Source organism: Musa acuminata, chromosome BXJ2-3 (genome assembly GCF_036884655.1).
Source record: "Musa acuminata AAA Group cultivar baxijiao chromosome BXJ2-3, Cavendish_Baxijiao_AAA, whole genome shotgun sequence".
NCBI classification, from domain to species: Eukaryota; Viridiplantae; Streptophyta; class Magnoliopsida; order Zingiberales; family Musaceae; genus Musa; species Musa acuminata.
The window spans coordinates 34022501-34263499 of NC_088340.1; the positions used below are offsets into that span (position 1 = coordinate 34022501).

The 240999-nt window shown below is 40.8% G+C and overlaps 30 protein-coding genes, 2 long non-coding RNA genes and 2 other non-coding genes across 54 annotated transcripts; 21 read left to right on the forward strand and 13 right to left on the reverse strand.

Annotated features, from left to right (window-relative positions):
• The first annotated feature begins 16106 nt into the window (after nucleotides 1-16106).
• Nucleotides 16107-25792, forward strand: LOC135607823 (protein IQ-DOMAIN 2-like). 2 transcript variants are annotated; one of them, XM_065099942.1, is made up of 6 exons: nucleotides 16107-16273; nucleotides 16571-16716; nucleotides 16810-17127; nucleotides 23634-23855; nucleotides 24567-24686; nucleotides 24888-25792. In XM_065099942.1, the coding sequence occupies exons 2-6, from the start codon at nucleotides 16642-16644 to the stop codon at nucleotides 25587-25589; spliced, it is 1437 nt and encodes a 478-aa protein (XP_064956014.1). In that variant the 5' UTR covers nucleotides 16107-16273; nucleotides 16571-16641; the 3' UTR covers nucleotides 25590-25792. The 2 variants fall into 2 exon arrangements, with proteins under 2 accessions (XP_064956014.1, XP_064956015.1); XM_065099943.1 differs by having other exon boundaries at nucleotides 16575-16716.
• Nucleotides 25793-28167: 2375 nt separating this feature from the next.
• LOC135584127 (elongation factor 1-alpha-like) lies at nucleotides 28168-32204 on the forward strand. Of its 2 annotated transcripts, none has more exons than XM_065099944.1 (3): nucleotides 28168-28262; nucleotides 30387-30878; nucleotides 31153-32204. In XM_065099944.1, the coding sequence occupies exons 2-3, from the start codon at nucleotides 30417-30419 to the stop codon at nucleotides 32032-32034; spliced, it is 1344 nt and encodes a 447-aa protein (XP_064956016.1). In that variant the 5' UTR covers nucleotides 28168-28262; nucleotides 30387-30416; the 3' UTR covers nucleotides 32035-32204. The 2 variants fall into 2 exon arrangements, with proteins under 2 accessions (XP_064956016.1, XP_064956017.1); XM_065099945.1 differs by having other exon boundaries at nucleotides 28180-28262; nucleotides 30390-30878.
• A 7476-nt stretch (nucleotides 32205-39680) lies between these two features.
• Nucleotides 39681-42860, forward strand: LOC135607825 (small ribosomal subunit protein eS26y-like). Its single transcript, XM_065099946.1, has 5 exons — nucleotides 39681-39812; nucleotides 39893-39985; nucleotides 40231-40315; nucleotides 40430-40560; nucleotides 42573-42860. Exons 1-5 carry the CDS (start codon nucleotides 39810-39812, stop codon nucleotides 42639-42641), a joined length of 381 nt encoding a protein of 126 aa, XP_064956018.1. The 5' UTR covers nucleotides 39681-39809; the 3' UTR covers nucleotides 42642-42860.
• Nucleotides 42861-43583: 723 nt separating this feature from the next.
• LOC135607826 (uncharacterized) lies at nucleotides 43584-69806 on the forward strand. Of its 2 annotated transcripts, none has more exons than XM_065099948.1 (14): nucleotides 43584-44071; nucleotides 45646-45686; nucleotides 47174-47282; nucleotides 51613-51680; nucleotides 51769-51846; nucleotides 52966-53030; nucleotides 54105-54171; nucleotides 54301-54483; nucleotides 67346-67402; nucleotides 67557-67652; nucleotides 68339-69177; nucleotides 69253-69339; nucleotides 69416-69459; nucleotides 69534-69806. In XM_065099948.1, exons 1-11 carry the CDS (start codon nucleotides 43675-43677, stop codon nucleotides 68498-68500), a joined length of 1323 nt encoding a protein of 440 aa, XP_064956020.1. In that variant the 5' UTR covers nucleotides 43584-43674; the 3' UTR covers nucleotides 68501-69177; nucleotides 69253-69339; nucleotides 69416-69459; nucleotides 69534-69806. The 2 variants fall into 2 exon arrangements, with proteins under 2 accessions (XP_064956020.1, XP_064956021.1); XM_065099949.1 differs by having other exon boundaries at nucleotides 69544-69806.
• A 2915-nt stretch (nucleotides 69807-72721) lies between these two features.
• On the forward strand, nucleotides 72722-74606 carry LOC103978601 (large ribosomal subunit protein uL13w). Its single transcript, XM_009394446.3, has 4 exons — nucleotides 72722-73053; nucleotides 73247-73363; nucleotides 73451-73538; nucleotides 74311-74606. The coding sequence occupies exons 1-4, from the start codon at nucleotides 72782-72784 to the stop codon at nucleotides 74452-74454; spliced, it is 621 nt and encodes a 206-aa protein (XP_009392721.2). The 5' UTR covers nucleotides 72722-72781; the 3' UTR covers nucleotides 74455-74606.
• Nucleotides 74607-75457: 851 nt separating this feature from the next.
• LOC135607827 (uncharacterized) lies at nucleotides 75458-77933 on the forward strand. Its single transcript, XM_065099950.1, has 2 exons — nucleotides 75458-75613; nucleotides 77114-77933. Exons 1-2 carry the CDS (start codon nucleotides 75569-75571, stop codon nucleotides 77744-77746), a joined length of 678 nt encoding a protein of 225 aa, XP_064956022.1. The 5' UTR covers nucleotides 75458-75568; the 3' UTR covers nucleotides 77747-77933.
• Nucleotides 77934-78139: 206 nt separating this feature from the next.
• Nucleotides 78140-78211, forward strand: TRNAH-GUG (transfer RNA histidin (anticodon GUG)). The gene has a single exon. It is a non-coding gene; the product is annotated as a tRNA-His (tRNA).
• Nucleotides 78212-78742: 531 nt separating this feature from the next.
• LOC135607828 (LIMR family protein Os06g0128200-like) lies at nucleotides 78743-87784 on the reverse strand. Its single transcript, XM_065099951.1, has 14 exons — nucleotides 87169-87784; nucleotides 86979-87064; nucleotides 85725-85840; nucleotides 85283-85393; nucleotides 84567-84665; nucleotides 84336-84458; nucleotides 82418-82480; nucleotides 82269-82333; nucleotides 80626-80735; nucleotides 80426-80540; nucleotides 80267-80332; nucleotides 79465-79575; nucleotides 79284-79350; nucleotides 78743-79207 (listed from the first exon to the last, which is right to left on the reverse strand). Exons 1-14 carry the CDS (start codon nucleotides 87516-87518, stop codon nucleotides 79160-79162), a joined length of 1530 nt encoding a protein of 509 aa, XP_064956023.1. The 5' UTR covers nucleotides 87519-87784; the 3' UTR covers nucleotides 78743-79159.
• Nucleotides 87785-88007: 223 nt separating this feature from the next.
• On the forward strand, nucleotides 88008-91457 carry LOC135607829 (NADH dehydrogenase [ubiquinone] 1 alpha subcomplex subunit 8-B-like). Of its 2 annotated transcripts, none has more exons than XM_065099952.1 (3): nucleotides 88008-88152; nucleotides 88227-88437; nucleotides 91117-91457. In XM_065099952.1, exons 2-3 carry the CDS (start codon nucleotides 88250-88252, stop codon nucleotides 91250-91252), a joined length of 324 nt encoding a protein of 107 aa, XP_064956024.1. In that variant the 5' UTR covers nucleotides 88008-88152; nucleotides 88227-88249; the 3' UTR covers nucleotides 91253-91457. The 2 variants fall into 2 exon arrangements, with proteins under 2 accessions (XP_064956024.1, XP_064956025.1); XM_065099953.1 differs by having other exon boundaries at nucleotides 88009-88152; nucleotides 88236-88437.
• A 1126-nt stretch (nucleotides 91458-92583) lies between these two features.
• LOC103978605 (peptide-N4-(N-acetyl-beta-glucosaminyl)asparagine amidase A) lies at nucleotides 92584-94350 on the forward strand. Its single transcript, XM_009394452.3, has one exon. It carries the CDS (start codon nucleotides 92584-92586, stop codon nucleotides 94348-94350), a length of 1767 nt encoding a protein of 588 aa, XP_009392727.2.
• A 258-nt stretch (nucleotides 94351-94608) lies between these two features.
• LOC135607831 (uncharacterized) lies at nucleotides 94609-97595 on the forward strand. The gene is made up of 2 exons (XM_065099958.1): nucleotides 94609-95581; nucleotides 96861-97595. Exons 1-2 carry the CDS (start codon nucleotides 94841-94843, stop codon nucleotides 97056-97058), a joined length of 939 nt encoding a protein of 312 aa, XP_064956030.1. The 5' UTR covers nucleotides 94609-94840; the 3' UTR covers nucleotides 97059-97595.
• A 16-nt stretch (nucleotides 97596-97611) lies between these two features.
• LOC135607830 (solute carrier family 40 member 1-like) lies at nucleotides 97612-103131 on the reverse strand. Of its 3 annotated transcripts, none has more exons than XM_065099956.1 (9): nucleotides 102736-103131; nucleotides 102295-102445; nucleotides 101999-102195; nucleotides 100549-101031; nucleotides 99621-99792; nucleotides 99053-99190; nucleotides 98734-98844; nucleotides 98502-98633; nucleotides 97612-97695 (listed from the first exon to the last, which is right to left on the reverse strand). In XM_065099956.1, exons 1-8 carry the CDS (start codon nucleotides 102849-102851, stop codon nucleotides 98505-98507), a joined length of 1497 nt encoding a protein of 498 aa, XP_064956028.1. In that variant the 5' UTR covers nucleotides 102852-103131; the 3' UTR covers nucleotides 97612-97695; nucleotides 98502-98504. The 3 variants fall into 3 exon arrangements, with proteins under 3 accessions (XP_064956028.1, XP_064956029.1, XP_064956027.1); XM_065099957.1 differs by lacking the exon at nucleotides 97612-97695 and adding an exon at nucleotides 97992-98367; XM_065099955.1 differs by lacking the exon at nucleotides 97612-97695 and adding an exon at nucleotides 97992-98409 and having other exon boundaries at nucleotides 102736-103130.
• Nucleotides 103132-106354: 3223 nt separating this feature from the next.
• LOC135606525 (wound-induced protein 1-like) lies at nucleotides 106355-107053 on the forward strand. Its single transcript, XM_065097556.1, has one exon. The coding sequence runs from the start codon at nucleotides 106473-106475 to the stop codon at nucleotides 106905-106907; it is 435 nt and encodes a 144-aa protein (XP_064953628.1). The 5' UTR covers nucleotides 106355-106472; the 3' UTR covers nucleotides 106908-107053.
• A 4049-nt stretch (nucleotides 107054-111102) lies between these two features.
• Nucleotides 111103-111579, reverse strand: LOC103978626 (uncharacterized). Its single transcript, XM_009394474.3, has one exon. The coding sequence runs from the start codon at nucleotides 111577-111579 to the stop codon at nucleotides 111103-111105; it is 477 nt and encodes a 158-aa protein (XP_009392749.2).
• A 2540-nt stretch (nucleotides 111580-114119) lies between these two features.
• On the reverse strand, nucleotides 114120-116182 carry LOC108952370 (uncharacterized). Its single transcript, XR_010484841.1, has 4 exons — nucleotides 115984-116182; nucleotides 115593-115667; nucleotides 115329-115450; nucleotides 114120-114391 (listed from the first exon to the last, which is right to left on the reverse strand). It is a non-coding gene; the product is annotated as an uncharacterized LOC108952370 (long non-coding RNA).
• A 2897-nt stretch (nucleotides 116183-119079) lies between these two features.
• On the reverse strand, nucleotides 119080-122364 carry LOC135607832 (superoxide dismutase [Mn], mitochondrial-like). The gene is made up of 6 exons (XM_065099959.1): nucleotides 121964-122364; nucleotides 121414-121460; nucleotides 121192-121317; nucleotides 121024-121080; nucleotides 120535-120612; nucleotides 119080-119355 (listed from the first exon to the last, which is right to left on the reverse strand). The coding sequence occupies exons 1-6, from the start codon at nucleotides 122292-122294 to the stop codon at nucleotides 119263-119265; spliced, it is 732 nt and encodes a 243-aa protein (XP_064956031.1). The 5' UTR covers nucleotides 122295-122364; the 3' UTR covers nucleotides 119080-119262.
• A 377-nt stretch (nucleotides 122365-122741) lies between these two features.
• On the forward strand, nucleotides 122742-127677 carry LOC135607833 (uncharacterized). 3 transcript variants are annotated; one of them, XM_065099960.1, is made up of 3 exons: nucleotides 122742-122950; nucleotides 125204-125554; nucleotides 125634-127677. In XM_065099960.1, exons 2-3 carry the CDS (start codon nucleotides 125238-125240, stop codon nucleotides 127450-127452), a joined length of 2136 nt encoding a protein of 711 aa, XP_064956032.1. In that variant the 5' UTR covers nucleotides 122742-122950; nucleotides 125204-125237; the 3' UTR covers nucleotides 127453-127677. The 3 variants fall into 3 exon arrangements, with proteins under 3 accessions (XP_064956032.1, XP_064956033.1, XP_064956034.1); XM_065099961.1 differs by having other exon boundaries at nucleotides 122742-122915; XM_065099962.1 differs by lacking the exon at nucleotides 122742-122950 and having other exon boundaries at nucleotides 125235-125374; nucleotides 125487-125554.
• A 6311-nt stretch (nucleotides 127678-133988) lies between these two features.
• LOC103978612 (NAC domain-containing protein 58) lies at nucleotides 133989-135702 on the forward strand. The gene is made up of 3 exons (XM_009394461.3): nucleotides 133989-134221; nucleotides 134317-134618; nucleotides 134770-135702. Exons 1-3 carry the CDS (start codon nucleotides 134062-134064, stop codon nucleotides 135274-135276), a joined length of 969 nt encoding a protein of 322 aa, XP_009392736.2. The 5' UTR covers nucleotides 133989-134061; the 3' UTR covers nucleotides 135277-135702.
• A 4217-nt stretch (nucleotides 135703-139919) lies between these two features.
• LOC135607835 (NAC domain-containing protein 87-like) lies at nucleotides 139920-141318 on the forward strand. The gene is made up of 3 exons (XM_065099964.1): nucleotides 139920-140220; nucleotides 140282-140550; nucleotides 140652-141318. The coding sequence occupies exons 1-3, from the start codon at nucleotides 140046-140048 to the stop codon at nucleotides 141087-141089; spliced, it is 882 nt and encodes a 293-aa protein (XP_064956036.1). The 5' UTR covers nucleotides 139920-140045; the 3' UTR covers nucleotides 141090-141318.
• Nucleotides 141319-143978: 2660 nt separating this feature from the next.
• On the reverse strand, nucleotides 143979-149297 carry LOC135607836 (transcription factor Pur-alpha 1-like). Of its 3 annotated transcripts, none has more exons than XM_065099966.1 (6): nucleotides 148794-149295; nucleotides 148654-148701; nucleotides 145265-145408; nucleotides 144924-145166; nucleotides 144713-144861; nucleotides 143979-143997 (listed from the first exon to the last, which is right to left on the reverse strand). In XM_065099966.1, the coding sequence occupies exons 1-6, from the start codon at nucleotides 149049-149051 to the stop codon at nucleotides 143994-143996; spliced, it is 846 nt and encodes a 281-aa protein (XP_064956038.1). In that variant the 5' UTR covers nucleotides 149052-149295; the 3' UTR covers nucleotides 143979-143993. The 3 variants fall into 3 exon arrangements, with proteins under 3 accessions (XP_064956038.1, XP_064956037.1, XP_064956040.1); XM_065099965.1 differs by having other exon boundaries at nucleotides 143986-144059; nucleotides 148794-149296; XM_065099968.1 differs by lacking the exons at nucleotides 143979-143997; nucleotides 148654-148701 and adding an exon at nucleotides 144011-144059 and having other exon boundaries at nucleotides 148794-149297.
• Nucleotides 149298-149777: 480 nt separating this feature from the next.
• Nucleotides 149778-154108, forward strand: LOC135607837 (ADP-ribosylation factor 1-like). The gene is made up of 7 exons (XM_065099969.1): nucleotides 149778-149938; nucleotides 150298-150455; nucleotides 151207-151277; nucleotides 151616-151735; nucleotides 153091-153209; nucleotides 153550-153631; nucleotides 153821-154108. The coding sequence occupies exons 1-7, from the start codon at nucleotides 149784-149786 to the stop codon at nucleotides 153824-153826; spliced, it is 711 nt and encodes a 236-aa protein (XP_064956041.1). The 5' UTR covers nucleotides 149778-149783; the 3' UTR covers nucleotides 153827-154108.
• Nucleotides 154109-155068: 960 nt separating this feature from the next.
• Nucleotides 155069-159905, forward strand: LOC135607838 (uncharacterized RNA-binding protein C1827.05c-like). Of its 5 annotated transcripts, XM_065099972.1 has the most exons (8): nucleotides 155248-155387; nucleotides 155962-156067; nucleotides 156159-156279; nucleotides 156356-156411; nucleotides 156905-156952; nucleotides 157045-157142; nucleotides 158274-158608; nucleotides 159562-159905. In XM_065099972.1, exons 2-7 carry the CDS (start codon nucleotides 155966-155968, stop codon nucleotides 158353-158355), a joined length of 507 nt encoding a protein of 168 aa, XP_064956044.1. In that variant the 5' UTR covers nucleotides 155248-155387; nucleotides 155962-155965; the 3' UTR covers nucleotides 158356-158608; nucleotides 159562-159905. The 5 variants fall into 5 exon arrangements, with proteins under 5 accessions (XP_064956043.1, XP_064956045.1, XP_064956046.1 ...); XM_065099971.1 differs by lacking the exon at nucleotides 155962-156067 and having other exon boundaries at nucleotides 155069-155387; nucleotides 156909-156952; nucleotides 157045-157154; XM_065099973.1 differs by lacking the exon at nucleotides 155962-156067 and having other exon boundaries at nucleotides 155107-155387; nucleotides 156909-156952.
• Nucleotides 159906-161064: 1159 nt separating this feature from the next.
• Nucleotides 161065-165820, forward strand: LOC135607839 (RGS1-HXK1-interacting protein 1-like). The gene is made up of 8 exons (XM_065099975.1): nucleotides 161065-161266; nucleotides 161918-161984; nucleotides 162073-162150; nucleotides 162654-162706; nucleotides 164515-164651; nucleotides 164779-164843; nucleotides 165291-165349; nucleotides 165427-165820. Exons 1-8 carry the CDS (start codon nucleotides 161177-161179, stop codon nucleotides 165514-165516), a joined length of 639 nt encoding a protein of 212 aa, XP_064956047.1. The 5' UTR covers nucleotides 161065-161176; the 3' UTR covers nucleotides 165517-165820.
• Nucleotides 165821-167323: 1503 nt separating this feature from the next.
• LOC135607840 (pre-mRNA-splicing factor SPF27 homolog) lies at nucleotides 167324-175255 on the forward strand. Of its 3 annotated transcripts, none has more exons than XM_065099978.1 (7): nucleotides 167325-167644; nucleotides 169075-169250; nucleotides 173554-173637; nucleotides 174417-174486; nucleotides 174602-174735; nucleotides 174805-174867; nucleotides 174989-175255. In XM_065099978.1, exons 1-6 carry the CDS (start codon nucleotides 167408-167410, stop codon nucleotides 174836-174838), a joined length of 735 nt encoding a protein of 244 aa, XP_064956050.1. In that variant the 5' UTR covers nucleotides 167325-167407; the 3' UTR covers nucleotides 174839-174867; nucleotides 174989-175255. The 3 variants fall into 3 exon arrangements, with proteins under 3 accessions (XP_064956048.1, XP_064956050.1, XP_064956049.1); XM_065099977.1 differs by having other exon boundaries at nucleotides 167327-167644; nucleotides 174805-174852; XM_065099976.1 differs by lacking the exon at nucleotides 174805-174867 and having other exon boundaries at nucleotides 167324-167644.
• A 701-nt stretch (nucleotides 175256-175956) lies between these two features.
• On the reverse strand, nucleotides 175957-180026 carry LOC135607843 (ADP-ribosylation factor 2-B-like). Of its 2 annotated transcripts, none has more exons than XM_065099981.1 (7): nucleotides 179894-180026; nucleotides 179501-179660; nucleotides 178664-178734; nucleotides 178398-178517; nucleotides 176801-176919; nucleotides 176326-176407; nucleotides 175957-176123 (listed from the first exon to the last, which is right to left on the reverse strand). In XM_065099981.1, the coding sequence occupies exons 2-7, from the start codon at nucleotides 179646-179648 to the stop codon at nucleotides 176121-176123; spliced, it is 543 nt and encodes a 180-aa protein (XP_064956053.1). In that variant the 5' UTR covers nucleotides 179649-179660; nucleotides 179894-180026; the 3' UTR covers nucleotides 175957-176120. The 2 variants fall into 2 exon arrangements, with proteins under 2 accessions (XP_064956053.1, XP_064956054.1); XM_065099982.1 differs by lacking the exon at nucleotides 179894-180026 and adding an exon at nucleotides 179754-179874.
• Nucleotides 180027-180483: 457 nt separating this feature from the next.
• TRNAA-UGC (transfer RNA alanine (anticodon UGC)) lies at nucleotides 180484-180556 on the forward strand. The gene has a single exon. It is a non-coding gene; the product is annotated as a tRNA-Ala (tRNA).
• A 2216-nt stretch (nucleotides 180557-182772) lies between these two features.
• LOC135607842 (F-box protein At4g18380-like) lies at nucleotides 182773-184898 on the reverse strand. Its single transcript, XM_065099979.1, has 2 exons — nucleotides 184503-184898; nucleotides 182773-184202 (listed from the first exon to the last, which is right to left on the reverse strand). The coding sequence occupies exon 2, from the start codon at nucleotides 184071-184073 to the stop codon at nucleotides 182982-182984; it is 1092 nt and encodes a 363-aa protein (XP_064956051.1). The 5' UTR covers nucleotides 184074-184202; nucleotides 184503-184898; the 3' UTR covers nucleotides 182773-182981.
• Nucleotides 184899-186555: 1657 nt separating this feature from the next.
• LOC103979467 (uncharacterized) lies at nucleotides 186556-206592 on the forward strand. 2 transcript variants are annotated; one of them, XR_010485269.1, is made up of 6 exons: nucleotides 186556-186898; nucleotides 187029-188166; nucleotides 188286-188378; nucleotides 204942-205016; nucleotides 205128-205203; nucleotides 206212-206592. It is a non-coding gene; the product is annotated as an uncharacterized LOC103979467 (long non-coding RNA). The 2 variants fall into 2 exon arrangements; XR_010485270.1 differs by lacking the exon at nucleotides 206212-206592 and having other exon boundaries at nucleotides 205084-206202.
• Nucleotides 206593-207298: 706 nt separating this feature from the next.
• LOC135607845 (F-box protein At2g32560-like) lies at nucleotides 207299-210886 on the forward strand. The gene is made up of 6 exons (XM_065099984.1): nucleotides 207299-207506; nucleotides 207593-208480; nucleotides 208803-208882; nucleotides 209082-209260; nucleotides 209467-209541; nucleotides 210435-210886. The coding sequence occupies exons 2-6, from the start codon at nucleotides 207803-207805 to the stop codon at nucleotides 210620-210622; spliced, it is 1200 nt and encodes a 399-aa protein (XP_064956056.1). The 5' UTR covers nucleotides 207299-207506; nucleotides 207593-207802; the 3' UTR covers nucleotides 210623-210886.
• Nucleotides 210887-211720: 834 nt separating this feature from the next.
• On the reverse strand, nucleotides 211721-218925 carry LOC135607844 (calcium/calmodulin-dependent serine/threonine-protein kinase 1-like). Its single transcript, XM_065099983.1, has 11 exons — nucleotides 216996-218925; nucleotides 215912-216042; nucleotides 215516-215557; nucleotides 215289-215397; nucleotides 215058-215136; nucleotides 214658-214954; nucleotides 214464-214576; nucleotides 212784-212891; nucleotides 212650-212712; nucleotides 212387-212554; nucleotides 211721-212190 (listed from the first exon to the last, which is right to left on the reverse strand). Exons 1-11 carry the CDS (start codon nucleotides 217479-217481, stop codon nucleotides 212053-212055), a joined length of 1734 nt encoding a protein of 577 aa, XP_064956055.1. The 5' UTR covers nucleotides 217482-218925; the 3' UTR covers nucleotides 211721-212052.
• A 2475-nt stretch (nucleotides 218926-221400) lies between these two features.
• LOC103979464 (uncharacterized) lies at nucleotides 221401-225786 on the reverse strand. Of its 2 annotated transcripts, none has more exons than XM_009395623.3 (6): nucleotides 225611-225786; nucleotides 224428-224478; nucleotides 224266-224338; nucleotides 223498-223538; nucleotides 221688-221747; nucleotides 221401-221601 (listed from the first exon to the last, which is right to left on the reverse strand). In XM_009395623.3, the coding sequence occupies exons 1-6, from the start codon at nucleotides 225674-225676 to the stop codon at nucleotides 221542-221544; spliced, it is 351 nt and encodes a 116-aa protein (XP_009393898.1). In that variant the 5' UTR covers nucleotides 225677-225786; the 3' UTR covers nucleotides 221401-221541. The 2 variants fall into 2 exon arrangements, with proteins under 2 accessions (XP_009393898.1, XP_009393899.1); XM_009395624.3 differs by having other exon boundaries at nucleotides 224266-224335; nucleotides 225611-225768.
• An 894-nt stretch (nucleotides 225787-226680) lies between these two features.
• Nucleotides 226681-228112, reverse strand: LOC135607846 (early nodulin-like protein 18). The gene is made up of 3 exons (XM_065099985.1): nucleotides 227979-228112; nucleotides 227662-227893; nucleotides 226681-227351 (listed from the first exon to the last, which is right to left on the reverse strand). The coding sequence occupies exons 2-3, from the start codon at nucleotides 227891-227893 to the stop codon at nucleotides 226885-226887; spliced, it is 699 nt and encodes a 232-aa protein (XP_064956057.1). The 5' UTR covers nucleotides 227979-228112; the 3' UTR covers nucleotides 226681-226884.
• Nucleotides 228113-230649: 2537 nt separating this feature from the next.
• On the reverse strand, nucleotides 230650-233642 carry LOC135607847 (tubulin beta chain). Of its 2 annotated transcripts, none has more exons than XM_065099987.1 (4): nucleotides 233490-233642; nucleotides 232686-233086; nucleotides 232316-232585; nucleotides 230650-231538 (listed from the first exon to the last, which is right to left on the reverse strand). In XM_065099987.1, exons 2-4 carry the CDS (start codon nucleotides 233077-233079, stop codon nucleotides 230862-230864), a joined length of 1341 nt encoding a protein of 446 aa, XP_064956059.1. In that variant the 5' UTR covers nucleotides 233080-233086; nucleotides 233490-233642; the 3' UTR covers nucleotides 230650-230861. The 2 variants fall into 2 exon arrangements, with proteins under 2 accessions (XP_064956059.1, XP_064956060.1); XM_065099988.1 differs by lacking the exon at nucleotides 233490-233642 and adding an exon at nucleotides 233365-233470.
• A 1717-nt stretch (nucleotides 233643-235359) lies between these two features.
• On the reverse strand, nucleotides 235360-240330 carry LOC135607848 (cysteine proteinase inhibitor 12-like). Its single transcript, XM_065099989.1, has 4 exons — nucleotides 240107-240330; nucleotides 239431-239650; nucleotides 235814-235959; nucleotides 235360-235688 (listed from the first exon to the last, which is right to left on the reverse strand). Exons 1-4 carry the CDS (start codon nucleotides 240302-240304, stop codon nucleotides 235536-235538), a joined length of 717 nt encoding a protein of 238 aa, XP_064956061.1. The 5' UTR covers nucleotides 240305-240330; the 3' UTR covers nucleotides 235360-235535.
• Between the last annotated feature and the right edge of the window lie 669 nt (nucleotides 240331-240999).

The window sequence follows — 240999 nt, forward strand, 5'->3', positions numbered from 1 at the left end:
GGTTGGTCGAGGCGGGTCTTAGCCCAATGCCTCGAGGTATGCCCTAAGGGGTAGCTTTAGGGTTTCTGTTAGGGATTAACTAGTCAGCTGACCAATGTTGGTGCTTTTGCGCAGAGATGGTGGTTCTCCGAGACCTTCGTGGGGGGAAGACCTCGACGGCCCCGTCTACTCGTTCGTCGGCCGAGGCGAGGGTTGGCTCGAGAGAGGCCCCAGTGGATGTTGAGGCCGGTCGCCCTCGAAAGAAGGCGAAGACCTCCTCGGCAAAAGCCTCTGGGGAGTCAGCGGCTCAGCCAGCGGGGGCTGTCGTTACACCAGCCGGACGCGCCAGGAAAAGCCTCGGGCGGGGTGAAGCCGGCACGAGTAGGGAGGCGGCGGGGAAGGCCCCTCGAGAGCCCTCCATCTGCGAGCTTTGTCGCCTTCAAGCCCAGGGGGAGGACGAGCCCTACCAGGCGCGAGCGATGGGTGATCTTCCTCCGAGCGAGCCCTCCGACCCGCTGACGGCCCGCTGGGAAGGCCTTTCCCGAGGCAACCGGGTGTGGGCCGACGGGGATTCCGCGACCGGGTTTATCCGCGGAGGGCTCCATCCCGACATAGCTCGGGATCTGTATACTCTGCCCTCGGAGGTTCTTCTTGTCAGGTCTGCTAAGTCGCTGTTGTGGGTAAGTGTCATTCCGCTGGTTCGGTTGCATGTGTTCGGATAACTCTTATTTTAACTCATTTGTTTGTAGGGCACTCACTATGCCGCGGCGCTAATGGACCGCGTTCGTGACGCGGGGCGGGTCATCGACATCTTGAGTGACTGCAATGCTGACCTCCTGAAGCAGGTGGAGGAGGTCCGCGTCGGGCAGCTCCTGAGGTGGTCGCGGCAACCGAGCAGCGCGCCTCGGATTTGGACGCAGAGGCGACGCGCCTCCGATCCGAGCTCAAGGCGTCCGAGGAGCGGAATAAGGAGCTTCAGATGCATATGAAGGCGTCAGTGGCCGAGGCTCGTTCAGCAAGGGGGGAGTCGGTCGAGTTGATCCGTCGGCTGGAAGAGTCGCGTGCTGAAGCGCGGGGGGCTGCCGAGGCCCTAGTCATCGAGATCCGCCAGAGGCCGGAGAAGGACAAGAAACTGATCAAGGACTACAAAGATTCATCGGGCTTTCAGCTTGGCCTTGTTCGTACTGGGCGAGTTTCATACGAATACAGGTACCGGATTGCCCTCACCCGCTTCAAGGCGCGCCACCCCGGCCTCGAGGTCGCAGAGGATCCTTTCGACTCCTTCCCCGAGGACATGAGTGTCGACATGCTGGATGATGTCTCATTTGATGACAGCCCCGACGCTCCAGAGGCATAAATGTAGACTTGTCTGTATATATTTTTTCCTTTCCCTTTTTTTTGTTGTTCGGGTGTGTAATGTAATGCGCTTCCTGAAAATAATATGGCTGTTTTTATCCTCATCGTACTCGTTTGTCTTGTGATTTGCCTTTTACTAATGCGTTGTGTTATACTAGCTTTTGTTAACATAACTCCCGCTTTTGTTGCATCCCAGCTCATCGTATTACGGGAAAAACTTTTTGAGGTTTTACGAGTTCCAAGTCCTTGGCAAAGCGTGGCCCTGCATCATCGTGAGTCGGCACGTACCGACCCTAACAATTTCGATCACCCTAACAATTTCGATCACCCGATAAGGGCCTTCCCAATTGGGAGCTAACTTCCCACGTGCTCGGGTCGGGTCGCTAACCTTGGCCCTGCGTAAGACCAGGTCATCCAGCTTAATTGGCCAAGGCCACACCTTATGGTTATAGATTCTAGTGATGGCCCTTTTATAGGAGAGGTCTTTCGGGTGCGCATTAGTGCGTCGCTCCTCAAGCAGATCGAGATCAGCTCGTAGTCCCTGGGCCGATACTCATTCGTCATAGCTTGCCGTCCTCGTGGTAGGGAAAACCATCTCGGGAGGCAAGATAGCCTCGGTCCCAAATGAGAGGTTGTAAGGGGATTCTCCGGTCGCGGCCTTGGGGGTGGTCCGCAAGGACCACAAGATACTGGGGAGCTCGTCCACCCAAGCTGATTGGACCGCTGACACTCTCCTCTTGAGTCCATTTAGAATAGATCGGTTAGTGACTTCGGCTAACTCGTTCGTCTGGGGATGGGCCACAGAGCTGAACCTTAGCTGAATCCCATAGTTCGCACAGAACTCCTGGAACCGAGCACTGGTGAACTGGGATCCGTTGTCCGTGATGATGGCTTCAGGCAAGCCAAATCGAGTCACGATGTTTTTCCAAATGAATTTCTCCACTTGCCGCTCCGTGATCGTTGCTAGTGGCTCGGCTTCGGTCCATTTGGTGAAGTAATCCACGCCCATGACAATGTATCGTCGTTGCCCCGACGCCGGTGGAAAAGGGTCGAAGAGGTCCAATCCCCATTGCGCGAATGACCACGCGCAGTCGATGGGGGACAAGGGGACCGTTAGCTGCCTGGGCGTTCGGGCGTGCCTCTGGCAGGGCACGCACCGCCGCACGTAGATTCTGGCATCTCGGGACATGGTGGGCCAGTAGTATCCTTGACGAAGGATTTTGTAGGCCAAGGTCCGAGCAGCAATATGCTCCCCGCAGATCCCCTCGTGGACCTCGGCGAGGACTGCCTTCGCTTCATCAGGCTCGAGGTGCGCTGCGGCAGGGGCTGTGAGAAGGATCGCTTGTAGAGCCATCCGTTCACCTCGGAATACCATGCTTGCGTTCGGCGAATGCGGTGCGCTGCGGCTTCGTCGTTGGGAAGAATCCTGTTGCGTTTGAAGAGCAACATCTCCTGTACCCACGTGGCACGCGCTTCGGCCGGAGTTATAGCCGAAACTGAGATGGTGCGGAATGGGAGATCTTTAACCTCAAAGTGGTTTCCGTGGTCTGGTCCTGAAGCCATCTTCGCCAACTCGTCGGCTCGTTCATTTTAGCTCCTCGGCATCTTGGATAACGTGAAGTGGGAGAAGTTGGAAGCTAGGCTTTTTACCTCTGCCAAGTACCTTGCCATGGTCGGTTCCCTAGCTTCGTACCCACCGCTAAGTTGCTCGACAACGAGCTATGAGTCAGTGAAGACGTGGATGGCGTCCACCTGCATTTCAAGGGCCAGCTTGAGTCCTGCCATGAGCGCCTCGTATTCGGCTTCATTGTTGGTTGCCCGGAACCCGAAGTGGAAAGAGCGTTCGAACGAGCGTCCGTCAGGGGCCGAGAGTACCAACCCCGCGCCGGCACTGCTGGAGGTAGCCGAGCCGTCCACGTGTAGGTCCCACGCCCCCTCTAACTGCTCAGGGCTTCCATTCCCGTCTTCAACCAGTTTCGCAATGAAGTCGGCCACGAACTGGGCTTTGATAGCAGTCCTCGAAACGTAACGTATTGTCACGGACAAACTTCTAAACAAGGTGTTCGATGTAATGCTTATACATGTTCGTGTCGTTTGGCATGTTCATGCCTTGTACAGCCGGTAGAGGGGCAGCCGAATGCTTAATAGTCCCATGTTAGTTGGGTTGGTGGCCTCTTTAGGCTTGTAAATAAAGTTTGTGTCATGTGGACACATGCAAGAGATTTTCGGTCTGTAATGGACCATTTTACCCTTTTTTGTGCCACTGTTCAGAGCTTGTAAAGTCTGTTTGTAATTTGCAATGTCTATGAAGTGTTTTTCGGAGATGTTTGCTTGTGGAACCCGATTGAGGCGTTCTCTCTTTTGGTGGTCCTAAGGGACAATGGGAGGCTTCGGGGAGGCTGACCCTTGCGGACGGACACGCAAGGGTGCCGCACGACTTAGGCAAATCCAGCTAAGTTCGTGATAGATGGTATCAGAGCGGGACAAGCACTCATAGAAACACTTAGCATGCAAACGTGAGGGACCTAGCGGGGCTGCGTTGAGGGCAGTCAGCATACGCGCGACCGTTTGGGGGGAAACGAGCATGGAGATGTAGGGAAAAGAGTCGCTCCGAGGAGCGAGCATCTGAGATTGGCATTCAGAGGAATGGCCAACCCTTCGCGCAAGAGGCACCACGAGAACAGACAAGCTTGGAAGAATGTGGAGCGCACAAAAGTTGGGATGGCTGAGTTTGAGCTACGGCTCAACGTTGACAACTATACTTGATGGTGCTCTAGGCAAGCGAGGCGCTTGGCAAGAATGAGACCATGCAAGGTGGAATGAGTTGTTCAGTGATCGAAAGAGTTGTGCAAAGCTCACAGAGGTGAGGGGAATTGCTAAGTCAAAGAATTCGGTACTCATGCATGGGCTTGTATGCGAACGATGGAGTGTTCGCGGCCATCCCAAGGCGGCCGAGACTCGGCGCCATGGAGCATTGAATCTTTCTCTTCGGCATGTGAAGGATACGTCCGTAGGAGGCTGAAGTGTGCAACGAGTTCAGCATGTTGCTAGGCCTTGAGTGGTGCAGCGGGGGCTGTATTGATGTGGAGTCGCAATCTAGCAAGTGCGTTTACAGGAGGCAGAACAATGCATAGTTTGTTCAGCAGATCGGAGTAGTCCAAGGGGATGGTGGTCTCCGAAACGAAGAGAGATATTGCTCCAATGGGACAGTTATCCAGGATGGGTAAGTCCCGGCTCTCCAAAGGGAGAATCATGTGAGATGGACCTCACAAGTTGAGGAGGAGTACCTCAACAAACAACAACTCCATGAAGCTCGATGGACTGAGCAAGCGACGAGGAGTCGTCGCATGATCTCACTCGAGAGAATGCATTGGTGGATGCATTGCGAGATCAAGTGGGGGAGCAACACAAATGAAGGCACACTTGGAGTCGATGTGGAGATCGGACTCAAGGGAGGGCTGACTCGTGGAATGGTGGGCGCGAGGGCCACCATCGACTCAATGCGAAAACGAGGAGCGGAGCAACTTGGGTGTAACTTGGCGAAGTACCCAAGTCGCATGAAGGGAGCCAGCAGAGAAGTTGGAACATGGAGCAGAGGCATAGTGCTTTCCTTAGATAGAGGTCAAGGACATGAACTCTTGCAGAGGCAAAAGTAGGATCATGTTGTTCCATGGGTCCTTCATTCTGACGGAGCAGACTCATCTTGCATGGTGCCAAAGATGAAGGGAGCTTCTGGGCATATGCACCTTATCTCGCAGAAGCATTTGAGGGAGGAACTAAGGCGACTCAATTTGCGGAGGCGAAGTTGAGTTCAGAAGGCCTTAGCACGGGGCAAGAGGATGCAGAGGCAGGTACTCTTGAAGAATATGCCACAGTGTTGTCATTCAAGTTGTCATAAAGGAAGCGGTGCGCAGCGGAGATTGTGCTAGTAGGGGCAGAGGCCTAGGATCCAGGCAATGGTGCACAAATTACAGCGAAGTCGGTGGACTTCGGGAGCTACTAGGCGATGGACTGTCCTAGAGCGGTGCTTCATCTAGGTGTGACCCAAGAGTGGGTGGATGAAGGTCGATTGCCAAAGGAGCGAACAAAATCGAAGGTGGAAGAGACCCTGCGATGTATTGGTAGAGGCCACACATGGAGGGTTCACAATTCGAGTTTATTCCACAAGGATCAGAATGCAATGGAGATGTCACCAGGAGGTGACATGGTGCAGCGGATCATGGTGGAACAGTTCGTGGCAATGCGATACACACGATCTAGTCCCGTGAGGGATGAGATCATATGGAGGTATGATCGAGAGTTACTGGGAGCTCCGCTTTGGTGAACAACACGACGGCAAGAAGGGCTATGGATTCAAGGAGTGAAGGCCATGGTACCGCAGAGGCGGGTCTTCCGGGCGTGCATCGAATTTTGCATCGGATGAAAACCTTGGTTATCAGCATATGGGGGTTGGGTTCCACCAAGGGAAAAGTTCGAATGCAAGTACCAGTGAGTTCAATAGGAGGGACTTGATCATGCAGAGGTATGATTGAAGCAGCTGGAGAGTTGGACTGCTTTAGAGCTCATATTCGCTTAAGGGAGCCCGACAAGTCAGAGGACAAGGTCGAGTAAGCGAACGTTGCTACCAAGGAAGCTAGGGAGAGCAGAATCGGTGCAAACCTTATAATGTGATGGCAGAGGCCATGCATGGGAGTTGCAATCTGTCTTTCCATCGACCAGAGGGAGCTGCTTGGAGAACACAGAGGTGTTGAAGCAGGGGGTCGAAAGGGGCGAGAAAGCGACGACAAGTCCAGAGGGACTTAGCTACCCAAAATCAAGCATAAGTCAGAATGGAGGTGGACTCAGAGGAGTGCCACGGAGACATATCTACTGATTGTGAAGAAAAGGGATGCAGATGCGAGGAGACGGATAGTATGACCATGGGCATGGCAGCGCCATGGTACCGCAAAGGCGGGACTTCTGTGAAAGTCATTGATCCCTTGCTCTCACGGAGGGAGAGCGCATGGTCATGAAAGGGGCCGAGGAGGTGGAGTATGCAGAGGCAATCTCCAAGTACCGAGACAAGGCTGAAGGGCAGAGGCCAAGAAACTTTGTAAGATCGGTGTCAACAAGTTTCTCATCAAGATAGCCGTAAGTGAAGGACTTTGGGTCATGCAAAAGTGCACGACCAAGGAACGAAGCAAGCAGTACGCGGTGCTATACCGTTGCTACTTAGTGGAGTAGGCATCAGGGTTGATGGAGAAGACGGTACAATCCCAGAGTCGACCTCATCTATCAGAGAATTACTCCAAGTTGGGGTGAAAACTTCCCGCATTCCAGAAGTTCGATGGCATTGAGAAGGTGAATCACAGTAACTAACTCAACGCAAGGAGTGCAAACACTTCAAGTGCTTCAGAAGTGTGAGCAAGGAGCATGCGAAGGCCAGTAACCAGCTCGATGCATGAAGTACAACCTCGAGGAGGCGGGCGAAGTCAAGTAACCTTTGCCTTCTCAATTCTTAAGAGGATGGGCGAAACCGAGTACCCCAATTCTCTTATCTATCCAGCAGAGGAGCTATGCACAAATTCAAAGACTCTTCGAAGATAATGGAAGACAATAACTATCAAATCCTCACCAACGGTGATCAGTGCTACTGAGAGTAGATTGTCCGCTTCATTTCCTAACGAAATACCAATCGAAAGCGAAAGTGATGCGAACCTACTTGGATGTGACAACTAACTGAAAGAAGAGTCAATGAGTAGATTTTGTGGAGAAAGGACCCAAAACTTCAGAAGTTTACGAGGCGATGCTCATTAAAGCTCCAACAAGCATCCACTCAGTTCAAGCAGCATGTGGAAATTTTGAGAGACTAGCGCAGTAAGGATAGTCTTTTCCTTCATTTGGTGGATCCGCAAGAATCAACGAGGATCAACACAACTCAGCCAACCCCACACCAGAGTCAGAGTCATTGGCGAGTTGAAGCAGCATGGCAGATCAAAGGTTCGACTACTTAAAAACAGCAGCAGAGAGCAGTTGGGAGCCAGGAGGCGCATTGCAGCTGGAGCAGAAGATTGAAGACTCAGCAAAGGCGAAGAGTTGCAGTGTTCATAAAGGCTTCGACGAGGACGTCGAAGGAATAAGTGGGGGAGAATGTCAAGGACAAACTTCTAAACAAGGTGTTTGATGTAATGCTTATACATGTCCGTGTCGTTTGGCATGTTCATGCCTTGTACAACAGGTAGAGGGGCGGCCGAAGGCTTAATAGTCCCATGTTAGTTGGGTTGGTGGCCTCTTTAGGCTTGTAAATAAAAGTTATGTCATGTGGACACGTGCGAGAGATTTTTGGTCTGTAATGGACCATTTTACCCTTTGTTGTGCCACTATTCAGAGCTTGTAAAGTCTGTTTGTAATTTGCAATGTCTATGAAGTGTTTTTCGAAGATGTTTGTTTGTGGATCTCGATTGAGGCATTCTCTCTAACCCATTCTCTCTTTTGATGGTCCTAAGGGACAATGGGAGGCTTCGGGGAGGCTGACCCTTGCGGACGGACACGCAAGGGTGCCGCATGACTTAGGCAAATCCAGCTAAGTCTGTGACAGTATGTCGAATTCTCTGAGCTCTACCGACCACTTGACGAGTCGTCCTGCGACATCAAACTTAGACAAAACCTACCGGAGCGGCTGGTCAGTGATTACCTCAATCGAGTGAGCCTGGAAGTAAGGGCGTAGTTTCCGAGATGCCAGCTTTTCGAGTGGCGGATACCACTCCTCGGGTCTGTTCAGGACGTGGCTGATGTAGTAGACCGGTAGTTGTTCCCCGGAAGCCTCTTTGGTTAGGACGGAGTTGACCGCGTGCTGGGAGGCGGCCAAGTAAACGCTGAGCTTTTCCTCGAGAGTAACCGAAGCAAGGCGGGGGAGGTTGGCCAGGTGCCGCTTGACTTGTCCAAAAGCCTCTTCACACTACGCCATCCACCGAAAGTCCTTAGGGTTCTTTAACGCCTGGAAGAAGGGGAGGCAACGATCACCAAACCAAGATAGAAACCGGGATAAGGCAACAAGCCGTCCGTTTAGTCGCTGCAAGTCCTTGACTGTTCGAGGGGCCTGCATGCTGATGACCGCCTGAACCTTTTCCGGATTCACGCCGATTCCTCTTTCATGCACGATGAATCCGAGGAACCTTCCCGAACTGACACCGAAAACGTACTTTGCCGGGTTTAACCATAAGCCATACCTCTGGAGCGTGGAGAATGTCTCGGCCAAGTCGGTCAGGTGGTCTGCCACAATGAGACTTTTCACGATCATGTCGTCGACATAGACTTCGACATTCCGCCCGATTTGAGCGGCGAACATCTTGTTCACGGCCCTTTGGTAGGTGGCGCCTACGTTTTTTAGCCCAAACGACATGACTTTGTAGAAATACACCCCCAGATCGGTGATGAAAGCCGTGTGTTCTTGGTCCTCGGGCGTCATTCTGATCTGGTTGTAGCCGGAGAAGGCATCCATGAACGACAAGCGAGCATGCCCGGCAGTTGCGTCGACCAGCTGATCGATTCTTGGGAGGGGATAGCAGTCTTTCGGGCATGCCTGATTAAGACTCGTATAGTCAACGCACATCCTCCAGTTCCAATTAGATTTCTTTACCAGCACTACATTAGACAGCCATCACGGGTACTTGACTTCCTCGATGAAGCCAGCCGCTAAGAGTCGCTCCACCTCTTCGCGGACGACGAGTTGCCTATCGGGGGCTTGGCGTCGTGGTTTCTATTTTACTGGCCGGGCATCAGGTGATACATTCAGGTGATGCTGGGCGGTCTCTGGGTCAACGCTGGTCATGTTGGATGGCGACCAGGTGAAGACATCGATGTTCTCCTGTAAGAAACCGACGAGCTGCTCTCGTTCTTGCCCGGGGAGTTTCGACCTGACCTGGACCGTCCGATCCGGGCGATCCTCTATCAACGGCACGTCGCATGTGGGCGCCATCAGCTCCGGGTGTGGTGTCGGCCGCTTCTCTTCTCTCGGGTCTTCTAGAGGTTGGTCAGTCCTCGCCCTTTTGTGCAGCGAGACCGCTGTCAAGTAGCATCGTCTTGACTCTCGGGGGCTTCCCCAAACTTCCCCTATCCCGGCGAGGGTAGGAAACTTCACCGTTTGATGATAGGTGGAGACTACAGCTCTGACTTTGTTGAGGGTGGGGCGGCCGAGGATGGCATTGTAAGCAGTAGGAAGATCTACCACCAAGAAGGTGGACATCACCGTCTTTGTTCTGGGCGGCGCTCCCAAGGTGAGGGGCAAGGTAACAGTCCCCAATGGTGAGACCAAATCGCCGGTGAACCCCGTGAGCACCGAGCAGATGGGCTTCAGGGATTCTTTGGTTAACCCCAACTTCTGGAAGGCATCCAGATAGAGCACGTCGGCTGAGCTCCCAGTGTCGATCATGATTCTCCTCACCTGGGATTTAGCGATTCGAGCCATTATCACAAGCGCGTCGTCGTGCTCCGGTGGCTTGACATCCTCGGGAGGGAATGCGACCTTGGGGTCGGGACCACGTTGGGGAGCGTCAATCTTGGCGGAACGGGTGTATGCCTTTCTCCCGGACATACTGGTTCCCCCAGCCGCCGGTCCTCCGGTGATGACATCGATGTGGCGCTCCATGGGGCCCTCCGAGAGAGGCGAGGGCTCCTCGTTACGTCGGACGTACCGACTGAGGTGACCCCCGCGGACAAGCTCCTCGATCTGCCGTTTCAGTTCGCGACAGTCTTCGGTGTCGTGCCCATTTTGCCTGTGAAAGCGGCAATGCTTGGACTGGTCGGCGAGCTCTCGCGGGTTTTTCATCGGAATGGGAGCCCTGAGCAACCCTCTCTCCTTTATCTAGAGAAATATCTTCGTTCGAGATGCGCCTAAGGGGGGCAGAGGAGGCCTCGGAGCGGGCAGGTCAGATTGGTCCAGCCTGTGCCTAGTCGCGGCAGGCTGCTGCCCGCGAGCCGGCTCCGGTCTAACCCTCGTGCGCTTTTCCTGCTTTTCGAACATCCAAGCATCAGCCGTGACGAACTAGTTTGCCCGCTGAAGCATCTCAAGTACCGCGGAGGGGGGTCTCTCAACGAGAGACCAGAAGAATCGAGAAGGTCGCAGTCCCGCCATAAACGCCTACATCAACAGAGAGGGGTGAGCGTCGGATAATCCCCAGATCTGCATGGAAAAATGGTTCACAAAGTGGGAGAGGGACTCGTCCTCCCTCTGGTATAGTCCGAGAAGCAAGGCAACAGACGGTTTCGGTCGTGCGCTGGATAAGAAGTTAAGCTCGAAGTCTCTAGCGAGCTGGTCGAATGAGGCGACCGTCCCGGTCCTCGGGCCGCTATACCATGTGCGGGCTGGTCCCCTTAGTATTGTGGGAACGCCCTGCACATCAGAGCGTTTGAAGTTCCATATAGTGCCATTTGGGTGCGGAAGGCGGCTACATGGTCCGCTGGGTCTATGGAGCCGTCGTATGTGTCCAGAGAGGGGAGACGAAAGTTCTGTGGGACTGTCTGATCCCGTATTTCGGGGACGAATGGGGATCCCTGATGTACGTCCTCTCCGAGCTCTCCTCGTGACCTGCGGACCTCCTTCTGTACCTCGTCAAGTCGTTGACTGACGAGGAGCAACTAGGCTCGCAGGGAGTCCATCGAGGCCGAAGGAAAGACCTCGGGTTGGGCGTGGCCTCTCCGGTCCGCCATAACTCGATCACTAAGTGGGGACGACGAGACCCGAGGCAAAGTGGAAAGCTCCAGGGGCTGCGCCTGAGCCTGAGCAGGCGCGGCTCCTGCTGTCGCACCGGTTTGGCGGCCGACGAGTGTAGCATTCTGGAGACGAGTGGAATGATGGATTGTACCATACCAGTTAGAACTTGGACCTGATGGGTGAGGTCGAGAAAGGCCTCGGACAAGACGGGCGATGGTTCGGCAGAGGGGGCGTCGGGCGGCAACAAACCCTGGTCGTTGAAGATCCGCCAATAGCGCTTTGAAGTTGTGGCGGGGTGTTTGCTACGGAGACCCGTCCGCGGGGAATGTTCCCCTGGAGCCCCGACCGGATGCGCCCCCTCGACTACGGGTTCAGCCGAGTCAGCCTGGCGATCCCTCGACATCGGCCCTCCTTCTAGCGCCATAATGTTGGTGTAAACAACTTTTTAGCCGTGGCCTTGGGGCCGATGCGGCTTGGTTTGGGTCCGGATGACGAGTCGTTGTTTCCTTCAGGAAGGGGCTCCTTGCCAATGTGCCCAGAGAGAGGCGCCTCGCCTTCGTCCCTGCACGTAGGTCGGGTTGGGATGCTCGACCCGACCCCTCTGATGATTAAGTTAGTCGATGATCGTGGGAGTTGTTTGTTTTTCTCTCCTCCTTTCCATTTAGAATGCAAGGGTATTTATAGGGGAGTTCGGTGCTACCTAATGTGCCTGCTCGCAAGGGGTAGGATCGTACCTTCTGATGACGTCTGACATCGCTATTGGCGTGGCGTGCGGTGTCGAGCTTGAGCGGTCGTTAATGGGCCTAGGTTAGCGTTACGACCCATGTCAGTCACGCGCTGTCAGCCCAGTAGGGACGCGGGACATCAGCGGGTGTCACGCAAGTCTTATCGTAATTATCACCCTCATCAACTATACCAAACAAACTCATGATATAGAAGATAGTGTTTTCAATACCTAAGGGCATATACAGTGACATAAAATTCTTTATCATAAGTAGAGTATCTCCTTTTAGCTTCATTTAGCTTTTCGTTGAAGACGGTCATTGGATGTCCCTCCTGACTCAAAGTTTCATCGATACTAATCCTCAACGCATCACATGCTATTTAAACAATTTAGAGAAATATGATAATCTAAGTACTGAGGCTTTGGTCATTCGAGTCTTGATGTCCCGAAAGATCTTGCTAGTAGGTTTGGTATATGTAAACTCACATTCCCTAATATAATCTGTGATGGGAGTTATGACAGTACTGAAATTACATATGAACCTATAATAAAAAATGTCACTAAGCCATGGATTTCAATGAGGGTGGTAGATTCAGTCGACTGACTTTCATATTTTTGGGTTAGCTCTAAATCTTTCAACAAATACTATGGATATAAGAAAGATGACATTTGTTGGTAAGGAATGAATATTTTTTGAGATTTAAATAGAGCTTTTCCTTTTGAAAGACTTTCAAAGTTAATTTAAGGTTTTGTAGGTGTTCCTCTTGAGTTTTACTAAAAAAATAAGAATATCATTAAAGTTAAGAATAAAAAACTCCCCAAGTTAAAGTAAAAAAACTTGGGTTATGGCTCTAATAAGTATGGAAGGGGCATTGGTGAGACTAAATGATATAATTAGCCACTCGTAGAGGCCATTTTATAGTCTTGAAGGTAATTTTTCACTTATCGCTAGGTCAGATTCTAATTCGGTAGTAACAGATCAATCATGGTAAACCACTTAGAATCAGTCAAAAGGTCTAACATATCATCTAACCAAGAGATGCAAAATCGGCATTTGATAGTGATTTTCTTGATGGCTCCATAGCTACCATCCATTTTCAGGGGCGAGAAGGGCATGTACTACACAAAGAATTAAGGCTTTCTTATATGAACCACTTATGAAGCAACTCATCAACTTATCTCTTGAGCTATGCATGCTTAGTGAGATTCAATCGATAGCAAGACAAATTGGATAAGGAGGCTTCAGGAACTCAGCAAGAAAAGAGCTAAACCTCAAAATGTGTAAAGACTTAGATATAGGTATATGTGTTGAAACTATCCCCTCTAGCTCTAGTCTTCATAGTGCTAGTCATAGGTGTCATATAAGTCAATCACGTGAGTGATGACACATGTGACATAATACGCATTCTTTTTTTATTATATTTTGATATTTTATCACTTTATATTGCTTGTTGCACACACACACACACACACACACACACACACATATATATATATATATATATAGTGATATCTATGGATCTATGCAATAAGAATCAGATCATGATGAGATCACGATAATATGACCAATTCACCTTTAAACATAGACCCTAAATAATCCTAGTCATAGGTTACTCGAGAGGGACATCGAGATAACCGGATAGACTGGTGTACTATATACCCATCCATATGATGAAGGCAACTAGTCTCATAGCTGCTTATGTGAGGACATTATGGCTACAGTGTAGGTGCTCATCGGAGAATGAGTTCACTAATTGATTCGCTCACGGAATGCTGGATGGTTAATAATACCTCATTATCAGACAACGATTTCATTGTCCTAATGGTGTACCTGATCCTTAGACTTGAGGCACCAAGGATATCTTGTATGAGTACTTCATTCTTTAATACCAGACTTATATGTTTGAAAGTTCCAAATCTAGCACAATCGATCATCGAGAGTGACAATCAACCTTACGAGGATTATTAAGTATCGATAGAGGATCATCCGCTCTTGTTATCATGAGAGGAATATCTCATGTGTTCTTGCTCAGACAAATCTTTGGCTAGGGTCATTTGGATTGAGAGAGAAAGAGTTCTCGGGGAGAATCCGATTAGAGCGAGACTCAAGTAGAAACTGTATAGGTCTGACACTGAAAGAGTTCAGCTGTTCTCTGCATCCAAGTCAGCAGAATTATTTCATGAACTCTGGTTAATGAAACTTTACTCACATTTAATGCATTTTAAAGATCCTTTCCAGTTTCCATCTTGTTTTTGGAAGCAATCCGGTAAATATGGAATCCAGTCCTTTTCATACAAGTTCAGAAAACTACATGTCACCAATCATCTTAAGACATTCTTTAATTGATCTATCTTAGTTGTTGGAATGGCATTTGCAATCCAAGTCTAGTATTTGGAACAATCAGTAAGATTCATGATATGTCTTTATCTGTAAAAATTGACCAGTTTACTTGGAATCTTTTGTCACATCTCTCCAAATGAATCACTTGTATTCTTTTGATCATGCTGTGATCAGGTACCAAACAAGTTTGCCCAGAACAAGGCCCTGGAAAAAAGATTCCAAAAGTGTTCCTGTTTTGCTCAGGACAAGAACAGGAAGATTGGGATGAGCTTCTTTCTCTTGTCAATCCTTCTTCATCTGATTCTGTTTACACCCACATATGCAATAATTGTGGCATCTTGAACTGGATGTTAAGTGTGCTACAGGTTCAAACCATAATTGGCAGCCATGTTTGCACAACAGATTGACATTTGAATAGATCTTGAACTGATCTTTTGAGATTGATTTTGGCCATAAATTGCTCATATCAAGAATTATTTCTTTAGGTGAAAGGAAAGGATCATATCTCTGCTTCTTCGGAAACCAAAAGCTTTTTCTTTGTTCTTTGGGTCTTGGGTGAATGGATTCAGTCATTTGCCACCACAAAATGGTGATAGTTGAAGAGTTGTAATGCATTCAATCTTCTCTTCCAAGCAAAACATGAAATTAAAATAAAAGCAAAGCATGATCAGATAAGTTGTTTATACCAAATTGCCATTTTTGAAGCATAATAAACATCGGATCGGCGCATCTACTCATTTATTATTGTGTGCTTAGTTGCTAGTTAATTCACCTTTGACACACACACACACACACACACATTTCTTTCACTCTTCAAATGGAAGATCAACCTCTTTGCATATCTGAGCTCCATCCAACATCATATATTATCACTTCACCTAACTCCTATATTCCCCTTACTTAATTTTGTCTAAATTATCCTTTTCCTTAGCAGTGTAATTAATTTCTTTGAATTTTTTTTTACTTCAGATATAAATCTCTTCTCTCATATTGCAGATGACCCAAGTGATGTTATTCCATTATCAAGTGCAGCAGAATGTAACTCATTTATTCTTTCTCCTACAGCACTGATGCAAGACAACCATTAGAGCTCAATAACTTATGCAGATAACAGAGGATTTGCCATGAAATGCAGCTCATAAGAATAGAGGATCACCAAGGGGAATCTGGTGCCAATTATAAGGCTTTCTGCTTATGATCATTCTCAACAAAGCCTTGGGATTTACATGAGTTTTCTCAATCTGGAAACCATATCTGCAACCTCTCGGCTTCTAAAAGATCATTCTTTTTCATGTGAGGTTTGACAAGGAGGAAGCATTGCTTCAAAGTTGTGCAATGCCAGTGCTTACACCTTGAATTAGAGGATGCAAGTTTGGCAGATGCAGAGCCTCACCAGAAAGCAGAGAGGATCTCACATGTTCTGGTGACAAAAGAAGTCACAAAGGTTTGTCCTTTATCTACTGATCACCATTGGTTTAACCTCCATTGTTGTTCACCGGTCTCACCTTCTTCTCCTGCTTCCAACCGCCCGAGGCAATTAATAAGCTCGCGAGTTCGGTGCTATGTCTCTCTCTGCTTTGCTGCCACCAATCATCGCTGGTGATGGTAGATACCTGCACCGCGAAGCACGGTATCTCCCTGTCCAGCTCGCTAGATCCCGCAGTGAGCCATCCATGTCCTGCCACGTCTCCCGTGTCGGCGCTTTAACACCGGTTTTGGGCGGTTATCTGATCCAATTATATCCTAAGCCGACAGCTCGCTTATGTTCTTTCCTGCCCCCACTTGTTTTACCCTGTTTTGGACCAGCCGTAAAAGACGAGGCAAGCGTCGATCCACGTCGGTTACGAGTGGGACCCACCAGCCGAAGGCACCGATCTGCCAATCATAAGACAGGTAGATGTAAAAAAAAAACAAGTTGGTAAATCGTCCTTCTTACCGCCGTGTTATCTGGCGAGAGGGGTCCACAACCCCCAAACAGTGGTCGTCGGCGGAGTGCATCCCCCTACTCTTCCTTTACCCACCAGATCTGGTTTCCTACCTGAGATCGATCTGCTCTCTCTCTCTCCCTCGCTCGGAGTGGAGGAGAAGGAAGCCCTTCTGCTCTCCCGGTTCCTTGGTTTTGCTGCTTACTGTTTAAGACGGGAGAGGGACTGAGTGATTTCGTCAAAGAGGATACCACAAGGTAACGAGCTCTTCCGAATCCTCACCCATCGATCTCCTCCTGTATCAGTGTCTCTCTCTTCTAGATTAGTTTGTCTTTTCCCCCAATTCGATTCAATTTGTACGTCTACTCTTTCTCCCTTTCTCCTCGGAGGTTAAATTTTTGATAAAAGCCCTTTTTTTCCTGAGGAAATCTTGAAATGTGCTTCTTGTTTGTGGCAAAGATCAATTTTTTTAAAAAAATATCGCATCATTGGTTACATTTTTATGGGAATATGAGTTTTGGCAATTCCATTGATCCTTGTGCGTGTGGTTGAAGAAAGAGTTATAGTGTTCTCTTCAAAGAAAGATCCGGCTTTTAGAAGAAGAGCAAGAAAGAAAAGCGAGGACATGGGGAAGAAGGCGAAGTGGTTTGGTGCCGTGAAGAAGGTCTTCAGCCCCGAGTCCAAGGAGAAGAAAGAAGAGGTCTGGATTTTGCTCCCCTCCTGTGTTTATCTGATCTGTGTTACCAAGCTGCCACTGTTGAAAAAAGGCTTCCTTTCTCTTCCTTTTTCCTAGAGATTGAAGAAGAAGCTGGAAGATGGGACATCCAAACATCCGGATCCCTGTCCTGCCGACTCCTTAGAATGCACTGCTCGTGAGGCAGTTCCTCCTCCGCCTCTGCCTCATCCGGATGAGGACAAAGTAGTGGAGATTGAGACCGAGCAGAGCAAGCATGCCTGTTCTGTAGCCACTCCTGCTGCCGTGGAACCTGTTGTCACCTCTGCTGAGGCCGCAAGGGAGGTCATTAGCCTCACAACTCGCACAAAGTTCCCCGGTAAATCGAGAGAAGAGATTGCTGCAATCAAGATCCAGACTGCTTTCCGAGGCCATCTGGTATTTAGACTCAGTGCTTTATTTAGTACAATACATAGGATTTCATTTTATAAGCATCTTGAACTCAAGAATAATGTCCTTTTAAGATATTATATAAGCTATTTTTGTTGAGATTAATAAATAGTATTTGTTCAGTAGGCTGATAGAATTGTGTTCTAGAGTACAAACATGCCATTTGTGATATCAACAAGACAGGTTGCTTTTTACAAGTGTCTGAGAAGTTTATTTTTTCCAGCAAATTTGTCTAGTCGAAGGATTTTAGTCACATTATTTGCTTTTTTAATGGGGAGCTACTAAACTTACGTAGCTTTTGCAAAGTCTTTATTATAATCAAATCTAGCACTCAACAACAGTTTCAATTGTGCTTTCTAGAAAACTAGTACTATTTTGTCAATATGTTGATGTTTGTCTTGGTTTTAGCTTATTATTGACTATCAACTTTATGTAATCAAAATGTTCACTCCAAAATTAGTTTTGGAGATTTCCTATAAGTGCTTGTACCTTATTATGCCTTCGGTTAATGTAATTATCTAATTCTCACTGATGAAGGATGCGATAGATGTGATGAAGAAAATGCGATGAAGAAGATGGATCAATTTCATTAAAGTGAGCAGCCATTTATACAGGTAGAGGGAGAGATTTCCTCTATCATGATTAGTCTGTTAAGAAAGATTTTCTTAGTCAGTTGAGGAAATCTTCTCTTCTATGATGCCCCCGCAAAGATTGAGCTTCTGTCAAGAATGCCAATTTTTTATAGATGTAATGAAAATGTTTTGTGGGGGAGAGGTTTTGTGAGAGAGTCTGCTAGCTGATCAGCTGTATATACATGAGAAACACGCAGTTGATGTCTGACAACTTGATCTCGGATGAAGTGGAAGTCGATGACAATGTGTTTCATGCGTGAGTGGAACATTGGGTTGACGCATAGGTAGGTGGCTCCGATATTATCATAATATATTGTAGAAATGGTGGTAGAATTGATATTAAGTTCCTGTAGCAAATTAGTGACCCAGTTAAGTTCTACGGTAATGGTGGCGATGGCTTGGTATTCAACTTATGTTATAGACCTTGTGATTGTCTTCTACTTCTTAGAACCCCAACTGATTGGATTTGCTTCAAGGAAGACAATATACTATGACGTAGGTGTTCTATCATCAATGTTCCTTGCCTAATCTTGCATCGACAAAGGCATGAAGATGAAGTGATGAGTGTTTACGAAGAAGAAGTTCATGATTGAGAGTCCCTTTGAGATATCGCGAAACTCGTTTTATTATAGACCAATGTATAGTGGATGTCCGATGCATAAATTGTGATAATTTGTTAACGACAAATGAGATGTCTGGACGTGTAAGAGATAAGTACTGTAAGGAGCCAAGTACTTGTCGGTATTGTATAGGATCTGTAGTAGGGCTTCCATCATATAATTTAAGTGATTCAATAGTAGAGAGTGGAGTGGCAACCTTGTTGGTGTTTTGTATGTTCATCTTTAATAGTAGATCTTGAATGTACTTCCTTTGATATAGAAAGAATCCTAAAGACGTGTATAATGCTTCTACTCCCAGAAAGTAGCTTAAAGTTCCTAGATCCTTGATGGAGAATCGATCTGTCAACTACTTGAGGATTATTGCCTGTAACGATAATGTCATCCATATTCACTAGTAGATATATTGTACTTCTACTTTGTTGTTGTAGAAACAATGAAGTGTCAGATTTAGAGTTGATAAAGCTAGTAAATACCAAAAACAAGCCAAGTTCGATGTACCAAGCTCTTGGAACTTGACGAAGTCCATAAATAACTTTTTGGAGTTTACAAACATGTCTTGGATATTGAGGATGGATGAAGCCAAGAGGTTGCTGTATAAAAACATCTTCAGTTAGAGTCTTTTGTAAGAAAGCATTGTTAACATCCAGTTATCGTATATGCCAGTCTTTTGTGATGACCAAACTCAGGATAAGTCAAATTATCATCGGTTTAACAACGGGACTGAATGTTTCTATAAAGTTAACACCATGTCGTTGATGAAACCCTTTGGCCACTAGATGTACTTTATATTTGGCAACAGATCCATCTGGGTTCCTCTTAATTCGAAAGATTCACTTATACTCGATGATATTTTATGGGCGATGAAATGGTACAAGGGTCCATGTGGAATATTATGGAGTAGGATATTATATTCTTCACACATGACTTTGCGCCAGTGTGGAGATTTTTGAGCTTAAGTGAAGGTGGTGAGTTCAATGAGCTCAGTTGGAGAGTTTGTGATGACATGAAGGTCAAGGACTTGACGTGGTTTGAAAATACCACTTTTGGAGCATGTTGTCATGGGATGTTCAAGCGCGATGGATTGTTAGGTTGTGTTGTAGGTATAAGTATTGGTGGAGAGTCATTAACACTTACTTAATTAGGCTGGGGCACGTTGGTGTCATTGGGCCGAGGAGAAGACAAAGACATTAGTTGTGGTTTCGAGGGTATTACTTCATCAGCCATTGCAAGGTGAATTTGTGAAGAAGCGGAGAAGTAGTAGAGGGAGTAAAGAGCTGCGGAACTGGAGTAATAAGAGAGTGTATATCTTGATGGTAAGTATTAGATGGCATAGTGAGAGGTTTGTTTGGGGGGGTCTGAGGCATGGTTTGCAGTACTGAACTGTACCGCCCGGTACGGGCGGTACGTACCGGTCCGAGTGCACTGTAGCAGTGCTACAGTACTCTGCACAACTGGGTGTACCGCTCGGTACATCTGGGTGTACCACTTGGTATACCGTACCGTGCCGGTACTGAGCCCAGGTCGAAACATCGGTATGGTACGGTATTGCGAACCTTGGTCTGAGGTGTACTCCAGTGATGTATGATTGTTGGAGTGGCTTACATGGCTGAAAACCCATGCTTTTGGAAGGGAAAAGTAGACTCGACAAAAATGACGTGATATAAAAACTTTTTGAGTTTGAGGATCATAGCATCGAAAAACATTATGTTCAAGAGAGTACCCTTTAAAAATGCACAGCTTGGATCTTGGTGTTATCTTCTGTGAAGCATAGGTGCATAGCCACAAATAACATAAATAGCCAAATACTTTGAATTTTTGAAAGTTTAGGATTTTGTGAAATAGTTTTTCAAATGGTGATTGATGTTATAGGACTGGACTGAGTATGCGATTAATAAGGTAGACTGTAGTTTGAAAGACTGCTGACAAAAAAATTGGTAGCATAAAGGCTTGGTGGAGAAGGATGGGACCAGTTTCAACTATATGTCGATGTTTACATTCGGGCTTGATATTCATCTCCATCATCAGAGTAAACTATTTTAATTGTAGATTGAAAGAAGTTCTCGACCAACTTTCTAAAATGGGGAAAGATTATATAAAGACTTCATATTTGTGTTTGAGATGATATAACCATGTATACTTGAAAAATAATCTACGAAAATGACAAAATTGAAAATTGTCAAAAGAAGTGGTTGGGGCATGTCCCTAGACATCGGTGTAAATAATTTCAAATTGTTTAGAGCAGGATATGGAAACATTCTAAAAGATATATATGACTTTTATTGTTAAGACAAGCATCATAATAAGTTATAATGTTACTGGTTTTGAAAGTTGGAAGAGAATAACGAGACAGTAGTTGTTGAATAGAGGATAAAGGATGACCAAGACGACGATGCCACACATCAATGAGAGCATCAACTAAGGAGAGAGTGATTGGCTAGGTGATTTGTGAAGCTGACGACCACACATAAATCTTGTCTTTATTCTGGTCCCAGACCAAAGATGCCCCGTGCTTAAATCCTTTACAAGAAAGGAGTCAGAAAAGAATTCAATTGAAGTGTTGTTTTGTTTACAAAATTGAGAAATAGAAATAAGGTTCTTTTTAATGTGAGATATACACAGAACATCATCGAGTGTAAAAGTAGTGGTGTGTGAATTAAGTGTTATGGAACCAGTATGAGTAATGAGGATTCCGGTATCGTCACCAATGATGATGTCTTCATTGCCTCCATAGTTGTTATGGATGGACAAGTTCTGTAGATCAAATGTGATGTTATGAGAAGCATCGGAGTCCACAATCCAATTGTTTGGACGTCGGAGTAGTCATAATATTTTCTTGAGGCTAATTGAGTGTAGAAGTAAGTATGGGTTGAGACCGACAGACTTTGGTTGAGTGTCCGACTTTATCACACAGCTGACAGACAACTCTTTGTTGGTTTGTATGGTTGGGACGCTAGGGCTACTGGTTATTGAAGTTGCCACCTTGATTGTTGTTGAAGTTGTCTCCATAATTAAAAGGTTGCTGGCGTAATAGATGTGGATATGTTTGTGTATTACCTATATATCCAGAAGGCATCTTAGTTAGTCGTTTGTTGACGTTCTGTAATGGTTGGTTCTATCATCCTTTCGCCACGTTTCAAATATGTATCATAATCAATCAACCTGTCATTATAGTTCTTTGAATGACATCGATAAGTCTTGTGCCCGAATCTTTGTTGCCAATTCCTTGTATTCGTCTCCGAGGCCATTGAAAGTATGGATAATGACTTTTTTATCACTGAGGGAATGATCTATTAAGGCCAAGCAATAGTACTTTCCTCTTGTGTTGTTTTCATCAGGAAGACTAAGCATACAAGTACGAGAGCGATTGGCTAAGGTGGTTTGTAACTTAGACCTTGCTTTTGTTGCAGTGCTGTATGAATATATTAGTAGTGCGATGGATCCAACGACCGAGGCTTGAATTGCTTGGAGGATAAGATGATCTTGACGTAACCATAGTTTGTGAGCAGGATTTGGTACTGGACTGGGTTCTCCTGATATTTGCATCTGTTTTGGTGAACAGTTGAGAGAGTCGTTGACGTAGCCTAGTAGGTCATATCCAAATAGGAGATTGGAGAATTGTGCTCGCCAAGATGCATAGTTGGCTGCCCTTGGATAATTTGAAGGGAATCAAAGTTACAACATTGATGGAGATAAGTCTTCTATGTTGATAAGAATTATTGTTCCCTGTGGGAACAATAATTGGAGCGTCAGATGTAGATGATGAAGATATTATGAGAATGTGCATTGATTTGACGGAGCAAGCTAGCAAGCGGAAGTTTGATCAAGAAGGTTCCTTGTCTGGAGAGACGTCGGTGAGGAAGAAGATACCGAGGAGGAAGTCGCCCGTGAGGATGCTATTGTTGCTGGTGGGAGGAGAGGTTCTGCTGTTGTTGCGACAACAGTGAGAAGGTGTTGTCGCAGTGGGAAGACCTCGTTTTCTTGGACGCTTGGGATTCAAGGATACTTCCAGTGAGCAGATCAAAGGAGACGGAGGGGTGATCGATGGGGAAGAAAGCAAGCGATGGGGAATACTGCCCGACATAAGAAAAGCAAGGGAAAGTTGCAACTGTCAATCTCTGGAGCAGAACGATGAACGAGGTAGGCCTCGATCGCCTCCTGGGGTGCCACCACCATCAATCTTTGGAGCAGCGATTGATGGCAGAGTTCAGAGATCAGTGGTAGAGGGCTACGACTGCTCTCTCGTCGCTAGTGAGGTAGATCAGAAGAGGAAGAAGTCCGTTGCTATGTCTTTCGCACGGGAAGCTTCGACGGTGTAGCTAGTAGCCGCTGCCGAGGTCTATCCTTCGAGCTGAAGGGTCTCACAAGAAGCTCCACCTCCCTACCGGTTCCTAGGGAACGATCGCAAGAGGAGGGTGGCAGCCATTTGGTGCATATCAGGGGATGACGGCTGCAATCGGTGCAGATCGCAGTGTCTGGTCGAGTTTGGTGGCCAGAGCAGTCGGCTCTGATGAGTTGGAGGGAGGAGAATCAGCGAAGGATCATCCTCCGCTGTTGGAGATGAGCGATAGCAGCCAGAAATGGGCAACAACAGTGGCTTGTTGTTGCCGAGGAGATCAGAGTAATAATTGTCGCTAGACAGCGAGGAAGGAAGAGGAAATCTCTCTTAAAGCAACAGATGCTCTGATACCATGATGAAGGATACGATAAATGCGATGAAGAAAATGGATTAATTTAAAGTGAGCAGCCATTTATACAGGTAGAGAGAGATTTCCTTTATCATAATTAGTCTGTTAAGAAAGATTTTTTCAGTCAGTTGAGGAAATCTTATCTTCTGTCACTCACTATAGTATCCAGATTCCTCTACCTGCCACCCTCTACACATCATAAAATCTTGTCTATACAGCATGGAATTCTTTACGTAGTTCTGCTGAGATTGATAACATTGTTTAATATCTTACTATTTTAGCATCTTAATGGCCATTTTTCTGAGATTAGATTATCTGGACAAGTTCATCAATAGTATAAAAATTGTTGATAGATAAGCTATCTTGGGACCATACACTTATTTCGGAAAATTACTGGGCATGTATGTGTGTATAGGCAAAAACAACATCCATGTATCTAACCCCCATGTGATTTGTTCTATGTGCAACCTCATGTTGGTTTATCATCATTGTTAAATTTCATCCTTGAATCTTTAACTCGATTAAAGTGCTTATACATGTCCTATTGTTTTCAATAGGCAAGGAGAGCTCTACGAGCCTTGAGAGGATTGGTTAGGTTGAAGTCACTAATTGATGGTAATTCTGTTAAGCGCCAAGCCACTTCCACTTTACGATGCATGCAAACACTGTCAAGGGTTCAATCACAAATCCGTGCAAGGAGAATCAGGATGCTAGAAGACAACCAGGCACTTCAGAAGCAAATGCTGCTTAAACATGAAAGGGAGCTTGAAAGTTTGAAGGTAAACTTTTGCATAGTTTGTGTTTTATCATGAAGTTATCTAATGATACAAAAAACGTGGTTAGATGCAAAAAGATTGCTAATTTTTTTAAAGGTTTGTCTAATTGCTCTTAGTTTCTTTTTTATTCAATTATGTGGGTGTAGTCAACTAAACAAAGGAGATACTTTAAACAAGAATTATATACTGGTTAAAATCATAATTCATCTTTACCTGCATGTCCTTCTTCATGATGGATGGCATTGATATGCTTTTCTATGCAATTTTTTCTTGTAAAATGCTCTTAAAATTTTGAGCCCTAGGTATAATTAAATAAGAGAAATGTTGTGTACCATGACTTTGTATCAAACTTAAGGAATGAGTCATGGACTGTTGCACATCCAGAAACACACCTCCCAATCGTGTCCACTCTCACCCCCTTAGATGCAACCCATGCCAGCATGTTTCATCTTAAATCATGAAAACACAGCCTAAATTGAAGCAATCCTTATTAAATAAAGAAGATGTGGTTAAATGATGATTAATATCAGGAATTGGTAAAGATGGCTCATAAAATTTGGATATTTTTATGTCTCTGGAACATTTTTCTCCTTGCTACGGAAATTGCTTTCGTCACCATTCAATAAGTGGGATATGTTTTCTGCACCTAATATTATTAGATGAGAAAAGCATTTTGAACATCCACAGCCTGCTAATTTTTTCTTTGGACAACAGATGGGAGAAGAATGGGATGATAGCTTGCAAACAAAGGAGCAAATAGAAGCAGGTTTGTTGAGCAAGCAAGAGGCTGCAATACGAAGAGAAAGAGCACTGGCTTACGCATTTTCTCATCAGGTAATTCAGCTCGTTAGAAACCAGTGACATTATGCCACATATGAACATCAAGAATTACTAATTAAATCTCATAGTTGTTTTAGTGCCATATATATTTCATCAGTAATGCAAATTTTCACTTTAAATTTGCTGCCGCTTAGCTTTTTTGACTATGGTATCAATTGTGAAGTACTTAGTCTCTCAAAAGTTTCTCTGCAACAGTGGAAAAGCTCCTCAAAGTCAGTAAATCCGATGTTTATGGATCCCAACAACCTACAATGGGGTTGGAGCTGGCTGGAGCGATGGATGGCAGCGAGGCCATGGGAAACCAGGAGCACAACAGATAGAGAACTCAACAATGACCGAGCCTCTGTAAAAAGCACCATGCAGAGTGATGGAGGTGGGGAGATCTTAAAAGCCTATGCTAACCGGGGTAGCAATCCAGAGAAGCCCTCTCCTGCGGTCCAGAAACTAAGCCGCCCTGCCAGCCGCCAATCTCCATCAACACCACCCAACAAGGCCCCTTGGTCGATGGGGAAGATCAAATCAGCAAGCCCCAAATGCAGTTGGGTGCCATTGGAAGACGACTCAAGGAGCATTGTCAGCGTGCAATCGGAGCGATCTAGGAGGCACAGCTTGGCAACAGCATCAGTGAGAGATGACGAGAGCCTAGCTGGTTCAGCATCTGTTCCGAGCTACATGGCACCCACGGAATCAGCAAGAGCCAAGTCCCGCTTCCAGAGCCTTTCAAACGATAACAACATCGACTCTCCAGATAAAACTTCTGTGAGTTCTGTGAAGAAGAGGTTGTCTTTCCCCACAGGAGATAAATTTAGTCCAGCATCTCCAGCTCCTATGAGGCGGAACTCAGGTCCCCCCAAGGTGGACATGGCATCTGTGAAGGATGTAGCGGTCCAATCCTGAGCACAACAGAATCACCAGAGAAATCCTGCAGCTCATCAAAACTTTGTTGAAGATAGCTATAATATTGGTGGAGGGCCTATTGTTATGTCAATCTATCTACGATTATCATTTATTTTAAGTGAATGTAGTTGGTGACAACTTAATTTACATGGATTGGTTTATTTACATGAATTCTTATTTCAGTGAACCAGAATTATGCTGAAGCTTTGCTACATGATTTCAAAAAATTGATACTATTGTCTTCCTGGTGTTTGGAAAGTAAATGTTTTCAGTTACCTGTCAACAAGTGAAGAAAAAGGGAACTTTTGTCTATTCCACCTATGGATTAGGAAGTTTATCAAAGTTGAGGATTCATATACAAACCAATAACTGATTGAAATATGTTTTACTAGTCAAAGACCCTGAAAAAGGGCTCAGTCCAATTGGATCTGAATCAATTTATTGGAATTCATGAAAACCTCTAATCATCACTCTTCCATAAAAAAGAAAGAAAAATATGGTAGGGGATTGTTTTTGTAAATTACAATGAAACAAAAAGTTCAGAATAAGAAGGAACTGTTCAGTGAGCTCCTACAGTTGATACAGACTACTGCATCTCTTCCATATTTCTTACTTAGGTGTGTCTTCCACACTACTGCAGCTCTTCCATATTACTAAAGCTTATCTAAAGTGGAATCAATTTATTCTCTTCTTTCCCCATATCACACCATCAGAAACAGTAAATCAGAATCAATGTAGGGGATTGTTTTTGTAAATTACAATGAAACAAAAAGTTCAGAATAAGAAGGAACTGTTCAGTGAGCTCCTACAGTTGATACAGACTACTCCATCTCTTCCATATTTCTTACTTAGGTGTGTCTTCCACACTACTGCAGCTCTTCCATATTACTAAAGCTTATCTAAAGTGGAATCAATTTATTCTGTTCTTTCCCCTTATCACACCATCAGAAACAGTAAATGAGATCCTGCTGCAGGAAGTTGCAGAACTTCATGAGATATTTTGGGATAAGGTGGAATCATATTATTCCCATTTTTTCCAATTTCATATCTTTGTAAAGTACTTTCAGATAATTCTTGATAGAAAAGTTTGATGTATATTCCAACCAAATATGACCTGATAATGGCATCCAAAAGTTTGATGAGTTTGGCTGTAAGTGAAGGCAGGAGCTTCACCAAGTCAACTCCCAAGAATTCCAAGAGTTGGAGGTCCAACTCTCTTTATTTGATTTGAAGCTAATAACCAAGATAAACTCAAATGTTAATACATCTAATAAAATGATATAATTACTACCTAGTAACATTTAGTACTAAATTGCCACAGAATATTTTTATTTGAAAACATATTACTGACTATTAATTTGATTATTAAACTATTACAAAATACATTATACCTTTATTATGTTTTCTAGAAAATACTAGTTAAACACATTTCCCTCAAATATTGCTAGTTATAATATTAATCAAATGTATTTTGCATCAGTATCTCTAAAATTTGAAGTTTCTTTGGTAAATGTCACTCCAGTTTGTTTTGGTACTAATGAAATTAGGGCAAACTGGACACTGTACATTTTTGGAAAAATTAGTAATATAATTATTTCAATTAATATTATAAAATACTCATGTTTTTCAAATGATACTTTTTTTTTTCAAAAAATATCCTTAACTGAAAAATAACTAAAATACTCCTTTTCTTACCAAATTTGTTTGGTAGTTTTAAACTATTACAATATTTTTATTTGGTTTGTTTATAATATTTTTTTATTAATGTTTATAGTATTTTTATTGAGAGACTAAAAACACTATAAATGCTATTAAAATATATTTTAAGTGACAACATATTATGTCTCTTTGGTTGCTCGTAAACTATTAAGATATTATTTTTTTAGACCTATAATTGATTTAATTGAAGTTAGAAGTTCATTTAAATAATTTATAATATTTTCGAGTAGGTTTTATAATATTTTTATTATGGTGACTTGAAAACTATAACAAGTTAATTTTTAATTTTTATTTGGATGATATAGTTTGTCAACTATTATAAATATATATTTAAATCATAGTATGATATATCAAATAATTTATAAAGTATTTTAATTTTATTTAGCTCATTTATATTATTTTTAATTATATTTTATAATATTTTTATTACAGCGGCTAAAATACTATAATAGACGAAAATTTTTTGAGGAGCAATTTGAGTATTTTTTAATTAGAAATATTATTTGGAGGAAAACAAAAAAATATCGAACGAGGATTACCTAAAATATGGATATATTTTAGGAAATTGTGCATGTCATCATTTATAAAATATTTAGTTTTGGAATAATATTTATGTAATTACATTGTTAGAAAGGGGTGTTATTGTAATATCAAATATTGCTAGTGCTACACGTACGACGTCCAAGTGGAAAATCTAACTGGCAGCCGACAACGTCTAAAGCACAGACATCTAAGCACACCGTTGGATCGAATCGGACGGAGATTACAAGACACCCTTGTGACCGTTAGATCTAGGATCGTACGGTCGAGCAGAAAACCCTAGGTCACATCTTACCCTCGTGGATCTCTATATAAGCAGCTCGAAGGTCTCTCCGTCTCCACGACTCGGCGCTGCCTCTCTCGTTCGCCTCTCCCTCTCGTGCGATCCTCTCTCGGTTGCAGACTTTGTCGGAGGTGATGCTTAATCCCTAGATATTAGATTGTTGCTTCGTTCTCCTTCTGTGTTTATTTCGATAAGTTGAAGCGCGTATGCAGCCCTATAATTTAGATCATTGTTTGATTTTGTCGAAGCAAGTTCAATATGGTTGTCTTTGATCAAAGAGACCCTCGATTGCGTATCATTGTTTGGAGTTGTGCGGTGCAGTTGATTTGTGGTCTTGTTCGTTCTCGTTTCCTTTCTCATAGAGCTGAATCAAGCGTATCGATTTGGTTTACGTTGATCTTATGGTTTTCAATCGGTTTAGGTCGAGTAATTTAGATTGGAGATCTTGACATTGTGTACACTATTTTCTGGATGAGGTCTTAGATATTCTTGATGAGTGGATTATGGACTCCTAAGTTTATTTCTTGCTTAGTTACTGTTTTCCTGGTGTGGAATTTTGATGAAACTGAAATTATACTTGTATTTTTTGAGTTCTATGATATCAGAAGGTAAGTCGTGCTCTAAAAATTTGGGGGTATGCAAGCATCTATTGTCTAATGGAAAGGATAAAGGTTATATAGACCTTTGGTATAGGTTCAAATCCTATTGGATGCTATTTTGCTGCAATCCCCAAATTTGGTTCTCATGCTGGTATGATCGATAACAATGGAGATTTGCCCGATGAACTTCCCTAAGTGAGTTACTTTAAAGGGCTTATGGTCTTGATGGGCATCTCCCGTTGTTCCCTCTTTCTGGCATGAGCTTTTATTGAATGTTTATGATTGGCTAATTATTGCAGTTATTAAATTTTGTATCAGTAATTTATGTAAATTCATGGCAGATCTACTTGCTATTAGTGATGGGCTATATGTTTTTTTCCTGCGGTTGTGTATGTTAATGATTATTCTAAGTTGTAGATATACTAGTTTCAATTCCATGTGAATGAGGATGATTGTTATTTTCATTATATGCTTGCATTAGGTTTTTCTCATGTTTTTTTAAAGACTGAAGATTTGTTGTTTGCTGCACTGATTTCTTAGAATAACACCATTTTTTTGGTACTGAAGTTCAGCAAAATGTTGATTTCTTTTTGTCTTCGAATTTAGTTATCATGTCAACTTTTCAGTGACAAACAATGTCTAAGGCTATTCATATGCCTAAACCAAGATGTGTCTCTTTAAATGATTGATTTCTTCTTGTTGTATAGTCTTATCAAGTTGAACTTGATTTTCTAGGATTAAGTTGTTTTTCTCATGTTTTAACAAAGACTGAAGATTTCTTGTTTGCTGCACTGATTTCTTAGAATAACACCATTTATTTAGCACTGAAGGTCAGCAAAATGTTGATTTCTTTTTGTCTTCGAATTTAGTTATCATGTCAACTTTTCAGTGACAAACAATGTCTAAGGCTATTCATATGCCTGAACCAAGATGTGTCTCTTTAAATGATTGATTTCTTCTTGTTGTATAGTCATATCAAGTTAAACTTGTTTTTCTAGGATTAAGTTGCAGTTCTTTGATCCTCCGTGTAATTGCTTTACATGTCTGAGGGATGTTCAAGTATAGTCATATTAACTTTATAATCCCTATTTTAGATGTTGAAATTTAGAAATGTTATGTTTAGTTTGTAGATATATTACTAAATTTATATATCTATATTCTGGCTATGCATATCATTTCTTTAGGGAATCCAAGTTGGTAGAGACATATTTTGCCTATGCCTATTTGTTTTGCTTATTTAGTTGTATAGCTTTCACTTGAGTGATGGCCTAAAAAATGGTTGCATATACTTGATTGTATGGTGATGGTTAGGTTGTCACTGTCCATGGATTCATTTAGTTAACTTCAATATCTGTATTTTATGGCTACCCAGAGGTTTGAAGTTACTGACATGTTGTGCTTAATGCATGCTCAACAATTCATCTCGTTGACCAATCATGTATCTAGTTGACAAGATTGGTTTCATAGCTTTTTCATCTTATCATTTTAACAATCCGAGACAATCTGGAATATTCTGTCAATGTAATGTATTCTCTTCTTGTTTTTATATTATTAGTAGTTAATTCATATTTCTCATGCATCTCATCTTTGTTGTCACGGTCTGTCATTTTTAAATTACTATTGCCAGTCTGATGTTATCTCTGCTTTCTTTATTAGTAGTCGTGTTTGTTTTGAGTCCTAATCACCATGGGGAAAGAGAAGGTTCACATCAGCATTGTGGTCATTGGCCATGTTGACTCCGGCAAGTCGACCACCACCGGCCATCTCATCTACAAGCTGGGTGGTATTGACAAGCGTGTGATCGAGAGGTTTGAAAAGGAGGCTGCAGAAATGAACAAGAGGTCATTCAAGTATGCCTGGGTTCTGGACAAGCTTAAGGCCGAGCGTGAGAGAGGGATTACCATTGATATTGCTCTTTGGAAGTTTGAGACCACCAAGTACTACTGCACTGTGATTGACGCTCCCGGACATCGTGATTTTATCAAGAACATGATCACTGGAACCTCCCAGGCTGACTGTGCTGTTCTCATCATTGATTCGACCACTGGTGGTTTCGAAGCTGGTATCTCTAAGGATGGCCAGACTCGTGAGCATGCTCTGCTTGCTTTTACTCTTGGAGTCAAACAGATGATTTGCTGCTGCAACAAGGTAAACATTTCAAACCCCCTCCTGTAAGGTTTTCTTAGTCTTTTCATGAACTCTCATTGTTTAAGATGGTGAAACTCTTATATTGTTTTGTTTTTGTCAACTCTCTTATCATTAAAACTGATATTTCTCCCTAGTACAAGCATTTTTGCTGTGCTACTTTCTTAGTCTAGAATCTAAGAGAGAGATGAAGTTGTCATCATCCATGTTGGTGTTGCCTGATCTTTGTAAGAATTTCTCCTTTTCCTCAGTTATTGCCATTTTTGTGACATTGCAGATGGACGCAACCACCCCCAAGTATTCCAAGGCCAGGTATGATGAAATCGTGAAGGAGGTTTCTTCTTACCTCAAGAAGGTCGGATATAACCCTGAGAAGATACCTTTCGTTCCTATCTCTGGATTCGAGGGTGACAACATGATTGAGAGGTCGACGAACCTGGACTGGTACAAGGGCCCAACTCTTCTTGAAGCCCTCGACCTGATCCAGGAGCCCAAGAGGCCCTCAGACAAGCCCCTTCGTCTTCCTCTTCAGGATGTCTACAAAATTGGAGGCATTGGTACTGTTCCAGTCGGCCGTGTCGAGACTGGTGTCCTCAAGCCTGGTATGGTTGTCACATTTGGTCCCACAGGTCTGACCACTGAAGTCAAGTCGGTTGAGATGCACCACGAAGCCCTTCAGGAAGCCTTGCCTGGCGACAATGTTGGCTTTAACGTGAAGAACGTTGCTGTTAAGGATTTGAAGAGAGGTTTCGTTGCATCTAACTCAAAGGAAGATCCTGCTAAGGAAGCTGCCAGCTTCACGTCCCAGGTCATCATCATGAACCACCCTGGTCAGATTGGAAATGGTTACGCCCCTGTTCTCGACTGCCACACTTCCCACATTGCTGTCAAGTTTTCCGAGATCCTCACCAAGATCGATAGGCGATCCGGAAAGGAGCTCGAGAAGGAGCCTAAGTTCCTCAAGAATGGTGATGCTGGCTTCGTGAAGATGATTCCTACTAAGCCCATGGTCGTGGAAACATTCGCCCAGTATCCTCCTCTTGGGCGGTTTGCCGTGAGGGACATGCGCCAGACTGTGGCTGTCGGAGTCATCAAGAGTGTCGAGAAAAAGGATCCCACCGGTGCTAAGATCACCAAGGCTGCAGTCAAGAAGAAGTGAGCAAGTTAAGGATCAACTGCAACTTAGTAGTGTTTGTTTCTTTGTTACTGTTCTTTGTCTTCCCGACAGTTTGATCGGCACCTGCAACTTAGCTGCCTGGGAGATTTTAGTTCTTCTCCTTGGTTATGAACCTTTCGCAGAGTTAAATTATTTGCTTTTAGACTTGTTTATTCTCAGTGCATGACGAGTTTGACTTTACATTGACCTTCGGGTTAGAATTGCTGTTATAATTATTTTTACATATGCAATTATTAATAAGATCCAATCAATGTGTCTCATTAGGTTTTGTTTGGACATGCTGAAGATGGCAATCTTTAACCGTAGCCTGACTGAACCAGCCCTGAAACGTTTCCGGGGCTTCGTTGTGTGTCCCACTTCGCTCTAATTATATATATCTCTTTAATTATATATATTTTTAATTAATTTTATTTAGTATCTTTATTTTTGTATTTTTAAAAATATATTAGAAATTTTATATTTATAAAAAGAGAATATTTAATTTCGTTTCTCTTCCTATGCTCTGACAAAAATATTACACGTTACGTATATGATATTAAAATAGAATTAAAAATTAAGAGAAAAAGAGATTTTATTGGAAACGAAGAAGAAAGACTGTGTTATTTAACTTAAAAAATAGTATTATGAAATTACGACCTTTCCAGTCCTGTTATAATTTTTTTTTTACATGACAGCACGTGCGTGCGGTATTTCTTGACCTGCCTTAACATTGCAGCCAGGACTGGGCTCACATAGCACCTCGAATCGTCGCACAGGTGCTTGATGTATGTCCTGGATGAAACAAACCCGATATAAGTCTATTGCATTAGGTCCGGTGCTCATTTCATCGAAGTGTCACGGACTTAGCTGGTTTTGTCCAAGTCGTACGGTATTCTTATGTGTCCGTCCACAAAGATCAGTCTCCCCGAAGCCTCTCATGTCCCTTAGGATCTATAAAAGAGAGAACGAATTAGAGAAAACGTCTCATTCGGGATCCACAAACAAACATCTCCGAAAATACTTCATAGACTATGCAAATTACAAACAGACTTTACAAGCTCTGAACAGTTGCACAACAAAGGGTAAAATGATCCATTACAAACCGAGAATCTCTCACACGTGTCCACATGACACAACCTTTATTTACAAACCTAAAGCGGCCACCAACCTAACTAAAATGAGACTATTAAGTCTTCAGTCGTCCCTCTACATGTTGTACAAAGCATGAACATACCAAAAGACACGGACATACATAAGTATTACATCAAACATCCTGTTTAGAAATTTGTCTGTGACATTCTCCCCCACTTATTCCTTCGACGTCCTTGTCGAAGCCTTTGTCGACACTGCAACTCCTCGCCTTTGCTGAGTTTTCAATCTTCTACTCCAGCTGCAATGCGCCTCTTGACTCCCAACTGCTCTCCGCTACTGTTTTTGAGTAGTCAAACCTTTAATCTGCCATGCTGCTTCAACTCGCCAATGACTCTAACTCTAGTGTGGGATTGACTGAGTTGCGTTGATCATTGTTGGTTCCTGCGGATCCTCCAGATGAAGGAAAAGACCATCCTTATAGTGCTAGTCTCTCAAGTGCCTCATGCTGCTTGAATTGAGTGGATGCTTATTAGAGCTTTAACGAGCATCGTCTCGTAAACTTATTAAGTTTTGGGTTATTCCTTCACAAAATTTGCTCATTGACTCTTCTTTCACTTAGTTGTCACATCCAAGTAGGTTCGTATCACTTCCGTTTTCGATTGGCATTTCGTTGAGAAATGAAGCGGACAATCTACTCTCAGTAGCACTGATCACCGTTGGTGAGGATTTGACAACTATTATCTTCCATTATCTTCGAAGGGTCTTTGAACTTGTGTAGAGCTCCTCTACTGGATAGATAAGAGAATTAGGGTATTCGGTTTCGCCCATTCTCTTAAGGGTTGAGAAGGCAAAGGTTACTTGACTTCGCCCACCTCCTCGAGGTTGTACTCCATGCATCGAGCTGGTTATTGGCCTTCGCCTGCTCTTTGCTCACACTTCTGAAGCACTTGAAGTGTTTGCACTCCTTGCGTTGAGTTAGCTACTGTGATTCACCTTCTCAATGCCATCGAACTTCTGGAATGCAATAAGTTTTCACCCCAACTTGGAGTAATTCTCTAATAGATTTGGTCGCCTCTGGGATTGTACCGTCTTCTCTATCAACCCTACCGCCTACTCTCTTGAGTAGCGAAGGTATAGCACCGCATACTGCCTGTTTCGTTCCTTGGTCATGCACTCTTGCATGACCCGAAGTCCTTCACTTTCGGCTATCTTGATAAGAAACTCGTTGACACCAGTCTTACGAAGTTCCTTGGCCTCAGCCCTTCAGCCTTATCACGGTACTTGGAGTTTGCCTCTGCATGCTCCACCTTCTCGGCCCCTTTCACGACCAAGCACTCTCCCTCCATGAGAGCAAGGGATCAATGACTTTCACGGAAGTCCCGCCTCTGTGGTACCATGGCGTTGCCATGCCCATGGCCCTACTATCTGTCGCCTTGCATTTGCATCCCTTTTCTTCACAATCAGTGGATATGCCTCTGTGGCACTCCTCTGAGTCCACCTCCATTCTAACTGATGCTTCATTTTAGGTAGCTAAGTCCCTCTGGACTCGTCATTGCTTCCTCGCCCCTTTAGACCCCCTGCTTTAACACCTCTGTGTTCTCCAAGCAGCTCCCTTTGGTCGATAGAAAGACTGACTGCAACTCCCATGAATAGCCTCTGCCATCACGTTGTAGGGTTTGCATTGATTTTATTCTCCTTAGCTTCCTTAGTAGCAATGTTCGCTTACTCGACCTTATCCTCTGACATGCCGGGCTCCCTTAAGTGAATATGATCTCTAGAGCAGTCCAATACTCCAGTTGCTTCAATCATACCTCTGTATGATCAAGTCCCTCCCATGGGACTCACTAGTACTTGCATTCGAACTTTTCCCTTAGTGGAACCTAGCCCCCATATGCTGATGACCAAGGTTTTCATCCGATGCAAAATTCGATGCACGCATGGAAGACCCACCTCTGTGGTACCAAGGCCTTCGCTCCTTGAATCCATAGCCCTTCTTGCCGTCGTGTTGTTCACCGAAGTGGAGCTTCCAGTAGCTCCCGATCATACCTATGTATGATCTAGTTCCTCACGGGACTATATCGTGTGTGTCGCATTGCCACGAACTGTTCCTGCTAGTCATAGGTGCCCAGCAAGCCAATCACGTGAGTGATGGCACGTGTGACTTGATACAGAATCTTTTTGCTTATTATATTTTGGCGTATATCACTTTATAACTATTACATAAATGCATACATATATTGTGATGTCCTTGGATGGAAATCGGATCGTGATGAGATCACGATAATGAGATCGATTCACCTTTAAACACATATCCTAAATAATCCCGATCATAGGTTACTTAAGAGGGACATCGTGATAACCGGATAGACTAGTGTGCTGTATACCCATCCATATGATGGATGCAGCTGATCTCATAGCTGCTCGTGTAGGGACACTAGGGATACAGTACAGGTGCTCATTGGAGAATGAGTTCACTGATTGATCCGCTTACGGAATGCTGGATGGTTGATGATGCCTTATTGTCAGACAGCGATTCCGTAGTCCTAGTGGTGTATCTGGTCCTTAGACTTGAGACACCAAGGATGTCATGTATGAGTGCTCCACTCTTTGATACCAGACTTATAGGTTTGGCTGTCCCAGATCTAGTACAATTGATCATTGGGAGTGGTAGTCGACCTTACGAGGGCTATTGAGTGTCGATAGAGAATCATCCACTCTCGGCGTCATGAGAGGAATATCTCATGTTTTCTTGCTTAGACAAATCCCTGGCTAAGGTCATTCGGGTTGAGAGAGAAAGAGTTCTCCGGGAGAATCCGATTAGAGCGAGACTCGAGTAGAAACCGTATGGGTCTGACAACACCATGCTCGATATACGGTCTTTGGGATATTAGATGAATGAGAGATTATAGGTACACGGTAACTAAGGACTTACAGGTCCAATGGATTGGATTCCCCTGTATCGTCTGGGGACTACGACGTAGTGGCCTAGTACTTCCGTAGTCGATGAGTCAAGTGAATTATTACAGAGATAATAATTCACTGAGTTAGAAGGAGTTCTGACGGGTATGACTCACGGCCAGCTCGATATTGGACCTAGAGGGTCACACACATATGGTAGGTATTGCGATGAGTAGAGGTTCGTATATGAGATATCCGACGGAGCCCTTGTCTTATTGGATGCAGATCCAATACCCACTAGGGGAGGACCCATTAGGGTTTGATAGGGGACCTCTATAAATAGGAGGGATTCAGAGCCTCATAGGCTAGAGTCTTTGCTTGCCTTTCCTATTCTCCTCTTCCTCTCCACCTCATAGCAGGCCTGGAGTTTCTGAGGAGCGTCGTCGCAACCCTGCTGTGTGGATCACCGCTAGAGAGGAGGACGCTTGACCTCCTTTACCCTCTCTTAAGGATCTGCAAGGAAATAGGGATATACGATCTCTCTAGGTAACACAATCTACTCTATATGCAGTTTCATGTTTCGCGGATTTTTGTGCACCAATCTTCGCACGACGACGAACATCTTTTTGGGAATCGGGGATTTTGTTTTCTTGTTCTTCCGCTGCACATGTGATGTCGCCCCCAAGATTTCCCAACAGTTCCACCATGATCCGCTACACCATGTCGCCTCCTAGTGACATCTCTATTGCATTCTGATCCTTGTGGGATGAACTCCAATTGTGAACCCTCAATGTGTGGCCTCTGCCAATACATCGCAGGGTCTCTTCCACCTTCGATTTTGTTCGCTCCTTTGACAATCGACCTTCATCCACCCACTCTTGGGTCACACTTAGATGAAGCACCGCTCTAGGACAGTCCGTCACCTAGTGACACCCGAAGTCCACCGACTTCACTGTAATTAGTGTACAATTATCTAGATCCTAGGCCTTTGCCCCTACCAGCACAATCTCCACTGTGCACCGCTTCCTTCATGGCAACTTGAATGACAACACTATGACATATTCTTCAAGAGTACCCACCTTTGCGTCCTCTTGCCCCGTGCTAAGACCTTATGAACCCAACTTCACATCCGCAAATTGAGTCGCCTTAGTTCCTCCATCAAATGCTTTTCCGAGATAAGGTGCATGTGCCCAGAAGCTCCCTTCGTCTTTGGCACTATGCAAGATGAGTCCGCTCCGTCAAAATGAAGGGCCCATGGAACAACATGATCTTACTCTTACCTCTGCAATAGTTCATGTCCTTGACCTCTGTTTAAGGAAAGCACTGTGCCTCTGCTCCATGTTCCAACTTCTATGCTGGTTCCCTTCATGCGGCTTGAGTAATTCGCCAAGTTACAACCAAGTTGCTCCGCTCCTCGTTTTTGCATTGAGTCGATGGTGGCCCTCGCGCCCACCATTCCACGGGTCAGCCCTCTCTTGAGTCTGATCTCTATATCGACTCCAAGTATGCCTTCATTTGAGTTGCTTTGGGTCGCTCCCCCACTTGATCTCGCAATTCATTTACCAATGCATTCTCTCGATCGAGATCATGTGATGACTCCTCACCGCTTGCTCAGTCCATTGAGCTTTATGGAGTTGTTGTTTGTTGAGGTACTCCTCCTCAACTTGTGAGGTCCATCCCACATGATTCTCCCTCTGGAGTGCCGGGACTTATCCCTCCTGGATAATTGTCTTGTTGGTGCAATATCTCTCTTCGTTTCGGAGACCATCATCCCCTTGGACTACTCCGATCTGCTGAATAAACTGTGCCTTATTCTGCCTCCTGTAAACACACTTGCTAGATTGCGACTCCACATCAATACAGCCCCCGCTGCACCACTCAAGGCCTAGCAACATGCTGAACTCGCTGCACACTTCAGCTTCCTATGGATGTATCCTTCACATGCCAAAGAGAAAGTTTCAATGCTCCATCGCGCCGAGTTTCGGTCACCTTGGGATGGCCATGAACATTCCATCGTCCGCATACAAGCCTATGAATGAGTACCGAATTCTTTGAGTTAGCAATTCCTCTCGCCTCTGTGAGCTTTGCACAACTCTTTCGGTCGCTGAATAACTTATTGCACCTTGCATGGTCTCATCCTTTACCAAGCGCCTCGCTTGTCTTGAGCACCATCAAGTATAGTTATCAACGTTGAGTCGTAGCTCAAACTCAGCCATCCCAACCTTTGTGCGCTCCGCATTCTTCCAAGCTTGCATGTTCTTGTGGTGCATTTTGCGCGAAGGGTTGGCCATTCCTCTGAATGCCAATGTCAAATGCTCGCTCTTCCGAGCGACTCATTTTCCATACATCTCCATGCTCGTATTCCCCCAAACGGTCGCGCGTGTGCTGACTACCCTCAACGCAGCCCCGCTAGGTCCCCCACGTTTGCATGCTAAGTGTTTCTATGAGTGTTTGTCCCGCTCTGATACCATCTGTCACGGACTTAGCTGGTTTTGCCCAAGTCATGCGGCACCCTTGCGTGTCCGTCCGCAAAGGTCAGCCTCCCCAAAGCCTCCCATGTCCCTTAGGACCCATAAAAGAGAGAACGAGTTAAAGAAAACGTTTCATTCGGGATCCAAAAGCAAACATCTCTGAAAACACTTCATAGACAATGCAAATTACAAACAGACTTTACAAGCTCTGAACAGTTGCACAACAAAGGATAAAACGATCCATTATAGATCGAGAATCTCTCACACGTGTCCACATGACACAACCTTTATTTACAAGTCTAAAGCGGCCACCAACCTAACTAAAATGATACTATTAAGCCTTCGGTCGTCCCTCTACATGCTGTACAAAATATGAACATACCAAAAGATACGGACATACATAAGTATTACATCAAGCATCCTGTTTAGAAGTTTATCCATGACATAAGAGAGCTCTAATCTCGACAGCGACAAGAGGGCAGCGTCGGAAACCTCTTCCTCGATCTCCTCCCTTTGGATTCCCATCGATCGATCCATGCTGGGCGATCGGTTATCTCCTCTGTATCCATGCTATTCCTCTCCGGAGAGTCCTGAGCGGGCACATCCTGCTGCTACGCTCGCATCTGCGATTTCTATGTAGTTGATCGATCCATATGTGCTTGCTTGACTCTCGTTTGAGGCAATTTTGGCTGGTCGATCGGGACTGCAGCTTAGGTTTTCTTGCCGTTGTTCGACTTTCACTGCTGTATCAATCATTTTACTTGGGCGTCGTATCAAGCATTTTGTCTCTGGATTGGTGTTCCTGTAGATGCCATAAATTATTTGAAAATGTCAAGGTGCAAATATTTTTTTGGGAATTTGTGTTCCTGCGGATGATTTCGCTCCCGTTCACCATTGGTTTGCCAAAATAAATTAGAATCATACTGCACATTTTGGTGTTCTAATCGACTTCTTTGTTCAGCATATACGTTATCGTGATGTACTGATGTTTGATTAATGTATGCTAAATAAAGCTCTCGTTATATTAGTCTGGTTGTCAACCAGATTATGTTTAATTACGTCGGGTCAATTTGGGCTTCGTTTAAGATTTTGGACCGAACCCAGCAGAGTCCGGTTCAATCGAGCCTGTTCTTGTTGGGGCCGCAAACCCCACATAGCAGTTAGCATCAAGTATACGGCTCTCTTTCGTCCGATCTAAAATGGACGGCGGATGTGCCAAAGAAGCGGCTATATAAGTTCCTCCGTGCCGTGGCCCTCCCTTTCCATCCCGCCGGTTCCCAAACCCTAGGTGGTCGATCGCGCGGTTGAGCGGCGAAGATGGTGCGATCGAAACCATAGCCCTTTTCTTCAACGCCCTTTGTTTGGCAGATCTGATCTCGATCTGTTCATCTGTGTTGCAGACTTTCAAGCGTAGGAACGGTGGACGCAACAAGCATGGCCGCGGCCACGTTAACTTCATCCGATGCTCTAACTGCGGCAAGTGCTGCCCCAAGGTATTGCTCCTAGAGATCCTTCCTTTTCTCTTTCTCTTCTTGCCTTGAACGATTTGTTCTTGCCGGTCTTGGCTATTTCCTTGTGTGTTATATATTGGAGGGTTTAGATCACTTTCGGTTGCATTGTACAAAGATCAGATCTTGTCTTTTCTTTCCTTCTTTCTTGTAGACTCCTGTCTTGGTTTCTTGCTCGATCTATTTCTTTGTGTTCGTGCGACTCATCGCTGTTTTTTTTTATCTTGAAGGACAAGGCAATTAAGAGGTTTCTTGTGAGGAACATCGTGGAGCAGGCAGCCGTAAGGGATGTGCAGGAGGCCTGTGCTTATGATGGTAAGCTCCGCCCTTCTTGCTGATCCTTGTCTCTTTAGAGTTTGTGTTATCTTTTTCTTTGTTTGGCGCAAACATTAATGTTTTTTTTAACCAAAAGTTGACAATTGTTCTAAGGTTACACTCTTCCGAAGTTGTATATCAAGATGCAATACTGCGTCTCTTGTGCAATTCACTCGAAGGTTGTCAGGGTGAGGTCTCGTACTGACAGGCGGAACCGTGAGCCACCGCCGCGATTCAGGCGCCGGGTACTTCTCCGATGACGATATTCATTCTTATTCTTATGTTGTATTTCTGTAATAGTATTTTCTTTGTTATTATTCTTTTCCCTGTTTTATGTTTTTTTTGGTATATATGCCTGGGTGTTTCTTTGCTCGTCCAAAAATTAGGTATCACAGAAGTTCAATTTCAGTATAACCGGTGTTTTTTATCTTGAAATTTGGCTTGTTAAATTGTTCCTAAAATAAAATTCTTTTTAGGTTCATGATGCTGTTTATCAGGCGAGTTGGCTTTGATTGTTTCTGTATTCTTCTTGAGTAATTTAATTTTTAGCTATCTGTAAATGCTTATTAGCATTATTTGGTTAAATGCACGTACCATCTATGTGAAGAAAGTGATTGTTGGGACAATAGAACAGCCCTAAAGTAGTGAGAAGTCGGATTTCTGTTTACTATTAACAAGTTTTAGTAAATGTTACCAGTGAATTTTTCCATGGAGCATACAGTCGTCAGTTTCCTTGTCGTGTTAACTCAGTCATATTATAGTTGGACTTGCAATTCTTAAATTTAATATCAGTTATTTGTTGGTCACTTTATATTTTATGCTTGAACTTTTTTATTTCATGCAGCGAGATTATGTTTGAATTCATCAGATTAAAGAGGAATTAGTATCTCTATTTTCCGTGTAAATCTTAATGGTATTATCCTTGTTAGACCTAAACACATATGGAAGGAATGAAGTGATTTGAAATATCAATTTCCCAATTTTTTTGATACTTGTCATCCAATTTTGGTGGTAATAAGGGGATGGTGTTACAGACACTTTCATATTTTACATGCGAAATCAATTCATGTACTGTTTCCTTGAGTTCTTCCATCTCTTGCCAGTCTGTTCTGGGATGTCAAATTTTTATCAGGGATTCAATTCAACACAGAATTTCATGCCAGCTACTGGCTTAGGCTTATATTATGAATTCCGCTGAAAAAATGGAGGCATCCATTTTGTTTTATGAATTATGGCTGGAAGCAGCCATTTTGTTGTATGACTTAAGGCCTTTTTGATGCCATGTTCTGGTGCATTAACAGATCTAGAAGACGCAAGGCAGTTTCATTTTACTGATTTATAATATTGTAATATCTGGCATTTTTCCTATAAGCTTACAATCCTACTTATGTTTGTTTCAATGAATTCCGTAGTGAGTTTGCATGTGCTTAGGAATATGAGTGGATTGTTAACCGAGGCTTGTGTTTCTGTTTCCCTTCTGGTTTAAATCATTAGTTATTTGCTGAAAATGGAGCATAGAGAATGGGGATTTATTAATGTTGTTTACGTGGAATAGTGCAAGCCTATTTGGCATAATCATTTGCCATAGTAAATATGTGTGATCCAATTTTTTTGGTGTATCAAAATGTCATAATGGTGGGATAGCTTTTTTAGTCGGTGTCACTAAGTTGAGTTAATACATACTCATCCAAAAGAATAATCACTATTTTTGGAAGAAAGAAAATGGATTTAGAGATCCCCTGTGAAATTCTTGTAAGCAGGAATATTAACCCTAGTAGTAGCAAGTGTTGCTCATTCTTTATTACCTCTTAAACCTGTATATGGAATTCTTTCAATATTTATGTATCTACCATAGTTTCAATGAGGCTATAAAACAACATTTAACTTTATGCATCCGTCACAGCTTCAGATGGTGATTCTGATGAAAGTTACCAAGTGAATTATGACTTGGTACTATCTTGTAACAATGGTAAGAGTGGTTCATATACTGTGTTTTGTTTCATAGGATGCAGAGCTCACGGTTGGGTGTTGTTTTTGGCAAGATGTTGGATACGTGTATAATGTATAGGAATTATCGGAATATGAGTAGCAATGTATAGTGTATAACCTTAGGGTGTCTCTAGCGATGTGGCCTTTCGTTGTGTTTTCCTTTACTGATACTTTAGCTGTATCTGTCACCATTTGGATATTGTGGTAACCATGTTTCAGTCTTGCATAATTTTGTGGCAACTAAAATTCTTTTTCACTCCTGATGCAGGATGATCTGGCAAGGCCCGGGCAAGGACCTCGTCCGGCTGGTGTTGGAAACCCTCACCCCCGTCCATGAGTGCAATGGTTTTCTGATGAAAAAAATCATTATTAGAGCCTACCGAGGGTTTAGGTTGTGCGAACAGTTTCCATTTAAATGTTCACTAGACAAATGGTCTTTTCTGCTGCTGAATTAATGTTACTTTTTGATGGTTGATGAAATGCCTTGTGCTATGTGTTCCCTTTATAAACGTTTTCGTTGAAACGTTGAATTAGTATTATAATTTGGTTGGTACCCTGTCTTTTTCTTTTTGTTGTAGTTTATGATGGTATTGCGACAGAAATTAGTGCTTATTTGGGATTCTCAATGTTTTGTGTGCCGAGCGGCCCGGCCCCACATCGCAAGGAATAATCACACGTGGTAGATTATTGTGATAACTACTTACGTAAGACGTATTTTAGATTGCATACACGTGCTCTGTCAGAATACATTAGTCTAAATCTACCACGTGTGAGCATTTGAAAAGGAATCGATGCATATTCATGGAAATCCAGAACATTGCTTCGATGAAGCATGCAGTAGATTTGGTACTATGTAGTTTATTTGGGATAGGAAAGAAGAAACAAAATAATGAGAGTGAATGATATCCGACAATTAATTCATATGATATTTACGTGTTAATTCGCATAAGCGAACCTACTAAGTGCGATGTGTTGATCTAGTTGTGCATATAATCATTTGCTTCTATGTAGTTTCCCTGACCCTGTTAGCGATGTGGGAATCGCAAGTAGAGAAATATGATATAATTTGTGTATTTTGTTACTATTATTTTGATATTGTGATTACGGAAAACATAGAAGCTTGTCCATGCCGAAAGCCCGATGAACTAATTTTTTTTAAATTTATAAAATTGAAGATTTTGAATAATAAAATGCATTAAAATTGAATTAAGATACATATGTATATACATATATATCATTAAACAAATACAAACATAAAGAACACGGCAGTTTAGACGTCCCTGTGGTTTTATTAAACGCCAAGCCCTTCACTGTATCATCGTCCGTTCCCTTCTCTTTCTTCCCTCCTTCGATCGCCGATCGCCCTACCAATGGAGACTTCACCGGCGAACCGTCTTCCCGAAGCGGATTCTTTGCCCGACGGCTTCGTGGAGGTCTCCGCCGACCCCCCGTCACCGCCTTCCTCCGACTACAAGGACGCCTTGCTCGATCTCCATCCCTTCGGCGAGCAGCTCGTAGCTTCGCCGGCGGAAACCCTAACTACGGATTTTCTGGTCGATGGGACCGAGAAGCTCGATATCTCGGGCGACTTCTTGACGAGAGGGGACAATGTCGGCGACGGCCCTGATTCGGTTGCGCGGGATGGGATCTTGGAGTCGAAACTCGGCGATGATGTCTCGAAGGAGTTGAGTGCACCCCAGAATGAGGTCCTGATAGGTGCATGTTTGCAAGGAAGAGCCCAAGGGGACGGCCGGAATTGTGAAACGGGTGAAAGATCTTTGTTTTATCTCTTGTCATCTGGCTACTTTCTTTTTGGGTTTCTGTCGGTCTACCTTGCTCGCTTTTCTCCTTGTTACATTTCGTGCATATATGGGAGATAATGTATGCCATGGCGACACTAGAACATATTAGTTAAAGGGAACCTAGTTAAGTTACATGAGAAGTTTCTTAGTCTTTTCATTAGCTACAACCCACTGAGGTGTTTATAAGGCAAATCCACTGTTCTTCAGAGAAATCAAATTAGAAGATCAATCACTGAAAAGTGAATCCGCTATTGATGTCTGATATAACTAGGAGGACTTAGGACACAATTAATAGTAAATAAAAATAGGCCCATCAAAGTTCCATTTATTTCATATTCTCATTTTTCAGACAAGATGATGAACGAGGTATACAAGAATAATAAAAGAATTCTGATGAATAAACTGAAATGAGTGAGATATTTAAGGATTGATCGGTCAAAAGGAGAATATTCCCTTTGTTTTGTCTGTTCGACTTTGGTGTTCATTTGGCAGAACACCAAATTGGTTGTGAATGTTCGGTGATAGACTAGGTGGATTTCTTTGCATGTTCAGGTTGCATTAGGTGAATCCAGGATCCAGAAGCCAGAGGATATATCGATGTACTTTGTTTGATTTTATGGCCCTTTTTTTTAGAGCTTAGGGCATTGGGTGGATGGGCAGGCAGGAAAGATTATTACACTTACCTAGTACCTATTAATTTTAATCAGTGATTCAGCATTGGAGATGATCACAAATGAATGAAATCAATGGATGAAAATTCAACACTGTAAATTAAATGTACATAATTTGGCATCTTGACCACAACACAATGCACATTAAAATTATGTGTTGGTAAATTTTAGTGATACTGGGAAATTTTAGAAGTCACTGATACAGTGCACATTAGAAGCCATGTGATGGTAAATCTTAGTAATACCGGGAATTTTAGCATTCAATGCATGTTCAGTATAATGCAAAATAATAATGATGAGGATAACAATTATCTTGTATCTTAATGATGTAAAGATTGCTTGAGTAAGGCCTTAAATTGATGAGAGTTTTTCTTGCTGCAAACCAATTGTTGAACCAGGTACTGTTCGTCAGCTTCATCATCTAAGCCCTTTTCCAATGTCATAAGAGTCTGCCAAAGGCTTGTACTGAGAAATGAGAAGGTTTCAACTTTCAAAAAGGGGCTTGGTTACATATGTGGAGTGACTTCTATAATTTTGCTGGTGCATGTCTGTAATTCTATTGACAAAAATAATGTTACTAAGGAAGACCTTGTAGATATGGTGGACTAAGGAAGGTTTAGCTGAACCTGCTACCATTATAGCTTTTTGTGTAACAGTGTAAGTATGCTGTACATGATTGCTTTGGAATAAAAATTCAGCAGGCTCCATATCATGCTGCAACTATGATGTCTGCAAGTATGGCTCTATGAATTTCTTTACTATCTCTATTGCCTGGTCATGCATGCAGCAACACACTTGTTTCCTTTAATGTTCGGGATGCAAGTAATCCTAGCTATACAAAGAAACTGACTTCCTATGGATTTTGCAGAAACTAAAGGCCAGTTGGAATTACATGCCACCAATCTAAAGGTAAGATATATAGCAGCATATGCTGAATGTTCAAAATCATTTGTGTTTCTGTAAAGCTTCAAGGCATGAAGTCGATCATCATGTTAGTTACATGCACATTAGTTTTCCATGTCTTGAAATTGTTAATACTGATCTCACAGATAATGCATCTTTACTCAATCACATAGCACTTCTATTTATGTTTGCTTTCAAATGTGATTTTTTATTTCTCTATCATGTGCAAATTCTTTTGTTACCTTTCACTAGAATATTCTTTTGTACATGTCATTTATTGTGTCAAAATGAAGAAGTTTTAATTCTACCTTCTTATTGCATTGATCCTTTCAATTGTATATTGAAAGAGTAATAGATATTGCTTATAGGAAAATGAAGAACCAATATATTAATATGGTCTTTCTGTAAGTAGATCTAACTTTGCTTTGTTACAATCTTCCAAAAATTGTTTTGCAGCTGTATAAATTGTTTGTATGATGAAGCCTGGTAGCTTGTTAGTTCAAGGCCTTGAACCTCCACTACTAAGCTGTACCCTTTGATTATGTCTATTGTTCAATTAGCCACTTTTTATTAAAAATGGGGGAATAGGAGTTCAAATATTTATCTCTATGTTGTCAGGGCTTCCTTATCATAGTTTTGCGTTATGGCTCAATTTCTATGGAGTTGTAAACACATTATGATTCTAAGATCCTTGGCTGCTGTTTTCGCTTCTGAAACTCTTGTTGTTAATATGTAATAGGTTTTGATTCCTCTTTATTGGATGTAATGGTTTCTATCAATGCTAATGCCTGTAAAATTCACACACACACACATATATATATATATATACATATATATATATATATATATATATATATGTATATGTATATGTATATGTATGTATATATATATATATGTGTGTGTGTGTGTGTGTATTTTTTTCTGAAAGAATCACTTAATATATAGTTCATTTCTATATCTGTAATAATAGGTAGCCTTATATCCTTGTAGTTTGTCTAGGAGTTCAATTCTAGTTGTTCTTTGCAAGACTTGCGTTGAGCTATGTAGGTATGGTGATTAAACTTAGTTCTTCGGTTACTTTGTTTGTTACATCTACTTAAAGTTCTTTTATTCCAAAACAATAAATATGAAAACCAACTTCTTACTTAAAGAATCTTAGGAAAATGTGTGTCGTCATGCTTGCTAATTCATATCATGAAATATATACATTCAGTCTCCTAATTAGTTTTTACACTTTGGTAAATATTATTTTCGAATTTGACCAAAATTCCCAGATATCTGTAGTTTTCAAACAAGATTTGACAGAATTAAAAGAAAAATCAGCCACACTTAATGAGTTGCAACTTTGCATAATTTAGCTTGCAAAATCATATGCAAGATGATTCTTTCTGCTTTTGGTAATATTAGTAGATTTTTCTAAGCATTTTAAATACTTTTTGCATTGTATAAAATATAAATATCATCTTCTACTTGATGGTCTGATGGTCTTTCAGGAAAGCAGTGAAGCAAAACGAAAAGTTGGAAAGCGCAACACAAAGTCAGAGAAAGAACTGCTAGGATTTACTTTAAAATATCAAAAAGTTATAGCAGAGAGAGATGCAGGTTAGTATTAAAAATGCTACATTATATGCATTGTAATGGGCTGACTCATACAAAGTGCAGTGTGGCTGTCCACTAACCATCAACTTTAACTTATAATACACTTCGTTTTTGAGTTTTTTTTATCATTTAATTCACATAAAAAAATTTCTACTAACTATATGCTTGTAAAGACTGATTTGTATGGACCATCTATTTATTGATGGTATTATATTTCTTGTATAGCATTAAGTTATGGGAATGTGAAAAAAACGAGTAAGTTGCATACTTGCATTAAGATATTAGTATACTATCTTATGGATCATTGTTAGAATTGTTGAAGGGGAAAATTAAGGATGTGGAGTATTTCAAAAAATGCACTGATAGAAGCAATACAAATAATGGTGTTTCACAATATGGATAGGGCATTTAAAATTATGAAGTTATAATGGTTTCTAACTTTCTATTAGGGTTTTTAATATCGAATTGTATCGCCCGATATGAGTGGTATATACTGGTCCGTCAGTAGACCGATAAACGGATCACCTGCTATCGGGCGGTACCATTAATATAGTCTTGTATCGGACGATACAGGGTTGTATCGAGCGGTAACGATTGAAATTTCGATCGTTACCGCCTGATACTTAGATCCGGTCTTAAATTCGACCAGGTTACGATAATATTCACGATTCATGTTTAGGTAGAAGACCTTGGAGTCAGCGGCGGCGACGGGGATGAGGTGGGCATCGAGGAGGCGAAGGATGGTGCCATAGATGGAGTCGAGCTCAGACTCGATCCTAGCGCGGTAGCCGCGAATGGCGGCTACGTTGTCACAGACTTGGCTGAAGTTGCATAAGTCACGAACTTAGCTGAAGTTGCATAAGTCACGAACTTAGCTGAAGTTGCATAAGTCGTGAAGCACCATTGTGCTAACTCCTCGGACTTAGCTGCGATTGCCTAAGTCATGAGGCGCCCTTGTGACTTATGCGTCCTCAAAGGTTCAACCTAGTTGCAACCTCGTACAGGTCCCGAAGGATCTGTAAAACAGAAAGTTGATTATATTGAAAACGAGCAACGGACAAGTCCCGATGTTTCGTTAAAAGGGAAGCTTTACAAGCAATTCAGCAAGCACTTTGAGTGTAAGAGAGAAAAGAGAGGAAGGAGAAACCAAGGACTTTAGAAGGTAGAATGAATGGTTGCAAGTCCACAAATAACTGCTCACCGGGTGCCGAGTGCGAAGGCAAGTTTCCGTCAAGTTAACGTGCGAACTTGTGAAGATTATTCAACCCCCGACAATATACCGAAGCCCCATCCAGCCCTGTGCCACTCGGGGGGTTCCAGGGTGCTGAGATGGTTGACATTTCGTGTGCAGCTGCAGTGTGCAAAAAATAAGTCGTGACACGCGAAAACAGAGTCATTTTAGGGCAGTTCAGCCTGGCGCGGCTAGCGGTCGTACTGTAGCACTGCAAACTGTCGTTGCTTACATTTTCCAAGCAAAAACACACAAAACCAAGGTACAACATGCTGCCATGTCTCTCTGTACAAGCATGCAAAAGTGACGAACGGTTCGTTGAACGAAGTTGTTGCGGGTGCGCGACGACCGTTCGTGACGACGTGGTCATGGTTTCCGCGACCCTCCTTCTGCTCGATGGAGATGATCCGGCAAGATGCGCGGCAGGCGGCGATGACGTTCTTGTAGGCGACAGAGAGGAGGTTATGCTCCTCCACCGTGAGCTCCTCCCCCTCCCTTGCTACATCGACGACCTTCTCCATGTACTCCATCTCCTTGTAACGCTCTGCCTGCTCTACCAACTTCGCCATGTACCTACTTGTTCGGTGGGGTCCACCAATTGACCTCCTTTTTCAAAATGCTTTGCGTACACCGACAACAATGCTCGCTTAGTTACCCTCCGACAATTGGGAATGACCAAGGATCCACTCGCAGAGCCAACATCTAGTAAGAACAATCTGCATAGAGATCATAAGCGGACCGGTGGATGTCGCGGGTTTCTGGGATTGAAGTTTTTATTTTGATTAGTACGTAATGAAGTCTACGAAGGGTATTAAAAGAGCTCAGCAATTGGAGTAATTAACATGAAGCACACAGAAGAATACTCAAGATTAAAAAGGAATATTGACTTAAAGAATGCTGACCTTTTTGGTAAGAACTATTGTGTTTTTCTATTTTTCAAATATTTTCAGAAGATTTTATGCCTAATTTAGGTATACCGCTTGGTATGCCCCAACGTATCGCTTGGTACACCATACTGTATCGTATCGAGCAAAACTTGATACACTGGTATGGTATGAAATTTTAATTCTTGGTTTCTATAACTAAGTTTAGTTTTCATCTAGTGCTAGATGGTTACAAAGATAAAATTTATGAAATTGGTTTAACTTGTAAATGAAACTATATGGTAGTCTAGCATATCAATGGAGGAGAATTATGAGGTAATATGTTCCTTTTCCTTTTAAAATAGTGTCTCATAATGGAGATCAATCATACATTAGATGGTAACAGGAATTATATGTCTATTCTGGATAGATTGGTGAATGAGTTCATGTCTTCGGATTAATCAGATCTAAGGATGGAGATGCACATCTATGTTGCTGTGTCAACCTTTCTGATCTATGTGATATTTAGTTGTTTATTTGCTTGCTTGATTGTAGCTTCCTCTTGCAATTTTGTCCACTTCTGTCCTCCATGGCAGGTGCATGATTTATTGTAATGAAAGTTAAGGGAGCCGTTGATAAGCTTCAAATATGTTTGTAACTTACATTGGTAAACTCATTTTTTTTCCTTTTCTGCCAACTTCGTTTCCAAATTTGTAAAGGTTAATCATTGATCAGGGATGGCCATTATAACAGATATTCAGTTGGTCATTGAAATACTGTATGACCTCATTTTTCATGTGGCATATACTGAACAAACAAGTTAGTGACAAGTGACAACTGAGAGCACCTTTTGACTTCTCGGCTTGCTATAAGGTGTCTGGGATTTTCTCGTCAGGAAGATTTCAAACATTGTTTATTGTCATTACAATGCTAGATGTACAGTTAATTTCCTAGGCCATCTTGAATATTGAGTTGGTCATCTTACATTCCAGTTAAAAAGTTTTATCGTCTTAATATCCTTTGGTTTCAGTGGCTATATTCCATTCCACTTGCTCTATCCTAAAGCATCCTGAAATAGCTCAAAAATTCCTAAATAGTTCTTAGAACATTTAATCTCTGTAACTGCAGGATGATAAAAGTTTCTGATGCAGCCCGGAGAAAGTCAGATAATTGATGCCTTTTCTAGTGATTTACCTGTCAAAACATGTCACACTTATAACATTTAACTTCAGCCATCATTCAAGTGTGATATCAACATTTGACCTTTTTTCTTGAATGGCTTGTTTGGACATCTACTTTAATGGACTTGGAATTAGAGATACCTGCCAGGCTTATTTGACCATTTACAAAAATGGATTTCCAATGTTAGCTGCTTTGGGTCGTTGACCTGGGACATGTCAGGACCATGGTATGCAGTACCGAATGGTACCGCACAATATGGGCGGTACGTACCGGTCCGATAGCATACCGGTACGCGGACCGCCCGGTACCGCTATAGTGCTACAGTAATAAAGAAAATATATAAAATTGTTCGGTACACTAGGGTGTACCACTCTGTCACGGACAAACTTCTAAACAAGATGTTTGATGTAATGCTTATGTATGTCCGTGTCTTTTGGTATGTTCATACTTTGACTAGCATGTATAGGGACAGCCGAAGGCTTAATAGTCCCATTTTAGTTCGGTCAGTAATGGACCATTTTACCCTTTGTTGTGTAACTGTTCAGAGCTTGTAAAGTCTGTTTATAATTTGCTTTGTCTATGAAGTGTTTTCGGAAATGTTTGCTTGTGGATCCCGAATGAGGCATTTTCTCTAACCCGATCTCTCTTTTGTGGGTCCTAAGGGATATGGGAGGCTTCGGGGAGGCTGACCTTTGCGGACGGACACGCAAGGGTGCCGCACGACTTAGGCAAATCCAGCTAAGTCCGTGACAGCTCGGTATGCCCTGGTGTACCGCTCAGTACACCGGTACCGTACCGTACCGAGCCAACCTCAAAATACCGGTACGATACGGTATTGCATACCTTGGCCAGGACAACTGAAACTTGACTTTTGTTGCATTTATTTCCTGTACTGATCTTTCATCTGCTAACATCCTTTATTTCTGATGTCTAATTTTATTTATATTCTGTTCATCTTTTGTGTGAAATTCCTTATACTGATATCTTTTGTTTGAGCAAAGCCTTCTGTTTCTCCTAGTCACATATCTTATATTTTGAATTTGCTTGCCTCTTGAAGCTGTTGCTGTTCGTGAGCGGCTCGAGTCTCTTTGTAGGGAGCTGCAGCGTCAGAATAAAATGCTTATGGTACATTTTCCAGATTAAGAAGATGAAAGGATCTATTTTACTATTTCTACATGTTCAACCTCGCTTCAGCCTGATTTGACTTCTGTAGGATGAATGCCAAAGAGTATCTACAGAAGGACAGAATATGAGACTAGATTTGTCTACAAAGTTTAATGATGCAATAAAGGTAAGGACTAAGATAAAATATCTTAAAGCTTATATTCTTGTTCTTTCATTGTTATGCAGTTTGAAATGGCTTGTCTTGAAACATTTATTTTCTTTAGGAAGTCATTATCTTGTAGCTAAGTCATTGAAATGCACCCTCTATTGAACATCTGCCATGAACCAGCTAGTTTCTTCTGACTAGATGTTTATGCTGATGACCTATACCATACTTCCAAGACTAAGAAAGACAACTGTTGAATCATGAATGATTAAAATGAACAAAAGAATTCATTTCAAAATATAGTTGCATAGTATGTATATTATCTTCTGTTATGTCTAGACTCTATACATTCTTTGTACTTTATTTTAATTTATCTTTAGTGCCCCATAAAATGAACTAGTTAAAGATGCTACCATAGGCCCAGTGTTATGATGAACAAAGTATGAAATGGAAGGAACTGAATATGAATTATAAAGCAGCAAAAAGAATCTGTTGGAGAAGTAAACAAAGGAAAGAGCAATATCTGTTCCCAGAAACTGAGTGTTGGTTGATTCTTGGATTTATCTATACATTCTTTGTACTTTATTTTAATTTATCTTTAGTGCCCCATAAAATGAACTAGTTAAAGATGCTACCATAGGCCCAGTGTTATGATGAACAAAGTATGAAATGGAAGGAACTGAATATGAATTATAAAGCAGCAAAAAGAATCTGTTGGAGAAGTAAACAAAGCAAAGAGCAATATCTGTTCCCAGAAACTGAGTGTTGGTTGATTCTTGGATTAGCCTGACTGACCTTATACGAGATAAGTTTTTTCTCTTAATTTCAGTGACAATAATTTTTTTGGCATTTAACAACAAAACTTATGGTTAAAAAGTGGAGATATGATTCATGGATTGCATATAAGGAAATTGTGTCAAGGCTAGGACTAGTTATAAAAGCTCACATTGTGCAAGAAAAACTGAGGCCTGGCAAAGTATCTGCTCGCATTCAGGAGGTGCTCATTGCAAAACCAGAACCTATTTCTAGTATTGTTTTCTCTACTTGTTTTGTGTTTATGTTCTTTTAGTGGTCTAGTCCCTTTCTGTTTCTACTACAAGAAATTCATTAATAAATAGCTTTTGCCCTGTTGTGTTGTAGGACATAAGCAGTAAGCTTGAAGTGCAAAAAGATGAATGCCTTTCTCAGCTCAAGGAAAATGAGATGTAAGATTCTTGGAAATTTCTTTTCAGATCAGGATATCTTACATGATTAATCTGAAGTAGGTTTATTTTTCAGGAGAATTTTCTTTTCATTTTTATTTGGGCAAGAATTTGGTGTCCCGCACTTTCTTGATTAAAATGAGTAACATTTAATTTGCTATAAAACTGTACAAATTCATGCAAGACCAGCACTTAATTTGCATTAGCATAGGCTGGAAGAACTCTGAATGCTTGATGAATGTACTGGCAACCATGTACCCTCTCCCTTATCCTATGGCATACTAGATACTGTGGGTTCTCATCAGCACATGTTCCGACGTTTTCTTTTACCAACTCATTTTTTTTTGGGTAAAAAGAAATGATAATTGGTTTCTCTATTCAGGGTTCATAAATTAAAACATTTGAGCCCACATCTAGAAGTCTGGAACCAGACTTCTTAGAGATATTATGTTTTCTAAGCCATGCCTAACCTTCCTTTTCATTTCATTTGGCTTTCTGTCTCAACATAATAATGTGTGTGCATGCTCATGCACATATGTTGTCTGCTCCCAGCAGTAGGAATAACCTCCAAAATTGGGGTGACCGGTATTATATCTAGTGACAACTATTAGCCTAGTATAAGATGTCTGACTTTTAAGATATATTGTGCTTACCAATGCAGTAGTTTGGATGTCCACATGATTGCATCTGTTTTATTTTTCCTTGCTGTTATGCATAAAAAAGTATAGCTTTTAACTCTTAGTTCTCCAAATAAGCTAATATCTTTCTTGAATGAAATGTTTTGATGTTTTTGAAATCCAAAGGTTTCTCATCTATTTTTTTCGATAATCTGTTTATACTCCTGATCTTGATTGTTGGGAATCACCTAGTTTTCTTAACTTGTATGATGCAACTTAGATTCCAACTACCATTGTTTGTTACAACTGCTTAAAGTTTTTGGTTATTGACATAGTTATGTTATAATGATTTGTTCTTTTCAACTAGAACATAATGCTGTTATCTTTCCTTCTTGGCAAATGATTTTTTTATTATTATTTGGCTACTTTGCTTTACAGACCAATTACTTCCTTTTTTTAGGCTGAGAAATAAGTTAAAACTTCTTGCTGACCAGTACTCTCTCTCTGAGCAACATTTTGCACAAAAGGTAAGCTTTTCATGAACTTAGAATCTTCTGAAGTTACTATATTTTAATTTCGGTGTGTAGATAAACCATGACTTTGACTTTCAGACTCACTAGTCTTTTGCCTGGACTATATAAACTATGTTCATACAGTTACAGCAGAAGACGCTAGAACTTCAGCTTGCTGATTTGAAACTTAAGCAACAGGAAGAGAAGTCTGCTAAGGAAGAAACCCAGATGCAACTGTACGCCGAACAAGTTTCACAACTAATGGCCACGGAGAAGAGTTTGCGTCTACAGTTAGCAGCTGATGAAGAAAGATTTCAGCAATTCCAGGTATTTGAATATAAGTATCAAATTTTATTCAAATTATTCCAAAGTAACAATAACAAGTTAGGTATAAATTATTTGCTGGTTATCAATTTGAAGGTCTAATCTAATGTTGACTTTGGTACACAAAAGAAAAAATCATCAGCATATTAGTGCTTGGAGTTAGACTGATATAATGTCATATAGATTGTAATTAGTGTATCCCATAATTGCAAGAGGAATTTATGTCCACTTTTTGATGCAGGTTGATTTTGCTTTTCTGTTGTCATTTCTGAATAAATCATCAAATTGGTGGACCAATCATTAAACCATACTACTGTTATTAGGTCTCACTTTAATTTGATCAAATCTTAAATCCTAATCCTCTTTTTAGCATGGTGCACCTGTAATAGTGATTTAAAAAGTGCTAGGTGTTAAGGTCTCAAAATGCCTGAGCGAAACGAGGCACTCCAAAATATTAAAATATAAAAAAAATATTTTAATATATTTAAAATATAAAAATATATTTTAATATTTTAAAATATTCTTTACTGTTAACAATAGAGTGTGAGGAGGAGACTGAGGTAAGAAGCTGAGTCACGGTGAGGACTCAGACGTGGATAGGAGGTTGTTGTCTGAGAGCAGCAGCAGTGGTAGCAGAGAGAGGCAACGACAGTAGAGAGCAGCAACAGGCGGTAGCGGAAAGAGGCAGCGACAATAGTAGTAGAGAGCAGCGACAACGCTAGTGGGCAGTAGCGGAGAGCAACGACAGTGGCAGTGGAGAGCAGTGATAGCAGCAGAGAGAGGCAGCGACAACAGCAACGGAGAGCAGTGACAATGGTAGCGGGAGGTAGCAGAGAGAGGCAATGACAACAAGAGAGGAGAGCGGCAGCGACAACAGAGAGCAGTGACAGCAACAGCGGAGAGAGGCAGTAACGGCGGTAGCAGAGAAGAAATGTCGGCGACGGAATCACGAGTAGGGTTGGGTTTGGGGGAAGTCGCGAGGGGGATGTCACGGATTTAGCTAGTTTTGCCTAAGTCGTGCGACACCCTTACGTGTCCGTCCGTAAAGGTCAGCCACCCCGAAACCTCCCATGGTCCCTTAGGACCTACAAAAGAGAAAACGGGTTAGAGAAAGCGCCTCACTCGGGATCCACAAGCAAACATTTTAGAAAACACTTCATAACCAATGCAAATTACAAACAGACTTCACAAGCTCTGAACGATCGCATAACAAAGGATCCAAAATGGTCCACTACAAATCGTGATCTTCTACAAGTGTCCACATGACATAACATTTATTTACAAGCCTAAAATGATCACCAAACCCAACTAAATTGGGGTTGTTAAGACTTCGACCGTCTCTCTACATGCTGTGCAAAGCATGAACAAATTGAAGGACACAGACATACATTAGCATTACATTAAACACCATGTTTATAGTTTTGTCCGTGACATTCTCCCCCACTTATTCCTTCGATGTTCTCGTCGAAGCCTTTGCCGACACTGCAACTCCTCACCTTTGTTGAGTCTTCAATCTTATACTCCAGCTGCAATGCGTCTGTTGGCTCCCAACTGCTCTCCGCTGCTGTTATTGAGTACTCGAACTTTTGATCCGTCATGATGTTTCAACTCGCCAATGACTCTGACTCTAGTGTGCGGTTGGCTAAGTTGTGTTGATCCCTGTTGGCTCCTGCGGATCCTTCAAATGAATGAAAAGACCATCCTTACTATGCGCCAGTCTCTCAAATGCCTCATGCTGCTTGAACTGGGTGGATGCTTGTTGGAGTTTTAACGAGTATCGCCTCGCAAACTTTAAAGTTTTAGGGTCCTTCCTCTACAAAATTTGTCCATCGACTCTTCTTTCACTTAGTTGCCACTTCCAAGTAGGTTCGCATCACTTCCGCTTTCGATTGGCATTCTGTTGAGAAATAAAGCGGATAAGCTACTCTTAGTAGTACTGAACACCATTGGTGTGGATTTGACAACTATTGTCTTCTATTTGGTTTCTTTGAAGGGTCCTTAAATATGTGCAGAGCTCCTCTGCTGGATAGATAAGAGAATTGGGGTACTCGGTTTCGCCCATTCTCTTAAGAGTTGAGAAGACAAAGGTTACTTGACTTCGCCCACCTCCTCGAGTGTTGTACTTCGTGCATCGAGCTAGTTATTGGCCTTCGCCTGCTCTTTGCTCACACTTCTGAAACACTTGAAGTGTTTTCACTCCTTGCGTTGAGTTAGTTACTGTGATTCACCTTCTCAATGCCATCGAACTTCTAGAATGTAGGAAGTTTTCACCCCAACTTAGAGTAAGTCTTTAATAGTTTTAGTCGCCTCTGGGATTGTACCGTCTTCTCCATCAACCCTGCTGCCTACTCCACTGAGTAGCAAATGTACAGCACTGCGTACTGCTTGCTTCGTTCCTTGGTCGTGCACTCTTGCACGACCCGAAGCCCTTCACTTTTGGCTATCTTGATGAGAAGTTCATTAACACCGGTCCTACGAAGTTCCCTGGCCTCTGCCATTCAGCCTTGCCTCGGTACTTGAAGTTTGCCTTTGCATGCTCCACCTCCTCGGCCCCTTTCATGACCAAGTGTTCTCCCTCCATGAGAGTTAAGGATTGATGACTTCACGGAAGTCCCGCATGTGCGGTACCATGGCGCTGCCATGCCTATGACTATACTATCCGTCGCCTCACATCTGCATCCCTTTCTTCACGATCGGTAGATTTGCCTCTGTGGCACTCCTCTGAGTCCACCTCCATTCTAATCGATGCTTGTTTTTTTGGTAGCTAAGTCCCTCTGGACACGTTGTCGCTTCCTCGTCCCTTTCGACCCTCTACTTCAACACCTTTGTGTTCTCCAAGTAGTTCCCCTTGGTCAATGGAAAGATAGACTGCAACTCCCATGCATGGTCTCTACTATCATGTTGCGGGGTTCACATCGATTATGTTCTCTTTAGCTTCCGTGGTAGCAATGTTTGCTTATTCGGTCTTGTCCTCTGACTTGTCGGGCTCCCTTAAGCGAATATGAGCTCTGGAGCAGTCCAACTCTCTAGCCGCTCCGATCATACCTCTGCATGATCAAGTCCCTCTCATGGGACTCACTGGTACTTGCATTCAAACTTTTCCCTCGGCAGTACACAACTCACATATGCTGATAACCAAGGCTTTTATCTGATGCAAAATTCGATGCACGCACGGAAGACCTGCCTCTACGGTACCATGACCTTCACTCTTTGAATTCATAGCCCATTTTGTCGTCGTGTTGTTCATCGAAGTGGAGCTCCTAATAGCTCCCGATCATACCTCTGTATGATATAGTCTCTCACGGGACTAGATTCGTGTGTATCACATTGCCACGAACTGTTCCACCACGATCTGCTGCACCATGTCGCCTCCTGGTGACATCTCCATTGCATTCTGATCCTTATGGGATGAACTCGGATTGTGATCCCTCTATGTGTGGCCTCCGCCAACACCTTGCATGGCCTCTTTCACTTTCGATTGTGTTTGCTCATTTGGCAATCGACCTTCGTCCACCCGCTCTCGGGTCACATCTAGACAAAGCACCGCTCTAGGATAGTCCATCGCCTAGTAGCTCCCGAAGTCCACCGACTTCGCTGAAATTGGTGCACTATTGTCTAGATCCTAGGCCTCTACCCATACCGGCACAATCTCTGCTATGCACCGCTCCCTTCATGACAACTTAAATGGCAGTACTGTGGTATATTCTTTAAGAATACCCACATCCGCGTCCTCTTGCCCCGTGCCAAGGCCTTCTAAACCCAACTTCGCCTCCGTAAGTTGAGTTGCCTCAGTTCCTCCGTCAAATGCTTCTCTGAGGTAAGGTGCATGTGCCTCGAAGCTCCCTTCGTCTTTGGCACCATGCAGGATGAGCCCGCTCCATCAGAATGAAGGACCCATGAAACGACATGATCCCGCACTTGTTTCTGTAAGAGTTCATATCCTTGACCTCTGTCCAAGAAAAGCTCTGTGCCTTCGCTCTATATTCCATGTTCTATGTCGGCTCCCTTCATGTGGCTTGGGTACTTCGCCAAGTTACACCCAAGTTGTTCTGCTCATCGTTTTGTATTGAGTTGATGGCGGCCCTCGCGCCCACCATTCCACGGGTCAGCCCTTCATTGAGTCCGATCTCCATATCGACTCCAAGTGTGCCTTAATTTGTGTTGCCTTGGATCGCTCCCCTAATTGATCTCGCAATGTATCCCTCAATGCATTATCTCAAGCGAGATCATACGACGACTCCTCGTCGCTCGCTCAGTACGTTGAGCTCTGTGGAGTTGTTTTGAGGTACTCCTCCTCAACATGTGCGGTCCATTACACATGGTTCTCACTCTGAAGAGCCGAGACTTATCCCTCCTGGATATCTATCCCGTTGGAGCAACTTCTCTCTTCGCTTCCTTCGCTTTGAAAGTTTCGAAGACCACCATCCCCTTGGACTACTTCGCCTTGCTGAACAAACTGTGCATTGTTCTACCTCCCGCAAACGCACTTGCTAGATTGCGACTCCACGTCAATACTGCCCACTACTACACCCCTCAAGGCTTAGCAATATGCTGAACTCCCTACACACTCCAGCCTCCTACGAACGTATCCTTCTCATGCTGAAGAGAAAGTTTTAATGCTCCATGGCACCGAGTTTCGGTCGTCTTAGGATGGCCACGAACACTCAATCGTTCGTATACAAGCCTTTACATGAGTACCGAATTCTTCGAGTTAGCAATTCTCCTTATCTCTGTGAGCTTTGCACAACTCTTTCAGTTGCTGAAAAATCCATTCCACTTTATATGGTCTCATCCTTTATCAAGCGTCTCGCTTGCCTTGAGCACCATTAAGTATGGTTGCCAACGTTGAGCCGTAGCTTAAACTCAGCTATCCCAACCTTTGTGCGCTACGCATTCTTCTCAGCTTGCTTGTCCTCGTGGTGCCTCTTGCGCGAAGGGTTGATCATTCCTCTAAATGTCAATCTCCAAATGCCCTCTCCTCTTAGCGACTCCTTTACCCTACATCTCTATGCCTGTTTCCCCCAAACGGTCGTGCGTATTAGCTGCCCTCAACGCAGCCCCGTTAGGTCATCCCACGTTTGCATGCCAAGTGTTTCTATGAGTGCTTGTCCCGCTCTGATACCATCTGTCACGGACTTAGTTGATTTTGCCTAAGTCGTGTGGCACCCTTGTGTGTCCGTCCGCAAAGGTCAGCCTCCTCGAAACCTCTCATGGTCTCTTAGGACCTACAAAAGAGAAAACGGGTTAGAGAAAATGTCTCACTCGAGATCTACAAGCAAACATTTCAGAAAACATTTCATAACCAAGGTAAATTGCAAACAGACTAAACAAGCTCTGAACGGTCCCACAACAAAGGATCCAAAATGGTCCACTGTAGACCGAGATCTCCCACAAGTGTCCACATGACACAACCTTTATTTATAACCCTAAAATGACACAATCTTTATTTATAAGATCTACATGTTGTGCAAAGCATGAACAAACCGAAGGACACGAACATATTTGAGCATTACATTAAACACCCTGTTTACAGTTTTGTTCGTGATAGGGAGGCTGCGAACCAACTAATTCAAATGCTAACGAACAAGACCTAAAAAGTTGGTTCAGTTGCCTGGTTTAAATCGGGCGCTCGCCCGAAGCGCTTGACACTTGGGCTCGGGCGAGTGCCCAGGCGACGCCTCTTTGAAGCATGCCACCTGGACGTTAAACGAGATGCTCAAGCCTCGTCTCGCCTCGCCCGAGTGTCACGAACGGTCGTCGCGCACCCGCAACAACTTCGTTCAACGATCCGTTCGTCGCTCACACCTGCTTGTACAGCTGCTTGACAGCAGGTTTTCTTTTGGTTTTGGGTCATTTTGCTTGTAAATATGTAAGTTCGAACAAGCTGCAGCGCTGCAATGCGACCGCTCACCGAACCGAGCAAAACAGCCCCAAAACAGCCCAAATCAGCCCCGTTTTCGCGTGCCACGAGCTCGCGCGGCGAACTGTCTCGTCGAAGTAAAATGTCAGCCATTTCAGACCCCTGGAACCCCCCAGGTGGCACCGGGCTGGATGGGGCTTCGGTTATATACCGGGCGTTGAACACTCTTTCGCAAGTTCGCACGTGACCTTTACGGGAACTTGGTGTTGCGTCCGGGACCAGGTGAGCGGCTGTTTGTGGGCTTGCAGCTGTTCGTTCATCCTTGAAAGCCTTGCTTTTCCCCCCTCTCCCTCTTTTCTCTTGTGCACACAAGGTGTTCGACGAATTGCTTGTAAAGCTTCCCTTTTCGCGAGACTTCGGGACTTGTCCGTTGCTCGTTCTTTCGATCTAACTTTCTTTCTCTTTTACAGGTCCTTCGGGACCTGCGAGAGGTTACAAAGTGGCTGATCCTTGCGGAGCAAGATCGCAAGGGCGAAGCGCGACTTAGGCAACGCAAGCTAAGTTCGCGTCTTTGCCGCACGGGTGACCCGCGACTTTGGCAACGCATGCTAGCTTTGAGTCTTTGGCCGCAAGGGTGCCTCACGCCTTAGGCAATTTCAGCTAAGGTCGTGACATTGTGGTATCAGAGCGGGCAAGCTCTTCGATCGAACAGCGAACGAACTTCGCAACTTCGCCATGGCAAAGCATCGTGGCGAATCAAGCAAGACGGGGCAGGCCGGACCCTTGCCCCAAGCAGCCGCAGGTGGGCTGCATGTGCACACTCGCTCTCATGCTGTTGGAGCCGCTCATGAGGATCGCGGCAGCGAACAGGATGAGCGAGAAGTTGGCAACTCTCCGCGAGCGGAGGAAGCGCAATCTGGTGCGCTAACTGGGAAAAAGAGTCATAAGGAGAGACTCACGACGGCGGAAACCCGCCTGGATGTTCTGGAAGCGAGCATGGAGGAACTCTACCATGGCCAACAAAGACTTGTTGGGGTAGAGAGCTCGCAAGAGGAAGCGGAGTCCAGGATCGACAAGGTCGAGGCCCTAGTCGACCGACTGTCCGATGACACCAAGGACTCCGTGCAGCACTTACAAGATGTTGTGGCGGAACTCACGGCGAAGGTGGCTATGCTCACAAGAACGCTAAATGCGGGAGGAGGCAACACCCGCGTTGCACCGCCACAAAACTTGAGGGCACCTGAGCCCCATGGATACGGAGGGGCCAGAGATGCCAAGGAGCTCGAGAACTTTCTGTTCGACATGGAACAATACTTCCGAGCTACGAGACCCGATTCTGAAGATACCAAAGTTTCAATAGCAACAATGTATCTGAACGGAGATGCGAAACTTTGGTGGCGAACTCGTTGGGAGGAAATCCAACAAGGTCGGTGTCGAGTCGACACATGGGAAGACTTGAAGCGGGAGTTGAGAACTCAGTTCCTACCGGAGAACACAGAGTTCGTCGCAAGAAGGAAGTTGAGACAACTCCGCCAAAGTACCACCATCCGAGACTATGTAAAGCAGTTTTCTGCACTGATGCTGGACATACAGGACATGTCCGAGAAGGACAAGTTGTTCAGTTTCCTTGATGGTTTGAAACCATGGGCTCAGCAAGAGCTGAATAGAAGGAATGTTACCGACGTGGTCGGGGCAATTGCAGCTGCAGAAAGGCTCACCGACTTCGTTTCCTCTGAAGACCCAGCGAGAAGGAAACAATCTTCAAGCAATCGCCCTCAAAAACATTCTCGAGGGAAGGAGCTCGGGGGTGAACAAAAGAAGAAGAGCTCCCACAAAGGGCCGAACCCGAAAGGCAAGGCCTCAAAACCGGGAGGATGCTTCTTGTGCGGAGGACCACACATGGTAAGGGAGTGCCCACAAAAACAGGCACTCAATGCGTTGACGGCATCCATCCACCCTCCCCGTTCGGACAAGGGCAAAGCTGTGGCCCTTAGCTCAAGCAGTTCAGAATCCAGCAGCGACGATGAAGAGTCGCAAGGACCCCGAATGGGAGCAATGCGTCTATTGAACGCTATGCGGGGTCAAGTGGGGGAGAACATAAAGACGAAGGCACAAAGAGCAGGAAGCAGTGATCTGATGTATGTGGACATCAAGCTGAATGGCCAAACGACCCGTGCCATGGTGGACACGGGCGCTACCCACAACTTCATAGCCGATCGTGAAGCACAACGACTTGGGTTGACATTGGAGAAGAGCCCAAGCCGAATGAAAGCGGTGAACTCGGAGGCCAGGCGAATCTCCGGGTTGGCGAAGGGAGTTCCCATCAGAATCGGGACTTGGAGCGGAAACACCAACATGATGGCCGTGCCACTAGACGACTTCCAAGTGATTCTTGGAATGGAGTTTATGCACGCGGCGAAGTTGGTGCCGATGCCATTCTTGAACTCCCTATGTATGATGGGAGGAGATGACCCCTGCGTGGTTCCCGTCTCTCGGAGAGGAACCAAGGAGCCCCAACACATTTCGGCCTTACAATTGAAGAAAGGGGTGCGAAAGGGCGAACTGACATTCGTGGCTGCTATGAAGCTAGAGCCACTCAACGAAGAGGCCATTCAAGAACCTGCTGTAGTGGCGAACGTCTTGAAGGAGTTCAAAGACGTTATGCCACCCGAGTTGCCGAAGACTCTCCCACCACGCAGAGGCGTGGATCATAGTATCGAGCTGGAGCCAGGAGTGAAGCCTCCAGCGAGACCACCCTATCGCATGCCCCCGCCAGAGTTAGCAGAACTCAGAAAGCAGTTAGGTGAACTGCTAAGCGGTGGTCTCATCCGCAGCTCAAAAGCACCTTTCGGAGCTCCAGTTCTCTTCCAGAAGAAACAAGATGGGAGTCTCCGATTATGCGTCGACTACAGAGCCCTCAACAAAGTAACAGTGAAGAACAAGTATCCCATCCCGCTCATTGCGGACTTGTTCGATCAATTGGGTAAGGCGAAGTATTTCTCGAAACTCGACCTTCGGTCGGGATATTGGCAGGTGCGCATTGCTGAAGGCGACGAAGCAAAGACAACTTGCGTGACCAGATATGGAGCGTTTGAGTTCTTGGTGATGCCTTTCGGCTTAACCAACGCTCCGGCCACATTCTGTACTCTCATGAACCAGCTATTCAAGGAGTATTTGGATAAGTTTGTGGTCGTCTACTTGGACGATATCGTCGTTTATAGCCAAACGCTCGAGGAGCATGTCAAGCACCTTCGGACAATTTTCAAGGTTCTCAGGGAGAACACGTTGTTCGTAAAAAGGGAGAAATGCTACTTTGCTCAAACTGAGATCCTATTCTTGGGGCATCGAATCGGTGATGGCTCCATTCGGATGGACAAGTCGAAGGTGCAAGCAGTTGCGGAATGGCGAACTCCGAAGAAGGTGCCAGAGTTGAGATCCTTCCTTGGTTTCGTCAACTACTATCGACGCTTCATTGCCGGGTATTCGAAGCGGGCAACCCCACTGACGGAGTTGCTGAAGAAGGAGCAGCCTTGGAAGTGGTCGGACAAATGTGAGATAGCATTCCAAGACCTGAAAGCTGCTGTCCTAGAAGAACCAGTGCTCAAATTGCCAAACTATGGAGAGCCCTTTGAAGTCCACACAGATGCTTCGGACTTCGCTATTGGAGGAGTACTCATGCAGGAAGGTCATCCGGTGGCCTACGAGAGCCGCAAACTCAACGAGACCGAGAGGCGGTATCCAGTGCATGAGAAGGAGATGACAGCAGTGATTCACTGTCTACGAGTTTGGCGACACTACCTTCTCGGGTCGCGATTTGTGCTGAGGACAGACAACATCGCCCTGAGTTATTTCCAAACTCAGAAGAAGCTCTCCCCAAAGCAAGCACGGTGGCAGGACTTCCTGGCTGAATTTGATATGGCAATGGAATACAAGCCCGGGAAGGCGAATGTCGTGGCCGATGCGCTGAGTCGGAAAGTGGAATGCGTGAATGCTGCCCAACTGGAGGGCAGAGGCCAAGCAAGTCAGTTACACTCCAACTTCCTTTCCCGAATCAGAGATGGACTGTATAGTGATCCCCAGGCAGTTATCCTGATGCAGCTCATCAAAGAAGGCAAGGCACGACGATTTTGGGTCCAGGAGGGACTTGTTTACACAAAAGGGAATAGGGTTTATGTTCCCCGAGTGGACAATTTGAGGCGTGAACTCTTAAAAGAGTGTCACGATTCCCTTTGGGCTGGACACCCCGGCATTCACAGAACGTTGGCTCTCGTGGAGAGGGCCTTCTACTGGCCAAAGATGGGGATTGATGTGGAGGAGTATGTTCGAACATGCCTTACTTGCCAACAAGACAAGGTGGAGCAGCGGAAGCCGGTGGGACTTTTGGAACCGTTGCCCGTACCAGAAAGGCCTTGGGAGAGCATTTCCTTAGACTTCATATCAAGCTTGCCACCTGTAGGGGGACTTGGATCGATACTTGTGGTGGTCGATCGGTTTTCAAAGTATGCAACTTTCATTGCTGCTCCCCTACACTGTTCAGCTGAAGAGGCGGCCAGACTGATGATGAAGGGTGTAGTGAAGTATTGGGGAGTCCCACACAATATCGTTAGTGATCGAGACGCTCGGTTCCTGGGACGTTTCTGGACCGAGCTATTCAAATTGTTGGGGTCAAAGTTATACTTCTCTACAAGCCTCCACCCCCAGACGGATGGTCAGACTCAAAGAATAAATTCGCTCTTAGAGCAGTATCTCCGGCACTACGTGAGTGCCAATCAACGAGATTGGGTGAAGCTGTTGGACATCGCCCAATTCTCCTACAACTTGCAGCGGAGCTCTGCATCCAACAAGAGCCCCTTCGAAATTATCACAGGACAACAACCGTCGACTCCGCACACTATGGCAATTGGGTATACTGGGAGTAGTCCATCAGCCTACCATTTCGCAAAGGAGTGGCATCGAAATGCTGATATTGCGCGGGCTTACTTGGAGAAGGCGGCAAAACGGATGAAGAAGTGGGCAGACTTGGGAAGGCGACCACAGGAGTTCAAAGTTGGCGATTTGGTGTTGGTAAAGCTCCAACCAGCATCACTCCAATTCTTCAGGAAAAGAGTCCACAAAGGATTGGTGCGTAAGTATGAAGGGCCCTTCCCAATTATCAGCAGGGTAGGCAATGTTTCTTACAAGTTGCAGCTGCCGGCGTGGTTCAAAATTCACAACGTTCTTCACGCCAGCAACCTGAAGGCCTACCATTCAGATCCGCAAGATGCTTCTCGAAGTGTTCCAACTCGGCTACCTCCCATCACAGCCTCCTACGAGAAGCGAGTGGAAACCATTCTGGCGGATCGCAAGATAAAGCTACCCAACGGAGCGGAGCAAACAGAGTACTTGGTGAAGTGGCGAAAGCTTCCCCGAACTGAAGCCAGTTGGGAGCCTGAAGACGCCCTGCGACACGAAGAAGACGTCATCAACAACTACCAACAAGCGTCGACGAGGGCGTCGACAGTTTAAGTGGGGGAGAATGTCACGAACGGTCGTCGCGCACCCGCAACAACTTCGTTCAACGATCCGTTCGTCGCTCACACCTGCTTGTACAGCTGCTTGACAGCAGGTTTTCTTTTGGTTTTGGGTCATTTTGCTTGTAAATATGTAAGTTCGAACAAGCTGCAGCGCTGCAATGCGACCGCTCACCGAACCGAGCAAAACAGCCCCAAAACAGCCCCAAAACAGCCCAAATCAGCCCCGTTTTCGCGTGCCACGAGCTCGCGCGGCGAACTGTCTCGTCGAAGTAAAATGTCAGCCATTTCAGACCCCTGGAACCCCCCAGGTGGCACCGGGCTGGATGGGGCTTCGGTTATATACCGGGCGTTGAACACTCTTTCGCAAGTTCGCACGTGACCTTTACGGGAACTTGGTGTTGCGTCCGGGACCAGGTGAGCGGCTGTTTGTGGGCTTGCAGCTGTTCGTTCATCCTTGAAAGCCTTGCTTTTCCCCCCTCTCCCTCTTTTCTCTTGTGCACACAAGGTGTTCGACGAATTGCTTGTAAAGCTTCCCTTTTCGCGAGACTTCGGGACTTGTCCGTTGCTCGTTCTTTCGATCTAACTTTCTTTCTCTTTTACAGGTCCTTCGGGACCTGCGAGAGGTTACAAAGTGGCTGATCCTTGCGGAGCAAGATCGCAAGGGCGAAGCGCGACTTAGGCAACGCAAGCTAAGTTCGCGTCTTTGCCGCACGGGTGACCCGCGACTTTGGCAACGCACGCTAGCTTTGAGTCTTTGGCCGCAATGGTGCCTCACGCCTTAGGCAATTTCAGCTAAGGTCGTGACACGAGTGCTTAGGCGAGTGTACAATGTCACATCTAGTCACCATAGAGTGTCTATGTTTGTGCAAGAGAAGGGTGACATCAGAAGGTTTATCGCATAATAACCATTAACTGATTGGAGCTTTTTCCAGCATGTTTCATGAGTCATAATGGCTCATTCTACATCTATGTTCCAAGAAGAACCTAGCAGCTTTCTTGTCTTGGGGTTATAACATAGCAAACATCTTGAATATCCCTCTAAGAACATCTCTGTGTTCTCCTTGACACGTGAGTTTTCTAGTCCTACAAACTGCCACCTAATTTCTTAGGACCTAAAATTCTTTTTTGCTAATGTTTTTAATTATGAGTATAGGATTTAAGATGGTTGGTAATGTGGCAAAATATGTTCTCACCATGAGAGTTGGTGACTGAGTGAGTATCCATAAATGACATCTGGATGTTTGATGGGGCAAGGGATTAATGCGGCTCTTGCTCTTGTTAGCTGGCAGATCAAATGCTCTTTGAACTCCGCTTTATTTTTGCTAATTGCAACGTGATCTAAGCCCTTTACGTTTCAATTCTTGTATCTTGTCAATTTAAGATAATTTTGTCTAGATGATTATCAACAGTATTTTTCATTCTGATGATTAGATATTTTACCTTCAACTGATACAGAACAGAGTAACAAGTATTATTTGAAATTCTGCTTCAGGATGCTTTGTCAAAAAGTAATGAGGTCTTTGAAGCATTTAAGCAGGAGATGGAAAAGGTAACAATGACTTTTAGTGGGTATTGCATGTTGCTGTGGAGAAACCCCTGCATTTCGAATTTATGATTTACCAATATACTTACTCTTGTTCTCTTTTCAACTGAATTAAGTAAAACCTATTGAATATACTCTATGTGACTTGAATTTTGATCAGATGACAAAATTGATAAAGGAACTTAAGAAAGAAAATGAATTTTTAAAGAGCAAATGCGAGAAGTCAGATATTGCATTGGTGAAGCTCATTGAAGAGGTAAGCTGAGCTGGCAAATTATTATTAACTTTTGGTTTTAGTTGTGCTTGATGCATTTGGCCATGATTTATGGAACGATACTGTTTGGCATGCAAAAAATTGGTAAAAAATGGACCCATCTGTACTAAAAAATGGCTGATACCAATGCAACACAATTTTTGCACGTCTCAGCATGAGACTCCCTGTGTTAACTGAAACTAAAGTGTTTGGGCATCATCTTTTGTGACACAACCAACTCTTAACTTGAAGTTTGATCCGATGGTTATCAACTTGTCATGAGTTATCGCATGCCTGAATATTCATTTTCTTTCCATTATGATTTTGGACCACAAGAGAACTTCTTGCATATTTGATTAGGGTCAACATGACAATTGAGGGATTTTCAGCCATAAAAAACCTTTGTGAGAGACATTTTATGGCGGATTTATCTGGAGTTAGATTTCATCATGAAGATTACCCCCTGTTTTAAGGATACTAATTTCTTTGCAGTTTTAAGGATACTACTAATTTAGCTTTCGTGTGATCATGGTTCAAACCAGTCAAACAATATTTGGATCTTAATTATCTTTTTATCTGTTACAACCAATGGTAGTTTAATATTATGCCTCATCAGTGTTTATGATCGCATGCCAAAAGATATTTGAGATGCTGTTCTTATTGTTCTATTCTCCCTGCTGTTTTGGAAGCGCGAGTCAATGAAGAAACAGCTGGAAAAAGTGAAGAACCAGAAAGAAAAGCTTGAATCTCTATGCCGGTCGCTGCAGGCAGAGAGGAAGCACAACTTGGCTAAGACCATCTCAGATCCTGTTGCCGTGCAGCTGACTCCATCAAAGGAAGAAGACTCGTAACGAGTGATCACATTTTGGCTGTTACCACTTGCAAACACCAGTGCTTAAGATCACTGATGCAACAGTTTTTGCATAACATAAGAAGAGCAGAATATTCGTTTTCCGTTTCCTTGAATTATTACAGCTATTTCAGAATAAATCACACGCCATGCAGATTTGTTGCTTCTCTTCTCATCCTCATCCTCGGATGAAGCTAAAAGCCTGGAGGAGGTTGGGTCAGATATCTTCACGAACTCTTCATTGTTACGGTTCCTCTTTTCCTTCCTACTCTGTTATTGCCAGGAGATACATGTATTAATTGCATCTCTGTCAATATCTCTATCAGTTGTTTGTGGCACTGTCACCAAATACGTAGCTGTGTCCAGCCAAGACAAAACTGATGATACCAGCTAAAATGACACTCACATGGGCTTGTCTTGTCTGCAATTACTTCCACCCAAAAGTGTCCACCCCCTACCTACTATTGCTTCTTAACAGGTGTCGCCATTGCCACCCAGCTCTGTGCTGGCCAAACTGTGACAGGCCAATCCCTGGACTGCTCTACATAAGTGAGACAAGACTGCTGCTGCTCTCTGCCTACTTTTCTCGGCAGCAGGAGTCTCGTATGGGCCACAGGTACCGCATCGCCATCCTCGTCGCCTCATTAGCCGTCGTGCTCGTCGCTGTGCGTTGCAGAGGTTTGATCACATGAAACTTCCCACTCGCTTACCTTTGATCAATAGTTTGGGCCTGAGATATCTGCTTTGTTTCAGAGACTAGCACTACGGGGTTGTATGATGCCGACTACCGGGGACCGGAGACGCACTCTTCCTTGCCTCCTCCGGAGCTACCCCGGACAGGTACCGTGAGGCTTTCCTTACGACTCCCTATTACTAGGCAGCTACAATCTTAACATCGCCTCGAATCGTTCTTCAGATCCCAAAAACTCGCCGTCGAGGAGAAGAGACGGCGGTAGAACTGTAAGATTCATTTCCTGCTTTCGAATTATTATTTTTGCTTCTTCTTGATCATGACCGAGATGTTCTAATCACAGCGAATACCAGTTCATAGATAGGAAAACGGAGGATGTGTTACAATAAGACGGCTGGGTTGTGGCTATCGAACGTGATGATGATGTATCTGATGCCACTCGGATTTGATGATGTTGAAAGAATACATACTGAAGGATTCTAATGATCTGCCGAGAAACATTCGACATGCTTATAGCAATTCTGGTCTGAGAATCGATCAAGTTTAGTATAAACCATTTAGCCAATTCGTCAATAAACAAAATCTAAGAAATAAAGTGTTCATCATCAATATCTTCTATTTCTTCGTTGGCTACTGTGTATGTTTACTCTCCAGGTGCAGACACCCCTCGTTTGAGCCTTTCCCTCTTCGACTTCTTTTTTGAGATTGGCTTCTTCCTTCTTGGCGGAAGGGTCTTCTGTGCATACATATAGAGCGCACAGTTTCCGAGGAGGAAGAGCAGTATAAGTCCTCCCACAACAAGCAAGACCACCAACCCTGGGTTCAACCCTCTACTTGTTTCCTCCTTGATCACATCTCCCTGTTCATTTCAAATGTTAGCCATCTCATATTACAAAAGGGAAGGATACTAAAGAAGCAGGAAAAGATTTATACATCAGACAAAGTTATTGTTGAATCATGTCTGATTCATGGCACACATATCCAACACCACTTAAACACATTATCTAAACTGTGGGCACAAGATCAACTGATCATAGGACATGCTACACATGCAATGTCTGAAGCATTAGGAACATTTTAAATCATTCCCTTATCAATGTGGGTTTTCTAACAGCAAGAGTTTTATAGTCATTTTATTTGGATCTACCAAGCTAATGATTTAGCATTTTCTCCCTGAAAAACCAATATAACATAACATCAAGCTTTGAGTGGCAAACATAAACAGACACACACAGGATGGTTCCAGCAGAAAGCCTGCAGTAGTTTGCTAACAAGCAGACACTCTGTAAGATTTTCTAATGACTCAGATCTTTGTAATGTCGCCTTCTGGATTCCCTATCTAAAGAAGTCCATGTGGCACTCAGTGGAACCACATCAGCAGTTGAATTTCCAGTGGGATAGAATACGAGGAACTGAGATCCATAATCCAAAATGTGGCCTGGAACTTTTTCAATTAAACTTGCAGCCATGTTCAATAGAACAAAGCAAACAGTTTCATGTAAAATTGGGTTTTTCAAGCCCTATTACTTAATTTAAATTTAATTGTCACATACAGCTTCAACCAATTTATCCTTCCATAGGTAAGCCACCTAAAATAACTATTAATTTTTGAACATATATCCCAACTGCATTTAATTAAAAAAAAAAAGACAACAATCTACAGTGACTATATTTTCTTCACTGGATGAGGAAAAAGACTTATTAGTCAAACATGAAGACATACATAGGAAATGAACTTGTTGACTTTTCCAAGATATCTAATGTGACAAACTTCATGATCTCTGACTTTAAGCTAGTTATTTTGATAGAGTTATATGATCTAAAGTGTTATCTCAAGCATCATAAAATTTCACTAATGTTTGGCTACATACCCAACGTATACAAACCAGAAAATAAGTTCACATTTTAGGGTGTTTATTAGTGTTTCTTGATTTCTTATGGAATCATCCAGGTGAGAATGAAAGAACATAACTACTTGGTGCCACCCTTGGAACAAGAGCATAGAATAAGCATAGGTATAACAGACATCTTAATCCAAATCTATTTCCAATTACTTCAGTGCATGATAAAGCATAGGTATTGAATGTGCTAAAATGGAAACCACTGAATTGACTTACAAATTTCATCTGAGAAAACAATCTGAAAGAAAGTTATCCTCCCAACAAACAAAAAATGGCATGATGTAGTTGGTGTATACTAAACTCAAGAAACAGCAGATCCAATCATGAAAACAAATCATTTCTTGCAGCAATAGACGATAGAAGTCGAACTAGCTATCCAAAACACTAAAACTTTGAACAGCAGCAAGAAATGATATATAACACTCGATTGTTGAATACAACTACTTCTAAGCTTATCTCAAAACAAAGATCACTGGAAGAGCAATAGCATGATGCAGTTGGTGTATACTAAACTCAAGAAACAGCCGAAACAAATCATTTCTTGCAGCGAAAGACGATAGAAGTCGAACTAGCAATCCAAAAAAAACTAAAACTTTGAATCGCATCCATAATTGGACCAGCGCTACTATCATAATTTACCCTAATAAGATGATCCTATGAGAAAATCCTCATGAGATTGTCAGCAGATGCAATCCAGACAACAAACAAAAGAGAAGAGAACGAACTCTTACAGCTGCATCAGAGATTTGCTCAGCCATAGGGGCAGATCTTACCAACCGGCCCTCGGTTTCCGCTCTCTGGATGCATGAACTCGTAAGAATTCCGCAGCTCCAGCAATAAAACGAGCAGAAACAGACGAAAATGGTACCCTAATTCGATCGACAAAAAGGAGAAGCGAAAACGAGCCGCACTCACCGCGATCACCGAGTCGAGCCTCCGCGAGCAGAGATCAGTGGGAAGACGAGACAGAGAGAGTGCCACCAAAAAGAGGGGCTTTTACCGGCCCCATGCACCCGTGTTCAAATTCGTAGCCCAAGTTGCATTTGGGCTGCGCTGGACTGAGTCAGACCTAAGACTGGGCTTTGTCAAACATAAGTAAAAGTCAACATTTCAAATAATTTGATTTATTATTTATTTGCTTTGTTATTTATTTTGTTGACTAATCTCAACTTAAATTGATGAGGGAAAAAAGAAGAAAAATAATAAAATGATAACTTAATCAAATAAAATCATGAAGAAAAGCATAATTTAAATATAAGATAAAACCATATGAAACAGAGAGAATGAAGTCCTAACCAATTAATAATTCTAATTTCTCACATAGAAAATAGCATAAATTTACTCAAATTAATCTTTAATTTCTAATTGTCATTCATTAATTAGACATATTTCAAATAGTATCTCACTTTTTTATGATTATAAATCATAGATTATGTGCTCTTTTTGAATTAATGATTGAGAGGGAATAATTCCGTGAAATTAATAGCTTTTATGACTTCAATGGAACATAATGATTCGGAGGTCCACAATGTGCAAACCCGGCCCGGCCCGGACCGGCCCGACCCATGTTGCACATAGAAGAGAAGTGAGAAACCCTAGCCGCCAATCCATATAAGAGCCGAAGCGAGCGAGCGAGCGAGGTGGATTCGGTAGCCACCGAGAGGCGTCGAACAAGGCGGAGGTCGCTGCGATGGTGTCAGGGTCGGGTCTGTGCGCGAAGCGGGTGGTGGTGGACGCGCGCCACCACATGCTGGGGCGGCTGGCTTCCATCTTGGCTAAGGAGCTTCTCAACGGGCAGCGCGTGGTGGTCGTCCGCTGCGAGGAGATCTGCCTCTCCGGAGGTCTTGTCCGCCAGAAGATGAAGTACCTCCGATTCCTCCGCAAGCGCATGAACACCAAGCCGTCCCATGGCCCCATCCACTTCCGCGCCCCCGCCAAGATCCTCTGGCGCACCATCCGTGGGTAATCAGTCATCTTAGCGATCCAATCTTGCTTAGAATTTCTCGTTCGATGACTGTAATTGAGATCTAATGATAGTATTATGATGAAAATACAATCTTTTTTGAGTTAAAAATCGAATCATTCCAAAGTATTTTGTTTGATGAGTTTGGTGGTTAAGAAATCTATCTACATTCTTGTTTTTCTTTCTCTCAAGGATGATTCCTCACAAGACTAAGCGTGGGGCCGCGGCGCTGGCAAGGCTTAAGGCGTATGAGGGGGTGCCTCCACCATATGATAAGATGAAGAGGATGGTTATTCCTGATGCCCTCAAGTATGGAGTTCTTGTTCAAGTGATGTCATGCAGAAATGTTTTGTGTGTTACCTGATTATTTTGATGTGCTGGGGGATGTGTTTTCAGGGTGTTGAGGCTTCAGCCTGGGCATAGGTACTGCTTGCTAGGTCGTCTCTCATCAGAGGTTGGATGGAATTACTACGACACTGTTAAGGTCAGATTGAATTGGCTCTATGTTCTTTATTTAAATTTTAACGTTAAATATTGCATAGTGTTTGTTTGTTTCTCTGAATCATTTATAATATTTCTTTGGTAGTGAATGATTCACATAGTGAATTATTTCCTTTTCTAGAGCAATGTCGATGATTAGTAGAGTTGAACATTGTTGGTGCAGATATTGCTAACTGGTTGGCCAATATTGTTGGAGCCTTTATATTCTCCAGTAGATCTTAGACCCTGCTTTGGATGAACATTTTTCCATAATTTAAGGATTTCTTTGTTTGAAAGGGGAAAAAAAAAGAGTAGAACAATTTTTCTAGTTCTATGCTGTTGCTGATTGCAATTTTTTCTGTAGTTTGAGCTTCACATTTGTTCATTTGTTTTGGCTACCAAATATAAATTACATTCCCATGTCTTGTTCCCCACCCCTGTATACATATGCCTTTGCAGTTTGTGTCTTGTTTCAGGGTTTAATATTTGCTCCGTTTCTTGCTTCCTGTAGTATGCTTACAAGAGCTCAAATTCTTTCTATACATGTCATTGCATGTGAATGCTGATAAACCGTGTCACTTCAGAACTTGTCATTTGAAAACATAACATGCTTTTTGGGTGCTTTCAATTTGTCTAGCGTCTTATTGTTTAAATTGTTGCGTGGAATGACTTTCATGAGGCAGCATTGTGTCCTACGCCGGGCCATTATAATTTTTGTAATTATTGCCCCAAATTTAGAGCTTAACTGACCATACATGCAAAATACATCTGTCCAGGTGCTGGAGGAGAAGAGGAAAGAAAGAGCCAAGGTGGCTTATGAGAGGAGAAAGCAGCTTACAAAGCTGAAGTTGAAAGCAGAAAAGGCTGTTGAGGAGAAGCTTGGTCCGCAGCTTGACATCCTTGCGCCATTGAAATACTGAGTTGATTATATTGCTTTTATCAGAACATTAGTTGCCTTTTTGTCATGTTTGTTTGGTCATTGAGTTTACCATGTTTTCTTAGTGTTATTGTGAACATCATAAATCTTGGAATTGAGCTTATTTTGAAAGGAAATTGTAAGCGCTTGTATTGAGTGTTTTCTCCACAATATCTTTTGTGGCCTAATGCTTTGTGGTAACATTATAAAAAAAGAATCCAATTGTAGGATGTCATGGCTAATGTTTACCTCAGTAGCTGATTAGATGCTTAGTCATTTATGTGCAACTTATAATTCCATTTGTGGTAGCAAATCTGAATTGTTATTTACAGAAGATGAAGGAAATGTGACCTTTCTTGATAATTATGACATTGTCCTGGACCAATGGTGCTTCATCAGGTAACATAGGAAGCTTATATGATTAAATAGTTTTAGGATTGTGATGTTCTGCTGATTAATGGCATGGCTTTTCTTATCTGTGGTATTATGATATATTGTCATTCAATCTGATGGAACATTATTAGTTGCAAGGTTACGATTTAGGCTTATTAGAGTCATGAAAGATCATGAAGGAGTGGGTTATGCAAATCATAATCTAATGACCCACTGCCCATTTCTACTATTTCATTATTAGGTTTGTTGCTAATACGTAATTATACCTCTATAATTCACTGTACTTTTTCCCCTCTATCATTCAGTATTAGTTTACTGACTACAAGCCGTGACTCAAATTTGAAGTGGAAAGTATAAATATATAATGCTCCAAAAGGATGACAATGAGATTGAGAGGTGGAAGTTATATGCATGAATTAGTATGAAAATTTATTTATTTAAAAATATAAAAGGTGAATACGGAATTCGATTTTAGATATGTATATATATATATATATATATATATATATAATTTATTTATTTATTTATTTATTTATTTATGTACATATATATATGTATATATATATATAAAGAGGGTATTTACGTAATTCCAGCATTGCGTGTTATTATTGTTGCCCCGTGGCGGTGCCGTTTTATGGCCTCAGATAGCTGATCTCCTCGCGCGCCCTTATCTTCTCCGTCCTCCCAAGAAATCACCTCTTTCTCTCGCAGCAGATGACCGAGAGATGGCCGCCAGAGTAATCTCTCCGTGGAACCTCAGCGCGACTGCAGTAAGTCTTTCCATGTCTTTTTCATCTGCTCTTCCTTTGTGCTTACTCCTCGTTATATGCTACCCAATCATCACCTTCTACTGGTACTTCTGTGTTCAGATTGTTCAGGATTCTCTTATATGGTTGATTACTGACTGTGTTCAATATCTTCCCTTGATTTTCGCTTCTAAAAGGTTTGAGAAAATAAGTTTGGGGGTGAGGAATTCTGGGTACAGTCATCTTAGAAATGGCATATTAAGGGTTTGTAGCTGAATTGTAATAGAGTTTGAGGTGGATTCAGAGTGGAGGAGAAATAATTTCATTAGGTAATTATGTAGAGGGAGTTAATCATGAGGAAAAACCAAATCTTGGTTAGTCTTTCCTTTCGTCAGTGTCCTAATTAGACGATCTTTTGATCTATGTAGATCGCTGCTATCTTGTTTTAGGTCTTAAGAACAAAGTGAAATGGCTCGTTAATATCCATGTAGATGTTGAGGATTTTGTTTGAAGGGAAGAATGAAGAGTTTCGACTTATGTTCTTCTACTTAAGAGTCAAAGGAGACTTGCAGGGATTAGGAGTGAAGAGGGGTTTTGTATTACCTATCATAGGAATTGGATACAGAAAGAATTTTGGAGATAAAACACTTTGAAGAGTTTGGATATGAGAATTCAGCTTTACATAGTTGATTACGCTCCCAGGATGCTTATTTGGTGATGGAGATTTGTGTTACTTTATCTTTGATATATCAAAGATCGAATCAACAGTTGAACTGTTACACATTGAAGCGTTCGGATATGCGAATTTAGCTTTACATAACAGATTGTGCCCCCAGGATGCTTAATCGATGATGTACATCTGTGTTACTTTATCTTTAATTTAGTCAAAGATCAGTTCATCAGTTGAACTGTTAAAGAGTGGCTTGTGCTTGCAGAATGATGGTTATTTGATTGATGATGTTAATCATTCCCATCCTATTACCTATTCTGAAAGGAAACAAATATATATGATATGGTCTGGATTTGAAACAATAACATTTACATAAGTTTTGATTATTTTTCACCTTAATCTGCAATGAGATTTATTGACTTTAGTTGATTCAGATTTCTTCAGTAATGTTGTGCCAATGTGAATATATAATAATTATAGGGAAGCTTGGTGATTCGACACTACTGATTCCAGGATTTTCTTGATAGGTTTAGTTCAATTGAGTGTAGCAAGGATAAACTCTTATTTGATACCGATGCAATTGTGTTCATTTCCTTAATCATCGAACATTTATATAGTAGCCCTCTCTATCATCAGCATCAATTGTATTTCACTAGTAATTTGCTTGGGAATATCAAGAACTTGTGTCGAAAAATGTCATTGTTAACATCTACATCCTGCAAAATCTTTGTCATACTAAGGGTTAAGGGAAGCAACACCACCATTGCATTGATTCTTGGTTCCTTTCATTCTTCATCATACTGCTAGAAGCAAATTACACACTTGAGTCTCTAATTTTACTGTTATTATAACAGGCAAAGTTCAAGAATAATCCACAATCACAACAAGGAAGGCCTCATAATCACACTATAAAATTTGTCGAAACTCCCTTGGTGTCATCGTTTGGGCCAAAACCATGCACAAACAATACCAGATGGAGCAACGTTGTCTTGGCAACAGACAGCAATAAAGCTTCTGCTGAGCCAAGCACTACGGAGTCTATAAATGCTGAAGCTGCAGTAACCACTGATCGGCTTGCATCATCTGACGATCACCTCGATGCAAATGGTCGAGTGCCATCCTCCACGAACAAAGAGGACCCTGTGCCAAGGAGATCATCCTTGACAGTGAGAGAAAAGTTAAGGGCAGCTCGTGTTCTCAGCAAGTACATGGAATCGAAGCCTGCCAAAGCGGAATTCGGGAGCAGAGTGCTGGAGGCATCGAGAGAAATCGACCGAGGCAAGAAGCGGTCAGGCCTCCCAGAAGCTCCCACGAATTTGTTCGATGACAGCAAGCGAGGGCTACCTCCGCAGGGCTGGACCTTTGAATTCCCGTTTCAGGGTGATCTGTTCATCATCGCCTTCTCGTTTCTGTTCATCAGCACAGTCATGCTTACGACGACCTTCATCGTCTGGAAATCTGGAGCCATACATTTCAACGAGTACTAGAAGAGGCATAATATCTGAATTCCATTTCAGGAGTCGCATTGTGTTTTCTCTGCATCTCTGTTTAGCAGTTCAAGGGGGGGCAGTGCTGCTGCTTGTAAAATTTTAGATATGTAGTGCCATGTGCAACATTATACCAGCATTGCTCTGAAGCCCTCTACGAATTACTGCGAAGTAGTTTTCAGCTTCATGTTGACTCCCCAATACTGGATGTCTTCGCTGCAATAAGATTGGAGAAAACTCGTCCACATGTGCTTCTACTTGAGGGGATGAAATTGAAGCAGATGCAGGAGACCTTTTCAATCTTATCCAAGCATGGAATGTTTGGAACAGTGTTAAGACTTTTCAATCAGGATCAATTCTTATTATAAATAATTACAAAAGGGAAACAACATCGTGGCTGTAGTTTAGTGGTTAGAATTCTACGTTGTGGCCGTAGAGACCTGGGCTCGAATCCCAGCAGCCACACAACAATTATATTTTTTTTTTTATTTATTAAGTGTATATATATATATATATATATATATATATATATATATACACGCATATGTGAGTATTTTCGGTGTATGTTTTAAGTATACATATTTTGGTCGAGAGAGAGAGAGAGGTTGGCGTTAGGCTGACATATGTGAGGAAATGGATGTGGTCATATTTGAAGTGTGGGCACGGGAGAGGAGCTTGGGATGTTATGGTTACTTTTAGAGTAGAATTTAGCACATAGAGACTTTACCACTATTTATTTTTGATGAAATAACATGTAAATATATTAACCAATGATTAACTACTTTGATATTTATCCTTGTAAATTTAAGTTATGATGTGTATGTATATACATATGTCCCAACAAAATCTTTGAACTTAATATATCTACAATCTTAGAAAGGAAAATATCTACAAGCTTTGAGCACAATCAATTATTCTACAAAGAACAAATGCAAGTCTGGACGATTCATATCGGAATCAATCAACCAACAGAGGAACGTAGGAGTCCAAAGAATCTAAACAAGCGGAGAAATCTTTACATACAAATTCATCAAAAACGAACAACAATGTAGTTAAACGCTACCTCGCACTACAGTCCAACAGTGATCACACTCCACCACCCTAGCAAGATCCAAAAAATACATATTTCTCCAACAATTACGCAGGCATACATAAAAAAATACAGCGAAAGAAAAGTCAGATCGAACAAACGACAAGAATAAAGCACCAAGACAAACACATTACAATCGATCACAAGGAGCCTGGACTAGTCATTGAAATGCTCATTCGGTCCTCAGAAACCCAACCTTGCTATTCCGCATGAACTGTCATCAGCTGTCTCTTCAAGTAGTTGTATGGACGATTCCTGCACCTAGGATATTTTATATGGAGCAAAGAAGCTTAAGCCAGGAAATAGCACCCCGATGTTTCACGTCAATTAGAGAACTGGAATCTGCCGGTTGGTTTTCTTTTCCTCCATCCCTTTAAGTATTAAAGATGCAAACTTAGTTAAGAATGGATAATCCAATATTACGGTATAAGAAAGACAATGACTTACAAATGCAGCATAATAGAAGAGTGTGAGTACTGCAAAGCCGACAAAACCATACTGAAATACATTATACCTGCAAATTGGAAGTTTGAACCATATCCATTAGCAAAATAAAATTGGGTCATATAATGTTCTGGCTTGATATAATCAAGTCTAAGTTAAGCATATAGATGTAGCGGTTACCCACTTGTACAGGTACTTGATTCCACGAAGAGACTGCAATGTATGGCCAAATATCTCCTGTGCAGCAGTTGCTTGTGAATAGTAAGCAAAAGCGGAAGCGCAGAACTGAATCACACTGCACGGAGAATCAAAGAATATTAGAACCACCTGTTCCACGTAGAAATTCAAAACTGGCATGGTGTAGTTATCGACCTAAAGGCTCATGCTTTTGATATTAAATGAAACAAAGGAAAATTGTATAAGAAATATTAAAAAAACATATCAAAAGTAACAAACTATTTATGACATGTGTGGTTGCCATAATTATGAATTTACTTCCTGACTGTGGAGGAACACATTTAAACAAATACAGCGGAAATTGCTACCTTACAAGGATGTGCCCTACTGTAATGCAAGGATAGGAAAAAGAGCAAGGGTAAGTGAAAGCTGTTGGAAGATAGCCAATCATTGTTAAGGCATAACATTTCTCAAAAACTGTTAAGGTTTTCCAAAGTCCTATTCACTGTTCAAGCTACTCAAACATTACTTTCATTCAAACTATTGATTCTTATATATTCTAAAGAGCAATTAGAATACACAAATGGGGCAGCTGCAGATGCTATTTACAATTATTAATAGGGTCCTCTTCAATTTGGGTGGGACATCACATGGATAACACCAATTACAAATTGAATATTTAATGGTAGAAAACCAATGAAATGAGATTGGATAGGCAGAAAAGCTGTTGCTTATCATCAGCTTCAAAAGAAAAAAGAATAGAACTCAATCCATTATCATGGTTTTGTATGCATGCTTAGGTAACAGACCTGATGGAGCAAAGTAGAATCAATCCCACATTAAAGAGGAATGAGTTCATCAATGTTCCTCCCCACCTGAATCAAGTAAAATTAATGTCAACATCTACATGAGTGAAAAGAGGAATATGGAATTTCAATGAAGAAGTAAAGATTTGTGATGTATTATACTTCATTGGATGGATGGTGAAAAAAACTAATTTCAGACCAAGCATCATTTCACCAGCTATCACTGCAAGAAGAAGGTAAAAGCAGAAAATTGCAAATGCTGCTGTACCAAGCAAACCTGTAGCAGAAAACCCAATAAAAAGTTAGATATATAATTCCTTACTAAAAAGGGAATACAGTATCTGATTGGCAATGTAACATACCCCATACGCTATCCAACTTGATGAACACTTCATTTAAGAAAGGAGAAAGTGGAGGGTTAATTAGCAAGTATATCACAATGTGTGCAACCCAAGCCACCGAAACAATCAACCTGAAAAAAATTGAGAGGGTAGGTTGCAACTAATCATTCTATGATGAAATACATGGACACACATCATGATGAAATTAAATTACTTATTCAAAGATGTGATAAACTCATAGTGATGCAAGAAGATTTGTGAATGTAGAGGACAATAATATGAATGGAAGCTATTAGAACACTGGAATTTGCCTATTGGATTTATGCATAGATATAGGAGAACATGTGTAAATCTCAAGTAAAAGTTTCAAATTCATGGGATGATATTCCCGGTATGCTAATTGCAATGAATTGTTTGTACATATTTGATGCTAAATAAAATAGTTTACTTCCCAAGATGTCTGCAATGGAAAAAATGTTAACCAATAGAAAGACTATAACGACAGGTAGAAAAAATAACCTAAAAGTACACTAGGCTTAAACTGTTAAATACTTGAACTGAATTATTACAGTTCAGGAATCAATTTGACCAGACAAATTATGTACAAATCTAACTAGAAAAGGCTGAGTAATTAGAATCCAGTTATATACAAAGTCATTTTCTAACTTTAACTGACTAGAAAGTAGAAACCATGAATTGAAGAAGCATATGGCAATCAGCAAATGTTGGGGATGTTACCACATGTTTTGTACGAGTTTTAACAATGTCATCTTGGGAAGCATTAATGACACAATGTATCGGTGTCTTGCTAATGCCTCATCTTATAGTTAGCAGTTGGAGGATATGATGCAACAATAGTTGCCCAAAAACTAGCCATCTGTAGCACATTAGCTAAGTATCTAATGGGATTAGGATATTCTGGCGCATTAAGAGAACCATTTCTGTCCTTTCAGATATTTGATTCCTTTATGTTGCCATGTAGATCCTTCTGCAAGGCAGTCATTCTCCTATAGCCTATTTTTTCCTATTAGTGCCATAGACCCACTACTCAGGCCCCATCTTTATAGTTCATTTACATACAAGGCAATCCCAAAGATCCATCACATGTGCCCTTAGGATCAATATGGTGCATTAAGTGAACAACATATCATCTACTTTGTTGCAGACAGCCCTGAGAGAATCTTACACCCCATCCCTATTATTACAGGCTATGCATGTGAACACAGGTTATCAGATAGCATCTGCTTTCCACCAACTATTAACTTGGTTACATGCAAGTTATTAGCTTTTCTTAGACTTACAAAGATTAACTGTTACTATTGCCCATGTAAAACTGTTTTAAACCTTTTAATATTTGCTTAGCCAGGAAGATGCATTTCCACCTTCAAAACAATCTTGGTATATGAAAAGGTCGACACAACATTCAGCTATTCAACATGAGCTGAAATTGGACATGAATGCTAAAACAACTTAACAACAACCTTATTTTGCTGAACAAGTATCAATGCTTATGAGGATTATCAATTGGCAGTGAAAGCATAGAAACATCAAGAGAAGCAGGAATTATAACATAAATATTAGCAAGCAATCACTTTGCTATGACACATCGTAAAGTGATGTTAAATTTATTTTTTTCAAATCTTTTAAAAACCAACAGCACATACCCAACAACACCAAGTACAAATTTTGCTAAGTAGCCAAGAACTGTTAAAGCCCAGACAGTCTCTGCCTGCACAGAAATGAAGCAAAACATCAGGCAATATAACATAATATGATCAAGACGTATAAAACATGTTTTTTGAATTGTTCTAACCTGCTCTCCTTGAGGATACATTTCCTCCAGAGCTTTCATGTCATCTTCCAAGAGAAACAACTCCTAGTAGTACAATAGTTGGAGGAAAAAGAAATACTTTGAGGACAATAACAAAAGAGAAGTCATTTCTTATTTGTTGTAGAGATCATCAAATAAAGTAGTACCAAAATATCCAGAGAACAAAGACAATAGATACCTAGCTTCCATAGAAATAAAGTATTATGTGAAACAACAAAGTTTAAGGTACTAAACCTAATTCAAAACATTAAATTGAATCCTATGTTCCATCATTAATTCAATTGGGCAAAATCATTTTCCCCCATGGAATATAATTAAAAGAAAATGTGGTGAAGAATATGACCAAATAACACCATTCCACCATGAAATAAAGGCCTCATAGTCTAAAGCAATATTTCAGAAACCTAAATTTAGAATCTATTTAAGATGAAACCCAACACAAGAAGCCCTAGCAGCCATTTAAGCAAGATGCAGTCAAGCATAACAAAAAAGGCACCAAGAGATTAAAAAAAAACCAAATTTTCTTTCATTATATTAAACTGGATATGAGATGCTATTACACGTATTAAAACCTGAGGGCTATCATCTGTGCAACAATGTGCTAACCATTAAGATGTCTCAACATAAATGATTCCAAGTAGTTTTACACCATGCTCTGTGCTCCTAAATGAAGATGATAGACCAAGATGGGGGCAAAGCTGAAACAATATGGTTATGCCAAGAAGGTAGACCATGATGCTTGTTACATTTCTTAGGCAATTAATCGGAAGAATGAAAGAGCAGGAGAGGGAATATGGCTGTTCATGTCAAAGCATTAATGTAAAGTGAGAATGGCAAAAAAAAAACTCCAAAGCTTTTGAATAAACCTGTGAATTACAGGTACGAGAGCAAGTGATAGCCAGTACGAATGAATTTGTAATAAATTTGATCCGTGAGAAGGGTTATGAATTCCTTCTGAGAATAAAATTGATGCTGAATGGAGAGGAGAGAAAGGCAAAGAAAGAGATCAACATTATAGAAGAGAACAGCTTATCCAATGTGGCAACACACAGTAAAGAATTTAATAAATATTTTTAAACATAAAGGTATGTAAGATAATAATGTCTCCTTACAATCCAAATGAGAGATGATAAGGCGTCATCTAAAAGTTGAGAGCAACTGATGAGTCAGAAATTAGTAGGCCAAGAAAACTTTGATATTGTATAGCTGAAAACTAAGGACTCACAAGAAAGCTTGACTAAAATAATTGCCCTGTGGTATATGAGTTCAGAAAAGGATTTTATACTGCAAAAACGAACGCTACTCCCTACAATAAGATGAGGAATTTGGCACATAGGTCCTAGACTTAAGTCCATAATTGTACCCATTAGTATAACAAAAGATTTCAAATAGGCAACATTAAAATATGATAACTGTCAGCAAGTGAAAAATTCAAATAAGTTGAATTATTCTTTATTATATTTGAGAACATTTTTGCAAAAGGTGTGCCTAGTAGGATTGCTCTTTTGCTATATGGGTAACCCAGGTTAGAGTCACGAAAACAATTTTACATTGTAGGGGAAAGGTTGTGTACACTGATCCTCCTAGTCTCAAGATTGGGTTCATCAAATTTCTATGCTTGAGAAAAAAATTGTAAGCAAAAATATTCAAGGCCTATTCTTGGCCATCTGGCATGTCATAATATATGAAGACAACCAATTGATGAAGTTGACATAACCATTTTGAGAAGGTAAAGGATGATTAGCCCAAACCTGTAATTATACCCAATAAAATTTCCCAACTTAACAAGAGATTACAGCAAAGAGAAAATGTTTCGAAGAACTAGAGAAGTTTTACAAAATTAATAATTACGTGACTGCATCTGCAGGTAATGAAGCAGAAACCAACCGAGTAAATATACCTTTTCAGCTTCCTTCAGATTTTTGCGCCATTTTCTTCCCTTAGATCCACTTCTCTCCTCCTGATGGAGAGTTTCAATTGTTTTCTTCAGTTCTCTAGCTTTCTTTCCCAAATCAGTTGCCCCCTAAAATATCCAGCATACACACACAAAACATAGCTATTTATACGAACCCAATGAATGTTCAAAGAGTTGCATGTAATGGCTGACTTCTAGAGGGAAGATACTAGAAACCTTTATATACTGTGAGCGAGTAATGACAGCCTTGGGACGCCGTATGAATGAAAATATGAGGCCCAGTGGAAGACAAGCAATTCCAACTCCACCAAATATCTAGCACGGTAGACTAAGATAAGAAATTTGCTAATAATAGTGATGAGAGATATTAGACACAACTGCAGTATAGAAGTTCCTCTTCTAAATTTGACTATTTATGAGAAGACACTGCACTTTATGTTGGACAGACAAAGTGGAATCCACAGTAATCCCCTATAATTACATTGAAGATATTTGGGAGGAAATAGTTGTATCAGCTGATAATCTAATGACAAAATGCTATTAATCATAGAAAGTAGTTGATAATAACAAAGTCAGTGTTCTTGGCAACATCAAATGCCAAGACAATATAGAAAAAGATTTGTCCAATTAGAAAAGCCACACAGAGATATACTCCAGAATCTATAGGGAAAGATAAAGGATCTATTTTTGATATCCTTAACAAAAATATGTCATAAACCTATAATGTGTCACATGTGATGTATTTAAAAGAACTTGATGGTGATCTTGTTATCACAAAATTTATAGAACAGAAAGGTTAAAACACAATAAGTATTGATGAAAATTTACATGGGATACCATAATCACCGAGTAAAGCTTTACTTCAAAGAAACATAGTCTATGATAAAGGACCTAATAACTTTAGGGAAAAGAAGAAAAGAAAAGAAGCCTACTGTAAAAAGCACTGATCCAACAATGGTTGCAAGAGCAACCACGTATTCTGGGAAGCTGGTTCGCATTGTCCAAGTTTTTTCTGAAGTAGCAGGTGCTATATAGGCATCACACTGATGAAAAGAAGCCACAATGAGAGCATTAGAGAAAATAATAACAAATCCTTACTGCCAACCACTAAAAAATTCAAAATCTGTAGCCACTACTAGGAAGAAAGGCACAAATAAATATATGACTGGAAGCATGCAACACTATACATGTAAGTAGACAAACATATTATTCAGATGTATCTCTACACCAGTATGCTAGTTCATGTGTAGGTAGACATATAAGTAAAAGAACAGGCATTAAAAATGACTTTTTGAAAGAAACACTTTAACAATGAAGAAATACATATATGGGAAGCAACTTAAAGCAGTATTTTGTAAGAAAGTGGAACATCACCAGGCGACTTGAGCTTATACAAGGTTGAGATCTCGAGAATCCTGTCCAAGAACTTGGGAAACTTTCCGCTGACGAAGAGAGATGCCTAACAGTAAAGTCCACTTTACCTACTAGTCCTGGTACCATGAGAGAAAATATAGATCAGGAGAGCATTACATTAGTCACTGGAAAAGTACAGGCATATGAATGCAACGTGTGAAACTAAAACAGAAGTATTAGCATAGATAGTAAATGTTATGCCAATACACCTTTTTTAACTACCAGATACTTAACCATGCATTTTAGTATATAAATAGATGTTTGAAATTTTTTACCTATTTAATAAGTCGCACAGGTAGCTTTGAAGGTTTACTATGACTGACGCTTTCATAGAAGACTTAGATTCCCTTTTTCCTATATCTCCAGAACAATCACAATTACTATATATCCTTTTCCTATGAAAAGAAATAAGAATAGAGTAATCCTAGAAACATCACAGGATTGTTATCATGTAGCATATGCTGGTAGAGTATGAACCATGCTAGTCATTGAACCAAAGAAGACTTGTATGTAGGAGTCTGAGAAGTTAAGAATTTATCCACCTAGTTTCATCCTTCAAAGATGGTAGAAGACTTGACTGGAACAAAAGAAAATTTTGACTTTATAATGATGCCCTAAAAACTTATTTCACCAGCATTTTCTAATATCAGTTCCACTATAATAACATATATGACTAAAGAAAAAGGTGAGAGTCTAAACTAGTTCAAAACTGAACATTAAGGTGCATATCAATATGAGGTGAGACATTTGAGTGAATGTATAATTGACTGGATAAATTATGGTGTCAAAGTTGACCTCTCGATCTGAAGTTTAAGTTTCTTAAAGGGTATTCACCTCGTTATTAAGGGATATGTAATTACTCCTTGTTTTGTTTGATAACAGAAGAATTGATCTTCACTTCACCAATAGATAGCAATACAAATGAGAGCATTCGAGTTCAATGACCTGCTGAATCTTGTTTATTAGACTTTATACTCTCTGCACTTTAGAGTGCGTATTCCCTCCGTCAATGAACACATGACAAATTGACTGAACTAAAAGTCAACCCATCATATTCATACATGAAAGCCCCTAACTTCAATTACCTAATGAAACTTATAAGTGCAACTTAAATCAACCATATCTTTTTCACTTCTCAAAACCAACAGACAAAAGCACACTGCAACGAGGACAACTTCCATAAAGAAAAAGAAAGATCTGCAAACGGGATCTGACCATAGAGAATTCCAAGCAGAAGCCCACAGACGATGGCCGAGGTCACGACCCACAACAGCGCGCTCTTCAACCGCTTCCCGATGCCTCTGAAACCAGAACCACGCATCAATTGTCAAACCCTCGGCGTCACGACAAAATGTAATTCAAACATGCAGCATTGGCGAAAAGGAGGTGACGAAAATTCACTCACTTATCCTGGTCGCCCTCGTAGTAGAACATGGCGAAGGGGATGACGAAGAAGACGAGGATGGCATCGGCGATGTAGACGGCGAGCCAGAGCTGCTTCATTGGGAGGGTGAGGGAGCATGCACCGTTATAGATGGCGTGCCGGCAGGCCTGGCGGTTGGCGACGTCGGCGGGTAGCATGAGGATGGAGATCGCGGCGATCGAGATGCCAAGGACGACGACGAGCTTGGGGAAGTAGGCCTGGTTGTGGTCGTCCGGGTGCTGATAGTTGACGAGGAGGTAGACGCTCACCAGGAGCACCAGCGCAGATACCACCACCGCCACGATCAGCAGCGCCAGGTTGAAATCCCCCATCCTTCCTCCTCTCCCTCTTCCACCACCACACCGCAACGCCGACGCCGGATCTCGATTAGGTCGAGATCCGGATCGAGATCGAGGACGATCTGCTTCCAAGAATCAAACGGGAAACGGGGGAATGGGAATGGGGTGTTCGATCGATCTCCGAAGAAGATTGCCGACTTGGCGTTTGTCCAAATGACGGGGATGGGAATGTGGAAGAGAAGACCGAAGAGATGAACGGGGGAGAGAGGAAGTGGTTGGCCGAAGGCTAGGCTGGCAACACGCTCAGATTGGGTGTCGGGTACCAGGGGGAGGTATAAAACTGGTTTCCCCTCCCGTTTCACACAATAAGTTGGGCCTAAACATGGGCCTCAGATCGGCCCAATGTTAAGCCTCTTGTCTCTTCTCTGTGCATTGCATGTAGAAAGGTTGTGTATGCCAAATTCTGATTTTAATTATTATTATTATTATTATTATTATTATTATATACACACTCTCTCTCTCTTAATTGGGCTTAAAGAGAAGTCCAAAAGGCTCGTTAGGCCTGTCATCGAGTTCTTAGAGCCGAATTGCTTCATCTCCCCTCCGCCGCCGCCTTACCAAGGTCGAAGCAATTGGGGTTCAGGGGAAGCGAAAGCTGCGGAGGAAGGTACTATTCGGAGGTCAAACCCTGACTTTTAAGTTAAGAATCCCTGGTTTTGTCACCCTAGCTGGAATTTTGAGGGCGACAAGGCGAGATCGGTGACATGTCGAGCACCGTGGACGCAGCGGGGGAGCCGATCCCGACGTCGGCCGTCCTCATGGCGGCCGCCAAGCACATCTCCCAGCGCTGCCGGGCGGAGAACGTGGCCTTCATCAAGTGCAAGAAGAAGGACGCGAACCCGGAGAAGTGCCTCGATAAGGGCCGCCAGGTCACTAGTTGCGTGCTAAACCTGTAAGTATTCCATGCATTTAGTGTAGTTACCTCGCTCTCTGTTACGTTGATCTTCGAGTTTCTTTCTTCTTATTATTCCCTTTATGCGTACGTCCGTGTTGTTCTATAGATCTTCATTTTTGTATTTGGCTATATGTGGAAAAAATTGGATTTTTGATGTATGCAGAAGAAGAAATTAGGTTAAAACTGCTATCTTCATTCTATGCGATCTGATAATTGTCCGCTCTTTATACCATACCCTATTCCATGTTCTACAATATGCTCCATCTTTCGAGATAAAAACAAAGCCATGAGCCTGTCATGTCATCAAAATTGTTGAAAGTTATTACAACAATGATATAGCTAGAAACACAGACCACTATAGTGTAAATGACAGTGATACATGAACTATGAAATGCATCATTAAACTATACTTACTGAAGTCAAAATTGAAGAGAATAAAGAGTTATAGAGATCATTTGATCCCATTTCTGGATCAGAATTGGTCTGATCCCCTTGATTTCTTTGTCACCCCATCTGTCATCCCAGAATAGGGTGGGATCAGCAGAAAATTGGCCCAAACAACTTACCTGGCTAATGATGATTCGGCTTGGGATCCCTAAGTATTTTAAATGATGACATCAATGAATTTGCCTCTTGTTGTCTCCCCTTGCCCCACTCAAGTGCACCCCTTATCTTTTCTTGTGGCTAACCTGACGTTGGTCAGGTGTTGGATCTGCCATTTCCTTGCTTTAGCCAAAGATAGGCAATATCATCATCTAGTTAGGCTTGGATACTCTTAATTTAGTAGCACAGAGTTGGATTTCCATTAGTGTCTATAACAAAATGCAATTGTATAGGAGTGAATACCAGAGGTACATTTTAGGAGTTGGTGAGGATGCGAGATGATGACAATGGTTGCGATCCACTCTGATTTGAAATCAAGAAAAGGAGCGGTTTATGCATGAGGTTCCCATCAGCATTGAGTCTAGGGAACGTCAGTGTACAGAGTTACTTTGCGAGCAAAAAGTTTTCTTAATGCAAAACTTGAACATCCACATCGGAAAGGAGCAACCTTACCATGACACTAATGCTTGAACTTGAGATGAGGCTTCAATAGGAGAGTAGGAAGATTGCTAGATCATTTGTTGAGAATTAAAAGGCACATGGGTTTTCTGCCAACCTTTTCCAAATGTTCTACAACATCTATACACAAGTGATGGAAGATGGAGAAAATGGTGGGATGTGTTCTGAGCCAAGTTTTGGGCAAGAGGATTCACTCTTATGTCACCAATAAAAAACAAGGTTTTAATTCTTTTACAAGTGGGCTACACTATATAGATTATTTTTACCATCGGAAGCATTGCATCTTGATCAGTACAAAATATCCTCAATTTCCATATAATTGTGTTAATCATGTCTTATTTTAATCTAATATTCAGAATTTATTCTTTTTGTGCATATGGTGCCGTAGTAACCGGCTAAATCATTAAGCTACTTACAATCACTAATTCAGAGAACTATTAGTTCAACCCTTGTAAGTTTATGCTTTTATTATATAAGAAACTTTTGGAAGTTTCTGAAAGCAGATTATTCAGAGCACCAAAGTATTTAGGAGAAGTTTTTCCCTAGAAAAACATAATCCAATGTTCTTATAATAATTTAATTGCAGGTGACCTTGCTGATATCACTTCTTGATCTCATTGCTGTTTATTACCATCAGTGATCTCTACAACTATTTGCACCTAGATCAAGGGAAAATTTTGAGTAATCAATCTTAGACAGATGATGTCATTCTAATATTTAAATTTTGCATTTCAACTACTTTGAAATATGGTGAACATGTTGTGTATGTATATGGCCTATTTACGTGTACATGTTTTTTAGTATCATGTCATATGGTTGGGACAACATATCATGCAAGGGTGATGGTGGCTTTGTATAGAACTTGAAAGGACACTCATGCATATTTTTACTAAAGACCTTTATGAATACCTTTTTTTTACAGTTATGAGTCTCAGAATATTCTTCTACTTTATTATAGTTGCTGAAATGGTCAGAGCTTCACATGCTATATTATGTTCTGTGCATGGCAATATGTTCATCGTCTTTGTCATCAGAATATATATTGAAGTTCTTATCATCTTTGTCATCGGAATGTGCCAATTTGATAGATATTTGGACGGTTCAATTGTGTGAGATAATAGCTTGCTCAACTGTGTTAAAATATTGGACAGAAAACATAAGGGAGATAGTCATGTAAAAGGTGAAGAGAGCCATGAGGCCATCCAACTAGTGAGAGGACAAGGACTAGGAAAGAACTTTTTTCTTTTTCTTTTTTCACCTTTTGTCAACCAGGTAGTGGAAATCTGAAATTAGAGCTAAGAATAGAAAACTTGTTGTGTTAGCCTCCTGGGTTCTGAATGATTCACGGAGTTGGTAGCATGTTTCCATTTGTACCAGCTAATATATTTCTGTCACTATGAAAATTCATTCACAATTTGGTATTCTTGATTGGACAACTTCTGTTAGCCTATATAAATCATTGCACATCTGTTGGAAAAAGTTTAGCTTTCTTTTATTAAGCATTAAATCTCTTCATGAGTTCAATATTATCTTTTTAACTTTCAAATTGCTATTTTTCTCAAGAGAATAAGCTAGTGATGAAGCTTTCATTCAACTAAAGATCATTTCTTGTAGGCTGAAAGAACTCCACCAGAAGTGCCCTAAAGAGATGGATGCTTATGCAGGCTGCATGAATTACTACACCAATGAGTTCGATTTGTGTAGGAAAGAGCAGGAAGCATTCGAGAAGGCAAGCCTGTTGTCCAAGTAGTCCTGGGAGACTGCGTCCTATGATCTTCAAATAATTCAAGAGAAACCAATCTTTGGTTTCCTCCATTTTCTTTTGCCACAGGAGGAACTGTCTTTGGCATCATAATAATCCTTCACTGGGAATGATACCTTTTGGTTCTTTCGGTGCCATCCATGCTGGATTTTGTTTCTTCAATTACTTTCTATTTGAACGGTGTTGCTTGAGATATTGAGGTGTTAGCTGGAAAAACAAACTCTCGAGACTGTGTTTCCTTGATTGATTCATCATGTAGCTCTAAGCTTTTTTACTTGTTACTGTCTTGAGGGAAGATCCAAACTTGAAAAATGTTTCTGTTTTCTGATACTGAATCCTGGATTACGGCGACTTCACTAATCTTTTCAAAACGATGTGCAGAGCATACTGTAACAGAGAAGCAGACCAATGAGGATTTCTGAAACCAAACTGCCATAATTAGCATATCGGATACTCGAAGAACTGCAAGGTATTTATATGTGCATTGTTAGTGCAGATTGTTTCTCAATTTTTTGTCTCTCTTTTCTTCTTTGTTTGTGATCAATGTGATTGCTCCAATAGCTTTTGGTTCCTCCAGTTTTCTCAAGTGTCTTCCAGTAAATAGCACCATCTCTGGCTCAAGTCCATTCCATCCCTTGTTTTGATCATTCATCAATTTCAATAAACAAATATTTGGAAGTTCATAGCTTCCTGTATTGTACAAATAACATTTCAGATTGCTTAGGTTTTTAATTTGGTATTCGGAGGAACGATCAATCATCGTACGTAAAAGAAGTTGTCATGTCAACTTGAATGATTGATGTTTTTAATTTGGTATTCGAAGGAACAATCAATCAATCAACATAGTAAAAGGTGTCATGTTAACTTGAATGATTGATCGTTGATTGAAAGAACTTACGGTGTTTGAGGCAAGTGACTCCGCTTGACTCCGCTTGACCAAGGATAAGGTCCTGCAAGTCATCTTGACCACCCAATGCAACCGTGAGCTTCTTGTTAGAGTGTTTATTCTTCGGCTACCACATTGTGCATGATGAACAGCACGAACAGTGCAGGGCTGTTGAAAGCAACACTGTAAGCGAACAGTTCCAGGGAAGAACGGAACTTTTGCCATGAACAATCACCAAAATGGAAGGGGAGACGAAACATCCTCATCTCGTAATACTCAACCACGAGACTCTAATTGCTTTGTATCCCTTGCTGTGATCAATAATTGAAGCCATCTCTTGTCGAGCTGCACATTTTGATCGTTCTCTTCTCACTTCACTATATAGTTCTCTCAGCCAATCGACCTCTGCAGGCAATCAGTCTTCACTTAGACAATGCATCCCTTTCTACCTCGGTTATCCTTCTTCCTCATCCTCCATCTCTACTTTCTGCCGTCATCCTCTCTCTTCGATGGTGATCTGATGCTTCCAGGTCCAACTATGTCATTGGAACACTTGGACCCCACTCTCCCCCCTGCCCTGCCTAGCCAGCCCGCGTACTGCTCGGTCGTCGTCCTCCAACAGGACTTCAGCGACACCGTCGGTTCGCCGCCGGTCTCCGTCAACTACACCCACCCCCCGGACTGCCCCTTCCCTTGGACGCGCGTGGTCCTCGGACTGTCCCTCGCCGTCTCCGGCCCCCAGGAGTCCCGCGTCGGCGCCGTCTGGATCGACGGCGTCGAGGTCCTCCGCACCATCACTCCCATCCCCATGGCCCCTGGCGCCTTCTGGCGCATCGACAAGGACGTCACCCGCTACGCCGCCCTTTTCCGCCGCCTGGCAAACGGTGGCGGGGTCGTGTCCATGATGCTTGAGAACTCTATCGCCGTCCTACCTGGCGTCTTCAGCGCCAACGTTTCCCTCCGTTACTACCGCGGACCGCTCGACGACGGCCAGGCGGCGTCGATGCCCGACGTGGCGCACCCCTCCATCAGATCCCTCTACCACGAGCCCGCCGACGTCGTCCTCCCCGTCTCCAAGCCCGATGGGTACGACGGCTCCGGGTTTTGGCATCGTATCGACAGCGAGACCGGCGTCGAGGCCACCACCGTTGTCATCCCCAGAAACGCCTACCGGGCCGTCCTTGAGATCTTTGTGTCGTATCATGGCGACGAGGACACATGGTACACTAATCCGCTACGATCAGAATATCTTCGCCAGCCTACGACGGCCAAGTTGTCGGCTTCGCGGGCCAACGGCGCGTTCCGCCAGGTCTATGCGACCATCGACGGGCGGTACGTGGGCGGGCGCGTGCCCTTCCCGGTCGTCTACCCCAGCGCCATCAACCCCTTCTTCTGGTCCCCTGTGACGGCCATCGGCGCCTTCGACATGCCATCCTACGACCTCGACCTCACGCCGTTCCTGGGGCTGATGCTCGACGGGCGGCCGCACGAGGTGGGGCTGGGCGTGCGCGGAGCCCAACCGCACTGGCTCGTGGCCGCCAACCTCCACCTCTGGATCGACCACTGGTCGGATGCGGTGCAGGCCGGCCCCCTCGAGTATTTCGCGCCGGCCATCCAGATGAACCGCAACGCGCAGTGGCGGAACGTGGACGGCGAGTCGGAGGTCGGGGCGGAGGGGCTCGAGCGGTTCGCCGGGTGGGTGAGCTCGTCGAGGGGCAATCTCACCACCCAGGTGCGGCACAAGACCAAGATGAAGAGCGAGGTGGAGGTGCAGAACCGCGGAACGGCCTCCCAGAGCGACTTCATCTTCAAGGAGCGGACGACGGTGACGGTCCTGAGAGGGAACCAGTGGATGGCCCGGGTGCAAGCGGTGGTGGAGGCGCCCATGCAGGTGCAGACGACGGTACAGAACGCGGTGGGCGCGCCAGCGCTGCAGAAGACGCGGTTCTTCCACCAGCTGATGCAGACGGTGAGCCTGAACGAGGGACAGTCCGGGGCGACGACGACGAGGGAGCTGACGGACCGGCAGGACGCGGAGGGGTCGGCTATGACGAGCGGTGGATGGGGGAGCGGGAAGAGCCGGTCGGCGTACCGGTACAAGGACGGGAGCAGGTGCTACGCTCGCAACGTGAACACGGCCGGCGGAGTCGTCATCCAGGACAAGAAGGCCTCCTGTGCTGCCATGGCCGGCGTCGCCTGAGAGAGAGGATGCATACACTTGCATGCATGCATGCATACTCCTTTTTAATAAGATTTCCTGCTGCATCTAAATAAATAAATTATAGTATATTAATTAATGAAACATTACACGTATTACTTTTCTCCATTTTAATTTTGCAATATACTTTAATACATTTTTCTGATAGAACTTTTCGATTCTTTCTGTTTTCTGTTTTCTGTTTTAGCAACCACCTCGTTGAACTTATAACGGAAACAAAAACGGAAATGGAAACACGAAACAAAGCGACGGAGACAGCAGACGACAGAACGAATCGAAACCCCAATATCGACCGAAGCGAACACCAACGCTATGATCAGTATCTCTTCCTCGCTCCCGATGATTCCCCCACTTGATTTCGATCCGATGTGACGCCTACACTCTCCCTCTTCTCTGAAGTATTGCACGGGTGCACGCCTCTTCGATCTTGATTTCCTCTTCTCTCCATCAAAGTTCGATCTTTGCCCCCTCCATGGCCACCGAAGCCCCCGCCAAGTTCCGCCGGCCGGAGCTCTTCCCCTCCGCCGGCGACCTCAGCGTCGCACAGCACGACGGCCTCCGCTTCTGGCAGTTTATGGTCGCCGGATCCGTCGCCGGCCTCGTCGAGCACACCGCCATGTTTCCCGTTGACACCCTCAAGACCCGGATGCAGGCGGGGTCGCCGCTCGGCATGCGCCAGGCTCTCCGCGCCGTCCTCAGCCTCGAGGGCACCTTCGGCCTCTACCGCGGCCTCGGCGCCATGAGCCTCGGCGCCGGCCCCGCCCACGCCGTCTACTTCTCCGTATATGAGCTCTCCAAGGAGTCTCTCGCCAGGGGAAACCCCAACAATCCGGTCGTCCACGCTGCCTCCGGGGTGCTTGCTACGGTCGTCAGCGACGCCGTGTTCACGCCGATGGACACCGTGAAGCAACGGCTGCAGCTGAAGGGTAGTCCATACAGAGGGGTTATGGACTGCGTCGCCAGGGTTCTGAGGGAAGAGGGTTTTAGGGCGTTCTTCGCTTCGTACAAGACTACCGTGGTGATGAACGCCCCCTACACCGCGGTGCACTTTGCGACATATGAGGCGGCAAAGAGGGGGATGAGGGAGATTTCGCTGGAGATTGCAAGCGACGAGCGACTAGTCGTGCATGCCACTGCTGGCGCTGCTGCGGGTGCCTTGGCGGCGGCTGTCACCACACCGCTCGATGTGGTCAAGACACAGCTACAGTGTCAGGTAAATACTCCAAGCCAATATATACAACCAGTAGCTCAAAGGAAGAATCTTTATGCTCTTATTATAAGCAGCTCTCATCCATAATATTGGTTCAATGAAGTTGTGCTGAATCTATGGAGTATTTTGTGTGCCAACACCGAGGCGTTTGATTTTGTGAACACAGCTATTTGTCTTGTTGTGTGTTGCTGTTAGTACCTTGAACAAAGCTGCAAAATTGTCACCTGATGCATCAGATTTGTACAAATAAGGACTAGAATGATTTGGAAACCATATGGGCACACTATAGCTTCAAATCAGTAGATTTAATCATTATTATGAAAGTTAAGATTCCCTGTGGAGACAGCCACTAGAAGGAGGCATTTATTCTTCATGGCTTTTCAAAGTCTTTGCTTATGATTATGGCCTTTGAAAGTTATGGAACATATTGATGGCTCATGAAAGTCTATGATTATGATTTTCAAATTATTTTACATTTGCCTTAAGGAAATAGATTATGTAGAATTAACTGTTGCACAGTAGCTCAGTGTAAGATTCCTTTAGAGCACTGAGTCCATATGTGAGTGCATCCTTTTCACATGGATCTTTTGACAGATGGAAGCCAAGACAATGACTAGATTCTTATGCTCAGCCTCAAAGAAAATATGCTTTTGCAGAAATCTCTGAAAATAGACCAGCAAAAAGGTTGAGCAAGAATTGAATTTTTATGAACAGAATTTTAATGTGGTATCATCACAATTCTGAGTTATGGGTTCCTTTTACTTACCTAATTTGAGCTGTGGTATCATCCTTCTTCACCAAGCTTGCTTTCCAAGATAATCTCCCAGTCTCGGAAACTAGGTAGGTTTGTTGTTCTGCATAATAGGATAAGCTCTATAGCTCCTAAAGGATAAAGAGTATTACTGGTAACTAGAGTACTAAGATATCGAAAGAATCACTACTACAGGAAGCTACACTTGTGGCAAAAGGAAAATTGGTGTTACTTTGTTTTGGGTTTGTAGTTAGTGATATGTGTCATCTTTGTGATATGATATATGTCTTCCATTTGCTCGTTTATGAAAAAAGATTATATTGTCAGGATTTTTTTAATGCTGTTTTTCTGGCTTTCTTCCCCTTTTGACTTCTTTCAATTCCTCAGTTTCATTTGACTCATTCTGCCACACTATTTATATTATTAGGTTCTCTATGATTTATTTTTAATTATTGGATAGTACATTTGCATATTGAGCTTTTTTCTGCTATTTGAAGTCGAAGTTGGCTCTTTTTTTTCTTTCTCGAGCAGGGTGTTTGCGGTTGTGATAGATTTTCAAGCAGCTCTACAAGTGAGGTTATACGGGCTATAATAAGGCGCGATGGGTATACTGGCTTGATGAGGGGCTGGAAACCTAGAATACTATTTCATGCACCAGCAGCGGCCATTTGCTGGTCTACTTATGAAGCAACCAAGTCATTATTTCAAAAGCTGAACGATGAAAAGTGACCATCTGTCATAAAGAAAATTTTTTCCCCCTTTCGGGTAGTTCTAAATATTATACAGAAACCTACCTTGGCACCAGGATATCTCGTAGTCTTCCCCCCACCCCCCCTTTCAATTAGTTCTAAGTCTTATACAGAAATCTGCCTTGTTGCCTGCTAAAAGCAAGCATCTATAATGCATGCTGCTGTGGCTGTTGTTGTCAATGTGGACTTGATACCTAGTTATATTAAAAATTATCTGTGAAATTTTCTTCTTGTTAAAATGAATGATAATGATGCTTGGAGGCCAAGTTGACATAGATTATCATTCTATCATGTAACTGATATGCAATCATTGGACTTGTGCCAAATAAGAGGGACTCAAATTTATTGGCCAGACATGGTAGCAATTATAGTCTCAGATCCAACTGATGATCTTGTTTGGTGATCCAAGAGATGATGTTACTCTCTTTTCAAGGGATGTAAATGGTGGTTCATCAATTGTAGGCTTGTAGTATTCTCAAGCTATGAAGGGTATCATCTTTTGGATTGCTTTGCTCTATTGACTTCTTGTTTCTCTGGGTTATGGACTTTGTTATGGCACAATGTTTTTGGTTGTCATGGTGGATTATAGAATCCAACATGACAACAGTAAAACAGGGCTGCACAAAAGCCAACAACAAATGATGCCTTTAGCTACAAGTATATTGGAACATAAAGAGTAAAGGTAAGCATTTAAATGTTCATGTGTAAAAGAGACCTGTGAAAAGTTCTTTTTGGTATATATTAAACTGTATACAAGACATTATTACATAATTCGAACGTGAAACCTATCATCTGCACGAAAGCGACCAATGATGACTATAATTAAAATGATCACAAAAGTATTATCATCTGAAAATAATCAAAAAGATCATAGAACTGCTAACTATTACATGAAAATGCTGTCACATGGTCATTAAATCGGAACAATGGCGCTATAAAATTTTTGATAGCTTCTCTTTGTAATCCAATCATGAACAGGATTAAAACTTATAGACAAAAGATAACATGCAATTCCCACACACTCCCTCAAAGCAATTGATTACAATGACAATCACAGAGTGTAGGCACTAAATTTCAACATAGAAAGGTGTCTAGGAAGGAAACAGAAACCTTCCTCAGTTAAGATCAGCGAAATCACATTAATTATGATACAGATGACTATAAACCAGAATTCAACAAGCCAAATGCACTTCACTACAACACTTTGCTTGCTCTTATTCTATAAAGTGAAATGACCCATTTTTTTTGCCACCTTAGCCACCCAGCTAAAGTATGCTTGAACTCAGACTCTGTGATCATCCAGCAAGAATTAGCAGTTATTCTTCCTTTCTCTACAAGGGTTATAATTTATAAACGCACTGAGCAAATATGTGACAACGATATCCTATGAAGCCAAGAAGATCAGGCATATAAATAGCTTTACCTGTCAGTAGATCTTTGCTAACAGCTTGTCAAAGTGAAAAAGGTGTTTTCGGACGCGATATACATGGATTGTATACAGCGCAGCAGCTGATGATACTAACAAGAATGACAAGAGCACCAATTGACCAAAATCCTGTTGAGACAGAATTAAACTATTAAGAAGGCAGTGCCCCTTACAAGTAGTTATTCTTATGAAGGAAAGCTGTGTTCGGTACAAATTAGAGATGAGGTACCTTTGGATCTGAAATGACTATCCCCATCACAAAAGTCAGCAAGTCTAACATAGACTGTAATGAATTTTGGACCCCTCCCACGATGCATCGATCAGATTCAGGAACTTGATCCTGTTTCATAAAGGAGTCACAGACAGGTTATTGTATGTTACTAATCAGAAGGAACATCATTGAAGCCTTCATGAAGTATGACAGAACCAGATTCACTGAAATATATCTCTTGCCAGCCTTGGCACGTAATGTCTCCAATGATGCACTTACTAATACCTCGAGGATTAAGATCACATATGAAATGATACGCATCTGAAATGACTTCTACCTGCATTTGCTGCATAACAGCAAGATCAAACATCCACAGTCCAAGCCGTGATGCTGCAACTCCACCCATTAGCATCCAAGCTGAAGTTATGCTGTTATGCATCCAAACAGAAGCAACACATACCAGCAAGAAGCACCACTGGAGCATATAACCAAAGCAATGACTCACAGTTAGTTAAATTATCTCAATATATAGTGCACACTGGTTAACAAATTTTGCAAGTCGTCCCGATATTCTTGTATTTGGAAAGGCTAATGGCTAAATCCTTTAGTTTCTCTTTTGTGTCCTGATTCAATAAGCACAGGTTGTACTTGAGTTTTCAGATAATAAAAAAAATGTTTCTTGAAAAACTAAGGTATGTAATAGATTTCAAATGAAAATACACAATTAACTTTCAGCTATGCAAATCAAGTTATGAATTACCAAATCTACTAGACCACAACAACAGCACATTAATTAGGACAGGAAAGAAAAATGTCAGTAATGGATTCATGGCCTTTAACATACATATGAACGGTCGATCTAATATATTTTTCCATACAATTAGTACCGAAGAGGGAAGTGATACCTGAGTCCAAATTGACCATAATCCAGTTCGCAGTGTTGATATATGTGAATGTACAATTGGGTATACTACTGTAGCTGCTATTCCTACAATAGCACTTATACCACGCGCTAAGCCGATCACATATGCAGGTATACCTTTCCACTCCAAAGTAGCTGTCATTAATGTTCCAAAGCTGTGAAGAATAGACAATGGCATGGCGTAAGCAGCTTCACTTAACAAAATCAACAGTATATTTCATGATAAACAAGTAAGAACAGAAAATTGAAGTGATTGGTAATGATCATTACATATGAGACAAATGTCTTATGTGTTTTACATTAATAACTAACTAGGAGGCAACAAACTGATCATTTTGGAGCCTAAACAAAAGAGTAAAGAAAGTGAAAAATGACATGAAAACAAAACTTTTGGAAGCTTAGGTCCATTGGTTGTCCGGGGAAAGTTGGTTATGGTAGGCATTGGCAAAGAAAACAGTGGTCAATGAATAAGTTCAAAATGGCATATCTAGTATTTATTAACCAATATATTGTTATAACAAAATAATTATACTCAAGAATTTCATAACTATGTAACCAAACATGATCCCAAGATTTCAACATGAGCTACCAGCTAACCTCAAGTTAGTTTATGGAGCAGAAAGAAGGTCACTTGTGCTTTAATATAACATTGTCTTGTAATGAGATGTCCAGTCAGCATATTAATCATCCCTAGAAACCTTTCTTTGTTAACTATTTGTTCAACTATCTTGCTGATTAGTTCAAGTTTACCCTGCAAAGAGACACTAACTCTTTCCAATAAAATCAAACTGCTCCTCAAAAAGGTCTAAACCAGAGCTCAATAAACAAAGATTGGAGCAATCAACAAAACATGTATGCATTCACAAGAATTTTCTATCTACAAAGAGGTGGAAATTCCACGAGGCAGTCACCTTAGGACTGTAAAATACAATAAAGCCAGAGCAACTCCTGGGAGAACCACTTCCTGCCTGGAATATATAACCCAGGCATCAAAGCAAGGAATTACTGAGAGCCTTTCAGCTACAGTGATCTTCTGATCGGATTCTTCTGTCACCGTACTCCTTTCTTCAGGACAAATGCAGTTTTCATTCTCCTCAATAATTGATGAGCTAGCTAAACAATCAGTTGGAATGACTTTTGCATTTCTCCTTTGACTACTTTCACCAAGAGCAGGAATACCATTGTATACAGATGTTAGCAACCAATACTGTAGCCAAACCGAGAGTGTATTCCACAGAGCCAAAATCACTGCTGAGGCTTCGAGTGATATAAAGCTAATAATGAAGCCACTGAAAACAGGTGCAAGTAGTTTACAGATTAGATCAATCCTTCGAATGACTGAGTTCATCTTTGTCAGGACCTCCGGCTGTTGCCCAGTAGAAATTACTACCACCCTGTATTTAGAAACAAAATGAAGTTAGTAAGAGATATCATGGGCATACTATTCATGTTCTAGTGGGGTAATTTGACAGGAACCCCTTAAGCCTTGATATGAATCCGACAACATGCTTGATGAATAAAGAACAAAGGAATATGAGTAAGACTGCTAATGCCTAAAACTGATCTCTAGTTTAAACAGCTTGAATATGATGGAAGAGAAAGCAATAAGAATAAGAACCACAAGATTTGTGCCCTGATACTGTGATACAATGCCTAAAGTCATCTAATGCAATATTTTTCAGATAAATGTTGAAGTTCACTAAAAAGGACCGACTGTAGTAGAAAACTGTCATGGAAAAATATCCAAAGTTTACTTGTCAAGAGTTATGATGATTAAGATAGCACTAAGCGTGAAATATATAAATTGCACATCAAGATCAAGAAAATATGAAAAACCAAAAAGAGATGAATACAGATTCCCTATTTGAAAGCATTCTTCCATCAAAAACCTTCGAATTTAGTGTTTTGTTGAAACTGATGAGTATGAAACTTAGTATGCACTTAAACACTGCTTTCACATAATTTACTAGCAACCTCTATTATCTTTTATTCACGCTTTTCACAACCCTATTGGCACAGACGAGAGAATTTGTAGGTCAGAGAATAGTATGGAAAGCAGCAAGTAGTAACCAGTAATCCAAAAAGGCATATAGGAAGCAATAAATAGAAATCAAAGACTGCACATATACAACCAGCATTGGTGAAATTCTCCCCTGGAACTATTATACATATCTTTGTCTTTCATTCATGAACAGCTGCATTATGGACTTGGAGGAACGTAAAGATTGCAATGCAAACACAGAGAAGCCACAAGAGGAGGTTCCATACATTTTATTAAGATTAGCAAAGAATAAAGTGTTCAAGGACCAGCATGATACAAATGTGCATCATACTAAATGATAAGTTATACAAAACCCATACCATTCTCTTTCAATCAATATGGTACCAGCAAGAGTTGAGAGTTTCCCAACAGCTCCAGAAATGTTAACCACAACAACTAGTAGCATGAAGTTAACAAATGCGGTGGACATCAAACCATTGTAGACTAGTAGCACAGTCACCGAGCATCCAGCAACCACAAAAGACAGATTTTGGGTCAGCAACCATAGCCGAAGAACCTGTCAAATGAATAGGCAGTGATCGAGTCATCTTACAAATCTATATAAACCAACATCTTCTTGGAAAATTAGGATCAAAAACCAGGAAAGCCTAATCACCTGTAAGTAGGTCAACTTGTCTACCAATGTTCCAACTATGGAACCAAATAATGCTGTAGAGGCAGATTCAATCACACCATAAAGAGCAGTGAAGAGCAAAGAATCTGGCCAAATGTTTATCATGTACAATCCCACCGAGAATTCCCACATTCTGCAACCATTTGGAAGCCAATAATACCTTTCAGTGAAAGGAATCAGAGAGACTACAGCAACAAGGAAAAAGCGGGGGCTTCTCTTAAGAAGGAAAACGAAGATAAATGTTTTGTGCGCAACAATTCAACTTAATCGGCTGCAACTTATTGTTGCTTGGCATAAATCCGAAGCAAATTCGACTATTACATGCCGTCCAATTTCATTATGCAGGGGAGAACCTTTCATCAAACAGCTGAGTTGCACCAGAGAGACTTCATACATCACAAGAGCAGGTGGTAGTCATATTACCTGGCACCCCATCTTGCAAGAAAATGGCCAGTATACATCCGCCCGATGAGTGATGATGGATAAAGAGGCTGCTGCGAAGACCCCGGCAGCAAAGCCTCCCTCATGTTGCCTTCCATGCCACCTCTCCTCTTCCTTCGACGCTCAACTTCCTTGTGCTTGGACTTGTTAGATGAGACCTTTCATGGACTGCTGCCTCTCTTGCCTATGACCGATGCCTCAAATACTGAAGAAAGCACAAGACATCAAGGAAAACCAAAGGGACATCTGAGAAGACTGCCTGCCTGTTTGGGTAGCAGGTGGATTTGGTGCATGCAAAAGATCTAAGGAAACTACTTGTATACAACCTCACTGCGATCAATAGATAACTTGGTATCTTCTTCTAACATATGAGAGAACAACATTTGGTGATGATTTGTCGGATCTGACGAAGCCTTCGCCGCCAAAGAATATAAAAACAGTGAAACCTGTTGTCGTTTTCTACATCATATATGTTCATGTCTTACTATTGTCATCATCATGTGAGAGGTTTGACCTGCAAAGATTTTACGCAGTTAGATCTGTGATCTATCTTAGATTATCTAGAAAACAAAAAGATTTGGAAGCGGTCAATGATTTAATTTTAGCTATTTGACATTATTATTGCATATTAAAGTTTATCTCGAGTAAATGAGGTTAGTTTATTTAGCAAAGCTGCACATATATTCTTATTAATTACTGATTAATTAAGACGTGATCTGAAGGGAATTAATTGATTTTAATTCACCATAATTACTACTTATGTACGTGGGATTTCGAGGGTGACGTTGCAGAGAGCAATACTTTCGCTGACCAGTTCCAGTCACTATTCGGACCCACCAGCTCTGCACCGAGCATCCAATCACAAGGGAGGTACGATCTAGGTGAATCTGTAAACGGGTAAACATATGTGGGCTAATTACGTAATTTGGGCTGGGTTGGGTTGGGTGTAACTCTCAGCCCAACAGAAAAGGATTGGAAGTCCGAACCTCGTCCGGTCATCTTACCGCTCGCAAGCGAGAACGTAAAGATCCTTGCATCCAGGCTTAGCGTGCTTATTCACACCATCGGTGACCAGAATTTACCTGTGCAAGAAAGGTTGGTTGACTTACCACCTCTATAGTTTACCTCGCCGTTCAAGATTCTCCTTCTCAGTTACCTACAGATGGGACCCATGTGAGATCTGTTCAAAAGGCCGGTAGGATCTTGGGGCAATGATGAAAACTACATTGAAGCACATGGTGGAAATCAAAATATTATGTAAATAATATTATTCGGCCCCATATTTGTCGATTCAATTTATCTAAATTTTATTTTCGATTCGTCTATCTCACTAAAACTTATTATTGAACTCTTTAAAATCGTTAGAAGATTCTTCTTGTTTGTGATGTGTAAACATAAAACTCTTAATCATCTTTCTATTACTATGTAAAAAAAAATTTAATATCAGAATTAAAATTAAATAATAATATATTAAGATCAACATCGTGTATTCTTTTATTTCATTCTGAAAATTTTTATTTTATCTGTAAAATTATCATCATCGTTGGATTTAAAGGATATCGTTCTATAAGACACTATATTTGTATCTGAAACTCTATCTCGACTGATAATTATAATCAAAATCAAATCAAATCTATAATATTTTTTATTTAATAAAAATAAAATTATATAATCTAATAAATATATATATATTAATTTAAGAAAAGATGATATCGAAAATTAAAAATAGAATAAGTAAGCATTCCATTGCCTTGTATTCAGATGTCGGCACACGAAGGATGGACAACATCATGAGCTGGCCAAGTACCGAATCCATGCGTGCACATAAATAATTGAGTAGAATTGATATCATGATCCACATCTCGTCGTGTCGATTCAGAAGACAGCAGATGCCGACTCAATCATAAGGCATGGGGGAAGAGAGAGAGAGAGAGAGAGAGAAGAGGGTGCTTCTTCATCATCCGTCATGAGGCAATAATTGGGAGATGTTTATGAGCTCCAACTCAGTAGCTCATTCCAATCATCAAGAGAAGTGTGCTGTGACAAAGATGGGACCTAAGTATGCATGCAGATGACAAGGAGGATAGCTGAAACTATTCACAGCTGTGTGTGGGTTATGATATGATGCCCCATCAACGCTACAATCTCCACCTTCGATGGAGTTTGAGATGATGCATGAACTCAATGGTTGTCACACTCGAAGGGAGAAAAAGTGATGGTAGGAAGCCATCCCCATTACATGACAAATAAACCTATCAATGTTTGATAGGTTCGAACTACTTTTAATTCCAATCTACCATGATGAAGAATTCCCCACATTTAAACATCATAAATGTTCTCCCTAAGGCTTTGCTTCAAAGCATCTCATAATTTAATTTTATGATTCTTATGTCGATTATTTTATTATATTTGTTATGAATTCTCTAAATTATTCTTTTAATATCTCAAGCAAACCTATAGATTACTCTTGTGCAGTAAAGAATTTGATTTTATCTTTTATGAATATAGGTAATAAGAAGTGTCAAATTACTTAGTTCTTATATCGATTATATATATATATATTTATTTATTTATTTATATTATGAAAGGTAAGAGACGAATATGAGATTCGAGCTTAATACTTTACGATGAATCATCAAATATTTTATCAATTAAATTAGTATTTATAATTTTTTTTCAAAGAATAAGCGATGAAGGTGAGATTGGTCCAAAATCTCACGATTATTTGTTAAAGTTTTTATCAGCAAATTTAACTTGTACCTTTAAAAATATATCGAATGAGATTTAAAACTTTTAAGTAAAAATTATATTTGATGATGTTTTGAATCCATATATATATATATGATCATATCAATATTTTATTATTAATCTTTGAATTTATGAAGTATATCTCATCATCAAGTTCTTTTTGATATTCTTCATAATAAAAATTGACTTTTGAAATAATGTGAAAATCGATAATTATCATTTTCTAAAATAATACTCTAGAATGATGATTTGGAATCATGTATGTAATGATGATTTTATAATTTATATACATGATGATTTGGTATTATGCATGCAACACTTTAACTCGTGATACTGATGGATGTAACGATGAAATATTCATGATAAAATAATTATTTTGACATTCATGACTTGAATTTTTATTTATACTATTTACTTTTGTCATAATTTGAAAATTGATGCAAAGGATCTTCCCTTCTTTTGACAATGACAAAGGAGGAACAAAACTTGTTAGAAAGCAAATTTACTAGCTCGCACAATTTGAAAAGAGGTAAACCGACTAGCATGAAATATTAATTATAAATATTTATATAAGTAAAAAATAGTTTATTTATATATATAATGACCAGACCAAACCTTCAACATCCATGACCTTTTTATGGGTGAGATTGTGGTCTCAAAACCTCCATTCCCAGATCACACCTCCCTCCATTGATGCACTCCCCACTAGCTCTTCGCTTAGCTTAAACAAATGGATAAAGCTCGTCGGTCACATCCTGCTTGCGTGACCACATTTTATTTGGTCCTTCTGGCACCAACCATGCCACGGATCCAAAGTTCTCGGTCTTCGTTCCAGCATATCAAGATCCCTTTCACTGGCTTTCTCCTCTCCTCTCTCTCTATATATACCTCCCCTCTCACATTGCAGGAAGACGCTTACGACACACTACACGTAGTCTTCGTCTCTCTTACAGCTTTGCTGGTCTCGTTGCATGGCAACCAAGGGGTTGGTGGAGTCCTTGTACGACTCACTGGCGAGGGGAGACATGAAGGCCGTGGCGGCATTGATGGCGGAGGACGTGGAGTGGTGGTTCCACGGCCCCCGGCGGTGCCAGTACATGAGGCGGCTGCTGACCGGGGAAGCGGGGCACGGAGACTTCCGCTTCAGGCCGCGGGCGGTGACGGCGATCGGGGGCTGGGTGGTGGCGGAGGGGTGGGAGGGGAAGCACGCCTACTGGGTCCACGCCTGGGCCGTCGACGGCGGCGTCATCACCCGGTTCAGGGAGTACTTCAACACGTCCGTCACCGTGCGCGAGTGTGGCGGCGGCTGCACCTCCACGGTCTCCGGCGATGGCGGCACCTTATGGCAGAGCAGGGCTCCAGCGCAGGGCGGCCGGTCTCTCCCCGGGCTTGTCCTCGCCGTTTAGCATGGCACGAGCACACTAACATGGTCCTCGGCTCGTTCCTGACGGACATGGAGGACAACTCTATAAGGGCCGATCTGAGTGTACTGGACTTGCTTTACATGTAATATAGTAAATAATATATGAACAGAGTCTGGTTTTGCACTCAATACATGTTTATCATCTCTCTTTCCAGACTATATCGAGATTATCCAGCTGAATGAGTAAAGGAAAAAAAGATTTTGATGACGAACAAACAAGAAATCAGCAGATGCAGTGCAATATAAAGTTTGGAAGCCTTTGTGATTTCATTTATATCAAGATTATCCCTATATCAATCTTGTGATTTCATTTACTAGGTAAGCTGGATGAGAAATCTGTTGTTTGATCCAACAAGAATGCCAATTATAATCTGCCTAATCATGCATCTGCACTGTAGTCTCCAGCAGAAGCGTTTGGCAGCCCAAAGAATCTTTTCAGCAACAGGTATCGATGCATTGTTCTTTATGATACCTATGGGCATCACCAGCTGTTGCTCAGCTTGTGCCAGTACTGGAGTCCTACGTTTCAGCAACATTTATGAGCAAGAAGGAGGAGGAGGAGGAGGAGGAGGAGGAGGCCTACCAAATGCTCATCACTATGTCCTGAGAAGGGCCCTTCAGCTTGCACCTTACCCTAAAGTTTCACCTATCGAAGAAGAAGAAACTTGTGGTCAGGGCTATGACAGCAACCTATCAAGCAAATATGTGCTGTAAATGTTGCTTTCAGAACACTGGCCTTTGATGTGTCTTCATCCCTCAGGGCAGATGTACATCATGTTGATCCAATAAACAGATCATCCAGGTGATCGATCGATTGATCACTTAATGTAATCATTGTGCATGTGTTTGTTTACATGAGAACTCACATTGTAATCTTCTATCTATCAGGTGAGACTGGGGTTGCGAACAACTGGTGCATGAAGCTACCCGGAAGAGGAAGGTAGCATTTCAAGCTCATGCCTATCTTAAAAGTAAGGATGTTGTTGTCTTCTTCATCAGTGTATGCCTCTTTTAACAGATGATTTTGGCATGTTGAAGAGACCTGTGGGCCATTCTTGTGACTCCCAGTCAAACAATGCAAAGGAAAACAACTGGATCTGATGCAACATACAACAAGCATTTCTGATTGAAATTAATCGACCTGTCATCAGTGGACCAGAATGGGAAGTAGGAGTGACAGCAGAAACAGAGTAAAATGCTACATTAAAGACTGTGGAACTCCCAAGGTAATTAAAATGCTTCTCAAATGGCATAGCATACACCATCAGGTCAAAAAGCATTCAATATTTTTACAGAAAGTGAATGAAAATGGGGTTATAGTGCCAGCTTGTGAATCATATAATTGGAAATCTAGAAGATGTAGGGTGTAGCTTTTCCATGAAAGATCAAAGGTGACAACTTTAGGACTTGGAGATGAACTAGTTGTAGCAGATGACCACCTCTGTCAGCAACTCTCTGGAGTCATCTTTTCCAGAATTCTTGATGACTCTTTCACCAAAGTATGCAGTGGTCTAATCCAAAGGTTTTTCATGTTTCATCTGCACCAAAACATAGCAAACACTAAGAATCATGATCTTTTTAATGTGGTAAATTCATGAAACATTTGAATGCTGTAACTTCAATGCACTACCAGTGTATGACAGATTGACAGAAATATGTGACCATATCTTTTATAGAACCAAAGATGAATTTATGAAAAGGCAGATATGTAATTGTTCTTATAGTAACATCCCACATTGGATAATACACAGAAGCTGGACTGATGCTGTAGTTATTTAGGCTATACTTTCTCCACCTCAGTTTTTGAAGCTGTTGTGCAATAAACTATAGAAATATAATATTTATCTTTTAATAAAAATAAAATTAACATAAATCTTATTAAAAGACGATAGATCTAATACACAAGGTCATCGCCAATGCAAGATCTAGAAAGGTTCATGTATATAGTTTTTATCTTTATATTTGGAAAAGTTGATCAACGGTCTCGCTTTATCGTTTTTATAAAATCGGCTTTCCGTATATAAGTCTATTTTTTTATTTTTAAAGTTATTTTTGAAAACAAAAATACAAGAACAAATGTTGTGGAGGTCTTTTACAACTTCTTTGTACATGGAGGATCTCTAGTTTGAGAATTGTAAAAGCTCTGTTTGAGACAAGTAAAGAGGAAGCTGAATCATATATTGGTGCCTCAAATATCTGACATATAAATCCCTAATAACAACAAAAGGAATCTAATTTATGGAAATCAATAATGTGATTATGTGATATATGTGTACTAATGATGCACTGTAGACTTTCTCATGCTGTAAGAGATGTTATCCAGTTGATGATGGGGTTCCCTAAACACCCAGCTTGTTCAGTAATTGATAGAGGTTGGAAGCAATGCACACAATTGGAACAGTGAGAAGGAACAACAGTGTGACATAATCTTTAACTTATCATTGACAGATACAAGAACAAATAAAGTGCCCTGCAATACCAGGAATGTTGACATGGATTTGATGTGAGGCAGTAATCAAAAAGTGTGCAAGTTTTCTTGAAGCTACATGACAATAATGATGAGAGACATGAATAAGGGCAACACAGGGCTCATCAATTCTTAGGTCTACTTCAACTTTAGCACTTGGAGAGTGAAATGATGTGATCAGCAGTTCTTCAATGCTATTGGATACATGATGCAACCCTGCTAACAACTATATGTTCTTCACCAACATCATCTGTAATAATTCCTTCAAATTACAACAGGTTAATTAAGTTCCACAAAGTGTTTCCTCAGGATATACAAAACTAAACCCTGATGAAGTCTGCAATAAAATGCCAAACTGTGCTCACTCCAGCCAACTAGATTTGATGAACTTTAGATTTTAAATAGCAATGATTTTTAGTTTTTGACAGCAGAAATATTCTCTCTTTTTTTTAAGAATATATTTTAGTACAAGAAGAGACTAAAAAGAGGACTAAAAGAATAGAGAGTCCTGATATATATTGAGTTTGATGTATAATTTAGAAACCAAAGTTTTTGGGCTGAGTTGATGTATTGATATATGCTAACCCTCACTGTTTTTACCCAGATTCATTTTTAATGAAATTTTAACTTTGTATCAGAGTCAAGATTCATGAAAAAAAAAGAGTGAATCAAAATGACAATTAAATATTTTGATATGAATAATTAAAAAAATTAAGCTAAGATGAACTTGGTAATTAAAGTGAGGTACAAAGTTGTTATACCATCTATCATTATAAATAAAGTGAAAATTATCACGACCCGAGTTTGATGAGTTAATTGACCTATTAATTTCGTTTGATCTAAACTACTAATCAAAATGTTTAAACTAAAGTTAGTAATAATATACTCATTGGACCCTTATAAGTCATTCTCTTATAAGGGTCCAATATGAGGAGGAGATATTAGGAAATATTAAAAAGAGAAGTAAAAGAATAATTTTACATTCATAAATATTAAGAGACTCTATGATGATATATGCTTGAGTTTTTGGGTTGAATTGATATTGATATATATTGATCCTAATTAGTTTAATTGATATACATCATTAATAAGTTTATAACAACAATTAATGGTGGCATGTTGTGACCTTCACAATATATTATAAAAACTTTAGAGTTGTCAATTATATCCATTACAGTGAATCTTCTAATCCTTAGATCTCACCAAGTATCCAAATCACTGTACATTCTTTTCTTTTGAGTGCTGACTTAAAAGGACAATTCAACAGTAACAAGAAATATTTTGGTTAAATCTGGAGTCATCTAAACATCATCCTCAAGTAGAAATGGAATGATCACCATTGGAGAAGATTTCTTTCTCTTTTATTATCCTTACAGCACCTCTGCAATGAGATTCAATTAGAATCCAGAAGGCTTGGGATCAACTAAGAGAGGACATCAATCATTTCCTGAGCTAAAGGTCTTGCTTGTTGTATCAGAAGAACAGGTAACATGGTCAGAGAATTGGATGGTGTCTGCGATGTGCCGACGTGCCTTTCGTTGAGTGCATGCGTGAAGAGTATGTATGACACAGGAAAAGAAATAGTTCTTAGCGTAGCTTAGATTGCGATAATACAAGCATTTCAGGTTATACATTACTCATGAAGGAAATCAAACATTTGAGACCCAATGTTTTCTTATATCTCAGTAGATGAGAGCGTTGCCGATCCCCTTCAGACAGCAGGAACTGTTCGTGATGGCCGGCGAGTGGAATCCTTGAGCTCAGTAGCTGCCGCTCCATGTCGCACCCTGAAGCAAGAGGTCGGGGTCGGAGAACCGTAACGGGACTCCTCGTCACCAGTTTTGGAGGAGGAGGAAGATGGCTTGCGGAACACCTTCAAGGTGAGCTTGGGCAGTAGGGTGTGGATGAGGCTGGTCCTGGTGGACTTCTTGCAGCCATCGTGCCTGGGGCTGGGGAAGGAGGAGGGCGGTGGCGTGAGGGGAGGGAGGGTGGTGTTGGAGATTGTGTTCTTGGGTGTTCCAGGCTGAGACTCCCACAAGAAAGGCACAGCTCCTTTAGCATCTCCATAGTACACTCCCAAGGAAGGATTAGCTGATGAGCTCTCCCTGGAGATCAGCGTCGAGTAGAACTTGTCATCCTGCTTCATTTGGATGAAGTCCTTGCAGATCTCTGAGCTACTGGATATCATCTTTTAGAGAGAGAGAGAGAGAGAGAGAGAGAGAGAGAGAGAGAGAGAGAGGTATGATCTGAATGCAAACTAGTTTCTGGTTGATGGATTAGAATAAGCTACATAGAAAGCTGTAGCAGTATATCTAAGGACAGTGGCACATGAAAGATACGTAGTTTAGTTTCTGCTTCCTCAAGAAAGTACACATTCATTGTGGTGATAAGAGGGAATGCCAATATTGTTGGTGACATTTAATGGGAGTAAGTAGATTTGTAAGATCATTGTTCCTTGGAAATATATCTCCTGACTATGGAAAGCAGTGAGATGTCTTGCAGAATTGGATTGCCTAAATGAGCTGCAAGATGAACAAGAAATAAAGATCGATGATGACTGGAAGATGTACAGGGTGTGAAGCTGACAAGGATAGTTCTGCCTTTGGTATCCCCACGGCTGTGGCTTGCATCTGCCTCCAAAGCCACATACTGCACTCTTGTCACTCTCAGGGTTGCCGGTGGAAGAAGATAAAGTACTTGGGACGATACATGCTTGTGCTGCACTGAAATGTTGTTCTGCAGAGCAAACCATTAGAGACACAGAGACGAGCGGGACTCGAGGAAGGAACATGATGAACACATGGGTTGCAGTAGAGAGTCATGTGGAGCTCAAATGGCTGATGATTGATTGACATGCAGAAGAGAGGAGATTATTATTGCAGTACTTAACAAGCTAAAAAAAATATACAGGAGTTGACCCGCAAAGATCGAACTTGTCATAATCATGCACTTATTTTATCATCACAGTTAAGCAACCAACACTTGATGAGACTTACATTATAAGTATAATGTTGCATTCAATGGTTCTAAAGTTAATCAGTTTAATTGGATAGAGTTATTTGAAAAAGAACATTATTTATAGCACTTTTGTCGCATATGAAAATGCGAAGAAAATGAAGAGTTGGATGCTCGACAGGAAAAATAAAAAGAATTATGATTTTTCTAAAAAATTTATCCTTTTTATTTGACCTCCGTGGAAAAATACCGAAAAGTGAAGAAAGCCAAGAGTTGGATGCTCAGCAGGAAAATGAAAAAACATTATGATTTTTCTAAGAAATATATCCTTTTTATTTGAGCTCAGCAGAAAAATACTGAAAATAAGAAGAAAGTGAAAAGTTGGATGCTCGGCAGGAAAATGAAAAAAAAAATATGATTTTTCTAAGAAATATATCCTTTTTTTTAGCTCCGCAGAAAAATCACTGAAAACGCGAAGAAAGTGAAAAGTTGGATGCTCAGAAGGAAAATGAAAAAAGTTATGATTTTTCTAAGAAATATATCCTTTTTATTTGAGCTCCACAGAAAAATCACTTAAAACGCAAAAAAAGCGAAAAGTTGGATGCTCAAAAGGAAAAATGAAAAAAAAAATTCTAAGAAATTTATCCTTTTTATTTGAGTTCTAAAGAAAAATCATTGAAAATGCGGAGAAAGTGAAAAGAAAAATTATGATTTTTCTAAGAAATATATCCTTTTTGTTTTAGCTCTGCAGAAAAATCACTGCCTGCACATTTCTACTTTTCTAAGAAAAGTTGGATGCTATGCAGAAATAACATTATTTCTACTTTTCCAAGAAAAATCACTGCCTGCTACCAGCAGCAAAACAAAATTCAGTGAACTTTTGCAAGATCTTTGATTTATTTTAGGAGTTTGAAACTTTGTTTTTCATTTTTAAAGAATAAATTTACTACAAAATCAAACTAATTAATTATAATTTATGGCTAGTTTCAGAACAGATAATGACAGAATCAGATACTATCAATTGTTTCTACTTCTATTCACACTTACTTTTTGCAGTTGATATCCATTTTAACTTGATTAAATCCAATTATGAATGTTGAAGATGGATTGTTACTGATGAGCATTTAAATTTACTGGATCAATTGCCAAGCTGATAACAAAAGGCTTAACTCTCTACAGCAGGCCATGAGAGACTGGTAAGCATCAGTTGGACTAAGCATCTGAAATCAAGTGTTCTTGAAAAGATAAGCTCAAGAGATGAATTTGTTGTTGCATTCATCAGAAAGTAATAAGAATAGAACATATATATATATTCAGACAGCTAAACATGAGCTATGATCACATCAGAGTTTAAGCAAAGTTAAACATATCCATAGAGCTTGATTAGTGGCATAAAAAAGCTACAAGCAGATGCAAGAATACTGGCATATTGGCAAAAATTTGCAGCAAAAAATCTATATATTCAAAGAAATAGAAGATTTAAGTTTAAGAAGAAAAAAATATTTCGGTGATTCATAAGCTGGAGATTGAGCACCTTAGAAATGGCATAAAAGTATCTTGACAGGTTATATCTTTCACATGTCAGAAAAAATTCCAGTATGTGATCAGGTTCATTAGATTTCTCAAGATCATAGAGGGATTGCCGAAGACCTGTGCCACTGGAACATGCAATGCAGTTTCTAAGACAACTCTGGTCTCCTTGCCAGGAAAGAAGATCTCAAGTCTCAACAGATCCAGTTCAATGAGAGCAGAGGATTGACAAAACCTGCAAATCTTCTTCTTTTCTTAAACTAGATTGTATGATACATGCTGCCAATCACTAACATCAGTTTGTTGGCGGAGGTTTTTGCCAAAATGATCATATCTAATTCTTACAATAGCCAAATGACTTGCCTTTCAAAGTAGTAACACAATTCTGCTACTTGGTTTCGTTTCTGACCAAGTCTGTTCCAACTCATGTTCTACAATTTAGACCTACTAATGAGCTCAAACCACCGCCGCTGTCTGTGATGATTACATGCCCATTCATCGTAAGAATGCAACACCTGAAATCCAAGGTAGTCTTTCAAGACACAAAGCAAATTGCTCAGATTAACTGAAACAACATTGTTCAAGCTAGCAAGTTAAGACAACAGAAGAAATGATACATATATGTGGATCAGATCAAACATTCCATGGTTTCAGATACTTTGCAGCCTAAACATCAATAATTTCTGAACATAGTAGAGACATAAATGATTGATCAAGAAGGATATACTGATTAGATACCCCCCCCCCCCCCCCCCCCCCCCCCCCCAAAAAAACAGCCTCTGGAGAAACTAGGAAACTGAGCCTCTGATCAAGAAAGCAAGATTTCAGTGCTTGATTCTAACAGAAAATGGTCATAAACATGACTGGTAATTAGAGATGGAATGATAAGCATCCTGTTCAAGCTATGACACAGAGGAAGCTGGGGGGATGCAGGATTCTTTGCTGTCATTTTGCAGAGAGAATAGACAGATAAACCAGTGTGCATCCTGTGACAATTTTTGTGGATTGACCTTTCAAAGTGATAACCAGGATAAACCATTTAGCAGACTGGCCTATGGATGATCAGAAATTAGATGAATACTTTAGTAGATTATCGAACGCAAACACTGTACCAATCTAGAATTTAGTTGATACTGAAAACTATACATGACACTAAATAGGCACCATATAGCTTTCATGCATGTGTTTCAATATTGATTATTGAAATAATTATATAGCTAAAACATGATGAGACATAGTAAGCTAAAGATAAAAACAAGTGACTACATGAGACTTACAACTGGTAATCCAACCAGAGTTTGCTTTGGCCAGAGATCTAGCGACTACTTACTAACATGAAAATACAAACCAGACACTAAGATGTACTGATTCCTTTTTGCTATATAAATAGATGTCTGGATGCTGCATGATTTGTCAGTTCTTTACCAAATTTAAGCTGAATCTTTGAAATACCTCAGACACATCATCACCATCTTCAGTAGAATTTTCTGGCAAGCTGCATTTGCTCTTTCTTCTTGAAGCACATATTGTAGCTTCCGAGGAAGAAATCGAATGGATGTCGTAGAGGCAAGAATCTGAAAACAAATTAAGTGATAGATTGCTCTCTTTGCGTACATTTCTTCTGTTTTTATTTTATTTTCTTTTGGTTAATTTTTCATGTAGTTATACATTCTTGGAAAAACAAATAATAATCAAAGATGACTTCCACAAACACACCTCCGATGAAATGCTTCCCCATTTGTCAGGCTCGCTTAATTCAGTCTCCATCAAAGTTCGAGTCTTGCATTTATTCTGAAAATTTACCCAAAAATTCAGCAAATGTGCAGAGGACATCATCATCATCATATATAGTAGCATGTTAACATAACTTCATCAAGCAATAGATCTCCAATGCACACCTAGTAAGAGACGAGAAAGTAAATGCACCCAAAGAAAAGCTTCAAAGTCGCAAATCGATTCAAGAAGGTTTATGTAGAAGGAAAGAAGAAAGCCACGACTGCATGAAGCGAAGCAAGAGAAACAAGATAAAGAGATGAAGAAAAAGAAGAAAAGAAGAAGAAGAACAGAGATGAGAGAAAGCGTTGGGAAGAAAGTAATTACTAGTGACCTCTCTCGGAGCTCTGCGCCTGCTCCGCTTCTGGCTTTGGCGCCCCGTTATACGCACGACGGGAACCGTCGTCTTCTGGCCTCGTTACGACGTCGAGTGGAATCCACCGTACGCGCGCCTCGATCCGGGCGGAGTCACCGTAAGGCGGCGGCGGGGGGCGGCGGTGATGGATTCGACGGCTAGCTTTAGTTTCGCGTCTCCCAACGCGTGCGAATGACGTGCGGAGTCACCGCAAGTATCGGTCGCTTTAACTGCAACTTCGAGACCGGTGACAACGATCGATGGGCCGAGCCACATCCGTCCGACCGGCCCGGTTTGGCTCGACAATAAAAAATAATTTCATTGCCTATTACCTCATATATTTATACCCTTTTAATATTATAATATTTATATTAAAAAATTTATATTATTTTTTTATAATTACGAAAGTGAAAAAAAAAAATTCTATTTACCGTAACATCGTTAGCTATATTGATAAAAAAATATAATACGTTGCACTACAAATCGATATGAAAGTGATGGGTAAAAAGATAAATTCAACATCTCTTCTATTTCCACTGAGATGTTGAAATTATCTTTTTTTTTTAGTAAAATTATTAGAAATAAAAGGGATGTCAAAATTATCTATTTATTCATTTAGCATGTGATGTGTTTATAATCAATACAACTGACGATGTTAAAATAAATGAGATTATTTATAAATATAGAGTCACGATACTAATATGGTCTAAGTACAAAGGATAATATATAATTTACCTTGATATTTGTGATGTTATGAGGCAATAGATCAACTAAAAAATCAATTGAAAATTATCATTCTAATGAGTCATAATTTACAAGCATAAGTATAGAAATTTGTCGAGATTTATCTGTTTCGAGTATGTGATTTTTTTTCTTTTTAAGATAAGTATCAAAAGACGTCTCAGAAGATAGTGGATGATATTTGTAATTATAAGAGCAAAGGCCTCTTATGCTTTTATTCATTCGATTCAAGATTATGTGTAACTCAGGTGTATGAACACAAAGATTAAGACCGAATATAATACTCGATCTATGATATCCAAGTTAGTCTTGAGGTGAAAAGTAGAGTCAAATATGAGTGGTAACGACGATAAATGGATAGGTTTTAAAGTAAACTTAGACTCCAAAAAAAATATTTCAGACAAAAATTCTTCTTAGATTCTTTATTATGGTTTAGTTTTGGTGACCAAATGGTTGGTTGAACTCCATTCCCTGTCCTAATTGTGTTGTGACGTAGCGAGCTACTATTAGGTAAAGATCTCTACGAACAAATCTTTCTTTCCCAAAAACCTAATTAATTGAGACCACAATAATTATATTTCGATCTCACTCGGAAGCTACATGTTTAGTCAGATGCATGACGCATCTCATACAGTCGAGCAACCCAATGCACACACAACTTGCATCACAAGCCATGGATTACTTGGTTACGTGTCAAAGAGGCGTAACCAAAGTCAAAGCCTCGCCGCCTCGGAAGAGGCTTTTTGCTTTCTCTCCAAGACTCCCAGTACTAGGAAGATCTCGTGTTTGGTGGGAGTTGGCAGGCCCTCTTCCCTTGGTTGACCTCACCAACCGCGATCCAATCGGGAGATTTAGTGCGTCCTTTATCGACTCGATCAATTCAGTGTCAGAGAGGAATACCTCTCGAAGCGGAAGACTCTGCCGTCCGGCGGTGTCGCTCGACACTAAATTAGTCGCACGAACGTATGGCTGCGAAGTCAACCCGAGCCTTTGAGTCGACTATGCAAAAAAGTCAACAGGAGGAACTTTCCACGTTATGTTCTCCGATGCCGCCCAATCGAATTCCTGCATAATAACTACTACTACTTACCCTTCCGGCGTTGCTTTTAGGACTAACAACGGAAGCAGTTCTTCGATCCATCTCTCAGCTTTTGTGCTTCTTTCTCTCCGCCATGGCTGCCAAGACAACAGCTATCCTGTTTGTTTCTCTCCTCCTCTTCTTCTGCCTCTCGCTTCCTCGGTCTACGGCAACCCGAGGTCTCGCCGTCGGGTTACCAAAAGAAAGCTCCCTCGTTGGACCAAAGGAGACGATGGCCACCGGCGTTGGCCCGAGTCGCAAGCAGAAGCTCGAGGTGACGTACGGCACGCCGCTGATCTTCGCCATGCTCCCTCGAGGACCTGTGCCGCCGTCAGGTCCGATCGGTGGCATCAACGGCGGCAATAATTAAGTGGAGGAGGAAGAAGAAGAAGAATCGTGTGTGTACATATAATTTGGCATTCCTTGATATAGTTTTCATGGGGAAGAACATAAACAGCACAAATTCATTATTTTCATTTTCTTTTTCTAGGATTCAAAGATGTATAGATTTGGCATTTCTTGATACAGTTCAGCAAAACATGGTCAAAGACAAGTTTCTGTCTATTTGTATTATGCACACTGGTTGGAAGAATTTTACTTGTTATACATGTTTAAGCTTTGTGATACAATTAGGTGTTATTATCTTCATGGGAATTTGCTATTTACATGAAGCAAGCATGCACTGAGAGGTTTGTGATTTAAATGCTTGCTTGATACCCAAGAAATTGAGTTTGGTTGTCTTTTCTCTGTTCCTTTGTTTTTTGGTGGCTGTTTAGATAAAAAGTATGAGTAGTAGGATTGCTCAATTTGATGAGTTGTGTGTCAGCTATGTCAGCAAGTCAAACATTTTGGTGAAGTTTTGCAGTTTCATTTAGCATGATTTCTACACTGAAAACACAATCTATGGCAACAAAGAATCTAATTATTTGTTCTGTTCAGTAAGCAAGTCATGGATGGGGTAAAGGTTTGAGATAGTATGAGCCAACAAGAGACAAGTTTCTTATTGTCTCATGCCCAAACAATGGAAAGCAGTATTATGAACTAGAGAGAATTTGATGCAGGTGATAAATGAGAAGACAAGCAAGGAAGATTGACAAGTAGAAGTCAGTTTGGTTTTCTTCACAGCAGTAAAGTTCTGGAAAGCATACCATTTTGCCAATTTGATTATGCTCACTCTTCTTCCTCTCCCCTCTCTACAGGATTTATTGCACATTAAATCATCTTTTTCTCTTTTTTTTCTTTTCATTTGCACGATCTTTCTTGGTAGGATTACTGCTCATGTGTTTTATTGAAAGAAGTAGATATGATACATAAAACCCAGGTGACATACTGATGGTGTAGATACATTAGAAAGGGAAACAGCATCAAGCTAGCAAAGATCCATCTTATTTTAACACAGTAGAGGATCTCACTAGAGAACTTACAATACAACATCTCCATCAAGCGATCTCGCTGTCATAAACTTCACTGGCATATTTCCAGTTCATAACATTCCAAATGTTCTTCAGATACTCTGGCTTCACATTTTTATACTGTTAAGCATCCAAAAACACAAACAAAGGTTTAACAGGTAATACATATGGAACTTACATGTCAATAGCAAATAGCACAGAATCTTAAATCAATCTTGGATTCACTATATGTCCAGTATGAACTACGCACAATTTTAGGACACTTAAGTCTACTATATCGCCAACAAGTACTGTAATCAAAGTTTGCGTGAGGTGTAAATGTCGACAACCTGTCATGAACTACCTGGAGCATAGGATAATATAAAGAGAGAACAGTTTAAAAAACCGAATGGCACAAATCAATTGAAAAGCCTTCTAACGCTGTTAATAGTAACATACAGAAAATACCACATGCGACACTTGATAGCCGTCTAGGCACCAACCAGGAACTGCCAACATTCATCCACCTTTTAGAATAGCTATTTAAGGAGGTAAACCACATGTTCGAACTTAGATCCAATCATAGTCCAGGATGACTACCATCCGATAATTATAATTTAGGAACTCCATCAACTGTAGCCATTTATAAGATAAAAGAGTATCCCTGCATTTACGTACACATAATTCCCCAACCTGCAAAAACTTCTGAAGTCAATTTCATGAGGCCTCTGTAATTCGACAGCAGTTCTTCAACCACAACCTTGCATTCCCCAGGGATAATACCAAATATGGTTTGAGATTTAGCTATCCTAATCTAATTAAGAATCATCTTGTTCTGGGATTGGCTCAAACAGCTCCACTGATTGTGACGAACTCATGCTGGTTTTGAGAAGATGGAGTACATGACGAAAAAAATAACAAGCTTCCACTTCCATTCTAACCCACTCACAATAAAAGAGATTGCGACCTCTAGAAAGTCCATGTAGAAGAGAGGGCCGAGGAAAAGACCAAACGTTGTGTCTTAGTCCTCTCATGTTGAAAACTTTGTCATGATGTATACCCTCTCCAAGAGTTTTCTTTACTTTACTTGTCTACAATTTTGGTTACCATGCCCTGTATATGAAGCCCACTAGCTGCAAACCAGCTAAAAAAGAGGATTACTACTCATGGGCTAGCAAACCAAGAGGCATATCCAACAAGTATATGCATATATTACATCTATATCTATTCAAGTTCATCATTGTGTATCTATCCCTTCATGCATCTATGATGAAATATAATCTTGTCATTACAAGTGACATCCGGAGAGACAACATTTACCTGCAGGTAGTATGCATGCTCCCACACATCGATACCTAGCAGAGGAACTAGGTTTGTGCCTTTGGTCACTAGTGGATCCTGTGAAAACATCAGTTACCAGTTGAATTTGCAGTTGAGACAACAGCAATCAAAGACAACAATCTAATGATAGAAAACAGTTACTTCCAGTTAGTAAAACATGAGCAAGTTTTGCAACTAATTCATGTTCACTAATAATGTAATTTTTGAAGCAGAAATTCATAAATGAAAAAATAATTTGAGGTTAAAGGCAGGCATGTGCAAATAGTTAATACCTGTAACTTCTATTCCTCTGTTTATACCTGTAACTAAACCAGACACCACAACAACAGGCTGCTAATCAGAAGACTGGATGGCACAGGAGGCCATGGAACTTAAGTTTAAGTTGGTAAGAACTATACATGGTATATGACAACTTCAATACTATTCATCAAACTCAATGGCATCAATAGGATTAGATAAAGTGAATACCTGATTTGCAGTGGCTTCAACCAGGAGCTTCTTCCTCTCCTTATCTAGAGCTAACCACTGTCAGAAAGCAAGAAGAAGGCGTGGAGCGCAGGTTCAGCAAAAGGAAGATCATAAGTGTTGATTATGTATAACAACAAACTTCTTAATGTATGCGTTTGTCACACTGACCACCCATCCAGATCCCTGTAAGGCAGCACCTTCTGCATTCATTTTCTGCACCAGAGCCTCCAAGGAACCAAAGTCTGTGTCAATTGCCCAACCTAGTGTGGCATGAGGAGGCTCGCCACCACCTTCCTGTAAGGCTCTTCATTTTACAAAATACACAAAAAACAGGGCCAAATTGATCCAGCTAATAAGCTGATGACAAAACAGGTGGATAAACACACTTACATTGACAGGCTTGAGATTTTTCCAGAAGATTGTGTGGTTGATATGGCCTGCAGAGTTTATGAGACTAAACTTGTTGAAATAGCGAGCATATATCAAAACCCACATCCTTCTTACACTTTCTACTATGACATAAATGATAAAAGACTAGAACCAACCTCCATTTCCAATTTCCTTATTGAAGATATGCCACGGAAAGAAAAGCAAAAGACAACTACAATTGCATTGTGATTACTCAATACAAATGTGATTTTAGTTTTCAGATTATATGTGAACATTTTTAAGAAATTTGACCTATCTTTATGTACACTTTAGACTTGTGATTCAGTATTCAGGGCATACAATCTAAGAGAAACTACGTCCAGTAGATCCTTCAGAACTTACATATCCCCAATCTCTACATGCCGAATCGAGAAAAGAATGTACTAACATAAGAATCACAAAGCCCTAACACCAACTGAAACAGGCACAAAAATTGTTTTTTTACCCACAATTGTTACAGGAACAACAAATTCACTAGGGAGGAAAAAACGAACAACGACCGAGTTCGAACCTCCGCCGTTGAACTTGATGGCGCTCTGCAGACGGACCACAGCGGGGACATCCCCCTTCGCCATGGCCGCGTCGAGCTTTTCCAGGGCGTCGTTGTAGTTGGAGACGTAGGCCTTGTGGTGCTTCTGGTGGTGAAGCCGCATGATCTCCCCGCTGATGGCCGGCTCGAGGGCACCGTAGTCGTACTCGATGTCCGGAAGCGCCGCGACCTTGAGCCCCCGGGCGTGGCAGAGCCCCTGCCACCTCGTCCCACTGCCTCCGGCGGAGGCGAAGGGACCGAGGCCGGAAGCTAGGGTTGGGGGTGTCTTGGTGAAGAGGGCTCGAAGCGCCATGGCAACACCTGTCAGACTGAGAGCTGCTTCGAGTGAGTCGGCCACCGTCGTCTCTTTCCGAAGGCAGACAAGAGCGCCGACTCCAATATAACCTTTTAATAGAATTATTAAATTACAATTATACCCTTACCGGGTTCTATGACGCGGATGCGCCACTCGGATCGGGTTCAGTTGAGCTCCTTAGATATTATTGGGCTCGTTCCGTATTACCGGTCGGGTCCCGGCATACTAAACCGTTATAAACCTTCATCTCTCAAAATCCCATACAATCCAGTATATGACGGCTGTTGTAACAGTTTGTAACACGATATAGTGCCCGTTATATTCTAAAGGTATACATATGTATATGTATATATATACATATATATACATATGTATATCTATATATACATATATATATATATATATATATATATATATATAATGCAAAATAGGCTTAGTTTTGTGCTCGATCAAGATGACCGTTTCGGACCGGAGCGTCTCGTCCCTAAAACCCCAATTCTCCCTCTTCACCGATTTCTTCGGATTTCTTTTGTCTTTTGTCTCGTCTTTTGGGTGAGGGATTCGAAACCCTAGAAATCTCGACAGAGACTCCACCATCGGCCGTTCGGGCTTGCGATTGTAAGCTTCACCGAAGAGAATGTTATGGTTTCCAGGTTCCGATTCCGAAAGTTCTTACCTTTTTTTTCCCCGCACCGATTATTTTTGCTGAAATCGAATATTTTGGGCTTGATGGCGATTCTGGGGTGACGGATTAAATTTGAATTTAGCTACTGAATCTTGATAGTCTGGTTTTACTTTTGATTCGGAAGCTATATTGATTTTACCTAGATTTTTTTTTGCGATTTCTTAGAATTTACTGAACTAGGATTGATCGAGGAACACCAGGTACAATATTTCTGTCTTGAATCTCCCTTTCTTGGTTAGCGATTCCCTGATAGCTCTGGTGACGAGACCTATCAAATTCTTCTGAATTCTGTCGCGGGTTGCTTGTTTCCTTTTGCTTGCGATCCGGTTGCATCTGATTTGGCCTTACTTCCTAAATGTAACAGTATTCAAGTCTCCGTTTTCTGCAAACATCGTTTTATTTTTCATAAGGGACGTATTTTTGTGAGCATTTTTTATTGGGGAGAATATACTTTCTTGAATAACTAAAGATACAAATTATAATTTTCTTGAAGGGTTTTTTAAGGCATGAATGACATTGTTAATGCTTTGCTAATTGTTTAGTTGCTATTTGAGGTTCAGATGTTAGCAATTGATAAGTTATAGAAGTGTAGATAAATATATAAAAGAAAATGGTTAAGAATGAGAAATTGTGGACTAATTTATGGGCACACAGTATTTGAATATGTTGCATATGGTGTATATGTTACTAGTTGTACATAATGAGAGAATACATGACAGAAGAGGGCTCTAGGAGACACTGTATTGAGAAGTTCAATAGTTAAGCCTGCATTGGCAGACATTTCAATTATTTGAAAATTATCTTTATGTGGGATTATTAGAATTTCTGAATCTTTTATGACAATGACTTTCTAATGCAGATAATAAACTGTTGCTGATATTTATAATAGGAAAAAAGAAAAATTAAGAAAGTTGAAAAGTCAATGATGCTCAAGATGTCTAAAATCTTCAGAGAATAATCATATAGGCAAATTTAATATTTGATTTTAATGAGATGTTCAAACGTGTATAAATATAATAAAATAAGCTCTGCGCAAACTTAAATCTCAAACGAGTACGAAATGTCGATAAATCTGGTGTTGGAATAATATTAGTAGGTATATGATACTATGTTTTAAAAGATAGGTTGATTTTGTCAAGTGATGAATAACAATAGGGCTATGCAAGATATATTAAAGCAAACTGATCTAGAAGTTTTTTAGTGCATGAAAACTATCCTTTATATTGATTTTTGTATGGAAATTGAATGATAGAGAGATTTGAAATGACTCAATAATTCTCCATCAAAGCTTGTGTTTGAAGACGATTGGAATGGATTTGAGAAAGTTTTCCTAAAGTAGGATTCATTTTTGGGACTTCTATCTCAATTTGATGGATTTTTGCTAAAATCATTATGTTCGTTCCATCGGAGGCTGTCTAGTAAACATAAGTGACAGCTAAATCAATGAAGAAAAGTTATTATAGGTTGTCAGATTTTCCGTCTCAACTCCCAACCTTTATTTTTAAGTAATGTAATCTAAGGAGAAGGAGCTTAAGCTAAAAGCCTAATTTGATTCTAGACCAAAGAATATGTTACAAAGTTTTGATAGAGGATTGAAGGAGCTCACAAGAGTCGGGAGATTATCGTTACCCAGCCTTTCTGAAATCAAATTGTAGTTGCAGTTTTTTTAGAGCATATTTCGAGTGATCTAGCCAAAGAAACATAAATGTCATTTCAGAACAAATAGTTTTGTGTGCTGCTAACCAAAATATAGTATATTTGCTTCAGCAAGAACTGGCAAAAAAAAAAAAACAAAATTTGTCAATTTTCACAGACGATATTTATTTTTCAAAAGAATAATTTAGAATCTAGTGCAAACAATCTTGAACAAGGAAGATATTAATTAAAAGGACAATGACATCAGAAGAAGGGATATCAGATTTTGACTCTTAAGAATTACTCATACAGAGTTGACCTTTTGCTAGTCTTTCAAGGTTTACACTGGTCTACTGTGCTGAGTGCAGTTTGTATTGAACAACTTGTATGTACTTTTTCCTCAATGATGCTTGCAAGTGATTTATTGCTTTAATTTGAACTTTGTAACCGAGATATATTAATCTAATATGCCAGGACTTGAAAACAACATTATCTTTATGCATATTTTCATTAAAATTTTCTTTTCTTCTCATCATTAACTTACAGTCATATTATATGACCGTTTTTCCTCTCATCATTATCCCAGATTCATGAGGTAACTTAAAGAATTTTTTTATACCATGGCAAGAGGGAAAATATTAGCTATTTGCCAATCTGGTGGAGAATTTATTACAAACAGTGATGGATCCATGTCTTACTCTGGTGGTGAAGCACATGCAATTGACATTAACTGTGAAATGTCACTCAGTGATTTGAGGTCAGAGATATCTGCTATGTTTAACTTCAATGCTGATACATTTTCAATTAAGTACTTCCTTCCAAGAAACAAACGGACTCTCATCACGATATCTAACGACAAGGACTTGCAGCGCATGGTTGATTTTCATGCAGATTCAGATACAACTGATATATTTGTCACAAAGAAGGTTGAAAGCAGGTATTTGCCATATACTCAGTGGTTTTTATCACAAATGATGCTCAAATAGAAGAAAAATTACTATAAATGCTTTTTGTAGGATAATTAGGAGTGTTGTAGCTGACTCTGGTACCTCCACTGACGCCAATACTGCCTCAGTAGCTACCCTTGAGGAAGCTAAACGGCAGAAATTATGCATCAATTGGGACAGTATGATCACTGGTGTAGGGCAGGTATTCTCTAGTCCAAAGGCTTTTCGCGATGCATTGCACAAATATGCCATTGCAAATAGCTTCATGTATAGATTCATTAAAAATGACGGATCTCGTGTAACTGCTGAATGTACTGTTGAGGATTGTCCGTGGAGAATACATGCATCCAGGTCATCAGCCAAGCAGAAATTTATGATTAAGAAGATGAATGACATTCATACATGTGGAAAGGAACTCAGTAAAGAAAGTCGTCGGCTTGCGTCTCAAAGATGGGTTGCTAGTATTATTAAGGACAAGTTGCGAGACACACCAAACTATAGGCCAAAGGATATTGCAAAAGATCTCCAACAAGAATATGGACTCAGCTTGAACTACTCACAAGCTTGGCGTGGAAAATTTATTGCCAAGAAAGAGCTTCACAATTCGCATGAAGAGGCTTTCAGTCAGTTGTCCTGGTTCTGCGAGAGGATAATAGAGACCAATCCAGGTAGTGTTGCAACATTACATACATCAGATGATTCTAAATTTTGTTTCTTTGTCACCTTTCATGCCTCACTTTATGGGTTTGAGCATGGTTGCCGCCCCCTCCTTTTTCTTGATGGTTTATCTCTGAAAGCAAATAAACAATGGAAGTTATTGGCTGCAACTGCAGTTGATGGCCAGAATGATATCTACCCAGTTGCATTCTGTGTCCTAGATTCTGAGGCTAGTGAGAACTGGCATTGGTTTTTGGTACAGCTGAAATCTGCCTTTACTCTGTCTCGTGCCATCACCTTTGTTTCTAGCAGTCAAAATGGTTTGGAGGAGTTACCTGAGGTATTTGAGGACAGTTTTCATGGGTACAGCGAACAACAACTGATTGAAAATTTTAAGAAAGAGATGGATGAGTCCTGGACACAGGAACTGAAGAATAAAATGGTTGGTCATCTTAAAAGAGCCATATGTGCTTGTAAAGTTGACGAGTTCAATGAATCCATTGAAAACCTCAGGATTCAGTCCAAAGAACTTGCTGAATGGGTTTTGGGTATGGAACCGGAATTCTGGTCTGATGCCTTCTTCAAGGGTTTGAGATATGGGCATTACTCGTCTGGTGCTGCGGAGATATTCAATGACTGGGTATCAACAAGATACGAGCCATCGGTGCTTCAGATAGTTGACATCCTAAGGTGTAAGTTGATGGAGATGATGTACAGCCGTCGTGAGTCTTCAAACACATGGACTGAGGTGCTGGTACCTTCTGCCAATCAGAAGGTACAAGAGGAGATGATCAAAGCGCGCTCCCTGAGTGTGGCTTGTTCCAGTGACAGTGTGTTTGAGGTAAGCGATGAGTCGACCAATGTCATAAACATCGAGACTAGGGAATGCACATGCCGAAGGTGGCAGGTTACGGGCTTACCTTGCATGCATGCTCTTGCTGTGCTCGAACGCATGAATGGATGCATATATGATTACTGTTCCAAGTACCTCATGACAGAATGCTACCAGCAGGCATATTCATTGTCCATCAATCCCATACCTGACGTCGGTGGGCCGGTCTGTGCTGATTCTTTCCATGCTGCAACTACATGCCCTCCTCGTACCCGCCGGCTGGCAGGCCGACCGAAAGAAAAGCCCGCAGAACCAAGGATTATAATTAAAAGAGCAGTTCGCTGCAGCAGGTGCCAAGGGTTAGGGCATAATAAGCAGACATGCAAAGCACAAATTTAGGTGTAGTGCCCTTCTTTTGTATCCATATTATTTCTTCTTTTAGGTTGTACTTATCTATGTTTAAATTGAAAATCGAGCTGATTTATAAGAAATTTGTCAATTGGGATTTCAGATGCTAGGAGTCAAGTAGGAAGAGAGAATTTTAGGTATCTTTCCCCTATTTCTGTTTCTTTCAAACCAAAGAATTTTAGCTTCCAAAGTATTGATTACTTTGCTGTTGATTGAGATTATCATCTTGTGTATTACCCATGGTATGAATGGAGGCAATGGGAGGAATCCTCTATCCCATGAGACAAATCTTTTTTCACTTTTGATGAGGTTGTCTTCAACCAACTAATAGTGAGATTTTGACCCTGAGAACTCCTTTTAATCATATGAAAAGTGAGATATTATTCATCCTTTTGTTCCTGAAACTATATTATATTAAGATCCATATAATCAACCTAAGAAGTGAGATATTATTCATTCTTTTGTTCCCGAAACTATATTATATCAAGATCCATATCATCAACTTAAGAACTTTATTTTATGCATATCTATCTTAGAGACCTAATTATAATTTTTATATATCAATTAAGGATGGTATCATTTGTATATTATTTGTATATGCATAGTATTTCATATATGGGTGGTAGGTGCTAACTGATAGCATAGTGCTTACACATAGGCAACACGTGGCTAACACTTCAGTACATGTCTCGGATTCGACACATCTTGAAATGGAAACCTCAATTAAGTCTAGAAGCAATGCATAATTGCACCTTAAATCCGTCGTCGATGATCTCGGGTGTAATGGTTCTCAAAGTCCATCATGAAAGAGGTTCCGTAGGTGTATTTCTCGAAACATATCTTGAAATTTTGTTCAAACTATTCAAATCCTAAGTTGATGATCTCGGGTGTAATGGTCCTCAAAGTCCATCATGAAAGAGGCTCCGTAGGTGCATTTCTCGAAACATATCTTGAAAATTTGTTCAAACTATTCAAATCCTAAGTTGACTTAAGCATCGGAGGGACATTGGTTGAGAACGTCTTCGACTTCGTTTACAAATTCGACACATTTAGATTCAGACGATCTTTATGTCGAGCGAAGCTAACTTGAAATTGACAAGAAGGGACTCCACTTTGATTTCGGACAATCAAAATTTGAATCAACAATAATAAACTCACACTAACCGTCGTATGAATTTGTTATGCGTGACAAAACATATAAAGCTAATAATGCTCTACTTTTTTTTTGTTTATATTTATGCAGACAAACCATCATGTATGCTTCGTAAGATCCATATCTCACGTTAGGCATTGGTCAAGAACTCCTTTCACAAGAGCTCAAGCATAAATGACAATGGGGATATTTGACATGCACTTCCTGCAGCCAGTCAATAAAGCAACCAATTCCAAGCTTGCTTTGTGTCAGTGGCCGAATTCCTCGTCAAAAGTGCTCCGAAGTAGTCGATCACAAAAGAGAGAATGACTTGTGAAGCTTTCTTCCACCAATCCAATATCCGTTTGCTCGTAAAGGTAAGATTGCGTATATTGATTTACCTGTTAAGGATAACTTACGGAGGATTAGTTAGAGCTATAAAAAGATTAATCACCAAACGTGCACGTAGACGAAACCAAAGAAGAAGAAGAAGAAGAAGAAGAAGAAGGATAATGTACTTTCGAACTTGAGATGGAAGGACTACCTTGTTCAAGCCACTAAGGTTGAAAGGGACAGGCCATTGACGTATTCCAAGCAGCATCTGTTCTACCTCTGACTTTTGTCACAGCTGCAATACCTCCTGCTCTGTTCTCCGAATCATTTGACGTCAAGCCGTCGACTCTATGGAGACGGCGAGCAATCCATATTGCCAGTAAACCTATAAGAAGTGAAATGATTAAAGAAATTAAAGAGTTTGCAACTCTTTTTTCTTTTTTTAGTTCTTTTGGACTAGTTTTCCTACATCTAAAAGTTTAGTTATGAGATGAGATTTTGATCTTCGTTCATATGATCCTTTTTTTTTTTTTTTTTTTTCTCGATCATCAACTCTTTCGTATAGAGGGCATTAGGGACCTCCTTGGAGCCACAATTCAAACCATGACAATAGAGATATTAAGTTTAGGATAAGATTCGAAAATGAATTGGATTAGAGAAAATTCTCAAAAATATTCATATCATTATAGAAAATATTCCCTATTTTGATAAGGATCTTATCGTTTTTATTTAATAGCGATGTATCTTAAAAGCGACTTTACGATCATGTCGAAAAAGTTCAAGCTAGTGGAGTCTACAGTAAAATTGGAGAAAAAGTTCAAGTTAGTTCCAGTTCCAAATTATCGAGATATCGTAATACTTAGCATGTCGATTTATCCTCCGTCGCAAATTGTGACCTATTTCCAAGTTAAGAGGCATTGTTGAACTATTAAGTCGAATCAAGCTTTTCTAAGCTATGTTGATCTATAAAATTAGAGTTTTTTTTTATTGGTGAAGATTATTTTCTTCCATCATAATATTCTACAATTCGATCCTACCAAAAAGAAGCTTAAACTCCAAACCCAATATAACATGCTGCTGTTTTCTTTTGCCTTTAGTTAATCTCTCCGGTTTGCTTCCAACTCTTTGCTCCTTTTTCCTTCTCAGATCTGTGCTCTTCTTTTTGCTGGAATCGGTCATCCATATCTCCATCATCTCATGCCAAAGCGCAGAAGCAACCGAGTAAGAACACATTAGCTTACAAAAGGATACATATCATCAAACCTCGCACCGAAACCCACTGTTTCCACGTCGCAATCGGTTCCATGCCGCGAACGGACGTCGGCAAGATGTTTACAGCCACCACCGAGAATGAAAGAAGAAGAAGAAGAAGAAGAAGAAGAGTAAGAGCGAAGCTTCGTGGAAACCAGGTCAGCAGAATAGGGTTAAAGGTCATGCATGAAAGGATAAGGATCAAATACTCTTCGAATATTGTATAGTAGCAGTACTGCAACACAAAGAAAGGTTGGCATTTGTTCCTGTTGTTCTTGGAATGGACCACATGATGCTAAGCACAACTTTGTTCTTCTCATTCCCACATCAATTCTCTTAGGAATTGCTCATCTCATAAGAACAGTCATCGACTTTGATCACATTGCTTATTCGGGCTCATTATATATTATCCCATTTAGTATTATGATCTCTATATTTTCAAAATTTATTATTAAGATTTTTATACTTAATCTTATTTCTCTTCATATTATTGATTCTATTGACGAAAATGCTACACGTGATCAGTGATAAAACCTATGATATTTCCATCAATAAAATCATGATGTGAGAAAAAATAAGACTAAATATTTCACTTTCGTAAGTATAGAGATATTAATGTAACTTTTGAAAATATACAAAGTGATATGTTGAGAATAACTAATTATAGAAAATATTATATAATTAATCCTATTAATAAAAATAATTAAAATTTTCATAGTACATGTTAATATGTAGTATTATGATTAAAAGTTGGTGCACATGTCGCATGATATAGACATGGTTTTGTACTGAGTATATTATGTACTGATGAAGAAAAGAATAAAAAAAAAGGATTTGGGGAAATGAAAAAAGAAAATAAAATTAGGGTTATGAATTAGCATAATTCAATTATCTTAGTATCCTTTGACAATGATGTAATTTCACAGATTGTTGCTGAAAATTTGGTTTCCTTTTTTTTTATGGTTCAACTTAGATGAGGGTGTATTTATATGATCCATGTGATATGGGTGATTGGAATAGATTTGAGTTATTTCTTGCAAAAAAATCATAAATTTCAAGAAAAGGGTAAGGTGGAGTTGGTGGAGCAAACTCAAAGGTAATTTCCATCTCCAACAATTTCCCTCAATTTATTTAAGACTATAAGATAAAATCATAAGAGTAAACAATATATTTTTCAAACCACCTAACCCTAATTTATAAGATTTATATTCATATTAAGTTTTTTAATATTGAGTAATTTTTCTTCAAATAAATCAGTTCATAACAAGAATCTCAAAAATACTTACCAACTCTCACAAGCTCATATAATTGAATTAAAGAGGATAGATGATGAAAATATAAATATAAAAAATGTAGGATTTTTCTAAAAAATACTAATATTTTGAGTATTTCTCAATCAATACCCCTATTTTATTTTATTTTTTTTCAAGCAGTATCCTTAATTTAAGAATACTCAAATTACTCCTAAAATACTATTTTGACCTATTATAATATTTTAATCATCATAATAAAATTACTATAAATTATATAGATGGACTCCTAATCTAAACCAAAATAACTACAACCCTAAAAATAGGGTATCATAATAGTTGATGAGCAATGATAACCAAAGAGGTACAGTATGATATCACAGTTTCCAATACTTCAATAAAATACTATAAATACTACTGAAAAATACTATAAATGAGCTAAATAAAAAAAATACTATAACAGTTTTTTTTAAATGGTAAAAAAATTAGCAAAAAAATTGATAGAATTTTTTTTAGGAATATTTTGTATATTTTTTAATTAGAGTTACTGTTTAAGAAAAAAAAAATAGAGATATCTTTTAGAGGAATATTTTCTTGAAAAATGACTTCATATATTTCATAACTTAGAAAGAAAGAAAGAAAATATATTTCAGATCTAAGTGATTGACGCAACAATTATGCTGATGGAGTTGCACTAGATGTTTTCATCTCTCTCTCTCTCTCTCTCTCTTCCACCATAGTAGTGTTATATTCTCATCGTTTCTACATGCTCGTCTGATTACCTTGCATCGCCATCATCATCTCCCTCTTCTTCACCCTTTACATATCATCATCGTCAACATAAGCTTGATCGTCATGTCAAACCATATTCCACATCCGGATCGACTTCCTCGACGACGAAAGGCGAACGAATCCCTCGACACGCCCACATTTTCTTGATATCGAACGTATATCAGTGGTGGCGAGGATGACTCCTGCGCCCAACCCACGTTGCTGTTGATAGCTCTCTTCCACTCACGACCACCCCCTTTTGTAGCCTTGTGACTTGTCACTGCGTCCAAGCTCGCTAATGACAACCACTAATCCACAGCTTCCTTCCCGTTTCAGCATGATCGTCATTTGTGATCACCACCCTCGTCTCGTTGGCATATGTTCTTGCACGACAAAGGATACTAACCCCTAACCTATTGACGGTTTGCTTGATAGATTTACACTAATTCATGTTGCTTATGATAAGATAATCCACTTCATAAGTTGTCTCGACAAGTCGCTCTCTTTGGCAAGACAACATATATATAGTGTAGAGAATAAACACGCTCCATCGTACGAGCCAATGAGGATATGATACGTGGACCATTTCGATGCCCCATGATTGAATACAAGAATTGTATAGAACGAGTCATGTCTTATTCGGTATCTAATTAATGTATATATATTATCTTTTTTTATAGTTCACATCATGATTTGATTGAGGCGTTAATGCCAAACATAACACATTAGTACGAGAGAAATCATTTAAATACTATTTCATACAATAAAAATGATAGTCACAAAGTTAACATAAAGTAAAAGTTTGATTAATTTTTTTTCTATCATTTCTGAAACATTATTTCGTGGAAAAAAAATTAATAGTCATAAAATAAATTTTATATGAATTTTTTGTCACCAAAATATTTTGAAAACACAAGACATCAAACAACATTGCTATTGACTCACAAAATGTCAACAACACTGTTCTTAGTCGTGTACAGCGGTGTTGTGTGTCGGAAGCAACCAACTGATCCCGCGCACCACGTGTCCATCTCGACCCGGTCATCGACCTCCCACCACCTTAACTTCGTACGGTAACCAATGACGCATCGAAGAATAACACGTATGACACACGCGCACATCTTAGTCGAGCTAATCATGGGGAGCCACGTAATGCGAACTCACGGTATGTATGTGTGTGTGCGCAATGAACCACTTGCGCAAGCTAACAAAAGCTTAGCTTCGTCGATGGAGACTGACCCACTCGCTGGCCCAACCCGAACAGCACACCTGTCCACGCCGCACCTAATTCCTCAAGCTGTAGTGTGTGGGGCTCAAATTCTGACCGCGGAAAGCAAGCGATCCATGTCATCAAACAGTCGCCAAGAGTGAACTAATCGATGATGGTGTAGATAAAGATGAACGACGAGGTCCGGTTCGCCGTCCACATCAGCAATCACTAAGTTCGACACGTGTCTCGGTGACAATCGTTTAGCCGTGTATTTTTCGGATAGAGATAGATTCGTCTTTGGCTCATGTCGATAAATGGTAGATTCGTCTGCGTGTATTGTTGATTTCAAACCCTTCTAAATCGTTAGGCTATTCTTTGGTCTTTATGTATTCACGTAATATTTGCAACGATCAGCATATATTGGGCAGCGGCAGTATTTAGTGGCGGATTTGGATCGGATGCTGTTGAACGCACATGTGCAGAATCTTGTGCGAGTAGTTCAACTCGGTAAATATGCTGTAGATTACGTCCGCTAAACGACAAAATTACGCAGCCATAAAAGCCGCCCCCACCCTCTGCTGCCTAAAAATTCCAATCCCCTTCTCCTCTCTCTCTTCTCTCTCTCTGCACCAAAGCAGCAACTCGGGATCGCCATGTCGAATCCTGCGTCGCTGCCGCCGGGGTTTCGTTTCCACCCCACCGACGAGGAGCTCATCCTTCACTACCTCCGCAACAGGGCGTCGGCGTCCCCATGCCCGGTGCCCATCATCGCCGAGGTCGACATCTACAAGTACGATCCATGGGACCTCCCCGGTCAGTACTCCCCCATCCCCCTCCAGCCTTCTTCTGCTTCGTCTTCTCCTGTGTCGCAACAGCGTCAACGAAACCCCACCTCACTGTTCCTGCAGCCAAAGCGGCGTACGGGGATCGCGAGTGGTACTTCTTCAGCCCCAGGGATCGCAAGTACCCTAACGGGTTCCGGCCGAACCGCGCCGCCGCGTCCGGGTACTGGAAGGCGACCGGCACCGACAAGCCGATCCACGCGACCCACGGGAACGAGAGCGTCGGGGTCAAGAAGGCGTTGGTGTTCTACAGAGGCAGGCCTCCCAAGGGAGTGAAGACGAATTGGATCATGCACGAGTACCGCCTGGCCGAAGCCCACGCCAGCAACAGCTACAGACCAGTGAAGCCGAGTGATTCCTCCATGAGGGTACATCACACCACTGACCCACCTCCTCCTCTTCCTCGTGACCTTCTCCTGTTCGAAACAATGCCTCTTCCAAGTCCTGGGAAAAAGGACTTCTCTTAGGTTACTTCTCTACCCTTCTTTTCGCTCTGTAATGATCCTTTTGTTATCGCAGTTGGATGACTGGGTGCTGTGCCGCATCTACAAGAAGAACAACCATCTGCAGTCGGTGCCTCCGCCGATGGATCAAGCGCAGATAGGCTCGGCTTCGAGCTCCAAGAACTCGGACCAGCAAAGCAGTCTCAGGCCGCAGCCGTCGTCTTCCATATCTGACATCATCCTCGAGAACTACTCTGTGCTCTCACACCTGTTCGGCGACCTACCGGAGAACAGCCCTCTCATGGCCCAACAGCACTTACCTTGTAGCAGCAGCAGGATCGATGGCAACAGCAGCTTCCTCCAACAACAAACACAGATGGATCCGATGGGGGATGGCTCCGGGAAGCGGCCGCCGACGATGGAATGCTACTTAGACGACAGCAACCGGCTCTTACATCCTCCAAAGAAGCAGAACTGCTCGAACATGTTCGCCAACTTCTCCGAGCAGTTCGACAGCAGCTTGCTGGAGCAGCACCTCTTCAACCAACAGCTGCTCCTCAACTCCCACCTGGGATTGCACTGAGCGATAACATAACATCTCTCTCCGAGAAGCGATAAGAATCATTGTTGTTGTCGGAGACAGCACACAAAATTCTTTGAGATGGGAGCAGCGGGCTTGTAGATGTGGTGTGGCGTGAGGCTTGTTCTTAGCTTAGTCTTTTGGTTCACCTATAGAGAGAGAGAGAGAGGGGGGGAGATGGAATCGGTTCACACGTACCAAAGATGTTGTAGTTTTCTGCATGATGTCATCGCTTACACACAACCAACATCATCTTTGACCCCGAATTGAGGTTTAGTAGCTTAATTAACTATGTTAAGATCTCCAAACATGTAATTAATAGTTTGGAAGTGTCTTAGCAAAGAACATATGTTTGTTGTTGACCTCGGCGAGGGCGATGATATTTAACTTTGAGTATATAGTTTCCTCCAAGGAAGCAATAGTCCTCCATTGGTTTGTGTTGAACTCTTGCCAACATCTCAAGCTGCCATCCTTTGACGACGTTGAAAAGTAATGCTTCGATCACTTCGAATTAAAAAGTGACGATGATTGCAGTTGATGTGCGGAACTAAACAAAGATATCAGTCCAGCATGATGAATTATTCCAAATCAAAATTAATATTCATAAAATATCTTTTAAGATGCAAAGGAAATTTCGATGTTATTTTGACTCAAATATGGAAGGAGGATCTCACTAGGCTTTCATATATTTAAGTTCATTCTAGGATCCACCTCCCGTGGAAGACATGATTATTCATCATTGCAATAGTAGACTTTTTGTCATAGTAGATTTTAATTGGTCAATTTTGTTTTTCTCAAAGATTTGCTAAAAGTCTTCGAAGCCAAACTGTTTGACATATTGTGCTTATAGCTGCAACATACTTCGTCTTAGAGCTTGAAAGAGCAATATATTATTATTTTTTTATTGTTTATGAAATCACACCAATGCCAAGGCTTAGCACAAATCCCGAAGGCTTAGTACATTTTATTGCTTTACATAAGTATCCTCTTGTAATTTTTCATTCAAGAATGCTGATTTAACATCAGATTGATAAACCTATCATTTATTTTTGTTGCCGGTCCTAATATTGTTCTAATTATCCTAATTCTAGCAATTGAAAAAAAAGTTTAAAAAAAATGGATACCTGAAATTTGAGTATACTATTTTGCAACTATACAAGCATTAAATTTTGACTTGTATATCCGTTTGAGTCCAATTATTATTTTTTTTCCTGAGGACAAATATACTAATTCTCAAGTCTTATTTTTTTTAATAGCTTACAATTCTTAAGTCTCATTCATTGCTTGTACTCATTCTTCTTTCTAAGTTGTAGCTTAAAAACAAGTAAGTTCCAAAGCATGACATACAAAATTATCACACTAATAATCTCTAAAAGACTATGAAATTTTCATTAGTATCGCTAAAATCACTTGAATCATTCAAATATGAGAAGAATCGAGTAAGGTAACAATAGGCAATGTATCATATGCTTTATCGACTTCTTCTCCTACAACTATTGGAGTTTCAAACTTCTTCTTCATTAAAATTAACATCATGATTTATAATTAATTTCTTAGTAGTAGAATCATAATGTCTAAAACTTTTTGTCCCATTACTATACCCACAAATATGCGTTTAACACTTTTGTCATCAAGTTTGCTTCTTTCTCAATAGGAATATGAAAGTAAACAACACAACCAAATATTCTGATGTACTCATAGCTTCTGCCCCAAACTCTTTTGATACTATTTTCTCTTTAAGCATGTATCTGGCAATCTTAACCACTTCTCGATTCTTTGCTCCACTGTTTCATTTTGTTAAGGGGTATAACTTGTAACTTATTCCCTATGAATGTTTGTATTTTTGTAAAAAGTAAAAAAATCTTTTGAAGTGAGTCTTAATAAAATAATTATTTTGTTTTTCTACATATACTTTGAAAATTTTGAAAACATAAAAGGTTTTGACTTTTTTCTTGCAGAAAATATACCCACACCATCCTTGTGCAATCATCTATAAATAACAAAAAATATCTATTTTTACCATGTGAGATAATTTACGTAGGCTCACAAATATCTACATTTTTAGCTCTCAAAAAATGATCAAGAATTTCTATGTTGTTTTCGAAAAATACAGGATTTACAAATAGTATCTTTATTTTTAATCTAAGGCAAACCAACTACTATATTTTTCCATAGTTGCTATCAATTTATCAATTTTCTTATCATAAATTAAGTATTTTTTATCATAAAAATAATATAATATTCTTTTCTCATCAGTTGGCTAATGAGACTTTATTTTAAACTAAGAATAAACATCACATCATCAATTAATTTTTTTTACTAGATTTGGTGTGCATAGAAACTGTTCCTTGTCCTTCCACTTGAACCTTATTATCATTTTTTATTTCATTATAGATATTATTAAATCATCAAATCTTTAAAATAAACTCATGTCCCCTATCATATGATTACTGTATCCATTATCCAAAAACCAAATAGATCAAGAATATTATTCATTAGATATAAAATTTTTTCTTTATCCTTTTTTTTGCTATTAATTTTCTCATGATAATTTGCTTGAGTTTCGTTCCACCGATGTTTTTCAAGATAACCATATATTTTATAGTGAGAGTAGAGAGGAACATTTGAATTTTTATTTTTTACCATCAATCTTTTTTAATATGTCTAATTTTTTTGTAACAAAAATATTGATGGGTCTCTTTGCTACCTTCATTATAGTTCTTGTAACTCGTCATCTACCTCAAGCATCAGATCGTCCACGACCTCTACCATTTTGATCACTCCCTTGAGATATAGTTTTTAAAATTTTCTTTTAGTCCTTCTGATTTATCTTCATTTAAAGAACATATTTTTGAAGTTTCATCTACAAATTACATCAAATTATGGAGATAAACTTCATAAAACTTTTTTTACTATAGTTTGATATTTTATGTTTTCACCATAAGATCTTCAACTTTTGAGAAAAAACCAATGATAGATTCAGAATCTTTCATTGTTTCAAATTTACTTTAAAGAATTTAAAATTTTAAAATTTTTTACCTTATCTTTACTAATATTAAGATCATGTAGATCATATTCAACAAAACCATCTTCTACTAAATTTCATAATCTTTATGAAATAAATAGAAGTTTCATTTTAGTAAGCTAAAATTGATTATCATCATATTTGAAGATAGGAAGAAGTTGATTGGGAACACTTACTTTAACATCTGTCATCTTTTCTGGATCTACTAGTCTTCCCTTTTTTCATTGTTGATTTTTTTTTATATAACTTTAAAAGAAGAGGAAGAGAAGGGTAGAAAAGACTACAAGTATTTTTAACCTACGGTGTTTTGGATTAATCGAAGAGCACCTATTTATATTAACTACAAATAGAGTATAATTAAAAAAAAACAAAAAAAAATCTATCATATCCCAAAAAATCTTTCATCCTTATCTATTTTATTTTAATTTAATTTTATTATTTATCTAGTCCTAATTATTTGAATTAATCTTAACAAATCTTTCATCATAGAAACCCTATTCTTGCGTGCTCTTGGCCGAGCCTATTCCTCCTCGGTTCTAATCCAATTCAAGGCGACGACATCGGATGTGGGTCGACAGGGGGAAGGTGGGACTCCTCATGCATGCATGCATGCATGCGACTACGTTGGGCTTCCCTCCTCGTACCTTTTAGTTCTTCTTGGGGTTCCTATGCCTTCCGAGAGACACTTTTCTATGAACCCTATAAATGAACGGAGGGGTTGTCACTCCGATATGACTCGATAACCTCATCCCACTACTTTGATTCGAAACTTAAACTATTAGGAAAAGACTCAATCTATCAAACTCGAATGCTAACCGATCAAAGAAAATGGGATTGTATGAATATTGATGGGTGAACGATAATATATGTTAGTAAAAGATTCAATGGTTTCGTATAAGTCAAACTCCCAAAAATATACGCTGACAAAGTCGTCGTTTGATGTGGGATGATCACTCGATGCACTCACCAAAGTCAAAGTATGTTTTCCGCGAGAAAGATTGTGCTTCCCGTCATAAGAATTCTCGAGAACATGTCAAGACTCTGTTCTTCATCGAGGAAGGAAGCATTGGCGTTCCCTATTAGCAAAGATTGAGAGAACAAGTTGGCAAGTAAATTATGTAAGGCAGCCACATACCATGACACGTACGATCACAAGAAATCAGATCTGGTTGTGCAATTAATATTGCATGGAATTGAGATTATTAGTCATATGATGCAAATAAGATTCAAATAGCTTCCATGAAACCTAACAAGTTTCTAGTTTTAGAGTGATCCTTCATGAGAAAGAATTCACCGAGCATGTGTGTTCAATGATCTTTTCCATGAGAAAGATGATGAGGTGAAAATGAAGGGGAAGAAAGAACAGCTATAGCACTTACAGTAAGTAGTAATGGCGAGGAATGAATTAACAGTATAATCTATCAAAGGTTTTGCCAGTTAAATTAGTCCGTATCTTCGATCCGAACCCATACAAAAGAGCTGAGATTTGCCACTAAAAAATTGGGAATGTGACAATGACAAACTTTGGTGTATTCCATCTGACAAGGAATAATATGAGCCATTAAACCATTAACTGCAGCAATAAAATACTGAGATCTTTCTTCCCCATGAGGCTTCTCTTTGAGGTGCCTTAAACCACACGGTTCTTAGTCTCTGAGGCATCCTTCGACCCTACTTAAATGGCTCTTCTCTCTGTGTCTCGTAAAACACAGTTGTCTTGGATCTTGTTTTCTCTCTGTCGAAGGTGATGGTTGATGTCATGGAGGAAGGCTGCATGCAGTTACCTCCTGGCTTCAGATTCCACCCCACAGATGAAGAGGTCATCACCCACTACCTCGCACCGAAGGCAACCAACAACAGCTTCAGTGCAAGAGCTATTGGAGATGTGGACTTGAACAAGTGCGAGCCGTGGGATCTCCCAAGTAAGCAAGCCATTCATTGCATGCGTGCCTTCTCCCTCTTGATCTTGTTTCGATCGTGCAGGCAAAGCGAGGATGGGAGAAGCGGAATGGTTCTTCTTCTGCCAGAAGGACAGGAAGTACCAAACTGGGACGAGGACCAACAGGGCCACAGAAGCTGGGTATTGGAAGGCCACGGGAAAGGACAAGGAGATCTATCGAGGGATAGGCGTTCTTGTGGGCATGAAGAAGACGCTCGTGTTCTATAGAGGAAGAGCTCCCAAAGGGCAGAAGACCAGTTGGGTGATGCATGAATACAGGCTTCAAGGCTCCGATGCCCCAAAGTCTGTCGAGGTATATATCGATCTGCATGCTTCTCTCTATCTGAATCAAATCATGTCATGAACCTTCTTCTTCTTCCGTTTCTCCAACGACTCTGAAATCTGTGACTGCAGGATGAATGGGTTGTGTGTCGGGTCTTTCACAAGAACATGGGGAGGAGAAGCCCAACACCACCACCACCACCACCACCTGGAATACAAAGTGTTAAAACCCTCGACCCTCCTCGCATGAACTTCCAAGAGCATCCTCCCATCATCTCCGCCATGATGGGAACGGAGAACCAGCAGGCCGTGGACTATCGAACGAGCTCAAACCCACCTCACAACTCTTACTGCTTGCTCCCGGAGTCCGCGAACTCCGGCTACTTGCACCACCAGGACGCGGCGCAGAGAGCTTCGGCATCATCTGCCATCATGAGGCATTGCAAGATGGACGAGTGCTGGGACACAGACCTCCACGTCTCCTGGGCGATGTCGAAGCACTACGGTGACCTCCACGACCCTTCCTCGTCTGCAGCGGTCACAGATTTGGATAGCATTCGGTGGTTCTGAAGGGCAACAGATTTCATGTCGATTTGGTGTGGTGTAGTTCCAAGGCCACTCATATTCTACTGATCGTCGAGAAAGCCTTGGTGATTTAGGTATGTTCTTGCTGCATGCAAGTCGCTGATGGCGCAGCATATGTCATCGTACACAGATGACACAGAAATGGAAGAAGCTGTGTGAAGCTCTGTTGTTGTTCGATCGTCAGTTTGATACGCCAAAGTTGATTCGGCCTTAATCTTGCCATGTTTGAGACCCGAATGCGTCGGGTGAAACCCCATCGTCGAATCCCGACGCGAGAGGTTGACCTGAAAATGGGCTGAGGAATCCTGAGTTGAGCTCCTCGAGCGACCTGATTGGCTTCTTCTGTCATTCATCCGCATATCTCCTAAAATATTCAATCAATATCATTCGATGATACGCCTTCTCCTCACCATCTTCATCGATGAGGTACGACATCACATCAGTTAGGTCTGAGGACACGTAGGATCTCTTTCTTGAGTTATCAATCCTTCTTCCCCTCTAATTATTCTTCTTTCTGCATCGATCATCATACTTTAATGACTCAATCATTCATTCAGCTTCTTCCATCCTCTCCTTTCTGCACATGGCCATGGCTTATGCGCGCGTCTCTGTTTGCTGCCACTTGCACAGAGGATTCTCGGGTCCCACCTCAGGCCACCGATCAGCATTTGGCCTGAGCTTCCAGTCCACTGTACCACCAAATGCCCCAAAAGAAAGATCCTATCCATGGATGACAGGAAGAGAAAGCCTCATCACCTTCTTTATTCCCACAGCTATGAGTCATATGTTCCTCGTCATTGCTCCTTAGGTTCCTTCTACCACCCAAATCTGGACCTCTTGGTTGCGTGTTACCTCCCAATCTCGATACATGTGGAAACCTCCTTCGGAATCGAGTAGAACAGATGAAACAGAAAACATGATAAGTTTTCTATTCTATACTCCGACTTAGTGGTCTTTGGATGGATAGGACGAGAGCGAGGATAGCTTAAACTATATGAAGCTTTCCTTTGTTGACATCACTACGGAGTTAAATCCAAGATGATAAGGTTTGGCGATGGGAGGTGTCTAAACCTACCTCTCGTCTGACGAGACTGTGAATCCATGTTGCATGAGGACATCACTTGGTCTCTGGTCTTCGTCTTGTGCTGGTGTTGGCTAAAGGTTAGACATGGCCCTCAAAGCAACTGATGGTGAACAGCTGATGTTGGTGATGTATTTTATCGGCCGATCACCATCACAGGTGATCAACATATATCTCAACAGCTCATGGTGTGGTTGTGGGACTGAAGTAGGTTCGAAGGGCAATACCAAGTCAAGATTGTCTGCTTAGTTATAAGTTTGAGAATATATTTATATTTTTAGTTATGGAATACTTAAATGCTTGATAAATAATAAATAGATATTATTTATAAAATTATATTTCAAAAATTCATTGAATATTTTGTGATGAATTTATTTTTCTAATATTTTAATATTTATCCAAAAGTGAATACATGTTTTTTTATTTGTATTAAGTAGTAAATAAATATATGAAGCTATTTAATCTAATAAAAAAATTGGTAGGGCCCAAATATATAATAAATAAATAAAAATAAAAATAATTGTTAGAAATAAAAAATATAAAATCTTAAAAATGATGCTAATGTTAAATTAAGATAGCATCAACATTTAAGTATTTTTTTAATATAATATTTTAATTAGATATGATTTAAAATAAAATTATCAAACATTAATTCATATTTAAAATATATTATAACTTCAAGCACATCTTAGTCTATCAAGGTTGGCTTCTGAAAGCAATTGTTCAAAGGCAATAATTGGTGGAGGAAGATGCACCTCTTATTGGGTGAAGAACTTACATGGTTTGAGTATGTTATTAGATTTCCAACTGACTTCTCTGATTGCATTGTGTCATATCCTTATTTATCACAAGGATATGACTTCACAGTTAAGATCTTGTTGATTGTGTCAGCACATAATTAAGAAACAAGTGGAATGACCCCAAGGTTTAGCCCAGGAAAACTACATCTTGAAGAAGAGAGCAGGTTGAACAAGCATGATTATTGTGGTGACTTCCACAAAACTGACAAAACACTATTATTGTCTTTAGTGGTGCAATTCAGCAGATATGGTAGCAAATTAAAACAAAAAAAAAAGAAGAAGAAAAAACTCATGAATAAAACATGACTAACAAGACATAAAATTGGAGTCCAGAATCAGGGATTCATCTAAAGTTCCAGGCCATTGCTGAGGTGGTCTGTCAAGAGATCTCAATCTTCAAATGAATTGACTAATGGTCATATCAAACTAAATCATCTGCATCAGTCTAAAACCTTACAGGTTCTTATAGTGTATTGGTGGATCAAGATCTGTTTAGATATGCCGGTGTGAGGGCTACCCCAGTCTTGTCAAGAAAACAGAAGCATCACTAGCAGATAAATCTCTGTTTAAACATGGACTTCCCATGGACATGTTAAATATTAGGAATGAGTAGTGTGAGGACCACACTAGCTATAAGATGTGTCAGGCAGCCATGATTCCACAGCAGATAAATAATTTGCAATGAATAGATTTATGTAACACATGATGGAGTTCTGTCACCTTGTTGGAGAAGTTGGAAGCTGCCCTGTTCTCTGGCTTCTGACTGCTCCATTCCACCTGATGGTGAAAGGTTGTGTCATTAAGGAAATTTAGCCGCCATCCTAATGTGATGGGTTCGTTGCATTCTCACGGAGTAGTCCTCTCGGAACTGAGGAGGACATAGAGTTGCCTTTCTGCCCTCGTGCAAGTCCCTGTCCATGAGAGTTCAGAGAGAACAGTTGATAGCTATAGTCATCAGACTGGAACCTCAAAGTTATCATACATGGATTGTTTTGGATGCTTTAGTTTTCACCTGTAGATCAAAGGAAGAATTGCCTCGGCTACGTTGTCATTGCTTGCATCTGAAGAGATAAGCTAACAAAAGAGAGAAATGAAAAGTCGAGCCATATCATAACATACCATACGATATGAATAATATGTATCAATCCGATATGAAATTAGTATAGATGGTACATACCGATCAATCATCATATCATGTATCATAACGATGACCGATTGATATACCGATACGGACCGGTAAGACGAATCATGGTCACCGCTATTTAGCACGACTGATCTAACTATTCTTTGTTAGCATGATTGATGAGGCAATAATGATCTAACAAAGGCAGTTTAACCCAAGCAAAAGGATTATCATGTCTTTCATTGGAACACAGTGGCTGAGATTAGAATGCAAGGCAAGATCAGTTAAAACCAGAGATCGGATGCAAAGCAGCATGAATTAAACAGAAAGCTTAATTATTGATTCAAGACATGCAACCAGCAGTTTTGCAACCGGATGCACAAGCTACAATAATCATGTCCATATTATTCTTCACCCAAAGAAAGCTTCGAGACAACATCAACCCATCCACCATGGAATGTCAAACAAAGATTATTGTGCACCACAAACGAATACGAAAAGAGCATCATCTACAAAAGGCGCAAGGTCTAAATTCACAAGGCAGTTGAATTGAGACACAAGAACATGGTGTGAAGAAGACCACACCGTTCTGATTACTACCTACATTTGTGCAGGCTCCAGTGTCCGAACATCTGCACCGGTTGTTACATCACGCCTGTCCTTGGTTATCGCTACAAAATGGCCAATCATTTCATGGAACTGCTTCAGACTAGACAGGGGGAGGATGATTGATGAACGATCAACTCCGGCAACCTGCATATGGAAGCATTTAAGGATCGACTATGGAACTGATTCAGTTTGAGCTCTTCATGTACCTCAGATATCCTCAAGAAGTGTCCCCTGTTGTTGCTTCCCAAATCAAAGAAGAACCTCTTCTGATCTACCCTAATTAATTTAGACATCCCCATGCCTCCAATCTCATTGTGCGTGTGCACATCAACCAATCGATCAGCATTCAACTCTGAGCCAGAGGATGATTGGGCACTGTGGCCTGATATGAATCCAGCACCGACATCATCTGAAAGTCCAGGGAGATGTTCTGGAGCTTCCAGATGTTGCTGTTCTTGTGTTGCAAAAGAACAGGGACGAAAGTTACTGACATGCTCAAGGATATCAGCCACCATAGCTCAGTATGCCAATTTATCAATTTTTTTACCTGATTTGGTACCATGAATAGCCGTGAAGCCTCTTCATGTATCTCTTGTAAAACATTTCTAAATGCTACCCATCCTTCTTCACCAGAAATTCCTGCAGGAACAATGATTGTACTCCGGTTTCTGTTAACAGATGCCTCTGATATCTACATAAGAAAGTTTCATCAGCTCCATACACCATTACGCAAAACGCTTAAGCTCATTATACATACTTATAATATGGTTTATGATTTTGGCAGATAAACCTTGAGAAGTACAAAGATAGCAAATTAATATATGTTTACATAAGAAATGGTCCGGTCTAACTAGTGCTAACAAAATTGCTAGGCGCTACAAGGCACCAAGGTCGCTTATTGCTCGAAACACTAGGTGCCAGTCTAGGCACTAGTTCGAGAATAGCAAAGCACTTACCTTAACATGCTTTTGCACTTAGCATCAGAATCTTGATTGTTGTCCAATGTGCATCCTTATTTCTCCAACCATGGATGCCCTTGCTGTGCGATCCCAAGTCAAATTATCCATCAAGAACCAAATTACGTTTTGCATTTGACATGTTAGCACCCGTCCCTCCAACCATCTTCCACAACGGCAAGGGTGCTGGGAGAAAAGAGGAAAGAGAGAAGAAAAGGAAGGGACGAGTATAAGGGAGAGAGGGAGACCATGCATCATCAGAGAGGGGTAAAAGAAGAGACAGAAAGAGGGAAGGATGAGATGTACTCACAAGAGACAAGGGTAGAGAAGACAATCGCATAATGATAGAGGGTTGTGCACAAGTGTCATCAGGTGTGGAAAATAAAATTAATTATTTGGTCGAACTCAGATCGATAATGATCAATAGACAATAGAACTGGGTCAGTTATTGAGTCAGATTCAGAGAGATTTGGATCCGCAGGCCAGGCAGAGCTCAATCAGGCTCACATGCATTTATGATTTATGACACCTAGACCTCCTACAACTTTAAGTGCTATCACGATGTTTTGAGTATAGATATGGTATCTAGTTTAACAAACAGTGCATCTGCTAAACAGACAAATATGTCAACAAAGTAGATACATTTATTGGACATATGTATATCTTAGAATAGTGAATTTAATATATGAGAAAATCATATTTTAGTTGGGAATATTTAGCAAAAAAAAAGCTGGTGTAAAGATTGGCCTCTTGATAGATACCATGTGAGATATGAATATGCACATAAATACCCTTCAAAGGTTTGTATTTGTGTAATACGCTCTAAAATAGCAAGAATTCTGAGTTTATATTTCTCAAAAAGTTTGCATTTGCATGTATACCATCAAATAGTGGGTATTTATGTATATACCCCCTTGGAACAAATTTGTCTCTAATTGACGCCTTGACAATCTTTAACAAGTAATCACAATCATCTTCTGTCTCGACAGGAAATTATACAACCTTGACATATTTTTTATTATTGAAACAAGTCCAAGTCATTTATGAAGCCTAATATGCAACCTATTAAAAATCACAAATGCAAAGAGGAGGGGCAATGGGAGAAAAATTGCTGAGAGAAAAAAAATGTAATGTTGAGATTAAAGAGAAACATGGTAGTGTCTAGATTCCAAAGTTTTAAACACCTATTAAACTAGTAAGTATTAATCCAAATTTACTGGTCGACTAAATGCCGGTATCAGAACATATAGATCAGTACTGATACATATACTCATACTTGGAAATGCTATAACTGATGCTTTGTCATTAGACAATGGAAAAAGTTACTGTTGCTAAAAAAAATCTAACAAAGAAACTATTAAATAAATAAGGTCAAAAAGGGAAGTGTGATGACTCATGATGAGTCCTAAATCAGAACTGGATGGTGATTTGGGTATATATATCAGGTTAGATGGGCTTAGTACCAATAATTTCAGCCCAAAAACTTCAGGCCATATGGTTAAAGGTCCACAAAATGACTTGAAAGTCTTATAACTTTTACTGGCTTGAATGAAATAAACAGGAAAGTCCTATAAGACTTGTATTGGTTAAATCACCACAAAATGACTTGAAAGAAATAAACAGAAGTTACAAATTAGATCAAATAACCGGTGAACAACTAAAAGTCAAAAGATAATATCTTTAGACCACCAAGTTTTTTATTATTGCAAAACTAGCTGGCAGCGGCTGCATCCATTTATGCTCAAACCTTGATCCAGCATCTATTTAACTGCAAGAACCAAAGGCATCTTGCTCTATACTGCATCATGCCTACTAAAAGGGAGATAAAGTGACATCATGATTGTTAGAGGTGGAACTGCTAAACATGAGTTCTATTATGACAAGGTCGGTGTGAACCTAACATGCCCACAATCTTCTAATATGCAAAAGTGTTACACACAACCACAAGAGACCTTCAAATATCATCATATATTCTGCATATAATGGATTTTCATTTCATTTTTGCACCATTGTTCCAGTTTATTGCCTTTGGTTCTTTTATACTTCACAATAAATGCTAATATAGTGACTCGGTTCACCATTTGAACTTCTCTCTCTTCAGTGTACAAGCAAAAGCTCAGAAACTTTTTTGTTTGTTTTAAAAGAAAAGAACACTGCAATATATACTATATCATCCAGAAAGTAACATGCTCTTGGTTTTATTTACCAGTAATGTGTTAGAATCAGCATATGTTGTAATATTCAACGTTGTCACCACTAATGTCCTCTTAGTTTCTCTGTTGGCATCATGATCGAGGTACTTGGTTATAATCACCATAAACCATATGATATTGTCATAGATGTGAGCAATCTTCCAAGCCCAAAAGGAACATCTTCATGTCATAGTACTACATTCTTCAATCATTTTTTTTTTAAAGTGGATAACCCAAGTAAGAGAAACTTTAGAAATGGTAGCAAAGCTATGCACCTGCAGAAACATGGGACCACAATTACTCTCATCACTGACTGGATAATCATTGAACAGCAGTTTGAAATCTACTCATGATGGAACCCTCCTATATAACAGCAAACATTATGTTGCTACAAAATCTAACATCAAATCATACTTATTTTGTTGTTGTTAACCACACGCACACAGATTCAAAGAATCAAGCAATGCATAAACCAAACTGACATTATGACTCGTGTGTTTCCTCACATGTTCGACAAATTTTGAACTTGGGTTTGGCGCCTAGTCTAAATCCGTCATCACTCCAGATTCAAAAGTTATGTGAAACTTCAACAGCTAACCCACTTTCAACAATAAAATTAACTACAGGCCTCTAATAAGAGAAGCTAAGGTAACCATTACAAGACCAACATAAGAAATAATTTCAAACCCCAGTAGTCATAAAAGATACACAAGTCAAACAGAAGTAATCAACTATCCAGAATCCATTCAATCACACCAAAAAATTGATTTCGTAATAATGACGTGTACCTTCAAAAAACGCCCCCTTTTGTTCTCACCAACATCAAAGTAAAACGCCTTTCCAGGAAAACAAAACCAAAAACATCAGTAAAAGGATTCAACGATCCGACCTTTATAAAACCCAAGAAAAGGCCATTCGGGCAACCAACCTTGGAATCAAGCTTGAGCTCCTTGCTGAAGACGTCCTGCTCGTCCGTGCTGATGTAGTAGCCAAACAATTCGAGGAACCAGACGATGCCATCGACGGGGACGATGATGGTGGACCTTGTGGCCGAAGTCTTCTCGGAGATCTTGAGGTACCTCCCCCTGGGATTCTCCTTCAGATCGAAATAGAACAGCTTGTGCTCGAACTGCAGCGTCTTGGAGACCAACTCCACGTCCGTCCCACCGGTCGCTCCCCCCTCCATCGGTCGGCGCCTCGCGGACCCCAATTTCCGGCAATAACAATCTATAGATCAAGAATTCAGGTCTCGGGATGGAGGAAGAACCAATTCTTCGAATGAATGAAGATCGAGAGGGAGCGATCAAAAATTGCTGGAAGAGGTTGAGGTTAGGGTTTGGAGCGGGGAGAGATTAACGTCGCCCCCGCTTACGAACCAGTCGGCGGTGGAGATTCCACTTCACTCTCCTTGTTGACCGAGTGTTTACTCGCCCGCCTCCGCTCAACTGTGTTTAATTAAGTAAATCCGGAAATTAAGGTATCGGATCCGGATCTTGATACGTTAGTGGTTCCAAAGGATCAGGGCAATCACCACAGGATCAATCGCGTAGCACGTGCGATAACGTTCGCCATCCCCCGCTCCAGGTGTTCGTCGTAATGCCCAATCGACCAGGGTGGGCGCTCCAGGTGCTCGCCGTAATGCCCAAGCGACTGGGGTGGGCCGAGGGGCAGGTCCTCCGCGCGCTCTGCACGCCGAACATGGAGTTTGTAAGATCGGATTGATCACTGTTCAAAATTAAGTTGGCAACATTTTATTTATTATTAAAAATAAAAATACTCTTCAATAAAAAGTGAAAATGATTTTTTAGGTAAATCATTCACGAATAAATATAGATTATATGACCCCATTTATTTACTTACAAGCGTGGGTACCTTCTCCACGTCGTGTCGGTCACGTGACGTTGATGTATCTCGACGAATGAAGCCTTGTGGTCGCACGTGGCACAACCTTCCTTTTATGCGCCTCTGCCTCTCTCTCTCTCTCTCTCTCTCTCTGTGTTCGGCGCGGCGTTCCGAGGAAAAGGTGCAGCGGAGGAGACCCCCGTCGACTCCATCCTCCGCGGCGATCTCGAGGTAGTCGAGCATCCCCGCACTCCTCTTCTCGTCCTCCCCGACCTCAAATGAGCGCTTGATCTGTTGCTTTTCCCCGCATCTAACATGGCCTTCTTAGATCTTTGATCCGATATCTCTCTTCCCTCTTTTCTCCTGCACTCGTCTTGTAGATCCTTTGATTTGCATTTGGATCTAAACCCTATTAATGCTCTCTTTCATGATCCGAGGATAGATCTTGAGGTTTCCTACGTTCCTCTTTGTTCTTAATCCCTAATTCGACGCCGGTAGTTGTGGATTTCATAGATCTTATGATCGTCAACAAAAAAACTTGTTTCCGGTGCACTAAATTTTGGTTAGTCTGAACGTTGTGGTTGTAACAGATCAGGTACAATGGGGCTCACGTTCACTAAGCTGTTCAGTCGCCTCTTCGCGAAGAAGGAAATGAGGATCTTGATGGTGGGTCTTGACGCCGCTGGTAAGACGACCATCCTCTACAAGCTCAAGCTCGGAGAGATCGTCACCACGATTCCCACTATCGGTGAGAGTTATTTGTCTCCCTATTATTTGCCTTTATTGGGACCTAGGCAGTATTATTTGACTCGTTGGTGTATTAATCATGATTTTTGGAAAGCGTGACTGTTAAATCTGCCCTTATTCCTGTTGGTATATATATTTTCCCATTAATTGAGTTTCAGCATTTCTAAGCCTTGACGGATTAGATCTAGTTCTTTTGTTCACACACACACACACACACACACACACACACACACACATATATATATATATATATATGAGTGTGTGTGTACCGGAACTTGGGTTGGTAAGTACTGGAACTTTGGGTTAACAAGAGAGACTACCACTTCTACAGAAAATTAACTTTGATTGTTTTGTATCATTATAATTACTATTATCAAATGATATTTTCTTAAGACTAGAATCTCATGACATGCTGTAAAACCTTATGCAACTTTTCAGATTTTTTATACGATTTACAATTTTCTAAAATGTTTTGTATCTAGCTCGGTTTTTTCAACTGCAGCACATGTTATGTTGATGTTTATCTTCTGGCAAATATCTTGTAAATAATATGTCTTCTGAAAAGGAATATGTGATCATCTATTCATTGCACATTGGTTTCGAGGAGGTTGGCAATGTCGATTACTTGCTTATAAACACTTTTCTGCAGAAACTTGAATGTGTTTTTGGCATTCGTCATCTACATTTATTACCGTTTTTCCTAAAATGATTAATTATATGAGTCAGATTAATTACTTAATGCTTTAATGCAGGGTTCAATGTGGAGACTGTGGAGTACAAGAATATTAGCTTCACTGTTTGGGATGTCGGTGGTCAGGACAAGGTATTGTAATGCCTGTGTAGTTATTTATTTAGTATCATAATGTATTCTTTCATGCTGGCTCATATGAGTTGTTTAGCACCATAGCTTTTGTGGGAGAACTAAATATTCTGAAGGCAAGCTGCTGATTTACGCAAATATTTGACTTGGAAATTTTGCTTGAACATTTGGGTGTTGTTGAACTTTCTTCAGCTTGCAACACTGGACATTTTTCTTAAATAAACTTAAGTGGAGTACCATACCCTTGTATTATAGATATTCTTCAGATGTTTAATTATTTATTACACAATCTTGTTACCTATTTGATAATGTATCTTTTGATATAATCCTGTGAAAAACAGATCAGACCCCTGTGGAGGCATTACTTCCAGAACACACAGGGCCTTATTTTTGTTGTCGACAGCAATGATAGGGATCGTGTTGTTGAGGCAAGGGATGAGCTTCACAGGATGCTTAATGAGGTAAGTTTTCCATTTGGTAATGCCTCTTTTAATCTCTTTGCTTTGTGTTCTCTTTATTATTGACAAAGCATGTATTAAGTTTGGAGTTGGTATATATTGTATATGCACTCGTCTAAAGTTACCATGACCATTAGGTACATCATAAATTTATTACTACAGACATGAACAACAACAACAACAACAACAACAAAACCATAAGTCTCAACTATTTGGGACCAGCTATATGAATCTTCTGTCGTCATTGAAATTTGTAAAAGGTCATATGTTTAATTAAGTTCGGAGTACTTAAATATTTATTTATAGTTTTTATTAAGATATTTTTAGGCATTCCTCTATCTCTCCTCGTATCACTAACATTAATCATTTCATCTCTTTTGACTAATATATTCGGAGGTCTCTTAAGTATAATTACTACTACAAACATGAGCACACTTAAATTTTCTGTTTGCAGAAGTTAGAATAACAATGTATTCATGCAATTTAAGTTTGAATATTTTGTGGGCGCAAGTATTATATTATAATTTACCATTCGTCATATTGGTAACTATAATGCATACCAATGCTCTCATGATTTGAATTCAATAAAATTGAAATGGACTAAAAGGAGTTCCTTTTGTTTGGAACAAACTTTGTTATGAAGTATTTTTATATTAATAAAAGAACATCGGTTAGAGTTTGTTTTTCTGGTGAAGATTGATCTGTTTTCTTTTTTACTTGCAAACTGATTTCTCTCTACAAAAGACAACATGGAAATCGTTTTTTTTTGTTAACCAGTTGTGCTTGCTGGAACAAATCCCAAACTAGAAACTTATGGAAACATGTAAATGCAGTTCTTCAAGAAAAAATAACTTGGTTTTCTTGTGTTTTTGCTTGTTAAATGTTTACATTTTGCTATTTATAGTGTTTTAACCAAAATCATTCATGTAATGTGTTCTTTTCTAATAAAATTATGTACTAAGATATAGTTCAAGATATCTTAGTTATTTACATGTTTAGTATTGTCATGTATGGTTATAAAGTGCCAAATTCAATATTTGAATATCACCAAACTGGTTTCTGGTAAAGTATGATGCTTCCTTCTAGAATCCTGAAATGCTAAAGATGGTTACTTGGAACAGGAAGAAGTTAATATTCAACATTTTAAATGGTATTATATATCATTATGAAGTCTGAATAACTTCTTTGATTAAAGCATCTCATTTTATAGTGTTTCTTTCTTTTCCTCCGCTCCACCAATGAAAACCAACCTCCTATTTTCCATGTGATACTTGGTGACTTCATATTTAATCCAGCTGTATGATGTTCAATTCTGAATTTTCCCTTTCCTGTTATAGCTTTGATTTTTGTATTGATAGGATGAGTTGCGGGATGCTGTTTTGCTTGTTTTTGCTAACAAACAAGATCTTCCAAATGCAATGAATGCTGCTGAAATCACTGACAAGCTTGGTCTGCATTCCCTTCGCCAACGACACTGGTACAACACTTTTTCTCTTGTTAAGCATAAATTTTGAAGCCGAATTTGTTCTAGACACTTGCAAATCACTGTTGTTGTACTTGATAGCTCTGTTGAGATCACAGCAACAAGGTTGTAGATGAAATCAATCTTGTCTATACATCTTCTAAACTATCATTTTTAGTTAATCATTGCATGAAAAGATTCTTTTTTCCCCTTCTTTTTACCAAAAACATCTTGAAGAACTTGTGAAGAATCTAAAATAGACAATAAAATCTCATGGGTGTGTAAGTATAATATTTAATATTAAGGAGGTTGCATGTGTTGTCTAACATGGTATGTTCTTTGTGATTTACCTCAGGTACATCCAAAGCACCTGCGCTACATCTGGTGAGGGTTTGTACGAGGGGCTGGATTGGCTCTCCAGCAACATTGCCAGCAAGGTACCTTCTCTATTATTTTCATTTATAGGCATAGCATTTGGTTGTTAATGCATGCATAGTTTCTTTTTGACATAAGACTTGTACTAGCTTGTATTAAAGCTCCCTCTGCTTATATTGGAAAACATGTTTTACTTAATCTAAAAGAATTGTATTCAGCTGAAACACGTCTGTTGTGTTTTTGCTCAACAGGCTTAAATTTCCAGGAGAACATGAGTTGAGATAATTCTCCCACTATGCTATTCTTGAATGCTTTTTGGACGAGAGCCAACAGAACTTTTAGAGTGACCTGTGTGGGTTATTTCAGCTCAGCCTTTGTATTTTAAAACGTCACAACTTTTGCTTGTCCAGAAATATAGATGTATTTGCTACCTGCCTTATTTGTTGGTTTCTAGTTAATTATTATCTAACAGATGATTTGCTTGAGTTATTACTCGTGGATAATCTATTTATGGGCTACTTCTTGCAGGCCTTAAACTAGTATTTTGTTTTCATGTCCTTTACGTCGTCACTTATACTGGACAGGCACAAGTTGTGTGCATAAGTAGATTGATTTGAACTTGTTGCAATTTTAGCTTTGCTTATGCTTATAATTGTTTTAACCGAAGTTTTGGGAAAAGAAACCACATTTTTTTTAGCTTGAGAGCTTTGATCCTGTTCATCTTCATAGTTTCAAGAACCAGTGTTCACATGGCTGTGCTATGGATGCCAGTTGAGCAGTGGAGATAGTTATCTCCCATGTCTGTAACGGTTATTTCTTACTAGTGTTCACATAGCTTTGAGTGGATGATGGACGAGATGGCCTATAGAACGAACCTTTTAAAGGGAATAATAATGCAATTGCTGATAGGAAACATAGGATAGGAATCAGGATCGTCGCCTCAAATTCAATTGCAGAAATACAAATGCTCCATGGTGTCATCCTTCACGGGAATTAAACGTATCTTGGATTTACTTATCCTCCCGAAGAGGAGAAGAAAAAGGATCCTGGGGGCAGAATAAAGCATGCATCGAGCAGGTAATATAGCATCAATATCCATGTAAATTAAACAAAAACACACTGCGTTATTCAACAGTATATTAGACCACATCAACAACATTACTTGGATATTTCAATCAGGAAGGTCACATAGAGTATCATCATCCTTGATTCTCTTTGCTGGTCATTCCCCTGTTCTTCACTTGAGTTTGCACCAGATTCAATATAAGAGAATCGTTAGTTATTACTGAAATGAGATGAAATGAGAATATTGGGATGATGGATGTATCGAGTTATTAAAAATATATTTTTTAGTAAGATTAAATATATATTGACTGAACAATGATAAAATATCATATATCCATCCTTAATAGTTGTTTTTATTGAATATATGATCATCCAAATGTGTGTTTTATGTGTATAGTAAATATCTTTACCTCTTCGTTGTATTATTTTACGGTGATGAAACGTCTACAGTGAAACTTGACGGCCGGGAGACGAGTAAAAGAACGACTAGATAACCGTATCGAGCATCGGCAATCCTTATCCGATCCGAGACCGTCAATTTTGATCCAATAATTGTGTACCCAGACACCCGATCTCTAGATGGGTCGGATCAACATCACCCGCACTCGATCTCCATCCGTCCACACACCGTTATACCAGAAATTGAAGGTGCTAAAACCTCTTCGTCTCTGCGTCACCCCTTCCACCGTCACCGGAGGTTGCCTCTCCGCCACCAGCTCCTTCGACTGCGAGCAAGGAGAAACAACCGTCAAGGTTTTTCCTCTCTCTTTTGCTAGTTTTGTAGATTTCTTGAGGGAACCGAACCTGGGTCTTGATTTGCTGTGTTATTGCTGAATTAGACAAATCTTGACCTGTACGTCTGTTCTTTGTTGTTGATTTTGATTGCACTTTGTTGTTCGGGGATGCGTTTGGAACCCAAAAGCCGGATTCTTGGAACAATTTGCCTTCGGGACATGGGTTTTGGGAGATGAAACCCAAGAAAGAGATTTTTGAGAGAGAATCTGCCTCTCCTCTTAAGCTTGGGCTTTGGATTGGGTTCCAGTTGTTGTTTGCTTATTCTCTTCGGCTTTTTGGTTCTTTGTTGGTAGTAATTTGATTGAATTGAGTGGTAGATATCCATTTATTGTGATTCTATAGACTCTCCCATCCCCCTTTCTCCCTAGCCGCTTCCTGTAGGACTCACTCCCACCTCCAGCTACACATCAGCCAGTCCCCACCGGGTTGCTTTCTCTTGCTCTCTGGTGTACGACGTTGTGTGCTCTGTACTTAATCGTTATGTAAGGGAAAACGATTCCTCTTCTTTAATTTCTGGATGATTTATGTGTAGGGAAATGGGCGCAAAGGTAAAGAAGGCTTTGAAAAAGAAGCTGAAGAAGCCGAGTTCTTCTCACTTATCAATTTCTCGTCACACAAATGAATCTTCTGATTTCTTGGTCCGATTTTTATGTTTGTGGTCTATCCCTCCTTTTGTTGTAGCTTTGTTGGACATCTTGGTTTGACTAATTTGTTACTTTTAATTTACAGCCTTTAGAAGGAGGGCCAGGGAGGAAAATTACTCAGGAAGAAGATGAGCCTGTCAAAAATACTGCAACAGTACTGTACATCGGTCACATTCCTCATGGGTTTTACGAAGAACAAATGGAAGGTTAGGATCCTTTCTGCTCTACTAGAATTTTCTTTTAATGATTTAGATTGATATATATGCTGTTTAACCATGTTAGGATTTTTCAAGCAATTTGGAAAAATCAAGCATTTGAGGATTGCTTGTAACAGGAAGGTACATATTGTCCCTGTTGGTTGTTGTTTGATCAGTGAATTAATTTTGCATGTTTCTCTTTTTTATATCTATAACTAAAAGGTGGCTTACCATATGAGGCTCCCACCAATGTTGGTCTAGGAAGGGATAACGTACACAGTCCTATCCTTGCAAGTAAAGAGACTATTTATGTGCCTCGAATCTTGGTCGCCCATGTTGCATGGGATCAATTAATTTGTCATGCTAAATAAAATTGCTGTAGTTATACTTTTGATCTAAATACTTATAGCATCGTCTTATGTTCTTAAGAAATCTTCTTTGGCATTTTTAAATTGTTTTAAACTTTTGCATGATTGTCTTTTTGGGTTATGAAAACCTCTATTTTCAACTTTTCAATTTGACATTTTAGATTTATTTTATGGATAGCTTACTAAAATTCTGTTGGGCACTTTTTACGTTCTACTTAGTTAACACTCTTAATCCATTGGCTTAACCATCATGTGCTATGCTGTAGACAGGAAAATCTAAGCATTATGGATTCATTGAATTTGAAAACCCAGAGGTGATTTTCTTTCCTTGAAAATTGTTAAAATTCTCTCCATTTGCCAAGAAAGCTTTATGTTAATATTATGTAGTAAATGCTGATAATTGCAGGTTGCCAAAGTTGTGGCTGATGAGATTCATAATTATCTACTATTTGAACACAACCTTCAGATTCATCTTATCCCACCAGAGCGTGTTCATCCGAAGTTGTAAGCCTCTAGGTCAAATTGACAGTGTCTTTTCAACATGATAGGTTTATGCTAGAGGCAGTTTCCCCATATCGAGTCGCTTTTTTTTGTTCCTTCAACATTGTAATATACATTTGATCGGATCATTTTTCTATTGTGATATATTTCCCATTTGAAGAAAAGGGGAATATGCTGGTTAAAGCTAAATACAGAAATATGACAGATCGATCATTCACAAATGACTAGGAAATGGATCAGTGAATTGAATCTATTTTTTTATTTTGCAATTTAGAAGCAATCAATATTTTGTTCATGAGGATTTCTTCTTCTTCACCAGCATCTGTACTTGCCCCTTATCATATGGCTACTTCATAGATAAAGTTCTTGTTCATGTGTTCTGGTAACTGTTCCTTTTCCTGTGTTTTTTCTTGTTAGTTTTTTGTTATCAGAACATTTATAGATGTGATATCAGCTGATTGAGTTGGCACCAGAGTATAGGATCTATTATTGGTAGGGATACTATGAGAGTGAGACAGCTTAGATGTGGAAAAATAAGTTATCTTGCAGGTCTCTGACTATCCCATTTTCAGTAGTTTTGAACATAGTCAATATTTTGTTCTCTGCACCCCTTTTTTTAAAAGTTAATTTGTAGTCTTCACTGAAGACTACAAATTAACAAATGCTTGGTTAATAGGACACAGTATCAATGAATGTACATTTAGTGGTTAATAGGACACAGTATCTAAGACAGCTTAGATATGCTCAATCATATGCTTGGTTCCTACAACACAGCAGCATCAATGAATGTACATTTAGTGGCTTTACTAGGTAAAGGTTTATCTTGTTAATAGGACTATACATGAATCGGCAAAAAAATCAGCAAATGGATTTATCTGCATATGGTAGTTATGTTTAGAGAACTGATTTAATGTAATTCTAAAGAGAGAAATTTTCATTCCAAGTGTCCTTGTCTTTGAGATTGTTGAAGAGATGAGTGACATTGCATGGAAGTAAAACATGGCTGTATCCCTGTAATCAAAGCATCCTTTTCTTTTTATTGTATTTGGTACCTGCATTTGGACAAGTCTTTTGGGATAAATATTATGTTCTAACTATTCGTTTTTCTCATAATATTTTAATTTTTTGCTGCAGATGGAGAGGTGTAAATTGGAGATATAATCCATTAAATTGGACAAAAATTGCCAGAAAGCAGCATAACAAGGAGAGATTATGAAAGTAGTTATTCACTGATTTTCACCAAAACTCTAATCCAAATCTGAACTAATCAGAATGCCCTTTGGATGGGATCTGTCAAGATCATATTAATCAGCGGACAAAAGCTTTCATTGTTTTTGTGATTTTTTTTTTCCGGATATACCTTCAGGAAAGAACAGTTGAAGAACATGATTAAAGGGATTCTTAAACGAGATGAGAAGCGCCGGAATAGAATCAAGGCTGCTGGTGTTGAATATGAATGCCCAGATCTTGTAAGTGAAAGTGCCTATCTCTTTGAACTTGGTCGATTGAGTTCAATTTATGTTGTTTTCATAAGCAAAATAAAACGGATAAAATAAAGAAAAAAATTATTGATCTCTCTTTTTATTCCCTAGAATTGTGCATATTCAGTGCCCGTTAATTGCCATCTCAGTTACCTGAAACTATAGTTGTTTCGGATGCTTCTGGTAGAAGCTGCGCTATCACTTATCATTTGCAGGGTGAACCTCATTCAACCTTTCTTATTCCATATTGTTTGCTTTCGTGTTTCTTGTGGGTTTTGTAAGCATTCAGAGATGATAATTTACAGCTGACTTGGAGTTCATCTTCTGAGCTAAAGTCATCGACTAAACAAATTGCAAAAGTAGCTTTGCCAAGGAAACTTCATTTAATTTACCCAAGGGAATTCTTTCTTGCATTGTGGCCCAGTTGACGATAAGTGGCGATTATATTTCTACTTTAGGTCTAATGTATGGCCATTGTTACCCTGTAAGGTCCGAACTATCGAGGATCAGTTAAATGATTCTTTCCCACCAGAGTTATGATGATGGCAATATCACTGGTGAAACCAGAATAATAAATTTTATTTTTTGTTTGTTATTTATAATAAAGCTCTCTTATGTCTTCCTCTTCCTTTTATCATCACCCCACCAATTGCATGAACTGTTTTTTGGATATTCCAATGCCATCTTAAATGGTTTTTCCTCATTGTTGCAGCTGAAACCATGATATTTAATTTGGGCCATTATTAGGCTAGAATGATGTTTGTCAAAGTTGGATGTTATCTTGTTCAAAGTGTTAATGACACGATTAATTATGCTAGAATTCTTGTTCTTTCTTCCTTTATTTCCTTTTTCTATCCTACAGTTCAGCCTGCTGCCAAGAACTAGTTGACTTTAGTACTTGCGCCTGAATTATTGTGGTTTCCTTTTATTATTCTCTACAGGTCGGTCTCATTCAGCATGCTGCCAAGAAAATTAAGTTTGACGAAGAGGACTAGAAATTGATTTGTGGGGAGGCAATCCATATCATCCTACCAGAGAATGGTTTTAGAAATATTGGCCATGTTTGGAATTTGGCTATGAACATGTAGTTGTTGCTGCTTGCTAATCTCAAATTTTGGTCCTCAAGTGACAGAAGTGCTGCGAAGAAATGCAACTGAATTTTGGTCCTCACTCAGTCTTGATGTCATTTGTAAACCTGAGACAATGCCTGTGTTACAGCTTTCATCTGAACACAACAATATGTTTTAACTATGACATTAAGTATAAAAGCAAATCTTGCAGATAACCAGTTGCTACTTTATGATCATGGCCACAGCACGAATTTACATAGTGGATGTTGCCTGAAAGCTCTTGTTTTCTAGTTACAAACATGCCTACTCTCTTGTTCGTAGATTCTTTCAAGTAACTTGAACTGAAATCTCTGTCCAGCTAACATATGGTAACATTTTGTGGTTAGTCTGGCAAATTCTGATTTCATTGTACATATCACTGTTTGCTGATACCAAAATTGCAGTGTGTGGAAAGCTCAAGTGGTTGTCCAGCACAAAGTAATTGCTATAGAGCAGTAATCTTGAGGTATATATAAAGGTTCGCCGTATCGTATCGGCGTTTTGACTCGGTACGGTATGGTACCGGTATATTGGGTGATATTTCAGGACGTACGGAACGGTACACCCTAGTGTACCGAACAATTTTATACCTTTTTTTTTTTTTTTTTTTTTTTTTTTTTTTTTTTTTTTTTTTTTTTTTTTTTTTTTTTTTTCATACTGTAGCAATAGTATAGTACCGTAGCACTATAGCACTATAGCGGTATCAGGCGATCCACGTACAGATAACTTGTCGGATCGATACTACCACCCGGTGCGGGCGGTATGCTTCGACATGACAGACCTACTATATACTAAATATTTAATCTTTATCAATGGACATGATGGATATTACTAGGTTTATATATATATATATATATATATATATATATATATATATATATATATATATATATATATATATATATATATATATATATACTTCCAATAATATTTTATAGTTTTTAAATAATATTATAATTTTTGAAAATTTATATTTAAAAAAAATATTGAATAAGATTATGAACTCTTGATTTTTCATGAGTGAGTTTGGTATATCATCAATAAATTATATTGATATTTTACATATAAAAATATGTCAAATGAAGTTACGAATCTAAAGCCTGAGAAAATTTATCACATCATACTAGTATTTTAGGTATAAAATATATCGGATGATGATTCTTAATTTATGGGAGAAGTGTAGTGGATATATAACTTAAATATTTCAGAAAATAAAGAAAAGGTTTGATATTTGGAGGGATGCATATGTTATATTGAGTTTGAGAGGGGGCTAATATGCTACACATTTACTATATTGGCTTTTAGAAGGGCTAACATGTTATATTTCCACAATGCACACATCCCATTTGCTTTCCGTTGCTCTTATTAGCCCTCATTCCTCTTCTCGAGCGAAAAGGGTTTCCCCTTCCTCCGTCTCCTCCCCGGATTGCCGGAGAAGCGTCGAGTGATGGATTCCCGCTCCGATTCGACTGGGCCTGCCGTTGGATCCGCCCAATCCTCGCAGCATAGGTCCCCTCGTCCCTTGGAGAAGTTTCAGGTTGAAATCGTTGTATCAAAACCCAATATTTAATGGCATTCTTGGTCCACGCACCTGGTCTTCCGATTGGATTTCCCCGTGAAATTGATGCAAATTCGGCATATTTGGTTTGGTAATAATTATATGTAATCCGACATACATGGCTCATCTATTCGAGGGCGCAGGAAGTCGCCAATATGTCGAAGAAGTAGGCTTTTTTGAGATCGTCGTATGAGCATCTTCGTGAGAGACATAAGGAATTGACGGTCATAGTTGCTGTGATCGTACGCGGTTTATTAATTTGGCTGTGTTGCTTCCCTTCCTGTATCTTTCGACACCTTTATGTTGATAAGTTGCAAATCAGTAGAAGTAATTATATCAATAAGCAATCTTGGTCTTGCTGTATGACGTCGCTTGCCTCCATTATTTGTAACATACTAAGACTGTCAACATGATACCTAGTTTGGCATTTTTCAATTTGCAGATTACTTATTGTGTTGGTAGTATAAAATTATGATGACCGTGAAATTGTTTATTTTCTGTATGTGATTCCCTATTGTGTTTGTTGTTTCATCTTGACATACATCGCTCAGCTAGTTACTGCCCTTTTAAAAGCATTATTAATGTTTCACGCCCTATTTTACCCATATATTTGTTTCTTGATAATTGCAGGATCTTATGCTAAGGGTAAGGTCGCACTGGCAAGCTTATGAAGATGCCTTAGTTCATAACACAAAAGGTAACGGGATCAAATCAAAAGTTGCTTTTGCAAGTTTTAAAGCATGGAATATTAGAGTTTTATTCATTTGGAGGAGTGGTACATTCAGATGAGTTGCTGGTTGCATATGATCACCCACTTGAGGCATGTGGCGTTGTTGTTGTTGCTGGAATCCTTCTCTTACGAGGTACTGGATAACATTATTTTACTATGACATCAATTGTTAACTCATGGCTAAACTAAAATAACTTTTTTAGAACATTGCATATTCCTATCTTCTTGCCATCAAATGAGAATCCAATTCATAAGTGTGATTTAGTAATGCAATAAAGGAAGACGATCTGTATCTTTTATGATTTTTCTTCTACTGAACTTGAGAAGTGGTAGTTCTATAATAAATCATTACTCTAATTTTGAAATTATGTAGTTTTTAACGTGAAAGGTCTGACATATTATGATCATTTGTAAATACCATGATATTCATGAGATATTTAGATATTTTTCTCTTGGTCTTTAGGTATTACAAAATGTTATTTTTATTTGGATTTGCTCCATTTTTCTCTTCCTCCATTCTCTCTCTCTCTTCTCTCTCTCTCTCCATGTAACACATGTATTGATGAACATGACTATACACATGTACACCATCATTTCTGATTATTTAAATCTTTCTAAAAGACTTTGCATTTGCAGGGCCTAGAAGGTTCTTGTATCGTAAAACTTTAGGCCGTTTCAAAACTGAGGAGGTAAATGTTGACATTTTTTTTTGTGGATTAATGTTTGAAATTCATAAAAAAGTCATTGACATTCCATGCTTTGATTATGGTTGTACACTATCTATATGCTACAATTTTTTGAACTTTGGAATTGAACCTGTGCATCAACATGCCAGTAGCTTGACCATGTACTGTATCAATTTTGAAGGGAATATCATTATGCACTATAAGGAAATTTACATTAGGCTTTTAGTAGCTCTAGATTGTTGTTGTGGTGTTTATTTTACATTGGGAGTTTACCACATATGGTTTCCAAAAATAGGAGTTGAGGTATTATCTCACAACACTGCAATCAAGTATTGTAATAACAATGTTGTCTCCATAAAGAAATTTGTAGCTAATACGTACATTGTTGTTAATAGAATCCTTACAATATCTCTAAGAAACTAAAGTAATTTAAGGTTCCATATTTGATATGAAAACTGTAACTAATTTAAAGTGTCCAAGTTTTGTAGGAACAATTTTGTGTGTAGATGAGGAAAACTAATTTAAAGCAGTGATTTCAATAGGCGCTCGGGCGCTTGCCTAGGCGCTCGGGCGAGGCGAGGCGAGGCCCGAGCGCCTCGCTTCATGTCCAAGCGCCTCGCTTCAACGAGGCGTCGCCTAGGCGCTCGCCCGAGCCCAGGCGCCGGGCGCTTCGGGCGAGCGCCCGGGTTAAACCAGGCAACCGAACCAGTGTTTTACGTCTGGTTCGGTCTCCGGTGCTTTAGTTGGTTCAATCGAACCAACTAAATCACCGATAGGCTCCCTCTCATGATTTCCCCGACTTCCCCAACCCTAACGCTCGCGATTTTGCCGTCGAGATTTCTTCTCCGTTGTCGTTGCTCTCTGCTGCCGCTGCCACTATCGCTACTCGCCACTACCACAATCGTCGCTCATCGTTGTTTTCGCCGCTCGCAACTCCCACTCCCGCTGCCGCTCGTAGCTCCCGCTCACGCTATCACTCGCCGCTCCCGCTCCCGCTGTCGTTGCCTTAGCAGCCTCGATCTTCTCACACTCTTATCACTATACTGTTAAGAGTATATTAACAGTTAACTGTATACTAATAATAGTATTTTTATTTATTAGATTAATAATATATTATTTTGATTTTAATACTATAAATTTTTATTTATTTAAAATTATTATTAGGTTTCAGAATAAATGGCAAGTGTACAAAGCAACTCAATAGATTTGATGTAAAATTTTATTATTTTAATTTTTGAGACTTTTTATTAATATGACATTGTGATTTTGTATTCGATTTTCTTAATTTAATAGCATATTTTTTATTTAAATGATTATATTAATTATATTATATATTTTTATATTTTAGCGCCTCGTTTCGCTCGGGCGAGCGCCTAGCGCCTTGGGCGTTTTTGGACCTTGGCGCCTTTTGACGCCTAGCGCTTTTTAAATCACTGATTTAAAGTATCCAAGTACCGAGAGAGTGTAGCTGATTGATGTTTTAACTTTTTCTTCTAAATTTGATTAATTGGAGTGTTCTGACTTTACATTATTCTTGTATTAATCTTCCTCCAGATGAATCACAAACATTTAAACTTAAATTTGGATCGTTATATAAGAGTTTATGAGACCTATCTTCCATGATGCAACTACAATTTTTATCAAAATTTTGTTCTTTTTTTTTTCTCTTGCACCTTTAATTTCTAACATTCCTTTGTCCTCAACAAATTGCTTCTTGGTGAAATTTGTCCTAATTCCTATACATTTATTTCTTCTATGATTCTGTCTCCTCTGAACTTACAAGCATCTGTGCATCTGTGTGTTTTAACCAGGAACGACTAACTGACGCTGAATCATTTTTAAGAGAAATAAACGAATCTGTCACAAAATTGAAGAAAGAGAGCAAAAATTTACTTACAAAAGTTAGTTACGGTGAAGAGGACTTGCATCGTGGAAGGACTAAAATCAGGTTCTCTCTGAGTTATCCCCACTTTTAGTTGACTTGGTTTCATGGCATATTTTCTTGTACTTGTCTTTCTATTATTTTGCAGTGCCTCTTCAATAATCAATAGGCTGATTAAATAACATTTCTGCAGAGCCGCTGGACATGAAATCCAAAGGCTTAACAAATCCATCTATAAGATAGAATCTGAAGCAGCAGGTATATATTTTTTCTTGAAATGTTTTACTAACACAGATTTTACACTATAAATATCACTGCTTATAGATACCTTAATGCTCCTTGATCTGCCAACATTCATATTGCTAGCTGAAGAATGAGCAATGATAACATCAATGTATGGCCTTGAGTGAGATTTCTGTAGTAGGAATGCTTGCTTCACATTGACTTGAATCTCTTATCAAGATCATTTGAGGCTCAAAGACAATGTTGGCCATTGCACTCTGGAGCATTCTGGCACACCATTTGTTCCTTAGCAGACTCCTTTTGAGAATTCAGTTGATAAACTATGAGATTTGTGTTTCTAGCAAATCACATCTATTTTTCCTTTGATATTTTTTACTGTCAATGTGAGAGTTGGCTGTAACTTTTATTGAATTTAGTTTCTTCGACTGTAATTCTATATTTAATGAAGAATTACATGTCTAGATCTGATGGAGGAACTTCGGACAATTCCTGGGAGAACTGCACTAGAACTTCGTGCAGAGGCAAGTATATAGCCTTTTTCTTTTTCAGCAGTTCTGCATAGCTGAAATATGTTATACTTCAATTTTCCAATTTGCAGGTGGCTCCTATGACATCTAGTTTGAAAAATCAGAGGCTTGAACTGAATGAAAGAGTCACCAAAATATCAGAACTTGGGATTCGAGTTTGATAATAAAGTATTTTGGCCCTAGAGTGGAGATTTTTAAGATCCCTCCAACATGCAATAAAAAGTACTTATTCTTGCATCTACTTTTGCTAGAGAGTTTTTACCGGCTACGCTCATCGATTTCCCCTATTCACATATTGCTTGGAACACATCTTTTGTTACAAGTAAACTGGAAATCCTTAGGTCAGGACATTGTATTATTTAATGCAGCAATGAAGACAGTTAAAAAAGTGATTACAAAATACCTCAAATTCTCTCTCTAGTATCTTTGAATGATAAATATATGCCGATTGTGGCTTCTTGATAATTCAAATGTTGTAATCTGTGTCCTATAAGCTAGTCTTCCAAGTGGACACACTAGCTATTTCAGCTGGATGTGCTGGTCCAAGTTCAAGTTTGAGAACTCAGTTTTGGCATTTCCAGATATGCTTTACCCTTTGCTTTCAGTGACATGTAAGACTTTCCGATGGCATCTACACTTGCAATAAACATGCAAGTCAGACAATGGTATTTGTTTCCTATTTTCTGTATGACCTTCCAAATGATATTATCTTGATGAAGGACATCAATAAATCTTTGGGGTTGTTGATTCCAAATTATAATGTCTTGAAGGATTCGTGTTGACAAACTTGATTTGGAAAGTGAATTTGTGGATTCCAAAAATCAAATAATAAAAAATAAACTAAGCATGGTTAATGGTATAGTGTTTAACCAAGCAAAATTCACAATTTCACACATTTGAAAATGGTTTATAAATTGATAATTTGATGCAGAAATTTGTAGGAGTTGGAAGTAAATTAATATATATATATATATATATATATATATATATATATATATATATATATATATATATATTGCAATACTCTTCAAAAAAAATGCTCACATCTAGGAAAGTTAATGGCATAGTTATTTGGAAAATTATTTATATCTAAAAAAATAATGACTTCAAGAAATAACCAATAAATATAACCAATGGCATAATTACGAAATGGTCATAACCCATTATTCATCCATCCCAGATATATACAAGCGACCAAATATTCTTTTAAAAAATAGGAAATTCTTCTTAAATGTAAGTTTTTTATTGTAATATTATTAGGAAAAAAAACTACTGATATCTAAAAATAATAATGATCTCAAGAAATATTTACCATAAATGATAGAATTATATAAGGATCGATTATTCAACAAGATGAAAAGATCGATAAAAATATTATTTATAAAGTAAAAATAGGATAGTTAAAATGACAAAAAGACATCATTAGTCTTATTTGATAGTTAGATACCTTTATATTAAAAGAGAAAAAAGAACATTGAGATAGATATCTAAAGTTATTAAGAAAGATAAAAAAAATTATTTATGAATAATTATGGATCATTTCAATAAAAAATAAAATAAGATAAAAATCGTTTAAGATAGTATAAGCATATACTGAGGAAACCTTCAAATGTGATAGTTAAAAAAAGTAAAATAATTAATATTAGTGATATAATAAGAGTTAAATGATCTAAAAAGATTTTAATAAAAATTATAAATATTAATTTAAGTATTTTGAGTTTAATTAAATATATATATATATATATTATAAATCTTAATAATAAAAAATATTTATATAATTGACCTCAAATAGTTTAAACTTACGATTTTATTATTGTTGTTGTAATCATATATATGATTATTATACGATGATGTCGTTGATAGAACGGACATAATTGTAAAGAAATTGGGTTTATAGGGATGTTTCTCGAATTCTTTATTGGTTTAGGGGTATAAATGCAAAAGTAAACGAACCTGAATCGCTTTACTGCTGCAGTTTGGCAGAACGAGTTCGCTCGCTCGGCCGCTGCCCAAACCCTTATTCCTCTCCGGCAATCGAGCGAGGAGAAAGCCATGGCGGGGCGCGAGATCCTGATGCTCGAAGCGCCGCCGGACGCCTCCCGCCAGGGGTGGTCGGCGGGCCCGGACGCGGAGCTCGTGGACGCCCTGCCTTACATCGATGACGACTACGGCGATCCTAGGGTGAAGGGAGAGGTCGACCGGCTCGTGGAGGAGGAGATGCGGAGAAGCGGCAAGAAGCCCGCCGACTTCCTACGAGAGCTTCCGCCTCTCCCGAAACTTAGCTTCGAGGTACCACTCGACGCCGCCTTGGAGGCGGTTGTTTCGCTGTTATGAAGTCTGAATTTTACTGGAGATGTTAGTTTTTTTTTTCAGTGCTTTGCTAATTTCTTTTGAGGTATTGCATGAATAAGGAAGATTCTGTGCCTTTATATCGTAAGATCGTTAGCTTCTTCTTCTTCTTTGATTTCATGGATCTTGTTTGGCCATTAAATGATGAAAAGGAGAGGTTTTCAGGCGGGATGTTCTGGATAAATTATGATTATTTTTTCCGTGTATAGTTAAGAATGAGGGAGATCAACTTATTTATACAAATAATTTATATGTCCTAACAGCAAAAAAAAATAAGAATTATTCTTGTCCTTTGCCATCTATCGTTAGTGTTAGGGTTATCATTGAGGGAAGACAAGGTCAAGTTGGAACGACTGAAAACCTTGTTAGAAAACATGATCTGAATTGAGAGATCTTCATTTGTAAGGCTGGATTTTAGTACGGGTACTGTGGACCTCTCTACAAGAATACTTTGTTTTCTTGAATGAAGAGGATGCCTTAGTTTCTCTCTTAACCCTGCCACTGAGAGAAATGGATCCTTTCTATTCTTTGTTAAATTCCTGTAGGCTGTCGCCACAATATGTTGCAACATCCAACTCATACGATGTTATGCTCATCATGAATCATTTTATGTTGTTGCATGAATCATGTGTTGATGGATGTAATTTCGCTAAAAATATTTGTAAGACAATATTGAAGTTTCTCCAAAAAGAATAAAAAACAAAGCCCTTTAAATTTAAACAGTATAAAATCGGGAACTTATCTGCAATATGTTCTTGTTTCTAGTTGTTAATTGAAATGGTCATATTGTTTATGCAAGAAACTTTTTAAGGGGAAGAATCCACTGAAGTCATACCAGTTAAAGTTATATGCTATAAAGCTATTCTTAATGCCTGGAATCCATTTTGTGTGAGTGAGCATATCGCTGTTTTCATAACTTCTCAGAAAGCTGGCTTTTAATAGCTGGTTTAAAGGCTTCCTTGTTGGTTGTACAAATTTCCCATCAATTCTTAAGGCTCTTTTGCTTTAACACAACGTTTTTCATCTACATGTTTGTACAAAATAAATGAAGTATTTTAATCTGAAAATTGCTCTGCCTGCTACTGCAAATTTCGACACTGCTTAGTGGCAGCATACAGAATATGGATCACAGCTTCCTAAAGAGTTAATTTACTTATTAACATACTTTCAGAAAGGATCTCACACTCCTCATGTGCACTGTCAATATCACCTTGTGATTCTCTTGTTTCATTTTTTCCAGCAGTTTAAATGATTTTCCTTTGCTTTTTTCTTCATGTCGGTGAAAGTGAACATAGATTAGGAATTATCTGAGAAAGCTTAGTAAAATTGAATTTTAAATGTAAAATTAGTTTTGATTGTCATTTTTGCAGGATCACCCTATGCTTGCTAGAGAGTATGAACGTGTAAGAGCCGGCAAGCCTCCTGCAACTTTAGAGATGTCCCGCTATGGATTGGAACCTCCTCCAGCAAATAAGCGCAATGATGTTACTGCTTGGAGGTTGGCCCTAAGGAATGCACAAAGCCTTCTACAACATCAAGTTATAAGGCAAGTAGTTATTGAATAAAATGAACACTTGGTTTCTCTCTTGACAGTTCTTGCATTTGTACTGAGTTGTCATTTAACCACTTCCTATTTAGAATGGTTGGGACATGCAGTAAACTTCTATTATATGCAAAAGCAAACAATGTTTGATATGAAAGAGGAATAACTATCAGAATATGCTTCCTGTTGGTGAACTTATGTGCCATGGCTGATGAGTTAGCACGGCCTGGTCCCCGGGTCGATGTCGGGAGTCTTTGGTCGGCTGAGCTGGTTGCCGAGGTTGGTCGAGCCCTTGTGATGGGGTGTCGGCGTCGGGGTGTTGATCAATGTCTCTCGGTCTGGACGCCAGTTAGTGGCTCGTCGTCTGGACGCTGGTCGACGACTCCACGGTCGGAATGCTCGTGGCTCGAGGGTGGCCGCTTTCCTGCAAGAATGGCCTTCGTCGGGTGATTGGCGACTGTGGCCCCTCCGATGAGCAAGTCAGTGGTGGGTTGATCTGTTTTTTGCCTCCCCCCTGGGTCGGATGCCGGCCAGGGGTTTTTAAACTACTGTACGATGGTAGGTCGTACGCGGGTTTGGCGTGGTGATTGATCCTCGAGAGGTGAGATGGTACCTTCGTGTGGCCGCCGTCCCGGGGCGCGAGGAACGGTGCCATGCGGCGCCATCCCGGGCTTTCTGGGACGGGACGTACCGAGCAACGCCTTGGAACGGACTCTGGCTCAGCGCGTGGGGGTGCTCCTCTTGCTGACATGGCTGTAGCGTGGCATGGCGTCGATCGTGACGTGGCCTGGACCCAAAATATACCTTATCACTTCCATTATTTGAATGTTGTAAAGACAATGACATTTATGATGTGGCTATGTTGATACTATTAACTCGTATTATGGTTGGGACCATATGCCAATGATCGAAGTAGACCCCAAGGTTCAAACTGACCTTAAATAGTCACAATCACCCCTGAAATGGGAACGCATTGAACCATAAGAGACAGTTCGATAGCATGAACTTTGCAACTTGCAGCAATTACCAATAATTATAAGTTGAATAATTGTTGCAATGCCACAAATGATAAGCTTCAACTTTGATTGTTTGGTTACACGTTTAGGAATTGGAAATTGTAATTTCGTAGGACTTTTGTTATCTTTGAGAATGAGATGTGATACTTCACTAGTCCTACGTAAGCAAGTAATAGAAACAAGAATAACTTTTGTATCAACGATTTCAATAGGCGCTCGGGCACTCGCCTAGGTGCTCGGGCGAGGCGAGGCTCGAGCGCCTCGCTTCAAAGAGGCGCTACCTAGGTGCTCGCCCGAGCCCAGGCGTCGAGCGCTTCCTGCGAGTGCCCGGGTTAACCAGGCGACCGAACCAGTGTTTTACGTTTGGTTCGGTGTCCGGTGCTTCAGTTAGTTCGATTGAACCAACTAAAGTATCGATATCAGCCTCCCAACATTCCTCTCGTGACTTCCCCAACCCTAACCCTGCTCGCGATTCTACCGTTGACATTTCCTCTCTACTATCGCTGCCTCTCTCTGCTATTATTGCCTGTCTTTGTTGTCGCTACTCTCCGCTGCCGTTGCCACTGTCACTGCTCGTCGTCACTGCTGCCATTGTCACTATCGTCGCTCCAACTCTAGCTCCCGCTCCTGCTACCGCTGCTGCTTCTCTCAGTCAGCAGCCTCAATCTTACTCTTACACCGTTGTCGTTGCTAGCTGCTACCGCTATCGCTGCCGCTGCCACTATCGTCGCTCCCGTTGCCATTGCCACTACTATTACTCTTACTCCCTCTACTCACATTGACTCGATAGTATACTGTTAACAGTATATTAACAATATACTGTTAACTGTATACTAGTAACAATATTTTTTTATTTATTAGATTAATAATATATTATTTTGATTTTAATACTGTCAATTTTTATTTATTTGAAATTATTGTTATTGTTGTGAATTTTGAGATTTTTTGTTAATGTGATATTGTGATTCTGTAAGATTTTTTAATTTAATATCATATTTTTATTTAAATAATTATATTTATTAATTATTTTTTATATTTTTATATTTTAGCGTCTCATTTCGCTGGGGCAAGCACCCTTGGCGCCTTTGGCGTCTAACGCTTTTTAGATCATTGTTTTGTATAATATTCGAGAGCCTAGTACAAATTTGGCTCATGTTAATTTGCCTACTCAATACAAATTGTTAGGTTGCTTGGATTGTGAGAAGTATCAACAAACCATGATTTCCAGGATTACATTCTCAAAAAGTTGATACCCTTCATTAAGGGTGGTAAGACCACTGAGAATAAGGCATCAACAAGCTAATATGTAACCCAACTTTATTCCTTGGAAAGAATTATGGGGTGTGTGTTGCCTTGACAGAAGCATCAATGATTTGAGTAGAGAATCTATGTAACTATTATTACAAAAAAAAGTAATCTAGTACTTGTATTAAGAGTACCTTGTGACATGGATCAAAATGGCTAACCTATTTTATTGCTAGGAGGCCTTCATGTCTTGCATGTTAATCCATTCTTTATGTTTTTTCCTATGTGGGACTCCACAACTTATACTTTCATTCATGGTTCGCATTACTGGTCCATACTAGTATACCAACCAATTATCTGTACAGTGTGTATCGAGTTGTATCGAGCATACCGACATATAGTACATTGGGAATGTATTAATGTATTGCCCATATTGATCCTCTGTTGGACCGGTATGTACCACTCGTACTGAGCAGTAATCTTCGGTACATCAAACCTTGCTTTCACTACTCTCGAGGTTTACTTAACCCATAAGGTATTAGTCATCATGGGAAATCTATTCAACTTGTTTTATACCACTTATTATGATTTTGATGTACCTAGTAACGTAAATATTGTATGCACAAACCTTTTCCAAATGTTCCATAATCCTGAAGTTCGTCATATTAGTTATAGGCAAATCAAGTCCTATACAAGTGCATTAATTCTTTTCTTTTTTTCCCTTAATGATAGACTATTTAGGGAAGTTGCACATCAGGACCCTTGGTACATAAATTTGACTTATTTATAGTATTCCAATGAAAAGTCATGGTTGAATGGGAGATTGCATTACTTTTTGGTTGTCATCAGCTCAGAGAGAATAAATGAGGGCACATATGGCTGTGATCTCAGATTTCTTTGTAATTCAGTTTTTGAGAATGTTAAAAAAAAAAAAAAAAAGAATAGTTCTTTGGTTATTTCCTAGTTGGAAACTTATTTGAAAGCTATCTTGTCGGAATACTTAATACTTTTGCAACAAGACCTCTTGCTACCACTACTACTCTTTGCCTAATGCTTTTGCCACCAACCATCGCTGCCCACCAAGGATGTCTCATTGTTGCCTGTGTTTGCCCACTACCAATGTCACCGACCACCACCTCTACCAATACCCATTGTCTTCTGTAGTGCTATCGGGTGCCATTAATTATTGATCACTGTTCTTTGTGATTTCTGTCATCTTCTTGCTGAGAAGTGACATGGCTTCTGTTTGGCACACCCCACTTTGTCTCTTCCTCTGCTTCAATTAAGGACTGATGGTGTCCACAAGGAGTGAGTACAAGTTGGTAACAACGGGAGACATCTTAAAAAGTTCTTAATTTTATATTTATGAATTGAACTTTTGCATGATTGTTTTCAGAAACTGAAAACAGAAAACTGATTTGTAAAACATTTTCGTTTATTTAAAACCAAGAATACTGTATGTGAGATCACAGTCAAGAAAACCATAAACTTGTATGTTATAGTGATCCAATGCTTATGGCTTGGGTTAAACATTGTGACCCCAGTACATATTAGTCGGCCATTATGTTGAATGATGCGAGGATATTTGTTTTAATAATCTCTCATAAGAAATTATACAGTTCCCTGATGCTCTTTAAAAATAAATATATAAATAAATTGTTTATTGCATACAAATAATGTCTATGCAAGTGTTTTGTTTTGGCAAAATATGATGTATATATATGCATATTGCATTGATTTAACAATCTTTACGGTCCATAGATTCATTAAATCCTCCAATCTGAGATCCTCTGTGATTCGCTAATCAATCTTAAAGTAAACAGCATTTGGAGCGACATTCATGTGACATAAAATTAACGACATAGTTATCATGGTACATAAAAGGCATGATCATGGTTACCTGCTTTTTGTTGCACATTGCAGCCTCCTATTACTCAGTAACCCTTCTACCATTTTACCTTCTAAGATTCAGTTATGTTCAAACATGTGCAATTTATGTTGGGCAAACATGCCTCTAATTTTTATGTATTTTTATTAATTATAAGGATTGAGAATCTGGAAATGTTGTTGAACCATGGTGCTGAGGTCTGGAAGCATCAGAACAGAGAAATGGAGGCGTATTTATCCAGGTAATTATCTTCTAGTCTTTATCATCTTTGTGATTGATAATGAAATTAATTGTGATTTTGTTTCTCGATGTATTTTAAGATGTTCATAAAATTTAAGATATACACTTCTGTAGGTAGGATCTTTGTCCTATACCCACAACGAATGCATGAGTCAGTTTCTAAACTTTGACAGATAAGATCAGCCAGAGTAAGAAATTTGATGACAATAACATGACAAATCTATAAAAGGTTCAGTATCCTTCAGTTTTTATCGTCTGCAATGGGCGTGAAAATATCATTTAAGAAATAACAGTCCATCGATAACTTGGAGGATACAAAGATTGGTCTGAAAACTCATCATGGCCGGGAATCTTAAAGAATATGAGAGTCTTTGTAACTCGTAACCATATGATTATGCGGCATTCTAGAGTGTGGTAATGTTGGAAAACTAAACTATTGATGTGTAATGAGGTTAAGATTTAAAATATGTTGGCGACAACCCATAGAGAACAAAGTCTCTGCATCATCTTTTGTTAAGAACTAAACATAAGGGACTCCTGTCCTGATTGCCTAGAAGTTCATCGGGTTGTTAGAAATGGATCAGCTATGGGGTTGCTTAGTTTTCTTTGTTTTTCTTCATGTTTAGTTTAGTGAGGCCCCTTGGTCACAATATTCATGAATTGCGTGGGTTTCTAAATGTAAAATTATGTGTTAATTCTTTTAAACAGATTTGACTCCGTATATCTTCAGTTTGCTTGTACATGAAATTCTTCATCGCAGCTAACTGAATCTTTCTTCAGATTAGAAGCTACGGCAAGGGAGTATGACAAACTGATAGAAGCGGTAAATCGTGATAGGAAGTTCCAACAGGTAAATGTTTTTTTTTTTCCCCTTCTTCTGAGTCTTTATCGGTGTCACTACTTGTATGATGATTTGTCCATGCATATGCTTTACGCTACGACTAAGACATGCTTGTTGTGATCAGCAAAATACAGGTGGGCAACTTAATATGCTGAATGCACAGTGGAGGGAATTGTGTCAGAAGAACATCGAAATCCAGGCTGCATGTGCAGATCTGCAGAATCATATCGACCAAATCAAGCTAGAGGCAAAAGAGAGGTAACCCTTCTTAAATAAACTCTATTTGTCCTGCATCCCTTGATGTCTCTGATTAGTTTTAGCTAACAGTGGCTTAGATCTGGATATGAAAATGGAAAACTAGCTTGCTGACGTAAGGTACTTTTTGACTTTGTAAGTTGATTTTGTAATGTGCATCAACATTTAGTCAAAGCCTACATTTGCCTTTGAACTGAAGCCAAAAGAAAAAGGAGAGTAATACTTGTGTGCAATTTTTTCTGCAATTGCTGTGCAGGAGGAAGATAGGAGGGGTAAGTCCAAATTTTGCAGACACAAGTATTAAGAGCATGATTGAGTGCAGTCTGCCTACTAATCAATCCTGCAACAAGGTCATTTCTTAAAACCAAAGTTCCACATATGGACTTGGGGGGTTTCTCAAGTTGCATGTCCATTTCCTAATCCTGAAATTTATTCGGTTGTCTTGTATCAAAAATTCTGGACTTCCAAAATATGTTTATGTTTTGCCAGCAAATAGGCTAATGGGACTGCCTGCCATTTTCCATCTTCGCTGTGATTCTTTGCTCGGAAGATATCTTTGATGCATGCATTTTATCGAAAGCCTGTGGACTGACTGACTAATATATATATTATCGAAAGCTTTGATGCATTTTATCGATAGCTTCTTTTAAAATTGTCAGGCATTTGTGATCGACTAATATATTAAATTAATCAAAAAAAATCTTCATGTCTTTTATTATTATTATTATTCGACTGATCTCCAAACGTACGGTGGGATCACTTCAAAAATGAATCTGCCTCTGATCTTTGGGAAGATTTCTTTTTCTTCCCCACGATTTTGACTTGAGAAGGAATTATCTGTGTTATTACGAGACTAGACTCGGTTATGCACGAACAATCACGTTTTATTTCGCTCTAAAAACTGATATTGGCACATTTGCTCGTTCTTATCATCAGATACATCAACTAAACCCAAACCAATATTTGATTTGGACCTTTATATGAGATATCATTTGGCTCATAAGGTTTCGATACTGCATGACACTTTTGTGTTTTCACTCAAAAATAAATTTTCATTGCATTAAATAACACACATAATTGATGACGTTTTCTATCCAAATTTTTTAGCAGATAAAACAAACTCTATGAACTAAAAGACGGCACAATCTCTATTGAAAATGGTGAAAGCAAATTCCAGGTCAAAGAAAGGTGTTTCTAACAAGAGTTTCATCCACAAAAATCCAATTCAACAAAGCAAATGGAAAATTTTTTTAATTGCACGAGACAGGAATAACAAAGAGAGAACCCATCCAAGCGGAACATTAACCGTCATTGTGTCCCTCCCTCTAATGTGCTGATGCCGTGAACGATGCACACTGCTGCTTTTGAGCGACCCCCCCATGCTTTGTTTACTGTCGAAATAATTTGAAGTCAGCACACATTGTTGACTTCTTTTCATGGAAAGGAGATTTCTCATTTGCAAGAGGAAAATATAGAAGGCTTCCTATGGCAAGAAACTTAGGAACGCTTTATGTTGACAATTAATATTGTCGGTGCTTACATACACACATGCTCATCAACGAACTAAGAAAAGGTAGTAGTAGTAGTCATTACCTTGCTGGCGATGTTGCTGGAGAGCCAATCAAGCCCCTCGTACAAACCCTCACCAGATGTAGCACAAGTGCTCTGTATGTACCTGAGCATAGTAATCGCAAGAAACCAGTCATGAGCGTTGGAGGCCTTAAATATATCAAATCAATTGTCTATCAGATCTACCGAAAGAGCATAGAAAATCTTCGTGGGACGGTAATATCTGAATACACAGTTCAATATGTCAAATTAAGAAAGAAAACTAGCAACTATTTTATTTACGTTTGATCGACTTGGTTTTCTTCCAAATAATCAAGACACCATTTTAAACAAGCATACGCTCAACTGATCTCCTCATTATATATACCACCTTAGTTACCATCAATAGATTCCACCACACCTGCTATGAACTAGTTTCAAGGAACAGATTGTAATTTACTTTTTACTATGGCAGGTAATGAGCTAAAACCATTAGCTTATCAAGTGATAAATATATTACCAGTGTCGCTGACGCAAGGAATGCAGACCAAGCTTATCAGTGATTTCAGCAGCATTCATTGCATTTGGAAGGTCTTGTTTGTTCGCAAACACAAGCAAGACAGCATCCCGTAGCTCATCCTAGCAGTACCAGAACAGTTATCAAGAACAACAATGAAACTGTAAATGATGGTAGTATAATGATGCTTTCTTATAATAATAAAGTAGACAGTTGAAATGCTTTAAATGTCACACTTACTAAATGTTTGATGAAAGGGTTCCAGATGCCATTTAAACACAAAAAGTTGATATCACCAAAAATGCTTTAAATTTCACATTTACTAAACAATCGATGAAAGGATTCCAAATGTCATTTAAATACAAAAAGTTGATACCACCAAACTTCACACTAGGCATTACGATCCAATAATACTATCTGATTGTATCAAAACCATGAACATGATGTTAGAACAGATGTTCCATGACAACAACAACATCATGTGTTCATGTATCAATCTCTGAATTAGCACGAGCAAGATAAATTATAAGTTAAAAATGTGATTGTAAGCACAATATATTGTGGTCGAAATATTCACTGTGTCCTGTTTCAATGGAGGCCTGACCAACACATTTTTCAGTTGCAGTGGGTAAGTTTTCCAAATTTTGTTTTTGGAAATATTTTAAATTCATAACAATCAATAAAATTAGATAATTTGAGAAAAATAAGAAGGTTAAGGAGGAAAAAGAAAAAGAAAGGGGGCTTCACGACTTGAAATAATACAAGATGCAATTACATGACCTCCTAAAATCAAAGAGAATAAATAAAGCAATCAGAAATTCAACTTTCATTAGCAAAAAAAATATAAATGTAAATATAAGTATTCAAAATTAGTACCATAGAAAAAAAGATGAAAAAATTAGTATATAGGAGATCAAGAAGAAAATTACAGAGAAATGTCATGTCTTGTATGTGAAACCTATTTAGCTTATGCTAAAAGGAAGCCTCTCCATCCATTGTAGAATACAAGGTGAAGGAATCAGGTGGGCTCACATTCAATGATTGAATCAGTTGCTTAAAAGATTCATCTGATATTTCTTTTAATCTGATGAACCTTTTTTCCTCCAATTCTAATCCATTTTTGTTACCTCCAGGATAATGAAACAAGATTGTTAAACATATATATATATATATATATATATATATATATATATATATATATATATATATATATTTGGATCAAGTTTTGAATCGAAGGAAATTATATGAGAAATATAATTACATTAAATTTAATAAGTTAATAACACCACCACCAAATTGGTTATATGTAGAATCACAGTCTCTTTATCCAAAACGTGCAAGATAAGTTTCATGGAAGTGTATGAACAAGGAAGTTGAGGACACGAAAGTTAGCTTCATTTCTGAGAATAATTTGTCAAAATTTATTGGATGGAATCTCCTAGAGCCATATGGTAAACCTAAATTGTAAAGAATTACATGTTCTTGCTGCCAAGTAGACAATGTATTTCTACCCCAACTAGACTTTCCAGGAGCACCTATGCAAGAATGAAGTTGACATTAAATCTTTTGATAGATAAGTATTATCGTTAAAAGAGGTTACCTCATTTAACATCCTGTGGAGCTCATCCCTTGCCTCAACAATACGATCTCGATCATTGCTGTCAACAACAAAGATAAGGCCTTGCGTATTCTGAAAGTAATGCCTCCACAGAGGTCTGATCTGTTCTTGCAAACAAGATCACCATTACACAAGCAGTGAGAAACACGGCAAACTAGTTAAACAACCAACAGACTCATCAACTCTTACGATCCATTCACATAGTTGCATGGATAATGAAAAGTTGTCTAACATAATTACAGCAGTACCTTGTCCTGACCACCAACATCCCACACGGTGAAGCTAATGTTTTTGTACTCGACAGTTTCCACATTGAATCCTGCAATAAATTCCACCATAATTACACTACAATGACATGATTTTCAAGACACAAGCATATACATTTCATCCACTACAAACACCAATAATTACTTAAATTATTCATCTTTCTTAAGTATAAAAAACAAGTTTCCACATTGGTAGGGTAAAAGTCTTCATACCGCTAAATCACCCTGATCCTCCACATTAATCATGATCACTGGAAGCCTTAGGGTTATTGGAAGCATTGCCATACTTTAAAGAGAAAGAGAAGTAAAACATTAAAATAACGAGATATTCCACATCCATTTCCTACAGTTCGCCTAATTGAACAAAGAACTTTTGTCTTGGAACTGTTAAAACAAATGTCAAAATCAAATTGTATGTTTCAGCCTGGTAATAGATAAACGAATAAATAGAAGATCCATAGAAAACGTAAAAATCAGCAGTGCCTTTTCTAGGTGCCAATCCCCTCACGGAGAGAATGTGCCACTACGGTTTGTTCAATCGATTCTTCGTGTAGGCCTTTCTCGAAAAGAAAGCTCATTTCGAAGGGAGCGATAAGAAAACGCTATCATGAGTTCGTGTTAGAGATCTCTGCCCACACGCCCACCAATTAAATCTTTCTACATCACGAACTCACCCAAATAGGTAAATTAATGCATGATATCTATTTAAATAGAGGAGCCAATTCAAACAAATCGAGCAGAACAAACAAGAAACATCAGGTTTCAGGATATCAACGTCGAGAAGAGGAAAGCTCGTTTAAGAACACGAACAACACTCACCAATGGTGGGAATGGTGGTGACGATCTCTCCGAGCTTTAGCTTGTAGAGGATGGTCGTCTTACCGGCGGCATCAAGCCCTACCATCAGGATCCTCATCTCTTTCTTCGCAAACAGGCGGCTGAACAGCTTCGCGAAGCTGAGCCCCATCGTTCCCTTTCGCTACAACAAGAATCACACGGACGGATCAAAGATCTAACACAAAATTCCGCCGATCTAAAGCAGAAACAAACATGACCCCGATCAGAAACCGACAAAAAGAGAGAACAAGATCGCCGATCTCCGTGATCTAAAACAACGGCATGCGATATAAAGCAACGACAAACGGAACTCCAAGACCGAGGAGAAGTCGTGGAGAGGAGGAGGAGGAGGAGGAGGAGGAGGAATGGATTAACCTCGAGATCGTGAAGGCGTCGAGAGCCGAATCGGGGCGCGAGACTGCTCTGCTTCTTCGCCTCTTGCGGACGGAAAGAGAAGGCGGACCCGAAAAGGAATTAATAAGAGGAAATAAGAAAATTTCGGTTCCGCAGGGAGACGAAGTCAACTAACGTCACGTGGCTGCCAGCTGATGCTTGTTACAGCAGTAGGTATAACGCTTTTGAGGTTTGTAACAGTCCGATATATACACATATATAATATAATTGACGCTGATATAACAGTTGTAACTTAGTATATCGGTCCACTGTGATGGATGACCGATATCTTATTCCTAGTTATGCTACTACATCTTAATCATATCACTAACCTTGCATAAAGGAATAAAAGAAATAATCTAATTTACAATTTATCCTTTTAAATATGAGTTTAGCATATCTATCAATAAAAAAAGAAAGCTTCAAATTATATATATATATATATATGACTGTCAGAATGATGAATTGATTGTTGTGATGATACAATGATAAAGAATATGAAGTATTTTCCTATGAATTCTTTTTTTCTGCATAATTTGAATATATATATATTATTTGTGTGTCTAAACATCGGGGATGTAGCTCAAATGGTAGAGCGCTCGCTTTGCATGCGAGAGGTACAGGGTTCGATCCCCTGCATCTCCAAATATAACATAAATTTTTCCTTTTTCATTGACTCTGATGGGTTATTTTTTTATTCCATATGAATATATGCATCTTCAAATTAGATTGTTTTTTTTTTTCTGTCTCTGATGGCTTAGTTTTTGTTTGTTACAGACAAAACAATTTATTTGCCTCATTTACTTGATTCTCAGTTTTTATTTATTACATTTATCTTACATTTCATGGATTTCTTCCTGCATCTCCAAATTTAAAGTTCAATATATATTTTCTGTTTCTGTTCACTCTGATGGCTTATGTTTTATTTCTTATACATATGGAAAACAATTTATTTTGTTTTGCCTGATTCTGAGAAATTTAATTTTACATACATCTTCAGATTAGATTTTTTTTTTCTCTGCTGGATTACTTTTTATTTGTTATATATTGCAATACAATTTATGAGTTTTGCTTGATTCTCAGCTTTTTTTTATTCATTATATTTATTTCACATTCCAAGCATTTCTTCCTGCAGAAGTAGTCTTCTTTTGGTTTGATATACAGTCCAAATAAGTTAGCAATCCTTGTTCAAGCTGTGGATTTCTTTTGATTAGATGATGAAACATCAACATCTTTCAGTGGGATCAATCTCATTGCATTATTTCCTTCCTCAAGGAATCAAACAAGAGGAACAAAACTGTCATAAACAACACATCAAACTGATGTTTATGCACCAGCTGATATCAGGGTCCTCCACTGCTGTTTTGTTAATAAACATAACTAGACATTGGCCAAAGCTTATGTGCTACCCAAAATGAAAATGAAATCTAAGCTGCTACTGTGGCCTGCATGTTTCTCATCACTATCCTCCTGTTATCTCTCTCACTTGTCCATCATGACTATATATTTTGATAAGATGAAACATCAACATCTGTCAGTGGGATCAAGCTCATTGCATTATCTCCTACCTCAAGGAATCAAACAAAAGGAACAAAGCTGTCATAGACAGCACATTAAACTGATGTCTGTGCAACAGCTGATATGAGGGTCCTCCAAAGCTGTTCTGTTAGTATCAAAACTAGAAATTGTACAAAGCTTATCTGCAACCCAAAATGATAATGAAATCTAAGCTGCTACTGTGGCCTGCATGATTCTTATCTCAATCCTCCTGTTCTCTCTCATTTGTTCCTCTCCAGGTTGATGGAAAGCTGTAGGGGAGCCATTCATGGATGCAAAATTCACCAAGTGATCTGCTTTACCACACTGTTTCATCTTCTCCACTGGTGAACTTGACAGAGCTTTTGTTAGTGCTTGAATTCACTGAATCAGTTGTCTAGGAATTGCTTAAATTTGCTAAACCATGCAAAGAACAAGATAGCAGCTTGATGGAAAGCTGTAGGTTAGCCATTTATTGATGCAAAATTCCCCAAGTGATCTTCTCTGCCACACCGTCTCATGTTCTCGACTGCTGAAGTTGATTGAGCTTTTTATCAGTACATGAATTCACTGAGTCATTTGTCTAAGAATTGCTTAAATTGCCAAACCATGCAAAAAACAAGATACGAGCTTGATGGAAAGCTGCAAGGGAGCCAATTATCGATGCAAAGTTCTCCAAGTGATTTGCTCTGCTACACTGTTTCGTGTCATCAACTACTGGATTGACTGAGCTTTTATTACTACATAAGTTCACTGAATCAGTTGTCTAAGAATTTCTTAAACTGCCAAACCATGTCAATAACAAGATACCAAGATGATCTCTTCAAACCCATTCACCCCTCCTTAAAAGCTTCGTCGAAATCAGAAACATGTTCAGTAATTCTAGATGAACCTTTGCATTGATATGTATCTTTGCTGTGAAATTACGACATTATCATGATGAAGATTGCAAACTGAATTTCTAGAGTGCTACAGAAATCCAAATGTCTTCATGTAGGAACGAATTGCAACACAAGAAGTGGAATAATGAAAAAATCACAGCTCAATGGATGAAGCAGAAAGGAAAAAAGATTGGTTCTAACAAAATGGAAATACTTCAAAAATGACAAAACTGCTGTGTTTTCTATTACGAAAAACAGATGCACAATGGGCTGAAATGTTGTTTTCTGATAATATGTGGCATCCCCAAAATGAAGCCAAAAAGAACATGAAGAAAAATAACACAACTAGTGTACTGCTTAGATAGTATTATCATGAGCATAATAGACATTCTCAAGAAAGAAAGCTCAGAAGATGCTCTTTTGCAGCCACTTGCATTCGAGGTATCATCCATAAAGCCAAGTAGATCTATTTGTGTACAATAACTTGTAATAAAGCCAGGCATCCTTACTGTACAGAGATCAACAAAAAAAAATTTATAGCTAGTGCAACTAGTGAGATCTCATTTCTGTAGAAATGGCACTCTACAACTGGTTTCATGTAAACGAGCAGTACAAGCTGTAGTAGGAAAACTGACCCGAGAGGCAGAATTGAGCTAGAATCCATTCATCTCCAAGAGGTAAGTTCGGTTTTTCACCAATGCCTTGACTGTATCCTGGAGTGGATCATCAAATGCCCGACAAATAAAGGCCTCGGCTTCCTTTCTGCTATAATGGCCACCGCTGGTGCCCTCTCCGGCGGGCTTGATAGCCACTAGTGTAGCTCCTTGCATTCCCATTCCATCGGGCAGCTCCAAGAATGGAGCATATCTGAGCTTCATGTATGATGCTGGCACCTGAGTCCTATTTGATGATGCTGACATTGCCAATGGTTTCTCCCTGAACTCCTTCAGCTGCTCCACTCCCATGGTCAATGTCCCCTGGCCATCAGCATCTGTCAAGACCAAGCTGCTCAGCGTTGGGTGTTCCTCGATGATTTGACGGAGAAGATAATGCCTCGTCGATGCAGCAATCAAAGAGCTGATAGTCCAGACGACGCGCAATTTTAGCCCTCCATTCGTATAGAACGACTCGGGTATGCTTCCATTGTCTTCCATTCCCCCCTCTAAATTGGCCGAAGCAGGTCTATAGTCCATCATGGTTCCACCCAGTATCACACAGTTCTGAAGGGTGCTTCCAAACTCTGCTCTCCATTTCAAGAAGACTCCATCCTCGGTCTTGACATCACCAGCAGGGAGCTCCATCCTTAGGTTGCGAACATGGGTGAAATTCTTGAGGACTTGCCGAGGGGAGTGATGGGAGAGCTGTGGCAGAAGGGGCTTATTCCAACCATGAACGTTCTGAAGGTAGTGTAAGGGTTGGAGGATGGCAAAAAGAATGAGCTTTAAAAGATGGGCAAAGAGGGTTCTTGGTTTGGGGAGGGAGAGGTCTAAGGCGTCGAAGGAGTCACCATCGATGGACACTACACGATCAATCTTAACATACACATTGTGGACAAGAGGGACGAGGGCATTGAAGCGCTTGGACACGGCTGAGCAGCGACCAAGGGACCGGACATCGGCGAGCTTGTTGAAGATGAGCAGCACCAGTGAGTCCGGAATCCGGTCGAAATGGTCCTGGTGGAGGGAGGGATCGGCGTGGATTCTGGATTTGGTTTGCGTTCTCTCTAGTTGAGCAATCAAACACATTGTTCCGACACCAAAACCAAATGCCAAGATTACAGTAACGACGAAAGCAAGATGGGTTCTTCACCACGCCAAAAGAAAGAATGCCGCAACCACGAAGCTGAAACGCCTCAAGCTCGTCAATTCAATGGTCTGCAAGAACAAGGTTTCCACCATTACAATCAATTTCAACCAGGAAAGGGAAAAGGCAACATTTTGCCAAAGGAAACCCTTTTCAGGTTCAATGATCTACCAAAAGAATTCCAAATTGAATTGCATTCAAGACTTTCCGATCAAAAACGTAACTCTAGAAAACAAGTCATTACACTAGTAGCGATTCTTTGAAGAAAAGCCGAATCGACCAATATCAGACACCTACCCAAAACCAGTTTGGGACAACAGAAGAGACGGAAGAAAAATAGCTTAACATTGAGCACGTCAAACAGTATTTACCCCCAAAATCGCCCACTTTTGCACCTCTGAAGCTCGATATGCGTTCAAAACCCAATCTTTGGCCCAAACCCACGTACACAAAGATGCGGAACCACTCCTCTCCTGCACCTCCCTGGGGTCTCGATTCGCTCGAACGAGACCAATTCTCCACCTGAACGGAGACCAGCCGAAGCGAAACGAAGAGCAACAGCAACGAATTTGCAGATTCCTGCGTGGAAATTCATCGAATGGAGCAGGGCGTTGGGAGGAGGAAGTGCTCCACATTTATTGACCTCGCCGCAGCTCATCAAGACGCCATTTTTAGATACGCCAGTGGTTCCCCGGTAAAATTAAGTGCACCAGCATCTGGTAGAACCCGCTTTTTGCACCCTCTCATCGCTGTAATTTCAGGGTGTGGAATTTGTGGCGTGTGTCAGTGGGTGCACTGATGACTCCTTTTCAATACCAAGAAATTAATGTTGAATATTGAATGCAAGTACTGTTAACTTGATTTGCATTTATTGTGTTCAATGGATTAGCTTCTTTCTTATACTCCTATGAAACTTATACATTTATATCTTCTGCAAGGTCAAAGATTTCATGCCAACATTTAATTATATTGCTATTTCCTGAAATGATGGATTGCCATATTTATCATTTTAAATTTGATTTTAACATATATGCATGCATATATTAAATAGAGATGTTAAATTCTTATTACATTGATACTCTTTCAATATTTTTAATAATAATTATGATACTGAGAATAGTATAGCATTTTAGGTATTTTAATTATTAATATATTTCTAATTTTGAACTCATTATTGATATTATTAATATTAGTACCCTCAGTTTTTTTTATGAATGTGAATATTTATATATATATGTATATGATCTTATTTTTGAAGAAAAAAGTATATTATATTAAAAATTGCAAGGACAAATATACTATCTTACATATATGCTAAGCTGCATTTCCATCTAAACATTATTGAAAGTGAAACTATATATTTTTGCCTGAAAACATATGTAAATTTTAATGAAAAAGGAAACAGGGTACAAATTTTAAGGATCCCTTATATCAATAATTGAAGAAAATTAATTGAATGATTAGACATTTGCATTTCTGTATCTTGTAGGTGGCTTCTGTCCAAAACACAAACACACAATGGTTCATGTCAGTTCTCCAGTTGATGTTGAATGATGATCTAACATGAGTATCTGTGGTCACCAGTCCTTTAAAGAAATCCTCATGCTAAGTGAGTGAATGGGATTATGGTAATGATCGAGTTACACAATTTGCTTGTGGTACACTTAAACTTTTTTTGTTGACATCATGTTATGAGCAGATACTTTTTTCATTCCTTTTTTGAAATGAAAAAATTGTGCCTTAAGTTTTGCATGAATCCACATCTGAATTTGAGAAGACCAAACTGAAATACAGCTTCTCTCCATTGATGTGAGGTGAGCTTTTGATGTCTTTGAGGCTTAATTAACCCCAGGTTTGAATCAAATGCCATTGGAAAGTTGAGGCACTAACTAGACAACCATGGAGGATGAGATCTCATAGCTCCCTCTTTGAGTTAAATACCAAGATTTTGCATATTATGTCTGCCAACAGTAATGACAGAAATATTTGTGCCTTGTTTCAGTGCTTGAAAACCACTTGGTTGCAGATGAACAAGGCAAACCATCATCTTCCAAGCACTTGTGTTTCTGGTGCAACCACTTTACTCTGCATTGTTCTTGGCACAGTAATGAAGGTTCACAAGTAGATTGCTAGTGATCCCCACAAGGTTGCTAGTGAAGCTTCACCTGCAAATTGGCCAAAAGTCCTAGAAAGCGGTTGCGGCACGACATCGATCAACTACCATCCAGATCAGCAAGTTAGGCTGGGCTTGTCAGAGCATGTCAGATACCGCAAAGTCGCCTTGCGGTCTGAACATGCTCTTGTCTACAGATTTCCAAGAGTTAGAGAAAGATTCTCATCAGATGCTGATACCTGAACAACTCAGTTCAGCAATGTGGCTTCTTTTCTGATACATATGGACCACTGTCAGTGCCACAGCATTGTGGTGTCCTACTCAAGCATTTGGGTTGTCTCTGAACTTTCTTTCACTTGAGGAAAAGGAAGCTCACGAACTGGTTGTTGGTGTTCTCTCAGCAGCAATGGTTGCTTACAGGAGCCATGGTGAAAAAGAGTGATCTTTGTAAGAATATATCAATCCATCAGAAACAAGAAGGGCAAGTTTCAGGGATGGCAACAAGTATTTGGTCAATGTACCATAACAAGTTAGCATAAGTTTGGCTTACAGTTCCTTCTTCCTGATCAAGTTTACAGGTTTTGCAGGATCCACTGTTGTTTCATCTCCTAAAAAAAATTACTGCTAAGATACTTAATTCAGAACTTCTTACTGGTCAGATGTTGTTTATTCGATATGCTTTCTTCATTATAGTCCAATAAAAATGTTCTTTTAATTGAAATTTATCTGATTCTATTAACATCAAGCACTGAAAGTAAATCCTGGATTTCTCATTCCAAAACAGAGCCAGTCACAGCAGGCAGCCTCAAAAAGACGACTGGTGATGCCCGGAAGTTGCCTGAGATTGTTGCCGAAGCAGGAAAGGAAGCTACAGAAACATGCAAGAGATTGTAATTCTCCATTATCGGCTGCTGTTTCTTGAACCTCCACGATGTGATCCATCTGCAACCTTCGCCCTCTTGTTCCTTCATCACTAGATCGTTAATTTGCGATATGCTGACCGAACGAACTATGAATCTGAAGCTTGGGTATGTTCTGAGGCAATGAAGCTATCAGCATATCTAAGCTGGTCGGTCGTGGGAATTTTGGGAGGACTGTCAAGCCTCTACAGTAGTCCAGCTCTAGTGTCTGCAACGAAGGCAGACATGGAATGGTCCTCAGCTCGTCGCAACCTCCGATTGCAAGTTGACGAAGGCAAGGGAATCCACCGTCCTCCACATCAGTCCACTTCTCCAGCTCAGGCATTGTCCGGAGTTCCAGTGTCTCCAGGCATGGAAATGCCTCGAGTGCCATACTGTTACTGCAACTCGCCAGCTCTCTTCTTGCGCTCCAATGGATCATCTTCCGTGTTCTGATCTTGCGCAGTGGCTTCTTCTTCACTGGAATCGCCACAGTCGGCCTTGCTGTAATCAATGGAGCTGCTAAACCATTCTAGAGTCAGCTTCTCCAGGTGCGCTTTGCTCACCGAGTTGGCTGCCTTGGCATCATCAACACAAACAACAGGCTTCAATCCTAATATACGGAGCTCACCTCTGAGGTTAGCGAGGTTCCCCAGCTCTCTAATCACATAATGTTCTCTGTCTTTGCCGACGTAGAACGGCGACAACGTTTGGAGATTGCTCAGTCTCCCAATGTTCTCTGACGCGAGCCTCGTCCAGATTGTACACTAACCATCACGTGGAGACTGTTGGACACCAAGGGAGGCTGTGGGCCCAAATAGTCCAAGATTTGTGGGCCCAAACAAGGGTTTACTTCGCCTTGAGCGCGATTCGAACCGCTGTCGCGCCTGTTTCCATTCGCGGCCTGTTCACCTCTTTCGTCTCCGTCTGTCGATCCATCGCCAAAACCCTAGCTATGACCCTCCGATCGAAGCCCGAGATCCTTCTCCCAGATCGAGCGGCAGTCGCAAACCATGGGTTCCGGTGATCGATCTTGCATTCTCCCTTTTGATTTTTGTTCTGATCTCTCCTTGTCTCGTTGTACCCGCGGCTTCTATTTACCTCCGTAATTTCATTTTAGATGATCCTGTTGGATTGTGTAGATACTGATATGAGGGACGGTGGGTTCGAGTACTCCGACGACGAGCCGGAGGAACAGCATGTCGATATTGAGAACTAGTTCTACGATTCCGAAGGTGATCTGGTCTGATCTTTCGTTTACCATTTTGCAACGGAACTGCAAATTATTCACATTGTTATTCTATATACTGGTTGGTGTAACAGTTTTCTGTTGTCATAGAACAGTAGTCACTGATTCTACACCGAACTGTGGATACCTCACATTATCATCCCTCACATTGTTACTTACTTTAAATGTTACTTATTTTTTTTATTTCACATTGTTATTTACCTTTAATTGTGGAATCACTTGCTGATTTTGCTGAGATTATTGTGTATGGAACCTGAGAAATCTGACTGGTGTAACCTTCTCTACTTTCGGATGACTGCCCTATAATAGAAATATGCCATTAGTTTGCTCTTGTATACGTATGAAACATTGGTCATTTTTATTGTTTCCTCGATGAGACAGCAAAGGAGCATCCACCTATAAGTAGTTGTATGACAGCATTTTTCTCTGCTCAATATATATATAGAACACGAGGTTACTAGTAATTGATAATTCGATGTCACATGTCATCTCAATTGTAAATTGATACATAGATGCTCTGCATTAAACCCATTGTCACGAACGGTCATCGCGCACTCGCAAGACCTCCGTTCAATGAACCGTTCGTCGCTCACACCTACATGTACAGCTGCTTGACAGCATGTTTTGTCTTGGTTTTGGGTCATTTTGCTTGTAAAAATGTAAGTTCGAACAATCTGCAGTGTTACAAAGCGATCGCTCATCGAACCGAGCAAAACAGCCCCAAAACAGCCCAAAATAGCTCCGTTTTCGTGTGCCGCAGGCTGATTTCTAGAATCTGCCTCCGCTCACCAAAACGTCAGCCATCTCAGCCCCTTGGAACCCCTCGGGTGGCACAGGACTAGATGGGGCTTCGGTATAGTACCGGGCTGTCACGGACTTAGCTGGTTTTGCCTAAGTCGTGCGGCACCCTTGCGTGTCCGTCCGCAAAGGTCAGCCTCCCCGAAGCCCCCCATTGTCCCTTAGGACCACCAAAAGAGAGAACGAGTTAGAGAGAACGCCTCAATCGGGATCCACAAGCAAACATCTTCGAAAAACACTTCATAGACAATGTCAAATTACAAACAGACTTTACAAGCTCTGAACAGTGGCACAACAAAGGGTAAAATGGTCCATTACAGATCGAAAATCTCTCGCACGTGTCCACATAACACAACCTTTATTTACAAGCCTAAAGAGACCACCAACCCAACTAAAATGGGACTATTAAGCCTTCGGCTGCCCCTTTACATGTTGTACAAGGCATGAACATGCCAAAAGACACGGACATACATAAGCATTACATCAAACACCTTGTTTAGAAGTTTGTCCGTGACATTCACCCCCACTTATTCCTTCGACGTCCTCGTTGAAGCCTTTGTCGACACTGCAACTCCTCGCCTTTGCTGAGTCTTCAATCTTCTGCTCCAGCTACAATGCGCCTCTTGGCTCCTTGCTGCTCTCCGATGCTGTTTTTGAGTAGTCGAACCTTTGATCCGCCATGCTGCTTCAACTCACCAATGACTCTGACTCTGGTGTGGGGTTGGCTGAGTTGTGTTGATCCTTGTTGATTCCTGCGGATCCCCCAAATGAAGGAAAAGACCATCCTTACTGCGCCAGTCTCTCAAATGCCTCATGCTGCTTGAACTGAGTGGATGCTTGTTAGAGCTTTAACGAGCATCATCTCGCAAACTTCTGAAGTTTTGGGTCCTTCATCCACAAAATTTGCTCATTGACTCTTCTTTCACTTAGTTGTCACATCCAAGTAGGTTCGCGTCACTTCCGCTTTCGATTGGCATTTCGTTGGGAAATGAAGCGGACAATCTACTCTCAGTAGCACTGATCACCATCGGTGAGGATTTGACAACTATTGTCTTCCATTATCTTCGAAGGGTCTTTGAACTTGTGCAGAGCTCCTCTGCTGGATAGATAAGAGAATTGGGGTACTCGGTTTCGCCCATTCTCTTAAGAGTTGAGAAGGCAAAGGTTACTTGACTTCGCCCGCCTCCTCGAGGTTGTACTCTATGCATCGAGCTGGTTACTGGCCTTCGCCTGCTCTTTGCTCACACTTCTGAAGCACTTGAAGTGTTTGCACTCCTTGCGTTGAGTTAGTTACTGTGATTCACCTTCTCAATGCCATTGAACTTCTGGAATGCAGGAAGTTTTCACCCCGACTTGGAGTAATTCTCTCATAGGTTTGGTCGCCTCTGGGATTGTACCGTCTTCTCCATCAACCCTACCGCCTACTCCACTGAGTAGCAAAGGTACAGCACCGCGTACTGCCTGCTTCGTTCCTTGGTTATGCACTCTTGCATGACCCGAAGTCCTTCACTTTCGGCTATCTTGATGAGAAGCACATTGACACCGGTCTTACGAAGTTCTTCGGCCTCTGCCCTTCAGCCTTGTCTCGGTACTTGGAGATTGCCTCTGCATTCTCCACCTCCTCAGCCCCTTTCACGACCAAGCGCTCTCCCTCCATGAGAGCAAGGGATCAATGACTTTCACGGAAGTCCCGCCTCTGCGGTACCATGGCGCTGCCATGCCCATGGCCCTACTATCCGTCGCCTCGCATCTGCATCCCTTTTCTTCACGATCAGTAGATATGTCTCCGTGGCACTCCTCTGAGTCCACCTCCATTCTAACTGATGCTTGATTTTGGGTAGCTAAGTCCCTCTGGACTCGTCGTCGCTTCCTCGCCCCTTTCGACCCCCTGCTTCAACACCTCTGTGTTCTCCAAGCAGTCCGTTTGGTCGATGGAAAGACAGACTGCAACTCCCATGCATGGCCTCTGCCATCACGTTGTAGGGTTTGCACCGATTCTGTTCTCCTTAGCTTCCTTGGTAGCAACGTTCGCTTACTCGACCTTGTCCTCTGACTTGTCGGGCTCCCTTAAGCGAATATGAGCTCTGGAGCAGTCCAACTCTCCAGCTACTTCGATCATACCTCTGCATGATCAAGTCCCTCCCATGGGACTCACTGGTACTTGCATTCGAACTTTTCCCTTAGTGGAACACAGCCCCCATATGCTGATGACCAAGGTTTTCATCCGATGCAAAATTCGATGCACGCCCGGAAGACCCGCCTCTGCGGTACCTTGGCCTTCACTCCTTGAATCCATAGCCCTTCTTGCCGTCGTGTTGTTCACCGAAGTGGAGCTTCCAATAGCTCCCGATCATACCTCCATATGATCTAGTCCCTCCCGGGACTGAGTCGTGTGTATCGCATTGCCACGAACTGTTCCACCACGATCCGCTGCACCATGTCGCCTCCTGGTGACATCTCCATTGCATTCTGATCCTTGTGGAATAAACTCGAATTGTTAACCCTCCATGTGTGGCCTCTGCCAATACATCGCAGGGTCTCCTCCACCTTCGATTTTGTTCGCTCCTTTGGCAAACGACCTTCATCCACCCACTCTTGGGTCACACCTAGATGAAGCACCGCTTTAGGATAGTCCGTCGCATAGTAGCTCCCGAAGTCCACCGACTTCACTGTAATTTGTGCACCATTGTCTGGATCCTGGGCCTCTGCCCCTACCAGCACAATCTCCGCTGCACACTGCTTCCTTAATGACAACTTGAATGGCAACACTATGGCATATTCTTCAAGAGTACCCGCCTCTATGTCCTCTTGCCCCGTGCTAAGGCCTTCTGAACCCAACTTCGCCTCCGCAAATTGAGTCGCCTTAGTTCCTCCATCAAATGCTCCTCCGAGATAAGGTGCATGTGCCCAGAAGCTCCCTTCGTCTTTGGCACCATGCAAGATGAGTCCGCTCCGTTAGAAAGAAGGACCCATGGAACAACATGATCCTACTTTTGCCTCTGCAAGAGTTCATGTCCTTGACCTCTGTCTAAGAAAAGCACTGTGCCTCTGCTCCATGTTCCAACTTCTATGCTGGCTCCCTTCATGCGGCTTGGGTACTTCGCCAAGTTACACCCAAGTTGCTCCGCTCCTCGTTTTTGCATTGAGTCGATGGTGGCCCTCGCGCCCACCATTCCACGGGTCAGCCCTCCCTTGAGTCCAATCTCCACATCGACTCCAAGTGTGCCTTCATTTAAGTTGCTTTGGGTCGCTCCCCCACTTGATCTCGCAATGCATCCACCAATGCATTCTCTCAAGCGAGATCATGCGACGACTCCTCGCTGCTTGCTCAGTCCATCGAGCTTCGTGGAGTTGTTGTTTGTTGAGGTACTCCTCCTCAACATGTGAGGTCTGTCTCACATGATTCTCCCTCTGGAGAGCCGGGACTTATCCCTCCTGGATAACTATCCCGTTGGAGCAATATCTCTCTTCGTTTGGGAGACCACCATCCCCTTGGACTACTCCGATCTGTTGAACAAACTGTGCATTGTTCTGCCTCCTGCAAACGCACTTGCTAGATTGCGACTCCCCGTCAATACAGCCCCCGCTGCACCCCTCAAGGCCTAGCAACATGCTGAACTCGTTGCACACTTCAGCCTCCTACGGACGTATCCTTCACATGCCGAAGAGAAAGTTTCAATGCTCCATGGCACCGAATTTCGGTCGCCTTGGGATGGCCGCGAACATTCCATCGTCCGCATACAAGCCTATGTATGAGTACCAAATTCTTCGAGTTAGCAATTCCCCTCACCTCTGTGAGCTTTGCATAACTCTTTTGGTCGTTGAGCAACTCATTCCACCTTGGATGGTCTCATCCTTTACCAAGCGCCTCGCTTGCCTTGAGCACCATCAAGTATAGTTGTCAACGTTGAGCCGTAGCTCAAACTCAGCCATCCCAACCTTTGTGCGCTCCACATTCTTCCAATCTTGTCTGTTCTCATGGTGCCTCTTGCGCGAAGGGTTGGCCATTCCTCTGAATGCCAATCTCAGAAGCCCGCTCCTCTGAGCGACTCCTTTTCCCTACATCTCCATGCTCGTTTTCCCCCAAACGGTCGCGCGTGTGCTGACTGCCCTCAACGCAGCCCCGCTAGGTCCCCCACGTTTGCATGCTAAGTGTTTCTATGAGTGCTTGTCTCGCTCTGATACCATCTGTCACGGACTTAGCTGGTTTTGCCTAAGTCGTGCGGCACCCTTGCTTGTCCGTCCGCAAAGGTCAGCCTCCCTGAAGCCCCCCATTGTCCCTTAGGACCACCAAAAGAGAGAACGGGTTAGAGAGAACGCCTCAATCGGGATCCACAAGCAAACATCTCCGAAAAACACTTTATAGACAATGCAAATTACAAACAGACTTTACAAGCTCTGAACAGTGGCACAACAAAGGGTAAAATGGTCCATTACAGATCGAAAATCTCTCGCACGTATCCACATGACACAACCATTATTTACAAGCCTAAAGAGGCCACCAACCCAACTAAAATGGGACTATTAAGCCTTCGGCTGCCCCTTTACATGTTGTACAAGGCATGAACATGCCAAAAGACACGGACATACATAAGCATTACATCAAACACCTTGTTTAGAAGTTTGTCCGTGATAGGGCGTTGAACACTCCTTCGTAAGTTCGTACGTTGCCTTGACGGGAACTTGTTGTCGCGCCCGGGACTCGGTGAGCAATTGTTTGTGGGCTTGCAGTTGTTCGTTCAACCTTCTAAAGCCCTTGTTTTCCTCCTCTCTCTTTTCTCTTGTGCACGCAAGGTGCTCGCTGAATTGCTTGTAAAGCTTCCCCTTTTCACGAGACTTCGGGACTTGTCCGTCGCTCGTTCTTTCGAACTAATCAACTTTCTCTTTTACAGGTCCTTCGGGACGTGCGAGAGGTTGCAAGTGGGCTGATCTTTGCGGAGCAATATCGCAAGGGCGAAGCGCGACTTAGGCAACACAAGCTAAGTTCGCGTCTTGGCCGCAAGGGTGCCTCATGCCTTAGGCAATTCCAGCTAAGGCCGTGACATTGTGGTATCAGAGCGGGCAAGCACTTCGAGCGAGCAGCGAAGGAACTTCGCAACTTCGCCATGGCAAAGCATCGTGGCGAATCGAGCAAGACGGGGCAAGCCAGACCCTTTCCCCAAGTAGCCGCAGGTGGGCTGCATGTGCACACTCGCTCTCATGCTGTTGGAGCCGCTCAAGAGGAGCGCGGTAGTGAACATGATGAGCGAGAAGTTGGCTACTCTCCGCAAGCGGAGGAGGCGTAATCTGGAGCGTCAACTAGGAAAAAGAGTCACAAGGAGAGACTCACAATGGCGGAAACCCGTCTAGATGTTCTTGAAGCGAGCGTGGAGGAACTCTACTATGGCCAACAAAGGCTTGTTGGGGTAGAGAGCTCGCAAGAGGAAGCGGAGTCCAGGATCGATAAGGTCGAGGCCCTAGTTGACCGACTGTCAGATGACACCAAAGACTCCGTGCAACACCTGCAGGAAGTTGTGGCGGAACTCACTTCAAGGGTGACTATGCTCACTAGAGCACTAAATGATAGAGGAAGCAACACCCGCGTTGCACCACCACAAAATTTGAGGGCACCCGAGCCTCATGGATATGGAGGGGCCAGAGATGCCAAAGAGCTCGAGAACTTTCTGTTCGACATGGAATAATACTTTCGAGCTACGAGGCCCGATTCTGAAGATACCAAAGTTTCTATAGCAACAATGTATCTGAACGGAGATGTGAAACTTTGGTGGCGAACCCGTTGGGAGGAGATCCAACAACGTCAGTGTCGGGTTGACACATGGGAGGACTTGAAGCGGGAGTTGAGAACTCAGTTCCTACCGGAGAACACAGAGTTCGTCGCAAGAAGGAAGTTGAGACAACTCCGCCAGAGTACCACCATCCGAGACTATGTGAAACAATTTTCTGCACTAATGCTGGACATACAAGACATGTCCGAGAAGGACAAGTTGTTCAGCTTCCTCGATGGTTTGAAGCCATGGGCTCAACAGGAACTAAATCGAAGGAATGTTACCGATGTGGTCGGGGCAATTGCTACTGCAGAAAGGCTTACCGACTTTGTTTCCTCCGAAGACCCAGGGAGAAGGAAACAATCTTCAGGCAATCGCCCTCCAAAACATTCTCGAGGGAAGGAGCTCGGGGGCGAACAAAAGAAGAAGAGTTCCCACAAAGGGCCAAACCCGAAAGGCAAGGTCTCAAAACCTGGAGGATGCTTCTTGTGCGAAGGACCGCACACGGTGAGGGAGTGCCCACAAAAACAGGCACTCAATGCTTTGACGGCTTCCATCCACCCCCCCCCCCCCCCCCCCCCGATAGGACAAGGGCAAAGTTGTTGCTCTTAGTTCGAGCAGTTCTGAATCCAGCAGCGACGACGAAGAGTCGCAAGGACCCCGGATGGGAGCAATGCGTTTGTTAAACGCCATGCGGGGTCAAGTGGGGGAGAACATGAAGACAAAGCTACAACAAGCAGGAAGTAGTGAGCTGATGTGTGTGGACATCAAGTTAAATGGCCAAACGACCCGTGCAATGGTGGACACGGGCGCTACCCATAACTTCATAGCCGATCGAGAAGCACAGCGACTTGGGTTGATCTTGGAGAAGAGCCCAAGCCGAATGAAGGCGGTGAACTCGGAGGCCAGGCGAATCTCTGGGTTGGCGAAGGGAGTTCCCATCAAAATCGGGACATGGAGCGGGAACACCAACATGATGACAGTGCCACTGGATGACTTCCAAGTGATTCTTGGAATGGAGTTTATGCACGCGGCGAAGTTGGTGCCAATGTCATTCTTGAACTCCCTGTGTATGATGGGAGGTGACGACCCTTGCGTGGTTCCTGTCTCTCGGAGAGGAACCAAGGAGCACCAACACATATCGGCATTACAACTGAAGAAATGGGTGTGAAAAGGTGAATTAACATTCGTGGCTGCTATGAAGCTAGAGCCACTCGATGAGAAGGCTATTCAAGAACCTGCTGTGGTGGCAAACGTCCTGAAAGAGTTCAATGATGTTATGCCACCCGAGTTGCCGAAGACTCTTCCACCACGCAGAGGCGTGGATCACAGCATCGAGCTGGAGCCAGGAGTGAAACCTCCAACGAGACCACCCTACCGCATGTCCCCGCTAGAGTTGGCAGAACTCAGAAAGCAATTAGGTGAACTACTAAGCGGTGGTCTCATCCGCAGCTCTAAAGCACTTTTCGGAGCTCCAGTTCTCTTCCAGAAGAAACAAGATGGGAGCCTCTGACTATGCGTCGATTACCGAACAAAGTGACAGTGAAGAACAAGTATCCCATCCCGCTCATCGCGGACTTGTTCGACCAGTTGGGCAAAGCTAAGTATTTCTCGAAACTCGACCTTCGGTCGGGGTATTGGCAGGTGCGCATTGCTGAAGGCGACGAAGCGAAGACTACCTGTATGACCAGGCCACGTTTTGCACTCTCATGAACCAACTATTCAAGGAGTATTTGGACAAGTTCGTGGTCGTCTACTTAGACGATATCGTCGTATACAGCCAAACGCTCGAGGAGCATGTTCAGCACCTTCGAACAATTTTCAAAGTTCTCAGGGAGAAAACTTTGTTCGTAAAAAGGGAGAAATGCTACTTCGCCCAAACGGAGATCTTATTCTTGAGGCATCGAATCGGGGATGGTTTCATTCGCATGGACAAATCAAAAGTGCAAGCAGTTGCGGAATGACAAACTCCAAAGAAGGTGCCAGAGTTGAGATCCTTCCTTGGTTTCGTCAACTACTATCGACGCTTCATAGCGGGGTACTCGAAGCGTGCAACTCCACTGACGGAGTTACTGAAGGAGCAGCCTTGGAAGTGGTCTAACAAATATGAAATAACATTCCAAGATCTGAAGGCTACTGTTATGGAAGAACCAGTGCTCAAATTGCTAGACTATGGGGAGCTTATTGAAGTCCATACAGATGCCTCGAACTTCGCTATTGGGGGAGTACTCATGCAGGAGGGTCATCCGGTGGCCTACGAGAGCCGCAAGCTCAACGAGATCGAGCGGCGGTATCCAGTGCATGAGAAGGAGATGACAGTGGTGATCCACTATCTACGAGTTTGGCGACACTACCTTCTCGGATCGCGATTTGTGCTGAGGACAGACAACATCGCTCTGAGCTTTTTTCAAATACAGAAAAAACTTTCCCCAAAACAAGCACGATGGCAGGACTTCTTGGCTGAATTTGATATGGCAATGGAGTATAAACCTGGGAAGGCAAATGTCGTGGCCGATGCATTGAGTCGGAAAGTGGAGCGCGTGAATGCCGCACAATTGGAGGGCGGAGGCCAAGCAAGTCAATTGCACTCCAATTTCCTTTCCAGGATCAGGGATGGACTGTATAGTGACCCCCAAGCAATTATCCTGATGCAGCTCATCAAAGAAGGCAAAGCACGACGATTTTGGGTCCAGGAGGGACTCGTTTACACAAAAGGGAATAGGGTTTATGTTCCCCGAGTGGACAATTTGAGGCATGAACTCTTAAGAGAGTGTCACGATTCCCTTTGGGCTGGACACCCAGGCATTCACAGAACGTTGGCTCTCGTGGAGAGGGCCTTCTACTGGCCGAAGATGGGGACTGATGTGGAGGAATATGTTCGAACATGCCTTACTTGCCAACAAGACAAGGTGGAGCAGCGGAAGCCGGTGGGACTTTTGGAGCCGTTGCTCGTACCAGAAAGACCGTGGGAGAGCATTTCCTTGGATTTCATATCAAGCTTGCCACTTGTAGGGAGACTCGGATCGATACTCGTGGTGGTCGATCGGTTTTCAAAGTATGCAACTTTCATTGCTGCTCCCCTACACTGTTCAGCAGAAGAGGCGGCCAAGCTGATGATGAAGGATGTGGTGAAGTATTGGGGAGTCCCGCACAATATCATTAGTGATCGAGACGCTCGGTTCCTGGGACGATTCCGGATCGAGCTATTCAAATTGTTGAGGTCAAATTTATACTTCTCCATAAGCCTCCACCCCCAGACGGATGGCCAGACTGAAAGGATAAACTTGTTCCTGGAGCAATATCTTCGGCACTACGTGAGTGCCAACCAACGAGATTGGGTGAAGCTGTTGGACATTACCCAATTCTCCTACAACTTGCAGCGGAGCTCTACATCCAACAAGAGCCCCTTCGAGATCATTATAGGACAACAACCGTCGACTCCGCACACCATGGCAATTGGGTATATTGCGAGCAGTCCGTCAGCCTACCACTTCGCAAAGGAGTGGCACCGAAATGTAGATATTGCGCGGACTTACTTGGAGAATGTGGCAAAAAAGATGAAGAAGTGGGCAGACTTGGGAAGGCGACCACAAGAGTTCAAGGTCGGCGATTTGGTGTTGGTAAAGCTCCAACCAGCATCACTCCAATTCTTTAGGAACAAAATCCATAAAGGATTGGTGCGCAAGTATGAAGGGCCCTTCCTAATTATCAGCAGGGTAGGCAACGTCTCCTACAAGTTACAGCTGCCGGCGTGGTTCAAAATTCACAACGTTCTTCACGACAGCAACCTAAAAGCCTACCACTCGGATCCGCAAGATGCTTCCCGAGGTGTTCCAACTCGGCTACCTCCCACCACTGCCTCCTACGAGAAGCGAGTAGAAACTGTTCTGGCGGACCGTAAGATAAAGTTACCCAATGGAGCTGAGCAGATAGAGTACTTGGTGAAGTGGCGAAAGCTTCCCCGAACTGAAGCCAGTTGGGAGCCTGAAGACGCCCTACGACATGAAGAAGTAATCATCAACAACTACCAACAAGCGTCGACGAGGGCGTCGACAGTTTAAGTGGGGGAGAATGTCACGAACGGTCATCGCGCACTCGCAAGACCTCCGTTCAACGAACCGTTCGTCGCTCACACCTACATGTACAATTGCTTGACAGCATGTTTTGTCTTGGTTTTGGGTCATTTTGCTTGTAAAAATATAAGTTCGAACAAGCTGCAGCATTACAAAGCGGCCGCTCACCGAACCGAGCAAAACAACCCCAAAACAGCTCCGTTTTCGTGTGCCGCAGTGTCACGGACAAACTTCTAAACAAGGTGTTTGATGTAATGCTTATATCTGTCCGTGTCTGTTGGCATGTTCATGCCTTGTACAGCATGTAAAGGGGCGGCCGAAGGCTTAATAGTCCTATTTTAGTTGGGTTGGTGGCCTCTTTAGGCTTGTAAATAAAGGTTGTGTCATGTGGACACGTGTGAGAGATTTTCGGTCTGTAATGGATCATTTTACCCTTTGTTGTGCCACTGTTCAGAGCTTGTAAAGTCTGTTTGTAATTTGCATTGTCTATGAAGTGTTTTTCGGACATGTTTGCTTGTGGATCCCGATTGAGGCGTTCTCTTTAACCCGTTCTCTCTTTTGTTGGTCCTAAGGGACAATGGGAGGCATCGGGGAGGCTGACCTTTGCGGACGGACGCGCGAGGGTGCCGCACGACTTAGGTAAAACCAGCTAAGTCCGTGTCATATGGTATCAGAGCGGGACAAGCACTCATAGAAACACTTGACATGCAAACGTGGGGGACCTAGCGGGGCTGCGTTGAGGGCAGTCAGCATACGCGCGATCGTTTGAGGGAAAACGGGCATGGAGATGTAGGGAAAAGAGTCGCTCAGAGGAGCGGGCATCTGAGATTGGCATTCAGAGGAATGGCCAACCCTTCACACAAGAGGCACCACGAGAACAGGCAAGCTTGGAAGAATTTGGAGCGCACAAAGGTTGGGATGGCTGAGTTTGAGCTACGGCTCAACGCTGACAACTATACTTGATGGTGCTCTAGGCAAGCGAGGCGCTTGGCAAGAATGAGACCATGCAAGGTGGAATGAGTTGCTCAACGACCAAAAGAGTTATGCAAAGCTCACAGAGGTGAGGGGAATTGCTAACTCGAAGAATTTGGTACTCATGCATGGGCTTGTATGCGGACGACGGAATGTTCGTGGCCATCCCAAGGCGATCGAAACTCGGTGCCATGGAGCATTGAAACTTTCTCTTCGGCATGTGAAGGATACGTCCGTCGGAGGCTAAAGTGTGCAACGAGTTCAGCATGTTGCTAGGCCTTGAGGGGTGTAGCGGGGGCTGTATTGACATGGAGTCGCAATCTAGCAAGTGCGTTTGCAGGAGGCAGAACAGTGCACAGTTTGTTCAGCAGATCGGAGTAGTCCAAGGGGATGGTGGTCTCCGAAACGAAGAGAGATGTTGCTCCAACGGGATAGTTATCCAGGAGGGATAAGTCCCGGCTCTCCAGAGGGAGAATCATGTGAGACGTACCTCACATGTTGAGGAGGAGTACCTCAACAAACAACAACTCCACGAAGCTCGATGGACTGAGCAAGCGGCGAGGAGTTGTCGCATGATCTCGCTCGAGAGAATGCATTGGTGGATGCATTGCGAGATCAAGTGGGGGAGCGACCTAAAGCAACTTAAATGAAGGCACACTTGGAGTCGATGTGTAAATCGGACTCAAGGGAGGGCTGACCCGTGGAATGGTGGGCACGAGGGCCACCATCGACTCAATGCAAAAACGAGGAGCGGAGCAACTTGGGTGTAACTTGGCGAAGTACCCAAGCCGCATGAAGGGAGCCAGCATAGAAGTTGGAACGTGGAGCAGAGGCACAGTGCTTTCCTTAGACAGAGGTCAAGGACATGAACTCTTGCAGAGGCAATAGTAGGATCATGTTGTTCCATGGGTCCTTCATTCTGACGGAGCAGACTCATCTTGCATGGTGCCAAAGACGAAGGGAGCTTCGGGGCACATGCACCTTATCTCGGAGAAGCATTTGATGGAGGAACTAAGGCAACTCAATTTACGGAGGCGAAGTTGGGTTCAGAAGGCCTTAGCACGGGGCAAGAGGACGCAGAGGCGGGTACTCTTGAAGAATATGCCACAGTGTTGCCATTCGAGTTGCTATGAAGGAAGCGGTGCGCAGCGGAGATTGTGTTGGTAGGGGCAGAGGCCCAGGATCCAGACAATGGTGCACAAATTACAATGAAGTCGGTGGACTTCGGGAGCAACTAGGCGACGGACTGTCCTAGAGCGGTGCTTCATCTAGGTGTGACCCAAGAGTGGGTGGATGAAGGTCGATTGCCAAAGGAGCGAACAAAATCGAAGGTGGAGGAGACCCTGCGATGTATTGGCAGAGGCCACACATGGAGGGTTCACAATTCGAGTTTATTCCACAAGGATCAGAATGCAATAGAGATGTCACCAGGAGGCGACATGGTGCAGCGGATCGTGGTGGAACAGTTCGTGGCAATGCGACACACACGACATAGTCTCGGGAGGGACTAGATCATATGGAGGTATGATCGGGAGCTACTGGGAGCTCCACTTCGGTGAACAACACGACGGCAAGAAGGGCTATGGATTCAAGGAGCGAAGGCCATGGTACCGCAGAGGTGGGTCTTCCGTGCGTGTATCGAATTTTGCATCGGATGAAAACCTTGGTCATCAGCATATGGGGGCTGGGTTCCACCAAGGGAAAAGTTCGAATGCAAGTACCAGTGAGTTCCATGGGAGGAACTTGATCATGCAGAGGTATGATCGAAGCAGCTGGAGAGTTGGACTGCTCCAGAGCTCATATTCGCTTAAGGGAGCCCGGCAAGTCAGAGGACAAGGTCGAGTAAGCGAACGTTGCTACCAAGGAAGCTAAGGAGAACAGAATCAGTGCAAACCCTACAACGTGATGGCAGAGGCCATGCATGGGAATTGCAGTCTGTCTTTCCATCGACCAAATGGACTGCTTGGAGAACACAGAGGTGTTGAAGCAGGGGGTCGAAAGGGGCGAGGAAGCAACGACGAGTCCAGAGGGACTTAGCTACCCAAAATCAAGCATCAGTCAGAATGGAGTTGGACTCAGAGGAGTGCCACGGAGACATATCTACTGATCGTGAAGAAAAGGGATGCAGATGCGAGGCGACGGATAGTAGGGCCATAGGCATGGCAGCGCCATGGTACTGCAGAGGCGGGACATCCGTGAAAGTCATTGATCCCTTGCTCTCACGGAGGGAGAGCGCTTGGTCGTGAAAGGGGCCGAGGAGGTGGAGCATGCAGAAGCAATCTCCAAGTACCGAGACAAGGCTGAAGGGCAGAGGCTAAGAAACTTCGTAAGACCGGTGTCAACAAGTTTCTCATCAAGATAGCCGTAAGTGAAGGACTTCGGGTCATGCAAGAGTGCACGACCAAGGAACGAAGCAGGCGGTACGCGGTGCTGTACCTTTGCTACTCAGTGGAGTAGGCGGCAGGGTTGATGGAGAAGACGATACAATCCCAGAGGCGACCTCATCTATCAGAGAATTACTCCAAGTTGGGGTGAAAACTTCCTGCATTCCAGAAGTTCAATGGCATTGAGAAGGTGAATCACAGTAGCTAACTCAACGCAAGGAGTGCAAACACTTCAAGTGCTTCAGAAGTGTGAGCAAAGAGCAGGCGAAGGCCAGTAACCAGCTCGATGCGTGAAGTACAACCTCGAGGAGGCGGGCGAAGTCAAGTAACCTTTGCCTTCTCAACTCTTAAGAGAATGGGCGAAACCGAGTACCCCAGTTCTCTTATTTATCCAGCAGAGGAGCTCTGCACAAGTTCAAAGACCCTTCGAAGATAATGGAAGACAATAGTTGTCAAATCCTCACCAACGGTGATCAGTGCTACTGAGAGTAGATTTTCCGCTTCATTTCCCAACGAAATGCCAATCGAAAACGGAAGTGATGCGAACCTACTTGGATGTGACAACTAACTGAAAGAAGAGTCAATGAGCAGATTTTGTGGAGGAATGACCCAAAACTTCAGAAGTTTGCGAGGCAATGCTCGTTAAAGCTCCAACAAGCATCCACCCAGTTCAAGCAGCATGTGAAAATTTTGAGAAACTGGCGCAGTAAGAATGGTCTTTTCCTTCATTTGGTGGATCCGCAGGAATCAACGAGGATTAATACAACTCAGCCAACCCCGCACCAGAGTCAGAGTCATTGGCGAGTTGAAGCAGCATGGCGGATCAAAGGTTCGACTACTCAAAAAAAAAAAAAAAAACAACAGCGGAAAGCAGCTGGGAGCCAGGAGGCGCATTGTAGCTGGAGCAGAAGATTGAAGACTCAGCAAAGGCGAAGAGTTGCAGTGTTCACAAAGGCTTCGACGAGGACGTCGAAGGGATAAGTGGGGGAGAATGTCACGGACAAACTTTTAAACAAGGTGTTTGATGTAATGCTTATATATGTCCGTGTCTGTTGGCATGTTCATGCCTTGTACAGCATGTAAAGGGGCGACCGAAAGCTTAATAGTCCCATTTTAGTTGGGTTGGTGGCCTCTTTAGGCTTGTAAATAAAGGTTGTGTCATGTGGACACGTGTGAGAGATTTTCGGTCTGTAATGGACCATTTTACCCTTTGCTGTGCCACTGTTCAGAGCTTGTAAAGTCTGTTTGTAATTTGCATTGTCTATGAAGTGTTTTTCGGACATGTTTGCTTGTGGATCCCGATTGAGGCGTTCTCTTTAACCCGTTCTCTCTTTTGTTGGTCCTAAGGGACAATGGGAGGCTTCGGGGAGGCTGACCTTTGCGGACGGACGCGCGAGGGTGCCGCACGACTTATGTAAAACCAGCTAAGTCCGTGTCAGCAGGCTGATTTCTGGAATCTGCCTCCGCTCACCAAAATGTCAGCCATCTCGGACCCTTGGAACCCCCGGGGTGGCACAGGGCTGGATGGGGCTTCGGTATAGTACCGGGTGTTGAACACTCCTTCGCAAGTTCACACGTTGCCTTAACGGGAACTTGTTGTCGCGCCCGGGACACGGTGAGCAGTTGTTTGTGGGCTTGCAGCTGTTTGTTCAACCTTCTAAAGTCATTGTTTTCCTCCTCTCTCTTTCTCTTGTGCACGCAAGATGCTCGCTAAATTGCTTGTAAAGCTTCCCCTTTTCACGAGACTTTGGGACTTGTCCGTCGCTCGTTCTTTCGAACTAATCAACTTTCTCTTTTACAGGTCCTTCGGGACCTGCGAGAGGTTGCTAGTGGGCTGATCTTTGCGGAGCAATATCGCAAGGGCGAAGCGCGACTTAGGCAACGCAAGCTAAGTTCGCGTCTTGGCCACAAGGGTGCCTCACGCCTTAGGCAAATCCAGCTAAGACCGTGACACCATGGCACAGGTTCACATTTCATTTTAAGGAATTTATAAGAGATTCATAAGAAATATTTAAATTGGTTTGGTTACGAGAAACATATTTATTCTAAGATTACAAGAAGCATATTTGTCCATCATCTTTGTTTTCAGAAACAACTTAACACAAAACCAGGGTTGAATTATCATCTTAGTTACCATTTCCAAAAGATTTTGTTGCATTTTTTTGTTTGTAAGATTTAGAAAAATGTTGATATATAATCTGTGTTTGCTAAAGTTAAAATGATGAAAGTTGGATGAGTTCTTCCAATTGGTAGTTTTAATTTATTACACCGTGTGGGAATTTATGTGATTTTCTGAGACTATTTGATATTAAACTACTGCTTCTTGGTTGTCATCCTCAAAAATAAGTTGTTCTTAAGCCTTGATTTGTTTTCTTTTTCATCATGGATTAAAAGCTTAAAAACATGCACTTAAGTTTTTTTTTATTGGTTGGGCAAGTATATAGATATGATGGCATATCGAAAATCAGCTCTTACTCATAACTACTGTGAAAAATGTATAAATTACAATGTGAATTTTATTTCGGATTTTATAAATCTGAAATTTTGTCTTCCGCAGGCATATTGCTAGGTCAGAAAGTGATGAACCCTTGAGTTAGCCCCCATGGGCCGCATTGCTGCTTGAGTCAAACAGGTAAGCTGTAGCATTGTTTCTTATTTCAATGGATGAGCTTTTCGAATTATCATACCTTGGATAATAGCCTCTGCTGCATGGGTATAACTGCTTACATTGACACTCCCCAAGAGAGGAGGCTGAGACCGAGGAGGTGTTATTTTTTCGACCAAGGGGGGCTCGAGATGATCTCAGATATTTATCAGAGGTCTCGTATTACAATTCTTATATGTTCATTTTTACTTGCAACCATGATCATCATTGTAGAAGCTGAGTTTGTTGTCATAACTGCGTAGATATTATTGTTGTTATACTGAACTACTAATTTGGTTGTGCACAAAGAATTTTTTGGTGACACTTTTTTGGTCTACGGAACCAGTGCCAAACATCCCAAAGATTCCAAAAATCTTGAGTGGCCACAGATATCTCCACAACCAGGATACGTTCTCTCTGCCTGTGGCATCACCTTTCCTCTCTAAAGATGGAAGGTACCTTTTGTCTGCTACATTACACGCATTTGTGATCAGGAAGCTAATGGCTTTCTTGGAAGATGCTTGCTGTTAGCAAGTGGCACCAAGCATCGAGAATTAGCCTCCACTCATTTGGATCATGGTCCTCCACCATCCTGTGGCTCTCCAACTTTATGAACATGCACGATTAAACCCCACTATGGTTCCTTTGCTTGGTGAAGTCACTTACATGTAAATTTGCTGTCACTCTCATGTTCCCTAAATGGATTGATATCAGCAATTTCTTTAGAACACATTGTATTAGTCAATCCATATCTTATTAAGGCCACTTAACCTTATGAGATTCTACTTTAACCAATAGTGATTCAGTGCTAGATCGTTGCCATCTTTGGAGACCAAGCACAATGATGATGGGTTGTTTGTTTACTGGACTGGTCTCTTGAGTCTGTTGCCCTTTTTTCGGTTTGTCAACCCCGTCTAATGAACCTAAGATTTTGAGAATTAAGATAAGGAAAACCAGTTCACATTTCTATTTAACATTATTGATTCTGACACTATTAGCATCTGAGCAACCAAAGCTTGAACTATGATACTTATGACATGAAATGCAGCCAGTTGTTCTTTCTATGACATGTTTTCCCAATAATCACATATGTACGTATATATCTCATTCTCAAACCTCAAACTTACATTCTGTATCATTTTTCTTATATTTATGACTAATAAAGTTTGTATTTGCATTTCAGAGAACCATAGATGAATGGGATACAAAAAACCCTTTGTTGATTTGTGATGAGCTCATTTGGATCCATGGTGATGCCAAACCAAGCTACCACCACTGCAAATTTTCCTTCGACAAGTAGTACTACTCTACAGTAGATGGGTACTTTCAATGCCTGCTGGTCCTGTCACCTGTGCATTGAAACACCTCCATGCCTTGTCCATGCTTAGTTAGAAGCATGTTATCACAAATCAATTCATAGTTATCTTAACCAGCATGAATGGATCCATGTGCTTATGATCAAATCACATCAAGAAAAGGAACCAAGTGTTTAGTGCAGCAGCTTTGAAAATATCTTGCCCTTTTAACTAAACTATTTGAGCTATGATGAACTTTGAGTTCCACCTTTGCAGATCTACTTCAACAAGCACTATGGAATTTGGCAACCTCCATTACATTATTTTGGTACTCGAGTCTTCCTCTTCCAAATGTATCCAGCTAGCTTAAGTCCTCCCCATCCAGAATCCATCAATGATTTGGTAAGCATAGGCCTAAAAGTCTACCCATTAAATATCATTGCTGCAGATGTCATCGTACTCACTGCCAAAGCCTTTAATAGGTTTCCAGATGACGACAGGCGGAGGAATCCTGCACGCTTCAGATACGCAACCGGTACAGGCATCTTTCAGCCACAGCCGACCGACATCAATGAAAGGGAATGCTGGTGGCTCAGTGAAACACAGGGATTTTTTATGATGGAGTAATAAAAAGGCAAAAAGAGGATGATAATATGAAAAATAATAATAATAATCAGACTCACCATTTTGATGTTGCACATTATTTAAGAAAAAAAATTAATTTGTTGATCTAATTTGATGTTTCCATTATAATATCTTAGTTCTTTTTTGTATCCCCCAAGTACAGAACTAAAATAAAAAAAGTTAACAAGGAAAAAAAATCATAATACAGCTAATCTTTTGGTTGTCTTATAAACTTTTTTTCTTTTGCTTGATAGTTTTCTTTTGATTTACTTATTTTCTTTCTTCATTATAAACAATCAAATAAAAGTAAAATATATTTCAGATGTTGTCCCGCAAACATGTTGATGGTTGCCTTTTTCTTATCTTCTAGTATTACATCACACACCCCATGAGAAGGCAAAACAAGTGAGCTTCCTCTCAACCAATTGCAGTAGCTTTTTCCATGTCCCAAGAATTATCATACACTCTTTGAATCCTCTCTCTCTCTCTCATCATCTCTTTGATCTCAGGTTCTCCTTGGGAATGAGTGAGTGAAAGGGATGGGGAGGACTCTGATGAAGTAACTACATGCTCACCTCCATCTTCCTCTTTTTACATATCTCCATTCTGGAGCTCACTCCTTTAGCTGCTTGACTGCTTCTGCAGCTGATTCACATTGTGTTAAATAATTCATGGCGCTTGGTCTGGCCAAGCTTCTAGCTTTGGTGCTCCCAAGTCTTCTCTCCTCTGGCCTCAAGCTTTAATAGTATTCATGGCGTCAGCATTGCACGGCAACCATTAGCTTCTCGAGCAATTTGGTGTTCTCTTGTATCTTTCTTTGATCCCCCTTAAAAATCTCGTCTTTTCGCCGTTCTGATGCTTTTCTTCCTAGTGTCGTTCTTCCCCTTCGTCCTCCTCCTCTCCAAGTCCCTTCCCCTGGAGCCCCTGCCTCAATGGGCAAGTGAGACGAGACTGGTCTCCATCTTGTTGTTCCAGGAAGTGCTATCTTTTCTGGCGCCTTTGCTCGAGAGGTGTAGACCAGTTCGTGCAGGAAATCTTACCCTCCCATCGTCGTTGATGTCTCCCGGGAAGGGGCGAACCCACAGAGTGGAGAATGTAGAGGAGCTGGCGGAGATGTCGGTCTTGGATTTGCCGGAGCTGGCCTTGGACTGCATTCTCGGGCGGTTGTCGCCTGCCGGATTGTGTAACATGGCAGCTGTCTGTAGCTCGTTGAAAGAGAGGTGCAGGAGTGACCATCTCTGGGAGAAGCACATGAAGGAGAAATGGGGGAGAGTGATCGGCAATGCGGCGCGCAGGGAGTGGAAGTTGTATTTAGCTTCGACAAGGGACTCTGCAGTTGGTGCCGCAGACATCAACAGGAGCAAGAAGTGGAACGGGGTGCTCTCTTGTTTGTGGCCTATTTCTTGGCTCAATTTTAGGATTGACAGTGGCAACAAGCACAAGAGCCCTTTGCCTGATGACTCCATCATGTCTTGGTATCGATCACTCGAGAGCGGCAAATTATGGTTCCCAGCTCAGGTTTACAATCGTGAGGTATTGATCAGGACACATGGGAATTTTGATGTTCATTACTATCTGTTTCCTCATGCTTATACATGGGAATTGTAAATATTTCTCGGTTACATATCATTACCTTGTTATAAGGATAGGTTAAGAAGATTTATGTTACATTTGGATTTCCAAGTTGCTAGTAAACATCAATTGTTTACTGATAATGGGATTACTCTATTAAGAGAAAAGGAATACTCTCCATCCTGTTTCATGTCATGGACTTGATCTTCATGTGTTTCTCAAAAGATTTATGGCTTTTCCTATTTTATCTTAAGTTGCTAAGAAATGTAATGCTTCTTCGCAGCATGGGCATGTCGGGTTTATGTTATCTTGCTATGATGCTGAAGTTAGTTATGACTGCAGCACAGACACTTTTCATGCAAGGTATGCATAGACTGGCCTTACTTAAAATGCAAATTTTGGTTCACTCTTTTTGTTAAAGAGAAATTGTGGCATTTGGTATTCTGCATATTAATGAAAATTATCGATAGGAGAAAATTCATTTTAATTTTCCTTCTTTTACTCGCTAAAAGAAAAAAAGTATGCAGGTATCGGCTTATCATATCTGTTGTCCTGAATTTAGGTACCCACCACATGGACGAAGAATGATGATCATGGAGGAGGGAGTGCAGTGGGACAGGCTAAGAGCACCTCCTGTTAATACTCCTGCTTATGATCTTCATATCTCAGACTGCTTGAGTGATTTACGCGCAGGTGATCATATCGAGATTCAGTGGAGAAGAAACAAGGAGTTCCCTTATGGTGAGTGCTTCAGAAACATTGATCGTTCTTTCCAGTCGAAACACATTTATTTAACTCATCTTCTGATGACAATTTTACTCTGGCGGTCAACTATATTTTCATGTTCCATTTAGTTTGATACAGAATCAGTTTCTGAATGTTAAAAAGTGAAATACAGTGAAGATTTTTAGGTGAGCATGTCAACAATGTCTCCTTGCGTTTTGCAGGCTGGTGGTATGGAGTCATAGGTCACTTGGAATCTTGTGATGGAAATGAGCTCCTCTGCCATTGTCATCTGAGTGGTAAGTGTGCTTAAGCTGTTGTTGTTCAGGAAGATCTTATTACTTCCTAGACTTAGGAGAGGAGCAATGCATCATCCATCCTTGAATCAGAAAAATACTGAACATAGTTCTTGACTTTTCATCAAGACTCTGTAAAAGTTTATGGTGTTAAATTATAAGGCTCTTAGGGTGCTTCTCTCTTGTTGGCATCCTTCACAATACATAATCAACAGTGGTTTCTTGACTGCTTTTTCAAGTCGCATAAGTTTGTCTGAGAGTTTTCTTTTCTATGATTATCTTGATCTTTTTTATTATTTCTTCTTTCTTGAAACACTTCCCTTTTCGAGACCACAGAAATGTCACTAATGCTGATTACATTTCATGAACACAATAACTTTTCTTTCAACAAAAAATGTAAACAAACAAGAACCACAACACACCAATTGTTTGTCCTTAATCGATGTCATATCTGCTTGATGCATCTCAATTAACCATTTTTGTTGTCTGCAAATTTTGTACAAGTTACAAAAACAAGGATATCATGCAAGGCTTCCCATCTTCCAGCAACATAAGCCAAGATATATCACAGTGTTCATCATTCAGACTCTAGCAATTTGTTGGATTGTTTCTATCATGATAGATGATCTATCATTATCCAGCGTGGGACTTGAGAATTATGGTGTGGGTAAATGGCTTTTGTCGGCCAAGTTCTTGAATTTTGTCATTCTAGCTGTCAGCCAACCGAAACAAAAACACGAGAATAGTAATTCTTTAAAATTGACTTATAACATTTTCATAATTTAATTCAAGCCTTGTATATTTTTAACTATTCTTCTTAAATTTCAGATAGTCATGATTTTGCTTACAGTCCTACTGGTAGCTTAAGTTTGATGGATCTTTATTTGACGTTTCAGATACTGTTATCTTAGAATTCAACCAGTACACACCTGGTTCAAGGTGGAGACGAGCATCCATTAACCGAAAGGCTCACAGGGAAGAAGGTAATGAAACAGATGGATTTTATGGGGGAATCAGAAAACTCCAAAGCAAAGATGAAATCTCCAAGTGGAGGCAGCTTTGGCCAAAAGATGTTTTGGTATAGAATTTATCGAGTCCTGCTGAAGTATCGGTTCCTGCGTGCCTAACTCGCAACCAAGAACTCTTATGTCCTGCTCCAGATCTATCAACCACATGAAACTTGTTTGGCATTGAAGTTGTTTCTGAACTCACAATGATGACAGATGAATTAGTAGCCAGATAGGTATATTTTTATTTCGCTGATGGGAATCCACAGCTAATTCATGTAACTCTAGGCGCACATTTTAGAACATAAGCAATTAAATGTAGATTACATAATTAGACTTCATCTTTCTTTTGCCGTTTCATGTAACTCTAGGCGCACATTTTCTTTCTTCTTTTTTTTTTTTTTTTTCGTTTGTGGGGTTGTAGGTGAGTTTGATATTGCAGGTCTCTGTTCCAGCAGCAACTCAACAATCTGTTCATTTCATGGAATACTAAATTCTTTGACTGTTGTTATCACCACTTGAAAGCATGCACTTCCATATATCATTCAAGTAGTTTGTTGAGCTGAACTCCATTTCATGCTTCCTTGATCTGAGAAGAAATGAATTGATTGCTCAATCAACTGTTCCCTACTTTATAATCCCCATCATGAACAAAGCAAGCTAGTTAATTAGGTTTATTACAGATTTCATGCACAATTCTAATTGCAATTTACCTACAGGACAACAAGATTGGAGCCTGGAATGACCTACATTTTGTTCTTGATCCTTTGATGATTGGCAGTCCTTTTCATGCAAGAAACAGTACTGTTCAATGCCAGAAGACGAGTCAAATTTGACAGCTCTAACTTGAGGATAAAGATTGGATAGGTTCAAACGGCTGTTCCAACCCATGTTGGCAAATGATCAGTATTTGAGATGTTTGTAGATAGATCACTTCATTTCTTGTTTTCTTGAAGTGTGACAAAGAACAATGGTTGAACACTGAACAAGAACCTAACCACCACAAAAAAATTCGAAGTTCTTATCATCAAAGTGGTGGACTTGTTCAACACCTCATTAAATTTGATATCAAGATTCCAAATCAAACTATATAATTGCAGTGCTTGTCATCAATGCAAGGAGTCTGTACCTGGAAAACAAAAACAGTTTGACACTAATGATTACAATATCTCTCATCACATGCAACAGTGCAAGAATCTTATTGGGAGTGAAAAGGTAGTATTACAGGTTAGGAACCCCATTAGCAGGCTTCAGTTCCCTTCAACCTTCTACAGTTACTGTTCTTATCTGTACATTCCTCTGGACAACATGAATACACAAGTCACCAAAATGGCTGAATGAAGAGCATCTCAAAAAAGATGACAATTTAAAATGAGGCTACTACAATCTTGGTATCGCTGGCTACTCCCTGATTCGTGCACGCATAAATGGTATTCAGTCTACTTTTCTTCAACTCTTTAAGCAATCAGATGCTGCTGCAAAATATCTCCGTGTTTGATGAATGCCACTAAGCTTTTGGAATTGTGCGGGAAGAGAACCCATGAAGAAGTTTGATGAACCCTAAGAGACTGAGTTTTCCATCGGAATGCCTTATCCAGTCCTGGAGAACAACATGAACTGGCACTGATGGACTAAGCCCGAGTTCCTGGTACAAGTGCACGTCTATCAGCTATAACATGATAGTCGTAAAGAATAATATGAGTCAGTACTTAAATTGTTCGAGAAAATGGTTGTCGATGAATTAGGATTTGGATGCACTATAGGAAACAGAGAGGTGGGCGTTCAATGTGAATAAGGTAGGAGAGATATATATTGGTTATCTTTTGCCAGTAGATTCATACCGAAGCAAGTTCCTCAATCATGATAGGTCTGTTCCCATCCTTCTCAAAGAATTCATAACCATTACGAGCATGCTGCTCCCAGGTATCCAGTACTTCCATCTGATGCACACTTATGGCTGCGGCGGCAAATTCTTCGAAATCTAGTTTTCTATATTGGAGAGCACTCACCTAACACCAAAAGAACAGATGACAGAAGAATTATTAGGCTTGTCACTGTACAAAACAATATTCTTAAGCTAATTGAACTGTCATAGAAAAAATACCACGTTTGCAAAATCTAGAACTCTCGAGTCCTTCATTGTATCTGTTGAGTTTCGTGACAAGGCCTGCAAAATGAAGATAAAAATAAAGATTCATGGTAGAAAAAATTGTGTTCATTTCAAAATGTTGGACTAACCGTCTTTAAGTTTTGAAGAGAGATATAACCACTCTTGTTCGGTCCTAACAAAGCAAACTGTTCTTGAAGGTAATAGAGCTGATCTACTGTCAAGGTCTTGGCAAGAGCCTGTCATATACAAAACAATTTATAGATATAGAGAAAAACAGTTCTTTTTTCGTATACCCTTTAGAATGACAGACAGCAAGATGTGGGACGTAGACAAACACATGGAAACTTCGAGAAAAATAAAAATCATGCATTCCAATATAAGCATAAAGAAATATATTAAAAAGAACATATTGAGGTTTATGTACTATTTGCAAGTGTATGTGTAGTGGGTTTTCTTTTGTGGTATCGAATGATATGCACATTTGAATATTTAGATAGAAAACATTTGGACCAGAATGGTACCGATACAGGTCGACATAATGACACTTGGCATGGGTCTGTATAGCTCAGACCAAACAGAATGAGAGATAATGTAGAGGGAAATGGAAGATAGCTGTCACATGCTAGATCGGAGTAGCGAAAATTGCAGCATCCATGTTCCAATTAGTCTTAGACCGGTCAAATCAAAATTAAATTACATGAACATCAAGATATAAGTTTTAATAAAACAACACAGACATTGTTAGGATGACAATTGTCTCAAGCTTGATTCAGTCCAAAATGTGGTAATTAGCCCAGTGAAAGTTTAAAGCCGTATGGGAAATAAGAATTTTTTATAATATTTTAATACAACAGAAAAAGGGAATCTAGTATGTGATGGAGAATGGAATCAAGGCAATTCTACAAATTAAGGTCATAATGATATTTTGGTTTAAGGTGGAATGAAACTAGTTAAATTATATTAAAAAAAATCTACAGACCACGTGACTCGTATCTTGATCCTGTTATCCTCTAAAGCGCACAAAAATGACTAGTCCTGACAGCTCTCTTGAATACTCACGAAGAACATTCTTATATTCTCATCTAACCTTAAGACATGCAAAAGTAGATGTATCTTTTACCTGTACCATTTTCCAGCACTTAGAATTTGGTCCTGTATCTGGTAACTTGTGTAACTTCATCATAATTAACGGCTTGACAAGCACCTAGGTTCCTACCTATGACAGCATAAATTTGGATCACAAGCATGAGACTTCCACAAATCCAAGGTTTGGTAATGTCAATGTACACAGCTTTAACCTTCCACGTAACATGTAAGAATGTAGTTTCCATAATTGGGTACCCTAGTCAACAGCCTTAACCTTCGCTTTAGATGTAAGTTCCTATCGAAGAGATGGAATTCCAAGATTCACTGACTTGATGAATTCTATGTGTCTATCTTGTTAAGTAGATTTCACTCTAATATATTAAATTTGATAATGACTACAAAAATTCATGGTACTCATAAAGGCTTGCTTCTGAATTGTTCAACACATGGTTCATTTATCTTAATAATATGTAGAAACTATTAAACAAACATTAAGATAGTATTATATAATCGATAGAATATGCAAGATACCTTGCTGGTCCAAAATCTACAATACAAAAGAAAAGTTGTCATTTCAAAATAGCCTCATAGAAATGTTATCAATAAAACCTTAGAAACTAAATGGCAGACAACAACGAACGATAAGCATATAGCAATATAAGGCAGGGAAGATAGAAAGTCAGATCTATTTAGTCATTCTCCTCTAAGAAGAGGGAGCATACCCTTAATGCTGATTTCCTTAGAGAAGAAGAACATATATAAGCCTTTACAAGCTTATAGACTATAATATCCTGAGGAATCTTGACTTCTTCAAAATTCCGTAGCCAAGGATGACCTGAGATCAGTAAATCAGATTTCCAGTTATCGATTGGCTAATTCCATTTTGTTGACCATAATAAGGTAACGAGAAACTCACAAAGGGCCTGTGCAGCAGTCATTCTCTTGCGGTAGTCCTTATTCAGCAACTTTTTAACAAAATCTTTGGCTTGAGATGACAGAGAAGGCCATGGAGCTTCATCAAAAGTTGGTTCTGCCTTCAAAACAGCTCGAAATATACCTGACTCCGTGCGGGCCCAAAAAGGGCGGCTTCCGCAGAGTAAAATATATGCAATTACACCAATACTCCACATGTCTGCCTCTGTTCCATAAGATCTATGAAGAACTTCAGGAGCAACATAATATGCACTTCCAACAATATCATTCAATCTCTCGTCTGTAGTATAAGTGATGTTAACATCATTATTGTGCCGACCAAAAAAAGATAAACATTGAAGAAAAGAATTATCAGCTAGCAAGAATCATTTTATTAGACAAACCTGGCTTAACCAAGTCAGACAAGCCAAAATCTATGGCCTTTAAGGTAGACTTCTCATCCTTTGTTGCAAAAAGAAAATTCTATACCAACCAAATAACATGAGTTACCAAGATAATACGAAGCGAGCTCAAACTCTAAACAATAACAAATACATCACGTAACCGTTCTCTGCATATCTTTCACCACACGAATACGAATATTCTTTAAATTTCAGTTTGATGATAGCAACTACCTCTGGCTTGAGATCTCGGTGAACAACACCTTGAAGATGACAGAAAGCTACGACACTCAAAATCTGAACAATGACAGCTTTTGCATCTTCTTCCGAATACTTCCCACCCCTAAAAATTAAAAAAAGATTATTACTAAACAATAATTTGGTCAGAATATGAGGAAGATATCATCTTATCACCAACATCCTTAGAAAATTGACAGATGCAGTTCTAGGTATAGAGGTACCTCGAGAGAATCCTTTCTAGTAATTCACCACCTTTGCATAACCTGTTTCAAGTAAAGTCAACGTTAGAACATTAGAACATTACATATGTCAAGTCAGCATGCCTAAGTAAACTTTTAATTGCTAAATGATCTAATTATTTATGACAATATAAATATCGCTAGTCTAAGTGATAACTTCTTCACTCATAAAATCTAAAACTATTAGTATTGAACAGTTAAACAAATATCAGGAACAACAAATTAAGTCCTCATAAAACTGCTACCCACATATGTCAAAGAAAAAATTTCAGAAATTTAAAGTGCTCATGAAAATTCATCTTCCTGTGGTTTCCACAACCATATGAACAAATTTGTCGGTAAAACTTCAAAGCAACTTGAAAAGCAGCTTGAACTTACTCCATCACAATATACGCATTATCTTCATCCTCATATGCATCGTAGAACTGAACTAGATTCTTATGTCCCGTGAGAGAACGTAATATTCTCACTTCTCTACGCACATCTTCGATAGCAATAGCAGTTGTCATCTGCAAAGTATTTACAGACTCAGAAAATTTGTGTGTCCTATATATATAAATAAATAAATAATATGTATATATATAAATTCAATGGAAGTTAACATTTATTATATATGAAATAAAAGATGCATGATCACCACAGAGCACAAAACATCATGACATATTACTGTATGGTGGTCTATATATGCTTAAAACAAAAAGAATTAATACTTGGCCATTTAATCTGGTAATCTTCAGAAGTGATGTCCTGATCAGACCCCCATGGCGGGTTGCATTTATTATATATATAAGGTTAGATGGGCTTCATACTAGCAACTCAGGCTTAAGCATTCTGCGTTACCGGACCTATCTAGCCAGGTGATAATAGATAGAAAAAAGAATAATTACATCAAATGATTAATATCATTTAGAAAACCAGAAAATAAATATGATGGTGAGTACAACACTTGCTTTTCATTATACATTGTGACCCCCTAATGATATCACTAAGCATTCATGGGCACCTATTAAAATTGATAGCATGAAGCAAACAAGTGTACAGACATGAATTGCACCAAATGAAAAGAAAAGGATCATATGAATCTAGACAGAATCCATTATCATAGTACAAGAATAAAAATTCAAGCATAGTGCATATCAAAGAAAGTCACAAAACAGAAGCAGCACCTTTATGGGTATTTTACAAAGACAATGACAATATGCTATGAAGTTTACAGGGAACCTTTTGACTTATCTCTACACTTGGAAAAGACAGGAAAAGAAAAATGAAATGGGTCGTGTTGACCTTCACATATCAATCAACCAATAGAAAGTACCATGAAAAGGCATGAAACACATGATGTAAGGGTTATGTGAAACATGGCAAGACATATGATGAACTCTACAAAAACGTCGAGGATACAGAAGGTTTCAAACTAGAAGAGAGGATGATAGACACCCATCAACTATCACAAAACACCAACCTTTGCCTTGGGAATGACCTTGACGGCCACCTCCTCTCCCTTCATGTCTCCCTTCTTCGCCTTAGCAGTGCAAGTGTACCCGAAATGCCCACGCCCAACCTCCTCCCCAAGCTCAAATTTTGAGAAGATCTGCTTCAAGAACCCAAAGTTTTTGTCCAATCCCAGCTCGACCTCGCTCCCCTCGGGGATCGATGCCTCGTTTGGCTTAACCGAACCATGCCTACGAGCTAGCAGAGCCTTGATGTGCTTCGCGGGCGACGGAGGAGGGAACGGCCGCTTGAGGAACCGCAGCGGCGTCGACTTCACGCTCGAATTGGCCGGCGAGTCCTTGTAAGAGCTCGGAAGGGGGCTTGGACTGTAGAAGGGGAACTTTGGCTGCTTCGGGGTCCCCGGAACCGCTGCAGGCACCTCAACGCCGGGGACCGGCGGGATCTCTTCTTGTTGGATTTGAGGGCTTTGGATTTGTTTCCCATGGCAGAGTCCCATGGAGACCAAAACCCAGCAAGAGGAAAAGATCCAAACTTCGAAAAGATCGAACCTCGGATTCGAGTTCCAATTTGAAGATCCAAAGAAACGGAACACCTAAAGGTGGAGAAGAGTCGGAAACTGAAGTATCATCATCACTCAGTAGAACATCTCTTCGGAACAAGAACCAGGAATCCAAGCGCACAAAAGACCATGAACCGTGGTGCGTAAAAGATGACTCTGAACAAATCTAACCCCGACGTGACTGCTAGTGCTAAAGCGAAGAGTGAGATTCAAGCAAAAAAGGATTACCGGAGAAGTAACGTGAGGAGGAGGAGGGGGGGAAAAAAGATCAAATTTTTTAGAGTGCTGAGCAGAAAGGAAGAAATACGAGGAAAAAGATTCGATTTTTAGGATTGGAGAGGAAAAAGGAGGAAACTTTCAAATGTACAAGAGGCAGAAATAAGATTTCAATATCCTCAGGAATTGCAAAGGAGAAAGAAGGCGGAAGATGCCGAACAGAGGGTGGGAGAAGAGGGCAGGAATGGCACAAGAGAGAGAACGCGAGGGGGAAAGGAGGCAAAGGAATCCCCCTGCTTTCGCTTTTTCAGCTCTCCTTTGGGGATGGTGGCATCTGTTCTTTGTCATTAGGAAGGAAATGCCTCATCAAACATTACTAGTGTGGGATTATGTCTCACTCACAGCCTGTCCTATTCATCTATTGCTCCCCCTAATTTCCTGTCCACCTTCGGCTTCAGCATTTATGGAAGCTTGACTTGTTCAGGAAGCTTAAGCTTTGGGTTCTACCCACATCAGAGTTTTGATCCTCCTGATCAGGTAAAATCTCTGCTTGCAGGCATATTTACCCTCTTCAAACCTCAGCCTCTCTCTCCAAGGTTTAAGCTTGCTGGTGCCTGATCTGCTCATGAAAGAGGAGCAAATTGGAGACTGTGCTCATTCTCCAAAAACCTAATATTTTGAAAAAAATGAATCACAAAAAAACAAATTCTACATATGTGATGAATGATTGAGGAGGATAAATGTTTGTTGGACTTGCCCAGATTCCAGATCATAAGAATTCCCATATATTTCCAATCTAACTCACACATCATCAAAAGACAACAAGTTTTTATCATGTGGTTGACTGTGGACCCTTTTTGATTGAGCTGCTTCTACTCAGACATCCATATATGAGACTCCTAACAAGTTTAAGATGGATCAACTTCTAAATGAAGTCATATCAGATCTTCAGCACAGAACAGCTCAGAGAACAAGAAATTGGATGAACTCTCCTCATGTGGCCACTCAGCAAGTTCAAATCATGCAAGGAGGTTGAAATTGTGTGATGATTTAGGTAATCATTTGGTTTATAATGTGAGGCTACTGGTTGATGCAATAATTGGGATGCAAACAAAACAATCTCAAGCCTCTCTCAGAATCCAGAGGTTTTCTTGGGTAGCAGAACAGATCATCAAAAAAAAAGATGGTGCCAGTAACCTGGTGGCCTTGGGCAAAGAGAACTTTATGCAGATGGGATTACTAAGGCAAGCCAAGCACAGTAGCTTCCCCTGCTTTCAAGAATTCATGAAGTGGAATGTGTCAGAGCCTTGCTTCCCTACATTAATTCTTCAACTGGGTTGTGTAGGGGGGAGGGGGGAGGGAGCCCCCACCCAGAGATAATGTCATGGGGAAGATCAAAGACAATGTATTATGTATTGGAATAAAGCCAGTAAAGAAAGGGAATGGTACAAAAGGAAGCAACCACTAGAAACTAAAGTAGCTGGGCCAAAATAAAATAAAAGCTTTGGGAACATGGAGTAACATGAAGAACAGATACTTTCTTTTTCATGCCATTGCAAGGCAATTCATCAAAATATATTTACATAATTTTATATTAAAAAAATTTATATTTACATATTAAAATTTATTTGTTCCATAATATCTTATATATTTCAAGATTTTGATTTTTTTAAAAAAAACTTCAGATATTCTTAGATTTTTTAGGACTAGAGAGGTTTAGAAAAATTATTCGGATTTGTGTGAGAGAATGCATGCAAAATCTTAGGTACGAGTTTGAATTAATCAAAGGAATTTTACTTTTTATATCGAATTATTTTGATCTTTTCTCTGAATAATAATCCAGAATTATCAGACCAATACGATGATTAAGAAGGAAGGCCTCTGTGATACATCCATAAGAGTTAAATGTTAATTCATAATTAGTTGTCTTACGTCTCCTCGACTAAAACAATTCGATTGGGCTCCACTTTTATGATGGTCATGATGTATGTAACATGTAAACATTTGGACCGTCGTATCTCAGAACTCTTCTTGGCTACATGCACTTGGAATTCCTAATAAAAAGCATCTATCTGTATTTTCTTCTCCTTTTCTATGTACCATTTGACCAGCAAAATAGCATAGGTTAGCCCAAAGCATTTGTTGTTCTGGGCAGTGGTGCTCCCTCGGTGGAGAGGAGTCACTGTCACATCTTAAATTTGTTGGGGTGCACCACTCAAGGTGTAGGAGCTCATACATTGGTCAAAGACAGACCAATATCAAGGAGGAGGGTGTGCTGAGATCTTATTCACATTGCGGATGAAGCTGAAACACATCAAACAAACAATCTCGATTCTAAGGAGAATCCAACAAATATATTTATCTTGTATTAATAAGCACATCATAAAGTCAACCAGCGGTGGCCAATGAGACACCGACGACTGTCCCATAGACGTTAAGGTCAAACGAAACATGCGTATTATACAGTGTCAGTGAACATGACAGACTTAAAAGATGCTATTACAGGACTAATGGTGGTGGCTCCATGACTGGCCATCCAACAGACTTTAAGAGCTCTATGGGGCACATGCATCATTAAAATTGCAGCTGCTGGTCCTCAGCAGCCTGGCTGAGAATGAATGTAATACTGTGGTTACATCAGAACTCATTGGCATGGAAGGAAGCATCAACTCATGGCCATGGCTTGAAATGGTTCATTGGTCACTGTTTTGTTACTGCAGTGTCAATCAGTCAGTCACTCTGGTTTGCTTGAGATGATTTCTTAGACTGTGAAAAAGAGACATAGGTACCTGATGCTGCCTCATCAAGTCAAGAGATTGGTCAGTCTCTTTTTTACTTTTTTTTACCTTTTACTTTTCACTCTGGTGTTCATCCTTTCAGGTGCTCACTTTTGCTTCATTTTTGACCGTAGAATGATCATTTTGTAGTGGTATCTTTGGCTCATCAGTGATCCACCAACTCATAACTTGGACAAGCACTTGGAATACAAATTGATTACAGTGAAAAGATGTTGAAAAGGATGTTCCAGCAACAAAATCACCTTACTCATATACTTGGACAAGCACTTGGAAGACAATTTGTTTACAGTGACAAGATGTTGAAAAGGATGTTTCAGCAACAAAATCTGACTTGAAATGTTGGCTTGTTTCTATCTTAAAAGGATCTGCAAGTAGATATCAGAATGACAACCATATGCATTTAGGACAATTCTATTGTAGCCGAATCAGTTGATTTGATTGCATCTGAGATTACCCAACGAGATTGCTCTTTACAGATCTAAAAGTTTGATCATTATCCATGTCATTCTGGAAGGGTGAAAACCAAATGACTTTTTGCTACATGGTAAATAGGTAAAAAGAAAAAACAGAGATTTCAGTTAAAATATCAAATATTTCTCAAGGACATTCTCCGACTCATCTAATGTTGGAGGTGTTCATCTTTCTATATAATTAAAGAACATATACTGTATGTGAAATTAATTTAAGTTTAACATTTTGAAGGTCTCCAACAGTCCCAGAATCCTGCAAAATTCAAGATGCAAAATACCCATGTTCGACACCCTGCAGACTGTTTCAATCGATGCATTATCACAACCACCAAAATATTAACATGCTAAGGCACTAAAAATGAGATCAGCTCATGCAACAAATGAATGGGTAGGCTTTGATAAATCAAAAAGCACAAACCACAGCACCTAGTTGTAGGAACCACAAAGTCTTGTTTTGACGTGCTGTTCATGTTTAACTAGATAAAACTAAAGGTCTCGGAGACATTGAATACTTCAGAGGCCATCGTAATCAACAAACCTCTGAGCAGCATCAGAACTCAGTTCTTTGTACACCTGAGATACAAGAGAAACATCTATGTCAAGAGATCGCAGCAGCGAGAAGAAAACAAAATGATGGGGAATAAGAGGATAAATTGTACTAGTTTCTCATGGGCCATTCGAAATGCCTCGCAAAACTTCTCTGCCTTTGCTGCCCCCATCTGTATCGACCAGAAGAATTTCAATCATGTGCTAATCAGAGAAATGAGCATCTGATGAGCAGTTTAAGCACTGATTTGGTTAGATCATAGAGTCGAAGTATGAGTTTTCTCTATAAACTCAAACCAATGATGGACATAGACCATTTGTCACCTGATCGGTTGAAAGTAAGCTTGTCGTTTTGGTTCTTCAGCTGTGATTATATTTTCCTACAGTTCACTTTTGATCTAAAGCTACACTGATTTGTTCAAAATTTCCAGATGCCACACCGTGGCAAGGCTTTATTCACAACAAATTAAATTAGCCAATAAAACACTTCAGAAGTTTAAGCCTCATATGTGGCATCTTCTTTATCAAATAAGACTTCAAACATTTGTGATGCTTGTTTGTTTTAATCAAAACTTAGGCCTCCATTATTTTAAGGGGATTTTGATATAGGCCTTATGGTGCAAGGACTATCTGGATTTAAGAGTTTGCTGGAGCTTTAAATTGCTTACAAATCATCTACATGACAAACAGTGTCTCGTAGAAGATTTAGTTTTCAGTAAATGAAGGGTCAAAGGGGTAACAAATTCATAATAAATTATTACTTTTGGTATTTAAATTTCAGTTATCTTTTATTCTTAATTTCTTGTTTTACATATCAAACACCACTTAGATATTCTCTTCCAGAAATATGTATAATTCTTGAAGGATCAGTAGAGACCAATGGAACCTACCGGGATCAGCCAAAATTGTATGTCTACTACGCCAAGATCGTATAACTGGGATAGTCAAAAGTACCAGGGTCATGCAGATCAGCTCATCCTAAAATTTTAAACAATTATTTCTGCTGATATCAAACTTAGTGTTGCTAAAATCTTATTTTAAGCCAAAATATTAGTTTTTATTTTGGACTGATGGATTAAATTAGTAAATTAAGCCAATCAGTAAATTAAGATTCATACATCTACAGTCAACAAATGGACTGATGGAGAATTTATTAGTTTTTATTTTGGTTTAACTGCCTTCTTTTATCATATGCCCTAAACTTATCAAACAAAAATATGGGATATTGACTAATCTGGTGCTGACTACCTCGTAAGAAATTGTTCCAAGCTCAATAGTTACAAGGGTTGGCATGGTGGAGGTGGCTCTTATAAATATTATAAGTTATGCTCTGACTAAATAGCAGACTGAACAGCGTGTGCTAAGCTTAAAGTGCCCAAGTCTCCACTGACCGACACAAACCAGGTAATGAAACAAATCTGGTGCTAGTCCAAAAAATATCTTAGTAACAAAAACACTAATTATTAAAAACCTTAGATATCAATCAACTAAACACGTCTAGATTCGACATAAAGCTGAACAGAAATTGTTATGAAGTTTCAGCATGGCCAGACAATTCTCCAGATCAACATTAAAATTATGACTCCAAAAATGTTAGAGCACATCTAAAGCCCCATCAGATGGGTGTTCACTTCATAAACAATCTTCATCCAACAAATAATATAGCAGTAACTGACACACAGATGGGATGTCTGTCAATTTCATTAGGACTCTATGACTATGGCCTGCAAATCATAAATATCAATACAAGGATTAAATAGTTTGTCTGTTCATTCTATCATGAACAAGGATACCATGATATGGACCAATGTGACAAAACTGATAGTACAATAAATTTTAGACCATACAAGTTATATGGCATGATTGTCAACAAATGTTACCTTGAGCAGTAGATATTTGAAGAAATAAGAAAGATGACCATACCTTTCTTTCAGCAGCCAACCTTAGCTTCTGCCAAAATGGATCTGCAAATAGCCAATTAATCAGCATCCACTCGCAGCAAGCAATGCTGACATAGATTGACTGCTATTCTACCCTTGTTGCTTTTAGTAAGTAGCATTTAACAAGTTTTTCTTTGTTTGCAACCTCAGATAATTTAAAACATGTAATAGGATCCAGAGTAGCTTCAAGAAATCGATGAAATGCCAAATTATTATGTAATTTGTGTCATTTATAGATCTGCAAATAATAATAATAATTATTATTATTATTATATACAAAAACACTTAATTTGTCATCATTGCAGGCTGCATCAGGTAATAGTGATCTTAAAAAGATTGCCAAGGCTTCTTTTAGCTCCCTGGTCATTCAGTTGCAGATTCTCAGGAGAAAATAAAAAAGGTATAAAGATATTCTGCTCTAGCTGCAATAAATGAAGATGCATCAATATCGCCTGATGCGCAGGGCAAGGAGGGACAGGATCTTTGTTGCCCAGACATTGTTGCTGATGAGACATTTTCCGAATATATGCAAGTATGCTTCTATTTTCTTGCATAAATTTATATGCATGTATGCTTCATAGTTACTGGTATAACCACATTTTCTTGCATACATTTTCTGAATATATGGAAGAACCTGCCAACCTTACAAGAAAACAAACAGTCTATTATCTTATAACAGACAAATAACATATTGCTTTATTTTAACAGAAGTAACATATCCAAGTATGCTTCATAGTTAACTATGACATACCATCGTTTTCAGTTTCTGATGAACCATCTTTCTCATCCATTTGATTCCAAGCATTTTTCCATTCGGTTACCTGCTTCAAGAAGTTCAATGCCAGTGATGTTAGTCTTATAGTCATTGGTTAACCATAAACATTGATCAACCAAAAGGAATATAATACCATACCTCATCTTGTGATGAATGTGAAGTAGTTCCTCTTGATGATTCAGATGCGGCCTGAAAGAGTGTTCATTGCATAAAAATGACAGGATAACAAAGAGAGGCACTTAAAATATAAACTAGACAAGCTAATAATCAGGACATCACTGAATAATTTATCTTTTTATGCAGTTGGCAAATGTAACTGCATCTCGTATATAAGTTTCTTAATGCTGTCCATCAAATGCTAAAAGGAACCACTTCATCAGTGAACTTGAAACTTTCATTTGCAAAGCTATGACAGAGGGGGTGAACTACGACAAGCACTATCTCGCATGACACTCAAAGTTTCTGCAAAACAATAATGCCTACTGCATTGTGCAGAAAGACTCCTCTAAACCTCAAAGGATGACCACCTAAAGAAACAATTTTCCAAGGATTTCACCAAAATCAGTCAAGAGGATATGCTAAGATGGTGACTGCTTCTTGCAATTTCAAGAACCCATAAATTCTCTTGCACACATTTCAACTTTGTATAGTGTATCAACTAATCGAATATCATATAAATTGTAAAAAGGAATACTCAAATCACACACAAAAGTTCATGTTTTTTACTGTGCTTCATGTATATCAACCGTAGTTAATCCACTGGATATTTAAGATCGTTATCAACATAGATGAAATTGCACCTTTCAGAAGAGATTTGCCACACTCGAAGTTGCAGGAAGTATTAAATTAACCCAGTGGAATTTCAGTACAGCAAGCAATAAAATAGTTAAAGACTACTATTTGGTTCTCACATTCACCCCGTTTAGTCATCCGTACATTCTTATTCAACATGCGAATGGCTCAGAAACTTTCATCTTTTAGTGAACTAACTACAAAGCATCACTCCGTCTAGGAACAAAGGGCCGACTGTGATCTACGCATCAAGGACACAAAAGGACCGTCAGTCGTGCTAAGTTCATCTTCAGTACAATCTAAAGATAATGATGCAAGTTTTAGGTCAATATATCTACATAAAGAAAAAAAATCAAAAGGGGGAACACTGTGGAAGAACAAAGACTCAATCGAAGGAAGAAACAGTTCATTCCACACACCACGACACATAAACCCTAGAAGTTTGCTGAATTCGACGCCCTCCTAACGCAAACATTTGATACGAAAACAAACAGAGAAGACGACGATGGACGGGGATTGGAAGAATTACGCAGTAATTCCGAGATCGGACGACGGGGAAGAGGTCGAGAAGGCGTCGGAACTCTTGCTCGTCCATGGCTTGGAGGGAGCCCCCTTCTTGCTTCTACTTCCTTCCGGTCTTACCTCGGCTGCGGTTAACAAAGCGATCGAAGCAAGCTTTCCTGCTACCGAAAGCAGTCTCTGGTCCGATTTCAGATTGAACCCGACCGGCCCGGCCCAAATCGTCGGCGCGTGACTTACAATATATATATATATATATATATATATATATATATATATATATATATATATATATATATATATATATATATATATATATATATATTCTTGCAAAACTAAAAAGATTAATAGATGTGTAATTATTGTTATCAACATAATAATGTTAAAACAACTAATGGAGTGATACAATTATTAAAAATAGTTTTTTGTAAGATAAAAAAAGATGATAAATAGCAAAGAGAAAAAAAAAAGGAAAAGAGGCTAAGTGTAGTGAAAAGGAAGGGTTAAAAAAAGGTGTAACGTAATTAATCAAAAATTATATTAAAAAAATGATTTAGCTATTTTAATTTTTTTAACATGAATTGATGACATATAATCCATTAATTTTGTATTAAACCTATTGAAAGTAATTCTAATCATAAGCATTACTTTTGGGGATCGACAATTCATCCACATCATTTTTTTTATATACTTTAAGTGGTACATCGTTAGTATCGAATGCTTATATTCTCAAAGGGTTGAGGATTTATAACTTCAGCTTAGATATTTTTGTCAATAGTTTGGGTCAAATAAAATTGATAGATAAATTAGCCCATTAAATTCGAATCATAATAATTATAAACTATACATGTTGTCTCTTTGGAAGACATTCGATAAAATTGGAACGAAAGAAGAATTAAAGATTTATATATATCATTTTGACATGAGAAGACGATTCAACCCTCCACTGATATAATTATGGTGTAGCTTGATATGAATTTAACCAGCATATTTGATTAACGAAGATCTTGATATTATATTATTTAAAAAAATTATAATGAAATTGATCGAGATTAATATACATAACATTTGACACTAATACAATCCAAATATTCGAATTTATTATTTTCATTTCACACACACAAATATTTTTAATAAAAAAATATATATAATTAAAATTAGAATATATATAGATTTTACACCATTACGTATCAACGATAGACATGGATTGTTAAGCACACAATAAAAACATCAAATAAATGAATAAATGGATCACCAACATGCTTTCCATAAGCCCGTCTTCCTTCACCTTACGAGCATTAGAACGCACAAGAAGGCGAAGCCCACATGAAGCCTCCCACCACGCACCGTCTCGCCTGCACGCGACGACGGCTTCACCTCGTCGTCGGTGTCCTTGGGATGGTCGAAGTTGGCCGGCACAGAAGTGTCGGCGCCGCCGTCTTCGGGGCTGGCCGGTGCCGAGGCCTCCGACGGGCTCCTCAGGCTCTCCGGCAGGCCCTGCCCGTACGTCACGTTGATCTTGAAGTGCTGCCCGTGCTGGCACTGCTCGCCGTCGTAGTTCCCCGAGAAGAAGTAGGTCGTGCCCACCTTGAGGAGCGGCACCGGCACGGTCACCGGGTCGCTGCTGTACTGCGGTGCCGTGGCGGACCACTCGGTGGTGTCGTCGGCCTCCGCGTCGTCGTAGTTGCACTGCTCGTATGTGGTGGCGTTGTAGGTCTGCACCACCGAGTGGTTCTTGTCAGTGTCGAAGACTGCAGTAGGAACACATGATCGTTCTCATCAGCAGGAACACAAGAATTCAAAATGCGGATCGCAATCAAAGCTGTTGTGTTAGTCCCAGCACTGAATTGATGTCGTGAACTATTGAAGTTGATGAGAGGGTGTCCTTTTGGCACTGAATTCTGAGATTCTAAGGGATTGCATAAAACAAAATCATTTCAGAGCTTTTCGGAGATCGAACAGATCTATGACGAGGAGTCGGAGAATCACTACCAATTATTGAGATGGAGAAGAGAGAGGCAAAACTTCTGCATCGGGAAACCATCCAAATATGGAACTTACAGAGGAAATCTCCAAGGCCGAAGCTCTTCCCAGCTGCCCACTTCTGGTAGTCAACCGCAGGCTTCATGAGGCTGTCAAACCAGCCCAAGGAGTCCCCCACCGTGTAGTTCTTGTAAGCAACAGTGCCATGGCAGCTGAGGAGGGTCACCAGACAACAGATGATGAGGAGGCAGCGGAAGGAACAACCTGAGACCCGACGAGGGGCTGCTTCCCAAGACTGCTTCCCTTCCATCTTTTCTTGGGATCAGGGACTGGATGTGAGGAGTGAGCTCGGAAGGTACAAAAATTGAAAGAGGATGTTGGGGTGGAGACTTCACCTGTACATACAGCTAAGACAGGAGAGACAATGTCAGTGGCCAGCCATAGAAAATGCCATCGATCACTTGTTTCTTTCCCTTTACCTTTTTCCACCTCAAAAACTATGATGGGTGGGTGGCAGCAGGCGCAAAGATGAACATGACAATTGGCATTTCCTCCAAAAATTAATAGGAACTTAACCTTTACCATATCTTAAATACACTATTATTGCTAACCTCCTTGCAATCTCCATCCTATTCAGTAGAAGTTGGTGATGATTCTAAGTAGAATGCTCAGCTCCACCTAAAATTATAGGAAGTTGACTTTTACCATACCTTAATCCATCTCTCTCTCTCTCTCTCTCTCTCTCTCTCTCTCTCTTGTGCTAGGTATTTGCTGGAATTGATGTGACCCATATGCCATGTGAAATGAAAGATAGTCTAAAAAATAACACCAAACCTACTACTGGTCAATGAAAAGTCATACCTATTAATACTTAATTATTATTGTTTTGAAAGCATATTTTCTCGTTTTATAAGCTAAAATTTTGAACCTTTAACTCAAACATAATACAGTATAGAACTAAAACTAAAGGTAATAAAGGAACTAAAACTAGAACATAGTTTTCTCATATCTTGCATGATGCACAACTCCTTAGAGCACATTCCGGAGAGGGCCAAAGGAGGAGATGGGAGAGCAACAGTGTGCGTTTGGTCAAGGGAGCAATGATAGGGTGAGCGACAAGCATTTGTATGTGAAAGCTGCGTCGGTGGCTAGAGATCCCATGCTCACAGGATCATGTGAATGGTAGCTGGATGAGTACTCTCCGTTGCCTTCCTTTTGCCACATGCATTGATGCCATGCCACCCAGAAAAGGATGGGAGAGTCCGTGACAAGTCAGTGGACGGGTGAGAGTGCCGACGCAAGAATAAATCGTAAATGCACGGTGAAGAAAGGACTAGAGATGATCGAGTCGAATCGGATGTGCTTACAGTTGTGACTCAGTTTAGGATTGTGTAGATCGTATTGCACCCAAATTATTTTTGGATGGTAAGTACTTGGATGTAAGACCTGCTCAATCCATTTGTGATCATAAGTAGTATTGGTGAACTCACACGCTGTGATCGACGAGTCAGCACGATTTGATCCACGGGTCGATAATCGGAGTTCCCAACACTCGGGGGCGGGTCTCCATGGTCAAGGAGTCAGCACGGCTTGGTCCACGGATCGATGTTCGGAGTTCCCAGCACTCAGGGGTGGGTCTCTCGATTGGTTGGAAGAAACGTCGAGGTCGAGCTGGATCAGGGGTTGGGATAGCCTGCATCACCTGGGGTGTTCGCGTTCCTGCACATAGGCCCTGGTCGAGAGATTCCCGACTTGAGCTCCTCGTAGATTAAATCAGTGATCTTTCTTCTTCTTTTTCTTGTCCCTTGGCCAAGTGCCGATCATGGGCTTTTATACTGTTGCCCGAGGATCGATCGTATGTGGATTTGGCATGGCGATCGATCCCCTGAGTGATGAGATTGTACCTTCACACGATCGCTGCCCGGTATGCGTGGAACGGTGCCATGTGGCACTGTATCGAGTTTTTCGGGATGAGACTTACCGAGGGGGCACCTCCATGTGCGAGCTTCTGCTCGACGTGGGGGGGGGGGGGGGAGGCAGCCCTTGTGCTGACTTGGTAAGGGTGTGACGTAGCGTGGGTTGTGACGTGGTCGAGATCCAAAATATGTCTTACCACTCCCCCCCAAGCGTGCCTTGAGGTCCTTGCAAAGGACTAGGGGCATGCCTGGTTCGTGGAAACACAACGTGCGGATCGATCGCTCGCGTTGGGCGTTTCAGGTAATAATTGGGCCTGTCAACCAAGTTGCCCAACTCGAATGACAGTTTAACTGATTTGTCGTGTGGGTGCTTGGTGGGCCATGCTTTGCGGCTTGGGCAAAGGCTAGACCTATCGGACGAGCGACTAAACTCGGGCACAGGTTGATTTGCCGAGTCGTTGGTCAGTGGGCCGAGCTGCGTGACTCGAGCAAAGACTGGACCTGTTGGCCGAGCGACTAAACTCGGGTGCAGGTTGATTTGGTGAGTCGTTGGTCGGTGGACCGAGCTACGCGGCTCGAGCAAAGACTGGACTTGTTGGCCGAGCGACTAAACTCGAGCGTAGGTTGATCTGACAAGTCACTTTTTTCTTCTTTTTACCATCCCCTGGCCAAGTGCCGATCGGGGGGGGGGGGGGGTTTACTATTGCCCGAGGATCGATCGTACGCGGATTTAGCGTGGCACCAGATCCTCCGAATGACGAGATCGTACCTTCGTACGATCGTCGTCCAGTATGTGCGAAACGATGCTGTCTCAAGCTTTCCAGGATGTGACTTACCGAGGGGACGCCTCTCTATACAGGCTTCGGCTCGGTGAGGAGGGGGAAGGCAGCCCTCGTGCTGACTTGACAGGCATATGATGTGGTGTGGGTCATGACTGACATCCAAAATATTCCTATCAGGTAGTCTTAAACTCTTACATAGATAGGGTGAGAGGGAAACCTGCAGATTTACGAGATGAAGATGGAAGTCTTTAAATTCCTTGTACTCAAGTGGTTACTACATCTCCTGTCAAAAGACATGTTGGAAGTTGATATGCAGCATCGGCTTTATTGCAGATGTGAGAGCCACCACCCATTGTTCTTTTGGAATCTTGGTATAGAACATTAACTTGATAGCATGCTGTACCGAAATATCATATGAACAGTGAAAATGAACATTACCCCGACTTATCATCGTAACAAAAGCTACAGACGGATTGACTACTAGGATTTGTCATCATAGCAACAGCTTCAGGATTAGCTACTACAGTTGGAGATGGCAGAGGAATGCATCCAGAAGAGGGCGACTTGATAGGCCTGCGTCTCACATATCCTGGGCCAGTTGTTCCTCATCCTCGTATTCACCTTCCTCGTCAGCAGTGGCGTCCTGATACTGCTGGTACTCCGAGACGAGATCATTCATGTTGCTCTCGGCCTCGGTGAACTCCATCTCGTCCATGCCCTCCCCGGTGTACCAGTGCAAGAAAGCCTTCCTCCTAAACATTGCAGTGAACTGCTCGCTCACCCTCCTGAACATCTCTTGGATTGATGTCGAGTTGCCGACGAAGGTAGATGCCATGGAGAGGCCCCTCGGTGGTATGTCACAGACACTGGACTTCACATTGTTGGGAATCCATTCTACAAAGTAGGACGAGTTCTTGTTCTGGACATTCATCATCTGCTCATCGACTTCTTTGGTGCTCATCTTGCCTCTGAACATGGCAGAGGCAGTGAGGTAGCGACCATGGCGAGGATCAGCGGCGCACATCATGTTCTTAGCATCCCACATCTGCTGGGTGAGCTCAGGGACGGTCAGGGCACGGTACTGCTGTGATCCACGGGATGTCAACGGCGCAAAACCGACCATAAAGAAGTGGAGGCGAGGGAAGGGGATCAGATTCACGGCCAACTTTCTCAGGTCCGAGTTCAGTTGCCCAGGGAATCGGAGACAGCATGTGACACCACTCATGGTTGCAGATATCAGCTGGTTCAAATCTCCGACTGATAAGACAACCAAATATTAATCTTCCAAGTTTCAGTTTAGCCAGACAAAAAACAGAGTATATATAATACAAAACACAGATAAGAAACATCAAAGCTTTTGTTTCTCGACAAATATTTGGCAAATACATAAAACCCTGGAAAAGTACGACAAAGTAAAATTAATTCTACAACGTCAAAAGAGCTTGGAAAGGTAAAAATAGTGATAATTTTGTAAGGTTATATTATCAAAGAATAGTAATTTAAGCGTCTTCTAAGTAAGATCCAAGCAAACTTTAGTAGTATAAACTGCAAAGCTCATGCCAAGATCAACTAATAGCAAGCGAAGGATGTCATATCAAGGCAGACATCAACAAGAACAATTCATGTGCCTGGCTGCATAAAGGTTTACATTTCTCCAAAATCACCTAGCAAACAGGACTACTTTCATCCAGTCTCACATAGCCAAGAAGATCTGATGCAATAAACGTTATGACTCGACCATCAATTCTAGCAAAAAAGGTCCCAACAGGTTTGATGTGTGAAATGTCTCAATAAATGAATCTAGTTATCTCTTGGAACCTACAGAAAAAATCTGAGTTTAATTTCATTGATTACTCCAATTCTGAGCGAGTGAATTGGTAAAATGTTCAAAAGTGATTAATTTCCAAGCAGCAAAGTTGCATGATCATTTTAATCCAACCAATTGAAATCGTGGGATAACACCAAGAAATATTTTGGATCATTTTAATCCAAATTCTCGAACAAGAATATGGATCAGTAAAGGGAATGACTTACAGCTGGGAGTAGTTAGCTTGAGCGTGCGGAAGCAGATATCATAAAGAGCCTCATTGTCCAGCACCATACATTCATCTGCATTCTCCACCAACTGGTGGACAGATAAGGTTGCATTGTAGGGTTCAACGACAGTGTCTGAAACCTTGGGCGAAGGGAAGACGGAGAAGGTAAGCATCATCCGATCAGGGTACTCCTCCCTGATCTTAGATATCAAAAGCGTTCCCATTCCGGAACCAGTTCCTCCTCCAAGAGAGTGGCACACTTGAAAGCCTGAGCAAAATAATTACATACGAATCAATGAGGAAAGTAATATGTATAGCCTGGAATACGAAGGAATTAAAGCGACAGATAGAAAGGAAGCAAGTTATACCCTGAAGGCAGTCGCAGTTCTCGGCTTCCTTCCTCACCACATCGAGAACCGAGTCGATGAGCTCAGCTCCCTCGGTATAGTGACCCTTAGCCCAGTTGTTTCCAGCACCAGACTGACCAAAGACGAAGTTATCGGGACGAAAGATCCGACCATATGGCCCGGTTCGGACGCTGTCCATGGTACCAGGTTCCAGATCCATCAGCACCGCCCTGGGGACGTACCTCCCACAAGAGGCTTCATTGTAGTACACGTTGACGCGCTCGAGTTGGAGATCCGACGTCCCAGTGTACCGCCCGGTTGGATCGATCCCGTGCTCATCACACACCACTTCCCAGAACTTGGATCCGATCTGATTGCCGCATTGGCCACCCTGGATGTGAAGGATTTCTCTCATTTTTCACCTATATTGACGACAGGGAAGCAAAATTAGGACCGAAATGACATCAATCTCGACAACATCTCCTGAAGATATTCAATTAAAGCATAAGATAATAGACCTTAGCAGATATCTCAAAAACCAACAAGAATAGATCAAATTTAGAACACATCTATACACAAATCAGCACCATCCAATATCACACATCATCATAAAAATCCTATGGTTTCCATCTATAATTAGTAAAATAAAAAAGAATTTCGACAAAATGAGAGTAAAATCCGGAAGAATGAGAACACGAACCGAAATCGACTCCGAAGAAACCGCGAGGGCAACTAAAGCATCTTATCAAGATCAGAAAAGGATACTTCGCGATCCACAAAAGAACCTCGAAGACACGAAGAATTCGCGTATAACAGAGGGCTTACCGGCGAGGACGGAGATACTGTTGTCCTCGGAGGCAACGAGAGTGAGAGAGAGAGAGAGAGAGGTGAGGGCGCATCGGGAGGCGGAGCCCTAAGCGAGGTTTATAGAGATTATGGGAGGGAATCGGACGGCCAAAACTCTTTCCCTCCTTTTCTTTATCGTCTCTCGGATGTCGTCCGATAGATTGATCGGACGGCTGCGGGCGTCGAGGTCTCGACGGTTGGGGCCGAAGCTTTTGCTTTCAAAAATCATAAAGGTAAATGACGACATCGTCCCGAAGATATCCTACGAAATCACAAATCTGTCCTCCGTTGTGCAGCGGTTCCACCGCAACGTTGTCCGAGAGCGATCCAATCAGACGGCTGGGATTTGATCTTCATCGGGAGCCGTTGGATCTGAGATTTAACGCGGTTAAAAAATTTATATTAAGATTCTTATAATCTTAAAAATAAAATAAATAATTTTATTTGTTCTAACATCATCATCAGTCACATTGACAGAAAACATAGTACGTTACATCACGTATTGGATCGATATGAAAATAATAATAATAATATAATTTTAATATTCTTTTTATTTCTAACGATTTCATCCATAAAGATATATTAAAATTATATTTTTGTCGATCACTTTCGTACCGATCCAATACCTGATATCTGTTTTATGTAAATATAACTGACAATATTAGAATAAATTAAGTTATTTATTTTACTTTCAGAGTTATAAAATTTTTAATATAATTTTTTTAAATATAAAAAATCATGATGCTAATAAAATCTAAACATAGAAGATAATATGTAATTAATCCAAATTAAATTATTAACCTAAAACAAAACCATTGTCTTCCTTCTCAGACTGACGATTATGTTTCCTTCCAATTATTGGAAGCTCTCTGGAGAATCCATGGAAGCATATTCCTTGTGCTGCTGGATGCTAATACGTAACTTGTCCTGCTCCAGACAAATCTGTATCTGTATGTCTTCTACCTACTACATCTTCCATTGATCCACCTTATGTTCCTTGCTCAGTGGTCGAGTGTTTGCAATCAAGTTCTTTGTTTCTAGCTTATCCTTTCTGCTTTTAGCTCCAACTTTTGTCTGTGACAACTTGATTGCAGCTGCTAGATTGACCCACAGAATCCAATGCCAACACCACCAAATCAAAATGCTTACTACTTTTGCAGAACTGAAAGGAACCCGACGGACATTTTGGTCCTCCATGGAGGTACTCTTGTCGGCTCTGTCAGCTCTGGGTTTCTACTGCATGTTCTTCGTGAGCTGACTGTTGGATCACACGCGGATCTTTGCTTACTCCAGGATTCAACCATACCCATGAATTTGTGGTGATGTGCAGTCCAGCATGTTCATGTCCAAGTTTGCAGAAGCTCATCCATTAGGTTTCCTTATAATAGAACGTCATCATGAACACCAGCAAAACTCTGAGTGTCCTAATGCTGAACCACTTGAGGACTAATATATTGACATATTTAAGAAGCAATACCAACTCCCAGATCTTATCTGGTGCATATGCATCTGAAGGTTGCACTGTCGGCAAACCAACCCAAATAGATTAAGCTAAGACGCATCACAGGATTGAAGATGACATCACAGCTAAATTTGATGTTTCTTCTCTAATCAGACCACCATGAAACAGCTTATCCAGCCATCATTATTGTCAACTGCCATAACACCATTGCAAGGGAGGATGCTTATTCCAATAAAAATTAGAATCATATTGTACTGCAAATCTGCTGTCTATACACTGATCAATGGGAATATGGTTTCTTGATCTAAAGCAGCAAATAGGGAGAATAGACGGTTCTTTCCAAATATTGAACATTGGATTTTTGAGGGAAGGTAATGCCACAGCAAGTTGCAAACAGGAAATATGTTTTCAAGATACTCTCTTAGTACATATTCACCAAGCAGCAGAAGCATTCAAACTTACAGGCAATTCATCAGAAAACATGCTTTGCAAAAACACAGATATAGATGTCATTTGCTGGGTTTAGATACCGCTGTTTATATCAGTAGTATCGAGCACTATGTTTACTGACTTGCAGACTCCGAATGCTCCTGCTGCATCTGATTCAAGTGAAAAGTGCCTTCCAGATTCTTGTGCACTTCAACCTTGAGTTTCTCCTCCTTGGTTCCTCTCTTTACTTTGATAAGCATGTCAAATTTCGCAATGTCCTCAACCACCTGAGAATTGAAAGGAGCCGTGATAAACCCACTGATCTCAAGCACTTGAACGTTGGAAGATGAAAAGATTATCTGCTCGGAAACCATACTAGAACAAAATAAATAAAAGGGCAAGAAGGCCAGACCTCTGCCCTTGCAAGAAGGACCTCCAGCAGTTCATAGGGGGCCAATGAGTTGGACCTCTGTTGAATGGTCTGCACAGCATGATGTGCTGCATCTTTGACCACAGGATCATGTGCAGGAACAGTACGCCAGCCAGGTCCATGCTCACCTGGTATATAATGAGGCTCATTATGATTAATGCAGAGCCAATCTTACAAGGCTTGACAGAGATGCTTCATCTTTTGATTGTGTTAGATAACACAAGTGTTCAGATTTATCTAAGCTCCTAAACAGACAGACATTCCAGAGAAGGAAGAACAACACTTACAAACCTAAACCAATAAATTCTTCAGTTTTCCAAGTCTTAGTATTTTTCAAAGTAGTTATTGAGAATTACATATAGCTCAACTATCTCATAACAGCCTTGCCATTGTAAACATAGTTTCATCTCATTTCACAGGAAAGCAGTGATAGACACCATCAGAGTTCAAGCATTATACATGCCAATATCAAATGAAAAAAGAAAAATCAAGTGCTATCAGATAAAAAAGAAGCAAGATAAAAAAAAACTTAAAAGTGATAAAACACAAAAAATTCACAATTCAAAATAAAAGGATGTAACATTATTTCAATTATATGTCATGTAAGAGAAAATCTTAAGATATCTACTAAAAGATTTTAAAGACCAAACACACATGGCGAGGGAGTAGGTCATGGGCCATAGAATATGGATATTGATTATTGACATGAGATTGAGAAATGATACAACACAAATATACCAATATATCATATCTTGAAAAAACAGGATATAATATCTTACAAATACAGCCATCAAGATATTTTAATATATAACATTATATGTGACATGATATATAACATTATATACCAATATATCATGTCTGATATGCTTAATGGCGTTTGATTATATACCTCTAATAACATAGCAGTTCAGTATAAAGAAGATAGCAAGAACTTATGATGTAAAGTAACCTCTTGAGTTTAATTTCATCATTCATAATTTGATCTTTAACACTAAAAATAACACGTAATTAATATATCCAGTCACATATCCATCTTATATGTAGTAAAAAAATAAAGAAAATATAGTTAGCCTAAAATGTATCCACAACATATTCTCAGGTATTCTATAATTGTCCTATTAGTTTAACCATTATTTAAAATAAAATTATATCGAGGAAACAACTGGTGTATACGCATGAAATATTCTACTAATACCATAGTTGGCATGTATTTGGTACTAATATGACAAGCAACTCAAAATTTTCATATTTCATATGTCATGGATATTTTTATGGGAATAATCACAGAATTAATCGACTCCAACTTGTCTTAATCAAATTTGACAGTTTGACTGATTTCCAGCAATAAGCCAACACATCAACAAACTTCAGACCATGACAGGCTAACCTTGTTCAGAAACGATGGGCAGACTTTAGAAGTTTACTTATAACATTTAAGTGCCTACTGAAGTTATAACTATTAGGTGAGGCTTAAAGGCCCTTAATAACAAATATCAAGTTACATGTGGCCTGGTTGGTGACTGAAGCAACGAGGCTTTTGGTTATATTGTCATAATAATATTCAGTTGGGAGGTCATGGATTAATCATAATTCTTGTTTGATATGCTGTTAATTGGAAAGCTACCTTGGAGCCTATAATCACTTTGTCTGCTACTAAATCAGATTATGGTCGTGACCAAAGGCAGTAAGCTATCCAAAAAGAGGCTTGATTGGTAAGACAGGATCAAGACAAGAGGTGACCATAATCTACAATTAGAGTGACATTCACTAGTCAAAATATCAGATTTCCTATGGGAATGGAGCACATTTGGGAACAATGCTGCTTCGCCTGACACGTAGACACTCGGGGTGACTTTGTTGTGAAGAAGACCAGTGATACATGAGATCCAACTAATATGTTTGCCAAGTCTGCCAAACTAATTTGATGCATTCCCTTAACTTGGTTCACTCAGCAAAAGGTTGTCCCTCTTAGGCTGACATAAATTTGACCTGCAATATGGTACAAGACACCACCAATAACTTCGGAAGAAAATAAATTAAAAATAAATAAAAAAACTAGTGCTTTATTGGACCAGATCAAATTCTAAAATCCTTGCATTGAATTTTGACAATCTTACTGCTTTCATATTCATATTTTGTCAGTAGTCTGAATTGTAAGAATAGCTCAAGGTACAACTCAAGCTTAGCCTAGTTTGTGAAGCATGAGTCAGAGCCGAATAGCCTGGTCCTTGTTCAAATTATTGATTAGCACATCACAAACTAACACCAATTCATTTGTCTCTGGCTTGTTAGAAGACCAATCCTATTTAATATGTTGGGATTTAAAAACCGCTAGACTCTCGAACCCACCTCAGCTTCACGCGACCACACAAGCCCCATTTTGTCCATCTCTTTAGCTCTCGTGCCATCTCCAAAAACCACCATTGTGATCATCAACACCAGCCCCACTGCTGCCACCCACCTCACCACCGTCTAACTCATCAAACTCCTGTTCCTCCTTGAGGTTATTGAGGATGCCAGCGAGGCAACCAACCACATCATACATCAGTCATTTTGTCTCTTGCATGATGCCTCCCCTTGCCTCCCCACAACACTGCATCATCCTCTCTGAACATCTTCTCAATGTCACCAATCGTTAAAGCTTGTATCAATCCAACCTCGAACTGCTTAGGTTTGGTCAAACAAAGCCCGACGGTTGGTTGTTGAGCTAATGTCAAACTCAATCTGAGCAAAAGAAAAATGGTTCTCTTGGTTCGACCAAGTGAAATACAAATAAGGGAAGAGACTGCTCATTCAAGCTTGACTCCTTTACCATAGGTTTCTAGGGTGCTCTCCATCATTTGATATAGCACATTGTGTCCAACTTTGCCCATACGTGTGATACTATGCAAATTTATCTGTGATCTCTAGTTTTCTTTCCTTATGTAGTCATATTTGCTACTTCATAACAGCCCACAAGAGAACCAAAGGGTGAAGGCCCATTTGACTAATTAACAAAGGATCAAGGAAGCTGAATAGTTGTTAGCTTATGCAATTTCCCCTGTAATCTGTGTTTTCTCCAAGAAGCACAAAGGGAAAAAGAAGAATGTGATAAGATTCTTGGAATAATGGTTAGGAACCAGAACTTCCATCCAAGAACAACAAGCACTTTGACTAAGACCAATAGGACATAAACAAAAAAATTGCTGAGAATCAGATGTCATTGTATACAATGTATACATGGCAAAACTTTTTGGTGAAGATTAAAACGAAAGAAAGCACACACAAAATAAAAGCAAAACATAAATTCAGAGCACCCATGGACAAGTGCCAATGTCAAAAAAGTCTTGGAACCAACATCAACATCACAACCATAACAAGATAGATGACTACAGATAACAAAAAGTATTGAAGCCCAGGCCATCTGAAAAGAACAAAGAATGGGTTTGTGAGCTCCTCACCGAATAAGCCAACACAAGATAGACAACTTCTTGTTCATTGGGGATTTACACGAGGAACCGTATCGAGATAGATAATTGGGTACTATATTCACAGCTCCGAGTATGTTAAGACAAGTTAGATAACTATAGACAATCAATGGGTTTGCGAGACCGCATTACCTCGTTTGGCACCGAGGTCAGCAGCCGTGAGAGATCCAGAATCTGCCACATGCTTGAAGTCCTGAAGCTCTTTAAAGTGGAGCCATGGCTTGACCCACACTTTGGCCTCATAGAGCTTCTTTTTACCTGCGTCAATTGCCTCCACTGTCAAGTGATGAAGGGTTCCAGTGACAACCTGCTCCTTGGCCTTCACCACGCGAGCAAACTCCAGAAGTGCATTCTGCAAACGGAAAGCTACAGTGACAACACAAGTGATACAATACGCCAGAAGAACCGAAACGAGATCATTATCTTTTATTCATGTGTCATTCGATCGAGACAAGTTAAGTCGATTACAAAGAACAAGTGTTACGCCCAAATTTATCGCAGAATATCACAGGGTTCAACGATTAACCCAAAAAACAACACAGATACGATAAGAGGTCACATCAAGCAAAACTAACTTCTTGTATTACAATATATCCAACCAAAAAAACGTAAAGATAAGTCGAAACCCTAAACAGAAAGGATCGCAAGATACAGAGATCAGAATTCAGATCGGTAGATTTCGGGAGAAAGGATCGAACTCAGCAAAGAAGTTGTCGTCAAAAGAACACCCAAAGAAAATAATATAAAAATCAAATTCAAAGAAAAGGACGAAATTCGAAGAAATGGAGGAACCAGAGCAACGCAAGACCTCCTTTTTGTTGTGTTCGTCAACGGCGAAGCGGGCGAGCTCCTCGATCTCGGCGCTGTTCTGGCTACCCTCCGATTCCTTCAACCCTCCGACCATGGCCGCCATCGCGATCGAGAAGAGCAACGAAGAGCACAATGAGAAGCCGATCACGAAGTGGGGGAGAAGACAGCGAGAAGAGCGAGTGCAGGAGGAACCCATCGCTCCGTCGCAGTACTTATCGGTTCTTTTCTTCTCTCTCCTTTAATAGAACGCGTAAGGGACTCTCTCCGCTTGACATGTGTAGGACGCGTGGAACAGATCTGGCCGTTGGTTGGACTTCGCTTCCGATTTAAGCTTCCAGTTGAGGAATATTTCTTAACTGATTAATATTTTGCTACTCGAGTACGTTTACGCGATCTCCTACTCGCGCATGAACTGGCCACAAACGTCCACTTCTGTGGGACCGCGGAGCGTTTATCTCAGTGTACATTCCCGGGTGTGGGTATAGAATTTGGCCCTTTTTATTTACCTTTTCGGTGGGTTTCTTCGCCTCGAAGAAAATCTTCAGAACGAATTGCGTAGCAAAGACGAGATAAAAATGTACTTCTTCGACCCACTCACCAGACTTACCAGCCTTTGCTGCGGGAAGACCCACCACGATTCTCCGACGGGGCCCACTACGTATCTGCGAGGCGCACCACCCGCGTGACGTTGGTGATGCGTGGAAAAGTGTCGCCCAAGACACGTGAGCGGCACCCTCTACATTGTTCCTGTCCCAATTTACGTGGCTTATAGCGGGCTCGAGTCAAAATGTTGACCCGAACGATGGTAACCCATACGGTGAAGTGGTGAGGATTGAGCTCGAGTGGAATGATTTGACGAGAGGAATGATTTTGAGACTTGATATTCTTTTC

Coding starts and splice junctions, on each gene's coding strand:
- LOC135607823 (XM_065099942.1), top strand. CDS start 16,642: ATGGGGAAGAAGGCGAAGTGGTTTGGTGCCGTGAAGAAGGTCTTCAGC. Junction 17,128..23,633: donor CTGCTTTCCGAGGCCATCTG/GTATTTAGACTC, acceptor TGTTTTCAATAG/GCAAGGAGAGCTCTACGAGC. Junction 23,856..24,566: donor GGGAGCTTGAAAGTTTGAAG/GTAAACTTTTGC, acceptor TTTGGACAACAG/ATGGGAGAAGAATGGGATGA.
- LOC135584127 (XM_065099944.1), top strand. CDS start 30,417: ATGGGGAAAGAGAAGGTTCACATCAGCATTGTGGTCATTGGCCATGTT. Junction 30,879..31,152: donor TGATTTGCTGCTGCAACAAG/GTAAACATTTCA, acceptor GTGACATTGCAG/ATGGACGCAACCACCCCCAA.
- LOC135607825 (XM_065099946.1), top strand. Junction 39,986..40,230: donor GCGGCAAGTGCTGCCCCAAG/GTATTGCTCCTA, acceptor TTTATCTTGAAG/GACAAGGCAATTAAGAGGTT. Junction 40,561..42,572: donor CGCCGCGATTCAGGCGCCGG/GTACTTCTCCGA, acceptor CTCCTGATGCAG/GATGATCTGGCAAGGCCCGG.
- LOC135607826 (XM_065099948.1), top strand. CDS start 43,675: ATGGAGACTTCACCGGCGAACCGTCTTCCCGAAGCGGATTCTTTGCCC. Junction 47,283..51,612: donor TATAGCAGAGAGAGATGCAG/GTTAGTATTAAA, acceptor TGCCTCTTGAAG/CTGTTGCTGTTCGTGAGCGG. Junction 53,031..54,104: donor CAGCTCAAGGAAAATGAGAT/GTAAGATTCTTG, acceptor TCCTTTTTTTAG/GCTGAGAAATAAGTTAAAAC.
- LOC103978601 (XM_009394446.3), top strand. CDS start 72,782: ATGGTGTCAGGGTCGGGTCTGTGCGCGAAGCGGGTGGTGGTGGACGCG. Junction 73,054..73,246: donor CTCTGGCGCACCATCCGTGG/GTAATCAGTCAT, acceptor CTTTCTCTCAAG/GATGATTCCTCACAAGACTA. Junction 73,539..74,310: donor ATTACTACGACACTGTTAAG/GTCAGATTGAAT, acceptor ACATCTGTCCAG/GTGCTGGAGGAGAAGAGGAA.
- LOC135607827 (XM_065099950.1), top strand. CDS start 75,569: ATGGCCGCCAGAGTAATCTCTCCGTGGAACCTCAGCGCGACTGCA. Junction 75,614..77,113: donor GGAACCTCAGCGCGACTGCA/GTAAGTCTTTCC, acceptor TTATTATAACAG/GCAAAGTTCAAGAATAATCC.
- LOC135607828 (XM_065099951.1), bottom strand. CDS start 87,518: ATGGGGGATTTCAACCTGGCGCTGCTGATCGTGGCGGTGGTGGTATCT. Junction 85,394..85,724: donor GTATAAGCTCAAGTCGCCTG/GTGATGTTCCAC, acceptor TCTTTTCATCAG/TGTGATGCCTATATAGCACC. Junction 79,576..80,266: donor ATTCTACTTTGCTCCATCAG/GTCTGTTACCTA, acceptor TTCTCCGTGCAG/TGTGATTCAGTTCTGCGCTT.
- LOC135607829 (XM_065099952.1), top strand. CDS start 88,250: ATGTCGAGCACCGTGGACGCAGCGGGGGAGCCGATCCCGACGTCGGCC. Junction 88,438..91,116: donor ACTAGTTGCGTGCTAAACCT/GTAAGTATTCCA, acceptor CATTTCTTGTAG/GCTGAAAGAACTCCACCAGA.
- LOC103978605 (XM_009394452.3), top strand. CDS start 92,584: ATGCATCCCTTTCTACCTCGGTTATCCTTCTTCCTCATCCTCCATCTC.
- LOC135607831 (XM_065099958.1), top strand. CDS start 94,841: ATGGCCACCGAAGCCCCCGCCAAGTTCCGCCGGCCGGAGCTCTTCCCC. Junction 95,582..96,860: donor AGACACAGCTACAGTGTCAG/GTAAATACTCCA, acceptor TTTCTCGAGCAG/GGTGTTTGCGGTTGTGATAG.
- LOC135607830 (XM_065099956.1), bottom strand. CDS start 102,851: ATGGAAGGCAACATGAGGGAGGCTTTGCTGCCGGGGTCTTCGCAGCAG. Junction 102,446..102,735: donor CTTGCAAGATGGGGTGCCAG/GTAATATGACTA, acceptor AAATGGTTGCAG/AATGTGGGAATTCTCGGTGG. Junction 101,032..101,998: donor ATATTGATTGAAAGAGAATG/GTATGGGTTTTG, acceptor TTCTAAATACAG/GGTGGTAGTAATTTCTACTG.
- LOC135606525 (XM_065097556.1), top strand. CDS start 106,473: ATGGCAACCAAGGGGTTGGTGGAGTCCTTGTACGACTCACTGGCGAGG.
- LOC103978626 (XM_009394474.3), bottom strand. CDS start 111,579: ATGATATCCAGTAGCTCAGAGATCTGCAAGGACTTCATCCAAATGAAG.
- LOC135607832 (XM_065099959.1), bottom strand. CDS start 122,294: ATGGCGCTTCGAGCCCTCTTCACCAAGACACCCCCAACCCTAGCTTCC. Junction 120,613..121,023: donor TTGAAGCCACTGCAAATCAG/GTATTCACTTTA, acceptor ATGTTTTCACAG/GATCCACTAGTGACCAAAGG. Junction 119,356..120,534: donor AGCATGCATACTACCTGCAG/GTAAATGTTGTC, acceptor GATGCTTAACAG/TATAAAAATGTGAAGCCAGA.
- LOC135607833 (XM_065099960.1), top strand. CDS start 125,238: ATGGCAAGAGGGAAAATATTAGCTATTTGCCAATCTGGTGGAGAATTT. Junction 125,555..125,633: donor ACAAAGAAGGTTGAAAGCAG/GTATTTGCCATA, acceptor TGCTTTTTGTAG/GATAATTAGGAGTGTTGTAG.
- LOC103978612 (XM_009394461.3), top strand. CDS start 134,062: ATGTCGAATCCTGCGTCGCTGCCGCCGGGGTTTCGTTTCCACCCCACC. Junction 134,222..134,316: donor CGATCCATGGGACCTCCCCG/GTCAGTACTCCC, acceptor CTGTTCCTGCAG/CCAAAGCGGCGTACGGGGAT. Junction 134,619..134,769: donor CGAGTGATTCCTCCATGAGG/GTACATCACACC, acceptor TTGTTATCGCAG/TTGGATGACTGGGTGCTGTG.
- LOC135607835 (XM_065099964.1), top strand. CDS start 140,046: ATGGTTGATGTCATGGAGGAAGGCTGCATGCAGTTACCTCCTGGCTTC. Junction 140,221..140,281: donor CGAGCCGTGGGATCTCCCAA/GTAAGCAAGCCA, acceptor TCGATCGTGCAG/GCAAAGCGAGGATGGGAGAA. Junction 140,551..140,651: donor ATGCCCCAAAGTCTGTCGAG/GTATATATCGAT, acceptor CTGTGACTGCAG/GATGAATGGGTTGTGTGTCG.
- LOC135607836 (XM_065099965.1), bottom strand. CDS start 149,051: ATGGAGGGGGGAGCGACCGGTGGGACGGACGTGGAGTTGGTCTCCAAG. Junction 145,409..148,653: donor AAAGGGGGCGTTTTTTGAAG/GTACACGTCATT, acceptor TTTCTTATGTAG/ATATCAGAGGCATCTGTTAA. Junction 145,167..145,264: donor TATTCATGGTACCAAATCAG/GTAAAAAAATTG, acceptor ACACAAGAACAG/CAACATCTGGAAGCTCCAGA.
- LOC135607837 (XM_065099969.1), top strand. CDS start 149,784: ATGAAGCCTTGTGGTCGCACGTGGCACAACCTTCCTTTTATGCGCCTC. Junction 149,939..150,297: donor TCCTCCGCGGCGATCTCGAG/GTAGTCGAGCAT, acceptor TGGTTGTAACAG/ATCAGGTACAATGGGGCTCA. Junction 151,736..153,090: donor TTCACAGGATGCTTAATGAG/GTAAGTTTTCCA, acceptor TTGTATTGATAG/GATGAGTTGCGGGATGCTGT.
- LOC135607838 (XM_065099970.1), top strand. CDS start 155,214: ATGGGTCGGATCAACATCACCCGCACTCGATCTCCATCCGTCCACACA. Junction 155,388..156,158: donor AAGGAGAAACAACCGTCAAG/GTTTTTCCTCTC, acceptor TTTAATTTACAG/CCTTTAGAAGGAGGGCCAGG. Junction 156,412..156,904: donor GGATTGCTTGTAACAGGAAG/GTACATATTGTC, acceptor GCTATGCTGTAG/ACAGGAAAATCTAAGCATTA.
- LOC135607839 (XM_065099975.1), top strand. CDS start 161,177: ATGGATTCCCGCTCCGATTCGACTGGGCCTGCCGTTGGATCCGCCCAA. Junction 161,985..162,072: donor CTTAGTTCATAACACAAAAG/GTAACGGGATCA, acceptor TGGTACATTCAG/ATGAGTTGCTGGTTGCATAT. Junction 164,652..164,778: donor CGTGGAAGGACTAAAATCAG/GTTCTCTCTGAG, acceptor ACATTTCTGCAG/AGCCGCTGGACATGAAATCC.
- LOC135607840 (XM_065099976.1), top strand. CDS start 167,408: ATGGCGGGGCGCGAGATCCTGATGCTCGAAGCGCCGCCGGACGCCTCC. Junction 167,645..169,074: donor TCCCGAAACTTAGCTTCGAG/GTACCACTCGAC, acceptor TCATTTTTGCAG/GATCACCCTATGCTTGCTAG. Junction 173,638..174,416: donor ATGGAGGCGTATTTATCCAG/GTAATTATCTTC, acceptor ATCTTTCTTCAG/ATTAGAAGCTACGGCAAGGG.
- LOC135607843 (XM_065099981.1), bottom strand. CDS start 179,648: ATGGGGCTCAGCTTCGCGAAGCTGTTCAGCCGCCTGTTTGCGAAGAAA. Junction 178,735..179,500: donor CACCACCATTCCCACCATTG/GTGAGTGTTGTT, acceptor AATTTATTGCAG/GATTCAATGTGGAAACTGTC. Junction 176,920..178,397: donor TCCACAGGATGTTAAATGAG/GTAACCTCTTTT, acceptor TGGTACTGCTAG/GATGAGCTACGGGATGCTGT.
- LOC135607842 (XM_065099979.1), bottom strand. CDS start 184,073: ATGTGTTTGATTGCTCAACTAGAGAGAACGCAAACCAAATCCAGAATC.
- LOC135607845 (XM_065099984.1), top strand. CDS start 207,803: ATGCTTTTCTTCCTAGTGTCGTTCTTCCCCTTCGTCCTCCTCCTCTCC. Junction 208,481..208,802: donor CTCAGGTTTACAATCGTGAG/GTATTGATCAGG, acceptor GCTTCTTCGCAG/CATGGGCATGTCGGGTTTAT. Junction 208,883..209,081: donor ACAGACACTTTTCATGCAAG/GTATGCATAGAC, acceptor TCCTGAATTTAG/GTACCCACCACATGGACGAA.
- LOC135607844 (XM_065099983.1), bottom strand. CDS start 217,481: ATGGGACTCTGCCATGGGAAACAAATCCAAAGCCCTCAAATCCAACAA. Junction 215,398..215,515: donor CTAGAAAGGATTCTCTCGAG/GTACCTCTATAC, acceptor TTTAATTTTTAG/GGGTGGGAAGTATTCGGAAG. Junction 214,577..214,657: donor GACTGCTGCACAGGCCCTTT/GTGAGTTTCTCG, acceptor TACTGATCTCAG/GTCATCCTTGGCTACGGAAT.
- LOC103979464 (XM_009395623.3), bottom strand. CDS start 225,676: ATGGACGAGCAAGAGTTCCGACGCCTTCTCGACCTCTTCCCCGTCGTC. Junction 224,479..225,610: donor TCCGATCTCGGAATTACTGC/GTAATTCTTCCA, acceptor ACACTCTTTCAG/GCCGCATCTGAATCATCAAG. Junction 224,339..224,427: donor CACATTCATCACAAGATGAG/GTATGGTATTAT, acceptor AACTTCTTGAAG/CAGGTAACCGAATGGAAAAA.
- LOC135607846 (XM_065099985.1), bottom strand. CDS start 227,893: ATGGAAGGGAAGCAGTCTTGGGAAGCAGCCCCTCGTCGGGTCTCAGGT. Junction 227,352..227,661: donor CGGCCTTGGAGATTTCCTCT/GTAAGTTCCATA, acceptor TTCCTACTGCAG/TCTTCGACACTGACAAGAAC.
- LOC135607847 (XM_065099987.1), bottom strand. CDS start 233,079: ATGAGAGAAATCCTTCACATCCAGGGTGGCCAATGCGGCAATCAGATC. Junction 232,586..232,685: donor GAACTGCGACTGCCTTCAGG/GTATAACTTGCT, acceptor TATTTTGCTCAG/GCTTTCAAGTGTGCCACTCT. Junction 231,539..232,315: donor CAAGCTAACTACTCCCAGCT/GTAAGTCATTCC, acceptor TTGTCTTATCAG/TCGGAGATTTGAACCAGCTG.
- LOC135607848 (XM_065099989.1), bottom strand. CDS start 240,304: ATGGGTTCCTCCTGCACTCGCTCTTCTCGCTGTCTTCTCCCCCACTTC. Junction 235,960..239,430: donor TGACCTCGGTGCCAAACGAG/GTAATGCGGTCT, acceptor ATTATATACCAG/GTGAGCATGGACCTGGCTGG. Junction 235,689..235,813: donor TCCTTCTTGCAAGGGCAGAG/GTCTGGCCTTCT, acceptor TTCAATTCTCAG/GTGGTTGAGGACATTGCGAA.